The sequence below is a fragment of the Leuciscus leuciscus genome, assembly GCF_965113295.1.
Source record: "Leuciscus leuciscus genome assembly, chromosome: 18".
NCBI lineage: Eukaryota > Metazoa > Chordata > Actinopteri > Cypriniformes > Leuciscidae > Leuciscus > Leuciscus leuciscus.
The window spans coordinates 29,109,833-29,358,045 of NC_138742.1; the positions used below are offsets into that span (position 1 = coordinate 29,109,833).

Here is a 248,213-nt window from a genome sequence, read left to right on the forward strand (position 1 = left end):
TCATTAAGTGAAAGCAGCCGCTCACCTTGCTCTGGTATCTGCTGTTTTGGCATCCCCCACCTCCCCAACTCCACCAACATAATTTAGGCATCTTGCTACCATACTCATCATCCAAGCATTAGTAGTCCCACTGGGGGGTGTATCTAAGCTCGAGGTGAAGCTGCTTCCTCAAGCTCCACCACTGCGGACAGCAAGCCAAATACGTTTAACCTTATTAGCGTAAAGATTATATGGGCAAAGGAACTCGTAAATTATAATGGGAGTGAATGAATAGTCCTACGCTTTTATCGGCTCTCTTGTGTAGATGCAGTGTGTGCAAGATAATGGTACACCGTTGGTTAAGTCACCTCAGGTAATTGTTTGATTTGTTGTCTTTGAGAAAAACTTATTCCCTATATAAAGATATGATAATGGTAGAAATGCCTCAGGATACAATGCTGTTGTAGTTCCTTAGTTGTTGTTTACATCCTTCTAATGGTCAACAACACATCTGGTCGGACACTTGCGTACTGTTTAGACACGCAAGTTGAAATGTTTCAACACATCTGAAATGGATCTGAAAGAAAAATAGAAATGAATCACATCCAGTCTATGGTACATTGTTTGTGTAATGCTTACATCCACAGAAGAGGAAGATGATTACAAAAGAACATAACATTTATTATGAACTCAGAATAACAAGCCAAACGAAACAGTGTGCTAGTGCACAGACAACAACTGACAAATGAACAGGACAAAGGGAGGAACTTAAACACACCTTGATAATGAACTAAAACGACGAACAGCTGTGAGGAATGACGTTAGTGTCCATGGTGACAGATTGTGGTGGGAAACTAGAACAAAGGGATCACATGACATGAATGAAAACAAAACAAACTGAATGTGATTGTGACAGTTTGTAGTAAGCAGTGAAAAGGCAGCTTAACCACCAAAACTAATTAAAGCACCACAACTAGTCAACCTTACCAGCTGTTAGATGACTAAGCGACTAGTCAACCGTTGTGACCTAATTGAAACCCATGATTCATTTATTTAGACTAATGTTTGACAGGATTTTGGAAAAAAATCACACATCTGCTTTGTCTTTTGTGGTAATTCAATCCTTTTTCCAATCTCTGAGTAGATGTATAAACACATTTTTTTACCATCACAACACTAGTTTCAGTTGAAGTAGCTTACAGTACACACTTTGGATGTCTCCCTCATGATGCTTCCATTTTAGACCTGCATCCAAATTTTCTACTTCCCTAATATATAGAGGTAGTAGCCACTATCAGTAGGTGAAAAGAGCAGTATTCATAATATATTAGGTGAAAAGTATCTGAATGACCAGACAAGATTTTAAAGTGCGCATCCAAAGATGGACACTTAACTATCAGGCCATAGGAGAGGAGTTGTGAATGGTAGTGAAGTGATGTACCTAGTGCCGTAAGTCACACGACAATAGGCGTTTCCATTACAGATTTGTGCGAAACTTTTGCGATTTTTTTTCTAAATGTCGACAAAAAACTATTGCGAAATGACGGCGTTTCCATTAGCCGATGTTATGCGACTAAAACTACATTTTTCCCTCTCAGGGCCGCTCGCGATAAGTAAAATCATTCCAAAAACCATGGCAACGGACGTTGGTAGGATTATGTATATCCCAGCCAATGCACTAGCCATTATTATTAATGGAAGGAGATGTATGTGTGTTTTCCAAGCATTAATGGTAAGGAACGACCCTTATTATACTTGTGAGCGACACATATGAGGTGTTTCTGGGTGTTTCTCCCTCATATCTGCTTCGAGGTCTTGATTTTGGCATTTATTTGAGGTATAGAATCCATTATTCCTGTAATTCTTTCGTCTTATATGAATTTAATAAAGAACTCTGTATCGTATTCTGTCCAAACACACCGCGTCATCTACGTCAGCTGACCTGTAAATGCGCAAAAACTGTTTCCATTGCAGTTTTGCGAAATATTTCTTTTTCGAATTGCTTGAAAAACCTCCTCGTGCGAGCGTAAAAACTTTTTTGCGATAAATGGGAGTTTTTGCGAAATTGACGTGTTTCCATTGGGCATATTTTCAATTCGCAATTTCAATTCGCGCAATTTGAAGGGTAATGGAAACGTGGCTAGTGACAATATGATGTCTGAATGTCATTCATGTACATACTATATAACATACTTTTGTAACGGATGCAAAATAAGTTTATCAAATGTAGTACATACTCAGACATGTATGCCATTTCAGACACTGCACTCTACTAATGAGCTGATGAGTTGAATCAGGTGTGTTTGAAATGTGTACTGGTTTGCCTCCAGCAACATGGTTGGGAAACACAGATGTAAGCTGCAGAAAAAGTCAGTGAGCAAATCTTTTTGTGTGTGTGTGTGTGTGTGTGTGTGTGTGAACCAATTAACAACAACAACAACAACAACAACAACAACAACAACAAAACCTCAAAAGGGTCACTCGTATGAACCAAGTCCACTCATTTTCTTCACCAGAAACTTGAACCCTTTCCTTTTCGGTCTTTGATGCTGTTTTCTATATCAACATATCTCCATAATTACGTATTTTCATTTTAATCTCTCTCTACATCTGTTTCAGCCTCTCTCTCTCTTCATTTCTGTCTTTGACACTCATCCTCACCCCTTTGCTCAACCTAAACGAGCAGCTTTGTGGGGTAATTGGTGCCATTTGGTCACCTTGAAACTCCTGTGGTGTCACATTAAGGCTTAATATACAACTACCCCTCACCACCTCCTCTTTCCTTTCTATTTCACCTTTTTCTTTAAAGACACCCCCCACCATCCCACCCAGCTGGTCTGCTACTCTTCAGTCCCTCAGTTCAGCGGAGTCCTAACCAAAACCGTGTCTGACAAATTAAGAAGGTTTTCTCTGCTTCTCTGGCTTACATCACAGGACTATACACATTATTTAAGAACCAAATCCCTGCAAACCCACTGCTGATTATCTCTGCTTTTTAAACTCATATATTATCAGACTTACATTTGGCCTCCAAAGACAAGAACTTTAAAACGTCACTTTTACCTTCAAAATGTGTGTCTAATTCAGAATATCCCTCTTAGACAAAAAGCACTCACACAGAAAATCTTTTCAAACCTCTCAGACACGGTGGGTTGTTTTCTCTCGTTCCCCTGTATGTTGACATCTTTGTATGTTGACATTTTGATATCTAAGATAAAATGCTACTTTATTGAACCCTGAACATAAAATTAGGCATCACAGAAGTCAGAATAATAGAGAGAGACATAGGAACCAACTGAGAACTGTAAATAAAATCGAATTGGTTAAAAAAAGGATAGATTATTAAGGTTAGTTTTCCTATTAACTGGTATATGGTGCTAGCAACACAATGATCACTGTTTCAATTCCCAGAGATTGTTCATTCTGATAAAACAGTGTAACTTGAATAGCTGAGGAAAGTACAGCTTAAATTCTTGTTGATTTTGATGGAGACATCTTGTATTAAATGTAATAAATGTAATTAATGCCAAATGTTATTGCATTATTGCAAATTAAACCCCAACAGGTTGATTGGGATGAATGGGTTTATTTTGTGATTATGACCAACTGACTGTCCTGTACATTATCCCACTTATTACTACTCACCAAGTAAATAATTAAGTAAACATAAAATATTGATCTGAGTTAAAAAAAATTATCTCGTGAGATGAAAGAGACCTAGAGACCTCACTTTTGGAAATATGAAAAGTAATCTTAGGAAAAGAATTAAAGGAGAAATATGACTTCGGGTCAGCAACGCTTTTGCTTTGGATGGATTTCAATATCAACATGAAGTTTGAGTCATAGTGTGTCCAAAGATCAGATATATCAAAGCTCTTTTCAATAATAATAAAAAAAAACATGCCTCTTTATTCTCCATTCTATTCTTTATAAAATGTGCCAATTACAACCACCAAGCACCATTATTAAAACACACTTACTAGGCCATAAGTTAAACCTGTCTTGAGGTTTTATCATGGTCATCTGCACCTAATCTCATGGCAAACGTGATGTTGCTCATAGTTATTTAAGTCGAGAATCAGTACTTGAACTTTAAATGTGTGAGCTACATATGACTGTTTTGCTGCATGTTGATATGCGATATTGAAATTATAATTTTTTATTGGATGGTTGCTTTCATTTAAAACTAGAACGACACAGCCTATTGTTTTAGCAAAATTATAATATATTCGTTGAGTAGGTGAACTTATGCAACTTTTTATACATCCATTTTAGGTGCTCAAAATGATTATAGTTACTGTAGAGTTTAAAGTATGAGTCGAGTGATGCTGGCCTGTTTTGAATTTAGCATGGACCTTCACGCAGCTGCTCAGGGCACCTGGCTCATGTAAAGTTAAATTGAAACAAACAGGCTTATCATATGGTGGCTCTGACTTCAAAACCGCAACCTGGTAATAAGCCTAAATGCTAACTCGCAAATAGCTAATTACCAACCAATCAACTGTCAGGGTTAAGCTCAGGGTTAAGGTCTGAGGTTTGAAGAGAAACCTACTGAACGTACAGACTGGAATATCATTTGACATTAAGAGCATGGAGGTTTTTTTATGGAGTAGGGGGGAAAAGCGCTCCTGGACAGAAAGTAGCTGTAGGAACACATATAATTGGAGCACGAGGAAGGAAAATAGACTTTTACTTTTCCCAAAAGTAAAGGTGAGTGTTAGCCTGAACAAAATTCATCACCATGATGTTGTAAGTGGGTGCTAAGGTGTAAGCTGTAGATGCAGGGCTGCCAACTCTCACGCATTGAGCGTGAGACTCACACAATTGACACTTTTCACACGCTCTCACGCCACACATCCATTTTCTCACGCACAGAAAAATTGCGGAGCAAAGAGGTACTTTTAATATTAAACTAATTATCAGCTCTTAGATTCCGTCAATTTTATTACGAAATTCAGACAAAAAATACGTTTGGCGTTTGTAAATGTGACGTGACAGATCGCTGAGCGCCTCAGTTCAAGTGCACGTGAACCCATCATCTGTTACTCTTTTATTTAAAGATGCAGTACAACTTACCGAAAGTATACATAATATCGACCAATTAGTGTTTTTCAACCACGGAAAGAGGTCAATATATAATAGCAGGAGAACAATTATGTCACATAACGTTACATTTACCTCAGGAAAGCCATTTAATGACCATAGCATGTTAATTGAATAGAAAAAATAGCTAGAGAGGAGATTTTGCTGAGCACTATATTACATATTTATTATATTTTTACTTATGTCATTAATTAATTGTTATTATAACAAAAACTGAATTATATTTAATTTCATTTGTTATTTTTAACCTTTAATAATACCAGCAGATTGGGCCCTCTATGTTTACAGCATTAGGTGAGATTATTTTTTTAAATAAAATTTAAAATAAACATGTATCCAAAGTAGTCAATACTGAATCAAAATCGGAATCAAATCACAAGAATGGAATTGAAATCTTGACATTTTTGTCAAGCAATAATAAAAACTCAAAAAATCAATTGTGATGCAATTTTTGTTTTTACATAAACCCGGGAAATTGCCGGCAAATTGCCAGAGCGCCTTCTGTGTGAACGTAAACTCGACCCGGGATTTATGCCGGGATCGATGACGGGTTGGTGACCTAGTAACATTGCCGTGTTCAGTCCCGGAACGCGCGCTGTGTGAACAAAAGCCGTAATAATGCCGTGTCGTAGTGATGACGCTGAAGCCGCGATCGTTCGCCAGCTGTGAAACGGTACGTAAAGCGCAAGTTTATGATCGAATCAGAGAAAAAAATGCACAAGCGTGGTTTCTCGAGAGAGAGATCGCAGCTCATAAGCAAACTTAAGACGCTGCTGAGATTACAAGTCACATCGATGTCACGTGTCTTTACGGGATTTTTACGGGTTGTGTGTGAACGCACTCTCTGATTCCGGAAAATCACTGGCAGTGTGAATGAACCAAAATCAAACGAACCCGGGTCAAATCCCGGGTCACTTTATCCGTGTATTTTCCGGAATCTCTGTGTGAAAGGGGCTATAGAATCGTTGGGAGAAGTGGTCATAGCCTTGTTTTATAGTGAATAAAACACAGCTATTGACCAATCAGAATCAAGGATTGGAACTAACTGTTTTATAATATGCACTTGTACATATGTACTCAACCATGTAGTGTATGAACTTCATAAGGTTATTTTATCATTCAGCATCGGATTCAGCACCGGAGCGACGTAACTGACGCTGGTAGGTCACATGAAAATGACAACATGGCGAATGTAGTACGACCAGAATACATTCAAAATACACACATTCATACTATAATATACTTTTTTAGCGGTCATGGTGTTATTACTTTTCAAAATAAGTACCTACTCATGAGAGTTTACGATTTCGGAAGCACCCCAGGTCTAAAGAGTCCACCCCAAGTTTCAATGCTATTCTGAACTTTAGATATGACTCCTTTGATTAGATTTCCTGTTTTTTTTTGTAAACCAGGTTCTGTCGATCCCAGTGCATAGAAAAATAATTGCTTAAAATAATTGCTTTAATACACTAAAAACTGTATGGTTTTTGAAATCATTCACGTCTTTGCTACAAAAGGTGCATTCACAAAAGTTCAAACCTCACTAAATACAGTATTAGTAATAGTGATGCTTGCCTGAACAAATGGCAGTAACAAAGGAAATATGAAGGAAAATGAATGAGCGAGAGAACAAATCCAGAGGTCTTCCCTGTTTCCCTCTAGTAAACGCAATGAAGGCCTTATTGAGAAATATGGCTTTGATAAAAGTGAGGCAGATAAAGATTCATCCATCTCCCTAGTGGATAAGACAGGACTGCCTCGGATAGCTGCCCATGATGCTGCGATAGAAGCACTCTTTTTGAGGCAAACCATGTCTAAACTATAGTCCTGTTTTCAAATGGGTTTCATACTGTATGCCACAGTAGCCATCAGGATAGGATACTACTACAGACATGATGTAGTAGCTTTGCTCACCAAGGCCATTGCCTCTCTCCTCAATCTAGCCATCTATCCTTCCCACAATCCATCTTTATCTGTCCATCCATCCATTTATCTCCTCAAACGAGAGCACAGTCTCAGGGTTCCTGCTGGTGGATCCTTGAGTTTGATTTATAACTGCTCAGCTGCTGAGATGTTCTCAGAAAGCAGTACTCCATCTTGTCGCTGTCTTTCTTCATCTTTCTTCCCATCTGGTAGGTGTTTAAATGGATCTGACTGGATATAAACAGACATGAGTAACTAGCCAACCTACACAAACTTAATTTCTTATTAGTTCAAAGGAAAAAAAAATCAAAATTTTACCTATTTACTTCATTAATGCATGATAAGAAAATGCAAGGAAACTTCTTTCTTACTTTTTTGAATTGCAAAATGACTTTCCGCTTAGATAATGATGTTTTATAATTGAAATGACAATGTCATGCGCATGTGTATTACATGTTTAGTCTATAGGTGCAAAGAATTTATTTAAAAAGTGACATCGCCAACTACTGGCCTGGCATGAACAATACAGCGTTTTTAATCATTTTCATGGATCCATGTGAACGTGGATCGTTTTGACAACATTGTCATCTGTACATGAAAAACTTGAAGGAAAAACTTTGAATATATCATTGTCATGTAAACGTACCCTAAACCCTTAGTTCTGTCAGTTCATGGTTCTGTGTCGTTTACATTAACGTGGTTGTGTGTTATATCTCTTGAGATTTCCTTTGCCAGTTGGATTGATTGATAAAAGATGTATTTCCTTTTGTGTCGTATTTCTACCAGAAAGACTCGGGAGGCAGAATGACGTAACAAAGCATAAATTGATTAACAGCCCAGCAAGTATTGGGTTATAAAGTCCATTGGCGTAGGCCCCATCCGTAGCTCGCAATCTGAGGGTACGGAATCAGAAAATTAGAAGAGAAGGTAATAAATAACATAACAATTGAGTCTTCCTGCCAGAACTTACGCTAAAGTTTTCATTTCCTGAGCCGTGCAATTATTGCTGCAAACCATTTGCTTACAACATCATAGAAATAACGTGACATAATGCGCCTCCTTAAGCGTATATATGGTCATTCTGTAAACTTACGATTGCGAGCAAAATCCTTATTTCTGTGGATGAGCAATGTTGCCAATCACAAACATATCTCTTGATGTCTTGAACGCAATGACCAATCAGAGGTGTTTAAGTTAGCACTGAACAAAAACTCTGCCGTTTTGAGCGGTGAGTGGATTCTGAGATCTGCACGCTTGCAAATATCCCCTCATTATAACAAACAATTATGTAAATAAGAGATTCTTTGCGATGAATTAAGATGAGTGAGCTTTTTAGTGATTATAAAGGGGAGTGCCTTTTGTACGCTTTCTGTCATGCCAAATCCCACGGACGAAATCTGTTAAAATTAACAGTGGTTTGTGAACGTACACGCTGTATTAACAAATCATTTCTCAGCAGTGTTTAGATTGGGATGTGTAGGTTGTTTGTTCGCAAGTAACTTAAAACTATTTCATGGAAATCTATTTAAATGTGTTTTTAAATGGCAATCGCATATCCTTACTTACCCTTAGATCTCCTTTTTTAATGTTTGGTTATTGTACATAATAAAAACAAGTGAAAAAAGTGTCATTAATATGACCAGATTATTTTATTCACAGACCTTTTCAAAAGGTGACTCCAATGCTGTACTAGACCTTTATGCTTAATGTCTGTATCTTATACTGCAGCTGTTTTGGCATAATGTTGGCTATTGTACAGTATTTTTATTAAAACTCAAGATTACACTTTAGCTGCCTGCTTAGATAAAGGTCATAAACACAATGTGTCTCATTCATGAAACAAACAAAACAAATATCTGTGTAAATCGATTCTAATGTAATTTGTTGCATTCAGTTGAATGAAGAAGTTTACCCAATGTTTGATTTGCGCACAGATTCGTTCTGCTCATGTTTCATGAACGAAGACTAATATACGCTTTGTTGTTGTTGAGTTGCTTTGGTAAGAAAGTGCCAAGATCATAATACAAATGCAGATGTGTGTGAGTTTTATTGCCATCGCTTCAGTCTCTGACACCCAAACCCAGCCAACAAAAACTCAGTCTAAATATTTGGAAAGCAAAATGCAGTTGTTATTAATGAGTGTGGAGAATACTAAAGCATCATTCTGTATACAGTAAATCAACACCTGCCTAAACATGGCTTCAGCCAGCTATGTGTGGGATTGTGGGTAATAATGTCGGTTTGTGCGGGTATAATGCTGTATTTGGTTCTGTGTGTGAGTGAAATGCAAAAATGTGTGAAAACTTCAACATTTCAATACATTTCAGGCTTGGACCACATGGTCCTAATTATTACCACATTTCTACATTGTTACTCTGCATGCATGTTCACTGTATGTGTGTGTGAAATAGTTTGTTTATAACTTTCATTAGTTAATTTCAGATGGCTGTCTGAGTGTGAAATATTATACTCATGTGTATGTATGTGTGTGTGTGTGTGTGTGCGCGTCTGCTCAGGATATTTGTCCCTTCGGCCACACGTGTTCATTTCATAATGGGACCATTGAGCCCTTCCATCTCACCTCACACTTTCCTCTGACACCTGCAAACCCTGCAAATTGGCAGGCGGGACGGATTTAATAAACTGCAGCAGAAGGACAGTGTAAATCACTCCCTCACGGCACTAATACCACCACATTACGCCCCCAGAGCGCAGAGGGCAGCCCTCTTCCCCTCACGTCCATGACTCATATAATCACTTCACCAGAGACCTAAACGTTTGCTACCAATGCTGTAGCACTGGGAAACTTTAAACACAAACACATACAGTGGTCCCATTAAGAATCTGGCCAGATAGGCATTAGTGCATCAGATAAAAAAATATACAACCAAGTAGTATTTTTTTAGGTGTTAATGTATTCAAAGCTGATTGTGATGTGCAAAGTTATTGCTCAAAATTCTAAACAGGGTTATTATTGTTAACCCTAAAAGACATGAATGTTATCACATATTTGGGTCTTTAGCGATCAGGATCTATATCTAACACTGATGGATCTCTAACTTCCACAATGTTATAAAACTCTTCTGAAATTCTAATAACAATTACAAAAGTATAAAATAAAGCATATTTCGATACCTTTTTGGAATTTGGAAGGGTTCAATTTGAGCCGGGTCCAGCACACCTATGGGCGCACAAATAGGCGCAAATGCAGTTGCTATTTAAACAACGTGGCGCAGGACGTTAAAAAGATAACTGCATCGGGCTGAAACTAGATACTTCCCATCTCAATGCTTCTCCATGCACACCAACTCCGGCTGAGAACACTGCTCACTACACACACACACACACTCATACAACTAGACCTAAACATGAACGCCTAGTTGGTTAAAGGACTATGTTACTTAGATTATATGTGTGGATGTGTTTGCATTGTTGTTGCAGTTCTGATGCTCTATTCTGTTGTTGGGGAAACTGTTGTGTTCAAGTGTAACATTATATTGTGTCTACTATTTTGAAGTGTTGTGTAATGACGCAAAGTGTGTGAGAATGGAAGTGACGAGTAAACAAGATGAATGAAGTTTGCTACTCCTCTCTCGTCAGTGCAAGTTGCTTTCAGTTAAAACAGCTCAAACATTCATTTTAATCAGGGACTAGGCTTAAGTCTGTGAAACCAGGGTTGGAGGTGTCGGGGTTGGGCGAAGGGATGATTCAAGGCCAAGCAGGGCAGGGCAGGGCAAGACAAGACAAGACAAGACAAGACAAGGCAAGGCAAGGCAAGGAAGGGCATGGCAGGGCAGGGCAGGGCAGGGCAGGGCAAGGCAAGGAAGGGCAAGTAAGGGCAGGACAGGGCAGGGCAGGGCAAGGCAAGGAAGGGCAAGGAAGGGCAGGGCAAGGAAGGGCATGACAGGGCAAGGTATGGCAGGGTATGGCAGGGCAGGGCAGGGCAAGGCAAGGCAAGGAAGGGCATGGCAGGGCAAGGTATGGCAGGGCAAGGTATGGCAGGGCATGGCATGGCATGGCATGGCATGGCATGGCATGGCATGGCAAGGCAGGGCAGGGCAGGGCAAGGCAAGGAAGGGCATGGCAGGGCAAGGCAGGGCAAGGCAAGGCAAGGAAGGGCATGGCAGGGCAAGGTATGGTAGGGCATGGCATGGCATGGTAGGGCATGGCAGGGCAGGGCAAGGCAAGGAAGGGCATGGCAGGGCATGGCAAGGCAAGGCATGGCAAGGCATGGAAGGGCAACCCTAGTGGAAAAAAAAGGACTTTATTGTATTTGAAATTTATTCCCTTTCTCAATAGTAAATTGCAAATATACTAACAACAATTTTACTATCTTTAAATATAAAGTATATTAGCATTATGCTTTTCCCTATTTTCACAATACAACTTTTAACACACTTTAAAATAATTGTACTTTAGTATATTTTCTAAAAAAATATTTTAGAAAAATATACTTGAAGTGAAATTTTTTGTTTTGTTTTGTTTATTTATTTGCACTTTATTAAAAATATATTGTAGGTATATGTTAACTGTGTGCTGGAAATGATCATTGTAACAATGCATTGAAAGTATACTATAGTATACAATATTTTTTGTACAAAGTATAGCTTCGCTTTATTTGTCTAATAATGTACATTTGTTATTTTTAAAAAATTATGCAATTTGTAGTATTTGGAATAAGCCAAAGGTATTAATGAGACTATAATTTTTACTCAAATACTGTATATCACTCCACGATAGCCTTGTGGGCAAGTGCGCCGACATGTGCTTCGGGATACCCGAGTTTGAGTCCCAGCTTGTGGACCTTTCATGATCCCGTCCCTTCTCTCTCTCTCTTCCACCTCACTTCCTGTCTAGCTACTCTCCTATCCAAATAAACGGCAACAAGATTTATTTGTAAAAAAAAAAAAATGTAATATTAAAAATAAAAATAATATATATATATATATATATATATATATATATATATATATATATATAAATACTTATGGTATATTGCTTGTATGTTTTGAAGACACTCATAATTAATTTGTAATGTACTTGTAACACAAATAAAGTACACTTTAATATAACTAATCAAGCATATAATTAGTCCCTACACAGGCATATACTTAAAGTATACTAAGTATACTTGAAGTTGGTCCAATTTAGTACACAAAAGTACACTAAATACACTTAAAGTTATGCTTTACAGTTTAATAACAAATAAAATATACTTAGTACAAAATTAGTTGTTTCAAAATAGCACACTTAACTAATCATTAACACACTTGAAGTATACTGATAATTAGTCTGGCTGCAAGTATACTTAGCATATTATTATTTTTTCACCAGGGAAGGCAAGGCAAGGCAAGGCAAGGCAAGGCAAGGCAAGGCAGGGTTGGACACGATGGGTATAAATACAACGACAAACTAGCACGCAACTGAAAACACAAGGAGAATAACAATGCAAACAAAGCAGGTAACAGGGAAAGACAGATGGGGCAAATTAATCAATAATCCATAATCAGATAACAAGAAGGACGGAGAGCACATGGCACAAAGAAACAAACATGACAAGCCATGTACTCACACCAAAAAACAAACTGAAACCAAACTAGACTGAAGTGCGTCTGAAACACAATGTTCAACACACAAAACAACTCACATGGACAGAAGAGCGTATGCCACGAGCGAAGACGAGACAGTAGGAGTGTCAGCCCTCTATCATCAAACAAGAATTGACCGAAGCCAGACCGAAGTGACAGAACCATGAAAAGAAGTCACTGTGACTGTAAATGCTTACAGAGAGCTAACAGGGACAGTTCATTCAAAAATTAAAGTTCTGTCATTATGTAATTCCAAACCTGTATGACTTTCCTTCTTCCATGGAACATAAATGAAGATATGATTTTCAGATACAGCTACAGTACATAGGTCAGTGAAAATATATCTTTAGCAAATATATGTAAATCAGAGTTCTGGTGTGTTCGTCTGGTGTTAAATCTGTCAAACGTGCAGCTAAATACACTTGTATATTTGTAGTTAAAGGTCAGCCTACATAAACATAGTAACTTATATAATGATGTACATTTGTGCTGAACTAGCAGCTGCTGGGCTCCAGAGCACCGGACAGAACCGCACAAAGACCTCACTGTGATTCACACACGACCTGCGCCGCACTTTATATAAGCTTATCCTCTCATAGAAAGAGCAGAAAGGAGAGCCAGCGCAGTTCCATGCTGTACAATATTGATTTTTAAAGGTACAGTTTGTGGTCAGTAAGATGTTTTTATGGTTTTGAAAGAAGTCTCTTATGCTCACCGAGGCGGCAATCATTGGATTAAAAACAGTAGAAAACAGTAATATTGTGGAATATAATTAAAATTTTTAAGGGATAGTTCACTTTGAAAAAAAATTTTGGTATGTTTTAGCTTTGGTATGTTTTCGGTTTGTGTGAGAAAACGAACAGTATTTACGGTGCGACTCCTACGAAACCGTAGCCAAGGCGACATCTATTGTATATATACCCGCCCGCGCTCTCAGATCACTTGGACTCGGCTGTGTTCAAGAGGTAAAAACGATATAAATACTGTTCGTTTTCTCACACAAACCGCTCGTTTCGTGTCTTGGGCCATCAATGTGTACTTACGATGGGGAATTGTTTAATTTGGACGACGGGGAATTGTTTTAATTTGGACTCTGTGCATGCTCTTTGAGACAGTGACCATCGACCTGCATTATATGACTGACAGACAAGAACGGTTTGACCTAAAAGTATCAAAATTGAAACTACTGCGGAAAAAAAGACACCTACATCTTGGATGCCCTTGAGGTAAGCTAAAACATACCAAAATTTTATTTCAAAGTGAAATATCCCTTTAAAGAACTGTTTTTTTTATTGCAATATAAAGGTCTTTTTTAATTTTTTAATTTAAGATTTTACACATCTTGTGAGTGATTGTGAATAAATAAAGATATTTATACAAAAGAGAATTTGATGCTGATATTTTTGTTAACTATGCAAATCATGGTAGCAGGTTTAATATTTAAAGATCCCCCAGTATTGACAAAACATATTAAAGCATTATAAATTGATCAAAAAGAATATTATTCAACTTGGCACACTGATGGAAAAAAAAATAATGGCATCAGGGCATCAATAATGAATATAATATAATACTTGCTTATATTTATTTGCTAATACAACAGGGGGAGATTGAAAACGCCTCGGTTACGACTGTAACCTCGGTTCCCTGAAGAGGGAACGAGCGTTGCGTCGAAAAGCTGACGCTATGGGAACGCTTTGCGTGATGACGTCTTGAAGCACATGTAAAATCAGTCCAATGGTGTGGCGGAACGTCAGAGGCGGGTGACGTCACGTACCAGGAAGCTATAAAAGCCGGCCCGAAACAGAAAACGAAAGCTTCGTAAAGTCTGAAGTCGCGCTGACAGGCATGAAGGAGATATGGCAAGGCGACGCAACGCTCGTTCCCTCTTCAGGGAACCGAGGTTACAGTCGTAACCGAGGCGTTCCCTTTCAAGGGAACTCCCGTTGCGTCGAAAAGCTGACGCTATGGGAACGTCTATACCAACGCCTCCATAGCTACAAATGTCTGTCCTGTGTGTAATCATGTGAGCAGCACTAAGAAGACAAAACATGAGACCCTAGAGTAGAGTCTAAATCCAGAGAGTAGAACCTGACGAAGGTGTGCGGTGAGGACCAGCCTGCCGCATCACAGACGTCCTGTAACGATACTCCTGATATAAGGGCCTTAGAGGCCGCCATACTCCTAGTAGAGAGCGACCGGACAGCCAAAGGAGAAGGCTGTCCAGCCGCCTTATAAGCCAGTGAGATAGTCTCAACCACCCACTTGCTCGTCCTTTGCTTAGACACTGGACCTCCCTTGTTAGGGGAGCAAAAGTCACTTTTACGCCACAGGGCAGCTCTGTGGACATACGCGTCTAACGCCCGAACAGGGCAAAGCAAATTATTCGCCTCCTGGTCCGATTTCGAAAGGGAGGAGGACCTCCAAGTGCCACGAAGGAAACGAGATACCAAGGGGTCTTTCCCCACAGACATTCCACCCAAAGGACTGTGGTAAGCACCTATGGCCGCCACATAGACCTTTAAAGTGGACGGGGTCAGACCTGCAGTGAACCGTTCCTGCAGGAACTCCAGCACTGTACCAATTGGGCAGTGGACTGGGTCCAACCGACGGTCACTACACCAAGAAGTGAATACTCTCCACTTCAGGGCATAAAGTTTCCTCGTGGAGGGAGCTCTGGACTGTAGAATGGTCTCAACAACCTCGGTTGAGAGACCTGACTCTATGAGCTGGGCCCCCTCAGAGGCCAAGCCCACAGGTTCCACAGTTCTGGCCGAGGGTGAAATATCGAGCCCTCTGCCTGGGACAGAAGGTCCCTCCTGACGGGTAACTCCAGAGGATGCCCGTCGAGGAGGGACACAAGATCGGGAAACCATACTCTGCCCGGCCAGCGCGGGGCTATAAAAAGCAGGCAAACCCGGTCCCTGCGAACTCTTTCCAGAACTCCCGGGAGCAGAGCAACTGGGGGAAAGGCGTACAGACGTAGCCTCGGCCACGTCTGTACCATAGCATCCAGTCCCAGAGGAGCTGGATGCGTGAAGGAGAACCAAAGTGGACAGTGAGACGTCTCTCGAGACGCAAACAGATCCACTTATAATTTCCATATCAGCTCCACCACCTCGGGGGTGGAGCCACCATTCCCCGGGCCTCGGCCCCTGTCTCGACAGAGTGTCTGCTCCTATATTCTGGACCCCGGGGATGTAGGCTGCCTTGAGTGACAGCAACTTCCCCTGGGACCACAAGAGGATATGGCATGCCAGCGCAAACCCCCTTGATATAGGCGACTACCGACGTGTTGTCCGTATGTACTACACATGGTGTCCCCTGAGACCTGTGATAAAGCTCCTCAGAGCCCGGAAGACAGCTAACATCTCTAGGCTATAGAATGCCAGGAACGATGATGGTCTTCCCACAGACCTTGAGATGAGCGACCCTCAGGATCGCTCCCCAACCCGTGAGGGAAGCATCCGTCGTTAGCAGTTTGCGACGACAAGGAGCTCCCAGCACTGGGCCCTGGGACAGGAACCAAGGTTTCTTCCACATAACCAAGGCACGTAGGCATCACCGCGTGACCTTGATTGTGTGAAATGGGTTGCCCCTCGGGGAAAAACCCTCTGGTCCTGAGCCACCACTGCAGGGGCCTCATGTGCAGCAGTCCAAAAGGTATCCCGTTGGAAGCTGCTGCCATGAGACCCAACAGTCTCTGGAACTGTTTGACAGTGAGTAGCTGGCCTAGCTTTACACTTCTCACAGCTGCCAGGATGGAATCGAAGCGTGGCGATGACAGGCGCGCCTGCATCGACACTGAATCCCAAACCACGCCTAAAAAAGTGGTCCTCTAAAATGGAGAAAGCACACTCTTCTTGGCGTTCAGCCGTAACCCCAACTCTTTCATATGGGCGAGAACAACATCTCGATGTTGAACCGCCATCTAATGCGACTGAGCTAAAATCAACCAATCGTCGATGTAGTTCGTGATGCGAATACCCCGGAGGCGCAGAGGCGCCAGAGCTGCATCCACGCATTTGGTGAAAGTGCGGGGTGATAAAGCTAGGCCGAATGGAAGAACTCGATATTGGTATGCTTTGCCCCCGAAAGCAAACCTCAGGAACTTCCAATGACACGGACGGATGGAAATATGCGTCCTTGAGGTCTATCGTGACAAACCAGTCCTCGGACCTGATCTGTGGCACGATTTGTCTCAAGGTTAACATTTTGAACTTGAGCTGCATGTACTCGTACAGAACTCGAAGATCTAAAATGGGACGCAATCCCCCGTCCTTTTTTGGAACTATGAAGTACCGGTTGTAAAACCCGGTTTCCCTGTTGGAGGGGGGTACATATTCTATGGCCCCTTTCTCTAACAGAGTGTTTACTTCCTGTTCCATAACCAGAACCTGCTCGGGGCCCACCACTGTGGGCAGGACCCCCATAAACCGCGGTGGGCGTTAATAGAATTGTATCTAATACCCTTTTTCCACGGTCTGCAGGACCCAATGTGAAACATTTGACAGTAGCTTCCACGCTGTCAAAGATTCTACTAGAGGTACCAGTCTCTCGAGACTGGTTTCTGGATTTTGTTGCTGTTGAGTAGTCGGTTCGTCGCCCTGTAACGGCGCACCGGCAGGGAACGACCAAACAGACTGCTCCAGCACCCTCCTCAGAGGGGGCGGGCATCCCGAGGCCACTACGTTTCCGGGTGGACCTTGAGATATGTGCTCGCCGGAGACCGCTGCGCCCTGTAACACCGGAGGCGGCAGGGTTGGCAGAACGGTCCCCTGAGGGCACCGAAGAGAGACGGCACCGTATTTTTCTCCTGCTGTTGAGTAGTCGGTTCGTCGCCCTGTAACGGCGCACCGGCAGGGAACGACCAAACAGACTGCTCTAGCACCCTCCTCAGAGGGGGCGGGCATCCCGAGGCCACTACGTTTCCGGGTGGACCTTGAGATATGTGCTCGCCGGAGACCGCTGCGCCCTGTAACACCAGAGGTGGCAGGGTTGGCAGAACGGTCCCCTGAGGGCACCGAAGAGAGACGGGCACCGTGAAAAGAGGTGTTAACCGCTCTGCTTCGGGGGGACTACCCTCATTTGTCCTGAGCCCTCAGACATCAGGACTTTTTCCCAGCAGCCTTCTTGGCGGTAATAACGGTCCGCAGATCCGTTTTACCCCTCGAAGACTGCTGGGTTTGAGAGCGCCCTCCGTGTCCCCGAGATTTTTGTGGGGGAGCACGAGAGGACACACTCTGTTTTTGAGTGGCACGATGTTCAGCGCTCTTTTTAGAGGAGTGAGGCTGCTCCCGCTCAGCAGCCTCAAAGAAAGAACGGCGGGGGAGAAGTTTTTGTAATGCAGCTGCCTGTTTAGCAGCTTCCTGAGATTTAGCTACCGCACTGTTTACTGCATCACCAAATAAACCAACAGTGGAAACCGGAGCATCTAAGAGAACGTGCTTTTCTTTCTCTTTTATATCGCTCAAATTGAGCCACAGATGCCTCTCAGTGGCCACCAGGGCTGCCATAGACCGCCCGATTGATTTAGCGGTCTCCTTGGTGGCCCTGAGAGACAGATCTGTGGCTCTGCGTAGTTCAGCCACTGTGTCAGGACCAATTCCCCCGCCCTCCTCTAAATCCCCCAATAATTCTGCCTGATAGGCTTGCATAATAGACATCGTATGCAGACACGCTGCAGCTTGACCAGCGGCTGCATACGATTTATGAACCAGAGATGATGTGAATTTTACTGGCTTAGAGGGAAGTGAAGGAGCTTTCAGGGAAGATGCCGTTGCTGGAGAGAGATAGCTCGCAAGCGTCTCCTCCACCTTCGGCATCTCCCCATAACCATATTCTTTATATTTGTGAATGGAAGAATAGTGGGATGTTTGTGGTGCATACACTCTGTATGAAACCGGTTTTCCCCACGATTTCGACACCTCGGTGTGGAGATCGGGGAAAAACGGAAGGCTTCTTCGCTGAGGCTGTGTACGAGATGGCAGGAAGCGTTCGTCGAGCTTACTTTTCGAACGAACGTCCTGCCTATCCTCTGGCCACTCAATAGATAGTCTGTCAACTGCTCTAGTAATAACATCGAGCAGTTCCTCAAACGCATGAGACTGAGGTGGCGAATCCTCAGACTCAGCTTCAATACTCACAACATCCAACTCCTCAGAGCTGGACAGTTGCAGTATTGGTGCCTCTATCGGGGGGGAAGAAACCGCAATGCGTGCTTCCACACCCTGATGAGAGGCACTGGATCTGTCAGATTGATGCTGAGATAAGGCAGAGCCCGTCTCAACATCCACTGACAGATCCATTTGCGAACCCCAGGTCTGAGATCGCCGCCGAGCCTCAGCCGCGGCGGGACCCGAGCCCTGGGGAACGCGATCGGGATTGAACCGAGCCAAGCGGGATCGGAGCGTGCGCAATGGAAGCGCGTCGCAATGCACACAGTCACCACCCTCGAGTGCTGACTGGGCATGCTCCTCACCCAAACAAACAACACAAAGAGTGTGAGTATCACCTCCCGTTAAATAACGCGGGCAGGGATGGACACACACTCTAAACTGCTGCTTGCTCGCCATACTGAATATATATATATAATATAGACAGACAACACCAAATAACAAGGACAGATTCAACACAGAGCGCAACTGAAGACTCAGAAAGCTTTCGTTTTCTGTTTCGGGCCGGCTTTTATAGCTTCCTGGTACGTGACGTCACCCGCCTCTGACGTTCCGCCACACCATTGGACTGATTTTACATGTGCTTCAAGACGTCATCACGCAAAGCGTTCCCATAGCGTCAGCTTTTCGACGCAACGGGAGTTCCCTTGAAAGGGAACAGGGTGTTTTCATAAATAAAAGGCATCATTATGATGAAAGAAAGAGGTAAAATGTATTTTTGCTGATGCTTTTTAAATGTCTGTATTAACCCCATAGTAAAAGTTGGCATCAGCTATTCATTGGGAAAGTTTTATATGTATATGAAGGACATAAATGGGGCATCCATTTTGCAGAATGACCTGTTTCTTTTTGTACCTGTGAGAACAAAGTCTTTCTCAGGTTTCAGTTTGTTTATTTATACACTGCTTTTTTTGAGTGGCCCCGTGTCAGAGGGGTCATGAGTGTGTGGTGTTCTTGATTTCTTAAATACTGTAGACCCTGTGTGTGTTTCTTTGAACCATGTGCTAGGGATTTCAGTCTGTATTCAACACTCGGAGAGGATCAAATGTTTAGCCTGTCTGGTTCCAGGGACCACTCGTGTCAAACAGAGCGCCGTGAGATGATTGGTTGTGATATAAATCTATGTTGATGAAAAGGAGGAATGCTGGACTCTGGTTGGCTGATCAGCATCCTGTGGTCTCACCGAAACGCCTGCTTCGTTTTCATCAGACTCGGAGGAGGTTATCCAGCGAACAGTCCCACAGGGGTCGATGCTCGGCCCCTTCTCATTTCATAATTGGATCTGGACCATCTGTAAAATCTTATTTCGAAACTTTTCTTGGGTGTGAAGTTTATGCAGGACATGTGCCTGCCGAGAGAGGTGTGGGGCTGTCCGGTTTCCGATTGTCCAGAGCAGGTGCAGAAGTCTGTGTAAATCCTGCAGTGTTTGTGCAGAGCCAGTCTTTTCCAGGGAAATTTCACTGCGCCTCACACTGTTTGTGCAAATACATGGTGACGGTTTTCCCAGAGGCCTATGACAGAGACTATGTGGAATGACATGCCATGGCCAAAGTCTTCAATTTGTGGGAATGAGGATTTCTAGATGGACATCAAATATTCCACGATTTTCTGCCTTTTTCAGGTTTAGTTTAGTATGAATCAGATTTCGTCCAGCTGAGGATAGGTGTTATGCACCATAAGCCTCACATTGACAGCTGTCTACGAATTCAGCATCATAAACCCTCATAATGTGGTTGCTCAAGAAACACGAATGCTCAAGAAACATGTCTTGTTATTAATGTTGAAACTATTTGAGTCCATAAATTGAGTCCCCAATGCAGTTATGATGTAGGTAGTAGACAGCAGGGCGGCTGACTAGCTTATGTAGTTGCACTGCAAGTTTTCAAAGCTTCAGTGTGTCTGTTCCATGTAGTTGTTTGGCTGGTCTTCCCCGCTCCATGTGCTTTATGACCAGCTGCTGCAGAAAGGAGCCATGAGCCCACTTACTTTGAAAATGATACCTGCCGGCTTTTAACTGCCCAGCGAAAGCGCTTGGCCTCGCTCAGTGTGATTGGTTGATGACAGGCGCTTACACGTCAGCAATGAATCGTCTGGACTGTGTTTTACAAGGGCGGAACCAAAACAGAAGTTTTTATATTCCAATTTATGGCCCTTGGAATCAGAGAAGGATGCATCTGTAACATTAGCCTGGCAGCACGAGCTGTCGCGGTCAAAATAAACCCATGTTTATTTTTCTTGTTTATCGAGGGTGTCTAAATCTTCCATTCAAGCACCAACTTTGCAGCGACTGTGGGTAAAACTTTCATCCGATGCCCTGCTGAAGGCTGCCGTTGGGTTTGGCCATCTGGGTCGGGTTGTATTGTTTACAGAGCAAATGACAGACTGCTGCTCCGCTGCTTGGATAGTGTTTTCATGCCGATGCATGACCAGTTTGGTTGCAGGCTTTAGCCAGCGTGTCTTACAGAGCTCTAAAAACTCATTGAAACAATCATGCATATCACAGAGCATTCTCTGTTGCGTTTAATTGTCACTAACTCTCATAACCAACGAGGAGCATCCTGCAGTTCTTTCTCAATCCATTAGATGGCAGTAGCAGGCCAGTTTGTGTTAAATGCAGATTAACTCCTATGCTGTTTTCAGAAAATCATATGCAAGCATGTGATGGTCTCTTCAATGTATACAGTAGTATGAACTATAATGGTTTTCTGTATGCATAAAAACATCTCAGTTTGCCAAAATAGCACATTGAGTGATATGCTGTATCCCACAGTACAATGCACCCAACTTGACCTTCAATTTACAGTGTGATGAAAATGAACTGGAAGTAATATCAGTCGTGATTTTTAGTCCCTGTTTAGACTCATTATTTTAAACTGATAAGCGTTTCTCATTTTTACACAAAAATTTTAAAAGAAAATTTTTTTAATGCAAAATGACCTATAAAACATTTGTATTATTTGTTTTAAAAATATATTTTTCTAATTAATTTTAAAAAGCAAGCTAAAATGGCATGATTGCTTCAGCAAATGCGTTTTTATCTCACGTTTGCTTTTGTCAACACTATCGATTAGATTTATGGTAGGGTTTATTGTAGATGGTATGTTATTTTCAAATGCAATCGAGGATTAACCTTTTAGCGCCACAACCTGACATTTCATTTCAGAACTGCTGCCAAACATATAGAACAACCAGCGTAATAAAACACTGCCACATTCACGTTTATCTGTTTTGGATAAAACTGAACAAGCTTTTGGTTTTAGTGCCACTCACATTTCACTATTTTCATTAAACGTGCAAGGAGCAATGTAATATTTTGCAGCTTTTTTCCAAATGAGCCTGGTTTGCCATATGCAGTGTTTTTATGTAAGCAAGTGTTTTATTCCAAACACAGCCACAGTCCAGTAGGAATATCGGTGGTCTATGCCCTCACCAAACCTGCTTACAAACCTCCAATGTAACACAGAATGACCCCCAAATCTGATCCATCGCTGCAGGCTAAACAAGCAAAACCCCCAGTGCTTTTTATCTCCGTCACTCCTGTAAATGCGTGAAATCCTGCGCAATATGCAGGAAGGGTGGAATAAGACTCGGTTTGTTTGTGATTTAAGGGTTAATCTGTGAAAAGTCTGGAAGAAGGACGGAAGTTTCTTCAGGCTAGGTCCCACTCTTCACAGTGGCTTTCCTCATACGGGCGGCAGACTTTTCATTCGTCTTCAAACACGCTCTCCAATCGCATCGATGTGTTCGCTAAGTAAGTCCAGAAGGCTGACGGTCTGATGTCATCTCCCGCACTAATGAATTTGTCTTGGACAGAATCTGGTCCATGTTTGACACAGACAAACAAAGCCCTGAAACCAGTGACATGCAGACGTAACAAATGCAGACACATGGACTTCAAAAGTTGGATCAGTCAAATAATATCGTCAAGATCTTTATATCTTTAGGTCAAATATTAAGTCACACTGGATTCAGTGTTATCTAGGGCAGCAAGATTTCATTAAAAATGGGTTGTTTCTTTCAGAAAAAGAAAACAAACTGGCCTTGTCAAACTTGATGAGCCCTGATATCCTGAACTTTTGGAATGTTTAGACAGATGAATGTACAGAAATGTGCAACATCTATAATAAACACGTGCAAATGATTGTTGAATAGGAATGAACAGTGGATATGGTTACATTATATTATACCTTTGAATCCAAGTCAATGTCAAATGGCCAATTCTTACCAACTCTTGTTCAGGCTTTTAGAGGAACCTCATCTAACCAGCAGAGGGCAGATTATTATCCCTTCATGAGTTACTTTGCTTGACCTTGACTTTTGTAATACTGTAACTTGTTGTGATAGAAAATCTTGGAAACTGGAAAATGTCACAGTCCGAGATATACAGTAATATGCAGGCATACAAAATTTGGTTGCTTAAACGAATTTTTCTCCAGAACAGAAGGCCACAATTTGGTCCCTCAGGTGAGTTAAAGGACAAGTTCGGTATTTTACACTTAAAGCCTTGTTTTCAGATCGTTTCTGATGAAATAGAAATTTGGACACATGCTGCTGGCCCGAGGATTTTCGGTTTCTGTGGTAGCACCCCCCCACCCCCACAATGGTTGCATAGGTGCACTGGAACAATCCTTCCTAAAACGCATAAAACTTTCGTTTACAAAGACGTGAAACTCACCGAGTGGTCAGGGTTGTATTGGATGTGCTGTGAGGTGCGGTATTACTCCGCCGCCGGAAACTGGGCTGGAGTGTCTATTATTCAAGCTCTCAATGGAAGAATGTACGGGTGTGAGGCGTTTGGAAAAATAGGTCCACAGTTTTACAACGAATGGTAAAACACCTGTTGGAAAGCATCTTTTGCAGCGATTTTTGTGTGAGCATATCAGTGCATCCATCTATCCGTCCGACAATTTGTCTGTCCATCCATCCATCCATCCATCCATCCATCCATCCATCCATCCATCCATCCATCCATCCATCCATCCATCCATCCATCCATCCATCCATCCAAAAGTCGTCCGTCCATCCATTCATCCATCCATTCATCCATCTATCCGTCCGACCATTTGTCCATCCATCCATCCATCCATCCATCCATCCATCCATCCATCCAAAAGTTGTCCGTCCATCCATCCATCCATCCATCCATCCATCCATCCATCCATCCATCCATCCATCCATCCATCCATCCATCCATCCATCCATCCATCCATCCATCCAAAAGTCGTCCGTCCGTCCATCCATTCATCCATCCATCCATTCATCCATCTATCCGTCCGACCATTTGTCCATCCATCCATCCATCCATCCATCCATCCATCCATCCATCCATCCATCCATCCATCCATCCATCCATGTTCAATTCAACCATCCAAAAGTCATCCATCCATCCATCTTTATACAGTCAAAATGTCCCGTTATCACAATGAAGAAAGAAAAAAAAAAAGAAAAAAAAAGATTAAAAAGATGGTAAAAATGTAAACCTTGTTAAATGATATAGAGAGGGCCACTGTTTATGACAAGACAAGGTTAGTTCAGGTTGTTAAATATCACGTGGTGCGACTCCCAAAAAGCTTAATGATCTTTCAGAATTACTGAATGGTACTATTAAAGCTTCCTTTTTTTTACCTTGAAAAAATATATTTAGAAACATTTTCACAATGAAAACAATGACTAAGGTGTGGGGTTAGGTTTATTTTATTTTATTTGCACAATATAAAATACTCTGCCCGGCCAAAAATAAATAAATAAAATTCGCTGTTTGGGTTTATTTAGGCAAATACTTAAGAGTCTATGATTGGATCATTATTGCAGTGATTATTATGTTTCTAGCATGTAATATCAAGATTTCATCAAGAGGTGCATTCATTTTTGGTCAAGATCTTGTATAGACAATGCAAGAGTCCAGCACTCTGTAAAGTCTCCTCCAGCACATCCCACAGATTTACAATGAGTTTAAGGTCTGGACTCAGAGGAGCATCAATTCATGTGTGAAAATGATTCTTCATGCTCCTCCCAACCATTCTTACACAGTTTGAGCCTGATCAATCTTGACATTGTCATCCTGGAATATGGCCAAGACGTGTCTTCCTACATGAAAAGCTACACACTCCATCTATTAGGGTTAGAAAAACTGTTGCCAAACATATAACATACTAGAAACATAATAATCACTGAAATAATGATCCAATCATAGACTTTTTTTTTTTTTTTAGCTGGGCAGTGTATATAACAATATACAGCAATATTAATAAAAAATACAATTCATATATAGTACATTGCAGGAAAGGGTAGAAAACCCATAACATTTAATTTTAGAAATTTGAAAAAATAAATCAAATTAACAAACAGAAATTTATAAAAATACATCAAACTAATAAAAAAGATTATAATCACAACAACAAATATCAAACACCAAAGATCGGTAAAATGAATGTCAATGAATATGTGTAATATGTACAGTATGCATGCATATAATTAGAAAAACATGCAGTCCTTTTTTTATTGTAGACTCTAATTCGTCATTGACCCAGGCGTTCCTGTGTGATTTCGGTATCAAAGTGTATCGGCAGCGGATCACGTGACCTCCACTATCTGCATCTCGCTGGTAATCACCACATTGAACTGCTGCTTATTTACATTCAAACCGTAAGCCGTCATTGGAATGTTTTTCTAGATGTGTTGTTACTGCACAGTTAGTGTGAATGACCCTTTATTGTTCGGCTACATTATTACAGTGTTGCATGCCTTAAAAGCTTTGGAGAGCTTTATAACATTGTCATCTATCACTTTTCTCACATTTGTCACTGACTGTGACCTGAAGGTCATGTCTAGTTTATGACTTCACTGTTCAGGTTTTTAACCCCAGTTCACGACCCAAAGTTGTCGCTGGTCTGTGACCTCACGGCTTTGCCAGGCTGTTAACCCCTTAATATTGTGTGTTTGTAACCCATGACTGCCTGTATGATTCAGTAAATCTCAACTGCTTGATTTCTTATATCTTTGCAAAATGTAAACTATATTATCACAAAGCTCTATCCTGCTAAATGCGTCTATAGGGTTATTTTGTGTCTATAGGGTTTTATATAGTTAACCCTATTAACTATAGGGTTATTTTGTGTCTACTCAAGCAGAGTTCCATGACTAAAAAAGTCTGATTTTGATGAAGTAAAGTTAAAGAAATAAAGAAGAAAGCCAAAATAATGTATTTACTGAGCAATCCATTATTTTATTGAGAGGTGTCGTAATGGCTATTTTCACCTGAAATTTGGAGATTTTGGCCAAATGGTTGGGGTACTGATATCTCTGGAATTGAACCATATAGGATTTAAAAAATTAAGATACCAAAAGAAAAGTTTAGAACCAGAACATAAAAGCATATGAAGATATCTTTAATACTTATTGAGTTACCTGGCATGCAATTTCCCCATTTTTGTTTTGGACATTTATTTATTTTTTCTTCACATTTTTGAACTGTCACCGTTGGCATAACGCAACAAAATCAACAGATTTAATAATATTAGCATCAATCTCTGTGTAAAAATAATAATGCTTCTGCCATCTTTGTAAAGTCAGACCCTCCCCCCACCAACCCCCCAGTAATTTGACTCCAAATCTCAGGTCAAAATAGCCATTTTGACCCTTCTCTACAGAATAGTGGATTATTTAGTAAATACTCATCCATGACATTAAATATTTTAATTTCATTCACTATTTATGTTTGCCTTTGTTCAGAAAAAAAAAAAAGACAAAAATACAAAATTGAACATGCTAGTTAGGGGAATTTTCAGAAATTTAGTTGATTTGAAAACGGAATGACCCTATAAATCATGAAGATATTAAGAAAAATCGGCTTGACTTGACCTGACCTCCCGACCGCTCGCTCCTCATGGTGCGGTGATGATCAATATAGAGTTTATTTGTTACTAGAACCCGTAATACCACTCTTTCTCTCAAACAGCTTTGAGAAATTATTTTGTATCAGACACAATTGTGTTTGTACAATTTGGAAATCTGACCTTCGGATTTCACAGACAAGAGGCCCAACATGGAAAAACAAGCCCGGACTCTCAGTTTTCACCATCATCTTGGATTGTTTTCCCTTCTATTGAGGTTTGAGAAGCTTGGTTCTTTGACACGATAGATGTTCTCACCACTTACAGAAGACCGTGATGAGACATGGCCTCTCCGATGCTGGGCCTGGTTTTCATGTTCTTGTAAGCTACACCTAAATTACCCAGGATTGCTTCCAGAGGCAGATCTTTAGCCACTCTATGAGAGAGAGAGAGAGAGAGAGAGAGAGAGAGAGAGCATGTTACATATACACCACAATGGATTGAATCCAGAAACAAGCTGTTCTTGTTTTCTTTGAAATATCTTCATAAATTTGCAGACACTTAACTCTATATCCACGTTCATATGCGGGCGTATGTGTGTACATCTGAGTAAGTCATCCCTAAATTGCCGTGCGGATCTCTTCCAAAGCCTTCGTGATGACATGCAGACTATTTCATCACTCTGTAAACTAATAAACAGGGACAACACAGCAGCCCGCGCTTCTAATCAAACCTGACGACAAGTGACAGGAGGCCATTAGCCTCCCATTCAGCAAATGATCATCCTGCTCTGAGCAAGGCCAACAGGCACGCCAGCGGGGCCTCCAGGATCCTTCATGGAAGCCATTATATGCCCTGTCCGACACCCAGCTATGCCCTGACAAGGGGAGGGGGGTCAGAGGCCAACTCCACCATTAGCAGGCTATTACAGGGCTTCACTTTGTATTTCCAAGACTCAGAGAGAGCGAGAGAACCAAGAAGACACTGTGTGAGGAGTGCTGGGGAAAGACAGTGTTGTGAATAAGCAGTTAGCCACACCACAAGTTACTAATAAAAGAGGGGATTTAAAAATGTGCATTTTGCATTTTGTGTAAAACAAAGCATGCATTTTTTGTCATATGATTTTTATGGAAATTAAGCACATTTTCCCTCCACAATGTCATTAACTCTTTTCCCGCCATTGACGGATTTTTTTCCGGTTTTCTGTGTTTTCACTGTTATACGGTAGGGGGCGCTATTACCTGCTTCTGAAAGAGTACTGAATCTCCTGATTAAAACACAGGTGAAGAAGAAACACAAACAAGCCATAGAATATGTAAGCAGATGCATATGTAAAATAACGCTATTATTAACATTAAACAGCATATAAATCAAAACTGCCTAATGTTACTGAATGAAATGTCGGCCCAGGACAGATATACAGGATTGTGAAGTTTTGGGGGTGTTGCTGGACTTGATCTACTCCATCTGTGTTTTTATCATCATTCTGAATCTGATCCAGATGTGGTCTTTAACAAAAAATGTGATTTTCTCAGTTTTTTGTTCAAAATGTTGCTTTTTATATGAAATTTACCCACATTTCAAGTGTTGATAAAAAGCTATGCATGAAGGTAGACAGTTTTAAAGCCTTTTTTTTTTTTTTTTTTTTTTTTTTTAAAGCAGATGCTCTTGTTCTTTCTTTTGATGCATGTTCAGATATTCATACAAAAAATATTCTGGGGGACATGAAATGTTTGTAAAAATGATAATAAAAAAAATGCTGGAGGTGGCTGGCAACTTTTTTTCAAAAACACTGGCGGGGAAAGAGTTAATTTTCAGATTCTCAATATTTTACAAAAAAAAAAAAAAAAATGGAAAAGGCAACAGGAAACATTGCATTCTCTAGTAAACGCACTCTTAGCCTACATCTAACATCTCTAGTTTTAAAATATATGTATAATTCTGCTGATTATTATACTGATAAAAGCTGATTATTGCCCCGCATTAGATGTTTAAACACAGATGTATCAAGTGTCTCGGATTTTGCTGGATTATATAATAACATAAGTTATGCAAGCTGGTCTATACTCTTCACCCCAGAACCATTTCCCAAAGCCTTCTCACTGATCTCTGTAAGCTTTATCTCTCATTTACAGGCTTAAAATCAGTTCAGAACTGATGTGAGATCAGCCCTAATGGCCCCGGGAGGATTAGAGCAGCAAAAGGAAGATTTGAGAGCAATGAGAGACTGAAATGAGCTCATAGGTGAAAAGCGACACTTGAATCCCAGCTGTTGGGTTAAATATATTGCTGTGCTTTGAGCATCTCCGTGTGACTTGTGAAATATAGGCCTGGATGTTGTCACAGTCGCTGTTTGTGTAGGAAGGTGAGACTCTAACTCAATATTCATGGCTTAGGAGGGCGGCGGGGAACGGGCTGGTCACAGAGGTTGTTTTCGGATCAGAGAGACTCGTGGACGTGGGTGACTGACATGCCAGCCATGTAAACACACTTTTATAGAGGCACAAGTGTGATTTTACTGTGGGAATCTCTCTCCGCCTTCCTGACACCCTCATACACTCACAGACGTACTTTATAGATTTACTTTTACAATGAAAACAAACAGAAACCCTTTAGAGAATCTTCAGAGCTGATTCAGAAATCATTCATAGCACTAATCTTTTCACAAACTGACTCAAGATCATGTGTGTGTGTGTGTGTGTGTGTGTGTGTGTGTGTGTGTGTGTGTGCGCACCTCCCCCTTTGCCCCTTAATTATGGGGGTCATAATCTCCATGCCTAAAGTGTCACAGTGTATAAAGGTTTATTATGGCCGTCGTGGGGTTCGAGGGAGGATAAAGACCCCACCAACACACACACACACACACACACACACACACACACACACACACACACACACACACACACACACACACACACACACACACACACACACACACACACACACACACACACACACACACACACACACACGCACACACACACATCTTCTCTGTCTCTTGTCTCTCACACACATTCTTTTAGAACTTTCTCTTTTTCACACACACATTTTTTAACTCTCTTTGAACCCTGCCAAATCTCACATATGCAGACTAGTGTTATTTTAATATTATGTCTGCACTATTATAGCATTTATTAATATTTTGAATCAGCTTTTTATATTTTCAGTTTTTATTTTAGTAATCCTGTTATGTCTTTTTTTTTTTTTTTTTTACATAACTTTTTAGGTTTATTTATTTATTTAATTAATAAAAAAAATTGTGTGTGCTTCAACTTAAACTTATTTGAGGAAGTTACAGTTACCAAGGCAACATTTCTAATTTTCATTTAGTTAGTTTTATTTAGTATTTAATTTAGTTTTTTTAATCTAATATTTATATTTACATTTTATTTTACAACGCTTTATTTTAAAGATAATGCTACAAAAGATTTTTATTTAAAGTAAATGCTGTTATTTTGAACTTTCTATTCATCAAAGAATCCTGAAAAAACACTGTTTCCACACAAATATTGAGCAGCACAACTGTTTTTAGCATTGATAATAATCAGAAATGTTTCTTGAGCATCAAATCATCATATTAGACTGATTTCTGAAGGATCGTGTGACACTGAAGACTGGAGTAATGATGCTGAAAATTCAGCTTTGATCACAGGAATAATTCGATTTTTACAACACTAGTGCAAAATGCCCGTGCAAAATCAGTTTTTGAGTGTGTTTTTAGTAATTGTTGGTTTGGTGTGTTTGAGTGCTCATTGTTACAATTAACAATTACACACATATTTGTGCATGGTAGAAAGCACACAGTGAACTCCGAGAAAACGCTATGCTTGAGGAAGCTTGTGAATAGGCTACTACAAATGATGCCCGTGAAAGAGACTGTGAACACATTGAATAGGATATGTTTAGTTGGTGAATAGCATAGGCTATCGTTACACAGTAGCGATAACTTTAAGCGCACCAGAATGAAATATAATATTCAGAAGTAAACAGCATAGCTGACTTACAGATTCTGTTAACATCCACAAATGAATAAGCGCGTTGATTCAGGGAGCAGTGCAAAGTGCCCGTGCAAAATCAGTTTTTGTGAGCTGATTGCCGTCAAAAAAGTTCAGGAGATATTTCTTAGTGATGGCTGATTCAACAGTTTCAATATGATAGCATTTTGAAAAAAAAGTGTCATGAATTTATTGCATTTTTGGGGGGAAATAATCCGTTTTTAGAATAGATCTTTGAAAATCCAAATCTGGATTTGAATTTTATATGATATTATAACCTAAAGATACTATGTGAAAGTTTTAAGCAGAAAATAGTGTTTTTCATCTTGCCACTTTCTTGGTAAAGAAAACACATTTTTACTCAAATTAATCAAAATGGATTTATCACATTCTGGAACCAAACTATAATATTCAGAAGGAACCAAACTATAATATTCAGAAGTAAACAGTGTAGCTGGCAGATGTCAGAATGTTTATTTTTAAACCACAACCTTCTTGGGGCTTCTTTGACCGATACAACCCTCTAATGTCAGAATGTTTATTTTTAAACCACAACCTTTAAAAAATGATATATTTAACAATATCTTTAGCATTTCTCATCCAAACAACGTCAAACTTGGCGCTGCACTTACTCGTGACCGTAGCGAGACACCTGTCAAGTTTGAAATCCATCGGACTAACGGTTCGAGAGATATGTGGTTAACAGACACACACACACACACAGACAGACAGACGTTTCTGTAATTTATAGATAGATATTCTCATAGAAATGATTTAAAATTAAGTGATTTAAAGTTGTGATATTTCACAATATTACTGTTTTTACTAAATTTTTTATCAAATAAATGCAGTCTTGGTAAATGCAGCGTAAGAGACTTCTCTCAAAAGGTGAAAATCCAGTTTTTAATGTAGTTTATATGTGTATGTGGTGTTTTTAATATGCTTTAAGACAAACCATGTGTAAATTTATAAGTCGACACCATTGCTGAGTATTTTCTCCTTAAAACTCTCAAAAACACGCTTTGAAATCGTTGGTGTTTCTGACGTCACAAACTACCTTGTAACCAATCAGATCAACGTGTGATCATCAACGAGTGGATCTCTGAGCTGAGTGAGTGAGTGGAGGCGAGGCTAATTTGCATATTCATACAACCACGTATACTAAATGAGGCAAAGATGTAGTTACATTCAAGCTATTTTCAGACAAATATGTAAATATATGGAAAAATAGGTTAAATATGTAATTTTGGTCATTTAATTTTAAGGATACAATTATTGACTACAGGGGGACTTTAACAACAATAACCCACGCTACATGGTGTTTTTGTTGTTGTTGTTTTTTGTTTTTTTGTTGTTGTTTTTTGTTTTTTGTTGTTGTTTTTTTGTGTGTGTGTGGCATTTTTGGAGTCTGGCAGCATCATTTACTTTCTTTGTTAAAAGAGCAGAAGGGACCTTCTTCAAAAGAAAGGACCTTCACTTCCTTTTGTGTTCCATGGAGGAAAGAATGTCAGATGGGTTTTGAACAACATGCGGGTGAGTACATAATAACATAATCTTCTTTTTTGCATGACCTAACTTTATAAAGTCAGCTTTATATTCTATAAACTATATTCAATACAACAACTCAACCTGAGCAGAAACAATTCCAGATTGTATTATAAACAACATTCAACTTTCTCTTCTGAAGGAGTGTGTGCATTTGTGGAGCGGGCCAGTGACTTAATTTGCATCCTGTTCTGCTACATGCACATTGACATGCCTCATCACACAACTTTGTTTCATAAAATCTGTTTCAGATTTCTCTCACCTAATAATAGACATAACATCATGCATCCCCTCGATTACGCCCCCAAAAACACCACCCATCAAACAACCCGCAGTGAGAGTCTTTCCCTTGTAAGCCTCTTTAGATCCCTTGTCAGGTTCCTCTTTCGCTCTGTTTGCCAGAAATTACGTAACATTATAATGTATAATCCCACCACAGGGTTTTCACAATTAGTATATTTATATGAAAGCTGTGTTGAATCAAGGTGATAAATATCTGATGAATGAGAGAGACTCCCTTCGACAAATCCCCTCACCAGATGCACAATACGTCACATGGTCCTGGAAAGAGCCGTTTGGCTTTGATTCAGCTCCCTAATGAACACATAATGCTCGGATGGAGAGGCCTGGCAGATGAGCCACTCACCATAAAGAAACCACATATGAGCCAGAACCATCCGGACCTCTGTTCCTGGACCCCGCTGTACTCACAAACGCCAGGGATGTGTTTCCCTCGTCTTGAAGAATGCCTTTCGGCTCCCGCCGGCGCTGGAGGGAGTGACTGTGTATTAAACGAGTGTTTGTCATGGCACAGTGCTTGCGGGGAGAGTTGCTGTTCGGAATGAGATGGTTTGCTGGAGTTCAAGAGTGTTTGGATTGGGAATGTTTCACGGAAAGGATTCTAGCAGGCCTGAGGAAAAGGAAGACATTCTCCCAAGGATGAGGCTCACTAGAAGGACCAAGAAGGTCTGCTGTCTTTCAGCATTCCCATTCATCTCAATGCAGTTGCTGAGTTGCTCAGCTGCCAAGACCTCCCTGGAAATACACAATTGAAATCTTCCATCTTTGCTCAAGGGAGAGCGGAAGTTTTTGAGCCAGTCATTTAATCTGTAACGGTCATGTCAAGAGCCATCAACCAACAGGAGTTAAAGCCAACCAGCCTAACCATGACCGCTTGGGGAAGGACGTGTTGGGCAGGATGAGGTCTGAGGGATGATTTGTCTGTTTACACTGTCTTATACAAAGTACATGCACCGTGATTTCCCTCATCATCAGGTCTGTGCATGAGTAGCCCAAATTGTATAGCCTTGCACAGATTTCCACATCTGAACTTGTCATTGGCTCTAAAGCTTGGAATTGACTGCAGTAATGGGTGGGCCCACCAATCAAAGAAAAAAAAAAAAAAAGGTTTGAGATATGTGCCTTTGCTTTTGCAGTGGAAAAAGTTTGGCTCTTAACCTTTTTTATGCTGACAGGCATGGTGAGACAAACCAATTACCTTCATTTTTTTTAATGATTATACAAATAAAGCTAAGTTAACATTACTTGTGGGCCTAGCTTAAAGCAACACTAAGGAACATTTTTTACTTACAATTATTTTTCCAAAATCGTATCAGTGGTTCATCAAGTCGTAACAGGGTGAAAGGCACTTCTGGGTTCGCTTTGCAGCCCTATATCTGCTATAACCACACTATGCAAGTTTGCCAAACCGGGTCGCGTTTCTGTAGTTCGAATGAGTCATAAGAAAACTACAAATTTGACTTGCTTTACGTCAAGCGTTTCAATAGCCATTATTTAGTTTTTCTTCGTTTCTGATGTCGCAATACATCACACTTTCATGAAATCATGCAACATACTCTACCTTGTCTGTGGACATCGTTCATTCAAAGCCGGTGCTGGATAAACAGCGAGCGTGCGTGTGACAGTAGGCTGCGGGCGGCAAAATTATTTACGACAGCGGTAATGGACAGTTCCGCTTCCAACCTGTAGGATGACTGAAGAGGAAAAGTTCCTTAGTGTTGCTTTAAGTTTCACTGGTGCTGATGGTGCTTCAGGGGTCCTTGTAATTGCCCCCTGGTGCAGTTAGACTATTATTTCACCAAGTCTCATATAGATCCCAAATCCTCAAAACAATGTAGCAAACAAAGACGATATCGGCTAGAGCGCTTGTCCATTGGGCAGCTCAAAATGCCTTCTGGTGCAGCTAGGTTCAATGTTCACAATAACACCGCAGTTTGGGGGTGTCCCGGTGGAACAGACAAACAGCAGCAAACTTGGCCAATTACTGTACTGCTGGGTGTGAAAACTAGGAAACCAGGGGATCCATCTTGAGGACTGTGCTTTTCCACCCCCTTCCCCTCTTTCTCTTCGGATCGAGTCTTAATGCAGTGCTGACCACATAATTCATCTATCCATTCACAGGCAGCAGAGACAAAGTTCCCAGCACCTCGACTCAAGAGTCATATTTCATCATGAAAGCCTCTGGTGGTGTTTTAAATGCTTTATATTAACTCTCTCTCTCTCTTTCACCCTTCCCTCTGTATCTTCTTTTATGTCTTTTTTTATTCTTTCTCGTTTTTGTATGGTGGGTCACAGGTAATTGGTCCAGATTTTTTCGATCACCCTAGAGACGGTCTGACTTGGGCCTTTAATAGGGCCCCTAAAGACACCACGAAGGGGTTCAAAGGCAAGTGTACAAGATTCGAATGGAACAGTGGAATTAGTCTTCGCTGCAGGAAAGGCTTCAGAGAGAACAATGGACCGCACTTATAGATGAAATAAGACCCATACGTGAATAGTTAGGGACCCTAATCAGGGAGAATGGACATGTTCCCAAAGGAATCGGTCAAGGTTCTTAACAAGGACCTGTAAGCAAAGAAGAAAGAGTAGGAGTTTGAAATGATGGGTCTCAGTGGACTTGCTCCACTCAAGCATGGTCCAATTTTTCCCGACTTCCATTAATTGACTTCACGTTCAATGGATAGGGATAATAAACTATTAATTTGAGGCATTAATTGAGACTTATTCCTGAAAACGTTGCAGTTTTATGTTTCTCTGACTGGAGTGGACTTTTGTTTTCTTTGGATGGTCAAGGTTATGATGGCTGCATTGCCATGGTTTCTGAGTAAAGGAATGCAAAGAAGAAAGCGAATTCAACACTGGGTTCTTTTTCCCCGTCGGAGGGACAGAGTCACACAGGGAGGAGGGCCAGGCCGGCGGTCTCTAAGGGCTGTTTTATTGGGGGCTCGCTCACTAAAGCATGTAATTCTGCTGTTGATTTTAGTCCGAGCTGCAGTTGGCGTAGTCAATGGTCCTGTTCAGGCCTTTCTCCATCAGGTCTGTCTCTTGGGGGCAGTGAATGCCTCGTTAAAACGCACGTAAACGACCACAGACAGAGCCAGCTATGCCCCCTGATGCACAGAGTCACTTAAAGCCATTTACTGCCGTACTTACGCCATCTATTACCACGCTCAAGCGGGCAGAGGCAGCGGTCAGGTGTCTTTACTGCACAGCGTGTGTAATGGAACCGATTCTGATATGACAAAACTGCTGTTTTCTAGAGATGAATAATTAATAAGAATATTTAAACAGAATTACACCACATTAGGAATGACGTGGATTTTTTCAAATGAGTTCATAAATAAAACGATGTGGTTCTTGCTGGCTGCATATAATGCAGGAGATTTAGACAAGACATACTAACATAAATATGGTGTGTTGATGCATTACAATATTGTTTAAAATATCTGCTGCTCTGAGTTTGAATGAAGCACTGGGATAAATAGCTGCATTTGTGTATATGTGTTTATTAGTATCATGTAGATTTATTATTTTTGGTTGACCAAGTTGGAAAGAAGTCTGAATCAGCATAATCCTGAGAGAACAGCCAAGCGTGAACTGGCAGGCTGTAAAGAACTGTTAAAGAACATCTGATTGAACATTTGTCATGTCGAGATCTGGATATGTCAAGTGCCGTTAGAAGAGAATCCACTTCCAATGTTGAACAAAATGGATTAAATTCTCCAGTTAAGTTTGATTTACTGGGTGAGGAATGTTTAATATAAACTCAGGGAGAGATAATCGATTTCCTGAAAAGGCTAGTTTGAAATTTTCCACATGCAAAGATTGCACTACCATATAAAGTGCTTCTTATTTCCAGGGTTCAAAGTTTTTCTTTGACACAATTCAAATTGGGAAATTGCTATCTCTGAATAGAGGAGCTGGGATAAGTAGAATTTTACGCATGCACTATGAAGTTTTTAATTGGGTAAAATACTGATGTTGATAACTCTATTCATAGGAGAAAATTACTGAGCAAATTACCTACTTAAAAAAAAAGTCTAGATGGGAAGGTCTTGGTTGTATTTTATTTTTTAGCAACATTTATTTTTTATTTTTTTTTATACCTTTGTTGAATATAAATAACAGACAGTCAGCAATATTTAGAGATCCCAACCCAACACTGTTTCAATCAGTACATGAAATCACAGATGTCCTATGTTAATAAACATATCTTAAATGACGTTTGGAAAATGAATCCTGTTCATTGGAATACTAAATGCTGAAGATGCTTGATACCAATATCTGATAACGAGGAACAAAGTATGCGTCTGAATTAATTGAGAGAGGTTCAAATGCTAAGTCATTTACTACAAAATCATTTCACCGCATAATATGCTGACCTTCATCAAATGGGCAGTGGCTCTGTTCTGCTTTTCTCTCTAATGAGTTTAATTGTTACAATCTGAGCGGGGGGTCTGATCGGACGGGTCTGACATCTGTTAAACCCTAAACGCTATTCCCATTGGATTCCCATTGGAATATAGCCACCATAGCGAGCGGGCGTCACATTCCCACCAGAGTTAGAGAAAAAAAGAAAATGCGGACTGAAAACGAGGCGCCTGAGGTTGACACCCTGACGCCCTTTTCTTACTCTTGGTCCCACCGGTCAATTAAAACAAGAAAAAACAACAGAGCTGAAAAAGAAAAGCCCCTAATCAACTGGGCTTGGTAGTCCCGGGTAGACAAAAGAGGTCAGAGTGTTTTGTGTGAAGCTCTGAATGCTGGTGGAGTCTTACAGACAGAGCTGCATTTACCGTCCTTACAAAGACCCAACATGGCCGTTTCCTCATCCTTTAGGGCCGTACTAAAACCCCTATCAAAGCACATGTTAATTTCTCCAAATGAATAGACGTGAGAAATCCCAAAACGTCTTTACAGCGTGTGAAAGAAAGAAGCAGCTAAATAAATGGACAGACTGACCGCCAGGTGAAAATGATGGGTCGGATCTTTGGTTCCTGGGATATGTTCTGCTGTCTTCACTGACTGGCATGCTAACAGCCTGACTTTTGTTAGCGAGTGTTGGTGTTGACACTTGTGCTGTTACTTAAACGTTTCTGTGTCAAGAAAAATGCTTAAAATGAATGGTCAATGTAAAATGAGTGTCTATCAAGGACGTAAATAAATGTGTGTCGGCTGATAAACAGATTTAAGAAAGAAACAAAGAACACTGGCATGTGAAATATTTTATAAAATAATTTTATTTAAAAACTACTGAATATTTCCACCAATACTACCGACGAAATAAATCCTACAGTTGAACACACATTGATAATCGATTCCAATACAGGAACCTGCCATTAAACAGCCTGCAAGATTGTTGTACATTTTACAGTATCTTTGTAATACTAATATGCAGAGTTGGGAAAATGTTTTTTCCCATGTTTTCCCATGTATTGACTGACAGCTCTCCTGTCCCCATGTTAAGAGAATCATGTTTGCTGGGTGAACATGATGGTTATTGTAGATCTCTAGACTAAATGTGAGCATGCATTTACTCATCTCACTTGCTCAAAAAACAAATTCAGTATTCTTCAAAATCAATAAAAACCTAGAATATTACGCAAACCTGCAAACTATGTTAAATATGTTAAATTACACAAATATACTGTTTTTTTTTTTGTTTTTTTTTTTGTTGAAGTAAGAGTGTTGAACTTACTTCTCCTGCGTCTTCTGCAATCCAGAACAGCAGCACAGCTGAAAGGTTTGTTTGAGCTGCACTATCTTCAGGCGTGAATTTGCATTTGCCAAAAAAAAATAAAAAAAAATTGTTTTTGTTATTAACAAACAAGCATCCAAGCCCAGCCCATGTGAGAAAAAGTAACGCAAAAGTAATGTAACACATTACTTTCCATGAATAGTAAATAAGCAACACAATTAGTTACTTTGTAGGGAGTAACGCAATATTGTAACACATTCATTTTAAAAGTTTCCCAAATACTGCAAAAACATATTCATTTATGTTGATACTTTCAAGTTAAAGTACAATTTGAAAACATAATATAAATGTAGTATATAAAAAATATCAATATAATACAATTTGGTTGCTACCCTTATCATCAGAGTGACATTTCTTTGTGTGATTGTGTTGAAAGACTAGGAAAATCTAGTGAAACCAGCGCAAAGAAACACATTAACCATAATGGAACTTGCAGGGCTTTCTCTAAATTCTCACTTTCAAACACAAACTTTCATGCACTAATTTTAATAAACTTTTCTTCCATGAGGCCAGCGCTTAAGAACGCAGTGCGGTGAGTTATCGGGTCTCTCTGGGCGTGTGTGCCGGTTCTGGCACATCTCCATGCAACCTGAGACCGGCTCTCCTCTGCCTGGAAGACGGCCGTTGGATTTCTGTTGGCTTGTCCCAGGCCACCCGCACCCATCTTTATGAGCTCTGGCCTCAGCGTAGAGAGACCCTTAGACACCGCTAACCCACTCAATTAGCAGACGTGCAGCGCTGAGGAGAGATCTGGCACACACACCCGAGTTTCCACTCCTGTAGATCTAGAGATGTGGTGAGACTGGGCCAGTGAGCCGCTCTGAACCTAAAGACTGCAGGAGCTAATGGAGATGTTGGCTTGGGAATTCTTCACATACTAGCCACTCAACTATATAAAGATACACACATTTGACACACAGTTTAATGCTAGTATAAAGTAGAACGCATCAGCCATTTTGACTTTTTCTGCAGAAATATGCCGTATATTGTTTGTTTCCCATTCAACTCTACATAAAGTGGCAAAAAATAACTGGTAGGCTACCATCAGATAAATGAGAGAGGACTGTATAGTTTAATCTCTACTGCTATTTCTATTGTTTTTAGATGCTTTTTTCCCCCCTTTCTCTCCAAATTTTTTTTCCCATTTCGCTCTGTCCCTTTCATTTTCTTTTCTCTGGCAAACACTCACATTAGTGGATGTGACCTCTCACTTCCCCCATATAAATGATTAAGGATGTCATTAATGTTAGCTGATACCACTGCAACGCGGCCAGTGCAAGACCTCATCCTGCAGAGACACACACACACACACACACACACACACAGAGAGAGAGAGACACTCGTCGATCGTTGTTTATACTGCTGATGTCATCACTCCTTCGCTCGGCTCCTGTTTTCCCTTGAAACATTAGATTTGTGCTAAGAGGCATTTTTAAAAATTAAAACAATGCACCATAAAGGCTCAAGTGACTCTCCTGTGTCCACAAGCAGCAGTTATGGAAACACACAATGAAACTGGTGTTCAAAAACATTTTATCACTGATAATGTCCTTTCTGTGAAGCCTGTATAATACAACATACAGTATATGTCAGGGCTAATCTACTGTTAGACAATCATTATCACAAAATTAACACATACAGGATGTACGTTATTTTATTAATGTCCATAATTGACCAATGACATTTAAATTGTCCCACTTGTTCAGTCATATGTATTTTAAATAATTGTAACCACAGCTGTAATATCTTACTATACATACCATACTGATAGATCTTTATTTCTAAAACATAAAATACATCACATTTAATGTTTAAATGCATCATATCTCATTTTTTGGAGAGTGTTTTGATGGGAAAGTAGTTTGACTATAAACAGGCCTACTTGTATGAAATCATAAAATGGCGTTTTAATTCTATGGCCCCCTTTTTACCCACCGTTTTTGTTTGTAATGTATATAAGCATTAGCATCTAGCTAAATTCGTTATCTTAAAAATCATTATTAAAAACATCTGTAGGGGCTTTTACTTTGCATTGCTCACTATTTTTCAACAATTGAAAAAGTCCTTAGAAAAAAGACACAAACTGCTTTTCCGTGCTGTGTGAAAAAGTAAGAAAGCATGGATAACAACAGACATAGTTTACCCTCGGGACAGCTTTTAACATGCTAAGATTTGGCTAATTTGGCCTGCTATTTAGGATGGGTCTTATGTGAGTTGGGATATCCATGTATAGACAGGTGCTGCACTGACATCCAGGTGAGATCATTTCAGCCAATAGCATCATTAATAATTAACTTCGAACCAATGAGCTCAGAATCAGCGACCCTGAACCATTGCACACAAAGACATTCCTGAGCAGCGATTGGTTTGAACAGCTGTGTTTGCACTCCTGAATTCCTTCATGTTGCACACACACCTGCAGAATGTTCAATAGTGTCTTCACTGGGTAAGATTAGATAGTACCAGCATTATTCCTCATTGGCAGCTTCTCAAATCATCATCCATCACAGAGGTCTTGTTCTTATAAATAAACATAACTCTGAATGCAACAAGGGGCATTTGGTATTCACTGCAAGATGAGGTCATGAGGATAAGATCAGACCAGACAGGTACATGTATCATTTGTAAATCAAAGATGAACTGATCAGAAATTTTACTGAGAGACACATTTATTTGAGGTGAGTAATGACATGGCAAACATTATTTCAATGTAAAGGAGATCATTCCACCCTCTTCTCATTTTCTCCTCTCCTTATTCTCTTGTTTCTCATCATCTCTCGTTTCCCTGTTCGTTCCTTTCTACTATTTTTGTCTTGGCTCATCTATTCTTTTTTCTCTCACCTCTCTTCTCCTTTCATCTTCTCTTCTTGTCTCTCCTGTCCTCTCAGCTTGTTTCATTTCATTCTCTCCTTGCACCTTCTTCTCTCTGTTCTTCTCATGTTCTTATGTTTTCCCTCCTCTCCTCTCCTCTCCTCTCCTCTCCTCTCCTCTCCTCTCCTCTCATCTCCTCTCCTCTCCTCTCCTCTCCTCTCCTCTCCTCTCCTCTCCTCTCCTCTCCTCTCCTCTCCTCTCCTTGCATCCTCACTTCTCTTCTCCTCATTTCGTCTCCTCTCCTTGCATCCTCACTTCCCTTCTCCTCATTTAGTCTCCTTTCCTTTTCTCTCCTTGCATCTTCACTTCTCTTCTCCTCCTCTCCTCTCCTCTCCTCTCATTGAATCCTCTCTTCTCCTCATCTCATCTCATCTCATCTCGTCTCGTCTCGTCTCCTCTCCTTTTCTCTCCTTGAATCCTCTCTTCTCTTCTCCTCATCTCATCTCCTCTCGTCTCGTCTCATCTCCTCTCCTTGCATCATCACTTCACTTCTCATCTCGTCTCCTCTTCTCTCCTCTCCTCTCCTTGCATCCTCACTTCTCTTCTCCTCATCTCATCTCTTCTCCTCTCCTCTCTTTGCATCCTCACTTCTCTTCTCCTCATCTCATCTCCTCTTCTCTCCTCTCCTTGCATCCTCACTTCTCTTCTCCTCATCTCATCTCCTCTCCTCTCCTCTTCTTGCATCTTCACTTCTCTTCTCCTCTCCTCTCCTTGCATCCTCACTTCTCTTCTCCTCATCTCATCTCCTCTTCTTGCATCTTCACTTCTCTTCTCCTCTCCTCTCCTTGCATCCTCACTTCTCTTCTCCTCATCTCGTTTCGTCTCTTCTCTCCTTGCATCCTCACTTCTCTTCTCCTCATCTCGTCTCGTCTCTTCTCTCCTTGCATTCTCACTTCTCTTCTCCTCATCTCCTCTCCTCTCCTTGCATCATCACTTCTCTTCTCCTCATCTCGTCTCGTCTCTTCTCTCATTGCATCTTCACTTCTCTTCTCCTCATTTCGTCTCCTCTCCTCTCCTTGCATCCTCACTTCTCTTCTCCTCATCTCGTTTCGTCTCTTCTCTCCTTGCATCCTCACTTCTCTTCTCCTCATCTCGTCTCGTCTCTTCTCTCCTTGCATTCTCACTTCTCTTCTCCTCATCTCCTCTCCTCTCCTTGCATCATCACTTCTCTTCTCCTCATCTCGTCTCGTCTCTTCTCTCATTGCATCTTCACTTCTCTTCTCCTCATCTCGTCTCGTCTCTTCTCTCCTTGCATTCTCACTTCTCTTCTCCTCATCTCCTCTCCTCTCCTTGCATCCTCACTTCTCTTCTCCTCATCTCGTCTCGTCTCTTCTCTCCTTGCATCCTCACTTCTCTTCTCCTCATCTCGTCTCGTCTCTTCTCTCCTTGCATCCTCACTTCTCTTCTCCTCATCTCATCTCCTCTCCTCTCCTCTCCTCTCCTCTCCTCTCCTCTCCTCTCCTCTCCTTGCATCATCACTTCTCTTCTCCTCATCTCGTCTCGTCTCTTCTCTCCTTGCATCTTCACTTCTCTTCTCCTCATTTCATCTCCTCTCCTCTCCTTGCATCTTCACTTCTCTTCTCCTCATTTCGTCTCCTCTCCTCTCCTTGCATCCTCACTTCTCTTCTCCTCATATTGTTTCCTCTTTTATCTCCTTGCATCTTCACTTATCTTCTCCTCATCTCGTCTCTTCTCCTTTTCTCTCCTTGCATCTTCACTTCTCTTCCTCTCCTCTCCTCTCCTCTCCTCTCCTCTCCTCTCCTCTCCTCTCCTCTCCTCTCCTCTCCTCTCCTTGCATCCTCACTTCTCTTCTCCTCATATTGTTTCCTCTCTTTTTTCTCCTTGCATCTTCTCTTCTCTTCTCTTCTCCTCATCTCGTCTCCTCTCCTTTTCTCTCCTTGCATCCTCACTTCTCTTCTCCTCATATTGTTTCCTCTCTTTTCTCTCCTTGCATCTTCACTTCTCTTCTCCTCATCTCGTCTCCTCTCCTCTCCTTTTCTCTCCTTGCATCTTCACTTCTCTTCTCCTCATCTCGTCTCCTCTCCTTTTCTCTCCTTGCATCACTTCTCTTCTCTTCTCTTCTCCTCATCTCATCTTGTCTTTCCTCTCCATCTCCTCTCCTTGCGTCTCTTCTCTGTCCTATTCATCTAGTCATATCTCTCCTCTACTCTTTTCTCGCCTTCTCTCATCTGATACTCACATCTCCTTGCATCTAATTTTATCTGTTCATCTCATCTCATCTCATCTCATCTCATCTCATCTCATCTCATCTCATCTCATCTCATCTCATCTCATCCTGTCACGTCTCTCCTCTTCCTTTGACTTGTCTGGTCTCTTGTCTCCACTTAATATCTCTTCTCTTTGCATTGATTCTCATCTCAACGGTCTCTCGTTTTGTTTCCTTTCATTCGCTCATTACATCTCTTGTAACATCTACATCTCAACTTCTTGTCATCTTGAATTTTCTCATTTCATCTCTTCTTTTCCCTACTCCTTTCTCTCTTGCCTTCTCTTATCATTCTCTACATTTCTCATGTCATCTTAGCTCTCCTCTTGTCTAATATTTCTTCTCTTCTCGACTCATTCTCTCTTCTGGAGTCTTTATTAGTAAAAGTTTGTGTCCTTGTCAGTCTTTCTAGTTCTAGTATGTGCTGTTTATGGCTTCAGGAGGGACATTCATCAGCGGGACTTTAATCAGCGCCCTTTAATTCATCCTCTGGCTCTCTTTCTCGTCCTCTGTCTGCGCCCAGTCGCAGATGATTTCGAAATAAATCTGTTGATTATAATTAGTGATGGCAAGTCTTGCGTTCTCTTGAAGTGATTGATGAGACGTGACACTAATGATCTGAAAACCTCAGTAGAGTCCAGAGATCGGACATGCTCCGGGTTTGGACCTGCCCACGGATCTGACAGCTCTCTGAAACTCTGAACAGAATATGTTTTCATACCATCACAGGCTTCATGATGATTTGTTTAACAGTGTTCTTCATACTTTGGCAGATGCTTTTCCTAGGGCTTGCGTTCGTGACAGGTCGGGATTATTTATAGGCACTGGGTGGTTTAACGTATTATTAACGGATGCTGGCGGTTTACCGTTTCTTTGCCTGAGGGACCCCAGCATTCCAGATAGCAGAGGAACTATGAATACTCTGGAAAGATTGCATGCATTCATCCGTTTATGGGTAGAAGGTGGCGGGCAATGAAGTGTGTGTGTATATATTCTGTAGGAATTTGAAAATGACAGGGCAGATCTTCAGGAAAAAAAAAGCAGGGTGGGCACATTCATTCTTTTTGATTTTTGACAAAGAAAACGAATTAACCCCAAATGGGAGGCATAGGATCTTCCATTTAACATTCCCAGGAATTAATCTCTTCATGTTAATATATTCTTTTATTCCAGAAATGTCTGGATGATGATATTGAACTATTATGATGTCCGTGATCCATCCTATTTGGATCTACAATGAGGACAAAGAAAGACAATTTCTGGACCTGAAACATCATAATGGTTCAATTTCTTCAATCTGCAAAGCACATGTTCTGCTCTTTGAGATGTTTATTTGACGTCCACCAGTTCTGATGTGGAAATGAGGGTTCCTCTCTGTCTGGTTTGAGATGGTCATGCTACTTTTTTTGCTATCAAAAATTAATTCAAAATGATTGAAAATGCTTTCTCCGAATCTGGAGCAGATTCATATTATATTATTCCCACATTGCCATGCTATTTTAAATAGAATTGTGAAAGGCCTGTCGATATAAGTAGGCTTATAAAAAAAGAATGTTAGTTGAATTGGTTAATGCACATAATAGTGCCTATAAAGAAGGGCCAATAAACTGTATTACTTGGCTGAAGTAAATCCCATAGACTTACACTGAAGAGGGATCAGAGCGATATCTATAGACTAGAATATCATAGAGGCTAAGCAACCACTCTAGTAACAACATAACAATGCGCTTACAAACACTCAAAACACTGTAGAACTGCATAGCAATATCCTGGTAACCTACAACTCTCTAGCATAATGGTGGCGACTTTTATTCAGAAAGTGTGAAAACTATAGTAATTGTTAATGATGAATGTAATTATTTATTGAACAGTGGTGTCTTAAATTGCTGTTGCCATTATTCTATAAAACCAATAAACTTTTATGGCCATGATAAATCTCTGTAACGCATGGCTCCTTGTGGCTCATCCGTTTATTCTACATACCTGCCGTGATTTGGGTGAATCCCCAGTAATATGGTCGTTATAAACTGTGGTTCGCTGACCGTTGACACATACACAGGATGGCGTTTTAAACTTGAGATATTTTTATCTCTCTCTGGAGACGAGAGATGTGAAACCCTTAGCACCGGATAGAAATCAATGGCAAGCACTCACCATTAATCAGGGTAATTTAATATCTGTGAGGCATCTGTGCTGAAGGTCCACTGTCACACCAATCTAGTTTGACAGTGACTGTGTGGATTCAGGGCACACACACACACACACACACACACACACACACACACACACACACACACACACACACACACACACACACACACACACACACACACACACACACACACACACACACGGATACTGTAACACTCCAAAGGGTAACACATACACATAAATACTTGTGGACAAAGAGAAAAAAATAAAATAAAATAATGAGGGTATAACAAAACAACATGAAAGTTTTGGGTAAACATTCCCTTTAGTGGTTGAGGATCAGGAGTTGTTGATTCGATCTTAGGATGACCTGGAAATTTGAAGTTAGAAACTCACCTAAACATGTTTATCTATTAATCTTGGGAGCTGAAAGCTTATCTTACAAACAGCCTATGATCATGGTAGTTGCGTAACAGATAAACAACAGGTCTTCAGGTACAAAGAGTTCAGTCCCTCCAGACATATTGAGCAATACACCAGACATATAAGCTTACAATGTCTAAGTATTTACGACCATGTGTTTGCACAGACGTTTAAAAAAAAAAAAATGCATGGAAAAGTTACTCTATTTATGGGTGTTATTATTGGTGGGGTTCTCTGCTATACAATAATACAGTGGTAACTAGGCAGTAGTAATTGAAAAGTCAGTGTGTTAAGATGTATTTTTAAGTTAAGGCCTGGTAGATGAGATACTGTTCCAATGGGAGTGGAAAGTTCTGTGCGTGATCTACCGACGACCTACAAACTGAAGAACACAGACACAGCCGGATAATTTCCATAATGACCAACACAATCTACCAAGAGAAGTGCAAATTAGCTTCTGGTTTAAGACATGCTTGTTTTGGGCGGTAAATAATGGCGCAAATACCAGTAAATTGACTAGCGCAAACCTTAGGAAATCACCTTGCATGATTCATTACTTTTGCGTCTGAAAGGGAAACTCCTACAAATGCATATGCAATAAGGTCAGCCGCAAAAATAACCCTGTCCACGCCTTTTCAGCACTAATGTTGCACTGTGTGTCTTTAGTAAATCATGACAGTAGTTTTTTAACGCCAAAAGAGAGTTTACGCTAGTGCATGCTTTTAGTAAATCTGTCCCTTAATGGTAAAAAATGAATTACTTCAGGACATCAAAGGTGGTCAACAGAAGTGCAAATTTGTTCTGAACGTTTGATGTGCTCAATATATGTGCATTGATCAGTGTTTAAATGTGAATAAAAGCCTAATTTAATCTGTTCATCATATAAAGTGATCATGTCTCTACAAAAGACTTGGATATGGATTACTTTCACAATGTTTTTATGAACTTTTGAAGCGTTGAAGAGTTTTTCAATGAAGGGACAGAAATCTCTCAAGTTTCATTCAAATATCCTCTTTTGTGTTTCAAAGATTCACTTATTGGTTTGGAATGACATGAGGGTGAGAAAATTACAATATATATATATATATATATATATATATATATATATATATATATATATATACCATACCCCTTTATTGCCATTAAGGTTACACATAATGACTGAAGACCCCTGGGATACATGGAGATGCTCTTGACCTTTATACTCCGAACTCACATTCATGTATGGCTTGAATCCGTTGTGGAACGGCCACTTTTCACCATCCAGTCAATGAAATCCATTTCTGACTCAGAAGGAAGTTTCCAGGACACTGTACTCTGAACTGCTGCACTCTAGAATAAATATTGTATTCCTTTTATATCAACATATAAATGAGCTCAATCAGTCTGAGGTAAACTGATGCTTAAAGCACTCAGAGAGGGTTTTAAAACCCGGCGTTCTCCACTGGAAACTCCATTTAAAACACAGATGAAAACACACAACTTCAAATCACACAGCGATGAAAACAGAAGACAGACGTAGACATACGAGAGAGGGCGGGAGAGCTGTTGTTTTTGATGTCTCTCATAGGTTGCTCATAGCGAAGCTCTTTGGACTGTAACCTCTCTGCGGGCTCCTGCTGCTCTCTCAGTGTTTGGAGTGGATGTGAAAGGACTCCGGCTCTCTTTTCCAAAGCGCTCTCCAAATCTACACTCATTCATCACTGCACAGAGGAGCAGCACGCGGCCCGCACCCCGCTGAGGCACAGCACCACCAGAACCAGACACCGGCAAACCAGATGTGTGTGCGTGTGTGTTTTAGAAATGTAGGCCACAAATTTTAGTGTTAGAGTCTTAGAGCCAAAAATAAGATCCAAACTGCATATGGCATAATGACAAAGCATTATACACTCGAATTGGGGTTTGAGAGAGGGAGAGAGTCTAGTGTTTGCGTATACGTGTGTACAGTATATATGTTTTGTTAATGTTCCTTCCCTCTGTTTATTTATTTTTTATATAATAAAACATTCTCTATTGGTTGGACAATTCGGCCACTTGAGCAAAACATCCCTTATACCAGACCTGTACAGAGTATGTGCTTACAGTGCATTATGCAGTTGCAACTTTAAAGTGCCCCATTACACTATTTTAAAGGTTCCTGGTTTTGTTTCGGAGTCTGAACCTATCTACAATGGGTTTACATGCATCCAAGGTAAAAAAACAACAACAACAAAAAAACACTTTCATTTTCTCATAATATAAATTGCACCATCAGCTCTTTTCTCACAGTGTCTGAATTTTGATAAAGGATTCAGTCTCAATAAACCTTCCTTTCTGAGAGCTGACTCTGCTCTGATTGGTCAGATGGCCCAGTCTGTTGTGATTGGTCTACTCTGCTCTGATTGGTCAGATGACTCAGTCTGTTGTGATAAGTCTACTCTGCTCTGATTGGTCAGATGGCCCAGTCTGTTGTGATTGGTCTACTCTGTTCTGATTGGTCAGATGGCCCAGTCTGTTGTGATTGGTCTACTCTGCTCTGATTGGTCAGATGTCTCAGTCTGTTGGGATTAGTCTACTCTGCTCTGATTGGTCAGATGTCTCAGTCTGTTGGGATTAGTCTACTCTGCTCTGATTGGTCAGATGGCCCAGTCTGTTGGGATTGGTCTACTCTGCTCTGATTGGTCAGATGTCTCAGTCTGTTGGGATTAGTCTACTCTGCTCTGATTGGTCAGATGACTCAGTCTGTTGTGATTGGTCTACTCTGCTCTGATTGATCAGATGTCTCAGTTTGTTGTGATTGGTCGACTCTGCTCTGATTGGTCAGATGTATCAGTCTGTTGGGATTGGCCTTCTCTGCTCTGATTGGTCAGATGACTCAGTCTGTTGGGATTAGTCTACTCTGCTCTGATTGGTCAGATGACTCAGTCTGTTGTGATTGGTCTACTCTGCTCTGATTGGTCAGATGTCTCAATCTGTTGTGATTGGTCTACTCTGCTCTGATTGGTCAGATGGCTCAGTCTGTTGTGATTGGTCTACTCTGCTCTGATTGGTCAGATGACCTAGTCAGTTGTGATACCATATCTGAATTCAGCTTCCTCAGCACTTGATACACTGTGATACAAACAGTAATGATGGGGTCGGTTTCACCTGATTAATTCCAACTTGAGTCCTCATCATTTGGAAGTGCAATAAAGTGGATTTGCTTTCACAGTGCAGAAAACTGTCTCTTCATGACATGTCAACAACACAATCCAAACTCTTTCATGGATCCGTTCTTCGTACGTGACTTAAAGTCCCTGTAAAGTCAAAATGAAGTATGTGTTCTGAGTTTGTCACACCACAGAAAAATGTGTTATTAGCCACCCAGCCAAATTTGAATGATAAAAAAAGCAAGTACATCAAATAAGCTATCAAAATCTTGAAAAAATTAGCAGTAGTCTCTGCTCTCAAACGCTGGGGGCGTGTCCACTGACTGCGCTGAAACCACGCCCACTCGCGGGAAAGCTGCCGTCGCCACAGCCACACTCAACTGTCACCGCTACAGCCGGAATGGATGCTACTAGCAGCTTAATTGGTTTTACAAAGCCATACATGTTCGAGCCTGGACTAGTACCTACTATAATTATAACATAAGCACAAAAGGCAACTTACACTCATTGGTGGGCACGCACTGCCGATGATGGCACCAGTTGTCGGCGCGACGGGAGGATGAAGGCCGAGGTGGGAGATAGTCGGTTCGGCCCCATTCACCAGTAACAGCGGATTATCAGTGAATCCCAGTTGTCTCTGACGAAAGTTTATAAAACTATCCCGTGTAAAATGATCACTACAAAGGTGGGTTTTGGCGGTGATCCTCAGCTCTCCATTTTGCTCTTCATAAAATGAATCCACCTCTTCTTGATGTGATCGGTTTTCGTAAATTTAAATAAGGACACCGATCTGTTTTGTACGCGATCGCATCCAGGTAGTACGCATTTCCGTGACGAAGGCATAGCTAGCTAGCAAACTGTAGGCTGTAGTAACTAATAGTACTGACAGTAACTCACGATTGAGAGGCAAACCGATGTGAATGTGCTCTATTTATATTGTTAGGGGAGGGGCCAGCCTCAGTGGCTCCAGTGCGTCATCAAGTAGGGGCGTGTCCAGGATCTCAGGGGCTCCAGTGTGTCATCGAGCCCCCGTTTTAGCCCCGCCCAAAAAATCCGGAACACAGCAATGGTGAAAAACTGTTTAACGGTCTTACTCCACAATTCAGTACATTAAAGTTCACAGTCTTTGTAATATGATTTAGCAATACATTTCTAACATTTCTAATATGTTTAGATTTTTTTTTTAGAATTGCCTTTACAGGGACTTTAATCATCCGAGATCAAATGACACATCCAAGATGATATCATCATGCTAATCATGATCTGGCTAATTGGGTTCTTCGAACACCTGTGGTTTATTAGTATCGCTGGATTGAGTTATCTCAGATAACTGCACGTTCATGCGTTGCTGTAAAAGGGGATATGTATCGATAGTAGAAACATTGATCAGCAACGCTGCTATTGGCTGCTCACCGTGGCCAAAGATGCGCGCACAGATTTTCTCCGCAGCAGAGCAAGAGCTACACTTATTACAGTATATATTTTTGTATTATGGATGACTTAAAGTATATGATACTTCATTGTGCTTTTTTATTCTTATTTAGAGGATTTGACAGCGCTTAACGTGCTGAATGGTTTCACTTCTGAAGAAAGAAAGTAAAGGTTAGGAGAGTAAAATTTGGAACAACGTGAAGTTGAGTAAATGATGACAGAAATTAAATTTTAATAATTCTTATAAGCAGGCCCAGACAGAAACTACTTTGTAAAGACTACAAAGTCTTTCTCTCTCTTTACATTCTCCTCTGTTTAAGTTAGCTGAATGCTCACACTGATGTCCAGAAAGACACAGTGAATGTGCTGATAAATGTAATCTGAGCTTGAAACCCCTCCATTATAACAGCATTCTAAAACTATGAGAATAGCGTATTTACATAGAGCAGTATTACTGCATTGCAGCATGACATACATGCTATAACCTGCTCACACAGACTCATGCAGGTTCAATGCACCTCTGATTATGAACCACCAACAGAGACTCAATAAACACACCTTCATTCTAAACCACTGAACCCCACGAACAATACTGAATGAGAGAAGGCCATGCAAACAATGCCCACGGATCCAATCAGTAGACATTATCTTGACTAGGACATGGCGTAGATTGGTTTATCAGCTAGCTGGTGTGTGTTTATAGACTGGGCATTGTTTGGACACCCTCACCCATGGGAAACCTGCTCAACCTCTGCCTTGTAAGGTCCTGTGACCTCATTGTCTTGTGTTAACAGTTCCTGTGGACGTCAGTGGATAACGACTCCTTTATTTTTCCCTTCCTCGTTTTATTTCTTCCATCCGCACGGCAGGCCTGCGGGCCACACGGAACAGAGGGTGATTGATTTACAGCAGGTTACAGGAAGGTCAGAGCCAAAATCAATGAGGAAACGGCGATGCTATTTCTGCAGAGAGAGACAGAGAGAAAGTGGAAGAGATAGAGAGGCAGTGGATGGGTGGTGGAAAGATTGCAAATAAATAATATAGATGGATAGAGAAATGACGTTAGGGATAATGGGGTTGTTGTCACGTGGTGAAGTTGTCACAAATGGCAGTTTATGTCAGTAACTATGGGGTTTTGAACGAGAGGTCAAGGTGTAGCTGGTTAGCATGGTCCAGTTAGCCCCTGCTGGTAGATGCTGTAACTGCACCAACTGAAAGGCATTTTTCTCCATTGACGGTCATTTAAGATGTTTTTTTGTTTTTTTTCAACAAGCCCAGGTTTGTCAGATCATTCTCATGCATGCATACAGCCTTATCACAGAGTGACCTGAAGCAACAATCAAACGCTATCTCCAATATTTCTCTTTATTTGTCATTATGTCTAAACTGAATTGAAAATTCTGATTCATTTTAGCCAGTTAGTTTGTTTAAAATATAAATTTTTAAAGGAACTGGTCACATATTTATTTCAATCAAAATTCATTTTAAACCACCTCCATTTTATATCTTGTAATTATTCAGTTAATCGTTCAGTTAATGATTCAATTATACATTAAGTGTGATTTTTGTTGTATTAGTTGTTTAACGTAAAGTATATACGTCAGTACATAGTATATATAAAGTACTAATATATTTCATGCTGTCATCTTAATAATGTATATCCCAATTTTTGTGTCTATAAAAATATGTTTTTAAGTGATTTGCAATGGTTTCAATATTCTGATAGATACAATTGTTTTTAGCTTTTAGCTATTTTTAGTTCAAAATCTCACAAAAATATGGAGCTACATAATATTAGACGTTTTTCAGAAACAAGATCATCCACTCATTGTCTCGTTTTGGAAAACAAGACATAGTTGTCTACTTTTTTGGCCTTTCTTTAAAGGGAGTGAATCAGGAAGAGATGGGGAATTTAGTAAATTGAAATATATGAATGCCTCATTCATTCTAAAAAGAAATATGAGCGAATGAAAGGACAAATGACTCAAAAAAATACTATATCTTTGCTGGCCATAGAGTCTGAAGTTGCAAACGGTTGAGATTTGCATTGCAATATCAAAATCTAAAGAAGCGTACATAAACTGGTTTTAGTAGGCAGTTGGTCATGATTGGCTTGGACCTTGGCATGTTGAAGTCAATTTGCAATTGTCCAGATTTACTTAAGTTGCTATGATGATGATATTTTGTTCAAATTTATATTTTTATCTTGAAGCAAACAGTCCACAACTTGTTATATTTTGCTGCATACATGTTCAGATCTTCAACGGTTGTAGGCTATATATAACTGTTATATTTATAACAGTTGAAGCTTATCAGAGTACACTGCAAAAAGTTGTAACCTGAATTTGAAAGGATTTTATTATCTTGATCTAACATTTTAAATGGTTGATGTAACATCATGTTATTAGTTTAGATTATTAATAGTAATTCATATTTTTGAGGTTTGTAATAATAATAATAACAGTTAATTTAAAAGCAATGGTGGACACTCTAGGTATTAGCCTTTATTAGGGTGTACTCACACTAGGCACGGTTGCCATGAACCGGGCCCGAGTACGATTGTCCCCCCTCCCCACTCCCCCTCTGGCCTGCACTCACATAGGGTTTCATCATTCGTGCCGGAGCACGCTTACTTCATTATGGTGCGACGGTTTCGGGATAAACAGGAAGAGCGGCGCTCTCACTGAACACAATGGAGTCCAGCACGGTTAGCGCTCACACTGCATGCGAACCGCGCCCGAGTCCAACTGAACCGTGCTCTGGCCCACCTCTTCCAAGCGGGCCAGGGCCGGCTAATCGAGCCGCGCCCGGGCACGGTTCGGAGCACTCACACTAGTCAAACGAACCGCGCTTTGGTGGTCAAACGCACTCGGGCACGGTTCAAACTGGCTAGTGTGAGTACACCCTTAGTCTTTATTAGTATTAGTCTTAATCCACCCATGAAAAGAAATTTTATAGAGAGAGAAAGAAAGATATATAAAAAGAAACAGAAAGTCATACAGAGGAAGCAGAAAAAAAAAACTAAACCTCTGAATGAGATCAAATGAAGGTGTAGATTTTATTAAAAAACATTTGTTGTGCGAAGCAGAATTTCCAGTTGCATCCTTTGCCATCTAACATATTAAAGAGAAGGAGCGAGAACTTGGGAAATGTGATGCTAATATCTCATATCATCTCCCAAATGCTATTTATGAATTATGCTTCATTCTCCTTCCTTCAATGCCAGACGACGGTATTGATTCCTGGAAAACTGACTCGTATGTATTCATCATCTGAATGGCTCTTGCTCAGAGCAGCACTCCATGGTGATGTATTAAAATATATTGAATTGTTCATAAAATCAGAAACAGAAAACCACAGTTTCCAAGAGTGTTTGGATTCCTTAACTGTCTCCAGTGCTGAAACATAAATCTCTGCCATACTTTGTTCATTGTTAGCAAACTAAGTAACTTATTGGTTTAAGTTGTTTTTGACCACTTTTCAACCAGAAGTTTTTTTTTTTTTTTTTTTTTTTTGCCACTTTTGGAAAGCCTTGAGAGTTTAATGACTATTGGTTGTACTCTGTTTGACATCTTTGATGACTTGGCCCAATATTCTTGGGTTTCGGCATGGAAATGAGCTGCAACCTCATGAATGAGATCAAGGTCAAATGAACAATAATTACAGTCCAACAATCACAACTCACGCTTCATTTTAAATTTCATCACATCATCCATCATGAATGTAAGATTACCAAACTGAAAAAAGACAAACATGTAGACTAGGCTTTGATATTGTTTAGGATATAGACGAAAGAATGAATTTTCCTCCTCCATTTTAATATCTGACCGTTTTCATAGTGAGGGACCTCCAGGGGTTTTCTTTAATGTTTCCCTTCACACTTCGCACTTGCTCTCTTGTGCAAAGAGACGACCGGATATTACAAATTTGGCACATGGGGTTTTATTTATGAGTTCTCTTCCTGAAGTATTGGTGCTGTTAGCCGCTAGCATCTAGCTGAGTGATCAAAACAGTAGTTGTAGTGACGTGGTTGTTTTTTCTTTCTTCCCCCGTGAAGTTTGCCTCTCAGCGTGACGGTGGCTCCAGGAGACTTCCTGTGCTTTTTACACGCTACTGACACTAGTTACTGCATCAGAGAGCCAGAGCTCAACTCTGACTAAATTTGACTTGTTTCCTTTATAGGATGTTGTCATGAGGACAGAGCTGGAATGGGAGCAAGACACACAGTAACCAAAGCTAGACTCAAATCCTCGACAGCTCTTACGGGTCTTGTGGTCGTGCATGGTCCAATGTACCTGACAAATGAAGAGAAACTTAAGAGAGAAAGACCCCACAATGCTAACGGACTGTATCTTTTTCTTACATCTGTCCAGTCAGTACACCATGCTGTCTGCCCTGCCCCTGCTATGTAACACAATGAGATTTAGTGTAACCTCTTGGCTTTCACCTTCACTCTTTCCCATTAAGAACCAGTTTTATTCCCCTGTTGACCATTTCTTTCAGAGGATATGGCCGGAAGGATGGGAATTGACAGCTTTTTATCATCTTACCTTAAAAATAGTGTTCAAGTTCAAATGGTCATGCTGTGTTTTCTGAGATCTGCTGATGGTACCTCAGTGAAACCATCTTGAATTGATGATTTTCAGTGTGCCTGACGAAATCAGTTTGCAGGCCTCTCCGAGGTAATTTACAGGGGCAAAGCAACCATTATAACTATAAAATATTACACAAACTTTTTTTGTAACAATAATTAAAAGTTAGCCATTTAAAGAGTTTATTATACTTGGCAGCAGTGCTAAAATTTTGAGTAGATTTGTGGTCAGCTACATAAAACAGTTGCTGTGTCCCAATTCAGAGGCTGCATCCTTCAAAGGCTGCATTCGATGGCGAATGCATGTAAGCAGCACAACGAAGGTTGTCCCAGTTCGAAGGCTCCTTCAAATGTGGCATTGAAATGTGTTTCATTTCCTGGGCCAAGAAGGGTAGAACATGTGGAACCTTCGCAGCCTAGCCTCTCCCAAGATTCACGAGGTAACGACTGGACTTCACACGTCTTTTTTGAAGCTGACAGTGTCTGTTTTACATTATAAGGCTGTGGAGTAAACCATGTTTTCAAACAAGTCCTGAACGATTTTTAAACGCCACCGCCGACGTCTTTTTCACCAGCTCAGAATGTCTTTTCAAGTTGAAAAAAGTATAAATTTTCATAGAGAAAAAAACGCTCTACGTCAAGCGCCTTTTTGACAGCGGACCAATTACCAATTACCAAAGACCTGTCGTTTCCATAATAACAAGAAAAAAATGGCGAAGGTGAGTGAGTGAAAGTGAAATCATCTACTACTTGTCATTAATAAAACTATCTCACCTGTTAACGTTAGCTAACATTAACATTCGCTCAGCAATTGTTATCAATTGTTACGTCACGAAACACAAGATCCAATGCGAATGAAAGGTGATGTTTATTTATGTAAACAGCAAAAGATCAAGACAAGACAGGCTGATGTTGATAATGCAGGTCGGCGATAGGTCCTTGGTAGCAAGGGTAGCAAGGGTAGCAGTGGGCTGAAATCCAAATTCTTGTGGATAAAACATCAAACGAGGACGAGCCGAAAATAAACCCGGGCAAATAGTCTGAATCTCAGGAACTGGAGACAGAATTATCCGGAGATACTGGAACTGGATAGAGAGGCACTACAGACAGCAAGATGAGACGTGAGCAGCAAACAACGATCTGACAATGAACATGACAAACACGAGACTACATATAGGACATATAAACGAGCCGCACCTGAACAGTACACACAGACATGAACAGGCAAACCTGCAAACAGTGACATCAATACCGTAACCAGCTGATTACAGTAGCTGTCAACAATTTTAACCTTATCTACCACTCAGGGGACGTTATGTTGTATATATATATATGTTGTTATAGCAACAAAAGACGCCCTCGGCTGCTATTTGGAACCGAACGCTGCCAGCTTTTGTTTTTACTAAAAAAACGCCCATGTCAACTTTTTCTTGTCTAAAAAGACGGCAAGTGTGAACATGCCCTTACTGTGTTGTTTTCAGACAGTTTAATATAACTTTCCAAAAAGTCCAGATCGTAAAATGTAACTGCTGGTAACAGAAGCTGTCAACAATGCTCAGTTTGACATTTGCAGACTTCGATGGCGTGTCCTTTGAAGTCTGCGTCCTTCAAAGAATGGTCCCTCTGAATTGGGACACAGCTAGTGACCAGTATGGACTTTATAAATGCACAAATGGTAAGAGCTAATGCTGTGACTTGCATCTGCCATTCAACACATCAGTTAATACTACTGGGTAAACACCTCCACCCCGTAGTGCTGTTGCACTTATGTTCCTCAAGAATAGACCGATGATGCTGCACGGATAACATCTCTTATCCAAATGTGGCTTTGATGGAGAACTAATGAATGTTGGTGGGAAAAACATGCATAACAAATAAGAAAAAAAAAAAAAAAGCTTTTTCACTGCGTGTGTATAGCAACTCTCAAACCTAAACCACATGGTCCTGTCAAGGAGAGAGAGATCTCCGGCAGTTTTATCAGCTTGACTCCGGGCACGACCGGGCCGTGATGAGGCTGAACCAGAGCTCTGCGGAGAGAGGGTTAGGGTTAGTGTCAGAGTCAAGACAGGCCTCTATGGGGGGGGGAAGGTGAGTCTGTGTTGGTATCAAGGCTATGACTCTGGGTTAGGTTGAAGGGACATGGCTCTGTCAGTTCTAACTCTTGTCTGTGACTCCTAATAGGGTTTGAATGAAGCCAGATGTTTTATTGGAATGGTTAGGATTAGTGAGATTAACACTTTAACAGGGTCGAACAGGGGGGACAAGGGTGAAGGTGAGGGCAGGAGACAGGTGCAAGACCCCTTCTGAAATACCTCTCCTGAGCCATATTTTAAACAGACATGCAAGGATCACACGCATTCAGCTAAAGGCTTGAAGACCAGAGACCAGAGAACACCAGGGAGATTTTGATTTATCAACGATTCTAAAGCTGAGCACAGACTGTGTGAGCAAAGCAATCTACACAAATCTATAAACTTTTTGGACAAACCATGTCTAGTTTACTAGACTCACCAGAACTGACCTATGAGTACACAGTCTTGTTTTCCCTCCGCAGATACACCCGTTTCTGCATCTGGCTGCAAACTTTTTCACTGAGTAATCATTTTGTAAATAGGTACATTTAAATATAGCTGAAATCACAGCACAGCCATCCTGTATCTTATGTCTGTGGGGATTTTGTCAGATGATGTCTCAATTACAGAATAAATCAGGATTTTAGTGTAGTGTACATGGGCCGCGCTTTTGTCGTTGTCTGACAAAATACATTGAAAAATATGTAAATTAGAACAGATTTATTGGGAATTCTGCTGTATTAAAATACAGTATGTGAGCCCCGAGAGTAGAAGAGAAGCAAACAAACGTAAAGGGCTGACTCTAGGCAGAATTTTCATAGCTTTTTTTTTTTTATACCAGTGCCAAATCGATACTTTAAAAAAGGTACGGTGCCTAAACGGTGCCTGAACCGATACTTTAAAAAACGATGGTGAATGACATTAAAGAACAGGTTTTTTATTGAAAATAAAATCAAATAAAAAATTCTTAAAATTGAATATATTAAATACAAAACACAACAAATTTACATAACAAATTCACAATAAAAACCTAAGCCACCTAACCCAAATACAATAATTTAACATTAAATAACACTACAGTACTAATGACAGCAAAGTAGTCTGTATTCTTGGTATGCTACAAACCAGCTTTAAATTTAAACAATTATTTTCGAATGTTTTGCCTTCTCTGGCTAAATACACACCTCTCCTGACTTATTGCATGTCCTGCACAAAGTGAGCGTTATTTTAGCACGCATCACCTTTAATGCAGTGACGTAAAACCCCTCGAGGAAGAAGAACGCCGTCATGTTAACAACTGTGGCAATGAGCGCTCAGGATCAGCTGAAGGCTGGTTTCTCAAGAGTATGTGAAGTTCGTGGCTCTATTGTTACTGTAAACTTGCACAACATTCTTAAATGAATAATTTATTAGATGCATGCAGGTCTGTTATTGTAGGGACATCGGAGAGACATTTTATTCTTGAATACATGTAAGTCAATGTGTTTTGTCATTCAAGAAACCTTTATAATGATCATGATTCATGTTAGTTGATCTACACAATGGGCACCCGTTAGTACGCACGGCAGTTCAGAGAATTGTATCTGTCAGATTTAGGCCTACAACATGTCAATTCATGCACTTCTCCCGAAGTACATTAAAGTCCCCGTGAACCGGAAGTTGCAAACGACTTTTCTCCAGTGTTGTGACGTATTTCCAAGTGAAAGGGAATATTGAACAGAGGGCAGGGTTTTACTTTAGCGCTCCTCCTCTCCATCTCTCGGTTTGAGGGGAGTAGTTAAGCGTTTTCAACCCAAGCCGTCAAACTGTCGTCATCAGAAAAGGAATGCCATTCCAGACTGGAAGTAACTTTCAGATTTTGATTAAAGATTACCACGCCAAACAATTTTTTTTCTGTGTATTAACTTGTTCTTAACTGTGTATTAACTTGTGTGTGGATTAATTGTTCACCACAAGTCTAGTAATATGCGCTAACAAAGTAAATAGGGTCAATTTTGATTTCATGTTGACTTTAAAGTAAGTGGCTGGTGAAGTGCGAGATGAATAGAGTAAATTTTATAGTTACCTACACAATGTGTAAGGATTGTAATCGTCGCTTCCATAGACATCAGTGTGTATTTTACAAACTATAAATGTATTGTTTTGCTAGTACTTATGTGTATTTAAATGTCTGAAACCTAAAATGAACCTTATGTGGTTGAAAACACTGAGTAGTTGTGATATATGACAGCACTGAGCGCGTCTGTCTCTGGCTCAGCGCCAGCGCAATTTTGAATTTAGAAGTTGATTATCACGATCTGAAGGTTCTAATCACACTGATGTGAACGATCTTAAGTGTCAAAGGGTTAACTAGCAATCACATGTGGTGATGATGCTTCTTACGTCCATTTCGGAGAACCAGAGGGCAAATATTTCAACCGACAGCTGAGGCATTTAAGTGGCATCGAAATGAAGCATCGAAATGAAGCACCGAAATCTGCGTTTTGATTCGGTCCGGTTACATAACGATTAATTAGGTACTGGTTCCATATATATAGCCAACCCTAGGCAAAATGCAAACACGATGCAATGAATATGTTATTTAAAATATGATGTCATACAGTAACATTTAGCGACTTTTCGAGCAGGCTTTATCTACTTTCTACTGAATGTAGTTGGTAATTATGAGTGTGCAAGGGTTTATGTTCCAAAAGAGCTGTGGCACAGAGGGTTGTGCAATGTTAATGACATATCAAGAGCTGTTGTGTGTGGAGACCTGGGTTAAGACCCAGAATTTCAAACTTACAATGTTAAATATTTCCACCAAACAAAACCCTAGTATTGTAGTATTGAACTTATAGGCTATAACTTGCATTGTTTGTGATATAACCATGATGATACCTCAAACAATGTGAACTGTTGTGGAGAGTTGTGCTGTTACTTTAATTACATATTTATCTTGGCAGACCATAAAATTGGCAGGGCAAGGATATTTAGGGACTGGAGGACTAAACTCATTTGATCTAGAACAGTAAGCTAGAACACAAACAACATTCACAAATGTACTTTTACCTAACTCTATTCTGGGTGTCAAGTCTGTCATTTACCTAGATTGACCAATGTTTATTTTGTTGTGGTACAAGAGCTTAAGTTGAGTAGTTTTGTAGAGTGCTCGTTCTGGTTTCACTGATGTACCCATTTCAAGGGTTAGGTTTATTTTCATTTGGAATGTTTGTGGGTTTTTTAAACTCTTAGAAATGGAGTATTTCAAATAAGCCGGATTTCTTTTTTTTTCCTGCTTTAGTCATCCAGTAGAGTATTTTTTTTCTTTTTTTCTTACCCAGAAACAGGTTGCATTCCATCATGTAACAGAAGACGTAGATTCACTGTGACTTGAGAGGATTTTCCCACAGGAAAGGTTTTCATTGTGAAGGGCTGGAATGGATGTGATGGGTTACCTTTAATGGTGCCCTCTTTATCGAGAGAAGTAAATAAGAGGGTTTTAAAATGTGGCAGTCAGGAGAGCAGAGCAAGTATCAGTAAGAAGAGAAAACATATCCCCAGTTCTTCGGACTCAAAACAAGAAGCAAATCCAGCTGAACTGAAGGATTATGCTGCGTTCATGCCATGTCGTAATTAGCGTAGTCTTGAGATGACAACACGTGATATTCTATTTAGAGCTGTTCACATCCTCTGACTGCAAATTATGCATTTCTATGGCAAAACTACAAACACCTAAATGAATCTGCTGCAGACACGTGGTACAAGTAGAAGTAGAAGCTCTCAGAAGATTCCCATTTTACAAGCAGTAGTTACAATCTCTACAAGGACAGGAACACGGTTTACAAGTTGAAATCTTGTAATACCAGTAATTACAACATGGCATGAATGCACCTTTAGGGTTAGCTGGGATGACACAACTTGTGAACCATACATAGTGAAATTATATGTGCACTTACCAAATCCATATACACACACACAACACACAATCTCTCATGCATACGTTTTAAATGAATACACCAAATAGAAAAATTTCCAAGATGCTCCTTAGCCTCTTTGATAATAGCTCATAGACCCTTGACAGTTGTGCATTGTGCAATGACAGTTCCCTACTGTGCTGTACATTATTTTATTTTACAGACCATTTCTGGCTAATCAAAATGTAATACCACTTTCAGTTTTTCCAGAATGCCGAATTTGAGAGTAGATCCTTATTATTCACATTCAAATGGGATTACCATAGCTAACCAGCAACATTTTTTGTTTCTAAAGCTATGGGTATGGAACATATTAATTGTGTCTAGAGTAATCTGCATCAAAAAGGGTGTCGTATAATGGATTTATGCCCCAGTTCTTGATGTTTGTCATCTGTGTCCGTTTTGGGCGAAGTCTTTATGGGAATATAAAGCCTTCCGTGGCTCTCTGTTCTGTCACATGCATGATTCATTGAATTTGCTTTTGTGGGTGAAGGCCTGCTTTTAAAAAATATCAATTAGAGGAAATTGTGCTGGTGGCATTCTTGAAACTTGCATGTGTGGTTTGGCCAATGAGTTTGTGCTAAAGTTGTACGCAGGAAGGAGGGAATCGTGGCGTGCTAAACACGAGCCATCTTGCAAACCGGTCTCACTCTGGATGGAATAAACACATGTCCTCAGGGACCGGCAGAAGATTGATACAGCTCCTGTTGAACTCTGGGAAATCCCATGTCTGGCACGGGCTGAATTTGGGGGTTTGTGGGTGACTAGGGTGGGGAGTTAAACCACTTCCCCTGCTTGTTAAACAAGGCCAATAAAAGACATTACACCCTGGGTTCGGCAGAAATCTTTAGCAAGTCATTGCTTTCATCTTTTGGAGAGTGATTTCTGCTTTTGGTTGATCTTCAGCATCATGCCAAATGGATCTTTCATGGTGAGTTGAGGTGTGGATGACAGAACCACCATCTTTGTAAATTATAATCTGATGTGTTGAATGTTTAATGGATTGGAATAGTTTCAAATTCAAACACTTCAGAGTTTGTTTAAAATTTTCAATAATACATTGCTTTACTTTGAACAGCAATAGTACTAGTAGTGCTTTACGTAACAATGTTTGTACAGACAGCTTCTAGGTCACAGTTTGATCTGCTGAGTAAAATTGGACTAGGACTGGATTAGAGCTCTAAATCTTAGGATTTGGTTTGAGTTAGAATTTACTCACACTTCAAGCAAGGCATGATGAAACATTTCCATCTCTTAATTAAGACCAGAGCCGTTTTGAGAGCTGCTAGGCTAATTCAAGTGACAGTTTGACCAAAACTGAAGCTTGCTTTTTTCCTCACTAAAAACTTCAAAGCTTCCAGTCCAAACACAGCCGAAAGGCCTCTGAACCATCTGAAAAGCTCCTCATCTATCCACAGTCATATGATTCTCCATTACCATGCTGGGGTCAGGAGTGCAATGAGAATGCGAGTTGGGAAACTCTTCCATCCTTTATTTAGTGCTACTCCTTAGCTCCAAATTGAATAAAACTCACCTTAACCAACTAATCAAGGTCTTCATGATTACAAGCAGGTCTGTTTATGCAGGCTGGAACTAAACTTTGCAGGACCGTGGGCTGAGTACCCCTGCATTACTGTAATGATTTTGGGGAGAGTTACTGCTACTCACATACAAACCTTAACTACACTACTAGACATAGATAGTCTCCTGGATATGTTGTGTTTTTTATGCTAGTCCCCACTATGGGATGCTGATGTTCCCACAAGACTCCTTAACTAGCTTCACACACTCACACACTCACACACACACACGGATCAACCAGTTTTGTTGGTGTACAGCATGACTATACTGGTAGACCAGCACCAAACCAATGCAAAGCAGCATGGAAATGTATACTTATTTTTCAACAGGGTATTTCTACAAGAGAAACTGATCTTTGATCTGCAGTTAAGGAGGACTTTGATCAGAATAGATGTTGAGGAAAGAGCTGATAACCCAAGGTGGGTCAAGGATGGAAGAGGTTCAGGGACTAGACTTATCCTTGTCATCTTCGCAGGGCTTCTCATCTTGTTTCACACACTTCATCGCTCTGAAGGAATTCAACATGTTCCATTTGTGGGAGTTATGTGAGGCCAATACTTGGTTGGGAAAAACAGTGGGCACCCTTCCCAGAAATAACAAAATTGTGGAGATTGGTGGAACATTATGACATATGAAGAACAAAAGAGGAATGAAGAACTTGACAAGCAGAGAGGATCGAGCATTAACAGTCATACATTTTCATAATTACAAGTTAGCATTATGTCCATCTCTTTTTTTTTAATCAATATTTTCAGCTCTGTTCTCTAATATCATGCTAATACACTTTTCCTCGTTCCTTGTCCACCTCTTTTCCATCAGTAGCTTTCTATCCCTCCCTCCCCTCGGCTTCTATCCTGCTACCAGGATCTTGTCCATGTTTTTTGTGGGTCACTTGGAAGTGGAAAATTAGCCTTGTTTCCTGAGGCAGGGATTCATCCCACTTATCCTAATAACTTGTCCAAATTAGCTCCCCTAGTTTTAAATGATAAACGTACTGATCAACATGGTTAAACGGGAGCCCCACTAACACGCAACGAGACAGAAAATCTCAGAATAAGCGCTACATTGCTGCAACACCATGGTCTTGCACACATCACTGATTGGCGGTCTGCTAACTTGATCCCTTTACATTGAGGAGTGAGAGGCCGTTGGATCAGAGCTCCTTCTCTGTAGGTCTAATCCCCATCTCGAGGAGGCGATATTGTGATTGGACATCCCACAGTCTTTCTGGATGTTTAAGTACTGCAGTAGTTGCTCTGAGTTTGTGGAGTACCAGAACTTTGCATGTGTTGTCACTTATAGCTCTATCATTGCTAATAACAGACAGGATTAGCCCTTCTCCTGCTTGATCTCATAATCCCCCCTCTCTCTATTGCTGTCTCAGCTCATCACAATCCCAAAAACTTTATCATCTCTCTCTCTGCTATGGCAGATCTGAAGGGTATTAAAAGGGAATTGACCTCATGTTTGAGGTTTCTGGCCCTGTTCTTTGTCAGGGAGCTCAGAGCTCATTACCACAATGGTCCTGCAAGACTTACAGTCTCATAAGTCATAGATGCACTATTTTTACAGTACTGCTTTAATCAGTCCATCCATAATAATGCCATCACATTCTAAATTTGTCAAAGATATATTCAAAGCAACTTACATTACATTTATCATCGTATCAATTCATGCATTCCTTGGGGACTGAACCCATGGCTTTGACATTGCTAGCAACATTATTTACTTTATGAGCTACAGGAATGCCTTGAGCTACAGGAACATATTCCACAGTGAAAGCTTCCCTATTGACAAAATCATGCTGGTCTCCCTATCTCGTTACCAAAAGAGTTCAATGGAACTTGAGACCATAGTTGGCTAACAAGGCTTTTGGGAAACGTACCCGAGGCATGCTGCATTAAGCTAGCCATTAAACATGGAGAACGTCAGTTTGATTCAGTTTTCGCTAGAGAGAGGCAAAATTCGCTTCTCTTCTGAAAAGTATATAATATAATGAAACTAAACCTATTTACAATAAACACTCCAGCTGCAGCTTTATTGCATCAGATACATGTCACTTTACTCACAGCTGATTGGTCCAGTTTTGGTCTGTGATCTCAAACCAAGAATAAAGCCTGCCCCAGAGCAGGTTAGCTGTGTAGCGTAATGATGAAACCCACTAAAAACCAATCCACCTTCTTGAGCCTGAAAAACTAGAGCTTGCTCAAACTGATCTCAAACTTACCTGGGTAGCAACTAAAACCGACTTCATGCAACAGGCCACTGGTTGGGCTGGTCTGGTTTGATCTTTTGTCATTGTTATTCATTTTGGGGGAAACAATGGTATTAGCCAAATGAGAAAACTGTGGACATTTGTAAATTACAATATGCATTCATACAAAATACTGTTCATTGTAACATAGTTGCACTAGTAGATGCACTAATCAACTATATACCGTGTAGTATGTGAACTGGGATCAGAAAGCAAACCCAAAACCATGACCCAATCATTTAAGAGCACTGGTTGAATTCACAGATTACTCTGCTGTTGTGTGATCTCCGGGCAGAGAGCTGGCGCTGAATGATGGAGTGCAGCGTTTGATGGATGGGTGGTGGAGAGAGGGGATGTTCAGCAATGAAGCAGCAATAGGAATCTTGGCATGAGACCTGCTTTCTGCGTGAGCTGGCCTGCGCTGCTCTGCGTTAATCTGACCTTGTCTTCTTCCCTGATGCGCCTTTAGGATTAATGCTCGGTTTGCATTTATCCATCTAACCCTCTGCCTTCCTCTTCCTCCCCTGCCGCTCTCTCAACCCCCCATCATAACACTCAATGCTGTGACAAATTAGAGAAAGAGACAGAGAGAGTGAAGAGAGGAGGTATTATTGCCACCTCGTAGAGATTTTTTCACTTTCCACTTCTCATTTATAACTTTGCAACTCTCAAAAGCTGAATTCTAATGATATAGTTGTAATCTAAGGATATAAAAACATAACAGACTCTTTAGTAAAGCACAGGGACTTTATTAATTACAACTACAACAGCAAAAAAATCAACAGGATACCTAATATGATGGAAATATAGACCTAAATTTACCACTCAGGTCACTGGATGAGCGATGTCTTGTTCTTCCCTCACAACACGGCAAAAAGTCACTATCCAAAAGCTTCACTCTCTCTGGTCCTCACTGGTAGAATGAGCTGCCAACCTACACCCAAACTGCAGAAAACATCACATCTTTTAAGAAGCAGAAGATGCAACTCTTCCGCAGGCACTTAATGACTTCCCACTCTTAAACCAATGCACTTACAAAGTGACTTTGGATAAAAGCATCTGCTAAATGCATAAATGTAAATATCACAATACATCTCGGAATTCATCAAATCTATCACCATTATATAATCAATACAAGTCAATACATCATCAGTCCTACTTCCAAAGCATGTTTTTGTCTTACCCTGATTCACTATGGTAAGCCTATTATTAGTGTTTTTATTTTAGACCTGATTGGATGGTATTCGTGGAAATTTGCAAATACGTCACTCACCCATGCGTGTCTCATCATATCTGTAAATAGAGTAAAGTTACTCTGGCTACTTTGACGCGTGTCTGGTGTGGGAGAGGCGTAGGTTAGTTGTCACAACGAGAGTAAGGTTGACATGGAGCAGCTAAACCTCAAACCTCGGGGAATCACACATTTTAAACAAATGCTGAACAGAGGAGAGTCTGCGACACGCGGCAGAGCGCGTAAAACAAGAATCAACATTGGCTTGGCTTTAGGAGATGGCAAGAACTGAGGGATTGGAAATGTTGTAAAAGCGACACAGAGATGGTGTTTTTATTACTCAACATGTGAGTAAGGTGTTTTATCGAATAGATAAATTGCCATAAGTAGCTCTCTAACATAGTTCATTGTAAAGCATTGTCTTTACTCATTTCATTAGGGTTGTTGTAGTGCTGTGCTGGAATTTATTTTCAAGAAAGTACCGTCTATTAATGGTTAAAGCTACAGTAACGTCTTCAGCTAGTCAGCTTGAGATCCTTTCCATCTAAACTGGTTATATGTCTTAAGCCTAGTAGTGAATGTTTTATGAGCATCAGAATAACCATATTAATCTGCACAGTCACGCAGAGCCAAAGCACAACCAAAACTATGGTCTTCCGCAAATGCATGTAGTTCTGTTTGTTTTGCAAGAGGGCCAAAAGTTACGTAGTGTAACTTTGAGAACCTGTTTTATACTGGTTAAGGGGAGATTACAAGAGATTAGCAAAATTACATTAAAAACACTGGAAAACCTAATATTTGATTACCAATTAAAATCATATTAAGGATTGTTTGAAGCATTTCATAAAAAACTGAATATTTCTTTTATAAACTGCCAGTTTTTTGTTTAGAAGTGCATGCTACCCAAGGATCTCAACACCAAGCTACCAAAATCTGCCATTTACTTTATAATCGCAGATTTTCGTAGCTTGGTGTTACGATTTTTGGGAAGTCCTTGGGTGGTAGAAAGCCACATGATGAATCAGAGTTCATCATAAGTAGCCAGTACATAAAACATGACCAATACTCATATTCATTTGTGATGTGTTATGCAGAGACTTCTGGGATTTTTTTTTTTTATCATAAATTTTACAGTAAAATTGCATATAAAGTGCTGTTATACCATTTACCATTTTTCAGCGTAAATGGCAAGGTAACATAACTTCAACCAATTAACTCGTTTTTACTATCGAATTTTTGCAAAACAAACATTTTGTTTTTAAAATGTTTTACATTGTAGGAGGTGCTCTGCTTTCAGGTTTATGATGGTGGCATAGACACACTGTCTATGGCAACTTAAGACACTAGTATCACAGCAAGAAAGCTTTGTATGTGTGCATGTTTGTCTATATGTTCCACAAGCACCATTTCCAGGGAGTTGAAACAGGAAGAGGGGCTGAAATTAAATTTGGGGAGTGCACAAGAAAATGGAGCCTCCATAAAACCCACACTGGGTCCCCAAATACTTCCATGATGGATTTATAAACTGCAGAAAGAGAGGGGAAAGGAGTGTTTATTTTAGATATTTAGATGTGACCCTTTTTGAGACTGACGACAACTTAAGACAAAAAAGGGAGCTACAGGAAGCCACAGGGTACCATGTCAAGAAAGACATAAACACAATAGAGGGAAAGGACTTTAAGGGAGGGAAGAAAGAAAAAAGACAGAACAGAGTGAAATAATGTGGGCTAGGGTTAAGAGTTAGGCCTCAACTTAAGGTCATTTCTTCATGGGAGGAAGTTATTAAGAGCGCTTCATGTAGAGAACCATGAGCCATAGACTGACACACATACACGCAGGGAACATGAAGGCCTTCAACCATACAGAGAAACACAACAGAAACTCAATAGCCTTTAAAAAACCTGATCAGTTCTGCCGTCAACTAACAAGGGTCAATATTACATCTGTAATTCTCAAAACCCCAGATCTGTCTGGGGTCGGAAAGTGGTTCGGTTCTCATGGGCTTCGGCAGAAATATGGAGTTAGTTTGCGAGGAGGAATGTGAGGCGACGGGGGTGCAGATGTTCTCGTTATGAGCATGCACTGAAGTAGTTTGTTATTTACGGTGAGGGATTCCTACGTTTCAGCACTCACCACGTCTTCACCTGCAGACACTCTCTGAACACTCGCTCAGACGAGCCTCTGACCGAACAGAGCCGGTTGCAGACGCAACTATATTTCCCACAATCCTCTCCTACTAGTCTAAGCCTCGGACACCAACATATGGACTTTAGTCAGGGTAGAGGTCATGTATTTGACGAGAATGATAACAAGGCTTTGAGAGAAGTTGTGTATCTAAGTCAAATCAAAACACTGAAAGAGGGTGGGAGAAAAGACACATTTAACAGACGGTACGGATCAAAATGTAAGTAAATTGCCTTGCGCCTCTTGCTTGCAGCTGGCTTCCAAAATAGATGAAACCTCATTTGAAGAGCTCTACATAAGCTGGCACTCGGTGCCGCAAACAAGTAGTGCTCCTCAAGGGAGTCTCCACACTGCAAAAAAGGACAGTTTCAAACTGGGCTCGTTTAGAGCGTTTGTCTATAAACCTGGAATGTTTTCTCCCTTAGTTTATGAACACCGCAATCAGCAAAATTTGTTTTACACAAATGTGACTTGCATAAACACATGTTGTCTTGTTGGAAACCAAACTAAGGAGAAATGTAACACTGTAACAATTTTAAATCCATGTTTCTGTGGCAATACTCAAGTGAATCACTATTAAATGAATCCAACTACACCACCCTGGAGGAGCGCCAGGGAAATAACTCCCAATAAGGACACATAGGTAAGTTTTACCACTTGAAGACAGATAACATGAAATGTGAGGAGCAATACAAAAATACACTTTATTATAAAATCACCAGCGCCAATAAAATTCTCGCTCTCAAGAATCTCCCAACATGACAAATAATTATCCAGTGCCAGGCTTAATGGGAACAAGGCAGGCCGGCTGCAACTCAGGAGATCGTCCAAACCCACCTCAAGTCACAAATCAGACACCACGCGCCCACACCATGAGGAAGTTGTCAGCACACACTACCGAATGAAGCAGCTAGCCTCCCTTGTTCCACACCGAGTCCTCACTGGCTCCTGGAGAAAGAAGAGAGACACACATTAACAAAAAAGAAAATTACACTAAATATTGAAAAAGAGAGAACCGAAGTGAAGTTTGTAGACACAATGTTATGGCGGCTATAGCACTCAGGCTCCCTGACGGCACCCTCTGCAGCAAAGGCTGATTATCAGCGCCTAAGTGGCACCAGAATAACAGGACAGGGGGTGAAGGGGGATAAAGCTGCAAAATAGATCAAAACCACATCAACAGAAAAAATAACCACAAAGAATAACACAAAACAGAATTAATTAACAACAAAATAAACCCACTGCCAAACCAAAAATCACAACAACAACAACAAAAAAAGATATTGAAAACAACCCAGCACAAAATAAAACTGTTGGCAGCCTGGCGGACGCAATGCTCGTAAGCTATCAGTCCAAGTGACCCGCAAAAGTAACCCAGCTCTGTGCAAAACAAACAAAAGAAAATGTAGCCGGGAAGCAAAACAACAGCAGTGTCACATGTAGCGTCTTCAGCTAGGGGTTAGAGAGTGATAATTCCCCATTTACCTTCAACAAAAAAGACACAAGTCAAACTAAATGCACTGAACCCCAAATGTGAACGAGGGAGAGGCGTACTTACGATTTAGGTAGAACAACCACCAAACGTAAAGCTGCATGGTTACTCACAACAGGTGCTGCGGCTCTGTCTACCGGCCAGCATTCATACACACCTGCTAACGTGTTCTTACTGCTGAACATAACATAATAAATACCCCAAACACAAGCGATCAAGATTTAGTGCAAATGTCAACGTACCTGAAAGCGATCTCCGCCACAAACTTGCCACAATGCCAGCAGCACCAGACCCGCTCTGTCAAGTTACTAAAGTCAAGTCAAGTCAAGTCAAGTTTATTTGTATAGCGCTTTTCACAATACAGATTGTATCAAAGCAGCTTCACAGTATTAAATTAAAATAATACAACAAAGTTTGTTTCAAGAGGAATTTATTGATTGATAAAATTAAATTAAATATCCCCAAAAGAGCAAGCCAAAGGCAACAGTGGCAAGGAACCGAAAAACTCCATCAAGTGACCTAATGGTGTCCTAAAACTCCATCAGGTGACCTAATGGAGAAAAAAAAACCTTGGGAGAACCCAGGCTCAGTCGGGGGCCAGTTCTCCTCTGGCATTTATGAGCTAGAGGCCGGATTGTAGTTTGCGACTTTGCGACTTTAATCTAGTTTTAAACTGGGAGAGCGAGTCTGAGCAACGGACAGTATCAGGAAGACTATTCCAGAGTTTTGGAGCCAAATGTGAAAATGCTCTCCCTCCTTTGGTGGTTCTGGATATCCTAGGTATGACCAAAAGCCAAAACTAAACTATAAGTAGAGTATATTACTAGAGCTATTCACTTCATTACACAGTCAGAGAGAGGGTCAACATACCTTAGATGAAACAAGAACGGAAACGGAAATTCCAGGAAGGGGAGAACCCATACACCCATCAAAATAAGGGTCCTTAAATATTGTGGCTGCTTCCACCTCATTGGTCTGCCAACGCCACAGGGCCAATAGGAGGGCAAAATCACTTATCCTGCCACATTTCAAACATCTACAGGTTAGATAAAGCACATTGGGTGTAATTTCCCCCTTAAGATTGCCCTTAGCTTTCCCTTATGCCTGGTACAGACTGTATGATTTCAGCAATGCTATAAGATCATTACAAATCACACTGTACGACATGGATTTCATAAACTTGGTTACATGTATGTAGACTGTACGATGATGACACCTATTGAATCATAGGATATGGCGTAAGTGACAATAGCAGAATAAAACGTGTGCTAGTGGTGAAAAAATAGAGCAAGATGAATCACACTTTGGCAGTTGTGGTTTTTATATGCACTGAAAAAAAGAGGAAGCAAAAGAGGAGAAAATGGACGCGGTCATGGCTAATTATATGAAGATAATGTCTATAATAACATGATAGAAATGTTTTAGTAGGTCATGAGATTTGTTTGTGATGTTTTGTTGTATTTATTGTGTGTTTGCCGCTACTTATAATTTGCTGGGATGGTCAGTTGAGCAACAAGATCGCAGCACATCTCAATTCTCACAAGGATTCTTTCTGTATCCTCACGTCCTTCCGAGTTCGTTCTTTCAAGGTCGCCTGGCAAGACGACCACAGGAGAACACAAGTCCATTCTGTGCATTCTTGGGATTGAGAAACAGCCAAGGCAAACACAGGATGTCGAACACAGGAACAATGGGAACAAGGAATACACTTCAAAATAAGAGTCCACAACATAAGACAGGGAAACCCAAGACCGTAATCATGACAGTTATGTTGTTTTCTGTGAATTGGTCTTAATAAATAACGTGTCCATGGCAAAAGTTGATTTTTTGTTACAGAAAATCTTGGGGCTCTGACGTAAGAGAAGTGTTTCCCTTACCTAAGATAAGTGTTCAAGGGATTATATACAACATTCTCCTATCATTCCCTTTAGGGAAAGGGAAAATCACAGTTTAAGTGTCAGGGGGTAAGTGACACCAGGTGCTTTATGCAATTGGACACGGAAAACGCTTGTAATGCTTTTTTTTATTTTATTTTTTTTTATTAGCGAATTAGAATGACTTTTAAAGTAACTTTAATTTGTTTTGTTGTTTGACTTGTTTTCCAGTAAAATATCTGAAAATCTTTAAGACAAGATGGGTTTTCTTGAAAAGCAGCACTGCATGAGATAATTAGATGTTAGGGTTAGGGTTGTTCTGATTTTATCTTTCCTTTTGCTTTCCGAAAAAGAAAGGTTATAGGGCTTTAAAACAACACCAGGGTGAGTAAATAAGGGCTGCACTTTGATTGTTGGGAGAACTATCAATTTAAAAACAAGTGAAAAATATTGTAGTTCAGGAAGAAAAAACAAAACAATAACAAATACAGTAGAACAATGAATAAATATATCTTATGTAATATTGCTACTCAAGTAAATTTATCTTAGATTATAATATTTTTTTTTAATTATAATTAGAAAATATAATATAATAGAACATTTGAAGAAAAAAAAAGTTTAACATTAGCATGTTGCTAAGCTAATGTTCAGTCTCAGGCACAAGTAGGTAACAAAAGTTTATACACTAGCTCTTGCAGTTTACTCTGTATATGTATACAATTCTATAAGGTCATTTTGCCATGCAACATCAGAGTCTGATATTTGATTTTTGACGTTTATGTTTTCATTTTGGAATTTTTAGAGTGAACACACTAATCACACTATTTATATATCAAAACATAACAGAATAGTGCATAAGTGTGCAAATTGGGACGCACCCAAAATGCTGCCTCCATAAGCTCAATAGGTTTTAAAACAGCTAGCTCTTAAGTTTATCCCCTAGAGCTATGTTTTAATCTGCATCAAACTACATATTTTGTCGACCCTGACCCTGATATTTGGTCCACCTGACTGGCATGAAAAAACAAAATGAACTCAACCATGCCAGTGCAGAACGAAAGCTTCCCGTCTCTGTCCTCATGTAAAGCTCTGCACAGCCTCTACTAAGAGAACAAGACATGAGCCTATTTTAGTGCTATATGTGCTGATAATTACAGATACAGCATATCTCTCCCATCCTCATGCATGGCCTGTGGGCTGGGTGTGACGTTACCCACAATGCATTGGTACATCTGCTGCAGGGTTGTGTCCATTTAGATTCACACGACACAGACCACGGTTTAGGGAAGCATAGAGGGAGAAGTGGAATGCAAACATTTGCTAAGCTCCCTTTAACTAGACCAGAGAATAGAAAGCATTCATTATCGGGTGACAGTACCTACACTCTGCTGTCTAACCAGTGTAAGGTAGTAACTAATAGCAGTGACGCTGCTAAATTTAGCTAGTTTTTATATACAACAAGCTGTAGTTTTTTTAAACAGAAGTATACTTTAAAAAAAGAGTGTTTATCAGCGAAATCCCATTCATCCCATTCCTGGAATGTTGCATAGGATCAAACGATTCATTTTTATAAATTCTCTTTTCATCTTCCACAGAAGAAGATCATACAGATTAGGAACATCAGGAGGATGAATACTGTAGAGAATGAAAGATTGGGTGAGCAGTCTTCTCAGTCAGATCTGACCACCTGCTTACATGTTTTTAGTGCTTCAGAAGCGTGACGAGTGAAATCAGCGTCGTCGCAGTCCTGAAACTCATAAACTTCATCTCCCACGAGCCGTACTGACGTCTCCACAGGTGACTTCTGAATGCGCCCATAAAATGTATCTTTCCTGTAAGCCGAAGGGCCGTGACCTCAGCTTGACCCTGTTACTCCCTGTGATTCATGGGAGTTCAGGAGAGATACAAGCGATTCCTCAGATTCCTCCGCGACCAGACACCGACAACAGCACGACACTTGGGAAGCAGAGATCACAGACCTCAGGGACCACCGTAACTCACAGTGTGTGTGTGTGTGTGTGTGTGATTCAGAAAGAGAGGGAAGGCAATGGTACTGAGGGTGGTGGTGGCGCAATGGATAAGACACATGCCTTTGGTGTGAGAGACCCGGGTTTGAATCCACTGTGAGACACCAATGTGTCCCTGAGCAAGACACTTAACCCCTAGTTGCTCCAGAGGCGTGCGACCTCTGACATATATAGCAATTGTAAGTCGCTTCGGATATAAGCGTCAGCTAAATGAATAAATGTAAATAAATGTAAATGTAAATGTACAGTCTCACTCCACACCATATACACATCTCACCACTAATTCATTACACTAACGTCCATGACCTCTCTGTGTCTGTTATTAAAGCTTTCAGATGCAGTGAGAATGAGTGTGTGTGTGTGTGTGTGTGTGTGTGTGTGTGTGTGTGTGTGTGTGTGTGTGTGTGTGTGTGTGTGTGTGTGTGTGTGTGTGTTTTACAGTAACTTCTCTGTAAATTACTCCCTGTTTGAGCTTTCCGTGATCTTGTGGTTGTGTTTAAAATGAAACACATGGCTTTACTGGAGCAGATTTCTGCTCAAGTGTATCTACATAGAGTGCATTCAAAATAAACTGATTCCTTAAAGTACATTCATTGTTGAAGACATTGGTTTGCTTTATGTTTCAGTTAAATAAGCTACAGTAGAAGAAGTTTGGTGATTTGGCTCTGGAACTCCTGTCAACTCGTCTGATGTATTTACTCAGCACACCTTATCAACCAAATAGCAATGTAGAAACGCCCACAACACCCTAGCAACAGAACAACACTCTACAAAACACCCTAGCAACAGAACAACACTCTACAAAACACTCCTAGCAACTACCTCGTTGTCCTCTAGTAATGACCCAGATCATGCTAGCAAACACATATGAACATTAACACTTATAACACCTTACCAACCACATACTGTAGCAATATATTAGTTACTGCATAGCAACACACTAAAAACACTCCCAGAAACCAGTGCCCTAGCAACCACACTGAAATGCACTAGCAACCCTAAAACTTGGCAACCACTCATAACACCCTAGCAACCACATCGCAACACCCTAGCAACCACCAAACAACATCCTAGCGTAGTGGTGGTGAGCTTTGCACAGACGGGAGGTAAAAACACGAATGTGCACAATGAAGGAACGTGTTCTACTTTAACAGAATCAGAAGGCGCGTTTCCATTACAGATTTGCGCAAAACTTTAGCGATTTTTTTCTAAATGTTGACAAAAAACGATTGCGAAATGACGGCGTTTCCACTGACCGATGTTATGCGACTAAAACTACATTTTTTCCTCTCGCGATAAGTAAAATCATTCCAAAAACCATGGCAACGGACGTTGGTAGGATTATGTACTATATCCCAGCCACTGCACTAGCCATTATTATTAATTGAAAGAGATGTATGTGTGTTTTCCAAGCATTAATGGTAAGGAACGACCCTTATTATACTTGTGAGCGACACATATGAGGTGTTTCTGGGTGTTTCTCCCTCATATCTGCTTTGAGGTCTTGATTGTGGCATTTATTTGAGGTTTAGAATCCATTATTCCTGTAATTATTTTGCCTTATATGAATTTAATAAAGAACTCTGTCTCGTATTCTGTCCAAACACACCGCATCATCTACGTCAGCTGACCTGTAAATGCGCAAAAACTGTTTCCATTGCAGTTTTGCGAAATATTTCTTTTTAGAATTGCCTGAAAAACCTCCTCATGCGAGCATAAAAACTTTTTTGCGATAAATGGGAGTTTTTGCGAAATTGACGTGTTTCCATTGGGCGTATTTTCAATTTTCAATTTCAATTTGCGTAGTTTGAAGGGTAATGGAAACACAGCTAAGTGTGTATTTATGATCATGATCCTCAGCTGCGTCAGTTTCTTATGCCTGCTACAGACTGTGTGATTTCAGCAATCCTATAAGATCATTACAAATCACACTGTATGACGTGAATCTAATAAACTTGGGTACATGTATGTAGACTGTACGATGATGACACCTATTGAATCGTAGGATACGACGCAAGTTAGTGTAGAAGAATAAAACGTCATTAGCATGTGCGAGTGGTGAACAAATAGAGCAAGATGATCAGACTTTGACAATTTATGTGCGCTGAAAAAAGAAGAGGAAGCAAAAGAGGAGAACATGGACACGGTCATGGCTAGGGAAAAGAGCCCAACTTGGGATGCTAATTTTGCAAATGAGCTTGATCAATACGCCATGTTGTCTTGATCAATACGGCATTTCATGTTGTATTTTTATTGGCTAGTCAGTAGACGTAGGTCGTGGCATTAAACACACTGTGAGATGATCATGTTAAAGTTCGGACACTGTCGGAAAATGATCGCAGGCTATCTTTGGTCTCAAGACCGTCTCTGATCCTCTCTCACTGTACGGCGTCGAGCCACTGTTTAGGAGCCACAGCCACAGAAATCAACACGATTGCTCAACTTTCATCTGGGACAGCCCAAAATCCTACAATGTGTACCGGACATTACTCATCTGATGGTGACGGGTGTTTTTTAGTCTTAGTGTCTCTGATCCATGCCGACAGTCACACCCTCAGATTTGGACTCAACTCTTTAACCTAAACACTCCCATTCTTTACTTTGGCATCTACGCCTGAAATAAAAATACAAACTTCCATATCATTTTTCACAACTCTGCTGTGAATTGTGAAAGGAAAGTATTTCCATTTGTTCTGAGGTGAGCTGGATGTATGTGTGTGTGTGTGTATGTGTGTGTGTGTGTGTGTGTGTGTGTGTGTGTCTGCCATCATATTGGCTCCTGCAATCTCTTATTGAGACAATTCTCACATTATTATAGAATATTATTACAACAAAACAGAACTCAGAAATACACCACACAGCGGCCAACCCATAATCTTGTCTCTTTCTCAAACACATACACACATTTAGCTAGCTATGCAAATGAGTATATAGTGTACCATTAACTTGTATTGGGTTTTATATAAAGCTAATTCATTATTATGATCTCAGATTATCTCAAGACCACAACATAGCCATAAAAGAAAAGTATAAAGCTCCACTACAAAATACTTTGGCCTCACTATCGCCATCTGTGGTTGAAACATAAAACTGCATGTTACTTGCAGAGAGGTTCTTCTTTTACATCAGGGATGGACAACATCGTTCCTGGAGACAGTGCTGCTGTCCTGCAGAGTTCAACTCAAAGCTCACCAAAACAAGCTAATCAATGTCTTCTGGATCACTAAGACTACAGGCAGGTGAAAGTTTTTATCAGGGTTGGAGCAAAACTCTGCAGGATAGACGTAACCAACCTTGTTTTGCGTCATGGCATGCGTGTCCGTGGATGAATCTGAGAGTATTTGATGAATCTGTGGTTATGAATCACTGATCACCACACCACAGTGGATCAGTCATGCTGCACCAAGACCCACTGACTGTGAGAAGAACTTCCAGTAAAACGTATAACAGGAAAAACGTCATGAGAAAGCAAGTGGAGCTTTAAAATTATTATGTATTTAATTTATGGATTGTTTTCTTTGAAAATTGTCAGATCTAGCTAACTTCTTGGGACAAATGTATCCCCACAGTATAGCTAAGCAAGCTCACTACTTTCTCTCACACACACAATGTCTGTGGAGTCTTTGACTATCTAATTCTGACCCTGTACAATCTAATTCAATCTCACATTAAGAGAGATGGACACAGCCATTGACCATGATGAAACCCCTGCAGGCGAGCCAGCGGCCCACTAATGCCTCACATTACACACACTCATTCAGAGACACCTCCACTGCTTTATATGGAGAACTTTTAAGAATGTTATTTCCAACCCTGTTGCATTATTAAATTATACTGTTTGGGAGAATTATATTTTTTTCTCATGCAAAATAATCTTTCTATTCTATCATTCTAAATGTATCTAATGTTGTTGGTTGAAAAAATTACACAAAACTATACCCATATTACATTTTGAATCAGTGGTTCATGTAACGTTGATTTTTGAGAAAATCAAGAGACAAAACAACTCATTTAATTTAATATGAATTTAAATAACATGCAACTTCAGTTCGTTATTTTTAAGAATTTTATTTGCATAGTATGTATTCTTTTTAAAAGTACTCTAATGTGTTCATCTTCTTCACAAGGGTAGATGACACTCACAGTGTCAACATTAATGGACAAAGGTATTTTTCTGCAAAAGTGCTCTTTACGCATCTCATTTGCACAAACAAAACAGATTCTATATTGCTCAAACAGCATCAAAAAGCATGGGAACTGCCAACACGGAAATGCAAATCAGCAATAATTCAATAATGAGCCAAGGTATGTCGAGGCTAATGAGGTGTGTCTTTATTTTTGAATCTGATCAGAGTGTCTGACGATTCACGCTCATCACTCATTCCCATGAGCCTCTCTCTCTAGACAGAAGTAATGGGAGACAGTGAGACACAAAAGCATCATGGTGTTTGAGAGGGACTTTCACATACAGCTGCATACATTGAGCATCAGGGGGTCTCGTGTGTGTGTGTGTTTATTGACCCTCTGTCTCCCCCCTGCTGTTCGGCCCAGTCTGCAGCGCTAATTGAATTCACGGAGAACAAGTGGCCATTAATGAAGCTGATAACGATGCTCACAGCAAGAGAACACACCAATGGGCCTGGCGGAGAGACTCCAGCAGCGGATGGCAAGAGAAAACACTCGTTCCTGAAGAACCAGAGAGGAACTCTACAGAGATACTCTGTGCTGTCTGGCTCTGAAGGGAAGCAATAAAGCAATAAACAATCTGGGTATGTCGAAACTCACGGAAGCAGCAGCAGCAATAGTGAGAGAAACAAAGAAAAAGAAAATAAAAATGTCTTTTTGACAAACATCCATGGTAAATTTTGACAATGTATGGGTTAGTTTGCTTCCGTAACATGTCTTCTTTTAGACCAGTGGAAAGGAAACATCCAAAATGCAATTTCAAGTGATTATTTTATTACACTTATTTATGTGTAAAGGTTTTTACACAAGAGTTTGTTCATTTAGCAATTTCCTGATTTATATTACATTTCATTCCTAATAATAATCACTGAAAATAATTCTGGCTGTTGGCAGTATTTTCAGATTTTTGGAGTGATAAAAAGAGATTAAATATAAAATTCCCTATGTAAAAAACATTAACTCTAATGTCAACAAAATCCAAGCTTCATCCTTTGTTCAGATTTTTGTTTTGGAAATGTATGCAAATTAGCGCATGTTTAATTAGATAATGCCTCGTTTTAAAAATACAGTAACATTTCAGAAAACTTGTCATACAAATCAATTGCCGTAAAATAGGGGAGAGCGGGGCACAACTTAACGCGGGGCTAGTTGTAAGAAACATTGCCACATCAACACTATATAGAGACATTTTTTGGGCAAAATTCTAAAATCTTTGGAAGATATCACTGAACATTTATTTAACCAAGTTCATTTTTCATCTCAGTTTTTAGTGTTTTTTTTTTTAAAGGGGACCTATTATGCTAAATAAATTTTTACATGGTGTTTGAACATAAATGTGTTTCGACAGTTTGTGCACCCTATAATGGTAAAAATCCCCCCACTCCTTTTTTTTATATTCCCCATAAATTATAAACAGTGTCTCAGAATAAGCCGTACATTGTGATGTCACAATGTAACAGGCCCAGCCCAAGACTATCTAAAAGTTCGGTTGTACCAGGGAACACAATATGTGCTTTTTTTCTATTGCTTTTCTACATAAACCCGCTAGACGGACGTGTTTGACCGTCGCTCTCGCGTCTTGCATCTTTTACAGTGTCTCGTGTCTCGCCAGTGAACGATGTTCTAAAATTAGTTGAACTTTAAAAAAAACACATCTCGACACCTTTGCGTTTTCCACTGTCCGCGTCTCGCTTTATTAGTTCTTAGACTCCCGAGCGGGACAAAAATACGCCAGGTCCGTCTAGCGCTTGTTTACATAGAAAATAATGGAAAAGCAGAGCAGTGGAATGTAAAACTGCCTCATACTTTTTCTCCTGTTCCCATTGGTACAACACATGACTATGGCATATCACGCTCACGTGTCATTCGCTGAAGACACCTTTATTCATGTCTGAAAGACAAATGACCCATGCCAACATGGGTGAACCTACCTGCCCACAGCTTGATATAGATGCGGTCGCAAGCGTCATTTCCCTTGATCTTCAGCTCTTGACTGCACTGCTAGAACACCATTATACCACATTCACAAGAAAACACCACGATGTTGACTCTTGTTGAAACAAAAGCATAAAAAGAAAAGTTGCTCAGCTAACAAAGGTCTAATAAACTTTTTCAAAGAAAATGTCCAAATGCATGTGGGTATTTACTGTCAGAAAAGGATACTCATGAGCCCTGTCCAGAGTGTTTGGGGATTGTCCAAACTAAACTGGCTCTCTCCAACCTGCCAGTAGCCAGAGACGTTCCGCTTCTGTCTTTGGGTGCTGATCCAGAGGCGGCTTTAGCTGTTTTTGGGGAGGCCACGGGGAGTTGAGTCGATAGTGTGGAAGCCAAGGAGAGTCTGTGTGATGACGAAAATATTCCTCTGACTGCCCCTGAGATTTATCAGGACTTTTGGTGTTCTGAGGATGACTATCTCGACTGATGCGGGCAAGGAATTCTCTGACGACTGGAAGCGGTCGTGACAGAAAAGCTTGCGCTTCAGCGGGTTTTATTTGTCTCTTGTGCAAACAGTAGTAAGAACACGCCTGCAACTTTATCCTGCAACTTTTTATCATAAATTCAGGCTACTGGTGGAATGGTCTTGTCTCTAGAGCGCTATTTTCATTCTGGCCAGTAGGGGTTGCTCTCCTTGAGCTCTCCATGTCATGCTCCCTCCAGAACTGTGGATGGCGCTTGTATCATGAACGCTTGTCTCTCCGCTCCTGAAGGAGGCGCCGCGCCACTGCCCCTACCATGTTCTAAAACCTGCTCGTAAATTCTGATTTCCCACACCTGTGTTTGACCCTTCATAAGTCTGTTTGTTCCCTGCCACTGTGTTCAGTCTTGAGACATTTATCTTGTGTGTCCTGATGCCTGACTTTGAGTTAAGTGTATCTCTTGTTGAATATTTTGGACCCTCGTGTCTGTTTTTGTTTTCACTGTTTTATGGAAGCTCGGCTCTCCTAGTTTATTTGTATTTTGTATCTTTTGTTTCTCTAGTAAAGATTACTTTTATTTTTTGAAGACTCAAGTCTCCTGGCTCTTTGGATCTTCTGCTATTGGGTTTAAGTATTGGGGAGTATTACAACGAGCACCAGAGTCAGCAGCCATGTCACCCTGTAGCCCAAGACTGGTTGCCCACTGAAGCTAAGCAGGGCTGAGCCTGGTTAGTACCTGGATGGGAGACCTCCTGGGAAAAACCAGGTTGCTGCTGGAAGAGGTGTTAGTGAGGCCAGCAGAGGGCGCTCACCCTGTGGTCTGTGTGTCCTAATGCCCCAGTATAGTGACGGGGACACTATACTGTCAAAGAGCACCGTCCTTCGGATGAGACGTTAAACCGAGGTCCTAACTCTCTGTGGTCATTCAAAATCCCAGGATGTCTTTCGAAAGAGTAGGGGTGTAACCCCGGCATCCTGGCCAAATTTGCCCAGTGGCCTCTGTCCATCATGGCCTCCTAATCATCCCCATACTGATTGGCTTCATCACTGTCTCCTCTCCACCAGTAAGCTGGTGTGTGGTGGGTGTTCTGGCGCAATATGGCTGCCGTCGCATCATCCAAGTGGATGCTGCACATTGGTGGTGGTTGAGGAGATTCCCTCTTCTATGTAAAGCGCTTTGAGTGCTGAGAAAAGCGCTATATAAATGTAATGAATTATTATTATTAGAGACCCGGGGTCAATCCCCACCATGTGCAACTTCTTACAGCATCTCTCTGAGAACATCATTAATTAAAGCCTGGAAGACAGCTAGATTGTTAACTAGGCCGAATGACATTACCTGGTACTCGTAGTGAACTGTCGGGGTATTAAATGCCGTCTTCCATTCATCCCCCTCCCAGATCCTGACCAGATGGTATGCATTTCGAAGGTCCAGTTTAGTTAAGACGGTGGCCCCCTGCAGGATCTCAAAAGCCGTGGTCATAAATGGAAGGGGTTAACGATTGTTGATGGTGATGTTATCCAGAAGTTGGTTATCGTTACCGATACTAACGACGGTAGCTGTGTGGGCCCTTACGGTCGTGAATCTAACTTGCTTATGCCATTCGGATGATCGGTGGGGCTCGCCCATCCAATGCCTTGAGCTGCAGGCTCCCAATCGGATGCTGCGCGGGTCCTCCCAGACAGATGGGTATATCCTTATACCCCTGCCTGTTGGGCTCACCCATCCAATGCTGTGAGCTGCAGTATCCCATCAAATGTGCGTGGGCCCTCCCGGTCGGGCTGTGGAATCACCTTCAACTCATTCGACTGACTGGCAGGGCTTGCCCGTCTGATGCTGAGAGCTGCAGGCTCCCGTCGGATGCTGCATTGAGCCCTCCCGGTAGGGCGGTCGGAATCGCTTGCTCCCTGTTCAACTGCTGGCGGGGCTCACCCATCCGATGCCGTGAGCTGCAGGCTCCCGTCGGGGGAAACGTGGAGGGGTGATTGTCAGACTAAAGGTTCATTGCGGGTGAATTACCAACCCAGCTCAGTCTCTCAGCCATGGAACGTGGTCCCAGGCGCTTCGCTGTTTGGCATTTGCCGGACGTTTCACCGCGATGGCTCCGTCTTGTTGACTCTGGCCTTGTTGCTCCTCTTGACCCTCCGGTCCTGCCTAGACACAATTATTTTCCTTGGATCAGTCTAACTTTAATCTATTCTAAATGATAATCAGATTTTTGAAGAATTTCAATCTGGGTTTAAGGCATAACATGGTACTGAAACTGCCCTATTAAGAGTTCTTAATGATATTTTAATTGCTACATATTCAAGCAACTCTGTCATTTTAGTTATGTCCTCTGCCTTTGATACAATTGATCACAAGATTCTAATCTCCAGATTAATGTCTTGTGTGGGCTTGAGGGGAACGGTTTTCCTCCGTTTGGCTGGTGAGGCTTACTCATCTGATGCTGTGAGCTGCAGGCTCCCGTCTGATGTTGTGTGAGCCTTTCCGTTTGGGCGGTTGGACTCTCTTGCTCCCTGTTCGGCTGCTAGCGGGGCTCGCCCGTCCGATGCCGTGAGCTGCAGTCTCCCATCGGATGCTGAATGAGCCCTCCTGGTCAAGCAACCAGGGTCCTCCACGCAAACACCATTTTACCAACTTCGTTGCACACATTTTCGGGGGGTTAGTTAATAAATTCCCAGCTGCTGTCCCAAGGTCATTGGCTTTTTTGGGGAATACTCTGGGTTCGGGCCACATTCCGAAATTGAAGTCCTCCCCCGGACAGCTCGCCAAATATGCATACTCTTTTACTAATCATTTGTAACTGTGAACTGGTGAAAAGGATTTTTATCCACCAGGGACTGTCAAGCTGAAAAAAAAAGAGAGAAAAAATTAACAGAGACAGAATAGAACCACAACGTTTCATTAAAGTCAGTGATCAAAATGCATTTATACATTTCTTGCTATCACCCCACTTTCATTGTCAACAAAATAGAAAAAAATCCCACTCCTGTCACGCACAGCTGCAAGCACACATGGAAAATAAAGAGCTGGATCTAGACAGTAGTAGATTTATTTATTATAAACTCAAAAATGAACACAAAAACTAGTATAAAGTGATTAAAAACAGAAAAGTGAACTGAACAAAAGACAGGGCTTAAATACACAAGAGGACTCATCAATGAAGTGCAACAACCCAAACCATCAATGAAAACCCATGGTAACAAGGTCAAACACATGATGCAGAATTAAATTATGTGCAAAACCTTCCCAAAAAAGACTAGTTACATCAGAAATCATATACTCTTTAATTATTTTGAATACATTTTTTACTAAAATAGTCTTACATTTGATTAAAATCATGTGTAAATTTGTTTTTGTATACAGTATGACTACAGACAACTTTCAACTTTCTGTGGTGGTGGGACCACACACACACACACACACTTGGATAGTCCGCATCTTTTATATTTAAAGCCCAGAGTGTATGAGAGGTTTTGACCTCTGCCTGTGGAGGTTTTAATATCTTTCTGATCTTTCTCAATGATGTAATATCTATGCCATGCATATTTTAAGACTTCATAAAAGTCCTTTTGTGTTTATGTAGACAGTTTACCGCAGTCAGACTATTCATCTGCTGCTTTATTAAAACAGTAAATGTGAGATAGCAGAAAGAATAGACTGATGACGTTTGTTTGCTTCTAAAGCTTTCACATCTGTTTATTTATAGTGGACATCATGTTTCATGGACATATCGAAGGAATAATTAGCTCATAAATGGATTTTTAAAACTTCAGAGACTTCAGACAACAGGATTTTTTAGGGTGCAGGTGTGGAGTGTGGTGAACTTTTGGGTGATGACTTTCTGATGTTTTAAGGCAGCCTTTCTCAAAGTGGGTGCCCCCTGACTGTGTCAGGGGTGCCGCCAAAAAAATTATGTAGGCTAAAAAAATAATAAAAAATAATAATAAAAAAATCGGACATTTCATATATAAATATATTTGAATTTACATAAATACATTATTATTCTTTTTAACCCTTTCGCACGTACGCTCACACCGGTGTGATCAGTCTAGGCTGGTCCCTGGAGCACCGGTGTGATTAGAACGGTCAGTGCATGACGTGATCAACTGCTAAATTCAAATGTGCTGGAGCTGAGCGCGCTCAGAGCTGTCATATATCACAACTTTTCAGTGTTTTCATCCACATAATGTTTGTTTTAGGTTTCAGACATAAGTACTAAAAAAAACAATACATTTAGAGTTTGTAAAATACACACTGATGTCAAAGGAAGAGGCAATAATAATCCTTTCCATTATAATTAGTTTTATTCATATCAGATACACATTGTGTAAGTAACTTTAAAGTTTACTCTATTCTTCTCCCAGTTCACCTGCCACTTACTTTTATGTATTTCGGGAGAAGTGGATGAATTCACTTGTTGTAAATCCAACAGATCCGATTCTCTGAACTGCGTCTGCGGCACAAACTAAGATGGCGGCGCCCATCGCGCATACAGCTCAACTAACGCGATCGTTATAATTGTGTTCAAAAAACAAAACACTTCCACTTGCATATATTTGACAATCGGAATATCAGATATTTCATGCCATATCTAACAAATTTGTGAATATTTTGAATAAAAAAGGAAAAATGACATAAAAGCAGATCATCATTCATTCAGCTCTGTTGTTGCTGCGGTGTGTCACGTGACAGGCAATGACGCGTCACCATGGAAACCATAAAGTGACACATTCTAAATAACGGTCACCTTGAAAAACTCGCGCTGGCGGGTCAGCCAGAATATTTTAAATTTACGTGTGAAAGGGTTAAACATATGATCGGATTAATAAAATTGTAAATTCATTTTAGATAAATATATATATAACATTTGCATTTACATTTGGGTTATGCAGTGTTTTTAAATTATATTTTACACAGGGGTGCCTTGAGATTTTATGCACTTTTGAAAGGTGCCCTGACTGAAAAAAGTTTGAGAAAGGCTGTTTTAAGGTCTGTTCACACCAAAAGTGATATGATGGAACAAGGGCCCGAGCCTGTAGCTGTCACAGACCCTGAGCTAGAGCCCTCTCCCGCTATGAAGCCAGAGCAAGCCATCATGTCCATGCTCTGGCTCATTAGCTGCTTTTCCACTGTCGGGCCAGAAGCCCCGCAGTGCTACCCTAAGACCCGCCCTTAACATACCGCCATAGGACAACATCACACAACCCCACCATTTCACCAGCTGACTGAAAACCAGCTAGACTGGACATCTAAAATGTGCATGACAGAAGCGAGCGTTTGGCCTTTACTTAAAGACTTAAGATTCAAGCATTGATATTAGACCAATGTTTTACAATAAAAATTTTACAGTGACAGTGATGTATTAATTTGTGTCAGGAGTGCACATCAATGCTGAATCAAACTGGTATTTCACATAGAAAGATAACATATACCTGTTCAGTTGCACCTGCTTCCATTCATTTGTGATCACAGGAATGGACAGAACAACTCCAAACACTTTTAAGTCCAAAGGCTTACACATTTAGAAAAATATTGAGGAAAAAATACTTGTTTGCATTACATTTCTTTAAAAAGAGTGGGCACTTCTATTAATTTTCCATGTATTTATGCGATCTGAGGAGGTTTGAGCATTTTAAGTTATACGAGTTATGTTATTTATTACATATATGCGGACGCATTAGTCCGGTATCCATCAACAAAGGTACAGGGAACAGATTGATGAAACATGAAACCAAATAAATACATTATTATAATCATATCTGATTTGTCAGTCACTGGTATTTTCCATAAATGTGTGTATTTATTATGGCAATGGTTAGCATAAGTAGCCTTTAGCATCACATATAAATATATTTCTGCATCATACGGTGATCAGAATCCCAATCGGATCGCAATTGGAAGTTATTTCAAACACTTGCATGGAGTCTGAAAAGTGAGTTTTGAACTGATTTATTTTTCAAATGTCTTAAATGTTGAGGTTAGCTGGTAGTTTGGTATGATAACATGGGAAATGAGAAGCAGTGTTGACCCTCTCCTGACTACACCTTTGTTCATAACCACCCCTCAAGACCCATGTTGGCCCGATTTGGACCAAGGTATTCGGCGGGCCAAAAACCCCAGGCCGCCAAGGAAGCCCTGATGAAGTAAAACCAGTAATATTGTGAACTATTATTACATATAATAAAATAGCTTTATACAATTTTAACATTTTAAAACATTACTTCTTTTGCACAGGGAAAATGAGGGAGGAAACAAGGAACAGGTGAAACAAATAACTCAAACTCAAAGTACCAAAACCACACAGAAGACATGTGAAATATGATGATTTGCTGCTCAAGAAAGATTTCTTACAATTATCAAAAAATAAATATAAATTATTTTTGTCAGGATTATTTGATGAAAAGAACATTCAAAAGAACAACAATTACTTAAAAATAGAAGCTTTTGGAACAATATAAATGTATCTATTCAATGCATCCTCACTGAATAAATGTATTAATCTATTTCTTTAAAAAAAAATTACTGACCCCAAACTTTTGAACAGTAATATATATATATATATATATAAACAGAGCAATCTAAAATAGCACAGTTCTGTACAGAGTAAGTATAGAGTCAGAGATAACCAACCTATGACCAGACACCCTGAAGCACAGCAGACGGGTTGTCTTGGTTTACGGCGTCCTCATCCGTTCTCACAATCTCACCGTATCTCACTTCCTGTCATTACACCGTTTGACCCTTGACCTTAGGATCTATTTGGGAGCTGGAATGAACAATGCACAGATTGATAACAGGAAGTACATATAGAGTCCGCATCTGTAACACCATCCGTGTAGTATAGGCAGAGTGACTGAATATTTTAAAGTGCCCCTATTATGCTTTTTCGAATAATAGCCTTTCATGCAGTGTGTAATACAGCTGTTTGTGATATGGTCTGCAAGGTTTTAAAGATCAAAAATGCAAAACAAATAAAATGATTGTGTCCTAAAAGACAGAATCAACCCTGAACTGCTGAAATGAGTTGTCTGCAATTTCAGTCTCACTTCCTGTTACATACCAATACAACAATGCAACAAATAATACATAATGCCAGTCCATGGTTCTAATTGGCTGCTGGCAAACAAAATCTACATTGACCCTCAAACACTGTAGTTGTAACTGAGGCTGCGTTCACACTGCAGGGCTTAATGCTCAATTCCGATTTTTTGAAAAAATTCGATTTTTTTGCAAGGCCGTTCACATTTCCAATTAAATGCGACCTTTTGTGATCTCCTGTGTGAACGTGAAATGACCCAGAAGTGACCCGCATGCACAGAAGAGTACTCAACGGTCAACGACGTCACTTGTTGTTTGCGGAAGTAGCTAAACATGGATGTCAACAGTGGAGCTCTTTTAGCGATATTAAAGTTATTTTCCCAACGGAGCCAGCGCAATTACAATCTTCTCGTTTTAAGAAGAAAATTAAAAAGAAGGAGGAGAGCAAGGTTTTTGGCCATGGCGTTTTGTGGAGCAGTGGTAGCAACGTCGGTACAGAGAAACGTGTGGGTGCGGAGTCGCAGCCAGGAGTGGTGGGATACTGATGTGAGTGTGTTTATCTTCTCATTCCCGCCTACTTCAACGCAGAATTATGACGTTTGTCGCGTATCAATGACGTGCGGGTCGGATACATGTGACCTGGCCGTTCAGACTGAAGTCGCATTTCAAAAGATCGGATATGTATCGGATTTGGACCACATACCCAAGTGCCCTGGGTCGCATTTGAAAAGATCGGATCTGTGTCGTTCAGACTGTCATGAAAAAATCAGATACAGGTCGCATAGGGGCAAAAAAATCGGAATTGGGTCGTTTCAGCCTGCAGTGTGAACGTAGCCTAAGACTAGAAGAGTTTGGTTTGTGTTGTCGATATGTCGAGAAGATGCTGTTTTCGGCTATGTTTTGCATGCACTTCAAAAGGAAGAGGACTCACGCTGGAATTGATACAGTAAAACCAACACCATCGTTACTTTTCGTATCACTGTGCTGAGGAAGATCCGGAGCTGAAATTCAGATATGGCAATGGCCGTTTCGTTTCTGACACACAATGTAAGCGGTCGACCAATCACAACAGACTGAACCATCTGTCCAATCAGAGCAGAGTAGACCAATCACAACAGACTGCGCAATCTGACCAATCAGAGCAGAGTAGACCAATTTTGTTGGTGACCTCCAAAACAAAAATAGGAACCTTTAAAAAGCATAATAGGGGCACTTTAAAGACCCCACAAAATAAAAATAAAAATGTCTTTCTATGTCTATTGTCATATAATCAATATACGTAGGATACTCCAAAATTTTTCATTTATAAATTTGAATAAAAAAAGTTTTAGTTTTGCCCAAAATATATAAAAAAAAAAAAAAAATGCATGGGTGTATGTTAAGTTTCTTCCAAAAAAATGCTCTCTAGAACTAGAACATCATGAAACATCTTGTATATTCCACACTGAGGTTCACCAGTCATGATGAACAGAATAAATCTCATTCTTTCAGATAATGACCATCAGTTGAGAAGGTTCAAAGAAAGATGGATTCTGAAATCTATGTGTGAAGGGTCAGGTAAAGGTCTCTCCTTCATAGCTTGAAGTCTCTGCCAAGCACAGCTCCATCACGTCTCTCTGTGCCAAGCATTCATTCTGTTAGCCCTCCCGTCTCGTAGGAAAAACCTGCGTTCTGCTGCTCCCTATATGACCCTGTGACCGCAGCGCACTCACACACACACTAAAAGCTGTCGGTATTGTCCTCCCTGCTCTGCTGCATCTGTCTTGTGTCTGTTACTCAGAGGTGAGTGTTAAAGGGGTTTTCGCTGCGGGCGCCTGCATCTATTTCCACCATTAAACTGGGTTCAGGTGCTTCTTTACCGTCTGTCAGAAGCAGCAAGAGTAATGAAGCCTCTCGGTGTGTGTCTCTGTCCTTCTAATCAGGGGTCTGGAGAAACTGCAGACATCCATTATCGATTATATTTCTGTGTCCATTGTAATAGCAGCCATGTCCCTTCATGCAGTGATTTACATTATGTGTAAGGCTTGTTCTCATGAACCTGTTCCCTTTGAAGTCCCATGACTTACTACTGATTTAATTAACAAGAAACATGCGCCGATACTGAACTTTGTTTGATAAATGTGTCCCTGTTTAATGTGTCATGCCAAGGACTTTTTTAAATACATTTATTGTATTTTTTAAAGTTTGAACGTTTTTTTATTTTTTTTATAGCCTATCAACTAACGCCTCCATTTATCACTATTATATTGGAATAGGTTATATAGAACATAAAACAATCTACCTACATTTTACTTAACCCTAACCATAACCCTAACCCCAACCCATTAACCAAAACTTAATATAAAGGTTTCTCTTTTGTGTCTCACCTCTTTTTAATCTCTGTTACATTGTGGCATTTTCCTTTTATAATAATAATAATAATAATAATAATAATTCGTTTTATAAAATAATCTATTTTGTTGCAAAATGACTAGTTGACTAGTGTGGTGAGGTGCAAAATTCTAAAATTAAGTTTTATTATATGGGTTTTTTTTTTTATTAATTTTTTTTATGAAATATAAACATTTAAATATAAAAAAATTGTTTTGAATATAAGTATTCAGGTACACATGGCAGTGGTACTTGAAATGAGCCCTAAAATCATGATTTCATTGTCAACTAAGAAAAAAGCAAATTGGCGGAAAAATCTTTTAAAACGCCATTAATAAAGCATTTATTTTCACAGGCATTCCCAATGAAAAATTCATGGCTAAATATTGATCACATGTCGTCATTACAGATTTTAGGAAAGGTCAAATTGTCTGCTTATTACAGTGGTGAAATTGGCTGGCGTCATGCGATATGTGTAATGTCTGGTCCGTTCTGGTGTCAGATGATTGCAGCACAGCTGTAGTTGCTGGCTAACATTGACAGAGTTATTGACATTGAATGTTATGACTCTGAGATATAAGATCTTTGACTCAGTGAGGGTAGTTATGACTCTAATTCACTGCGACTTGAGTGAAGACACAGATGTCAGTGAGGAGAATCGAAATGCTGACAGCTCTTCAATCTCATATTTCTTCTATCACACTGGACTTAATAATTGAATGAGGTATGATGCAATAGCCAAATGTCCATCTCCATGCCATATGAATGTCCCGTAATAGGTAAGACTTGCGTAAGTCTGTCTCAGACAGAGTGATTTGACTTGGAAAATGGGCTTACCTTATATACTGCATATACATGTGTATATATATATATATATATATATATAACCCTGGACCACAAAACCAGTCACATGGGTAAATTTTTTAAACTTGAGATTTATACATCAACTGGAAGCTGAATAAATAAGCTTTCCAGTGATGTATGGTTTGTTATGATGGGACAATATTTGCCAGAGATTCAACTATTTGAAAATCTGGAATCTGAGGGTGTAAAAGAATCAAAACATTGAGAAAATTGCCTTTAAAGTTGTCCATTTATGTACGCGATTGTGCTGCATTCACTCACAAAAATAAATGTTTTATATATTTATTGTAGGAAATTTACAAAATATCTTCATGGAACATGATCTGATCTTAATATCCTAATGATTTTTGACATAAAAGAAAAATCGATAATTTTGACACATACAATGTATTGTTGGCTATTGCCACAAATATACCAGTGCGACTTGTGACTGATTTTGTGATCCAGGGTCACATATATGGGTATTATGACCTATGTTCTTATGTACTACTTCTTGTAATGATATGAAAATAAAACAAACAACATAATATCATATATTCATATATATATGATATTAACTTCAATTAAACGTGATTAGAGCATGTTAAAATTGAACAGTGCTCTGTAATATTATGACCTGAAATTAATCCATTGCCTCGGGTGAAATTAGTGGAACCATAAATAATAATAATAATGATAATAATAATAATTCATTACATTTATATAGCGATTTTCTCTGCACTCAAAGTGCTTTACATAGAATGGGGAATCTCCTCAACCACCACCAATATACAGCATCACCTGGATAATGCGACGGCAGCCATATCGCGCCAGAACGCCCACCACACACCAGCTTACTGGTGGAGAGGAGACAGTGATGAAGCCAGGGAGTATATATGGGGATGATTAGGAGGCCATGATGGACAGAGGCCACTGGGCAAATTTGGCCAGGATGCCGGGGTTAAACCCCTACTCTTTCGAAAGACATCCAGGGATTTTTTGTGACCACAGAGAGTCAGGACCTCGGTTTAGCATCTCATTTGAAGGAAAGAGCAAACCGGTGGGTAAAGATCAGTAAAAGTAGTTTCTGTGCTTCACTGTGAGAACTGAGATGGGTTTCACACATGCTGGGGTTGACAAAGGGCTGAGAGGAGGATTTACAGTCTAATAAACCAGTGACTTACCACTGCCCTCAACTAATGGATGCCCCTGAGGACAGAGAGTAAGAAGGTGATGTTGCTTCCACACTAGTGGTTTTGGCACAGACCCAGCTTCAATTGGCCATGAAGTTCTGTTTTCATAGTGTGAAAGCCATCATCTGAACTCAGGTGCAAGTCAGGGTTAGGTTTTTGTGATCCATAGTACTGTACACGATTGAAGAGGAATTCAATCTGGACGTAAATTCAGTCTGCTACAGATACTTCAGCAATATTGCATGGAAAACACTCCTTCCAGTAAAACACATAACCACCACTGCTCAATCTGGTTCAATGTTGTGCATTTCTCATCAAGAAAAAGGTGGTTTTGGGGTGGAACACAATCAAAAACCAGAATTAAACTACTTTGCAATAAAGCACATTATAATCAAAGCTTTCTATACTCCAAGCGCTTTTGACGAAAAATGGGTAACACTGAATTGAATACAGAGACATAGAGGGCAAGTTAGTCAGATATAAAAATAACAGATATAACTGTTAAGATTAAAACTCAGTTCATCTGTGAGAACTTCACATACAACATGATCACAAATCCAAAATCATGTATGCAGTTAATTAAAGCATTACATCTTTTTCTCTCTCATTGTGTGTGTGTGTGTGTGTGTGTGTGTGTGTGTGTGTGTGTGTGTGTGTGTGTGTGTGTGTGTACGTTTGTGTTTGTGAAGTTAATTAACCCCTTGTGATTGCCTTTGGGAGAAGTTTAGCCTTTAATTACACTCATCAAATTATAATCATCTCTCTGTGAGTGTGTGTGTGTCCCTTAATCTATGAATAATCCTCTGAAACTCTGAACATGGTGCATAAATACACAAGTATGTTGAGTTTTAACATAATCACAGCTCTATCGCTCTCTCTCTGTCAAGTCTGTTGAGTTATATGATGTCTTATGCTTCTGATTTTTCAGAGATGCTGCACATATACCAGAGCTGTTGATGTAAAATCATATCATGCTTTAGGAACCTTTAGGAAATAAAGCATAAATAATAATAAATAAATAAATAAATACTTCTGTAATGAGAAATTCACATTGAGTAAAATGATTGGTTACACTTTATTTCGATAGTCCACTTTAGACTTTCTACTAACTATAAGTAACTTTGCAACTACATGTCAACTATTTATACTATCCCGAACGAACCCTAACCATCTTCTTATATTCTAATGAGAGTAAGTTGACATGTGGCTGCAAATTAATAAGAGTTAGTTAACATGTTGCAAAGTTACTCATTGTTTTAAGAATGTTTAAAGTGGACCATCGAAATAAAGTGAAACCAAATGAACTCTTGCATGTGAGAGACAGTTGTAGTTGTTTGGTTTTTTGATTCCCAATCATTGTAGCACTCAGATATTCTCAGTAAATATCTAACACTTTGTAAAATATTGTCCAGCATTAAGCAGCTGTGCAGCACTGTGTTTTTTACTGGATTCATAATTCACTTTTCGACAGGGAAGGCAAAAAAAAAGCTGTCCGAGTTCATTAGCCTTGTTTTGCTGTTAATGTACAGTCACATCTTGTTTTGATTAAAACCAGCAGAATATGACTGTTCAAGGATGAGAATCGCCTTTGATTCAGCCTTAAAATGGGTTGATTTATTGCCCTGGTTGGGTGGTGATATGAGAGCAGATAGTAGGGAGGGCCAAGGCTCATTCACTTCATTTATGACACAGGTTGCAAAAATAACATTCTTCCAGCACTAATCCACAACATGGGCCATAACTCAAAGTGGATTCATGGATCTCAGGGCTCTTGACTGATGCATTTGCTAACTGATCAGAACAAATACTACACAAGAGATAAAAAGAAAAGACTTGGAAGTTTTCCAAGTAAGTGTCCCAACCGTTTTCCAAACCACTTTTCCTAAATAGTATCAGGGATGCTGGAGCCTATCCCAGCATTTTTGGGTCATAGGTAGGGAATTACTTTGGATGCATCCAATTCACAATTGTTCATGTCTTTGGATCATAGGGAAAACCAGAACACCCAGAGGAAACCAATACCAAAACAGGGAGAAGCCCTAACCCTAACCCATGCAAAGTCCACTGAGAAAAGCCTCCTGGCTCAGCCGGGACTCACATGGTGTCCCACTAACTGACTCAAAAAACGGGATCTGATCAGGGGTGCAACAATTTCGACTGTTTTTGACTAAATATAACCCTCTTTCGTCAAAGGATGAAAAGAGAGATACCAAACTAAACAACTGCCTCCGACACTTCTCTTTGCGAATGGTACACTGGCCTAAAAGATCTTTCTGGATCAACATCTTTTGTAGGTCATGAAACAACATTTGTTTCAAACAAATATATTCCTTACATGGCCTATACCAAACACTAATTCAAACCATTAAAACCCCCTAAAACCAGATGGAAATGATGGGTTAAAAATATTTTGTTCAAGCCTCTAATCCCAGTTCTAACCTTAAAATCTAATAGATGCTCCAGGACCAACAAAGATGTTGATTCAGGAACATGTTCATCTTGGCAAATCACGGTCACTGGGCAGTCACATCATGAACTTTGCACTATGAACATTTCACTTGAAGGTAAATGCAGGATCAGTGGAGAACAGAGTGTGTTTCCAATATACAGAGATGCAGGCAGAATAAATACGTGTGGGACTCATTTCCTCAAATACAGAAGCGGTACAACATTTCATCATGGTTGAGATGGTAAGGCTCATGGGAGTTTTGCTGGTTATCGCATCCTCAGCATCTGCGGCACAGTGCTGAACATTCAGAATTAACCAGGGCGAGAGAGACCCTGGCTTTGTGTTGACTAGCAGACAAATAAAGCTGCTCTAAGCAATCTTTTGGAACAACATGCATAAAATGTTCCAACTGCCTGACATATATCCCTAAAATAGGTGTCCTGAGAAATCACACCTGGGTCTGTGACAGCATCTGAGCTCTGTAAACACACAAAAAAAGAAGAAATCTGAACGCATCCCACACAAGTTAGCCAATCTTGGTACTATACTTCATTGACTGACACTCATTTTGCACATTCAGGTTTGCTGACATTGGATTTCCTCAAATGTTTTTGGAGGGTTTGGGGGAGAGGACGTGTGGTTGAAGCAATGGGGGGTGGTCTGATTCAGTGGCTATGTCTGGCGGAAGTTAGTAAATTGGCTAACATTTTCTACAGCAGGGTTGAAGGAATTACATGGATTTTATATATACTGTATATCAATGGCTTGTTCATACACTTTGATTGTCAGATCATTTGAACTACTGCTTAAGCAGCCTTGACTGTAAAATTGGTAGGAGTTTTCTTTACCTACGCCTTTACATAAAATTAGCAAACATTAGAAACCACGGCCTTCAATTGAGCAGATGCTGGATTTTAGTGCTCATTCCACTGAAATGGATTTAGCTGGATTCAACTTTAACAGTTGTGTGTCTGAAATGGGAACAGACAGGAAAAAGTGCACCAGGAAACACACACACCAGAAAACACACATATCCACACGGGCCGTGAAATAAAAACCTTTCTCTCTAAGGACTCCCACTTTGGGCCATGTGTTGGACGTGAAACATTCCAGAAGCGTTAAATGATTCCTGAAGGAAATCCAATCCCCACGCTTTTTGCAGACCTGCAGCGTGTAGGCTAGCCCTCAATTCACTGGTTTTCTGTGGTTCAAAGGTGTTTACCATGAAAACCTTCTGTGCTTTTTCCCCGCATCCCTTCCTACGTTACAGGTAAATGTCCATAATCGTTTGCGTCTCGGCGTGTGGCAGCAGAAAATCTTTGATGAATGAAGAAACCCCCTGTGAAGGGGAACAGGAAGAGTCTCTGAGGGGCCTTGATAATTCATCAAAGATACATTGATAGACCCTTCAATTCTTCACAGAAGGTCTCACGCACTTAACACACTACCGAGAAGGTCTGAACTTTCACCACACTCTTAGAGCAAAGGATGCTGGGACAGCCTCTGTGCCAGTTTGATTTGGCAGTTTCCTGAGCTGCAGGACATAAGGAGATCTGATTCAGACCGTGAACATTTCAAAATTGTCTTGTGATACGGACTTTGAGTATTCTCTGAAGGTTTCTCATTTTAGCTCCATCTGTTAGTAGATGACAGTGACTAACTAGATGTGTATGTGCACCCACAGCGAGTAGAAAAGGTTATGTTGTCAGATTCATGCTAGCAGCTTTAGACCATGGGCGTCTAGGATGATAAAAACATGACTGGCAGATCCCCGCTGAAGGGACACTCATCAACAAACACCGATGTCAGTCAACACGCTCAATTAGTTTTTCCTTTCAGGCCACAGTTTGTGTTCTAAAACCTTCATGTGCCAACTGAGACAACTAGTGGATAGCCTACATTTGCTCTTGATTGGTGCTCATGGACATCTACCTCTCTGTTGTGGTGGTTGGGGGTAAGTTAAGCCTCATCTGCTGTGATGTCACAGTCATGTTGCATTGTGGTATATGGGGCTGCCTGAAGTGTATATGACTCAACTTGCTCCCTCAATCAAAATGCACTTAAAAACGGCGGCAGAGATTCCACCAGAGGGAAGTACTTGGGGACATTTGTGAGTGTGTGTTTGAAACTGAAGAGGAATACATCCTAGATCTGTATTTTTCAAGCTTGTTCATGGACAAAGCACACTTCCTCATAATGCCTTCCTTTTGTGTAGGCATGTTTCACCAGGTAAAAGTAGGCTACTTTCAATAAAAGGTCCTACATATTAGGAATACTTTTAGCTGTATTACTATGTGTCATAAGTAAGCAATTGAGTAGACTAAAACTCTGTATAGAGCAGGGGTGCAAAACTTAGTTCCCAGAGGCCATAGCCCTGGAGAGTTTAGTTCTAACCCTGCTCCAACAGGCATATCTGTAGTTTTTTTTAAATGAAGGACTTGATTAGCTGGATCAGGTGTGTTTAATTAGGGATGAAGCTGAACTCTGCAGGGCTATGGCCTCCAGGGCCCGTATTCATAAAGAATCTTAATGCAAAGAGTAGCTCCTAGTGACAAAATTCTAAGAAAATTCTTAGAAATGTGGGCGTTTACTCTTAAAATTAAAGAAAAAATCCTAGTAAAGAAAAAAGTAATTCAGAAAGCATCTTAACCCTTAAAAGAGGTCTTAAGGTCAAAATTGTTAGGAGCACGGACGAGGACTTTTAAGAGGCTTAAGAGTTTCTTTAGCAGAGGAGAAAATGGCAGAAAGACGAAGAGGGAGAAGAAATGTGTTGCAGACAATGAATAACAGTGAGTTAATAAGACGCTATAGATTAGATCGTGCAGGGATCATGTTTGTGACTGATCTTATTAGAGACACGCTAACATCTCCGACACAGCACAGAAATGCCATAGCGCCAGAAATGAAAGTAATCACTACATTACGATATTTGGCAACTGGGAAAATTCCATGTTTGATACATTAAAACCAACATTCAAACCACCACTTAAATAGACATGCCAGCAATCAGTGTAATTGGAAAGAGTGGAACAATTTTTATCATTCTAAGCCAATCAAATACCTTATACGGAAATTAACAGCATGGTAAATAAAATAAAAAGGATTTATATACACATATATAATGTGTGTGTGTGTGTGTGAGAACGGTCAAATAGGAAAAATTATGCATGTAATTTCAAAGTGAAGGCTTAAAATAGACCCTATACTTAAAATCAAAAAAAAAAAAATTCTTCTTGGACAACCAACCAATCACAGTCTTCAAAAGATTGTGTCATACATAGCAACGGGGTCAACCCCGCCTCCTTACTAAGATGAACGTTTTTTGGCTTTTCCTTACTCAGAGTTGCTCTCAGATCAGTCCCGAATCGCTTTTAAGCTAAGACTCCTACATAAAAGTTTTTAAGCTAAATTAAGAGTTTTCTTAGAGGATTCTTAGAATCTTTATGAATACGGGCCCAGGAGTCTAGAATTTGAGTATCTCTCTTATAACAAACCCATGAAAAGTCCATGCATCGGACGCATTTTTGACATAACTCGTCACAATTATTTGCGGCTGTCTACACTGGACACATCAAAGTAAACATTATAAACTGGAACATTTGTCTTTTTGAACGGGTACCTGATAATATGTCGAAGTGTCCATTGTAGAGCATAGCATTGCAATACCCCGTTCGCTTTGATGTGTTCATGACATGTTTAATCTTTAAAAGTTTAAATGCAGTTTTTTTCAGCTTGCACTTCTGTAACCGGAGATTGATCACTTTCCCCATGCAAGGCATCCTTCATGGTCACACACCGGCTACACACCCTCTGGCTTCACCTGCTACAGTAGCCACACACACCCCAAACTCTCACTATAGGTTGAGCTGGAAAGAGATTTACGGATCTGAGCGGACCACTTTCAATGTTTTAAAGGTGCCTGGGGGGCTTAATGTTTAAACTTTTGGGGGAGATAAATGAATGGCATACTAACAGTAATCAATGGGAAATTAACTGGGTTGAGAGAATGTATTTTAACAACAAAATCTTACATACTTGTTCACACCGCAGGCTTGAGCTTCGCGTCAGCTTCACATGAAGGCTGTAATGTGATTGGTTATCAAGAAACACGTGATCCAAGTTGGCAGTTACTCTTTCTGTAATGGTAGAGCCACAGACCTTGGTATCTCCAAATAAAACAGCCATGGGTGCTTCTCATCGGAAGGCTGCATCCTACGAAGGCTGCAAATCTGGGATGCCATGTAATCAAACGTCACCGAAGGCCTTCTCAATTTGAAGGATCTTTGGAAGGCAGCCTTCTTTTCGTGTCCTTCATTCGGCCTGTTTTGAAGGATGCATTATGTATCCTTTGCGGCCTTAAATCACCCACAATCCTTTGCACATATTCAAATTCACAAAAATAAACTGACGGAAAACGAGTCGGTACTGAGCTCGTTTATTATAGTTTATTATGAAATGTAAGACAAAAATAATGTTTTTGGACATAAGTAAATATCCCTTATATTTACTAATTAAATTAATCCCTTAACACTTAACTGCCAATAATGTAAGCCACTGGGAGACCACATACAGTTGTCATTCAGTGTACTGTATTAATAGAAAGCCAGATAATGTAAAGATTTGTAATACAAAGCATTTTTCCTAAATTAAGTTTAAATAGGAATTCGTGCAGTAACCGTGGGGCGGAAACATTTATGACGTGGCCATGCGCACTTCCTATACTGTCTCATTCTAGCGTTTAATGCCGAGGAGGACTCTACCCCAGTGTTTCCCAACCCTGCTCCTTGAGGCACACCAGCAGTGCACATTTTGGATGTCTCCCTTATCTGATCCATATATGTCTGGTATTGGAGTCTCAACCAACGAGCTGATGAGTTGATTCAGGTGTGATTGATTAGGAAGAGTTGGACAATGTGTAGTGTTGGTGTGCCTCCAGGAACAGGGTTGGGAAACACTGCCCTAGCCTACAAGCCTCGACTAGGAAGGACTCAGCCTCAGTAGGATGCAGCCTTCTGTTTGAGAAGCACACACCATCATATAACACCGATTTTATCATCACTGCATTGGTTACCTATAAAGTTCCGTATTAATTATAAGGTATTGCTACTGACTTATAAAGCCCTAAACGGCTTAGCTCCAGTCTATTTAACGGATCTTTTATCACCCTATAATCCATCGCGCTCTTTAAGATCACTAAATTCAAGGCTTTTGGTCATACCTAGGATATCCAGAACCACCAAAGGAGGGAGAGCATTCTCACATTTGGCTCCAAAACTCTGGAATAGTCTTCCTGATACTGTTCGTTGCTCAGACTCGCTCTCCCAGTTTAAAACTAGATTAAAGTCGCATCTCTTCAGCCAGGCATTCATATAATCCTACAGTTCAAACTACAATCCGGCCTCTAGCTCATAAATGCCAGAGGAGAACTGGCCCCTGACTGAGCCTGGGTTCTCCCAAGGTTTTTTTTTCTCCATTAGGTCACCTGATGGAGTTTTAGGACACCATTAGGTCACTTGATGAAGTTTTTCGGTTCCTTGCCACTGTTGCCTTTGGCTTGCTCAGTTGGGGATATTTTGGGGATATTTAATTTAATTTTATCAATCAATAAATTCCTCTTGAAACAAACTTTGTTGTATTATTTTAATTTAATACTGTGAAGCTGCTTTGATACAATCTGTATTGTGAAAAGCGCTATACAAATAAACTTGACTTGACTTGACTTGACACCGCCTGTTCCAAGGCCTGAAATGGATGGCTCATCCAAAAATGTGTACTATTGGTGTGCCTCCTGGAAGAGGGTTGAGAAACACTCCTCTATAGATGTTGGTCCACGAATACAGGGATTTGATGCCTTTCAGACACGGGAGCATTAGTGACTTCAGACGCTGATATTGGGTAATGGCATGTTAAAAGGATGTTAAACTATGAGCATATAGGCAAAATCAATCCTAATATATTTGACTGTATTGGAGCATCATGTACAAATTGTGATTAAATTCAGAGCCTGCTCCAACACACCTGTCAACCCCCCAAAAAATGTATTGGCTGGTTTAAATGCATTTTACTTCAGCTGGATCAAAAGTCTGCAACATTGTTAAATATTTTTAGGAGTACAGTTGATGGCTTTAAAGTGGTTTGCCCAGTCCTTTTGCTGAAGATCTACCTTCCTGTAAAGTCCAGCTCCAAACCTGATCAAACCAGGAAGCAGCTGATTAAGATCTTCAGGAGCACTTGATAATTATGGACAGGTGTGTTGGAGCAGGGCTGGAACTGAACTCTCCAGGAAGGTTAACTTCCAGGAAACCCTGACTTACACAAATGTGAAAAAAAAAAAAAAAATGTATTGTACATTATATCAGTTTATGAATTTAATGGGAATCAAACTCATGACCCTGGTGTTGTAAGTATCATGCTCAACTGTTTGAGCTACATAAACATGGCACACTCTTAACCTAGCTTGTTAAGCAGCTATTTAGCAACAAAATTTAACCTAAATATCCCTTTCATCCATGGAAAAGTATTCTGTGTAGTCTAATTTACCATCATGCACCATGTATTCTGAAACAGACACCTCTGATGTCAACACACTGACATAGATTTCAGATGCAGTCCAGAGTTCTTGCTCTTTTCTGATTTGGTTGGAACTGGTGACAGGATTAAGTGTTTTTACAGAACGTGTATAGAGGGAAGTTTTACAGAACATGTCTGGCAGCCCCTGGCCTTCTCCCTAGAGCCCCACACATCGCTAACACACACACACACACACACACACACACACACACACACACACACACACACACACACACACACACACACACACACACACACACACACACACACACACACACACACACACACACACACACACACACACACACACACACACACACAAACATGCTCATGAGTGCAGGTGTTTGTTTCTAATTGGCTAGTTAGCTGAGAGACATGTCTTACCTGACTGCTTACTGCTGATGCGTGTCTCATGGCGATGAAGAGCCGGTGAAGCCTGTCAGAACTCAGGGTCCGACACACACAATTTGAAGTGGCACTTTGTCAGCAATTAGCCTAGATTTAGTGTGCTCATGTTGGTGCTCTGATGGGGTTGTTAGGAAATGTCACTAACCTCTATTTTTTTAGAGCAAGTCACTGGTTTTCATGGGGTTTCCAGTGGGTGGATTTTTACCAATCAGCTGATAATCAAAATATGGAAAGATAAGAAGATAAAATGACATCACTGGAATATGTCAACATGAGAGTGCTCTCTGTTCTTCTCAACAGATTGTGAACTTATGTTTACCAAACCACCAGACTGAGGTATATCCATTATGCTAAAGCTGAATGATATTTAAGCTTATCTAATGCTTGTGGACATGGTGGTTAATTGTTGTGAAATGGTTTGTCCACCAGCTGGTGTGTTTGACGTTTCTTAATGGTATATTCATTATCATGTGACATGTATTGTTGTTAGAGGAAGTGGTGGAATAGATCCAGAATGTTAGTTTGACACTTTGGCGTGATGTTCTCGTGTTTTGCACAAAGAGACAGTGTGTTTTATGTTTATTTTTCACTTGTAAATGTAAATCAGGTGATGTTTCAAAGCCATATTGTTTTCATCAGCTCCTGAAAACCTTCTGTCACTGAAAAGTGAATCCGTATCACTAGAGGATATTTGTCTCTTTCATTAGGAGTGTATTGGTGTTACTGAGGCAGTGGGTCTGTTAGTGCTCTTTACAATTGATTTAATTGACTTTGACAATAGCATGTCAAGCTAATAGTATGCTACTCTAATAAGCCTGAATTTGCACACATTTTTTATTTTATTGAATCATTATTATGACCGCCGCTAGCGTAGCTAGCCGGTCATATAGGGATTGTCAAAGTTTTTTTTTTTTTTTTTTTTTGTCACCTTACTGAATTTTTCGTCAACGATACCAGGGACACCGAAACACGGGGGAACATGAAATTTGGTGGGCATGTAGCCCCACTAGACTTCTAAGGAAAAATTTCGTTTGGTCCCCGGGGGCCACTCCCCCCCCGCGCTGGGCCCCCCCAAACCCAAAAAAATGCAGTTTTTCCTAAATAACTACCTGAACCGTGGCACCGAGGATGAAGACATTTTTATGGTATGTTGGTCTACTAGACTTTTACGGAAAAATTTCGTTTGGTCCCCGGGGTACTTCCCCCCCCGCGCTGGGGCCCCCGTAAATTTTTCGTCAACGATACCAGGGACACCGAAGCACCGGGGAACATGAAATTTGGTGGGCATGTAGCCCCACTAGACTTCTACGGGAAAATTTCGTTTGGTCCCCGGGGGCCACTCCCCCCCCGCGCTGGGCCGCCCCAAACCCCAAAAAATGCAGTTTTTCCTAAATAACTACCTGAACCGTGGCACCGAGGATGAAGAAATTTTTATGGTATGTTCGTCTACTAGACTTTTACGGAAAAATTTCGTTTGGTCCCCGGGGGCCACTCCCCCCTCCCCGCGCTGGGGCCCCCGTAAATTTTTCGTCAACGATACCAGGGACACCGAAGCACCGGGGAACATGAAATTTGGTGGGCATGTAGCCCCACTACACTTCTACGGAAAAATTTCGTTTGGTCCCCGGGGGCCACTCCCCCCCCGCGCTGGGCCCCCCAAACCCCAAAAAATTAAGTTTTTCCTAAATAACTACCTGAACCGTGGCACCGAGGATGAAGACATTTTTATGGTATGTTGGTCTACTAGACTTTTACGGAAAATTTCGTTTGGTCCCCGGGGGCCACTTCCCCCCCCTGCGCTGGGGCCCCCGTAAATTTTTCGTCAACGATACCAGGGACACCGAAACACCGGGGAACATGAAATTTGGTGGGCATGTAGCCCCACTAGACTTCTACGGAAAAATTTCGTTTGGTTCCCGGGGGCCACTCCCCCCCCCCCCCCCCCCCGCGCTGGGCCCCCCCAAACCCAAAAAAATGCAGTTTTTCCTAAATAACTACCTGAACCGTGGCACCGAGGATGAATAAATTTTTATGGCACATCAACCTAGCCCATAATCACTCATTTGTGATTTGCGCCCCTCCCATAAAAAATGAAAATGCAATATTATTCTGCTTTAATCGCCCCTATCTTCAGTGGAGATGTTCAGAACTGCACCATATTTCATGTGTATGATTAACTTGACAACCTCTGGGGGTATCCTCTGCTAAGTTTTGTAGAATTTCATCCATGGGGGGGTATAAAATAAATTCATTTATGTGCACATTTAGTGACTGTACACTCATCGGCCTGTAGATGGTGCTGTTGAGCGAAGGGTTGCTGGTTTAGGATGATACTGTCACACACACACATGCAGGAATACAAACAAACGCAAGCATGCACACACACTGACATCCACACGCACAGACACACACCCATACACACACATACAAATCCACATGCACAGACACACACACACACAAACACACACGCGCACACATGTACGCACACATACATACACGCACAGACACACACACACACACACACACACACAGACACACACATACACAAATACACACACACACACACACACACACACACACACACACACACACACACACACACACACACACACACACACACACACACACACACACACACACACACACACAGACAGACATGCACATACTATTACTTTTTTTAGGTATATACATAAACACGCAATACAGCCAAATTACTCCACGTCATTTATTTTTGTGGAAAGCCAGTGCAGGCCTGAGCGGCGGTCATATTTTGTACCGCGATGCGGTACATCTAGTTATCAATACTGTTCAATATGGAATGAGGTGTAGCCCTATTTATTACATTTCTTTCTCTCTTTTCTTGGAATCTTGGTTGGATGTTTTTAATATGGGGTTGAATTACTACGACTGTTTCCAAAAAACAAGACCAACAATATCAAATATCAAAGGTGTTTATTGTGTATATACAGTAGAATATTATATTTTTTGCTAAGTCTGCATATATATAAAATCAAAGTTTTTTTTTTTTTCTTCTTGTATGTATGCATCGTTCAGTCATGAAACACTTCTGAGCAGCTGATTGGTTCTCTTAAAGCATCTTCGCTTTGGCCAATTGATCTGTTTGTTCTCTCTATGTAACCTATTCATTTCCGTCCCGAACCAGCTCAGTGCAGCACGCCATGGGAATTATCCTAGCCCTCCACCTTCCCCAGCACCACCTGCCTAGATCTGCTAGGGGGTTCTCCCTGTATACTTTCCTTGAGCAGCTCACATTCTATTCACCACATTTATGTGCATATTTCGGCCTTCACTCATCCAGCTTTGAGTTTGTTTTCTGGTCTAGTGTTTTTGCTGTCAGTGTGTTTATTGGTTCTGTCCTCCTCCTGTTTCAAAGTTACAGATTGATTTAAGTTTCAGTTCAGGTGTGTATCGTAAATTAGTCTTCCTTTTTGCTGCAACCAGCTCCCGTGACAGTAGCAGATCTAGTCCGCCAAGACTAAGCTTATGCACATTCCATTATATACACAGATATCAGGTAATATCAGACATTTCACATAGGTCAATCAGCATCATTTTTTATTTTTTTTATTTTTTATAAATCTCTTATTTAACTATTGAGTCACTTGTAGAATATAACACCTGGGCATGTGAAAAGAGTAAATATGTTATTTGTTCTTTCACTTTCTGGTCCAGCCCTTGAGTGATTGCATCCTTCACCTTTATGGCAGCGTTTGGGATATTTTACAGGCTACTTAACTGCCCAAGCTAAAGAACCTACAGCTGTTCCCTTTGTGTTTCTGCCACTCATAAAAAGACATGAAATCACCGATTTTATACATTTATAGACAGCACAAGCTCTTTTTCCACAGTCCAGTTACACTCATAAACACAGATGGCCCCTCACTACACTTTTATAATGCAACCCAATCACTTGCACCCGGATGCCAAGAACCACCTCACTCGTGTCCTAAAGACTCTGACAAATGGATGACATTTACAGGTAGAGTCTGATCATGCCGTTTGGGTAATTTATAGTACTATATACATTGTTGTAAAATGGATAGCTTTGACTATAAATTTTGATTGGATGAGACTGTTGCAGATAAACGCACACCTGTGACCACATTCTACGTTAATGGTTAATAACTACGTTAATTCTAAGTTATATTAAAGCATATTAAACAGCCTAAACTAGCAAATTATATTACTTGGCATATTTTGGATTACATTTTAGATTTAGAGCGTTACATCAACCAGTTGCCTGTATTATAATTTAGATTGTGTTTTATTTTGAACAAAATTGCCTCTAGGTAGGTTACAAAAGGCTTGCTTCATAGAGTCACACACCTTAATCCCGGTGCTTTATGATTGTTGCTTGTCAGACTGTGCGAACATGATCCCCGCTGTAATCCTTGTAATGATCTCAGTTGTCATTAATGTCAGGCGGTACGACAGTCAAGTTGTGTTAAAAACAGATGCACGCAAAAAGACTTGTCTGGCGTTTTACGTCATCAATCCGTAAAATGTTCAGTTACTGTGATTTACATGCGGGATGGAAATTTTGGCTAGCGAGCAAAAACAATCTCTAGCGTTAATTTTGATCATGGCTGGAAAAAAAATGTAGATGTGTGCAGTGTTGGGGGGTAACTCACTACAAGTAACTTGAGTTACGTAATCAGATTACTTTTCAATGAACTAGTAAAGTAATGCATTACTTTTAAAATTTACAACAAAATATCTGAGTTACTTTGTTTTCCCATTTATTGAATGACAGCTCTCTTGTCCCCATGTTGAGACTAATCGAAGTGCAGAGGGGTTGTGAGTAAACATGATGGTTATTGTACTTCTAGACTAAATGTGAGCACACATTTACTTATCTCACTTGCACAAAAAAAAGATTAAATATTCCTCAAAATGAATAAAATCAGTGAAATTTAGAATCAGAATACTATGCAAACCTCCAATAACCAAATATGTTAAATAAAACAGTAATTTGAATGCATTTAATCTCACTTTATTGACCAATGTACTTGCTTCTGACCTTCGATGATTCAGTTAAACCATAAGCAAAAATTACTATAGATTTCTTTGGTTTTTATTTGTAAAGCAAGTGTTAAACTTTTTTTCTCCTGCATCCTATTCTTCCGTTCTCCAGAATGGCACCACATCTGAAAGGTTTGCTTGAGCTGCACCCTCTACTGTCATCGCGTGATTTTGCATTTCCTTCAGCCTGAGGTTTATTTGGGTCTGTGAGAAAGGGTCTTTAAATTTGCCCCAAAATATAACTTTTTTGTTATAAAAAACAAAACAAGCCCAGCCCAGGTGAAAAAAAGTAACGTAACGCATTACTTTTATAAAAAAGTAACTAAGTAACACAATGAGTATTTTTTTAAGGGAGTAACACAATATTGTAATGCATTACTTTTCAAAGTAACTTTCCCCCCGTGTGTGTGGAGCAAGTGGTGGTTTCCCTTTCAGTCGGTCGCGTTCGACGATACGTCGACATTCCGACGACATTCCGACGCAACGTCTCCCGTTCCCTCCTTCCCTCCTTTATTTGTTGTTGTCTCTCTTATTGCGTTATCAGGTTCTGCATTCCTATTGGTATTTGATTTGATGGTTGTCGTAGGTTGACTGAGCCTCAAATCTTCTGACTTAATCAGAGGTCAAATTTGTTCACAATGGTAATTAGCTGTTGGCTAACATGTCAAACTAGCAATCAAAGACTTCAGACTTTGGCCCAGGATCAGAGGAATCTTTTAGGATTCATAAAATGTGTCTCAGATGGCCAAATCATGGCCAAAATCAATACAGTGCATCCAGCTTTAACCAAGTTCATTTAATCATGTTTGCCAGAGCCTCTGCCTCTATTTCACTGCACCTTATGCCGAGTTCACACTGCGCGAAGTAGTCGGATCACTGTTCTTTTCACACTGCACGACTATCTGGGGTAACATTCAATTGCTGGTGTGTTCACACTGCATCATGGATCAGCGACGGGGTTTCACACTGCATGACTTTAAACTGCGTTTCACAACCAAACACACGCAAGAAGTGATAAGGAAATAACGCAAGATCACTCGTGCGTGAAACTGAAATTGTTATTAAAAATGATAGCATGCAAGAAGATGTGCGATCCAAATCCAAAGGGAGCATGGATAGTGTGTTCTGGAAAGAGAGTTGGGAGTAAATAAATAATTGTGCAATGTGCTGCTGTTGCTGCTGGTCAAGCAAATGTTTGTGCTTTGTTTCCGTTTTATATAATTGTAAATATATCTATTAAAATACTGCTATTCTCCCTGAACTTCCCGCTGTCCTGTTTCTTGCTCTCTCATTGGCTGTAGGTCATCGCCGATGTAGTTTTCAGTCAGAACATATTCACACAGCTTTATTTTGCATGTCAAACATTAACACGTACGGATTGGCTACATTCCTGAAAAGGAATGGTAATTATGAGAAGGTTTACAAAATGGATTTCAGCTTCTGAAGAAAACATTTGAATTATACGACTCAAGCTTCACATTATAGCCCACAAAACCATCTATTCCCAAAACGTTTAGCACACATGTTGTTGTTAAAATCGGCCTGATTTTGGGGCACCTTCTTGACAGTGCAACTGTTTTTTAGGACAGTTATTATTGATAGAGCATTAAAGCTCAGGATCTGGAACAATGAACAGGAGGTGGGCTCTATTTTCTTGGTTCTGCTCTGGATGTTACTCACATCAATTATGTTCATGTGCCATGAATTGAGTGTTAAAGGAATAATTTCCCATAAATGACTATTTTGAGCATGAGTACATGACTATATATCATTGTATGCTTGAATTGTATGGAAAAGAATAGCATGCATATGCTGTTAAATATCTCTACCCCTTTTCTATAGTGTAAAAATAAATATTGGACAGGCTCTCTATGTATCCCCAAAAGATATGAACACATTAACCTCAATTCACCTCAGATTAACTTTGAAAACTATAGTTTTTATTGTAACCTTGTTACACGTTACATGTACTTACTATAGTAGTAACAGTGCAACTAACCCTAATACAAACCCTGACCCTATAGTAAGTACATTTTGTTAATTAAGGACACCTTAAAATAAAGTGTAACTGTTTTTATCCATCTTTCCATCCCTCCGTAGGTTTAGTTAGTTAGTTAATTACTGTAGTTATTTTTTATTTACATTTAGAGGCATTAATGGGGAGTAAAGGATCAGGAAATCAGTTTCACTTGAACTTGTGTTTCCTTGATGTTGATATTTTTGTATTTTCTGAAGTCTGATATATACAGCACATCACCACAGCGACATTTCCATATTCCAGATATGATCTGTCAGTGTGTTTTATCTTCTTGGTTCATACATCTGATATGGAAAAAATCATCTCACCCTGAACTGATCATAAGAATATGAGATATGATAGGGGCGCATGGCAAGATGCTCAGGTTTCTGTAGGTGGGAATCCCCCCTTATAAAATCAAGCTGAATTTGATGATGGTGGTCCTTATCAAAACAGTCTTCAACAAAGGACTACTGTAATCTTGCTGCCTAAAATACAGTCTGCACTTGCCAAGATGGAGTTACAGTACATGTCCACGAGTCGTGTTAACTGGACTACACTGGCCACACTCTATGCTTGTTATTGCTAGCAACTAATGATTATTTCTAATTTATTTGTCTTTGTATTATTTCAAAGCACCCTGACTCAAATAGTGAACTCACATTTCAGATCAGTTTCCATATCTCTTACAGAGTGGCCAATACTGTATTGTAGTACTGTGCAGTACATGTATATATATATGGGTAACACTTTATAATGATGGTCCGTCATTAATAAGTAACTATGCAGGAAGTAATGAAGGACTAATGAGTAGTTCTACATTAACACTTCAGCTACTACTATTAACTAATTCTAATCAGTAAGTAATATAAAATTTAGGAGATTATTCCTTATTAGGTAATCAATAATTACTTAATGAGATTAGCTTCATTATTGTGTGTCTGAGACGTAATCAGTCATCATTTTTACTATGAAAATAATCATAAAATTCATCACTACTTACTCAAGTGTTACCTAGTCACTATGCAGGAACGACTAGTGATATGGACCATTATTTTAAAGTGAAAAACATATTTTTCACTTTAAAATAATGGTCCAGATCACAAGTAGTCCTTGAAGAGTGACTAGGTAACACTTGAGTAAGTAGTGATGTATTTTATGACCACGTTGAAGGTAAAAAAAGACAATTGCTAACGTCTCAGACATGACAATGTTGTGATTCGTAATTAATTAGTAATTCTTTATAAGTTGTCATGATTACTTATTTCTTAATGATGCCAATCTCATTCAGTAATTATTGATTACCTAATAAGGAACTATCTTAGTCCTAAATTCGATATTACTTACGGATTAGTTAATATTGTTTCCATATAAGTAGTAGCTGAAGTGTTAATATAGAACTACTCATTAGTCCTTCATTATGTCCTGCATTGTTACTTATTAATGACGGACCATCATTATAAAGTGTTATCCATATATCTTATATTTACATAGTATCTGCCATAGTGTCTGCACTTTACTGTTGCTTATATTCCCAGAATGCACTACAACTTGGATAAATTAATCAATTTATTGTTTACCAATGATCAAAGTATGTGTTCTTTTAAATGATTGTATGATGATTGAGCACGTTTGAGTTTTGTATGCTAATTGTTGATACCTGTATGTCGTTCAATTAGACTCATAATTCTGTGCTAGTGATTTTAATTTTTTTTATAATAATTCAAAGTAAATAAGTAGATTCAGTTCATGTCTTTTTTTTTTAAATATGGACATTGAATAAGAACATGTTCTCTTTATTTGTTGCAATTAAAGGGATAGTTCACTTTGAAATTAATTTTTGGTATGTTTTAGCTTACCTCAAGGGCATCCAAGATGTAGGTGTCTTTTTTTCCGCAGTAGTTTCAATTTTGATATTTTTAGGTCAAACCGTTCTTGTCTGTCAGTCATATAATGCAGGTCTATGGTCACTGTCTCAAAGAGCATGCACAGAGTCCAAATTAAAACAATTCCCCTATCCCCTATTGAACTATCCCTTTAAATTCAGGTGCTTAAAATGGTTTGATGACAGTCCTGTCAAGAAAAGAAAAAGAAAATGAAAGGCCTGATGTGGTTCACTGCTAAACACTCAATAAGACAAAGTTGAGTAGTCCAGTTCACCTTAATAACTAACCATCACTACACACACTATTCACGCTCTCACTCACAGATTTCTCAGGAAAACATCTGGCTACGTGCCTTTTGCATACATTTTTTTGTTCAATTACTATTTCTTTGCACATCAAACAGAAAAGAAAGAACCAGACTTCTCCACATTCCGGCAGCGTGCCTCACTCCGGACTAACTTCACACACCTTCCTCTCTCCGTTTCCAACCTGTTCTCTCTTTCCACGGCCAGCACTCGGGGAGTCGCACATGAAAGAGCCGCCTATAAAAGAGAGCTAATCTCCCAGTTCTTAAAACACGCTGCGTTTATTTTTACAATCTGCAGCTGCACCTCCCCAGAGCCGCCAGTTACGTGTGCTTGCATGCATGCGTGCGTGTGTGTGTGTGTGTGTGGAAAGTGTTCTGGAGTTGAAATTGAGAAGAAATGTAAGAACGTATGATGGAGAAAAGAGAAAGAGACCTTTATTGTTCTCAAGAGAGGAATTATATTTTCACATTTTCTCAGGCCTTCACAATATCTGCAGTTTAGACGCTAAAAAGAAAACTCAACGTGCTACTTAAACCACGAAGCAGCATTTGCAGTGCTAACATTTAAAGGGAAAAAAACAGTTTAATCCAGTCTTTGCTGGTGTTAACTTGTTTAAGCTGGTTTTGCTAAACTCACAGCTTGGCCAGGTTAGGTTTTGCCTGGTTTGTTGGTTGGTTGTTCTCCCTGACCAGCTGACAAGTGTTTGTACCTCTCTGAAACTGGCAACGTTCCTGAAAAATACAGTATAAACAGGCTGTCAAGGCTGGTTTATGCTGATCTAGCTGGTAGACTAGCATAGTCATGCTGTTCTGAAGCAAAACTGAGCTGGTGTAGCTGGTCCAACAGTTTATAAAGCTTTCCCGTACAGCCTCTTAACTCGCTGCTTCACTACCATAGTACGATGCATCATTGAAGAAATAAACTAGCTAGTCACGTCTGTTTCCCGAAACCGTATTGTTGCAAATTGGTCGTTCAACCACGTTGGTTAATGATGTCACGCACAAGGTGGAGTAATAACTACTTTAAATGAATCTGTTTGAGATCTAATTAATGCCAGATGTTTTGCCATAAATTACGGACATGGCATCTGAGGACTATTTCTCATTTATCTCAGTTATTTTGCTTCATTTCCAGATTCAATCATAGTCTCTTTCGTACGTACTCTAGCACGTTCGCACATGCGCACTCTGACGCTTTAAATTTCTTGACAAACTAAACAAACTGAATGTCAGCTTGCTTATTTGTCTCAAGATAAGGATTTATTGAGTCCACATGTCATGCAAACAAGAAACTCTGCTTCTAACCACAGGTCGAGAGCTGTCGTTCCTAACACACAACTTTGCGATGCTGTTTGCGATTGTTCGTTGGAACGATGGTTTCGGGAAACACCGACTCGTTGAACTGCTGATAACGACAGAACTTGCGACCATAGTTGGCTAACGATGGTTTCGGGAAACGCACCCCTCGAGACCAGAAAACCAGCATCTCATGCCAAACATAACTTATGATGGTGACTAGCAATGCTGGATTTTTCAGCAAGGAAAACAGACCAACTGGCCCTAACAAACCTGGCCCGGCTGGGAGACCAACTAACCACTTCTTCTTTTCAATAGGATGTGGCTGAAGAAAAGTCTTGGGAATCAGGGTGTTTTTTTTTTTTTTTTTTTTTTTTTTTTTTTCTTCTCTAAAGACTCGTATGTGCAATGAGAGTCAGGGTTGAGCTCTATGGCCCACATTATGAGGTTCCACCCTGAAATGAGGCCTGACCCTTAAACTCTTCTGGGTTGACACCTGCTCAGTCGTCTACTAAACCCTCTGCGGGGTCACCAGGGTTTTCCTGGCCAGGGTTCAGGGACTATAGCAAAAAAATATGACTCCTCGTAGAACATCTGCGAGAAGATTAAAGTTCATTCATTGGAGATGAGAAACTCATGGACTGCTCTAAACACTGGTCTACCTCTTCTCCAAAAATATGTCCAGTATAACATACAAGTAACATTAGTTAACATAAAAAAAATAATTACTAGGCAGCTCTGCTTCAAATGTGTGTTCTTTTCAAATTGCAGTTTTATTCAAATGGAGTGGAGACAAAAAGTCTTAGATGCGTCATATATACGTGGGGCACAAAAGTTGTGCTGGCCAAATACATTTGTCCTGTTAATGGAAGTAGTGCAACTGTGGACAATGACAGAAACAATTTAATCTCATTACAGTTTGGAACTGGGAAATTTGCATGGATTCCCATGATCTCATTTGTACATTTCCCTGCCTTCTGCTCAGACTCAGTGACAGTTATGTTCATGGTTATGTTTTCTAAGGCCTTGTCCACACTAATACATTGTAACACAGTTCGTTGTTGTGGGAAGAAGGAGGCGGGAACCGGAGAACATTCACAACTTTAATAATAAAATAAACAAATACAAAATGAAAGTAAAGACAACAGCCCTTCACGGACGACTGCTGTCACATACAATAAAACAAACAAAACAAAAGTCCAGGCCTAGTCCTCTCTCGTTCTTCACTGTCGTCGCTCCTCCTTTTATGCTTCTGCTGCTCTGTGAGAGATACGAGACCGGTGCGTCGCGCAGGTGTCGCTCATTATCAATCATGCCACCGTTAGGGTTAGAGTTAGAGTTAGTCCTGCTCGTCAAATACGTCTTCGTTTTAAAACGCATCTTTTTCTCTCTGTTTTGGCCGTCACTCGAATGACGGCAGCCATCTTGCGCCTCCATCTTGAAAATATATTAGCCAAAGAGGGAGATACCGGGAAATTCAAGCTTCGCCTTTCGCGTTTTTTACACTCTTTGGCACCGTGACGAATGCGAGGGAGAGATTTCTCGCGACTGCCGGCAGATTTGAAAGCCTGTTGAAGATGGAGGATCACGCCTATTCTTGAGGACATGTAACAGAGTCGCCAAGAAGCGAAAGAGAGAAATTAAAACGACAAGGGAACCTGATAGCTGATGTTAACAATGAAATGGTACCAAAATAACGAAAACGTAAAACTATTATTCGTTTTACATAGAGGGCATAACCTACATGTTAACTGACTAAATAACTAAATGCAATTTGTAATAGTTTTCTAAAGTAACCTCATCACTTGAAGGAACACTCATGGACAAAGTTGAACTGGAAGCCATGTTAATCTTGGAATAATACGGCCACCGTAGGAGTTAAAACACCCTCGGAATGGGAGGGGCTAGAAAGTAATATTCAGTTGGTAGTCATAAACAATTTCAGCGCTAGATGAGAGAAAATCTTACACAGTGTAGTTTTAATGAAAACAAAGGATCAATTTGAAAACGCCATTTTTGCACTGCAGTGCGGACTGTCAAAACGGAGGTATTTAAAAACAATAAGTTTAGTCAGTAATTTTAGTCACAACGCATATTGTACCAATAGATATTCATGTTTACACCGGTATTGTGCCTGTTATGAGCTATTCACTTTCACACTGTTGCTAAAATATGTTACTTTGCACACTCTTCATATCACAGTCCTGCAAAGATGACAGAAAATTCACTCGCATCTGCGGCAAAAACATGACAGCAGTTTTAGCGTCAGTGATGCTGAGATATTTTGCTAATGACAGCCAGTGGTCAAAATAGGTACTGCAGTCAAAATTCAAAATATCGGAGATCGGACGGTTTTAGGACAGGATTGCAATTGACAATGAAAACTGGTATATTGGCAATGTGAAGTATCGCACAGACCAAAGTAAAATAACTGGCTGTAGTTGTTTTGTTTTTTGTTTTTTTTTGTTTGTTTTTTTAGAGAAAAGAGTATGTGAACTCAGCATGTTTCTCAAATATCTGCAAACATATCATGGTATTTGAATGCTTTAGTAGAATTAAAAAGTTACATAAAGCACCTTTAAAATAAAGTGTAACCCGGGCAAGATTCTCCTCAAATTGTAGTAGTTAGCGCCCTGATAGTAGTTAATCTAATAGAGAAAATTTGATCACAGTAGAAGACATTTTACATTATTGCCCTATATGCTTACATACTTTACGCGCTTGAGAACACAACGATATGATATTTGGATAGAGTGTGCTTCAGATTATATCATTGAGAAGGCAAGGGACACCTCTCCTTTTATCTGTCCTGAATTTGTTCTCTAATATTTTCTCATTTCAACTCCCACCATCTCTTTATTCTTTCATCCTAGTCCCACAGTTCCTTATTGCTCTGAGGAATGACAGATGTAATCTGATTATCTGTGCATTTGCATGTGTACTGCACTAAATTGTCAGGATTCAGTTTGTGAGAGATTCTTTGTGCATGAAGGAAAACAAGTAGCCTACTTGAGTTGAGGATGCATATGCTGGATTTGATGTGAGTGTGATTAATGTGTGTTGCCCAGTATGAAGTGTCTGGGTTCTTTTATCAGGAGTTCAGTAAGGCAGGTCGAGTCTTTAGCACGTCTACGGTTCTCTAGAGCAGATAACACAACCATCACATTGTTGTCACGGTCAAAGATAAAACACTTCACACATCATACATCACCATTACCCACCATGCCCTGGGAATGGACGCGTGTGATTATTAGAGTCACCTGTGTTAGTACCTATATGCACAGTTTGATGTGTTTGTAGGTTTGTATTTGCTTCATAGTTCATGTGTCTGCCAAACCTAGCCGTACTCTGCTGACAAATTGACTGAAAAATGTCCTCAGGACTTACCTAGAAATTTTGACCTACCAATTCTAAAAAGTTTATTTTAGCTTTAGGTTTGGGGTAGGGTTTGCCAATGCTTTTTAAGCTATTTGCTAGGTTGTGTCAGATTTTTACATGGCAAACATACAAAAAATGCCGTTCACTTACATTAAAGGAGAGACTTAGCAGATAGTTTGAAAAGCAATGTGTGCATGTAGTGGTACATTTACATTTACATTTACATTTATTCATTTAGCTGACGCTTTTATACAAAGCGACTTACAATTGCTATATATGTCAGAGGTCGCACGCCTCTGGAGCAACTAGGGGTTAAGTGTCTTGCTCAGGGACACATTGGTGTCTCACAGTGGATTCGAACCCGGGTCTCTCACACCAAAGGCATGTGTCTTATCCATTGCGCCACTACCACCCCTAGATGATACTATCCACCAAAACAAGTACTTACTTACTTACTTAAAACAAGCAATAATCTTTCATTAAATGTATCAAACTGAAAATAATCTCTCTCTTCTTTTGCTCTGCTCACCTCTTCACTTTCTTGTTCAATGTACCGTGTTGGGTAAATCGCCCACTAAGATTCTGAGATTACCAATAGGACCACACACACACACACACACACACACACACACACACACACACACACACACACACACACACACACACACACACACACACACTTCAAGTGCATTGTATTGAGGAAACTAAAGTAAAGTTCAAGTATATTTTCCAATTATGTAGTAAGTGTACTTTGATTTTAGTACACTTACTATTTATTTGGAAAATATACTTGAACTTTACTTAAGTTTCCTCAATACAATGCACTTGAAGTGTGTGTGTTTGTGTGTGTGTGTGTGTGTGTGTGTGTGTGTGTGTGTGTGTGTGTGTGTGTGTGTGTGTGTGTGTGTGTGTGTGTGTATTGAAATAGTACACTTACTTTACAAGTGTTCTATTTCAATACTTCTTGGGACTAAATTGTCCCACTTTGTTATTTATAAAAGTATACTTTTAAGGGTACTTTAAGTATAATGATAGCAGACTTTGGGTACGCAACTAGTTTACATCTAAGTTGTTCCTTTACCCTTGCAAATACAGTGTTTCCAGTGCAAACTACACTGCAAGTGAAGTACAGTTTTCTGTTCATTTACTAGCTATACCCCTAGCTCTATTTTTAGTTTACGAAAGTACACTTTGTAGTGTACTCTCAGTAAACTACTTGTTTAATCATTTTAATACTGAAAGTGTAGTTGTATGCTTTCTTATCATCATGATCTTAATATCGTACTTAGTTTATTCACACTATGGAAGAGTTGTCAATAAAATCAGCCAAATGTTTATCTGGTTCTTTGTGAGCTAATAGCACACAGGTCCACCCTATTAACTCCAAACTATTCCTCCCCAAAGCTGACTTGTTACTCTAAACATAAACACGTACGTTTATCAGAAAGTATGTCAAACATATGTTGGAGTACTACCTAAAAGAAGCCAATGTGTGTGGAAAAAAGTATTTAATAGGCTAAAAGGACTGAACAACTATAACTTAGAATATTACATTATACTTTTCTTAGGTATATCTTGATTAAAGATTAAGTAAAAGCATCGGCCATACTTCACTTAAAATACCATATGGATTGGCCCGCTTTATTTCTGGGTGAACCTCACAGCTATACAGGTCTTTTCAGCAGGTCCTACACAGGAACACATGTTGGCATGTGTTTTCAAAGACTATTGACTCTCCATTGGATAGCGACTCTAGTGCTCCCCACTTTTCAAACACAATTAGGCCTGATCCATACACACCACGAATGGCCAATCCATCCCATCCACATGGTCCAATGTGCTTCTCATCTAGAACCAGCACAAATCTAATTTCTATCCTTAAGACCTCCAGAAACCCCCTCACTCTCACGCATACATATTAGGGACCATGAACTGTGGTTGTTGTTGATGAGTGTTTGTTTGCAGAGCTCGGTGTCCCGTTATCAAGCACACAAGGGGTTTGGTTTAATAGTTGCATTTGGAAAATAAGCCGCCATTAAATCCAATGATGACCATTTAAGCAGCGCTAGCTATTAGCATGTGTGTTTTCTGCGAGTGGTAGCACTTGTCCACACAAACAAGTGCTTGAACAAACAGCTTGTCAGGTTTCTCTCGTCCTCTGCATTCTCCCCTCCATTGCTTCTTGAGAACACCGTTGAGACTTTGGCAGAGATTGCAACCACCTGTTCCTGTAGCCCTTTTAACCTTCCTACCCTACTCCCTGCATCTCCCCATGCAACACTTTTTGTAATTCTGGACGAAATTAATTTATATGTTTCGATAATTGTCCCTAATTGTTTCTTTGAAGGAGACCGAGGCGTTCGGGACATCTGGCCGACACATGTCCTGCATCCATGCAGCGGGCCGTGCTTTCAAACGCTTATGAGAGGGCAACTTTGTACCCAGCGGGAAATTTGTTCTCTACCGGCCTATGGGGCAAATCAGCGCAGAGCAGGGTTGATCTCTTTGAGTTGAGATGGTGACATTTTGACCCTAGTTAGATGATAAACATTGCATGAAACCGTGGCCCCCTCAGATCTACTGCATGCTGCCGTTTGAGCCCCAATGAGGAACGAGGGTTCTGGGATAACTCAACCTGCTGACCCCGATGGTTAAAGCAAGGCGCTAATACCCTCATTGGGAATGGTGGAGGATCTCCACAGGGAATAGGTGTCCTCCACTCCATTCTTTTCAAACACAGTTAGGCCTGATCCATGCAAACACAACACGCATGGCCCAATCCATCTTGTCCACATGGTCCTGGTCTGTAGTTCTGGGATAACTCAACCTGTTGACACTGATGGAGAAAATAAGGAGATAATATTGAAGTTTCTCTGTTTGGAATGTATGTCTGGACCTGCAGTGCAAGCTAAAGGAATGTACAGAAGCTCTCTGGATTTCCCCGTGTGATTATACATTCCTCATGAGAACTGCAACTGACATTCAAACAAGCATTTTTATAAGATCTGGCTCACGCACACCAATAAATAGTGAGAACTGCATCGCTATAAGGCAAAACAAGCGTCTACACGCAAAACATTGTCAGTGTTAGTCAGAATTATTCACGTTAACATATAATTATGTGTGTACACCCCAAACCTGCCTACTGTTCACACACATTTACGACTACACGCATGATCCAGGGACCGCTACACATCATTCACTGAATCTGAATGCAACAAAAATAAATATGAAGAGTTAGAGAAACACATTGGCCTCCTTTTCTGCTCTCTGACATAAGCTCACATGCTAATAAAACACTCACTCACAGGTTTGCTTTCTCTGCTGCTGTGTGTGAGTGATGTCTCACTCCACTTTGAGTGGCTGTCAGTCACTGGGTTATTTATCCTTCACTGATTCCCACTCACCATCTGGGAATTCCACAATGATTTTCTTTCCTGCAACACCTGCAGTGTTCCATCCTCTCCTCTTATCTCCCAGTCTCTCTCTTTTCCTATTTCCTCCATCTAAATGATTTCAGACCTCAGTAATTAATGGAGAGATTAGAAAAACAGGTTGATGCACTGATGGATAAAAGGACAGACAGATGGAAGGATGGACGAATGGATGGATATTGGATAGATGAATAGAAATATGGATAGACAGATGGATGGTCATAGAGATGAATGGATAGATGGAAGTTGGATGGATGGGGGATGTTAGACAGATTGGTGGATGAATATTGGATGGATGAATGAATGAATGTTGGATGGATGGACAAAATGGTCAACAGTTGACTTTTGGATGCTTGGGTTGATTGATTGATGGATGGCTAGATGGATGGATGGATGGATGGATGGATGGATTGCTCAGATAGATGGATGAATGGATGGATGTTGGTTTAATGGATAGATGGATGGATGTAGATGGATAAATGGACTGATTGATAGATGGAGGGACAAATGGATGAATAGATGACTTTTGGATGGTTGGATTGATGGATGTTGGTTGGATGGCTAGATGGATGGATGGTGATTGGATGAATGTTGGATGGATGGATAGAAAGATTGACGGACAGATGGCTGGTGGATGGATATATGTAGTGGAGGATGGAATGATATTGGATATATGAATGTAAAGATGGATAGACAAATGGATGGTCAGAGAGATGGATGGAAAGATGGAAGTTGGATGGATGGTAGATGTTAGACAGATGGGTGGATGAATGTTTGATGGATGGATGGATGAATGGATGGACAGATGACTTTTGAATGGTTGGATTGAAGGATGGCTGGATAGATGGATGGATGGATGAATAGATGGATGGATAGATGGGTGATGGGCAAACCTCTCTCTCCTCCAAACCTCAGATAAGTTCATGAAGTCAGTTCCTTTTCTCTTCTCAATATGTTTCTAATGAAACTCAATCTGCCTCACTGAACAGAATTAAGATTACACCTCAAACCTGACTGTGTGTGTGTGTGTGTGTGTGTGTGTGTGTGTGTGTGTGTGTGTGTGTGTGTGTGTGTGTGTGTGTGTGTGTGTGTGTGTGTGTGTGTGTGTGTGTGTGTGTGTGTGAGTGAGAGAGTGTGTGTGTGTGTGTGTGTGTGTGTGTGTGTGTGTGTGTGAGTGAGAGAGTGTGTGTGTGTGTGTGTGTGTGTGTGTGTGTGTGTGTGTGTGTGTGTGTGTGTGTGTGTGTGTGTGTGTGTGTGTGTGTGTGTGTGTGAGTGAGAGAGTGTGTGTGTGTGTGTGAGAGTGAGAGAGTGTGTACTTATGTAAGTAAAAACACTAAAGCACAACCCCAAACAACCCTGCTCTCTGTCCATCTCTGACTCCAAACAGGTGGGTGAATGAAAGCCAGAACTTTACAGAAGATCTCTCAAGTTACCAGTTGTTTTTAAAAATGCGATGACGTCAACATGAATTACAGTTAGGAGACACAGGACTCTCAGAGTGAGGCATCATGGGTACGTGGGGCTACCGGAGCAACTGCGGCCCTTTGAAGATGAGAAAGTATTTAAAAAATCTGTTAAACGAACAGTAATCCTGAACAAATGTTCTCCCCAGTGTTCAGAGCTGATGACTTACTGAGGGCTCGGGGTGCACATAAAAAGAAGCAAAAGAAAAAAGCATGAAGCAATACATTCATTGTCTGTGTATAAATTATGACTTTTCAGCGGACTGGAGAGGAAGCCCCATAACTTCATTTGAAACATGCTTTAGTTACTGTTGAAAATAACATTCACAGTGAGAAAGAAAATAAGGGTTTCGTGGAAATAAAACATCTTCTGTCACTATTATAAATCACAGAAATGTTTCCTTTTTTGCTCAAGAACGGAAATGTACGGTACCGCATTAATGTTGCCCCTGCCAACGCAAATACAACGTAAACGTAACATTAACACAATCTAAAATCTAAATGATGACTGTAGCGTGACCCATATCACTGAGGCAAAACAGCAACTGAAGCATGTCAGATTCTGCTTTCCTGAGCATTCGGAAAGAAAAATAACAAATATGATCACTTCAATATCTCACTTGTTTCTCCTAGACAACTATAAGACAATGGAGAGCAAATTTAAACCTTTTCATATGATTTTTCGCAAGTAATCACATGCGAGTTCCAGAAGAGATGCTCAGATTTGGCCAGATACCAAAGTCTACAATAAATATGAACACAAAAATTTCTTCTCAAATTCTTCCAAGAGTTGCTGTCCATGTTAATTGTATAGCTCCATACTTCTTACTGTGTGTCAACAACTGATTAATTTGTGTTTATTTGTATTTCCCCCAATTGGATTTTAAAAGAAACATCAGAGACAATGTTAATACTTCAAAGAAACATATGTGAGATTTCAATGAAGTCCCCTGAGCAAAGAAAGAGCAACTTCTGAGCCATAAGATTTCCTCTGGGTAAACAAGAAAACAGTTTTATTGAGCTGCAGATGGATTTAGCGTGTGTGAGAGCGAGTGAACGTTTGTGTATGTGTGTGTGTAGTGAGATCCTATCACACTAAACACCGCATGGCTCAATGGAGCAGTTCAGAGAGCAGATGAGCGGGTGATGAAGGAGAAGTTTGAAGAAGTTCCTATGTTTGAAAAAGAGATATATACAGGCGACCCACATACATATAAAACATACACAGATATGCATACACAGATCTCTCTCTCTCTCTCGCTCTCTCTCTCTCTCTCTCTCGCTCGCTCGCTCTTCTCTTTGGAATGTCAGGCTATATACTATTTTTGAAAGAATGTAGTATGCAGTATGAATGGAGTGGACAGTATGCATTTTTTTTATGTGTTTGAGGCGGTGTGTTCCTCAGAGTTCGCTCCTGGGTCCTATTAAGTTCTCCCTTTCTTTCAGTATTTTCATTTTCTCAGACATGCAGCCACTTTTTTATCACTCCTTGTTGCTATAACTCTGCAATATCAAATATCCTACTGCATTTGCCAAAATGTTCAGTATACAACAGAGCACAATGCATGACATACTGTATCCCACATTGAAATGTGATCACTTGATCTTCCATTTGAAGTGCGATAAGGTTTTCAAATTTCATTTTGATGTTTAAGTTTTAATCATATTTATATTTAATAATACAGTTTTGCTTTTTATTTTTTTATTTCTATTTATTTTATTGTTAGGAATTTTAGAACTCCATTTTTATTTTTGTGTATTTGCAAGGAATTTTTTTTTTTTTTTTAAGTAATATTGCTATTTTATTTTTAAGCTGTATACAATTTTAGTAGATATTAACCATATATTCACCTTTTACACATAATTGGATTATAAATGCCAACTATTTTTGTTTTTAATTCAAATGTTACTGGATTCATTATCCACTATGAACGATATTTTGGTTGGCTTACAATAAGAAAGAAAAGAAATAATAATCAAATGAAGTAACTATTGTGGTACTATAAACACTGTACAGTTCTTGAATTAAAAACCCATATTGTGCAGTAAGCAGTATGCTAATATTTAGTTCCTAACAAAGTCTCTGTCTTCCATATGCATGCAGACTTATGTCAGGTTCCAATCTGAGCAGTGACTAATGAGAACAGTGATAAAAAGAAGATAAAACCAAGAAAAGATGAAAGAGAACAATAAAATGTTCAACAAAGATTCTTTTATTCAGCCTTGGTGATTCACATAATGCTTCATCCTGCTGATTTCCCAGCATTCCCAGCAGATACAAACCACAGAATGAACCTGAGATTTACACACTCATTGTCATCTTTGTCCCAGTGGACAGAGTCTCTTTCAGCCCGATGTCCTGATGCGGCCCAGATCCAGCCTGAAATCACACTGATGTGGTTGTGTCAGATGCTGAAAGAGGTTTTTTATCAGGTTGGGTTATAAGTGTGTGAGAGATGCGGTCTTCTATGAGTCATGGTGGAGGCCCTGTGATGAGTTAACCTAACCAGGGGTCGGTTTGAGTCGGAGTGTTTGAGACTGCATACTTCATATTGTAACCATTACTGTATACAGTACAAAGCTTCAGACAGCCCAAACACTGCAAAGCTGAATATATAAAATATATTTTGTTTCTGTATTCTGACAGCTTGAACTGAAACGTTTTATCACCACATGCTCAACAGGAGAAGAGAAGCATTGAGAGATGTTTCCGCTCGTTCAGAATCACCTGTCCCTCCATGTGTTTGAGCAGATGTACGTTATAAAGCAAGCTGTTTACTGTAGGTAAAGAGTCCGCATCCTTGTATGCGTTTGTGTGAGTGTGTTTGGCTCAGCTTGAGCAGTGTAGCCTTGAGACACAGACAGTTCTAGCCACACACACAATAGAAAATGAGAAATGTGTGTGTGTGTGTGTGTGTGTGTGTGCGCAAACTCCGATGGCCACATGAGTTGTGGTTTCCTGTCTGACAGATATGTGTTGTGGTATATTAGTGCAGCACCAAGTATGCACTGACACCAAGGCCATTGATTTTGTCGAAAGAGTGTGTGTATCCAAAAGCATGTGTGTGGTCCAGCAGGTTCAGTGTGACTAATTGAGGGGTCTCAGACAAGTACTCTGTTTCCCCCCTTTTCAGAAACACACATGTACACATACACTAGAGGGTATTATCTTTGAATCCATCCGTCAACGTTACGCTGAGTTATAGCAACAAAGAGTGACACTCCTTGTCTGTGTGAGAAAATAAAAACAGACAGAAAGGAGAATTTAAAAGGGCCCAGGAGCGAACCCTGGGGAACACATTGCCTAAGACACATAACATGAGAATGTCACCTCTTCAGATTTTACATTCTGTGTTTGTACAAATGTGTCTCAGCCACAGCAATATGATTAAAGACACCAATATTCAAAATGTATAAATAATAAAGAAAATTAACAAATAATCTGTATGTTTGGATTGGGTGGACAACCGCATCTACCTCTTACCTCGCCATAAAGATTGTTTGGTGGCCAGACGTGGCTTTTTTCATGGAGACGTCTCTCCTTTATCACAACCAGCTCTCACACAACAAAACCTTTTTGTTTTTGACAAAACGTTCCCTGTTTCATGGGATACATGGCTTTAATTAGACAGATCCATTTGGTTTGAGTTTTTTAGATGGGCATCACATCTTTGATGAAAGGTCTTTGTTTGTTTGTTTGTTTGTTTGTTTGTGAGTCTGGGAAATAAGATGATGTCACTCAGACATCATTCCGTATTAGAAAACTTCTCCAATAAAGGGAAATTCCCTGTCCTGTATTATTATTATAAAATAATAATTATATATATATATATATACTTTTTTTTTTTGTATTGTCTCCAAGCATTTTAACATCTATAATGCATTTATAAAAATGGGAAATTCTACTTTGCATTTTATGTTCTTAATACATTTGGAATTGATGTGTACTAATATGTGTACTTTTTTATAATTATTACAAACATTTTTTAATAATAATCACCGTCCCCAATACTATTACCAATACAATTATAGGGAACAATAGAGGTTTCCATAAGAGATTACATTTGGTTATGAAGAAAATCAGAAACATTTCTGCCAGAACAGCTGTTGTCACCTTGTTACACTTTTGATGTTCCCAGTCAAAAAATAGCTTATAAATCTCTTATTATATGCTATATTATCACCCAATATTGGATTCAATCTTTTTGCCAACTTGTGGATTCAATTAGGATTGGTTTTCTGATTAATAGTAGGCCTCATTTATCTGAGAGTAGGCATCTAATTTTTTGAGTAAAAAAAAGCATTATTTCTGAATAATTTTCACAATATTAAATAAAATATGGAGGGGAAAAAAATGCACTGTTGATCACATCTACTTTCACCAGGTGTTTGTTTTGAAAAACGTTTATTTTGTACAAAATGGCACAGAGTTACACTTGTGGTGTTCCACTGGGCCATTGAGGGCCATTGAAAGTGAATGAGAGAGACTGAAAATAAGAGAAAAATGTAGTTTTCAGGAGCATGTTCATTATGTTTATGTACACATATGTGCATGTGTGCTTGCAAACATAGAGCCCTTGGACCTGTGCATGTGTGCATACATGCATACACACGCTACCCAAACACACACACACGTTAAAACACACAAACTATTTTGAGTATTACACACATTCTTTTTCACTGAAAGAAACTTGATCCTACCCTGAACTGCATCTAATATCCATTCATCCATCTGACATTCATACACACACACAAACACACACACACACACACACACACACACACACACACACACACACACACACACACACACACACACACACACACACACACACACACACACACACACACACACACACACACACACACACACACACACACACACACACACACACACAGAGACACGTATGCGTGTGTGGTTCTTCATCAGATCATTGATCAAGAATTAAGATACTAGTGAGGAGGGGGCGATGCAGGATGAATCTCAGAAGAAAAACTACCTTGCCTCATAGGATGAAGACCAGGACAAAGTTCCATCTTTCGACCAGAATGTAACCGTCAGCTGGGCCCTCTTCATCAGAAGACTGCTGCTCATCAGCTTTTTCAAGGTCTCTAGCATCTGGTGCCTTCTTCTTCTGATACATCTTCTAATGCTCCTTCACTGCAAGATTCATCCTGCATCGCCTCCTCCTCATAGTGTCTCGATCAATGATCTGATGAAGAACATCATGCACAGAGGCTTCTTCACCATTGCGCTGCTACAAAATAAATGACAAACAAGGCACTGTGAAGCATTTATATGTGTCTGTGCTATAACAAGAAAATTTCATATTTTGTCTGAAAACTGTGATGAAACAAAGAACATGAAAGAAAGATTATTTTGAAACGGGGTCACTGCGGACTAAATCCAGTTTGCGCATACGTGTCTGTGTGTGTGTGCGTGTGTGTATGAATGTCAGATGGACGAATGGATATTAGATGTAGTTCAGGGTAGGATCAAGTTTCTCTCTGTGAAAAAGAATGTGTGTAATACTCAAAATAGTTTGTGTGTGTGTGTGTGTTTGGGTAGCGTGTGTATGCATGTATCCACACATGCACAGGTCCAAGGGCTCACATATGTGTACATAAATATAATGAACATGCTCCTGAAAACTAAAATTTTCTCTTATTTTCAGTCTCTCCCATTCACTCTCAATGGCCCAGTGGAACACCACAAGTGTAACTCTGTGCCATTTTGTACAAAATAAAAGTTTTTCAAAACCAAACTTTCTGGTGAAACATTAAAGTAGAGTAGTGTGATCAAATTATTTATAAATAATGCTTGTTTTACTCAAAAAAATGAGATGCCTACTCTCAGATAAATGAGGCCTACGATTAATCAGATGCAAATAGAAATATAAAACTAGTCCTAATTGAAAGAGAACAAGTTGACAAAAAGATTGAATCCAATATTGGGTGATAATATAGCATAACAAGTGATTTATAAGCAATTTTTTATAGGCCGGTCATTTTTGACCGGGAACATCAAAAGGGTTTTGAACACAACTCAAGAGTTAAGATTTTTTAATTTTTTACATTATCAAAGAGGACCTTTGTTACCAGTGGTCTGAATTTTGAGAATTTTAATTCAGAAACAAATCATTTCTTTTTAGATTTTTTACACAAGTTAAAAATGCATTTACTGATACAGGTAGCTAATGTTTATTGTTGTCCAAGACATTTTTTCCAAATCCTTAAAAAAAGTAATTGGCATCACATATCAGTGACACGCAATATCCATCCACCACAGCACACATTATACCAAAACCCAAAAACATGCTTTTTATTAAAGTTTTTCTTTGTCAAGATTAAGTCAAAAGTGGCAATAATCAAGGAAAGAAAATAAATCATAATGCCAAATACATTTAAATGTAACTTTTCCGTGTAGATTTAATTCTATTTATTCTCAAATAATTTCCTGTATCATGTTTACCCTTCTTAAATACATGCCCTCCATTCATTCTCCAGTCGGAAAATGGACAAAAACTAAATGATTCTGTTCATATGCACTGCTCTTTTCTTTCACTGAAACGCCATTCACATAATTCCCCGTGTGTTTTTCTGTCAACATTCATCTGCAGAGCGAGGACAGCCCGGTGTGTGAAAGGCTATACGTTTATGCACGTGTGTGTGTGTGAAGTGCGGACAGGTTTGTGGTGGAGTGCTAATATACTTTGTGATGTGATGTGTGTGCTGACAGACCTGAAGGTTTTGCACCATACGCTGTGCTGATGTGTCTATTTCTCCCTTTTTGCCTTTACCGAAGTCATATTATAAATTCAATCAACATGTTTCTATCATTCTCCCCCATTTGGCTGTTTTTTTGGAATTCTCATTTTGACATAAACACACACTCTCTCTCTCTACGTCTTCCCTTATTGTGGGGGAACGTTATGAAATGTGTTTGTAGGTTTAGGATAAACCGCCCTGCGTTCACTGGAGACGTACCAAGAGAGTGGAATTAAAATGTTGCTCTTTGTAGTTGGAATCCCCTCAGAACGGGAATGTCGGGCTCTCCAGCAACCACTAATAATCCTCCGAGCGGCGGGCTGGCCGCGTGTTCCCCGTGGGCTTCCTGATGAGGGTACGCGGGACAGAGCTCCAGTACGCTGTGTTTTCTTTTTGCAGAAGGATGAAAGTATGGAATTCCGACTCTGGGATTATGTGTTTGGCCTGGCAACCCAAGTCATGAGAGATAAAACATGAAAAATTCAAGTAACTTACTCAAATCTGCCTAGTTCATAAAAGACGGCAATCAAGCTTCCACCTCTTTATGAGAAGAAAATGGATCTGAGTGAGAAAAATTCACAAATTTCCCCGATAGTTGGCTAGACTTGGAGGCACTGTAAAATCACACAGCCATAGGAAAACGTCAGGATAAATGTTTGCTTTGGCTTGACGTAGAGCCATGGAGAAAATGCCTTAAGAATGGTTTGGATGAAGGACACTAGCAGTGTGTGTTCTTGATGTCTCTGCTGATGTAATTGTCTTAGCAGACATGTTTGAAGCAATGTTTTTGTTTGGGAAGATCTGAGGGGGAGAAAGTTGATGAGGAGACCTGAGAACTATAGCTTTCATTCAGCTATTATTATGTCTGACCACGCACGCGCGCGCGCGCGCGTGCACACACACACACACACACACACACACACACACACACACACACACACACACACACACACACACACATACTGGTTTATGTGGATTAGCCAGACTTTTTCTCCAAACAGGCCCGGTGGTGGTTTAGATGGACTACCCTTTCCTGAGGTCCTAGAGCTATGAGAGTTAGATTAAAACGCTCAAAAAAATTTGGAAAAAATTCAGGACACTTTAGACTTCAGATACACCCTTCAGAGCGTGATACACACCACCCTAAAATTATTGTGGTTTATAGAGACAGTTCTCTTTTTGAAGAATATGTGACTTATAAGGACCAAAACAAACATTATTGGGACTTTAAAGGGACAATGACGTCACTTGCTCATTAACATAAATACACATTAACATAAATACACATTAACCTGACACCACCAAGCATTAATGGGACTTGAATTATTATTTTATTGCACAACTCTAACATCACCATTGTTAGTTGGTGACACTGACTAACAGCCAGATAACAGCCTGTAAGAGCTAAACAATAGATTGTCACACAACACCAGTGCCATGACAATGAGAATGGAGCAAAAAAGGTAAAATAAGTCATTCTTACCCAACTTCAAAAGACCCATGGTTGCTCATAACAAAAAATAAAAAAATATATAAAATAAAATAAAAGCTGTTTTACAGTTTGCTTTTGTGACGGCCTCTATTTAAAACATTAAAGGAACTTTGGACTTTTGGGACTTTAGCTTATTCGTCGTATCCCCCAGAGTTAGATGAGTCCACACACCCCCTTCTCATCTCCGTGCGTGCCGTAACTCTGTCTGACGCTCCCACCGCTAGCCTAGCTTAGCACAAAGACTGGAGGTAAACGGCTACAGCTAGCATACTGCTCCCAATAAGTGACACAATAACGCCAACATTCTCCTATTTACATGTTGTGATGTGTATAGTCACAGCGTGTACAAATAACAAGGTCACATGAGACACAGCCATCTTCTAACCGTACACATACTGGGAACTATATTCTCAGAAGGCGAAGCACTGCTACTGCGGAAGGATTTGCTCGCAGGACCTGAGAAGCCCGTGGTGAGGAGCAGAGAGTTCGCTCAGAGGGTTGTGCTAATCACTCCAGCCAGCAGTGCTTCGTCTTCTATATAGTTAATTCTATGAGAATATAGTTCCCAGTATGTATACGGTTAGAAGATGGCTGTGTATCATGTGACCTTGTTATTCATACACACTGTGACTATACACATCACAAAATGTAAATAGGAGAATGTTGGCGTTATTCTGTCACTTATTGGGAGCAGTATGCTAGCTGGAGCCGTTTACCTCCAGTGTTTGTGCTAAGCTAGGCTAGCGGTGGGTGCGTCAGACAGAGTTACGGCATGCACAGAGATGAGAAGGGTGTGTGTGGACTTGTCTAACTCTGGGGGATACGGCGAATAAGCTAAAGTCCCAAAAGGTCGGCGTGTTCCTTTAACACAAACATAGAAACACCACCACAATTGTCAGTGTATTTAAATCTTTTCTTTTTCTGACTGCCTCTTTGCAGCTATTCCTCTATTTCGAACAAAGTCCCTTATATTTTGCACTGTTCTTTGTGCCAACACGGGGTCTTCCACCAGTTTGCAGTGACTGCATTCAGTTTTGGTGGCCAGTTTTCCCCTGCTTATATGACCTTTGAAGTGTCGCATTACTGCAGCGACCTCAGCCTTAGACCACACTTTCTTTGCCACTCTTCTGGATCCATGTTCCTCATCAGCATACTTCCCTGGAAGATAGGCAAACAAAAATGAATAGATCACTAAATGTGTTGTCCAGTTTAAGCCATCAAAACATGAGGTCAGTTAATGCCACAGTTGACAAGAAATTGCAGTTTACTTTTCTTAATTCACTTTGGGTATCAGTTGGTGTCTCACTCGATGTGATTTCACCAACTTTACTAGCCCACATTAGAGTGCGGACAATATGGAGTATTATTAGAATGTCTGCTGTTCATCTATTTATGTGGCCAAACCTTTTGCTATTTGAATTAATTGCAGTAAGTAATACTATAATTAGTAACATGTCTTAAGTAATTTTGGCATTGTACTTTAACACACCGTATTTTAATTGAAACCAAGACTATGGGGTTTAAGGTCTGATTCTCAGTTTAAATCTGATTTCATAAGGTTAACTAAATAGTGTTGGAACTTGGTCTGAAAGTTTAGTCTTGATATTGAAACTGTACGTAACAATCAGCTTAATACTACTTTTAACCTCTTAATCTTCCAGATTTTGTGGCATGTTGTGACTCAGTCATCAAGACCAATTCATTTTTAGTCTTTTAACCAACTTGCTAAAAAGAGAATTAATAGAACATACTCATGGGCAATCAAGAGAACATGTGAAGAGGAGGAGGTAACTTTACTTTTACCTCAAATTCAGTATACATTTCCTGATAATAAAGTAAGTGTATATGCTCCCTTGCAGACAAGATGTTTTGTACAAATGCAGTACAGTTAAATTTAGGGCTATTCATTTATATCTCTTTCTTTAAGATTACTCTTGCATTTTGATAGTTGAATACATCACAAAGACGTGCATAATAATGTTAAAGGGATACTTCACCGTTTTTTCATATTAAACTATGTTATTCCCTTAACTAAGACGAGTTGATGCATACCTCTCTCGTCTCAGTACGTGCACTTAATCGCTCTGGCGCGCGGCGACACTTATAGCACTTAGCTTAGCCCAGTTCATTCATTAGGGACCAAACAGAAATGAAGCTAGAAGCGACCAAACACCTCCACGTTTTCCCTATTTAAAAACAGTTACACAAGTAGTTACATGACCAAGTATGGTGACAAAATAAAACATGGCACTTTTCTAAGCGGGTAAAAAGGATAACTATAATGTATGGCGGAATAGCACTTGGGACTCAAGAGCACTTCGACTTGGCGCAGTAAAAAGTCACGCTTGAAAAATCCTCTCCCTCTCACTTCTGTCATTAGAACCAACGTGACTTTTTACCAGAGGCGGACAGAGTACACAGCTTCATTACTTGAGTAAAAGTACAGATACACCTTGCTAAATTTTACTCAAGTACAAGTAAAAGTACTACAGTCAGATGTCTACTTAAGTAAAAGTACTGAAGTACTTGTTTTTAAAAGTACTTGAGTATCAAGAGTACAAGAGTACATTTTCTAAATATTGCATTACTACTGCCACAGTGCTTACATTGGTAAACACAGCAAACACTTGAAGCGAAAACTATCATTAACTTGTTCAGAAAATTGAAATAGTCTGGCGAGGTGGGGCCACGGGTTGGCACATTCCCGGGACGGACCTGCTGCGTCTTCATCCATTGTTTCATCCATGGTTTCGTCTCTTATCTAAATCTGACCATGGAGTTGACCTTTGGCGGAAAGCTGAAGGTGATTGCTGATAGGCTGTCCCAATCAGTGGCGCCTGCACAATCCAATCACGTTTGAGAGGGAAACAACAAATTGAGGGTTTCCGAGATTTTTCTTTTTCTTTTTTAGAAGTAACGGGTACTCACGGTTATGGATAGAAATGTAGTGGAGTAAAGAGTACAATATTTGCCTCTCAAATGTACTTGAGTAAAGTCATAAGTACTCCCCAAAAATGATACTCGAGTAAAGTACAGATCCCTCAAAATTGTACTTAAGTACTGTACTCAAGTAAATGTACTCCGTTACTGTCCGGCTCTGCTTTTTACACCTAGTCGAAGTGCTCCCAGTGCTATTCCGCCATACACTACAGTTATCCTTTTTACCCGCTTAGAAAAGCGCCACGTTTTATTTTGTGTCACCATACTTGGTCGTGTAACTGTATTTAAATAGGGAAAACGTGGAGGTGTTTGGTCGCTTCTAGCTTCATTTCTGTTTGGTCCCTAATGAATGATCTGGGCTAAGCTAAGTGCTATCAAACTGTCGCCGCGCGCCAGAGCGATTGAGTGCACGCACTGAGATGAGAGAGGTATGCATCAACTCATCTTAGTTAAGGGAATAACAGTTTAATATGAAAAAATGGTGAAGTATCCCTTTAAGGGAGTTGGGCAAAATAAGAATCTCATTGTAGGGTATAAACCACTGTGTTTCTTCTGTGCATAGACAATAAACGTCTTGAATCTGAATCTTACCTTCAGAGGGAGGTACACTCTCACTTACTGTGGACGACACAAATGACACTGATCCTGTTGAAAACAATTTAACAAGTTACTTTTGTCACAGGAAAATATACATTTTATCAGCAGTGACTATGAATTGAGTTAACATACCAAAGTCTCCCATGTCATGGTCTTGCTCTGTGGTTGTAGAGTCAGAAACCATAGGCTCCACAGTTCCAAGCTCTGATGCGGTGAGATCTGTGTTGCTGTCATCAGATTCGCTCCCACTGTCTTCAGCATCACTTAACGCAATCTCATCTGGAAAATGGCATTAGTAAAACTCAGAGGTGTAAAGAGTACTTGAAAACCATACTTGAGTAAAAAGACAGATACCTTGCAGCATAAATTACTCTATTACAAGTTACCAATACGAGTAAAAGTGATTAACAATACTTTAGTATTTTACTTCTACTAAATCTAGGCTCAAAGATGCACTAGTCCTTGACACCTGAGACAGGCAGGTGAAAATAAGAAACAATTGATTTGTAAAATGAGAAGTCATGTTTATTTTCTAAAATCTAAATAAAACTGAACACCTCAATAGTCTAATAAATCAGGGTCGACACAACAGCCTCTTAAAGGGATTGTTCACCCAAAAATGAAAATTCTGTCTTCATGTAGTCAACCTCAAGTTGTTCCAAACCTGTATTTCTTTGTTCTGCTGTACACATAGATAGATATTTTATATATTTTTAACCAAGCAGATCTTGCCAGCCATTGACTAGTACAGCAGAACAAAGACAAGTTTGGAACAACCTGAGGGTGAGTAAATTATGACAATTTTCATTTTTGGGTGAACTATCTATTTAAACGTCTACAAACTCTCAAGTCTCAGTTAAGCTCAAGTGCACAAAAAGGCCACACGTAAACCAATATCCTTCAAAAAGGCCTTGTCAATATGGTGGATAAAAAAAAATTATGTTAAGTCAAATTAAATAGTCAAAGTCTACTTGCACTGGATGTGCTGGTTTTGGACTCATCACTGGCTGCAGTCCTGACTTCATCTAAATCAAACGTCTGCGATTTAGCACCTACTAATGCACTCGCATTCATGTAAAGTAGACTTGTTGACAAGTTTGGGTGAGTAAGGGCAAAACGCACAAGATATAGTTCAGTCAATGCCACTTAGATGGAAATATCACTTCTTTATAGCAAAAACAAACTGCTGCAGAAAAAGTTAGGTGCCATGCAAAATGTAATTTGTAATTGCATAACTTTTTGGCTACTTTGTAGTTGTACTGTTACTAATTACATTTACTCAAATAGTTTACAGCTCTGGTAAAACTCTCATAAATAGCTGGACATAAAAATCTGTGGTTGAAATAGCCACATCAAATAAGGAAAAGATAGTACTTGGTTTTGTACTTGCCACTTTTTGCAAAGTAACTATTTTTACTTGAGTAGTTTTGAGCTATTATACCTGCGTTTATGTTTAATGTGGTCCATGAGCACATAAGATAAATGATTACACAATCTGATATTAGGTTCATATTTAAAGTAATTCGACTGCACCTACACAAACATAATTTTGAATTACTGTCCAGCCATACTGTAGACTTAAGTTTATATTTCTGAATAGTAGTCCTCGACTCATACTTGGACATGAAAGGTGATTTTTTTTTTTCTTGGAAAGGGATGCTGACTACGCCAAGTCTAGATGATTATAAATTAACATTCAAAGGAAAAAACAAAAACTCAGATAATATCTACAAGGGCTAATTTCTGTACAAACCTTCAATTTCAATCTCATCCAGTGACTTCCCCTGCATGCTGGAAAGGTTTCCTTTCTCCATTGACAAAAGGAGTTTGGAAATCTTAGCCAGTTGTGTTGTGGGAACTGGTAATCTGTAGAAGTCGCGGTGAACACGGATGTCGTGACCCAGGAAATCTGCAACCTGATCAAGTTCATTGTGTTTTAAATTAAGGACTTGTGAGAGTGTGGCAACATGTTTCCTGAGTTGCGTTGACCTAAGGTACTCAGGGTGCTTTGCTCCACACTGGCTTGCATGAACATGCAAACAATCATGTCCTCTGTAGTGGCTCATTGACGTTGGTCTTGCAAACAGGAAGACATTTATGGCACAAATGCCACATTCAGTTCTTCTACTGGCAAGTAGTGACAAAGCATATTCTGACTCTGAATCAGGTATGTATTCCTTGTCAGACATGTCCTCAGCATCATCAGATGATATTTGGTCCAATTCTGGATGTGGAATTTTGTCCTGATCTGACAGCAGTTCATCCTCAGAAGCCTTAGGAGACTGCTGCGCCTGAATTGGTGAGAAAGCAAATTATTTGACATGGTGATTGAATCTTATAGCCAGTTCAAGTTCAACACTCACTTAGTAGATACTCACCTGTGCTGTGCTGTTAAAGTCATCTCTTTTAATTTGCTTGAGGCAGGATTTATGCCAGACCCCTGAACAAACTGGAACACATTTGAGTAAAATAATGTTAACACTGCAGGTCTATTTAAGTGGTTAGAGCACAACACATTACACTCTATACTAATTCACTAAATATCTAACCTGTGCATCGATAGCCAAGCCACTTGAAGGAAGATACGGGTCCCACACAACGAACACACTTGTCCAAGGAGGATACTGTTGCGCACACAAGGCGGTGTTTTTGACACTGTTGGCGAAAAATTTAATTGTAGTATTTATTTATGCCACATAGTTTGGACAAAGATATTTTATATTTACGCCACATAGTTTGGACAGAAAGATATTTCATATTTACATGTCGATATCCAATCATTTTAAATCCAATACCAATGTGACATTTAATTTACCTCATACATATGATTACCCTTTTATTGCATTTTGTTATTTATAGCGTATCTTATTTATATGCAGCTTATTTAAAGCATATCCTATATGAAGATATACCTTCTTCATATTTTTAAATTGTAGATGGGGAATATGTAGTTAGCCTCAGTGCCAGGAGCTGACTTCTTGTAGCCCAGTATAACTAATAGGGTGCCTATCCATTACATGTAACCAAACATCTTAGAATTCACATTTAACCAACATACAGATCCAATGCAGGCAGTCCAAGTGTTCTTAAAAACCAAAGTGACGCCTCTGGGGACGGGACCCTCTAAACTGTATGGACCTCCCAAGTCATATTTGGGTGGGGTTCAGTGTTAGATACACATACACTCAGATATTATACTGACTGTCCTTCCATTCCATTGTCCACATAAAGCATGTTCTACTCAGGTGACTACACACACACACACTCAGATATTATACTGACTGTCCTTCCATTCCATTGTCCACATAAAGCATGTTCTACTCAGGCGACTGTCCACATAAAGCATGTTCTACTCAGGTGACTACACACACACACACATACACATACACTCAGATATTATACTGACTGTCCTTCCATTCCATTGTCCACATAAAGCATGTTCTACTCAGGCGACTGTCCACATAAAGCATGTTCTACTCAGGTGACTACACACACACACACATACACATATATTGAAATAGGTTGACAGATTTAACATTTTGCCACAAATAAGTTGTACATCAAATTTAATTTACCTCTCCAACCTTGGTGAGTGGGCCGAGCTCTGGACTAGTCTGATTCGGGTGGCTGACGGCTGTATGGGTGCACTTGCTCTCAGTGGTCAGCTGTAGAAGATCAAACAGAGACAAAGGACAATAAAGAGAAAGTCCTGGGAGCGTGATACTAGAGAGGACATTTGACATCTGAATAAAAAAAGAAACCATTCTAGTGTTGACAGAAAGACAGAGGAAAACCTTGCTTTAAAACTCACTGACAACTTTTCTGATATTAACAATCAAGTGCAAGATATTAATAAAAATCTATCTTTTGTGAGGACATACCTCTTCAGTATCATCAGTTGTGGAAGGGGGATTTGTGGTACAACACATCTTTGGAGACATTTCATCATCAAGGCCCTGTAAAAAGGAAAAAACAAACAAAAAATATTGTAGACCGTGGATTATGAAAACTACACTGATGAACACATTTGTGTTCACCGCGACTTCTACAGATTACCAGTTCCCACAACACAACTGGCTAAGATTTCCAAACTCCTTTTGTCAATGGAGAAAGGAAACCTTTCCAGCATGCAGGGGAAGTCACTGGATGAGATTGAAATTGAAGGTTTGTGCAGAAATTAGCCCTTGTAGATATTATCTGAGTTTTTGTTTTTTCCTTTGAATGTTTGAATGCAGCTTATTTAAAGCATATCCTATATGAAGATATACCTTCTTCATATTTTTAAATTGTAGATGGAGAATTTGTGGTTAGCCTCAGTGCCTGGAGCTGACTTCATGTAGCCCAGTATAACTAATAAGGTGCCTATCCATTACATGTAACCAAACAACTTAGCATTCACATTAAACCAACATACAGATCCAATGCAGGCAGTCTTAAAAACCAAAGTGACGCCTCTGGGGACGGGACCCTCTAAACTGTATGGACCTCCCAAGTCATGTTTGGGTGGGGTTCAGTGTTAGATACACACACTCAGATATTATACTGACTGAAGCTTGAAAAAGCATGTTTAGACAATGTCTTTCCATTCCATTGTCCACATAAAGCATGTTCTACTCAGGTGACTACACACACACACACACACACACACACATACACATATATATTGAAATAGGTTGGCAGATTTAACATTTTGCCACAAATAAGTTGTACATGAGATTTAATTTACCTCTCCAACCTTGGTGAGTGGGCCGAGCTCTGGACTAGTCTGATTCGGGTGGCTGACGGCTGTATGGCTGCACTTGCTCTCAGTGGTCAGCTGTAGAAGATGAAACAGAGACAAAGGACAATAAAGAGAAAGTCCTGGGAACGTGACACTAGAGAGGACATTTGACATCTGAATAAAAAAAAAACAACCATTCTAGTGTTGACAGAAAGACACAGGAAAACCTTGCTTTAAAACTCACTGACAACTTCTTTGATATTAACAATCAAGTGCAAGACATTAATAAAAATCTATCTTTTGTGAGGACATACCTCTTCAGTATCATCAGTTGTGGATGGGGGATTTGTGGTACAACACATCTTTGGAGACATTTCATCATCAAGGCCCTGTAAAAAAGAATAAACAACAAAAAAAGATCAATTATAATAAATATCTTGAAGACAAGATGTTCCCTGTGTAGCATTCAGTGAAAAGATATCATGGCTGTATTTCAGTGAGTGTTTTGTGGAAAACATGTAGTCTCTGAAACGGTTCTTTAGTCACTGAACAGGCCACATGACTACAGTCTGTAGACTATGAAAACTACACTGATGAATACAGCATTTGATTACTTTGTTGTTTATCTATTGTCAGCCAACTTCGTAGAATGATTGCACTTCTAGAATAATTGACTAAGCTTTTACATGGAGTGAGGTGTTAGTCCTTTTATAGTTCTTAGATTTGCTATGATTCTTTTAAATGACATCTTGTCATGAATTTTCGTCAGTGCTGTTGAATGGGTGCCTTTCCATTACATGTAACCAAACAACTTAGCATTCACATTAAACCAACATACAGATCCAATGCAGGCAGTCCAAGTGTTCTTAAAAACCAAAGTGATGCCTCTGGGGACGGGACCCTCTAAACTGTATGGACCTCCCAAGTCATGTTTGGGTGGGGTTCAGTGTTTGATACACATACACTCAGATATTATACTGACTGAAGCTTGAAAAAGCATGTTTAGACAATGTCCTTCCATTCCATTGTCCACATAAAGCATGTTCTACTCAGGCGACTACACACACACACACATACACTCAGATATTATACTGACTGTCCTTCCATTCCATTGTCCACATAAAGCATGTTCTACTCAGGCGCCTGTCCACATAAAGCATGTTCTACTCAGGTGACTACACACACACACACACACACATACACTCAGATATTATACTGACTGTCCTTCCATTCCATTGTCCACATAAAGCATGTTCTACTCAGGCGACTGTCCACATAAAGCATGTTCTACTCAGGTGACTACACACACACACACACACACATACACTCAGATATTATACTGACTGTCCTTCCATTCCATTGTCCACATAAAGCATGTTCTACTCAGGCGACTGTCCACATAAAGCATGTTCTACTCAGGTGACTACACACACACACACACATATATTGAAATAGGTTGGCATATTTAACATTTTGCCACAAATAAGTTGTACATCAAATTTAATTTACCTCTCCAACCTTGGTGAGTGGGCCGAGCTCTGGACTAGTCTGATTCGGGTGGCTGACGGCTGTATGGGTGCACTTGCTCTCAGTGGTCAGCTGTAGAAGATCAAACAGAGACAAAGGACAATAAAGAGAAAGTCCTGGGAGCGTGACACTAGAGAGGACATTTGACATCTGAATAAAAAAAGAAACCATTCTAGTGTTGACAGAAAGACAGAGGAAAACCTTGCTTTAAAACTCACTGACAACTTTTCTGATATTAACAATCAAGTGCAAGACATTAATAAAAATCTATCTTTTGTGAGGACATACCTCTTCAGTATCATCAGTTGTGGATGGGGGATTTGTGGTACAACACATCTTTGGAGACATTTCATCATCAAGGCCCTGTATAAAAAAAAAAAATATATATATATATTGTAGACCGTGGATTATGAAAACTACACTCTGATGAACACAGCATTTGATGACTTCATTGTTTTTGTTCTTACATTCTGTAATGGTCAGTATCATCTATGGTGTGCTGGTTAGGTGGTGCTAACAAAAGCTATAAAAATCATGTTCCACCTGAAGCTTGATGGAAAATGTACAGTGTTTTGGTATGTGAAATGTTCTATGGTTAAAGCATTTCTTATATGAGAACTAACAATTTCACAAAGTTAGTTAAATAAAGTCAAGAATATAAAAACACTGTTTTTAACTTTTTTTTTTTTTAAATAACACTCTACACACAGCATGTTTTGTATATTGATCATTGTGGTTGGTTACTATGGTACCAATTAATTTATCTTACAGGTTTAGTACACTAACAGAACATCATAAACACATTACATTTATTTAATGGCCTGAAAGTACTCATATTAATGATATCACAGCCTTCCTGTGTCACTGCAACTTCATATTTAAACAAAATAATGTTGGGCTACTAAGAAAATATTTAATTCTATAAAACAAACACAATGTCTGTAGTAAAAGTTAAGGCTTTAACTAGCTTCGCCCTGCTCATTAAGCCATGCGGTAGCCACAGCTCAACTTAACCTAGCTAGCTTTCATTTTAAAAACAAAACTACCAAATTTGACCTGCTTGCAATGTTACTTCTGTCCTCATCTCTACCTGATGTCCTCCACCTCTTTAGCCCGAGGCTTAATGAGCAGGACATGTTGATAGCCACTCAAGCTAGCTCAGCTAATATTGTGGTAAATATATAGCATTTTACAGTAATTGTAAGTTACAAGTTACAATTTCTTGCAAATAGGAAACACTTCATGCAAAAATGCAACTATATGTATAAATATAATTATTACCTGTATGTATTTAATCCAGTAAACCCAACGACGTCGAGCTGACACTTCCGAGGTGTGGTCCATTAGGTATTTAATTAGCGACAGCTGGGCCATGTGCTGTGGGCGGAGCTTCCCGTCGACTTCTGTTTGTTACCGCCCACGTGCGCAAACCAGCCAATCACAAGACGGCCCGCCAAAATGCACCGTGTGTATCAGAAATGTGTATGAAACTGCAATATAAAACCCAGCTGTGGGGTCGCTGTTCTATACACTGGCATACACTCAAAATCAGGTCAAGTGGTAAATAAGGACTTTCAAAGAAAAAGAGAATTTATGTTGTTCAGACACTAACAAATGCAGTTACACTCTTTGATTTATGAGGACCTTGGCATAGTCCCCGTATTACCCTTAGGTCCGGGGAGCCCAGGTGAAATGTCCGGCGTGTTGTCCGTGTAAACCACATATCCCAACACACACACACACACACACACACACACACACACACACACACACACACACACACACACACACACACACAGATCTCTTTAGCTCCGCCCACTTCCCATAATCACTACGAATTATGTAATCGAGACGATATCGATCTCAAAATACTGAAATGTGTGCATATATATGCTTATTTTGCCAACAACTTATATATATATATATATATATATATATATATATATATATATATATATATATATATATATATATATATATATATATATATATATATTTATTTCAACATGTTTAAATTAGTAGTCCTGGTTCATGGCTTATAATACTTTAACAAAGACTCATTAAAAAATTAAAAAATCCCTATGGGAAAAAATAATGGGAAGACAAAAAAAAAAAATACTTTTGGGACCAGCACCGCTGAAAAAGGGGGCAGGCACTAATGGACTCAGTCGCTAGCCTATACTGTTCATCTTCAGTATCACAAGGCCAGCACTCCCATTGGTAGTGACCAAATGTCATCACTGCTCATTTGCATAAAACAACCTCTGGTGAAGTTCTGAAGTCATCAGTCCTTATTGAAAATAATTACTTTCAGTCACTTTGTCTATGGAAATATTTACTGTGAATGTGAATACTCTCTGCTTTTACTTATCAAAAAAGCTTTAATATTGGTTATGCGTACATTTACAGAAACTGATAAATTAGATATCTTATGTATAACTGTTGTAAAAACACTGTAACATACAGTAGGGGACATGTGGCATTACTGGCTTATTGATTTTATAAATCAATATGATGAAACAAATAAAAGTAACCAAATTAACTAACATCAGTGTGATTATTATTTATCTTTTAGGTCAGTAAATCAAAAGTGACAGATTAAAAAAGTTTCTGAAAATAGCAATACTTTATCCGATTAATCATTGTAAAATGACACTTATCGGATTCAAAATGGTAGAAAGAAAGAACAATGTCATTTAGACCAATATTTAATAAATGAATAAAATTGTTATAAATGTAAGTAAACAAATAAACTAATAATTAACCTAGATGAACGTCCTCTCTCCTTTTGATCAGCAAACACTAAAGGGACAATGACAGATACAAGAAAGTTTCTAAAAGAGGAATTATATTTTTCTTAAAAATATTGATACTTTTTCTGAATTGTTAAAATTTTAAAATTGTTTGATTTTAAAATGGCAGCAAGAGCAATGTGACAAAAAGCATTCGCTAAATAAATAATTAAATTGGTTAATTATAATATTCACGTCTTCTGCCAAGTAATATAGTTCATAGTATATCGTTTTATAATATTATAGTTGCTTTAGTAACATGGCTCATCCAATCAGATGTTAGATGTGTAACTATCTGTTTTATAATAGTAGAATAAGCACTGTGAACCTCACACACATTCTGTCTGCTAAATGAACCTGTCATTGTTCATCCCGCCACTAGGGGCTTCGGCTCTCAGGTTAAAGCAAACTTCCCTTCTCCCCTCTTTTATTTCAACTAATGTCCCCTCTTGATTTATCGCCTCCTTTTCTCTTCCTCGCTGTGGTTGTGGGCCTGGGTTTCCCTTCTTGGTACCGCTCCCTGTTTTTCCATGCAAACACACATTAAACGTGCTCTTTTCCTTAGATTCCCGACCCACAGGACTCAATGTGGACAGCCATACTTCACATTCCGAGGGTTTAGGAAGGCATCCCACACTACCTGTTACTGTGGTGACGGCGGTCCCGTCTGACTGGACGGGTTGTGTGGTGAGAGGTTAATGATACTCCTGAAGTCAGGGTGGAGACCAGTGTCACCATCCACACACACACACACACACACACACACACACACGGGGAACAGGAAACCAGCAGACTCATAAAGAGAATAATTAGAAACGTATATATATACACACACACACTGTACACACTGTGATACTGGTTCTCCATCACCGCTGATAAAATAAAATAAATTCCAGGACGCTCTTGCAGTCTGCGGTCATGCGTGTGCGAGTGTATTCGGATGCCAGCGTGGGTTGACACGGAGCGGGATGTTCCTGTGGGGGCTGCCGTGGTAACTCCCTTTTCCCGAGGGAATGCAGCCAGGATTGGGGCGTCAGTGTAAGGCATTTTGGGAAGGATGAGGAGATGGGGAGAGATAAACAGAGGACGCAAGATAGAGACGAAACCCGCAGTTTGGAACGGATGCTGTAGATACTGATTCAGAAGCCACTTCAAAAACCCACAGAGGACGTTCTCACACACACACGCCCTCCCGGCTACGCAGATGATGCCGAGTAATTCACTCGTGTGTGTACGAAACTCTGTGATTGAGGACGAATTGAAATGTAGAAGGGGTGTGAGAGAAACGGTTCTCGCTCTGAAGTGGTTTGGAAATGGTAAACAGTCCTTTGAAAGAGCTTCGTCTGAGTGCAACAGGTTCACTGTCGTTCTCACACCACGACCGTCCTAGTCCTATAGAGAGGCAGAGTTTCGACTTCTGACTGAAAGTCTGGTCAACTTTGCAGCTTATTTAGGCCGAGAAATGCTCGCTTGAATAGGAAACGATCATCCGAACGACATTTGAAACAGCCAAATACTCACGTTTTTTGTGGGGGCTGCAAATTCTGAAATGAAGTAGCAAACAATTGCTCAGCAGTCTCCGGTAATCACTGTACAGACATAGCCGAAGAAACCAAAGCTTCCTGCAATTGTAGATCAATCCTGCTCAATGGTCAGGAGGAATTTTGCACCACTCCTCTAAACAAAACTGTTCCAGCTCTGCAATATTCTTAGGATGTCTGGTGTGAATTGCTCTCTTGAGGTCATGCCAAACCATCTCAATCAGGTTGAGGTCAGGACTCTGGGCTGCTATAGGAGGAGTGTTCTTCTGTTGAAGCTATTGCTGAATTTCCCCTGTGCTTTGGGTAATTGTCTTCTTGTATCTACTCAATGTCTGTTGAGCTGAGACAAATCACCATATGTTCTCCATCAAAATGTCCTGATAAACATGGGAATTCATTTTTCTGTCAATGATAGCAAGCTTTCCAGGTTCTGAGGCAGCAAAGCAACCTAAACTATGATGGTTCCTCCACCATACTTCACACTTGGGATGAGGTTTTGATGTTGGTGTGTTTAATTTCATCTGTCCACCGGATATTTTCCCAGTAGTATTTTCCCACTTGGTGGAACATCCAGCTCTTTTGTCAATTTAGATGTGCAGTAATGTGTTTCTAGACAGCAATGGCTTCATTCAAGGATTTCCTCTGATGAACACTGTTCTTGTTAGTGTTTTACATGATGTAGATGTCACTGTTCACGTTGAGTCTCGTCACGGACTCTGGGACATTTGGACTTGGTCTTGATTGGACTCGACCCTCTTCTGGTCTCAGTCTTGGCTCGGGCACAACCTACTCATGTTTCGACTCAAATTGAGCATGTCTCGACTACAACACTGGTGGTTGTTACTAGAGGTGTTACCATGGTCCAGATGTTTTCTAAAAATCTTTAGTTGGCACTTTACGATTTTTTATGCTAGAAAAAAAGTGAGAAACAAGTGAGGAGGAAAGGGGATAGAAAGTAGAAATAAACTGAAAAAAGAAAGGAACAGAGGAGAAAACGAGACACGAGAGATGTAGGATTGTGTGCAAAGAATATTTGTAATATTTCAGCCTTATAGCTTGATTAACTCTTACACTCCTGGCCCAGAAAAGTGAGAAGATATGATTTGAAAAGAGGGCATATATATAATGATTGAGTTCGACACTTTTTATCCAACAAGAAATCAGTCCCACATGCTCAAATAAAATGAGTCTGTCCCTAAAATTAAAGACCAATAATTTGGAAATCAAAGAAGACTTAAAGGGATAGTTCACTTTGAAATTATATTTTGGTATGTTTTAGCTTACCTCAAGGGCATCCAAGATGTGGGTGTCTTTTTTTCCGCAGTAGTTTCAATTTTGATATTTTTAGGTCAAACCGTTCTTGTCTGTCAGTCATATAATGCAGGTCTATGGTCACTGTCTCAAAGAGCAAGCACAGAGTCCAAATTAAAACAATTCCCCATCGTCCAAATTAAACAATTCCCCATCGTAAGTACACATTGATGGCCTTAGACACGAAACGAGCGGTTTTGTGTGAGAAAACGAACAGTATTTAAATCGTTTTTACCTCTTATACACAGCCATGTCCGAGTGATCTGATCTGACGTGTACGCAGACTGGTGCATAGATACCATATGTTATTCACTAGATGTCGCCTTAAAGACATTCGTTCCAATGAACTGCCGTAGACAAGGCGACATCTAGTGTATATATCTATGCACCAGTCTGCGTACACGTCAGATCAGATCACTCGGACATGGCTGTGTATAAGAGGTAACAACGATATAAATACTGTTCGTTTTCTCACACAAACCCCTCGTTTCGTGTCTTAGGCCATCAATGTGTATTTACAATGGGGAATTGTTTTAATTTGGACTCTGTGCATGCTCTTTGAGGTGGTGACCATAGACCTGCATTATATGACTGACAGACAAGAACGGTTTGACCTAAAAATATCAAAATTGAAAAAGACACCTACATCTTGGATGCCCTTGAGGTAAGCTAAAACACACCAAAAATTAATTTCAAAGTGAACTATCCCTTTAAGACTTAAGTTCTTAAGCTCAGTCTGAATTAACCAGCTCAGAAGTTTAATATTCAAGCTGAGTTTAAAGACTTGTCACCAGTTCACACCCAGGATGATAACGATAAAGATATAGTCCACACCACAACTATAACGATAACGGCACAGAGAAACAATATCGTCGGAATAACTTTCAGAACGATTTTCTTTTTTTCAGCGGATGAACGACAAAAACATTGACAGCCAATCAGAATCAATCCTGCTTTAAAGAGCTCCAGCATTTAAAGCGGCAGACGACAAAACAGAACGATACTGTCCGCTGGTGTGGACACTAATATAGATATTTTAGTTATCGTTCTTGGTGTGAACGGGCCTTAACTTATGACTCTAGTCTAGAACTTAATGTGAAAACGTCTGAGATAGAAAGACAGACTGAAACAGACAGATTTCTACAACTGCTCAGTAAAATGTCATGTTTCTGGAGCAACATCTTTTGTTGGTCATTCCAATAAACTAATGAGAGCCCTCTAATTTTAGAGAAAAGGTCAGATTATAAAAGGAGGAGAATATGGACGCAGTCATGGAAAAGAGGCCAACTTGGCATGCAAATCTTGCAAATGGAGCTTGAGGAAAGTAGTTTTAAGTTTTAGCACCATGTCGTCTTGATCAGCCATTTCATGTTGCAATTTTATTGGCTAGTCAGTAGATCGTAGCATCAAACACACTGTGAGATGATCATGCTAAATTTCTGACACTTTTAGAAAATGATCGCAGGCAATATTTGGTCTCAAGACCAATGACCGTCTTTGAAGCCACCGTTTAGGAGCCACAGAAATCAACACGATTGCTCAACTTTCATCTGGGACAGCCCAAAATCATACAGTGTGTACCGGGCATAAGGGGTAAAAGTGTTGTTCCTAGAGATCAGAAGTAGAATTTGTGCATTTAGCTATGGATCTCAGACTTAATGAGTAATTACTTTTCTGTCCAAAGCCACACTGAGGCTTTAATTATGCTCCAACCAATGCTTACCAGCTTTAGAAAACAATCATCAACCAAGCATGTCTAATCAAGTATCAAAGCACATCCGATTCCTCAGACACCAACCGTTTCCAAGATCCAAATGTTTATAATTAACTAAAGCCAATGTGATAAAGGGAGAAGCACGGTCGACTGTATCCCATAGAGCACTGCAACATGTATCCTGCAGATGGACAGGACAGGACAGGGAAAAAATGAGTATTTACCTAAAAGAACCCAAAAAACAGACCGACCAGATTAGTGATATCAGCGATTCAATCGTTCATTCATCCAAATGAAATCCAAACTTTCCAACTTAAAAGTCGCAAGATTTTAATCTGACAATCAAACACAAACCTTATGTGAACCTGAACGCTGCAAATATAAAATGATAAATATTGAATAATACAGTTAAACGCAAACAACATTTGAAATCAACAAACTTTACTCTCAACGAGGTTGTAGAAAATTGGCACATCATGTTCTTTGGTCACGCAACATCATTCAACAACTGTGAGAAATCTGAAACGACTGATGTTGACATACAAACGGACAAACATCTATTGAAAAAGGATCAATATGATGGATATACTTTGTTCATGAAGCTCTATACAATTGCACATTTTCATGCTTCCCTCCAATCTAAATCTGATTTGCAGTCATGATTAAATGCCATTTAATCACACTGATCAGTCTTGTGATGATGTGTCAGAAGGAAGTGAACTGGTTCTGTACATGTAGATAGGACAGATCACTGGTATGAGTGTGGCCACTCAAATATACCCTTGTGTGTTGTATACCTTTGTATACATGGTTTTATACGGCTTGTGTGAATATGTGTATATGTATAGGAGTAGCGTATTATTGTCTATCCCTCTGTCTCTCCGTGGACGTTCTCCATATGGACTTTGAGGTAGTCATTGCGGGTGAACTTCTTGTGGCACAGGGAGCATTCAGCCATGGGTCTGTTGGGATTGTGGGTCAGTTTGTGTCTGATCAACATCTTCTTCAAACTAAAGGACAGGTCACACACCTAGAAACACACAAACACAACCTGTTAAGATAACATGATGTTGTTAATATCTTTATCCCAGTTTGAAGTCAACATGAAATGGATTCTTGGAGAGTAAATCGAGATTTTCTTTAAACGTTCTTGGTCTTGCCGTCCAGGATTCATCGGCGATACACAAACGATAATATTGAATGTGAAAAATGTCTGGCTACATTATGGTATGTAACACCCACTCTTTACTATTTAATAAATTCAAAATGGATAAAATCAATTCTCCCCTACATTTTTGTTTGTTTTTTCTCATTGAATAACCTGTTTCAAATACTGTAGGTTACTATTTAAACTCGCCATGGACTGTTTGGACTATGGTCAGTTATTTTTCTAAGCCATCCATTCATTTTCCAAACCGCTTGCCTGTATGGTCAATTATTTTTAAGCGACTTACAATTTTCATCTGGCAGACAAATTAGTTTAAAAAAAATAACATAGCACTTTGCAGTTTGATGTGGGTGAAATGATGAAGCAGTTCTGACTGGCTAGTTATTTCTACAACGATGCATTTTATTATGGTGGCTAAAGTAATGAGTTACGTTGTTGTATGGGAAACGCACCCCAGAACACCTCCAGAAACCAACTTGCAACATGCTAAAGAAACACTTCAGCCACTGCATAAGCAATGGCCTGGCAAACCTACATTGTGGCTGTGACTTTTGTAGACTTTTTTCCAGGACAGGACATAATAAATTAGTCTAGTAGCCATAAGTGGATCTACGTTACATAACCCATAAAAAAAGACCCATAAGAGGAAGGTTTTTATTTTGGAATTGATATTTAGTGAAGCAGCGCTTGTTTACAGACTTCATTCTGTAATGTTTTGTGTGTTAGTATGACTTCATGCCCTGCGACCGCAGAGAGGATGTGAAGGCAACGCTCAATACATCAGACCAGACACACAAACAACCAATAACTGAATGAATAAAAACACAACCAACTGCAAAGAACTGCAAGCCAGGGTGAAATGCCATATGTTATTGGTTGAGACCCTAACACACACACACACAACACACACACACACACTCTTGTACATCTATCTTTATGAGGACATTCATTGACACAATGCAATCTCTAGCCGCTTATCCTAACCTTACCCATCACAACTAAGTGCCTAACCCGAACCCTGACCCTAAACCTACTCTTATCCTAATTATAACCTTATCCCTAAAACCAAGTCTTGACCCTCAAACAGGCCTTTAAAGGCTCTCAGAAAGTGAGGACCGGCCAAAATGTCCTTACTTTACTCTCTTTGTCCTCACTCCAGTGGTCTAAAACTCAAACTGGTCCTCACAAAGATAGTTGTGGCACACACACACACACACACACACACACACACACACACACACACACACACACACACACACACACACACACACACACACACACACACACACACACACACACACACACACACACACACACACACACACACACACACACACACACACACACACACACACACACACACACACAATTGGAAACAATGCTGCCAACAAAACAGACACTCAAAAACAGCCAGTTAGCAAACTGAAGCCAAACCGAGCAGTAAATCATATTCAGTTAAATCCTGCAGTCAAAGCAGCGGCCTGGTGCCATGATACACACACACACACACACACACACACACACACACACACACACACACACACACACACACACACACACACACACACACACACACACACACACACACACACAAATCCATTTCACATGATTAATCGACTTTATCTCCTCAAGAACACTCAATATTCTTTATCTCCATGAAGAGACAGTGAGAGATATTGCAGCTGTCACTTTCTTCATAAAATGAATGTATTTTTTTTATTTAAACAGCATGAAAATACATTTACCGCCTTGATAGACGAATTATTAGTCTCAGTCTCTCACATGAACTGCAGATATTAATGGCTGTGGGCACAGGATGTCAGGATGTCTGTATGCTGGCCATGTGGCGGTAGAAATGTGTAAACCACTAGAGATTCTGCTAAACCTCCATGGCAAGAAAACTATAGAATATTCTGGAAAACTGAATCGCAGTCTTTGTAGATTTCAGTTAGAAGTAAATATTTGAAATGAGTAAGTAATTGACTGGATTTGTATCATGTTATTAGTAATATTGTGAAATCTTATTACAATTTAAAAGCTATTTTCTATGTGAATATATTGTAAAATGTAATTTATTCCTGTGATCAAAGCTGAATTTTCAGCATCATTACTCCAGTCTTCAGTGTCACACGATCCTCCAGAGATCATAATATGTTATGAATAGAAAGTTCAAAAGAACAGCAGTTATTTGAAATAGAAATATTTTGTAGCATTATAAATGTCAATTACTGTCACTTTTGATCAATTTAATGCATACTTGCTGAATTTTTATTTTTATTACTTTTGTAATAAAAAAATCCTACTGACCCCAAACTTGGTAGTGTATAATTTATAAACCATTTTGGGATGAATTTTCAGATAAAAATAACTATACTGTAATATACTGTTCCTGTGACATGGAATGAAATTAATCAAACTGTCATACAAGATTTTGTTCATACTGCCCATCCCTACATGCAAGTGCATGTTTGTGTCCTGTATTGCTGTTACAATTTTTTTCTGAGTCAACTAGTCAGAAACGTTGAAGCGATGCGGCTGAAAAAAAAAATCTCCACAGATATATATACATATATTGCTTGCATTTTCATTGTCATGAACAGTGTTAAAAATCCATGTTTCTCAATGATAGATCCTAGTGATAACATGTAGATGGATAAGAGCAGTGGTCCAAGCACTGAGCCCTGAGGCACCCCAGTAGCTAGATGTTGTGATATAGACACCTCACCCCTCCACTACACCCTGATGGACACCCAGAGGTAAGACCTGAACCATTGGAGTGCGGTTCCTGAGATGCCCTTCGTCTTTAGGTATATAGATATATATCGCTTGCATTGTCATGACTCATGAACAGTGTTAAAAACCAAGGTTTTTTTTTTTTTAGGTTTTTTTTTTACTTCAGTCAGCTTCTGGCCAACACTTGCATTCATTTCAAGGGTCTCGGAACATGAGTTCTGGCACGTGTGTGTGAACGCGCTAAACAAACCCAGACCCTCTCAGATGTCCACAGCACACGCAGTGTGGTTCACTTGTAAAAATCTTTGTGAACACAACACGCTCAAGTTTCACTTTACTGTCACATTTGTTTAATTTCATTACACAACAGCTATTGCAGGACACCATACAAAAATAATTAAGCACAAATGCACTGGAATGCAGTTTATAGGGAAAGAGAAATGTTCATGCTGTAGTGAGCGTATAGAACAAGCAAACACCCAAAGCATCGACAAGTGCTAGAACCCTAGTGTCCTAATATTTTAATGAGAACAAGCTTGTTTAAATACATTCAAATATGTGATTTATTTATGACAAGTTTGAATGGTCCTTCACTTCAAAGTTGTAACTATTTAAGTCCAACTGAAACACTGTATTGACCAATCAGAAGTCAGGACTTGATCTATCCCTTGTGATAAAGAAGTGTGCTTAAATGTATCGAAAGTGCACTTTTTAGTGTACTCCAAATCTTAAAAGTATAGTTAAAAAAAACTGTACTTACAGATAATATAATATTAATAAGTGTACTTAAATAGTTTCTTAACCCACTTTTTTAAAAAGTGCCCTTCGCAATAATGTCAAATTAAAAGTTCAGACCGATGATCAAAACATAAATGGAGTAGATAGGTGTATTTTTCACAAGGGATTCTGTTTTTTTGTGTTTGGAAACCCAGCAGAATAACGAGATCAAAGCCAATAAAGTTCCTTTAGAGCAGAAGTGCCGTGATAAATGCTAAAGTGTTTCAAAATGTTCAAATCATCGTTTTGACATTTCACAAAATAACACCACAAAGATCCTTTTCTTCAACTTCAACAGGAGCCGTGAAAGACAGACGTGACCACCCCACAAACCACTTCAAAAGCAGTCAAACACTCAGAGAAAGTGAGTCAATAAATAAATTCAGAGTATAGATGGTTTCTGGCACATTGCACTTCAAAAATTCTGCGCATGAAAGAAGTGCCGGAATAATTTGCCACCATTAATGGAAGTCATTCTAACAACCGTCATCAGAGCGCCAGATTTCAGACCAAATCAGTCCAGGCTCAAAAGACTTGTCACGTCAAATGCGGAGAGAAAAAAAACGAGGAAACAGCCAATTTCATTCTCTTATGGTCTTTAAAACAGTCAAAACTTAGAAAGACATGCTTGCAGCTTGCCACTAAAATCAAATAAATACACGGGGGATGTTTCTCATTTACATCGGTGAAATGTACGTGTAGAGACCGCTCTGTGTGTGTGAGAGAGAGAGAGTGTGTGTGTGTGTATTTAGATTCCTCAAGAGTCTCCTGCAGAGTGTGTTCACTGCTGGCAAAGCGTTTTTAGACTGAGAAGAAACTGCTTTTATCTATATATCGGTTTCTGATTCACGCACTGCCTAAAAGAGAACAATAATAAAGCATTAAATTGTAAGTCTACAGTTGAAGAATATTAACAGCACACTTCTCCTCAACAAGCGATGTGATTTGATGAATCATTCCCGTCTGTAGCACAATCAAATCATGCAGATTTTTGAGGTCAGGTGTGCTAATTCTATTGTAAGTGAGCATATTTACAATTTTCATCTGATAGATGTAATAATAAAAACAGACCAACTTAGCACTGTGCCAAAAAAACAAAAACAATTTAGAACACCTTAGTAACTGCATAGCAACACTCTGGTAACCAGCCAAAACACCCTGGAATCATGGTGGCAAGTTTTGCATTGGGCAAATATGCTAATATTTAAAAAAATAAAACACTGATATTAATATTACACATACGATGGTAAAACTTTACAATAAGCTCCCATTAGTTAATGTTATGTGCATTAACTGACATTGACTAGTACATTTGTTACAGAAGGCCTATGGAATCGAAGACTATCGATTCCAATTATTTTTAGAAATGCATTGTGATTCTCTCTCAATTCGATTCTGAGTTTAGTTTTTAACAGCAGATGGCACTTCGTGCTTTAGAAACAGACGTACTCTGCTGGCTTCCAATGCCTCTTTAGCGCTCTTCTTCGTGAGCATTTGAGCGTTTTATTGATCGATTTATTGTCCCAGCCCTACTTTTTGTAAAGTGTTTCCCATCCAATAACATCGTAAAAATCTGATCGACACTCCAGCCAAGTAGGTGGCAGTATTGCACCTTAACGCTGACTACCAAATGTCAAAAAAACTGAAAAATGAAGACGATGCAGTGAGTAGCTGAAAAGCAGAGCACTGAAGAGGGGCTTCTGAAGTGATAGAGTGTTGCAGGAATGACGTCACTTTGTAGGCCAATCGGCACTTAGCATCACGCTGGTTCCTTAGAGAAAAACCCAATAGGATTTTCAAATAGGCTTTTGGGTTACCGCTAAAAACAAGCTCTGTGATCAACAAAAGTTTATGATACATGCATGTTTTGTCCATCAAGATAATTATCACAGATGAACACAACTTTGATGAATTTTGAAGCCTAATTAAATCGTCAGAAGTAAAAAGTTAAAGGCTATAAACAAACCACACAACAGTCCCACGACTTTCAACGTCACCATCACTAAGCTTCCGACAACTCTTTCAGTTCTCATCTAAAAACTTTTTCCCAGAACGTTTGAGTTAGAATAGTTTATAAGTGCACAATTATAAGCATAATGATGTTATAAAAGAGGACTGGGTTTACCTGTTCAGCGTGATGACGTTTAATCTCATCGACACCCTCTGTAGTCCCATTAGCCACTTGTTAGCAACCGCCTTTTCAAGACACATAACAGCTTAAAATCACGAGTGGGGTAATACTGATGTATTTTACGTCATAGAATAAAACGTGAAAGTGTCTTGAGCTTGTGTTCCCCACAGACCTTATTTCAGCCATTCAACCAAAACCACATTCAAAAAACCCACTGAGTTCAGGACGATGGAACCGGAAGTGTTAAAATGCTAACTCGTTTCCACGTTTTGGCCTTCAAAGTGTGTCATACCTGCACCACTCTATGAAATGATGACGTCACGCAAAGACCAACAACTGATGAACCTCTGTTTTGATGGAAATAACATCACAACATTTATTTCTATTGAGAGGTGAGATCAAGATCTTGTATTGACAATGCAAGAGTCCAGCACTGTGTAAAGTCTCCTCCAGCACATCCCACAGACTTACACTGAGTTTAAGATCTGAACTCCGAGGTGCATCAATTAATGTGTGATTCTTCATGCTCCTCACAACCATTCTTAAACAGTTTGAGCCTGATGAATCTTGACATCATCCAACCATGTCTTCCTACATGGTTGTTTAAGAAATGAAAAGCTACACACTCCATCAATTAGGGTTAGAAGAACTGTTGCCAAACATATAACATGATAGAAACATAATAATCACTGCAGTAATGATCCAATCATAGTCTCTTAAGCGCTTGTTTTAGTGTACATGTATTTTATCATTAAAATCCATTTTCACATTCATCTTGACTGAGAGGGCAGGATAGTCCGGGTGAGCGGGCGAAGCTTGACCCTGGTGTAGCTTCTACTGCCACACAAAATCATGTCAGAGGAGATAACAGGCGAAAGAGAGAAACTCTGCCCACATTCAACAAAGCTAGTTCACCAGTGTGGGACTTATTTGGATCCTAGTGAATAAAGCTCAATAAGATCAGTGGCCAGTTGCATAAATGCTTAGATTAGATCATCTAATATTTTCTTCAAGACTGGTCACATATTTTTTTTTAACTCCGTTACATTAAAAGGTATTGGTCTTTAGATTTAAATCTAAAAGTAAGACTGATTAGCCCTAACTAACTGCTAGTTGGTCAGACTAGTTCTAAAGACTCGATCTTAAGAAGATCATCAGTGCAGATTTTAGGTCTGAAGATTTTAGGTCCGTTCCTCACACAACCCTACCAAAAGACTTAAGAAGACTTGGAATTTGATTAATCTGAACCACTTTTAAGGTGCTTGTTTGTGGAGCCACTTTGAATCTTGAAAGCTACAGTCTTCATTTATTGTAATTGCGTGGAAAAAGGTGGTATGTACTTTATTCAAAATGTCTCCTTTCATTCAGGACAGACATGAGGGTGAGTAAATGAAGAATTAATCATTTGGCTGGACTGAGAAACAGAAGAGGTCACCGTGATTTTGCCAAGTCAGACGTGTTCCTGGATCATCGTATTTTGGAACATTCCTGGCTGAAAGTTTAGTCCTAACCCAATCCCTACCTCTAAACCTAACCCTACCTATAACTTATCCCTAAAATCAGAGGGAAATGGTAGGTGAATAACACTGATGTGGAAGCACATGACCCTGGTTATAAGTCTAAACTAGACATAAACTGTAAACGTGTCCCTCAAATCTGATTGGTTGATTGGAATGTTGTTCCAGGATCTACAAAGATGTGGATCCAGGAACATGTTGCACTTGGTGAAATCACATTCGCCATCCTATGAAACCGAGACAATGACGCAGAATGGACACAAACATCTTTTCAGGGACAGACCCATGATAAGAGGAGCTCACAACTGGTGTGTTTTGGAGAGAGGCCAGTCTGATTGTATGTCTAAAGGTGCTGAAAGGTCAGAGATGGGTCAGTTTGTGCAGGGCGGTTTGGTCCTTGTGTCCGCCTGGCAGAACGTCCTTCCACTGTGGCTTTAACACCACAGTAACACCCTCACACACACACACAGATGCAGACAGACAGCTTGGGTTTATGTGGGGCGTTCTGGTTCGTGGTCTGATGCGCGTCACGGTGCTGATTATGTGGACTCAGCGTGGGCCGCGGGGTTAAACTCAAGCCCGGCTTTAGCTCTTCCAGCGGTCTTAGACTGAACCCCGCTGAACGTCACACATTACCCACAAGCCACTGCTCTCTCTCGGCTCTTCCACTGGGATGTGGCTGCGGTGTGTCGAGAGCGGTTGTGTGATAGTCAGCCAGAATCAGACATAAAAAGAGCCTGTGTTTGTGTGTCAGAATGCAACATTATGCAATGTGGTTTGCGTGTGTAACTCACGTCGCACTGGAAGGGCTTCTCTCCGGTGTGTGTGCGCATGTGTTCATCCAGACCGCGCTTCTGACTGAAGGCCTTGTTGCACTCGCTGCATTTATACGGCTTCTCCTGGAAGAGAGAGAACAGGAAACAGACAGAAATACTGCTTATTGTGTGATTGAGTGGGGAAACTTGTGAATTAAAGAATCATGGCAAAAGTGAAATAATAGTTCATAACTAAAGGTGATGTGCGTAATTGTTTTATTGCTTAATTTAATATGTAGAGACAGCTTTAATTCATTTGTATGTTGATTTTCCAGAAAAGTGCCGTTTTTCTCGACCAGACAGACAGACAGACAGACAGACAGACAGACAGACAGACAGACAGACAGACAGACTTCTTTTTCTTGTTTGTTTTTCGCATGTCATGTGCGGGGCTCTGTAGCTTTTTCCTGTTTTGTCTGCAAGTGAAAATGTAAAAGCAAATGAAACTGGCCTACGTTTCAAACTCGTTACTCAGAATAGGACGTTCGATATTACAACATTTCACACATTCAAGTCGTAAACATAGCATGCAAGTAGTCTAAACAAAACAAAAGAATTATATTGGGAACAATAACATTTGATGTAGGATTTGATTACTTCGCAAGTACATTTCACAAATAATTAAAGAAATTTTGAAGTAGAAATACAAATAGTGTTTTCTTGTAAAACATACTCCAATAATCTCTTTTCTATTTACAACTTTGAATAATTGTTTTTACAGTGTAAATACAACTGAATAAAAAATATATATATATATAAAAAAAAAAATATATATATATTATTAGAGAGAGAGAGAGAGAGAGAGAGAGCGAGAGAGAGAGAGAAATTATACCTATATTACAAATCAGTATTTCTTCAATGTTTTTAATTCGACACGCCCCTTCCAACGTCACAACTCATGAATCATTTAGAATTCCAAGTTTTCCTGGCACGGTCATTCACGTATTTGAATCTCTTAACTACATACTATTACTCCACCTGAAGGACTCAAAACAGGCAGGTGTCTCTTTGAGGAGGACTGGGCACTCCTGATGTAGGACTTTCCTACAGTAAGTGTGTTTTTCAGGAGACTAATGAAGAGCTGATACATTCAGAGAGAGAGAATAATCCCGCAGGCATGAACATACATCTGTATGTTTACAGAAACTAGAGATCGCCGTTACACACACACACACACACACACACACACACACACACTGAAGATGGACTGGGATAAACAAATGAAGTGCCTTTCATGTGTTACACACCTGGAACTCATTTCACATGGACACACGCATACATTTACTTATATAACAGACTAAAACACACAGCACTCCTGTCACACCACAAACACATACACACACATACCGAATAAAACACACCTGGACATAATAACATACACCTTTGATGTCCTTTTTTTCACGATTTACCCATTGTGTGAGTGTGTTTGTGTGTGTGTGTGTCCTGGTAAACCCTATGCTATGGGGACAGAATTTCCCCACAAGGACATTTTTGTTCCCATGTGGGAAACAGCTTATAAATCATACAGAGTGATGTTGTTTGAAAATGTACAAAATGCAGAACGTTTTCTGACATGGTTAGGTTTAGGGGTCGGGGTCGGGTTAGTGTTTGTGTCTGTGTGTGTGTGTGTGTGTGTGTGTGTGTGAAAGGTAGGTTTAGGGGTAGGGGTTAGTGTAAGGGGAGAGAATATACAGTTTGCACAGTATAAAAACCATTGTGTATAAAACATGGAAACCCAACGTGTGTGTGTGTGTGTATGTGATGGTTAGGTTTAGGGGTCGGGTTAGTGTGTGTGTGTGTGTGTGTGTGTGTGTGTGTGTGTGTGTGTGTGTGTGTGTGTGTGTGTGTGTGTGTGTGTGTGTGTGATGGTTAGGTTTAGGGGTCGGGTTAGTGTGTGTGTGTGCGCGTGTGTGTGTGTGTGTGTGTGTGTGTGTGTTATGGGTAGGTTTAGGGGTAGGGTTAGTGTAAGGGGAGATAATATACAGTTTGTACAGTATAAAAACCATTGTGTCTATAAAACATGGAAACCCAACGTGTGTGTGTGTGTGTGTGTGTGTGTGTGTTGAGCAGCGTGGTGAACATGCACACATTGATAGTCCACTCACACCTCCGACACCCAGCTATCACGGGAATGGGTGTTCACAGGAAGAGAGGATCCTGGGAAATGGAGCAGGGCGAGGTGTGGTCACACCACACAGGATACGCAAGGTGCCGAGGATCAAGTGTGTGAGTGTGTTCGTCAGAGCGAGACGTAATCAATATGGGCCTGGGCCAGAGTGGACACGTGTGTTTGAGTAAGAGAGGCAAAAGGATTGAGTGTAAGATGAGAGTTTTGGCGATTCTAGAGTCTAATCCATCCAGCGTGTTGCTGTGAGGCTCCCTCGCCGAATCAGGTCAGCGGTAAAACCGTCAGCTGGGACCATCAGCAACACGACCCCCACACAAATATGCAGAGGTCAACAGTCACAGACTACGACATACGTACATTAGGACAGATGGGCAATAGTGGACGGCCCATAATGCTTTGCAGCTTTGTTAGTCTTCTGGAGCAGGTCTTGCTAGAAAAACAGCGAACAAGTAATAAGTAATACCGCAATAAACCGAAACAAATCCAAATGTTTTATGCTGAAAACGAGACCAAAATATCGCTAACCGCACATGCTCACTTCAAAGTCCCCATGAAATCAAAATTGAAGTTTGTTTGGCTTTTAGTATGAATACGTTAGGCTTAAGGTTATCTATAAGCTAGTGCGCTTCAAAACAATGACAAAATTCGCATTTGGAAGATATACACAAAACTTACAGTCTCTCACTTCCGTTCAATGATTTTGATGACATCACAGCTTCTCATCAGATAATCAAATACTCTCTAGAATCTGAAGCTCCGCCCCTTACATTATAAATAGCTGTGGTCGAAATTGGTCACTTGTTCACACAATTACTATTTTCTACACAGTGAATGGCACATAGTGCACTATATAGGGGATGGGGAACAATTCAGACTGTGTAAATATGCTTTCCATTGGGCGAATGAAGACTGGTATCACGTTAGTTTAATACCATGTTTAGGGTCCAATTCTCTTGCTTATTAGCATGCATATAACTAGAATCTATTGTTTATTAGTACTTATAAAGCACATATTAATGTCTTACTCTGCATGACCATATTCAACATCCCTTATTCCACCCTACCTAAACTTAACAACTACCTTACTAACTATTAATAAGCAGTAATTAGGAGCAGGGTTTCCCATACATTCATTAATTTGTGGCGGCCCGCCACAATATCAACGCTGACCGCCACGGATTGATTCAGATTTTTTAACTATTTGATATGGGTAAAATTTTATTTTATTGTAGAGCTGCGCGCAGCTTGCTCCCTCCCTCCCTCTCTCACAAACTGACAACAGAGGCACGAATAGCCCCTCCTCTTCAAGCACGATCTGAATCAAAACATGAGCATGCGTTAGTTAGAGGACAGATTGTTGCCGGTGCTTAATGCTTATTTCCCCAGCGAAGATTCCAGAATCAATCCGGAGTTGAATGGTTAGTATAATGAACACAGTTGCACAACATAAGTCTGAGAAGTTAGTCTATGTTAAACGCTGTCGCGTTTCCATTACAGATTCGCGCAAAACGTTTGCGATTTTTTTCTTCTAAATATCGCTAAAAAACTATTGCGAAATGACGGCGTTTCCATTAACCGATGTTATGCGACTAAAACGTAATTTTTTCCTCTCGCAATCAGTCATTCCAAAAATCATGGCAACGGACATTGGTAGGTTTATATACATCACAGCCACCAGACTACACATTATTATTATTATCTCCAGGTTCAGGTTGGTGTGTGTTGGTTTTTGTCCACCTCAATCTCCAGGTTTGTGTGTGTGTGTGTGTGTGTGTGAGCCTGTGTGTGTCTGAGTCTGTGTGTGTCTGAGTCTGTGTTTGAGTGTGTGTGAGTGTGTGTCTGTGTTTGAATCTGTGTGTGTCTTTTTTAATGTGTGAGTGTGTGTGAGCCTGTGTTTGAGTGTGTGTGTGTGTGTTTGTGTGTGAGTTTGAGTGTGTGTGTGTCCACCTCCAGGTCCAGGTTGGTGTGAGTGTCCATCTCCAGGTGTGTGTGTGTGTGTGTGTGTGTGTGTGTGTGTGTGTGTGTGTGTGTGTGTGGTGTCCACCTCCAGGTCCAGGTTGGTGTGTGTGTGTCCACCTCCATCTCCAGGTCCAGGTTGGTGTGTGTGTGTGTGTATGTGTGTGTGTGTGTATGAGCAAAATTTGCAACAAGAAGTCTGTGGAGCAGTCATAGAAAGTGTAGCAATAGCATAGCAATGTAGCAATAGCAATGTCTTTAAGTTATCTGACACTAAGTGTTGGCAATGGAAATGCGTACTTGTCAATAAAAATATATGATATATTTAACCCTTTTGTTGTGCCTTAGTCACTTAAGAGGATTAGCACAGTTCTGTCACTGCTTGTTCTCATTACTGCACCATGATTGCTTTGTTTTCATTCGATGTCTTAATGGCTGTGTTTCTGTGCTGTGTCAGTCCACAGCTCGTATGTTACGCTGCAGAATTACAGGATCACGGTCCATATTTGGCAAAGCGCTCTAATGATGTGCTGCGTCTGCTCTGCTTTCTTAGGTTTTCCTGGATTAACACTGATGTTGCCACTCTGTCTGTGTTATAAATCCGAGAGACACTGCTATTCTCAATGACTGGGGGAAAGATGGGAGAAGTGATAAAGTTCTTTCAGGAAATGATGTCATAAACATCCATGCCATCCATCATCAGAGATCAGCTTTCCAAAAACTATTTAGCTATTCTATTCAAAGCGCTTCTTATCTTCCACTATGAAATTTCTCCACCCAATCTTTGGTAGGTTCATTTACATAATAATTTGAAAATCGAGTTGGTGTGTGCAAACGTGTTTGGTTACAGGTAAATGTTAACAGCCATACCGACTCAAATCCCTACTGTGTTGATGATATTACAACCTCTGCGGACATTACATAGTTTCAGAGGCTGTCATGGCCTTGGCACTGACCAATGAACTCTTTCTCACTTTCAATTCACATTGAAGAACTCACATACTGACAATTGTGACACTTTTTCTTCACGTTGATGTGCCAAAATTGTGCTATAAATTGTGCATAATATGTGAAGGAGTGAGACATTTCAGAACCAAATGTCTATTGATCACCCCTCATCCATATTTTGGATCATCAGCATTTGGCTTTTACAGTGATAACAGGGATGTAAATATTTCAAAAACTCACATCTGTTAAATAAGTGGTTTGATGTGGGCTTAATCATGTGTCTGTTGCTGCTTTTATGTCATGCACATGTCTGGAAACGCACGCACGCACGCACGCGTGTAAAATATCCACTGTAAACACACAACTTCAAAACTTGATTTTAACACAAGGATATTCACTATATTTCCCTTGTATAATATCATGTAATATCTTAGTGTATATAGTTTTGTTTAGTATATATTCTTAGTATAAAGTAAAAAAAATAAATAAATCTCTCTCCACTTCAGTGCCACGTTATGGACTCTTTGACCATACTACCAACATTGTTTGGTTCTCTTACGAGAGGTTCTCTCGTATTGCGTAAGTTAGCTTACGCTACGGGTAAAGTCATCTTTTCTCGAGATATGAAGCCAAAAAAATATCCTTAATTTTTATTCATTGTCAATGCAGTGCAGCAGCTAGCAGACCTGGAGCAGGCTATCTAGTGCGCTCATTGGCTGCTCAACGGCAAATGCAGCAGCCTACCAGTGAGCCTGGCGTGACGTCACAACCAATGAGGCCCAGAATGGGCGTGGCTGAGCGTATAAAAGGAAGGCTCGGAGGCTGATACCCTGATTTTCGTCTCTTCAGCGAAGCTCTCCGCATCGCTGCACTCAGAGAGAAGCCGCCGCCGTCGAACCAAGCGCCAGCAAGCCAAGGAAAGCGTCTGAGGAAGCCGGCCGTCTTCGCCGCCTTCAGCCATCCGTGCCTGCTTCGCTATCCGGCGACAGTATCCTTTTACTAGTGCTTCTGTTGTGTGCTCGCCGCCGCGACACACTTCACCTAAAAGAGCCGAGGCGTTTGTTTCAAAATGCCTCGTATTTCCTGTGGCTCGTGCTGCCACCTGATCTGCGCTCTCTGCCTGGGACGTGACCATGCAGCCGTCGCCATGTCTTCGGGCGGCTGCGGGCTTTGCGAAGAACTGCCGATGTCGACCCTGCGGGCTCGACTAGCCTTGTTCGACGCTGACACTCCACCTGTCTCTGCTGGGCTGCGTAAGAAGAAACGTCGCTCACAGAGACCACCGGAGCCTGATGTGCTAGCCAGGCTTTCGCCGGAACCTCTCCTGCGAGCCTCGCTCTCTCCCTCTCCGCCCGTTTCCCGACGCGCAGCGGCCGGCTCCTGCCCGCACTGCCGTCGCCTCAGGGGATGATGCGGATGAGGACGCCATCATCGACAGCTGCTCTATCCTGACCTCGGACAGCGAAGAGTGGTCCGGATCTCACCGCTCCACCTCCTCTTCGACCCAGGAATCTGGCTCCCGCGCCAGTGTGGACGCCGAGCTTCTCCGCCTCCTCACTAAGGCTGTCGAGCAGCTAGGCCTCGATTGGTTGCCACCGAAGGCGCCCGCGCCTAACAGGCTCGACGAGTGTTTTTTACCTAGCCGCCGCCAAGCGCCTGCCTCTAGGTCAGCACCCTTCCTGCCCGAGCTCCACGCTGAGCTTTCTAAATCGTGGAACGCTCCTTTCTCCGCGAGACTCCGCTCCCCAGTGTCCTCGACTCTCTCTCACGTGGACGGAGCCACGGAGAAGGGGTACAACCAAATTCCCCCGGTGGAACAGGCGGTCACAGCGCACCTTTGCCCCCCATCCGCGAGATGGTCTACCCTCCCGTCGAAAGCCTGCAGGACTACGTCAGCACTCGTCAGCCGCGCCTTCTCCGCCGCTGGACAGGCTGCTTCCGCCCTGCACACAAGGGCGGTTCTCCAGATCCTCCAGGCCGATCTCCTCCGCGAACTGGACGAGAAAGTCCCAAATCACACCGCCTTGACGGACTTGCGAAGCGCCACGGACTTTTCCCTTCGCGCTACCAAGACCACGGCTCAAGCCATCGGGAGATCCATGGCCTCGCTTACCGTTACCGAGCGTCATCTGTGGCTAATGCTCGCCGACATGGGTGAAGCTGAGCGGTCCGTATTTCTCAACGCCCCGCTTTCCCCCACTGGCCTCTTCGGCCCTGCTGTAAGCGGCATCGTGGATCGTTTTTCGGAGGTACAGAAAGCGTCGCAGGCCATGAACCTCTTCCTGCCCCGCCGCTCGAGCTCCGCTGCAGGCCGCTCTCAAGCCCAGCCTCCTGCACGCAGCTCTACACAGCGCTCGTCTCGACCTCCGTCTTCGCAGCAACGACAGGGCGGCAGCCCTAGGTCGCGCTCATCCAGCCATCACAGACCGCCTCCCCCTCGGGGTCCCCGGCTCAAGATCGCGCTGAAGCCTGAGCCTGCGAAGTCCTCCTAGCATGTGCAGGGAGGAAAAGACGGCTGAGTCCCGCCGCGGCCGGACCGCCGTCAAAGCATCTAACTTTACCTCTGTCAGTCCCCTTAGAAAAGGCTACTGCAGTAGCGTTCACCGCAGCCAAACGCCATGCAGGCGTGCACTTGACCGTGCAGGCGTTCTCACGGCAACCCAGAGATATCTCAAAAAGAGTATAATGTCCGGTTATCCGGGTCACGCCGACGGTGTTATGGGTGTAGAACATGTACCCACTTCCCAGTGTTCCCCCCCTACACACAAGCATGATCTCCCCTGTGTCCCTCACAGAGTACACTCTCATGAAGCGGGCACGCGCCGCTCGAGTGTCAAATGTAGGAAATGTGCCCACGGTTCAGTGCCCACACCTACCCACTGCCCGCTCTGTCACACAGTTGCCCCGGGGGTTAGATCACATAAAGCTCCCCAACTCTGGCCGTGTTATGAATGTAAGCCCTGTGCCCGCCCACGAGCGCTCACACTTACTGATAAACACATTAACCCCCACGCCGCTCTCGCGTCAGGGGTTTCTCACTGCAAAATGTTCTCCGTCCCAAGTGACCGAGTCATTGAGTGCTGTCCAGCCAGTAATTGCTATCAGCGAGCTCCCGTTCCCCAGCATCAACAGCGCGCGCACCGTGCTAATTCCCCTGTTACGAGTTCCCTATCCCGCTTAGTGCAACGGCCGGGACCCAGAGGCCATTCGACCCCTAGCTATGCATGCGGAAGCGTGGGAAGCTATCCCGGGCGTGTCAGAATGGGTGTTGAACATTGTGAAACGGGGCTATTCGCTGCAGTTTGCTCGCCGTCCCCCGCGCTTTCGAGCACGGACCGAGACGAGGGTGAATACAGAAGCAGCCCATCTGCTTCATACAGAAATAGCGAAACTATTGTGCAAGGGGGCAATAGAACGAGTGCATCCTTCTCTGACCGAGACGGGCTTTTACAGCCGTTATTTCCTCGTACCCAAGAAGGACGGAGCCCTCAGACCTATATTAGATCTGAGATATTTGAACAAAGCTCTCATGAGACGGCCGTTCAAAATGCTCACAACCAGACAAATCCTCGCGCAAATTCGTCCGAGGGACTGGTTTATTTCTCTCGATCTGAAAGACGCATACTTTCAGATTCAGATTATACCCCGTCACAGGCCATTCTTGAGATTCGCCTTTGACGGTCAGGTATATCAATACACCGTCCTCCCGTTCGGCCTGTCGCTAGCACCCCGTACATTCACGAAGTGCATGGACTCGGCCCTCGCTCCCCTGAGAACACAGGGTATGCGAATTTTGAACTATTTGGACGACTGGCTGATACTGGCGCAGTCAGAGGAAGAACTCATTTCCCACAGACTAGTGCTTCTCAGCCATCTGAAAAACTTGGGTCTCTCGGTCAACTGGACCAATAGCTCATTAACGCCCAGTCAGTCAATCTCGTTTTTGGGAATAGAACTGGACTCAGTGGCTATGACGGCCAGACTGTCGACACAGCGCGCGTGCCGTATTCGACATCTCGCCGCGTCTTTTCAGAAAGGCAGGCGATTCCCCCTGAAAACGTTTCAGGTGATGTTGGGCCACATGGCCTCAGCTGCAGCGGTGCTCCAGCTGGGCTTGCTGCGCATGCGCCCGCTTCAGCGCTGGCTCGCTGGTCAGTGTGAATCAGGGCTGCGTCTCAGCCCTGCAGCCCTGGCTAGTGACCGAATGGTACCAACGGGGAGTTACAATGGGAGTTATCTCGCACCGGAAAATGATCTCGACAGACGCCTCCAACCTAGGTTGGGGGGCGCTCTTCAAGGGCAGACCGGTCTATGGCCTCTGGTCAGACCAGGAGAAATGCCTTCACATAAACTGTCTGTAGATGTTAGCGGTCGAGAATGCACTGAAGCACTTTCTCCCATACCTGCGAGGTCACCATGTACTAGTCCGCACGGACAACATGTCAGTGGTGTCCTACGTGAACCGCCAGGGCAGGATCAGATCCAAAACCCTCTGCGCGCTGGCGGAACGCCTACTCGTTTGGGCTCAGGGCTCACTGCGCTCGCTGAGAGCCACGCACGTGCCCGGTCACCTGAACGATGGCCCAGACAGACTGTCCAGAGACAATGTTCCCCCCGGGGAATGGTCTCTGCACCCCCAGACAGTCCAGCTTCTGTGGTGCCTTTTCGGCAGAGCGAAAGTCGACCTCTTTGCGTCAGACGACAACGCCCACTGCCCGAAATTCTTCTCAAAGAGCGAGGATGCGCTGGCCCAAGCCTGGCCCAGCGTCCCGCGGTACGCTTTTCCCCCGATCTCACTGCTACCCCAGGTGATCGGGAAGATCAGAGAGACGCGCCACTCAGTGCTCCTCATAGCCCCGCGCTGGGAGAACCAGACATGGTTCCCGGAATTAATGCGGCTGGCAGACACAGCCCCATGGCCGATCCCGGTGAGAAGGGACCTTCTCTCTCAAGCCCGTGGTTCGATCTGGCATCCTCATCCAGAGCGCTGGTCTCTGCATGTGTGGATAATCAAAGGATACCCGCTGATTTGCCAAAAGGGGTCGTGAACAATCACGCAGTCTAGAGCTCCCTCTACGAGACGGCTCTACGCGTCCAAATGGTCTGTGTTTATCAAATGGTGCACAGGGAAAAATCTGGACCCACAAACGTGTGGGGTTTCGTGGGTTCTGTGCTTCCTTCAGGAGCTGCTGGACGCGGGCAGGTCCCCCTCCACGCTCAAAGTTTATGTTGCGGCTATTGCAGCGTTCAACGAATCGGCGCGCGGCCGCGCATTAGGAAGGAATGAGTTCATCATCCGCTTCCTCAGAGGAGCCAGGAGGATGAATCCCCTGCGGCCCCCCTCGGTTCCGATTTGGGATTTGTCTTTGGTCCTTGAGGCCCTGAAAGCCCATCCCTTCGAACCTTTAGACACTGTGGATCTGAAATACCTCACATTCAAAACCATTTTTCTGATAGCCTTGTCTTCAGTTAAACGCGTGGGTGACTTACACGCGTTATCAGTTAACGCGGCGTGTCTCGAGTTAGGACCTAATGATTCAAAAGTCATTCTCAAACCGAGACATGGTTACGTCCCCAAAGTGATGGGCACTCCTTTCAGAGAGCAGGTCATTTCTCTCTCAGCCCTACCGGCATCCGGCAGCGAGGTTGATAGTAACCTCCTCTGCCCTGTCAGGACTCTGAGGAATTACGTCACGCGCTCCGCCGCTTTCAGGCGCTCGGAGAAGCTTTTCGTTTCGTTTGGAGGGCGCACCAAAGGTCTCGCCGCCTCGAAACACAGTTTGCCCAGATGGATAGTGGACGCTATTGCGGCAGCTTATGCATCCAAACACCTGCAGTGCCCTTTGGGCATCCGGGCTCACTCCACCAGAGGCATGGCCTCATCGTGGGCATGGTCCAGCGGGATTTCCATTCATGACATTTGTACAGCGGCAGGTTGGGCCTCCCCCTCTACATTTGTTAGGTTGTATAACCTGGAAGTTCCCGCCCTGCAGGCTAAACTTCTGTCAGTCTAAGTCGTGTGTACGCCCTGCCCAGACTATTGTGCGCGGGCTACTTACTCGATTTAGCTCTCCTGGTTGAGCTGCACCAGAAAGGGCTGTGTCAGTATCTGTTTAGACCGGCTGAGCCGCTCTACACCCCCTAATGTGTGCTTGTGAACATGTGCTGGCCCACTTATCAGTGTTCCCCGGGTTTCCCCTGGGACTCATGTGGTGGATGCTAGGCGCGCACGGCGTTGACAAGGGGTTCCCATAGCGTAAGCTAACTTACGCAATACGAGAGAACCTCTCGTAAGAGAACGTAATCGGTTACTAACGTAACCTCGGTTCTCTCTAGAAGAGGGAACGAGTATTGCGTAACCCGCCGTGCTCGCGCCTCGAGCTCATTTCGCTTCAGTTGACGAAAACCAGGGTATCAGCCTCCGAGCCTTCCTTTTATACGCTCAGCCACGCCCATTCTGGCGGGCTGTGACGCGCAAGCGCACGCGCGCCCTCATTGGGCGTGACGTCACGCCAGGCTCACTGGTAGGCTGCTGCAGTTGCGGGGGCAGCCAATGAGTGCGCTAGATAGCCTGCTCCAGGTCTGCTAGCTGCTGCACTGCGTTGACAATGAATAAAAATTAATGATAATTTTTTGGCTTCATATCTCGAGAAAAGATGACTTTACCCGTAGCGTAAGCTAACTTACGCAATACTCGTTCCCTCTTCTAGAGAGAACCGAGGTTACGTTAGTAACCGATTACGTTTTCTTTAGTTCCTGTTTCCCTGCTCTGTTTAGTTTTGGTTTCCCTGGTTACTGATTATGTCCTTGTTTGTTTCTATGGTTACTTATGATTTGCACCTGTCTCTCATTATGTTCGCCTTGTTTATATACTCCCTGTTATCTTCAATCCCTTATGGGTTTTCGTTTATGATTTGTGTGGTTAGCGTTAATCCCTGCTTGACCTCCTGTGTTTCTCCTCAGTATTTTGGATGATAATAAAGACTGTCTAATTGAATCTTTGTCTTTGTGTGCACTTACCACAGTAGCGTTTCAGGCCACATTCACAAAATAATTTTTAAGGAATCCATTCATTATTATTATTTAGTTTATTCAAATATACTTATTAAACAAATCAATAAAATATGTTGCTGTTGAAATAGCAGGGGTTCCCAAACTCTTTTCTCAGCTAAATCCCTTAGTAGTAGTAGGATGTTTTATCTCAAATTATTACTGTTGTAAATTAAAAATGTATTGTAAAATAAAATATATATATTTGATAATAATTTGCTGCAATGCTTAACTCTGAAACGCTGCGCATCCGACTATATAAATATTTATTTAAATGGCCTTTTATTTGATAATCACACTATATTGCGAATATCATGCAGCCAAGTTTATTTATTTTTATTTTACATTTGGTATTATCAATTATTAGTTTTTCATCAACACACAAACCCCATGCAGATCCCTCATGAAACCCTGTACTGTATTATTAATACTATTGTACTGTAAAAAAAGAAAGAAGAGAAGAGTATTTAATATACTACTACTACTACTACTACTACTACTACCACCAACTACTACTATCAACTACTACTAATAACAATAATAATATTTTTATTTGACAGAACAACAGTAAAATTAAAATTTCTTTGCTTTCAAAAGTTAAACCATAGCCATTTTATTTTGGAAGAATACCACAGGGAGACCTTAGCGCTTCTCTTTTGGTTTTAAACAACAGGTTTTAAACTAATTAAATGATTCTCAAAATGAATTTGGGAAGATGGTTGGCACATTTTCAAATGCACATTATAAGTGACCCAAACTGATTCGATTCGAGACACTGAAAACACCAGATCGTGAGACAAAGTTTTTGAACTAAGAAGATCTTTCACGTACATGCACAAGCAGAGTAATGCAAAGGCAATGGACAAATCAGTGAGAGAGAGATGGAGAGGTGGATGTACATTTGTAAGTAAATGTGTGCATGTATGTGTGTAGTCTTACCCGAGTGTGTGTACGTATGTGCATTTTAAGGCCGTCGTTCTTGCTGAAGGCCTTGTCACAGTATGGGCACTGATACGGCCGCTCACCTGAAGACAGACAAGGACAAACAAACAGCAGACTTAAAAAAAACAAAAATAAAACTCATTGATTGACATCCAAACATATCTGCTTAATGTGAACAAACAAATAAATAATTATTAGGAAGAAAATAGGATACATATTTTACTTCATACTGATAAATTCTGTAATACAACAGCAAAATGTTATACGAGCATCAAAGAGTCAATTCTACACCCTACAGGAAGTAACTACTCTGAAAATGTAATATCCTGAAATTTGGTCACATGGTAAAGCACTTTGGCGCAGACATGGTGCTGTTAACAAGACACCATTGACTGCTGCTGACGACAATAAGGGGATGGGGAGGCACTAGTCGCGTTTCCATTACTCTTCAAATTGCGCAAATTGAAATTGCGAATTGAAAATATGCCCAAAGGAAACACGTCAAGTTCGCAAAAACTCACATATATCAAAAAAAAAAAAAAAAAAAAAAAAAAAAAAAGTGCTTGTATGTGGTTTTTCAGGCAATTTGAAAAAAGAATATTTCACAAAACTGCAATACAGGGCTCTACACTTACTTTTTGAACAACGAGCACTGGTGCGCCTAAATAAAAAAATTTAGGAGCACAGACAAATATTTGGGGGCACAGTCATTTTTGTTGTATAAGTTTATCATTATAGAGCATCTGAGCGGAGTGGAGCGGGAGCAAGCGGGGAGCGCGAGCGGGCGGATCTTGGACAGAGCGCAGAGCGGCAATTTCAAAAGGACGGAGCGTCGCCCTATTTCCCGCTCCAATTCCACTCCGCTCACGCCACGCATCAGTCAAAAAATGCGCCATGAAGAAGAAAAAACATATATAGGCATAGCCTAAGTCGCACTGGACTATAAGTCGCATTTATTTAGAAATTTATTTCACAAAAAAACAACAACAAAAAAACAATGTTACAGATGGGACAGTTCTCCGTTACGGACGTGAGCGCTCTGACAGCGGCACTAAAAGACTGCTTAAAAACTTTCACTGAGACCTCAAACAGAAAGCACAAAGCCTGTCTTTAAATTTTATTTCGTTTTGTATTAATTGTATCTTAATTTTGATCAGTGTTTCATCAACCAATTGTCTGGATTTAATAAATAAGTAAATATATTAGAAAATAGATAATCACGACACGAAGGCGCCGGCGGGTGAACCTGGAGTTTGTCTCATAAATGAACCGAAACTCAGCGTAGGCTATAGCCTACTTGCCTGACAGACCTGAGACATATATATAAAGCTTGAAATGTCTACTTTTAAACAGAACAATTCAAAACTAAAGAAAACAGACTGCTCTCTTATGTAAATGAAATGTGCATTTCTCTCTGGGGCGTTCAATACTGCGAAGATCGCGAGTCAGCATCTTTCCAGCCGACACAGACATAAAAAAAATGGTTTATTAGTAAACAATTAAAATGTCTCCTGCTATATTTTACATATTCATAATCATTAATTTTGCCAGTTCGTTGTGACAGCTTTTAGATGCGTTATTGGCAGTGCCACCCTTAGGCCTACATGTTACATGAACGGATCAGCACCGAAAACATGGAGATTTTTTTTCTTTTGGGGGCATTTTGTTTGTGTTCAGACTTTCTCAGTTGTCTTTAGGCGCGATGTTAGAGGACGCTGCTAATAAAGTTGCTAGTATGGCCTACACATATTGGATTCACGTTTATTATTATAGGCTATTTAAAAAAAAACACCCCATTTTTTATGCCGTTCGTATAATTTTATTTTGTTGTATTTATCCGCCACACCTTGGCCGGTCCGTGAAAATATTGTCTGATATTAAACCAGTCCGTGACGCAAAAAAGGTTGGGGACCGCTACAAGTGATATACATGTAGATTTTTTTCCTTTTTTGGAGCGAGCGGGGGGCGATTTGAGTGGAGCGCGAAGCAAACTGCGTTGAGCGCTGAGCGAAAATGAGCGGAGCGGCCTGATGTAGCTTTGAGAGGGGGAGCGGAGGGGTAAACAGTTCCGTGAGCGATGAGCGGAGATTCTCACCGCTCCACTCCGCTCATATGCTAGCTACTGAAGATTTAGGCCTAAATAACTGATCTCCCGGTAATATAGTGTCCTACTCTGCCCCTCCTCATGATGATGTATTTGCAGCTGTTTCTATAGAAACAGTTTCTATATGCGCCCAAATATTTTTTCACGTTCGCACGCCGAAATATTTACTCGCATGTGCGAGTGAAATGGGCGCACTGTAGAGCCCTGCAATGGAAACAGTTTTGTTGCATTTACAGGTCACATGGCGTATGTTAAAGTCAATCATTCTTTAAAGGCGGCGTGGTATGTTTGAACAGAAGATCAGAGGGAGTTCTTTGTTAAACTCAAAGTATTATGGGAATACTGGATTCTAAACAACAAAGAAATGCCACAATTGATCAAGAGCTTGAAGCAGAAGGAGGGAGAAACACCTCATATGTTCTGCTCACAATTATAAGGGGCTTTTCTCGCCATTAATGTTGGATACCAGTGTCCATGCCATGATTTTTGGAAGGACTTATCGTGAGAATAAAAAATAAAAAAACGTTTAGTCGCAGAACATCGGTTAATGGAAACGCTGTCATTTCGCAATATTTTTTTTACATTTAGAAAATATCGCAAAAGTTTTGTGCAAATTTGTAATGGAAACGTGGCTAGTGACTCGTTCCGTCATACTACTACTGCATAATATCTGACCCTTACATCTAAGCCAGTGTTGGCATAAAGACGCTTGAGATGGAGAAGATTTCCATGTCGAAAAAGGCGGGGCTGTAGAGCCACACCTACCTATTACATCATCATCATCATGGACCAATGGTGGTTCGAAGGTGTTTAACAGCTGGAGCTTTGGCAAGTGGTTTTGAACTTCCAAAACGAACTCCAAACAAATTTCATTTTGGCCTGATTTATTTATTTATTTATTTTGCAAAATGACATCACACCAGTTTGCTCTTAAATTTCACTTGAAGAATATCGGCGCCTTAATTCAGTTACCGGTACTTGGATGCTAGACTACGTTCTCAAAAGTAAGACTCGTAAACAAAGACCATGACGTGGCAGTGGCATGATTCTTTTTGGGGTATTTTTTAGTAACACAGTCAGTTACGTCATTGTTCAAGTCAGTTGGTTTTAACAGAACTCCACAGATCTCCATCTGAGGAAGAGTGCCAACTCTCTAATTGGTGATCAAGGCACATTACGGCATCACGATCACTCTTAACGTTCTGCACCACTGGAATCAAAGCTTGGAAAACAAACTGGAATCTTCTGCCTTTCTGGATTGAGAATGTTTTGATGCCAGGCATAATTCGGGTTTGGAACGGGAAAGTTGGCACAGAACTTCGGAATCTGCATAATATTAAGGGCTCCAATATGTTGTGGTATTCAGTGCAGAACGTGTATTGTGCACAGAACCAGCTAAATAAAACACATTTGATGACTTTGAGGGTATAAATGCTGCACCTTAAGGCTGAATAACTTTTGTAAAAATGTGTTCCACGTTTTTGATTGCAAATACATTTTTTAACCTTTTTTATGCATATTGATATTTCAATCAGATATATATTTATGCAAACAGAGTAGGCTTTAATCTTTATGAATGCGAATATATATATATATGCGATTTGGTCCAAAGAGGGTCTAGATATACGCTGCCTGATCTCTGACTACATAAAGTCTGGAATAATGTGTCCACAAGGAATTTAAAATATAAAACAGGATTTCCAAATCAATACTTCATGTGTCTTTAGATTACTGGTGTTCCTCTCCAGAAATGTAAAACCAAACACACAGGGTTTTTGTGTCTCTATCTCCACCATCTTGAACCGCGGAGACCTGAAGTGGGTGGAGCCGGTTAGGCCACGCCCCTCCGCGGATCAAAGAGGTGCTGGGCTGAATGGGAGAGATGCTATCGGAGCGCGCTCGGTATCACCACAAAGGAGGAGTGACAAGCTGTCAATCAGAGAGCGGACCAACACGTGGGTCTGCTTAAGATAAAGCTGATCCAGGTTGCAGATAGCAGAGCAGTTATGATTGCCGCTCTACAATCCTGCAGTGTGAGGTAACAAACACTGCTTCGCTGGAAGTCCAATTCAGTAGTTTAGCCAAAAAGAAAAAGAAAAAATACTACTAATTAACATAATATGAAAATTGCATTGCAATGTGAATGCTATACGTATTACACATTACTATAATTTATTACAATAACCTCTGGTTTCACAAACAAGGCATAGGACGATCTCCAATCTCTGTGTGTGAGTTAGGCTACGTCTGTGTGCTTCAATGAAAGAAAGCATTAATATAGACCAGTGATTAAACTGACTGGAACTACCTGTGCATTAAACAGTTTTAATGCACATCTTCCAGCCAATCAGAATCAAGCATTCAGACAGAAACATGATATTAAAAAAAAATATTTATCCTTGTTTTCTGGTTTTCTTAAAATAAGTCAAGAAGGCCTTATTTGACTGACTTTTACCAAATGAATGCCTAAGTACCACTTGAAAAGACGCAGAAAGTCTTACATCAACCACAATGTATGGGATGCAGCCATTCCACACAATTCCACAGATTTTTGCCACATAGTCAGTGCAGAAAAAGCAATAAAACGCACAGATAATTTCTTATGAGTGTAATTACAACATGGACACTACAATGTAAAGTGTGATCAGGCAGTGGCATACTTTAAATAATGTGGTTAAATTCGCAATAAATGAAAATGGGACATCTCTCCATAGATTAAGGCCTGTTTCACACGGGCATCTGCAGCATGTGTGTGCTGTAAGTGACGTGGAATTCATTTCAGTGCACATATTAACAGGCTACAGTATTCTGCACTCATAAGCAGCTCAGAAACGGGGGCTAAACTGCAAATGAGTTTCAGTGCTGAAAGCTATTTACATGCTGAACAAAAAAACAAAAAACAAAAAAAAAAGCAATGTAAAAATGCAATACAAATCTCTTTACTGACACAATCTTTTGTAATATATGCTGTTCTGAAGCAACCCATCTGTCTATTACCATTTGTATGATGCATTTTGGATCCTAATGTATCCAAATTAGATTTCATGGTAATCAAGTCAGTAAAACTTCTGAATGGCCCACTCCTGATGTTAAAACTGTTACACTGGGAGACATAATAATAATATTTCAAACAATTTTCACTAAATTTTCACAATTATTACAAAGAATTGGCAAGTAACACATTAAATTAAACATGACATTTTTATGTTGAAAGACTAAAATTTTATTTTCTTGTAGAACGTACTACAAAAATCGTTGTTTTATCTACAATTTTGAAAAACTGCAGTGTATTAGTGTTGTAACCCAAATATAAATTATATTTCTTTATACAGCCACAGGTACAGGCTGCAATATTTGACTTGACAGAAACTTTCCGTAGAAGTAGACACTTTACGCCAATGCCCCCTATAGTGGCACTTATAACCAAGTAGAGAACGGAATGCGTATACTGTGCATTATATTTTGTTGTCTGATGGATTTATTTTTAAAATCAGGACTACGTGACGTACAAAATAGGCTTTGCATGATGTCAGCAAAAAAGATTTCCCCACATAAGACACAGAGTTAGAGATAAAAGTTAGCTCATTGGCACAGTTTCAGTCGCTCTGGCCTGTTGTGTAGGAATTATTTAGAGAGTTTCGGAAAAGACGTAAAATATCAGGCTCACATAACCGTGAGATCCAGCTGTCACTAAGCAGGAAGCAGAGAGAAGCCCAGGCACGTGAAACAAAGCTCTATTCTCATTACAGGCCTTTCTGGGCTAATGAAATAAGGGTTTTCTGGATGGAGAATGGCTCCCTTTGGAATAGGTAATGCGTCTGGCAAATTGGGGCAGTCCCACAGAGAAACGTGAAATGGCAAAACATAACTTAATAAGACACTGCCTTCAGAGAGATGCCAATTGCTGTGTTCCTGTGTCCTGATTGTGCAACAATCCAGTTTCTAATTCGCTTTCTTGTCAAGGCAATCTCTTGAGGGAATATTTGTTGGATCAAGAAAAAAAAACTTTCGTAGATTAATTAGATAAACGAAGAGATTGGCGAGGGAAAATGTATGCTGCCCTTTGAATAATAAGGTTAATTAGCTCAGCTTCAGGGGGAATGCACATGTAAGATGTTCATTAAACATGAGACCGCTCTCCAAACGAGTCTGCTGAGGCTTTACAAATGATCCTTTATGGTGCTGATTTGATGGTGACAAGCTTCCCTTGTACACTTCCAAAATATGGATGTAATGCACAGTGTAAAAACCAATGCTATCCACTTAGCATAGTTCTTCATTACGGGAAGAAAAACCCTGCGCCTTCCACGTACTCCAAAGCAACTTCCTCCTGGATCCACCAACCCTCATCTATAAGACCAGCTGCATGTGCTCACGACTGCTTTTAGGACAACATGGAAACTAAACAACCTTATACAACTCTATACAGGTGAAACTCGAAAAATTTGAATATTGTGCAAAACTTAAAATGTGAAACTAATATATTATATAGACTCATTATATGCAAAGTGAGATATTTCAAGCCTTTATTTGTTATAATTTTGATGATTATGGTTTACAGCTTATGAAAACCCCAAATTCAAAATATGTAAGCCGTAAGCCATAATCATCAAAATTATAACAAAGGCTTGAAATATCTCACTTTGCATGTAATTTTCTATATATAAGTTTCACCTTTTAAGTTGAATTACTGAAATAAATGAATTTTTGCATGATAAACTTTAATTTTTTGTTTTTCCGATAACCACGCATAAACATTATTCTCTCAAAAATGAAAACATGTACATACATGTGGCTCACATATTATTGTAGTCCTGTTTGTGCTATATAGAGTGAATTTACACCTTTGCCATTAATATGTTTATAAGCAACTGAAAAAAGCACAAATGTCAGAGCATGTCAGAACATCTCAAGGACCCCAAAAACACCTTAGGCCCCAGAGGGTTAACCAGTCTTCACCAGCCGCATCTTAAAACCACATATCACATCCCCATCTATCTCTCGAGATTAAGTGGTTTCCTCCTGTATTTTGGTGTGTATTTCTGACATCAGGAAACGTCCTCACCCTGCAAAGCTATTTATAACCATTGCGTCCGTTGCATTTGTCTTGCATGGTTTGACGCTAATTTGCAACTTTCATTGACAATGTCAGTGTCGGTTTACAGGTCGGGATGTTGACAAACAAGAAAATGTCCTTCGCAGATGTGCTTGGGTACATCAAGAGGACTCCATCATGTATGTAACAAGTATGGGTATTGGGTTAGAGCTTGTCTTAGCCTGAAGGACCTCTGTAGAAGACATTAGAAGAGGGATCCAACAAGACAGGGTTCAGCCCCGGACCCTGGGTCAAGGGATTTGAGCATCTGTCAGGTCTGTAAAACAGGGATTAGCTCAGGACAAAAAGAGCCTGTGCTTTCATAAGCAGATGGTATTGAGGAGGACAGTTCCTGGCTTAAGTTCTGCCGCTTCTTCCAACAGTCTGACGGACTATTGTCTTATAATAGGAGTCTCCAATATGCGGAGACATATAAAATACATCATGGCTCCTTCCCTTTAGGATATTGGTCTACACCGAGAGCAGCATCTAGCTCCACACAACAGTATACATGGATGTTCGTACAAGAAGACACACCTCAAAAACACCTTACTTTGCTTTATAGTTGTTTTTGAACGCAATAACACGTCATGGGGTGCGTTTCACCTACCATGACACAACTCGCTGCTTAACTACCGTAGTACGATGCATTGTTGAAATCAACTAGCTAGTCACGACTGTTTCCCGAAACCATATTGTCGCAAATTGGTTGTTCAACCACGTTGGTTGATGATGTCACGAACTTGGTGGAGTAATAACTTCTTTTAATGAATCATTTGAGATCGAATTAATAATAGACTTTAAATAAATTAAATAAATTGCTATAAATTACGGACATGGCATCTGAGGACTGTTTCTCATTTTTTCTCAGTTATTTTGCTTTATTTCCAGATTCAATCATAGGCTCGTTCTTACGTACTAGAGCACGTTCTCACATGCGCACTCTTCAAAAACGGTGTTTTACATCTCTTGACAAACTAAAATATGTAAACGACATTTGTATGTTTCTAAATAAAATATACAGATTGTACTGAACGTCAGCTTGCTTATTTAGCTCAAGATAAGGCTTTATTGAGTCCACATGTCATGCAAACAAGAAACTCAGCTTCTAACCACAGCTTGAGAGTGTCGTTGCAAACACACAACTTTGCGATGCTGTTTGCGAATGTTCGTTGGAATGATGGTTTTGGGAAACACTGACTTGTTGAACTGCTGATAACAACAGAACTTGCGACCATAGTTGGCTAACAATGCTTTTGGGAAACGCACCCCTGTGTGAATGGTCCCTAAGAGTGTGTGTTGTCTTGATAGTTGTTGGATTTAGTACTAAAAGTAAAAGTCTTCTAGTAGAAATAGGAGCCACACCGAAATTACAATTCAAGACGAAAACGATGACCTGCTAATTATTTTCATGATATGACTGATGACAGACAAATGGCTAATATTCAAATTATTAACTATTTTGCCAAAAACTAAAATAAATTGCTTTAAATTCTACAAGTGAAAGACATCCTGACATGTAAAATGTAAAGTATAAAAAAGAAATTCATTTTGAGATTTGATAAAGATTAAATGTAACATTGAACACTAGATGATGGCAAAGTGAGTCTACTCACATAAATTGGGTAAATTAGGATGCACAATTATATATAATATAATTAATAACTCAATAACTAATACAGTACAGATGTTTAATAGATATATTACACATTCTTACTTTGAAGAGAAATATTATTAAGAGATATATTCCACCCAAACATGAAAATCCTGAACTCAATATACTCCAGCTCATGTCGTTCAAAAACTGTATGACTTGTATATTTTCTGACCATGCATTGGAAGTTAAGGGGCTCCAGTTTTGTTTGTTTCCCAACAATGAATACAGGTTTGGAGTGACATGGCCTCTTTTGCCTTGGGCCGATAAGTATCCACATAGTAACAGGTTAAAAAAAGACTCATAACACTGTAGTGTAGTGGTGGCATATGCAAACATAACTCGCTTCAAAACATAACTTCTTCCAAAACTGTGAAAATCTACTCGTTATTTTGATTTATCTAGTGGATCACTATTCTGAGACCCTAGTGTGCGGAAAGGGGGCTAACTGATTTAGCATGTGTTGTAATGCGACACCGTCTTTGTGTGACCCGAATGTCTTTGCTCTCTTTCCAGATCCCCGGCGGTCCCCTGTGGCCCCAGACACCCCCGTCTGCTAATCGATCCGTTTGGCACCCCCCTCGTGTGAGAGTGTGTGTGTGTGTGTGTGTGTGTGTGTGTGTGTGTGTGAGTGTCTGGTGAACAGATGGTTGTCCCTGTCACATGCCGAGCATTGTGCTGGTGTTATGGGGAGATCTTTGTAGCTCAGGGCCTTCAGTATGAAAGACATTAGGCCTGTCCATCACACACTCCATCCTGGCTTCCTTTTTTCATTCCAACATCCAAAACAGACTCACCCATGCAAGTTAACACATTCACACACACACACACACACACACACACACACACACACACACACACACACACACACACACACACACACACACACACACACACACACACACAGTAAATGTAAGCTTGAATGCCGCCGGGTACGGACCAGCAGACTGGAATGGTGCAGTAATACAATATTGATCGGTTCTGACCGATAAGTGATTGACTTTGATCAGTCACAGACACACCCAATCACTTCATACTTGACCTGGTGATTACTGACAGACCTTCACAACTAATGCTGCTGCCGCCACACATGCTTAAACGTTACCATGTACAACTGTGTGCAGTACACATATGCAGACTTAGACACACTGCCGCACAGAATGGTTGACTAGTCAGTGAATAGTGACTTTTTTTTAGTGAGAGGTGCTTTAAATTAAATTAAAAGGCACACTATGTAATATTTTTGGATTCAAATAGTCAAAAACCACAAGAAAAATATTATATTTTGTTGAGTTGTGTACTTACATTATCCCAGATGTTTCTAAGAATGTTTAAATCCAAAGAAATAAGCAGTTTTAACCAGGACACGGACCGCCTATCAATGATAGATGGCAGACATAGGGAATTAAGATGCAAAGCCACTCTCTGAAAGTAGGTGGCGCTTATGGAACAATTTGTTGTGATGTATATCAAAAAATACCAAAAACGCAAAGTACAGTGGCCCTGTCCCAAATGGCCATTGCGTGCACATGTCCGTTTAAGGATTAATTCACTTCTTCAGTCGAAAAGAATTTAAGGTTTTTGAGGAAAACATTCCCAGATTTTTCTCCATATAGTGACTTCAACGGGTATCAACCGGTTGAAGGTCCAAATTGTAGTTTCAATGCAGTTTCAAAGGCTCTACACGATCCCAGATGAGGAATAAGGGTCTTATCAAGAACTTTGTTTGTTTTCTAAAAACAAACAAACATTTATATAGTTTTTAACCACAAATGCTCATCTTGTACTAGTTGTGATGCGCCACGCATTACGTGATCACGTTGAAAGGTCACGCATGACGTACGGAAGCACTGACCTAGTGTTTACAAAAGCGAACATGCAAAGACCAAGTCAAACGCCCTTTACAAAAAAAATATTAAATAAAAGGTAAAACAACGATGTCGGATGATTTTGAATTTGGAGTAGAAAATGAGATGAGATGAGAGTTTTTCGTCCTTCCTTACATTTTCCCGGCTACGTAATGTTAACGCCTGACCTTTCCAACGTGATTATGTAATGCGAGAAGTCGTTGACGTGCAAGATGAGCATTTGTGGTTAAAAATTATTTTATTTTTTTAGAAAATGGCTGATGGTTTCGCTAGATAAGACCCTTATTCCTCGGCTGAGATCGTGTAGAGCCTTTGAAGCTGCACTGAAACTGCAATTTGGACCTTCTACCCGTTGATACCCGTTGAAGTCCACTATATGGAGAAAAATCCTGGAATGTTTTCCTCAAAATCCTTAATTTCTTTCCGACTGAAGAAAGAAAGACATGAATATCTTGGATGACGAGACTGAGTAAATAAGCAGGACATTTTAATTCTGAAGTGAACTACACCTTAAGTCCACAAGACCCAGTTGTCATTTTAGGTGCTCGAGAGCGCCCCCTTCACGGCCGATATGACCCTTAATTCACACTTTTGCTGAGCACGCACTGAACAGAGCTACGCATCGGACTTCTACCCAACAGTCAAAGCAACATTACGTCACGAAAGTGTGGAATTTCGTGAAGGCTTAGGGTCCCGTTTGGGTCAGGGCCAGTGACAAGATTGCCTGTTCTGGATTCCTCTTCTGCTATTCGCTGTCGCTTGACAAAATAGTCTATTCGTGAGCACCACCAAGCCGTAGTTTCATGTGACAGCAGGTCAGTGATCAAAAGCATAAATCGTATTGGTTGACCTGCAGTACGATGTAAAAAATCTGCCGCACTGAGGCCATGTTTGGGTTGGTCTGCAACATGTCATTAAACATGTTTATCACACCATATTTTCGCACATTCGTCTTGGTGTGAACTGGTCTTAACAGGTACAGTTGCAATTCTAAGTATGTAGAAACCCTCTCAAAAATTGCGTACATAAATCATTAAACCAGTTAAACTGTGAATGAATTGGTCGTTGTTACATTTCACCACTTTTCAGCGTCTCTTGATCATTGAGTTTTTAAGGTGGTTTCAAAAATCCTGGGTTATGTTCCCTTCCAATGAGAGTGTCCAATGTCAACGGCTCCTAACAACACTTCTGATATGGTCTATGGTGCACATGATCCTAAATCAGCCTAATTACACATTAATAAGATCCTTCCTTTAATCCTTCTGATGAATTTCTTCTATTGAAGTCAAGATATGATTCATTTACTGAACTTCAAGTTTCACGTCAATGTATCAATTCAGTAATTCAATAATGTCATTAGACTGCTTATATTTGCTATACCACCAAGTAGGCAAAAAAATATATATATTTGTTTTTATCTGTATATTTCACAATTATGTCTTTGGTCATGGTTATCCTCATATTTTAGCTTACAATAAGCCTTATTGTACTGCAACGAAATTGAAAAGCAGGTCTAACCAGTGTAATCCTATGAGAAGAAAATATTTAAATTATTAAATAAATAAATTAAATATATCTCACTTTACGTTTGAGGTGGGTTTCGAGATTGACCATTATTTTTCCCTAGCATGAAAAACTTTGGGAGTCCCTAATTTAAACAACCCTCCAACTAATCAACGTTGAAAAAGCTTAGCTTTGCATAGTCCAACTCCCAAAGCTGTCATCAAACCAATCAACAGTGGCAGCTACAGTAACTGAGGAAAAATATTTCCCAAACACATCTTGAATCTGAATTCATTGAAGTGGAAAAAGCTGTTCTGTTGTTTGGATCCAGTAGTAGGCAGTTCAGTAGAGATGTTTATATCACACACATACTTAGTTTTACTAGACACGATGGGTTTCACTTTCCAGATGTGGATGGACAGTGTGTGTGTGTGTGTGTGATTGTCTAAGTGAACACTCTTAGACTACTGTGAGGACACAGACTCCTGCAGTGAGAACATCCCAAAGAATTACCCATCACTACACACACACACGCGTGCCTCGGCTTCCTTTAGATACATGTGCAGAACTTCCTACAGCTGTTCCATAACATTTCATTCTGCTATCCTTCCACATCTGAGCACCATAAACATGTCACTCCAGCCCTGAGATAATACGGCTTCATCTCCTCAAGGTTTAATTGTTGTGTGAAATCACTTATCGGATGGAAATCAAGTAAAACCCCTGTCTTAAATCAAGCGAAAACCTTTTGGCTTTGAATCGATATAAAGTCTGGTCCAATTTTGCAGCTTATTCTGGATAAGAACCGCCCACTGCAGTGTAAACTATACATATATATATACACTAGATGTCGCATTGGCTACGGTTTCGTTCCAATAAACTGCAGTAACCAAGGCGACATCTAGTGTATATATCTATACCCGCCCGCGCCCTCAGATCATTTGGACGTGGCTGTGTTCAAGAGGTAACAACGATATAAATACTGTTCGTTTTCTCACACAAACCGCTCGTTTCGTGTCTTAGGCCATCAATGTGTACTTACGATTGGGAATTGTTTAATTTGGACGACGGGGAATTGTTTTAATTTGGACTCTGTGCTTGCTCTTTGAGACAGTGACCATAGACCTGCATTATATGACTGACAGACAAGAACGGTTTGACCTAAAAATATCAAAATTGAAACTACTGCGGAAAAAAAGACACCCACATCTTGGATGCCCTTGAGGTAAGCTAAAACATACCAAAATTTTATTTCAAAGTGAACTATCCCTTTAACGACAGTTCTACTGTTGAACCAATGTGGTTTGAACGACGGATCTGCGAAAAAATTTAACCAGCTACTCACGACTGATAACCTAATTTACATACATAACCTGATTTCTCCAACAATGCATCCCACTATGGCAGTTAAGCAGATAGTTGTTGTTGTTGTACATGACACTCATCCCAGTTTGTTTTGTTTTTAACTCTTTCACCGCCAGCATTTTTCTTTTTAAAGTTGCCAGCCACTGCAAGCATTTTTGATAATTTTCACAAAATGTTCATGTCCCCCAGAATATTTTTTTGTATGAATATCTGAACATATATATATATATACACACACACAGTACTGTGCAAAAGTCTTAGGCATGTTAATATCCTTTTAATGTTAGCCATGTTAATATCTTTTGCTGTAGTGTGTCAGTAGGAAATATCAGTTTACATTAGGGATGTCCCGATCAGGTTTTTTTGCCCTCGAGTCCGAGTCCGAGTCATTTGATTTTGAGTATCTACCGATACCGAGTCCCGATCCGATACTTCTATAATACATAAAAAAAGAATAAAGAAGAGCGAAAAAACAGATCCAGGATGTTCCTTATTTTTTATTTAATTCACCTTATTGTAACATTCAACAACTCTGTTAACAAACAGAGCACTTCTGTGAGGTAGCTTGAACAATCAAGTAATAAATAAGATAAATTCTTCACTTTTGGACTTTAGTGCAACAGTAAATATAAAAAAGTCTAATATATAAACAAATAGCACCTCAACTTAAAATTGGGGTGGTGGTGGCGCAGTGGATAAGACACATGCCTTTGGTGTGAGAGACCCGGGTTCGAATCCACTGTGAGACACCAATGTGTCCCTGAGCAAGACACTTAACCCCTAGTTGCTCCAGAGGCGTGCGACCTCTGACATATATAGCAATTGTAAGTCGCTCTGGATAAAAGCGTCAGCTAAATGAATAAATGTAAATGTAAATGTAAAATACCCGGCAGGCATGTAAACAAATAAAATATAAAAGTGCCACAGTGTTTGCAAAGCCATTAATGTGCTTTTAGGAACTGCACTCCTAACTCTTACGCCAACGCTATCTCACGACCAATTCGTACGAATGATAAAAAGTTGGCTAATTCGTACTACCTCACTCGTACGAATTTGTACGATTTGTCTAAACCCACGTGATGGGTAGGTTTAGGGGCGGGGTCAGGGGTAGGTCATTCGTATGAATTCATACGAATTGGCAAATTCGTTAACTGCACGCGTATTTTATTTTTTTTGCCGCCCATGTTAACAGATTAGAGCATTCACACCGCACGCAGAGGCGGCGCGGCAGTGCGTATAGCAGAGCAGAGCAGGAGTGCCGCGATCTGACAATGCATTGATCATGGCCAAAATACACTGCAGTTTTATCCAAAAGTTGCATTGACGATATCTATTGTGTTCTACACAGTCAATCAAATGACCAACAGCAATTTAAAAAGAAAACAAATGTCCAAAAACAAACTTGTTGCCAGAACAATAAAAACAAAGATGAACCAAAAGTTATATAAATGAAATTATTAATAAAATAAGCTTCTTGACAAGTATTTTCTCTTAAATGTATTTGAAAACGAAATAAAGCAATGCCAACTTATCCATTATAGAGTACTCTGTCTGTACACACGCCGCGGTTCAGCCGCGCGTGACAAACGCTGCCAGTGTGAAAGCAAAACGCGCGTGTCCTGCTCCTGCTCACCATACGCACTGCTCCTGCGCTGCTTACGCTCTGCTCGCGTGCAGTGTGAAACCGGCGTAACTCTGTGCCACCGCATAACTATAGATGTGTTAAAAAATAATGAGAATATATATCCGAGTCCTGATCGGGAGGTAACGTCCGATTCCGATCAGTCTGAAAACACGTGATCGGGCCCGATTTCCGATCACGTGATCGGATCGGGACATCCCTAGTTTACATTTCCAAACATTCTTTTTGCCATTACTTGTAATAATCCAGTGAGATTTGTGTATGCACAAGGAGTCTGACAACAGCCAGTGTGATCTGATCTCACCATCATCGAGTCCGTCTGTGATTACATGAAGAAACAGAACAAACTGAGACAGACTAAATCCAGAAGAACTGCGGGAACGTCTCCGAGATGCTTGAAGAAACCTTCCTGCAAAGCTACCTCAAAAACTATGTGCAAGTGTACCTGGACAAAGCCGTTTTAAACGCAAAGGGTCGTTACACCATATATTGATTTGAATTAGTTAATAGAAGTTAAATCATAAATAAATTCAATTTGTGATTTTATTTTTGAAAGCATTCTCACTTTACAGCATTTTAACACGAGTGCCAGTACTTTACTTCACTTCACAGTCCTGGAGCTTTGCAGGAAGGTTTCTTCAAGCGTCTCGGAGACGTTCCCGCAGTTCTTCTGGATTTAGTCTGTCTCAGTTTCTTCTGTTTCTTCATGTAATCACAGACAGACTCGATGATGGTGAGATCAGATCACACTGGCTGTTGTCAGACTCCTTGTGCATACACAAATCTCACTGGATTATTACAATTAATGGCAAAAAGAATGTTTGGAAATGTAAACTGATATTTCCTACTGACACACTACAGCAAAATATAAATAACTTACTTAAAACATACATACATACATACATACATATATATATATATATATATGAAAGAACAGAGCCTCTGCTTTTTAACAAAAAAATGCATCCTTTTTTTTATCAACACTTGGATGTGGGTGTGAGTTTCATTAAAAAAAAAAGAAACATTTTGAGCACATTTTGAAGACTACTTCCAAATTGGATTCAGACCGATGATAAAAACACAGATGGAGTCCATCAACACCCCTAAAGCTTCACAGTCCTGTAGCTCGTCCTGGATTGACATTTCATTCAGTAACATTAGGAAGTTTTGATTTATATGCTGTTTAAAGTTGATGATCGCGATGATGATTACATAAGCTATCGCTTGTTACTGCTTCGTCTTCACCTGTGTTTTGATCAGGGGATTCGGTACTCTTTCAGAGGATGTGTAATAGCGCCCCCTACCGTATAACAGTGAAACACACACAGAAAGACAGAAATTGTTGTCAATGGCGGGGAAACGTTGTCTCATAAATGACAGAAATGTCCGTCAATGGCGGGGAAAGAGTTGAGTGTTATTTAGGGGTTTGTTTATCGTAAACAGTTGATATCACAATAATACACATTGCAAAACAGACTACAGACAGTCTCAGACTGCACAACATTGAAGAAATGATCAGAAACTGTGTATAAACAGTCAGAATTCCCACCCGTCCAGAAGAAATAAGCACTGACTACTTCATGGACACACAATATGTCTGACAACGTGAAAGAAGAATTTTGTGTAACTAAAGGCATAGTAACATAGAAAGATTTCACGCAATGAACCTCGCAAACCCTGACAAATCCAGGGATCCGTTCACTCGGAGAAACGCTCGTTCTAAGACCAGTATCCTGTAAACATATCTTTATTTTCCAGTGGGCTGATTAAAAGCTGTGCACGGTGCACCCCGATCCCCGGAAATCAAGGAAAGCCAACCCATTAAATTGGAATCAGACTGGATTTTGGGAAAGCTATTGTCATTATTGTGTGTAACATCCATCAAGCATTCAGTGAGCGGTCCATGGGCGTCTGAGGCTCAGACTAGTGGAACGCCACACTCCTGCTGTTTTACATTGTAATACCTTATTTGTGCAGTACAGAAGGGCATGATACAGATTTTTGTTAGAAAAGAAATGTGGATAAGGAATATTGCTAGTTCACTAGTCAAGTTGGCCTGTATAGTTACTCTGCTGTAGGTTCATGTCCACCAGACACTGATCATTTCTTCTGTGTATTAAGTGAATTACAAGTATATTGTTCATAGTCCGACAGAACTTGCCTAGAGATGGTGACCATGATAGCGAGAGTACAGTGATACAGTTTGCTGTCTAAGGGAATCCATGAAAAGCTTACAAGATTGTACCTATAGAAGTTAATGTGTTAACGCTACATCTTAAAGGGGTCATATAATGGTACATGCACTTTTACAAGTTGATTGTACTGAAATGTGTGTTGGCAGTGCCTGTACACAACCATCATAAAATGATAAAAATCCATCCAGTGTTTTTTTTTTATCTCCTTATATGTTTTCCAATCTCTCAAATCAAGCCGTTCGACCTAGTGACGTCACACGGTCGGACGCCCCTCCCACAATTGTTGATTGACAGCACCGTTTCAACACAGAAACACCCTCGCTCGTGAGCGAGCTGTCATCATAGTCTGCGCGTCATTGTTGATATGCTGGAGCACTGTCTATGAGCAGAATGGCGTCTAAGCGAGTGTGGTGTTCTGTTCTTGGGTGTTAATTTAAATAAATAAATTAAATGATTAAAATTAAAATTAAAACCAGATTAACGATTTCATTACAGAAAACAGTACGCAAAATATGTGACAAAATTGAGAATGAAATTAAATGATTTCATTTTCACATCATTATCCCTGTCAAATTGAAAAATAAAATGCAATTGGTGATTTCACATTTCATTTTCACTACAGTCTCGAGGCAAGACTGCCAATATTAAAATGAAAAGCCAAACGTGAAAAAGAAACTACAAATACAGTTTTTACAATGCTCTTTAGTAACGCTCACGCAATAATAGTGACACAATTCAAATACAAATGTAAATTTTCGTTTTCATTTTAATTCCTCTTTTATTTCACAGTTTTCATTTTCGTTTTCATTTTCAAAGACAACCTGCATGCAAATTCTATGTTAATGAGTGGGTGTGGCTTATTCTAGTAACGGCGCTGAGACACGCCTTCTGTAAAGCGAAGTCGTCGACGTCCCGTGTGGATGAGTTGAATGTGTGAAACGAAATTATTTAAATGTGATTATATTGTAATCGAGACGACGAGATATGGCGAAATCCGTTAGTGAGCTTTTGCGGGAAGCTGCCGCAGCATTAGAACATGGAAACAACCAGCCTGACCATGTTAGTTATGATGTTAGACTCAGACTAGACCATAATCGACCATGATGTTCATTCATGTATTAGGCTGTTTTGGAAATTCAACTATTTGGGTGTACAGAAGTCCTAGTAACACAATTTCTACAACAATTATAGCCAGACATTAATACCCGCTAGCTTTAACCGAGAACCTCGGCCAATGTTTCATATTCGCGTCGTGCCTAACAACGCCCTTCAGCCGTGACTTATTCAGATACAGCACTAGCCTGTATCTGTCCGCTGTTTAACTGTTGCGTGTCTTTTGGTTATTTTAAGTTTGTGTACAAAAAGAATCGCAATGCTGATTTTCATTTCCAGTAACAACTTCTGGATGAGATCGAGAAAGCGAGTGTACCTGCATTTACAGTGGGCTAGATATAGCATTTTCCTTCAGGTCAGTGCTATATTCATAATAAAAAATCTGTTTGAATGTCCGGTGTGATATCTTGTACTTTTAAGAGTTAATAGGGGTTGTCCGTGCCTATAGTCATGTCAGTTGCGTCTTTCTTCTCCGTGATCACAAGTTTGAGTCATTTCAAAAGTCTTCTCTCTACTGACTGACTCACTCATTAAGACAGTCTTTGTCTCCATCTAATGGAGAAATAATGTAACTTCTTCTGTTGCTTTATGGTCAGGGACTATTATTTTTCTCCAGCGGAAGGAATTGGCTTTTAGTGATTCATTTTACTTCATGATAGTTGCATAGATACATATGTTTCGGGATTAATATTTGTATTGCGTGGTAACCGTTTTATAAAATCAATAAGGTAGGCTAGTGCTGTATCTGAATACGTCACAGCTGAAAGGCGTTGTTAGGCACGACGCGAATATGAAACATTGGCCGAGGTTCTCGGTTAAAGCTAGTGGGTATTAATGTCTGGCTATAATTGTTGTAGAAATTATGTTACTAGGACTTCTGTACACCCAAATAGTTGAATTTCCAAAACAGCCTAATACATGAATGAACCTCATCGTCGATTATGGTCTAGTCTGAGTCTAACATCATAACTAACATGGTCAGGCTGGTTGTGTCCATGTTCTAATGCTGCGGCAGCTTCCCCGCAAAAGCTCACTGACAGATTTCGCCATATCTCGTCGTCTCGATTACAATATAATCACATTTAAATAATTTCGTTTCACACATTCAACTCATGCACACGGGACGTAGACGACTTCGCTTTACAGAAGGCGTGTCTCAGCGCCTTTACTAGAATAAGCCACACCCACTCATTAACATAGAATTTGCATGCAGGTTGTCTTTGAAAATGAAAACGAAAATGAAAACTGTGAAATAAAAGAGGAATTAAAATGAAAACGAAAATTTACATTTGTATTTGAATTGTGTCACTATTATTGCGTGAGCGTTACTAAAGAGCATTGTAAAAACTGTATTTGTAGTTTCTTTTTCACGTTTGGCTTTTCATTTTAATATTGGCAGTCTTGCCTCGAGACTGTAGTGAAAATGAAATGTGAAATCACCAATTGCATTTTATTTTTCAATTTGACAGGGATAATGATGTGAAAATGAAATCATTTAATTTCATTCTCAATTTTGTCACATATTTTGCGTACTGTTTTCTGTAATGAAATCGTTAATCTGGTTTTAATTTTAATTTTATTCATTTAATTTATTTATTTAAATTTGGCAGAAAATGCCTTCCATAAAATCCGAACCGCTGAAGACGCAGTGGCTGAGTTTTGTTTTCGAAGGGATTATTCCCCACGATCAACGTCAATGCTTTCATGTTTGCGCGAATCATTTCACACGCCAGACTGCTTTACAAACGAGGGTCAGTATAAAGTATATTCGTGTTCCTGCTGCACCTCCAGAAGAACTGAAGTGAGTGTAACGTTTTATTAACCTTAATATTAATCTTTATATTAATCTTTGCAAATAGCTTGCTGCACGCTTCACGATGAATGCGGCTATTTTTACACTCAGGGTACATTACGGCATGTTTTCTATGTATGACGTTCTCAATATAATTCATAATCCCACGTTTATAATGAACAACGCGTTATGGTTATTGTGTTATTGTGTTACAAACAGTGTGCGCACAGAACAGAGGGGCGGGGTGAGCAAAGCTCATTATCATTTAAAGACACATGCACTTAAACGGCGTGCTGAAAACAGAGCTGTTTTTGACCAGGTAAAATTAGTGTTTTCTTACAATACTAATGAGAATTTTTTATTAAAGTATATTACAAACTTTTAATTTAGACCCTAAAAAAGAATCATATTAGCTTGTACAAAAATGGCATTATATGACCCCTTTAAAGCTGCAGTGCAATCGATTTTGCTCTTTAGCGGTTCAGCCGTAAAACTGCACATTACTCGGAAAGGAACATTGTTCTGGTAAGTAAGTGAGTTGGGCTTTGGCTCAGAAAGGAAAAATATGATGCTGTAAGTTAAAGGTCTTATCAGAGCAAATTACAGTAATGATGCCAAAAATATCTCCCTTTTAAAAGAAAAGACATAACGTAAAAAATAAACGAATACCTGTTCATAACATAAAAGAGACAAATATCTGTGTGAGCAGGGAACTGTCCCACTTTTGCTCAGCCTCTGACTCATTGAAAGCTGTATAAAAACATATAAATATGAAATGATAAACAAAGTAAATAAAAATATGAAATGAAGAAATTAATGAACAGAAACATAGGTGGAAGTGCTAAAAGTACTTAAAATAAACTGGAAATAAAAAAAATAAAAAAAAATAAAAAATAAAAATAAAAATAGTAATATAAAAAAACTCATAAAAATGACAAAAACAGAAACAAATGACTAAATTAAATTTGAAAAATGAATGCTGAAAATATAACTAATTCAAAATACCAATAAAAAACTAGGCTATAATAGTATAAAATTATATTAAAATAACAGTGTTTGATTACACTATTTCAATGTGACATTTACATTGTTTAGGGTTAGTTTGGTTTAGGGTTAGTTGTAATTATGCATCATTTACTGTTATTAGTATAGTAAGTCCATGTAGTAACTACGTCACCTTAAAATAAAGTGTTACCCAGTGTTTTGTACCAGAGCTTCAACCATTGTAAACCTACCAGATTAGATAATATTACTACTAAATCTGCATGGAGTTTGTCTAGTGAAAAACCATCAAAATATGGCATGCTACATTCAAGACAAACAACATGAACCACACAGAGGCAGCCAGAAAGAAGGTGGAAAACCAAACCAAACAGGATGTAAGACAGACATGCAGGACTTTTCTAGTTAATGTCAGAGAAGCGTGTTCAGCTCATGGCTAATGTATCGTGTCACTTTCACCAACGACCATCAATAGCATGAGCACTGACCTCATGGCTGAACTACTTTCACTGATGAGGGCACTAGACTAATGTGGCTTGATCTGTCCTGAGGGCAAACGCATAGGCTTTTCCACACATGCACACCTTGTACATTGTGGCTGTACAATGAGTCTTTTCAGCTTCACGTAAATGAGATGTAAAACCGGGGCAACTTTAGCTTCTCCCAGACCTTGACACCTCACATGTCGTCATTCAGCCCTTCACATTCCGTAAGTGTTTCCTTCAGGTCCTCCTGCATTCCTCCTGCCAACGGCACCAGGCTAACCCAGCAGGGTGTGCAAACTAAGACACGCATACATGCAGACAGAACATCCATTCACGCCGGGGACCTTGGATCTGTTTGGATGGTGTTTTTAGCTCGACCTTTAAAGAGAAACACCCATTCCATCTTAAATCAGACCCGTCTCCATCGACTTTGAACTTCTGTTCTGTATTTGGCAATCTTTAAGGCCGTGACGCACCGAGCCGATGGCCGGCCCAGCATTAAGCGTCTGTAAGCCTGGTTTTTGTGGTGGGTTTGGCACCAGTGGCACTTGTCGGATTACTATCGGCAACTTATCAATATCGCATCACAATAGAATGGAATAGAATTTTTTGTTTTCTTGATTCCATTTTAATGGTTTAATTAAATTGTTATAACCAATTATTAAAATGTAATGATTTAAATTTTAAAGGGATACTCCACTTTTTTTGGAAATGGGCTCATTTTACAACTCCCCCAGAGTTAAACAGTTGAGTTTTACCGTTTTCGAATCCATTCAGCCGATCTCCGGGTCTGGCGGTACCACTTTTAGCATAGCTTAGCATAGATCATTGAATCGGACAAGACCATTAGCATCTCAGCGCCTGAAAATAGTCCCCAGCTCGGTAGACTATAGGATCGACTATTTTCAGGCGCTGCTTCGTATCATTACGCCTGCTGGACTCGGCATCAAAGTTTATTGATTATTACGCAGGAATGAGAGTATAGTTCCTAGCCATATCAGCCTAGAAAATCGCAACTTTTCATTTTCCGTCGGTCTTAGTACACGATGTAACTACAGAAGAGTCAAGTTTTAAATAGGAAAAATATCGAAACTCTTTGGTCATTTTTTTGAGAGAGATGCTAATGGTCCTGTCCGATTCAATGATCTATGCTAAGCTATGCTAAAAGTGGTACCGCCAGACTGAATGTTCAGCAGTTTGGCTGAATGGATTTTAAAACTCAACTGTTTAACTCTGGGGGAGGTGTAAAATGAGCCCATTTCCAAAAAAAGTGGAGTATCCCTTTAAGCAAAACTTTCTTCAAAGGTTAAACCAAACTTTTATTTTGACGGGTTGCCGTGTAGACCTTTGAGTCTCTCTGTGTTTTATGATATGACGATAGTTTTTCTGAAATGAAGCTAAAATGCTGCTGAAGTGACTCTCAGAGCGGCTGTGTTGATGAAGTGCATTAATCTCCTCAAAACATCGCGAGCTTCATGCGTGCCTCAGTGTGTGTGTGTGTGTGGTAAATGAAACCGTGCGTCTGTGCCATTCATTCACAGAGAAACGCAGAACATGCATGATTCCTATTTAAATAGTCTTTATGCGGTTTAACATTGACAGACACTGGTCTATATCACGATTTTATTTAAGTTTACTGACCTACTTTTCACCTAAAGGTAACTAAGTAACCACCGGAAGTGCGAGTACACTGCTAGGCGATTTCGAACGTTCCGAAACCAGGAAATGAGATAAAGGCTATTGAGCAAGTTGAAGTGCCGACGGTGAGAGAGATCACTCTGGGGTGCGTTTCCCAAAAGCATCGTTAGCCAACTATGGTTGCAAGTTCCATCGTTATCATCATAGTTCAAAGTAGTTCATAGTTGGTGTTTCCCGAAAACATAGTTCTAACGAACATTCACAAACAGCATCGCAAAGTTGTGTGTTTGGAACGACAGCTCTCGACCTGTGGTTAGAAGCAGAGTTTCTTGTTTGCATGACATGTGGACTCAATAAATCCTTATCTTGAGCCAAATAAGCAATCTGACATTCAGTACAATCTGCATCTTTTATTTAGAACACATACAAATGTAATTTACGTCTTTTAGTTTGTCAAGAGATTTAAAGCGTCGACCAATTTGCAACAATATGGTTTTGTGACTAGCTAGTTGATTTCTTCAACGATGCATCGTACTACTTTTTTACAACAAAAATGAGCCATCACTGAACTTACTTAAGCTGGATTGTGACGCTATTTTCTTCTGGAAACAAACTTTGTTGCATTATTTTCCTGTTATCTCTGTAAAGCTGCTTTGAAACAATCTGTCTTGTAAAAAGCGCTATATAAATAAAGGTGACGTGACTTGACTATGGTAGTTAAGCAGCGAGTTACGTCGTTGAACGGGAAACGCACCCCTGATTTAGCTTAGCGAAGCAATGCATAAAAGGAAAAATAAAAGTGATTAACCCTCTGATGGTCTTCGGGGTCTTTTTAACCCGCAAATGACTTTTGCTGAATTTTTTTTTTTTTTTTATCTTTGTCCAAATGGCATGAAACTTTGTATGGCTCTCAACCCTTTCTAGATCTACAACAACAACAACTTTTTTTCTTTTTTTTTTTTATGATATCTGTTTTTATTTTAGCGTGAAAAAAATTGTCACACTTGTGGTCTTTGGGGTCTCCAGAGACCCCAGGCAATAACAAATGACAAATCTTTAACAAATGTAATTTTACTCTGTTTATTATTGTTTTTACTCCACATTTGTGCAGTTTTTGGAGGATTTATGATATATTTTTAATTTATATAAATAAATTAAAAATGTTTTTTTTTTTTATATAGTTTTGTATACAAAAACTGTTTTTTTTAATGTAAAATTCACTTTATAAAAGACCCAAATTTCTACATTTCATTTATGGGGATAACATGAATAATTTTACATGGTTTAGTATACAAATTTTGCCCATATTTTGCCCATATTCCATTAAAATGTAGTTTTAAAAGTAAAAAATGATAATTGTTGCCACTAGATGGCTATAGAGCTCCACTATATGCTATTTGCTATTTGACCAACTGAAAGATATCTTTTCACAAGTTTTTCCATTTGGATTCATATCTAAATATTATGAAATCACAATTCTAACAATAAAAATGACTTTTTTTGTCCCAAAAGACCACGAGTGTCACTCCAAACGAAGACCATCAGGAGCAAGCAAATGGCACAGTCAAGAGAGCAAACATAGAAGGATCTTCTCATGTTTTCATATCCACAGTCCTAGCTTTTTCCTGGTTTCTATTTTTGAATGCCGATTACAGATTACAGCCACCCTGCCTACCGAATTCAGTTCTCTTTGTGCCTGAAAGGTCAAATACTGACACAGGTGTCACAGTTGACTATCATGTGGAGTAGCTCATGTAAATACAGCCGGTTGTGGCTTAAGTGAACATAAACAGCTCTGTGAAAACCGGATGTGTGTCAGTATGTTAGATCCAAGGTCTTAAAGTGACAGCAGCCTAAAATACTTGTCTGTGTCATTAATGTTAATCAAACAACAAAAAATTTTAAGTAAATGTATACATGTTAAATAAACCCACTGTACCTAAAAAAAATATAAAAAAACATAGCTTATGTAATTTGTAACTCTATCGTATTTGTCCTATTGTTTGTAATTTGCTTCTTTGTTCTTTTTTATGTAACGAAAGTAAAATAACAACCAACTTGCAAATTTGGGGAACTTTTTCGCCCTCACGTGAAACTCTCGATCATGCGGATTATTATTTTACAGATCAATGGTAAATGTGACCATGTCTTCATTCCAAACCTGTATGATGTTATTTTATTTCTCTAGAATGCAGAATTGAATAGATATTTACAACTGTGATGGAGGGGAGGATTAACCAGTGAACAAATTATAGACTATTGTTCACAAAAAAACTATTACATGTCTTCAGAAGACTTGGAATATAGTGCACAAGTCAAATGGACTTCTTCTATGGTACATTTATGGTGCTTATACATTAAATCTTGCATTCAGCTGTTCAGCGGTATACAGTTGTGACGTTAAGAAATGGAAATTAGGTGAGGTTATGTTTTTAAAGGTAGTTTTTGTACACCGCTCTGGCTAACAAGCGGAATCCCATGTGGCGCCTGAGGATGACATCATCAACACGTTGAGCTCAGCATAACTCACGCCAGTCTGACATTTGGAGAATAATGCAACCCCCCCCCCGGTCAAATCCAAATCCCCGCATTACCAAATAAACAGCCTTGATCACACGTATAGTGCATTCAGCTTTGTCTGAAAAGGCTGTGTTGTCACCACAGAAATGAAAAGGAGTTACAATCACAGCTTTGTGGATGTTAATGTGCGGGTGGAATGAAAGTTTTGTGTTTAGCCGAGCTTAAATGCGGATCTGAGAAACAGATGGTTGGGTTTATGATTAGGTTTAGATGTTTTAATTAGGTATGATTTCATTTATAGGAAGTACTGGTTTGAGTTTAACTTTGGCAGAAGATTTCGAATCAAGCTTCTAATCAAGCAGGTTAACCAAACAAACAATCATGAGATTAACCCTTTGAACCAGCGGAGAGACTGTCAGCGCTGGGTTTTAACCCCGTCGGGCAGAGGTGAGCTGGGGGAAGGACAGAGGAGGACACCACTGCTACAGAAATCGCTTGCCCTGCTAAATCCATTGCTGATTGCTCCAGTGGTTTTGATCTTTCAACACATATAAGCTTATGGAGACCTAAACCACACGAGATTCACCTTACCAAACTGAGGTTCTAGTTTGGTGTGTGGTTATTAGCAAAATATTGAGTGATGTGTTGAATTATCATGATATAATCACAATAAGGTTGGCTGCAATATAAAAACTAAATCATCTTAATGCTTTCATTTGCAAATCTGAGAGGGTTCATAGAGTTGGTATAATAACATCTCTGACACATCAGTAGCAAAAGCGGCCCAGAGATGAAAAAGTGAAAGTGCAGTTAGTATCGCTGAAACTGTTTTAATGACTCTATTCAAAATTCTAATCACATTTAATACTTTTTCAGATATTAATATGTTTATAAGCAACTGAAAAAAGCACAAATGTAAGGGCATGTCAGAACATCTCAAGGACCCCAAAAACACCTTAGGCCCCAGAGGGTTAAAATGTTGTAGTAAATATATTTTGTATAGTAACATACAGTCATCTTCACTTATATAGCGCTTTTAACAATGTAGATTGTTTCAAAGCAGCTTTACAGAGATAACCATATAATTTACAGTAATATATATATATATATATATATATATATATATATATATATATATATATATATATATATATATATATATATATAAATGTGGAAACTAGCGATATATTGAAGTATTCAAGTCAAATTTGATGAGCATCTTACCCTTGTGATAATAACTACACTTCAGCATACTTTTTAAAAAGTACTTATTATGAAACTTATACACTTTAAAAGAAAATATAAGTGCAAAAATAATGTAATGATTTCAAACACTTAATTGCATGATATTTACAATTAAATTATAATATATTTTCATTTAAATTTATATTTATATTAAATGTAAATAGCTGAACTTTAAAGTGATTTTGACCCACGTAAGAGGGACTTTAATACATCTTTATAATCATATCGATTGTCTTTGAAATATGGTTAAAGTGTACAGCTGAATAACCTGACAAGCATTTATGGTAAACTAAAATAAACAAACGTGTAGTTACACATTTGTAATGTTGAAGGTACAATTTAGCACATTTAAAACTCATTACTTTAAATCTAATATCAAGTAAAATTATAATCAAGCGCTTCACATGTGCTTTAGTAATTTAGTAAACACATCAAAATAAGTGTACTTCTTTAAATCACAACAAAACATCAAAGCATGATTTAAAATTAATGAAAGATTACTCTAAGCACACTTAAGTGACCATTTTTTCATTAAAATATCTGCAAGTTTAGTTTTTTAAAACATATATACTTTTAAGATTTGAAGTACACTACAAGTGCACATTTAATACAACTAAGTGCACTTATTTTTCACAAGGGAAGTGATGCTCTAGGTAGTGATCTTGAAGTAATGCATTCAAGTATTTTGGAGATTTTATGCTCACTGACAGTGCCATTACACTGGCGTCAAGACCAGGTAACAAAGATGCTAAACTGATGTTTATGAGCATGTCTTTTTTAAAAGAAGAAGAGCCTATAATACAAGTCCAGTTGAAAGAAAGGAAAGTGGGATTTACAGGCAGCAGAGGTCAGGGGTCACAATGCTGGATGCCTACAAAGAGCGTTCTTTTCTTTCAGGTGCATCACTCGCTCTCACCATGTCTACTGCAGTCCAACACACACATACACTGTTTTTACTCCACTGGGCATGTTTTGGCCTTGTGTGTATGTGTATAAATGTGTGGGGAAAGGGTCAGAAAACAAGTGTGTGTGTGTGTGTGTGTGTGTGTGTGTGTGTGTGTGTGTGTGTGTGTGTGTGTGTGTGTGTGTGTGTGTGTGTGTGTGTGTGTGTGTGTGTGTGTGTGTGTGTGTGTGTGTGTGTTGTAGTCTGTTGTTATGGCAGCACACTGGAATGCTGAGCTCTCCACTATAAAGGCTCTTTAATGAACATGCTGTCTGTCACCATGTCCATGCTGAGATGTTCACACAGAGAAAGACAGAGCGAGATGCCAAATGCAATGTTTGTGCTGTTGTTGGTGGCATACTATATACGTTTCTTTATCATTTCTTTTTAACTCTAAGGGCCAAATTTACTAAAATGTGCAAATTAGCGTGAGAGTGCAATCCCATAAAAGCGCAGATGGGGGAGGAAAGTTCTGCGAGAGGATCTACTGACGCAAACTGAAGAACACAGACGCGGCCAGATCATTTCCATAATGACCAACACAATCTTACCAAGAGCAGCGCAAATAGGTTCTGGTTTAAGACATGCTTTTTTTGGGTGATGCAAATGGTGCAAATACCAGTAAATTGACCAGCGCAAACCTAAATCGCAAAGCGATTAATTTAAAGGGGACCTAATTATGCATATTTTACAAGATGTAAAATAAGTCTCTGATGTCCCCAGAGTGTGTATTTGAAGTTTTAGTTCAAAATACCCCACAAATAATTGTTATAGCATGTTAAAATTGACTCTTTTTGGGGGCAAGCAAAAACACGCCGCTTTTGTGTATGTGTCCCTTTAAATGTAAATGAGCTGGTGCTTCCGGCCCCCTTTCAAGAAGAGGGCGAAGCTTCAAGAGCTCATGCTCCGGCATACCAGCAACAACAAAACAAAGACAATCTCACGCACTGAGAATCTCAGAAACTGTCAGTAAGTGATGTGGAGTTAACTATCTTCAAGTCAGCGATCAGCATGTTCTGTAATGATAATCTATAAATCTCTGTCCAGGTGCTTGTGTGGGAACTGTTGTAAAATGCCTACAGAGCCAGAGAATATATGCTGCATGGAGATAGAACAGGTATAGTTTTGTTTGATTACAGTTTTAACTTATGTTTTCATCTTGCTTTTATGACATTGATATGCTTTTATGAGATGCTATTGCATTTGTGTTACATACTGTATTGTAATAAAGGTGAAAATATGGATATGACTGCTTGAGAAGACTCCCAAATGTATGATTGACCATCCTGGACTGGAGCCAGTTTGCTGGCTTATAATGATTGGCGCAAACGTATAAGACTTAAGCGATTTTGTTAGGGACATTTCCTTCGAAAATGAAATGTAAGCACAATGTCCTCAGTGACTCAGATGGCAGACTCTTATGTGCATTGGTACATCCCAAAACACAACACTTCTTAATCCCTTTTTGGCAAAGAGATTGTACAACTACAGAAATGGCGGACTCTGTGCTCAGGTCACAGTCTCTATGCTAATAGGGCAGATCGTCACCGGCTGTGGGCGGGGCTTCTCCCTACGATGACGTCATTGTAGGGGGAATCTGAATCAGCTCATTTGAAGAGACTGCTTTTGATTCATGAAAAAAAAAAAATATATTTAAATGAGTGAGTGGATGTTTACCATTATAGGCTGGTTGTTCTCATACACTGCGGACACACATCAGTGTTCAAACACATTACAAAAGTGAATTTTGCATAATAGGTACCCTTTAAATACTCTCCTCCCATAAATTGTGCATCATAAAAGGGAAACTCCTACAAATGCATCTAAAGTATCAAGTATCTAAAGATATGCCATGGCAAGAAAAATTATCCAACTTCTGAAACTAGATAAATAAGCTCAGGATTATTGGAAGATCAGCATGAGTGTGCGTTTGGCTGGTGAGGAGGACTGACCCGTGTGGCTGCGGATGTGCACTCTCAGAGTGCCGTTACTGGCAAACTTCTGGCCGCAGTACGGACAGATCTTCTCCTTCTCTCCTGTATGTGTCTAAAAGGGATGAGAAACACAGTAAAACAGATTATTAACATTTGAGAATGATCCTCTAACCTATCTATATTTGATGAACTGAAGTGATCTGAACTGATCCAGTCTGATGTGATTCAAACTGAGCTGACCTGAACTAAGGTGATCTGAATGAATTTTGAACTGAACTGATGTGTTTTGAACTAAACTGAAGTGATCTGATCTGTTCTGAACTGACTTGATATGAACTGAAGCGAGTTAAAACAAAGCGTTTTAAACAAACGGCGAACAGAGAAGAGCCTGTGACTCGCGGCAGAGCGCGTAATAAAACCAGAATCAACATTGGTTTGGCTTTGCAGAGATGGCGAGAACTGAGGGATTTGGAAAACGAGCAATTATTTTATTTTATTTTATGGATTGCATGAAAGTGAATTAAAAACAAATGAACAGGAGCAAACGTTTCAGCACATTGCTATCTTCAGTGCTTCAGTGCAAGAACTGAGAGATTTGAAATGTTGTAAAAGCGACACAGAGATGATGGTGTTTTTATTACTAAATTATATAGTATTTTATTATATAAAGCATTTTATTGAATAGATAAATTGCCATAAGTAGCTCTCTAACAGAGTTCATTGTAAAGCATTGTCTATAGTGAAGGCTCAGTTCATTAAGGTTGTAGTAGTGCTGTGCTGGAATTTATTTTCAAGAAAGTACTATGTGTATTAATGGTTAAAGCTACAGTAACGTCTTCAGCTAGTCAGCTTTAGATCCTTTCCATCTAAACTGGTCATATCCGTTACGTCTTGTAGTGAATGTTTTATGAGCAGTAGGATAATCATATTCATCTGCACACACAGTCACGCAGAGCCGAAGCACAACCAAAACTACGTTCTTCTGCAAAATGCATGCAGTTGTGTTCGTTTTTATAACTGTAAGAGGGCCAAAAGTTACGTAGTGTACCTTTCAGAAGAGCTTTATGTGTGTGTGTGTTGGACTTGCCGTCTCTTCTTTACACATCTACTATTAAACACATTTCTCAGATTGAAGTTTGGTTATGGCATTTGAAGAGTTGCTGAGCGTTCTAGGTCGGCCAGAGGTGAACCATGTTGCGCGGTCGTAGTTTGCAAGGCCGAGATGGCGACTTGAGTTTCAGATTTGAGAGCATCTCTTCAATGCGCATGTCAATTGTATGACAAATTTCAACTTTGGTAGCTCGTAGATCCGAACGTAGCAAGTTAATGGCTTCCAGGACTGTAGCATCTGCCGACCGTTGCGAACATCATCGTCAGGAGAGGTCGGTGCGATAGGGCCTGCCTCCTTCTGCTTTTTGAGGGTTGTCTCTTCAAGCTCGCTTTCATCTTGTAGCCGATGAGTATAAACGAAACTTCAGCTAATCCAATCCAAGGATGCATAAGGATCTTTATGTAGAAATTATTGTTAAAAAAGTCAATTTAATAATAATTTTACGGGAGCTCACTAGCGCATTAAACACATTTCTTACCTATGAAACTTATTTCAATTTCATATGAAATGCATATCACAACATAACAAAGCAACCTGAATTAGTATATGTTAACTTGAACTCTTCCACTTTAAAACGAATCGCAAGTACTTACATTTTGGATTTGTTTCTCATGCAAAGCTACTCTATGGCTTTCAAAGTCCTGAAATAAATGAGAACACGTTTTGAGGCTATTATCATTTATTCACCCTCATGTCGTCGCAAACCTGACGGTTAGTAAATGATAATGCAATTTTCATTTCCGGGTGGATTATCCTTTTAACAGCCATATGGTCACTATAAATGAGGTGTGGAGACCATGTGAAGACTGGTGAGCATTTAATATTTGAAAAGAAAGTCATACCAGTGTAAAATTATGACATAATTTTAATATTTAGGTAGACTATTCCATCAATCACTTATGTAAACCTCAGAGCCTGTATGTTCTCATGCAGATCTTTATTCATGGCGATGACATGAGCGCTATTGTTAAAGTTGAAGGAAAACTATGAATCATATCATTTTTAGGCTGCATTCCCATAAAGCTGATGTAAACAAGGCTTATCTCACAGCGCTGGAGGGAATATCTGCACCAGCTCCTCCACCTCCTGGTATTTTCTCCATCTCTTTATCTTCTCCCTCTTTTCCTCCCTTTTCCTACTCACTTCCTGTCCCGCCTCATATCTCTCCCCTCCCATCTCCACTTCCTCACCTCCATCCCTTCCTCTCCTCTCCCTCTTTCTTGAACCCCCCTCTTTCTCTCTCACTCACTCATAAAGTGTGGAAAGAGAGTTTAAAATACCATTACTCTTTCTGTCTAATCCCTTAAAATGCTCCCTGTGATGTCGTATAAAAACCTGTACACACGCCGCGCGCGGACGCTCACACATGTCCACCAGATGCGTCTGTGTACCATTAGTTTGGGGATTGTTTGTGTCACGGAGCGGGACACGGCACTTAACATTTTGTAAGATACTCAAACAGTCCATTTTATGACTGAAATATGACTGAAATATACCTGATTATTACACAGCTTCTTGCAATACTTGATTCTGTTTGGTCAATCGTGGTTTCGTGTAACGACACTAAACTCTATAATTGATGTATTATACAATACTAGTTTCATATCTTTCTTGTGCTCTTCTCACATACACTAATAATAATAATAATAATACATAAAAATTAAGTAAACAAAATTAAATTAATATTTTTATTCATTCTCAGCTTTAAAATTGACAATTTTATTACCAAATTCAAATAGATGTCGTTTTGTCGCTCTTTAATACGGAGTGACGGATCGCTATAGCGCCTCATTTCAAGCGTGTGATCCGATCATCTCTTACTCTTTACTACTAGTTACTGCAAGAAATAAACATGCATGAATATCAGAAGGAATGTTGAAAGATATGTTACAACTTACTGAAATGAATCCTGTCTCACGTAATCGCTCAGTCAGTGTTTCAACCGTGGAAAGACGTCAATAAAACAGCTTGTAGGCTATACTATGTCACTTAACGTTTTACCTCAAAAAAAGCTATTCAATTTCCATAAACTCATTAGTTAGCTAAAAGATAAGAGCATTTCGCTAAATATATGCACTGTATTACATATTTATTATATTTTTACTTAACATGTTAGTGATGTTTTTCTTATTATTTAACATATGTTTGAATAAACGTGTCATGAAAACAAGTTAATACATTTAAATGTTTATATTTCACCAACAAACTGGAGTAGAAACAATTCTGTTATTAAAAAGTCCATATAAAAACTGCCTTATGTGCATATTAACTCAGTTTTAGCTATTTGAGTGTTGATTATTAAATAAGTTTGAATAATTAATTGATAATTAATTGATTATTTATGTTCGATTTCAGTGCATTCTGAATTTTTGGTTTCAGTCCATCATTTTAATTTCGGTGCATCAACAGTATAACTTCATGCCAGGGTCCCGGCCACGCTTTTTGGGGATTATTTTGCGATAATGACCAGCTGACTGCATATTATTGCTTATGTAACCGTATTATACAAACCCTCCCATCTTAGGTAGTGAGAACGATCACATTCACTCACTCACACATACGTAATCCTATAATAATACAGTAAAGATTCAGTTGTCACACACTCCATCAGGATAAAACAGCTTTTTGCTTAAAATGTCAAGAAAAGAAAACCCAGAATCCCTCTACCATGACTCTGTGTGTGTGTGTGTGTGTGTGTGTGTGTGTGTGTGTGTGTGTGTGTGTGTGTGTGTGTGTGTGTGTGTGTGTGTGTGTGTGTGTGTGTGTGTGTGTGTGTGTGTGTGTGTGTGTGTGTGTGTGTGTGTGTGTGGTGACATACAACATTACTTCTAAATCTTTCACTGCAACTAAGGACCGGAAAAATAAATAAATAACTGTGGTCTTAGTTATGCTAGCACAGAAATCATTACAGACAGCCTCAAAGAAAGTGATAATAGTTTGAAAGGTTATGAACACGGACAGGTTTTTTCCCCCTTTGGACTAACGTGCAGTGATGAATCGTGCACAATAAGGGACATTCATTCAAAACGGTCAATTTTGATTTCACGATCACAATAACTACTCTTTAAGGGTTTCATATCAGTGATAGTGTATCTGGCATGCAGCTGGGCTTCTGTTCTCTGCACGCTGTCAGAAAGTAAATGAATATGGTAAAGGTTCTTTACTCTTGTGCCAACAGTAGGTCACATTTCAGACACAATGTCAAATTCAGCCCATGCTATCTCAACTGCTTTAAAACTACAGTGGAGTTTGGTGTCACTGTGCTACTGTTCATGTTAAGTGCTTTACCTGAAGTATAAATCTGAGATGAAATTGAATATGAAGTTGATGGTATGTGAATACAATCATCCTCTGTGTAGATGGAGCAATAAATCATGATAGAGCTGTGGTACACTATGATAGGAGGGAATGTGCAGGATATAAGATGATTATGGAATTGAGTTTCACCGTATGTGAGGAAACACACATTGGAAACGTTACCGTGCTGAAATACATGTGAGCTAAATGAAAAAAAATAATAAAAGTTTTCCAAATTTGAGCTAAAAGTGCTCTTATTAGAAAACAGAGATCATAACTGCATATTAAAACTGCAATTCCATTTTGGTTCAATAAAACTCACACTGGGTAAGTTTCACAAAATATGTCATATATATGTCATAAGATTGAAGTGGAGGCACTCTTTTGTGATGTTGGCCGACTGTACATTATCATGCTTCTAACACAGCTACTTATGAAATAAAAAAACTAATGGACATTAATTATTGATTTGAGCTATTGTATTATATGTGAGAAGTCAGCGCAGATTGATCAAATAAAAATAAAAATAGCAGTTATGTACGAAATAGGTGTTCTTTGACCGCAGGATGTCAGGATTGACCAATCAGAATTTCAGGATTAAAAATAATTGTATATATCATAGATCTTATCTTGAGCACATGCACTAACCACTGCACCAGTTCTGAAGTCAAACCTGTTTACCCTCTGTAGTCAATAATTGTATCCCTTAAAACTCATCTTTGATCAACAAAATGACATATTGAATTTTTTTTCTTCATGTCTTAAAATATCTTGAATGTAATTCGACACCCTTTCCTCATTTAGTATACGCGATTCTATGAATATGCAAATGATCCCCGCCTGAATTTGCACATGGTTTGTCTTAAAACATATTTTAATAAAACACAAAACTTGATTTTCACCACAGGGGGACTTTTAAAATATAATCAAGCTCTTCACATGTGCTTTAGTAAGTTAGTCAACACATCAAAATAAGTGTACTTCTTTAAAGCACAACAACATATCAAAGCATGATTTAAAATTATTGGAAGATTACTCTCTTTAGCAATGGTGTCGACTTATGAATTTGCACATGGTCTCTCTTAAAGCATATTAATAACACCACATAGACATATAAACAACATTAAACGCTTGATTTTCACCACAGGGGGACTTTTAAGAGTTGTAAAGTGTGTTACACAGAGCTGAGAGTATTAACACGTGCTCACATTAGACACATTTCATGGGGAAAAACAAAGATTCATTGTCTATCATCCGCAGGGTTGAAAATATAGATTTCTCGATTTTAATCGAATTTCGTTTTGATGAACCGATATTGATTCTTAAATCCCAAGAATTGTTCTTTTGGTCTATGATGTTGATGTGTGCATAACCATAATCCTGTTAGTCAGCTCGAAAAATATAACTATAGAGAGGAGAATTTTGCTAAATATATGCTTTACCTTTTTACTTAATCAGTTAAGACTGATAAGATCTTAGTGCTTTAGTACATTATGTCTGTGATTATGAATTCACCTTCTTGTGGCTCTTGAGCACAGACGGCGTGACGAAGGCCTTCTCGCACAGGTCACACTTGTACTTCTTGTGGCCATCGTGTACGACCTGAATGTGCACGTTGAGTGTGTCCTTACGCTTGAAGGTGGCGTCACACTGGTCGCACTTAAACGTTCTCTCACCTGCACAGAGAAGAGCAGAAGATTTCAGTCAAGACTCCCTGTGAGACGCTGAACTTCAGACAAATGTTGACAGCCATTGTTCCACATTTAAAAGCGCGCCATTCAATCGTAGCTTTACAGGAACTCGCTTTTGTATCCGAATCCACTTTGCTGCCCTCCGAGTCAAAATTGTCCCATTATCCTTTTATGAGCCACTTTTTCCCTTTCGAAAAAAGGACGCCGGCCAGTTATCCAGTTGTTTTGGAAGATGGAAGGGTATAAAGAGAGAGGATAAAAGATCAGGTAGAAAGAGCTAGGAACTGTTCACCTCAGAGGAGGTCACAATCATTTTCAGAAGATGGCACTCTGTTCAACTTCCAAAGCTTTCTTCAAATCCCACAAAATCGTAAACGACGCAGAGAAACGTAAATATGTGCTGTGAAAGCAGGCTCTTCAGCTCAAACAATGGCTTTCTGTAACAAACACGTAGAGTCTGTGCCAAAACTCTAGCTGTGGTCTTTAAATGGCTGAATGGAGTCCAACACGTCACCACATCTAATCACCAGCAGAACAGAGTGAATGCTGGGTTATAAAAACCTGGACTACGAACAATGTCTTTAAATGAATGGGCACGGGACGGCTGTCATCACATAACATGCTAATCTTCCTGCGTTTCCGTACCAGTGAATCTCTTCATTCATTAGGTGGTTTTGTTGGCATTAGGACGCATGTCAGAGCACATAAAGTTATGTGCTGCGTTCTTGAAAGAAACCGGGTGTGATGACGTACTGTAACTCCATCTTTGATCACGCATGATGGGAATTTACATGTAAGCTGGTCTTGTCAGGCCAGCAACTGGATGAAGTCACAATCCACAATCGCTGTACTGTAAGAGATTGCTGGTGTGGTCATAATTTCAAAACAAAACTACACATGCAAGATATCATTTCAGATCTTTGATGACATGGGGAATTCTGGGAAAGGTGACGGAGGTATTTGCGCTCCTGGTACTGGAACACTAATATGTGTCCTTTGCCCAAAGCAGATTCGACCACCAACAGCATTCTGCATCAACACATGTTGGGTAGTTGGTCCAAAATCACTTCGTAATTTGTGTTTTGTCACTTTGTGCAACATTTCGCTTCAGTGAAAAATCATTTAGGAGTTTGAGTCAGCATAAAATGGCATTCATTTTACTTCTATAATGTGAAACATTATTCAAAAAGAACTAAATGTAAGGCAAGACTTTTTCCATCCATTGTTTATGATGTGAGGCAGAGTCAGATCTAAGAGAGAGTTTGCAGTGAATTGTGGTTTTGTATTTACACCGCAGTTACTTCGCCCCGCTGATAGTCATTAATATGACAGGTGAGCAGAATAGTCATGTGACTGAAACACATGAATGTAATATTCATGTACATTACGGTTCAAATGTTCTGTAAGGGTTCTGAAACTTTTTATGTTTTTGAAAGAAGTATATTTGTTTGATAAAAAATATAGTAAAAACAGTAATATTGAGCAATATTATTACAATATATAAAAAAAATGTTTTCTATGTGGATATATTTTAAAATGTAATTTATTCCTGTGATCAAAGCTGAATTTTCAGCATCATTACTCCAGTCTTCAGTGTCACATGATCCTTCAGAAATCATTCTGATATGTTATTTTGATGATCAAGAAACATTTCTGATCATTATCAAATATCAATGTTGAATTTTATTGTGGAAACCATGATATTTTTTTTCAGAATACTTTGATAAATAGAAAGTTCAAAAGAACAACATTTACTTGAACTAAAAATCTGTATTTACAGTCACTTTCAATCAATTTAATGCATCCTTGCTAAATAAACATCTTAATTTCTTTGAATAGAAAATCTTACGAACCCCAAACTAAGAGTTTGATATAAGCTAAACAATTTAATTATAGCAATTGCAATGCACACATGGAAAATAATATTTTTAACATACATTAATTACTCAATATTTGCTAAACATATTTGGAAACAGAAATGGTGAATTATTATATTTTGGAAGTGTTAATTGTTAAAAAGATATTGGTTGATTTGTCCATTGCTTCTGCAACGTAAATATTGAACTTTGAAAAAAGTGAAAAACGACACTACGCCAAAAGACCCCGATAAAGATCTAAACTACACACACACACACACACACACACACACACACAAACACAAAGGAGGGTGTTTGTGAAATATTTGTGGAGGACTTACTCCACTGAGCCACTCGGGCCTTTTAAAACGATAATGTGTGTTTAATAGATGGTCACAAAAACAGCTTTATTTCATAACCAAATATTGACACAGATGGATCAGATTATGTCACAGTGGGCAATAAGTGATCACACACACACACACACAAACACACACACACACACACACACAAACACACACACACACTGTAAATACAGCAGAGCAACACTTTGTTTCTCTCTGTGCAAGTCCTCTCACCAGATACATAAAAGAGTTTTAGCTGTGTGTGTGTGTGTGTGTGTGTCTCTGGGGAGGACAGCAGGAAATTCCTCTAGCTCAATAATCTCAGTGTGATCAGTCTAGACTGGGCAGAGCAGAGCTGAGACCCATCCTGGCTCCACGAGCCCCTGCACCCGCACACACACAGCCCAGGGTTCAGGGGGTGCTGGGGTACACACACACAGAGCACTCGTGTTGCACGCGTGGAACACACACTTACTGTTGTGAATGAGGAGGTGGCGCTGTAAAGAGAACGGGGTGCGGAATAGGGCCTTACACTCTTCACACTGGAAAGGCCTCTCCTCCGAATGTGTCTACAGACAGAAAAGCAGGTCAGAGAACTGATTCAGGAGATTGTTTTTATTAACGGGTCAAAAACCGTTTAAACGAGTTTAATTTACATAATGTGAAGTGTCTGGACTTGGTGGAGGATTAAGCAAATTAAAAATATCCCTTAGACTTGAAGGTGGAATCTAAGGGACTTAAGAGTGGACTGATTGACTCGGGCTTGAACCACCCAGAACACCCTCGAAAAAACAATCACACTGGGAAAAACTAGTGTGTGTCCGTGAAAAACAAAAAAAGAGTGGGTCCTATTGTGCCCTTTTACGAAGTCTTGATGTAGTTTTTGGGGTGTACTAAAATATGTTTTCATGCTTGATTGTTAAAAAAACACATTATTTTTTACATATTGTACATTATTACAGCTCCTCTCTCCCCAGTCTGGCTCGAACACGGCGATTTCGATGAAGCCCCGCCTTCGGAAATACGAAATGTGCTGTGATTGGTCAGCTGGCCCAGTGTGTAGTGATTGGCAGCTCTTAGAATGTGTTAGGGAAATGTCCTTTATGTCAGATCAGCACAAAAGTCTTTGCAAATCATCCCCAAAATTATTACATTTTATATAAGTTTTCATTTATCACTAATTCGAGTCATTTATTAAGAAAGTAAATGATGCCTTATTATCAATCTGAATGTTGATTTTCTGTGCTCTTTTCTCTATTTCACACACTCTCTGTTGGGAGCTGTGTGGGGTTTTGGGCTTCATGTTATCTGTGCGATGTTAAAGGTCAGGGGTCGCGTGGGGTCATTACAGGTCAGGGTTAGGCTGAAGGGTTTGATTAGGCTCCACAGTGGCTGATTGGGCTCCAGATCTCAGTTAAGATAAGATGCCAGAAGTTTATTTGACCAAAAATCTGTCAGATCAATCTATCGGTCTCTCCAACCATCTGTCTTTCCAGTTTAATTCTGCCTCTCTGCCGCACTTTAAACTGGAACATCAGAAACACAGGATATGGCCTCTCAAGACATCAGGAATAAACACATAGACTGATCAGCACCTTTTTATGGTTTTTGTAGACGTTGCGGTGAGCGAACTCCTTCCAGCACACCTTACACTTGTAGGGTTTATCTTCACTGTGGATGATCTTATGAGCCGTGGCCTGATCCAGACGCTTGAAACTTCGACTGCAGATATCACAGGTGTACGGGCGCTTTTCTACAAACACAAAGAGAATGCAAAGCCAACAGCATCTTCGTAAACAATGTTTTACTCATATATTATGTGTATGTATGTGAGTGCATGTTCTTCACCAGAGTGTGAGATCATGTGTCGCTTCAACTGATTCACGGAGATGAACTTTTTATCACAGGCCGTACAGTCAAAGACCTCATGAACCTGGAAATACACCAACATTATAACATGTAAATACTGTAAATACAAAAAAAAATAATTCAGAACAATACTTGCAGGTCTTTAAAGGAGATTTCATGCATATTTTGAAGAATTTTGGTAGACAATTTTGGTTACCATTTACTTCCACTTACGGACAAAAATAAATAAATCTCTAAATATCTTCTGTTTCACAGAGGAAAGTCATACAGGTTTGAAACCTCACGAGGACACTTTAAGGGCTCAAAAAAACGTTCAATTGCTGAACTTTCAGTGTCACAAACTGTGTTTAGTAACCACAAAGTAAAACACACTGACAGACCAGACCAGAATCGAACGCTCAGTGTATGACCGTAATGACCAGAACACATCTGAAGTCTTTTAATGGACCATTGTGGGTGATTGCTGAACTCTTGGGTGGGATTTAGTTGCCTGTTCTTAGTGTGTGACCTTGAAAATATCCTCAACCCAACTCACAGAGGACAACACACACACACACACACACACACACAGATGGAAATGTAATTAAACTTCTGAGCGGTTTTGTATAGCTCCTCTGCTAAATACAATTTCGCTCAATGGGAAGAGTTCTTCGGCTGAAAAACGTTCACATTTCAGTCTGTCTGAACAGAGTCAGATTTCTCACAGGGAATCAGGAGGTACAAATTACAGTGAACTCCAGCCAGTCAGTTTCTGTTGAAAATTACAAACAGTCAATAATAAAACTGTCAAATTTTCTCCGCTACTTCATCCAGTACGATGAAAACAAGGCACCACATGTGTCACAGTACTTGATGTAAATCCAGGGTTGAGGTACTTTGAAACACTATCTTTGCGAACTACAAGCTACTAATAATTTGAAGTACATAAACTACAGTCAGTTGCTCTTTTGAAAAAGTAATTGCATTACATACTATTATATAGTATTCGTACAGTATTTATTTCTCCCAACAACTTTAAGTGTGACTATTATGATTTAAATGAATTCAAAAATAGATCTTAAAAATATAACTGATTCAAAGACATTTGTTACATTATAAGACGTAAACTGACTAATGAAAACTACAAACAAAATTAACTGAGTGACTTTATTAACTAGTTAATTCAAACAAACTGTATGAATAACCTGATTCAATGAAATGAACTTGGGAGTCCGTGCAATTGTTTTCTCGTTTCACTCAGCTCTAAAGCTACAACAGAATGCAACATAAAAGAAAAACAATTGTACTGTCTTCATACGCTGTATGTGTTCCTGGACAAGATTTAATGTTTACTGTCAAAAAATTAGCCACAACTATAAATCTGAGGGATTTTTCCAGTGGAATTTTATTGCCCTTCAACAAGGCTTTTGCAGCAATGCCTCCTTATAATTCTGTTTTGTTAAATTTTAAGGTCAAGTCTAGTACATGTAACGCTCAAAAATCGTCTCTGTGAGAACATATAAAGACTTATCGAGGGCATATACGGGGTGGGGTAAGCTGTGTCACAAAATGCAGAAGTCCACTAGATGAATTTACATATTTGTAAAGGTATAGTTCACCCAAAAATGACATTTCTGTCATTGTTTACTTGCCCTAAAATCATTCCAGGCCTATTAGTCACTTGATCATCTTAGATGTCCTGTTAACACCTGGTATTAAAATGAGTTTTGGTTGATCGGATCACAAGTGGACGAGGGAGACACATATATCCATTTACACCTGGTGTTTTAAACCGTCTCTTTTGTCCACTTTCAACCACTTCTGTCCTGATTTCTTCGAGCGGAGGGTCTATGGGCGGGTAAATGGATGGGCTTTTTCAGATCTTTCGATCTAATGGACGAAATAAGCTCACGTAATTTACACATGAAAAACATACGGAGAGCAGCAGCTTTAGTTTCTGTGATACAGTGCAGTGATTGGATTAAAAGAGTTCATTCTCATGAATAATGCGTAGAAAAGCTCAGACACTGATGACGTAGACACTCTCCAGCCACAGCAGCCAATCACCACTCCGAATTAACGCATACACCTCACTTTTCATGACGTTTGCTTAACTTTGCTTTTTCAACCGGAAGAACGAAATGGCTACAAAAAAATGGAAAAAATAAATAAACACTTTTCCCTTAATAATTCCCTTCTAAATTACTATAAATATTAATTCCCTTAGTAATCCATATGAACTGAGCAGTTTAGTCCAAGTCTTCTGAAGAGACTTTATATGATGAACTGATTTAATTTAGACTTTGTCAAATGTTTGGTTTAATGGATTTCAATGGAGGGACAGAAATCTCTCAGGTGTTATTAAACATATCTGCATGCGTGTTTTGAAGATGAATGGAAGTCTTCTGGATTTGGAACGACATGAGAGTGAATAAATGATGACAAAATGTTCAAGTTTTAGGCAAATTAACCCTTTAAGTAAAAACTGGCCCATCTCCTCTGTGAATAGCCTATATCTGCTTTTGTATGGTCATTTAATGTGAAATGTCACAATCACTGAGATGAAACTCTTTAAACTCTCTTCTCTTATCTCTTCTCCTATACGCTCTGCTCTCAATTCATATCTCTAACAGCTTAGTTTTCTGTGAAACGCTTGGCACTCGTAATCTTCTCATGCCAGTTTACGAACATATAGAGAAATTGTCTGAATGTGGAAGAGACTCTAAAGAAAGCCGTTGAGCTTCCACCCTCACAGAGCAAATCATATTTGCAGGCTTTCCAAATGGCATTGCTGGTACGAATGAACTGCAGTCAGATGGACATGGTCTGGTGCAAAAAGGAAGGTCGGACATCTATTATTCAGACAAAGATGGAGAGAGATGGAGAGCCAGGAAAAAGGTCTGTTACCAAATTGCATGTTTGTATAACGGGCAGCCTAGGAAATCAAGTAAGGCCACAGAGATTTAAACTTCATTTTGCTGAAATTAAACTTAAATTCATCATGCAGTGGGGGAGTATTTTTTAGACCTACATAATGCCAAAATTCTTCCATCAATGAGTTCAGAAAGGTACATGCGTTAGTTGCGCATACATAACCTAACATTTTAAAAGATTAGCTTCTCCCTAAACTTTCTTTTAGCTGGACAGACTTTCTTTCCATACATTATAAACAGCAACTTAAACAACATCCACACTCTTTTTGCTAATGTAGAGAGATTAACAAACCCTACGAGTCACATTCCCAGTGAACTGCTCTCCAAAAGCAAATGCAATGAGTTTGTTTCCATTAGCCACCATGTCTGATTTTGAGGTAATTGATGGTCAAATCTTGGAAGAAACTGTACAGAATCTTAAAACATCAGCCTGCTCCCTTGAAACACTTCCCACATGTTTTTTTCAAAAGTGTGTTTAAGAAGCAGATCTCCTAGAAGTGGTCAATGCCTCACTTCTTACTGGGACTTTTCCAGAGTCCCTGAAAACCACAGTTGTTAAACTTCTCCTGAAAAAGAGCAATCTGGATAACACCATTTTGAGCAACTATAGACCAAAGTCAAACCTTCCTTTCATAGGCAAGATGGTCAATTTTTTTTATTTATTTTTTTATGAGCAAAGTCCTAAGATAAAAAGGATACTTGAACATCTTTTAATCTGGTTTCCGACTGCATTATATACCATTTGTAGACAGTAGATGAGGGAGACATATTCCTGTTTACACCTGGTGTTTCAATCCATCTCTTCTGTCCACTTTCAACCACTTCTGTCCTGATTTCTTCGAGGTGAGGGTCTATGGGTGGGTAAATGTTTGGGCTTTTTCAGATCTTTCGATCTAATGGACGAAATAAGCTCGGGCAAACATATGAATGTGACAGGAGACAGCAGATACTATACGAAGAGCATCAGCTTTTGCGTGTGCTCTGACAGCCGCAAGACCAGCCGAACGCTGTGAGTGTGTGTTAGAAATCAGGAATAGTGAGAGAACCAAACTTCTTGTCTTCAAACCAAACTTAGGTCTTCAGCCAAAAAGTTTAAATCCCGTCTGGCTAGAGCGCTTCCCATGTTTACACACTAGGTCAGTAGGCGGTCTTTCAAGCGCATTCGACCACATGTGCGTTTAAACTACAAAAGTCTACCTTTTGTTTAAACTACAAAACTACAAAAACTACCTTGGCCAGGTCTCTCTTATAAAAGAGGTTTTTGATCTCAATGAGACTTCCTGAAAAAACCACCCCCCCCCCAAAAAACAATCTGGTCGAATGTGTTTTCGACTGCCACTGGAAGTGGTGGAAAGTGGACAAGCTCAAAAAGTTTTAGACCCCGTCGACCAAAACACAACTAAATACCATGTTTAAACAGGGCCATAGTACAGACACAGCACTCGTAAAGATATTAAATGACACCTAAATAAAGATACAGGCAAATTAGACACCGTCGATCACAGCATACTTCTTGACAGGCTGAAAAACTGGGATGGTCTTTCTGGGATGGTCCTCAAAAGGTTCAAGTCATAATTAGAAAGGAGGGGTTACAATGTGAACATAAGTCTAAGTGGAGTCCCACAAAGCTCAGTTCTTGCACCACTCCTGTGCAACTTGTATATGGTCTAACTGACCCAGATAATGAGAAAGATCTAAATTGCTTACCACAGTTATGCAGATGACACTCAGATCTACCAAGCCCTTCCGACCTAACGACTACAGCCCTGTGAATACCCTGTGTTAATGCATTGATGAAATTAACAGTTGGATGTGCCAAAACTTTCTTCAGTTAAGCAAAGACAAAACTGAAGTCATTGCATTTGGACATAAAGATGAAATTCTCGAGGTGAACGCATACCTTGACTTTTGGGGTCAAAGAAACTAAAAATCAAGTCAGGAATCTTGGTGTGATTATGGAGTCAGACCTTAGTTTCAGTAGTGATGACAAAGCAATAATTAGCATATTATCATCAAAAAAAAATGTTTGAAGGGGTCATATAATGGTACATGCACTTTTACAAGTTGATTGTACTGAAATGTGTGTTGGCAGTGCCTGTACACAACCATCATAAAATGATAAAAATCCATCCAGTGTTTTTCTCCTTATATGTTTCCCCGTCTCAAATCAAGCCGTTCGACCTAGTGACGTCACACGGTTGGACGCCCCTCCCACGATTGTTGATTGACAGCAGCGTTTCAACACAGACCCGCCCTCGCTCGTGAGCGAGCTGTCATCATAGTCCGCGCGTCATTGTTGATACGCTGGAGCACTGTCTATGAGCAGAATGGCGTCTAAGCGAGTGTGGTGTTCTGTTCTTCGGTGCAATAACGAACACATCAGTCATTTTGATGTTCCTAAAACCGAACCGCTGAAGACGCAGTGGCTGAGTTTGTTTCCGAAGGGAATATTCCCCACGATCAACGTCAATGCTCTCATGTTTGCGCGAATCATTTCACACGCCAGACTGCTTTACAAACGAGGTCAGTATAAAGCTGGTTTTGCTAAGAAGCGGCTCCTGAAAAAAGGATCGGTACCAACTATTCGTGTTCCTGCTGCACCTCCAGAAGAAGAAGTGAGTGTAACGTTTTATTAACCTTTATATTAATATTTATATTAATCTTTGCAAATCGCTAGCACGCTTCACGATGAATGCGGCTGTTTACACTCAGGGTACATTACGGCATGTTTTCTATGTACGACGTTCTCAATATAATTCATAATCCCACGTTTATAATGAACAACGCGTTATGGTTATTGTGTTATTATTACAAAAGGTGTGCGCACAGAACAGAGGGGCGGGGTGAGCAAAGCTCATTATCATTTAAAGACACATGCACTTAAACGGCGTGCTGAAAACAGAGCTGTTTTTGACCAGGTAAAATGAGTGTTTTCTTACAATACTAATGAGAATTTTTTATTAAAGTATATTACAAACTTTTAATTTAGACCCTAAAGAATCATATTAGCTTGTACAAATATGGCATTATATGACCCCTTTAAGAATTAGATGTTTTATTTCTAGTCAAGAATCAGAGAAACTTGTTCATACTTTTTTTTTTTTTTTTTTAGCAGGGTGCCACAATTTTGTAATGATCTCCTTACGCCTTCCCAAAAAGAGCATAAGACAGCTGCAGCTCATACAGGACACTGCTGCCAGGAGTCTGAGCAGAACCAGAAAATATGAACATATCTAACCAGTCCTGACTTCCAGTTACAATTACGTGTTTATAAATCACTGGCCTAGGACCTCACTACATTGAAGATATGCACACTGAATATTAACAGATCACTCAGACCATCATGATCAAGACAGTTAGAAATACCTAGGGTTCACTCAAAGCAAGGTGAGTCCGCTTTCATCTCTTAAGCCACCCGTAACTGAACCAGCTTCCAGAAGAGATCAGATGTGCTCCACATGTGCTATTACAGTTAGTCACATTCAAATCCAGACTATATCTATATTATATATGTATCCTTCTCTTGTCGTTTAATACATTTTAAATCAATTTAATAATTTACATTCTTTGCTTTTATTGTTATTTTTATTTCTTATGCCTTGTGATATAGAATAAATGAATAAATGTTTGACTAACTGGATAGATGTAAATCTCAATTCAACTGGAGTGTACCACTAATGAATATTCTAAATATTGTAACATAACTTTAATTAATTTGAATGTATTTTTGTTTAAGAGCAAGCAAATCTCGAATAAAACAAAAGAACATAGAAGCGCCAAACAGGATGGATTTAACACTACCTGTGGGACAAATTTTACAGAAACATTAGCATTTCCTCTCTAGAGTAACCGACCGCTGCCATACAATCAGAAACACACACCAGAGCGGCAAACGCAGATGATGCTCTTGCAGGTTGAAGCCAAATCCGGACAGCTGTGACTGGAAAGGCTCGCTCTCAGAACGGCTGCACTGATAACTGCTGATGAGTGAACGCTGACAGGAGGAAGTGCCTGTTTTACGTCAAGTTTAGGCAAAGAGAGTGACGATAGCATTCTCCAGGCCAAAACAGAAAGGGATGTTGGTTTGGTGGAGCAGTGGAAGCTTGGGATGCATTCCAATTGTAAGAACATTAAAACTGCATTGTGGTTCTTCACCTACCTCCTCCAGTCAGAAACTCAAATTACCTTCATTTGTCCCTCTCAACTCACTCTGCCAAGGTTTAAGTTGCGGTTTCATTGAAAAGCATCTAAAAAGTGGTATATATTTTGAAAAGGAAGCCCACATACCCAAACCATGAATATTCCCAAGAGAAAGTTAACCAGGAACAGTGAAGAGAAGCTCAGAATTCTGACTTTTGTGGTGATGTTGGAGATGGTGATGATGATGATGATGAAGTCATCTATTTGTTTGAAGCTATTTGTCTGATATTTCTCAGGTCTTTTTGCAGAGGGAACCCTGACGCCAACAGGAAGGCCGGGCAGTCTGGTCTCCCAGCTCTTAAATTTCACAAGGGCCACAGGGATGAGCTTGTGAAACAAAAGACGACCTTTCTGAACACACTTACACCAGTGGAAAACCTTACAACATCAACATGAAGCCCACCTCCTACTGAGAGACAGAGAGATGGACGGCATACAAGAGCGAACCAGAGTCTAAGACGGCCAAATTTCATTTTTTTTTTTTTTATTCCCTAGCTTTTCAAAAACAATGAAACTGATGAGGAGAAAATTATGTATATGGATCATACAGCAGCCAAAGAAATAGAAAAATGGGAAGTCGAAAACACAAGCGAGACATGAGAGATGGACAAATAGAGGCCTTGTCCTAAATGGCACACTTGACAATTTATCATCTAGTGACCTTCATTTGTGACTGTAAGATGTCCCATTTGTCATTTTAGTATGATGTTTTAGTCATATTTAAGTGTGAATTTAATATTGATTAGAATAATTGTATTTTTGTGATTATGCAGTTTCAGCGACAGATGTTGTTTGTGTATATGTATAGTAACATTTGGTGTCACATGTATATTTGGCAGACATGTTCACAAGTCCCTAAAGGCTAAGTCCAAGTCAAGTCTCAAGTCTTTAGGGTACAAGTCCAAGTTAAGTCCCGAGTCTTTAGGGTCCAAGTCCTAGTCAAGTCTCAAGTCTTTGGGTCCAAGTCCTAGTCAAGTCTCAAGTCTTTGGATCAAAGTCCTAGTCAAGTCTCAATCTTTGGGTCCAAGTCAAGTCTCACGTCTTTGAGTCCAAGTCCTAGTCAAGTCTCAAGTCTTTGGGTCCAAGTCCTAGTCAAGCCTCAAATCTCAAGTCTTGGGATCCAAGTCCTAGTCAAGTCTCAATCTTTGGGTCCGGGTCCAAGTCAAGTCTCACGTCTTTGGGTCCAAGTCAAGTCTCAAGTCTTTGGGTCCAAATCCTAGTCAAGTCTCAATCATTGGGTCCAAGTCCTAGTCAAGTCTTAAGTCTTTTGGGTCCAGGTCCAAGTGAAGTCTTAAGTCTTTGGGTCCAAGTCCAAGTCCAAGTCAAGTTTTATGTCTTTGGGTCCAAATCCTAGTCAAGTCTCAAGTTTTGGGTCCAAATCCTAGTCAAGTCTCAATCATTGGGTTGAAGTCCTAGTCATGTCTCAAGTCTTTGTTCTTTTTCTTTTGCAATAGTTCTATCAGCTAGTTATTGTAATTAACGGCTTTTTAAAACATTTAAACTGATTTCTGCTTCAAAAGCACAACAAATGATTACATAAATCATTAATTTAATATTTTATTCACAACAGAAAACTATTACTTTCAATCTATATAACATTATACCTTTTTGGAACTCAGGGACAGTCACCACGAGAAAAAAAAAAAGGCCTGGTGCTAATTGTTTTCAGCACTATATTTTTTAGCATGTTTGTCTCATTACCATATTTGCATAATTCCTTTAGTGAATCAGATGCTAGAAGCATGAACTCAAAGTATGGAGACCTGCAAGGGCTGAGGGTGCCATTTGAGACAGGGCCAGAGAAAGGACAGATGGATAGATGGCATGACAGAGGAGAAAGATTAAAGACAAAATAGATGAGCGAAAGGTAAGAAATATGAAGAGGTGGATTGGATGAACGATAAGAGGAGATTTATGGAGGTGTGATCTGACCTTGCGGTGCTCCTGCAGGTTGAGTGAGGATGAGCACTTCTTACTACAGATGGTGCATACCAACTTCCTGCGAGCACTCCCTACACACACACATACACACACACACACACACACACACACACACACACAGATCATACATCACATCAGCGGTAGATCCTAATGGCATGAGGAGATGCTAATGGAGACACTGCATCAGTTCAAACAGTCTTTCAAATAAACATCAGGAAGCCCTTAAATAAATCAGTTCCTGGTTCAGCATGAAGTACACAACCAAGAAAAAAAGGAAAAACAACTATATTTAACACGGGTGAAAGGTCAGCTAACATGTATTTCCAGTAGGGAAGTAAGTGGACACGAGATCCGTCAATAACAGTTCTTAAAGTACTGGTATTTTAAAAGGCTTTAAAATGCCATATTCTACCCTTTGTAGCTCTGTATTCTGTTATAAATCCACTTTAATGTCAGTCAAGGTTTCTTGCAGTAAAAGCAGTCGTAATTTAGGGTTTATTACACGACAATGATGGAAGAAAATGGAAAAGTTCTTCCTTTGTGTTTTTGAGAATGATCCCCATTCACACGGATCCGTGAAAGCGACTAAAAACACTACGCACCTGCGCACTTATGCATTCTTCTACGTATGAAAAAGTATGTTTAGACGGAGACGATACCAGTATTGACTTAAAAAATGTGCACTTTGAAACCCGTTTTCAAATGTTTGCATTTTCAGGCCCCCAAAACGCAGTTGTCGTGTAAATGAACGGCCAAAATGCATCAGACGTTTACTGTTTTTTGTTGTTGTGTAAATGGCCCCTTCGTTATTATAAGTATATATTTAGTTATTTTCCACCCTCTCACTGATCCATTTACTCTTTTTTTTTATATATATATATATTTTTTTTTACTGTATCTTTAAAATTTCAATATGTAAATTACCTATCTTGTGATTGGTTAATTTCAGCATACTGGCAAGCTGTTAAAATTAAATAAGTGTTGCTATGTAACTGTGGCCAATCACATGTTAATGAGGTAATGACTGTGATTTCATAACTAACCATAATGATATCTGAGCAAGCTGTTTTTGTGTACAAAAAAACCTGTTAAGGCACAGTCACATTATCGAAATTAGGTGAAGGTTTGCGAGCAAAGAAGGTCTGTTATACATGAAACACTGCTTATTCAAAGGTCAGTTTCAAACTAAGCAGCATTATATTGTTCAGCACGGCGAATTTGCAACTTAAAACTTGAATATGGCGCAAAATCTGCATGGGTAAATTCCAGACTGCACGGATTCCTATTGAAATAACTGCATTTCGCCCATGGAAGTTTGCCCATAAATTATAATTACTGATTATGTGCTTTATTTAACGTTAAAATAATAAAATGTGAGTTTGAATATAATTTTGCATGACCCTTATAGCCGTACTGAAAGCGACAATGGATAATTCACCTCAGATCTTCAAAATATATTAAAGAAAACAAATATTTAAACTGTGAACAAACAAGTGTATTCTCTGACAAAGATTGTTTCAGTCACTCAGTATTTTTTTTTTTTTTTTTTTTATATTTATGAATTTGATTATGTGCTTATCTATTTGGTTGCAAGTGCAGTGCGCTCTTCTGATTGGCTGTGGCTCGTCTGGTTAGGACACGGTGTTACTCGTGGTTTTGAGGATATTTAAAAATCCAGAGTGATTCATCATCTTCTGGAGTTGGCTTTGATGTGAGCGTCAGAAATTATTTAAATGAATAACAAATAAAATTGCAAACCATTCACGTAAATTAAACTTGTAAATAAACATGTTTACTGGAAACAGGTCAAATAAAGTGTCTAGAGTATCTGTGCAGTGCGAAAAGAATAGTAAGGTGGTGTCCGTAAAATAAATATGAGTTGTTGGCATGCAAAGCGAGGTTGTTTAATAAATTTAAAAAATGTAATACTGAAAACTTGACGCAGTGAGGGCACTATCCCATCCCTCAGTGCATTTGAGGAACTGATTCAGAGCCAATATTTACAGCCCAGAATGCACTGAACAATGGAGAAGACTAGTGAGAGAGTTTGCATTGTCAATGTTTACGTCTACATAATACACTATTTCAAAACAGCAAAAAACTCCTGATTTCCATGTCAACTTTAAATGCTCTTATTATAGCAAAACACGCACAATCATTTATGTGCCTACAAGCACTTCCACAAGCACTCAGTAAATCGTTCAGCTTTACACAGTTTGGATTCATTTGCAAATGACTGATTGACTTGCATGTGGCCAAACGGTCCAATTATAATTACTGACAATAATATTGAAAACATTCTGAATCATGCTTTCATCGGCCGATTAGAGGGTCTTTGACTAATTTCCTCAGTTGTCTGCGCTTCTGGCTGAGAGTCTGGTGAAAAGATGAGCGCAGAGAGGGAGGGAGCGCTTAACGTTTATCTGACAGACAGAGGGGATGAAGAGCGGATCAGAAACCAGGAGATTAATGAAGATGTTAAACAGCCGCTGATTAGACTCTCATTACAGACGGGTAATTTCACACTCGCCTCACTCTCGTCTCGTGTGTGTGTGTGTGTGTGTGTGTGTGTGTGTGTGTGTGTGTGTGTGTGTGTGTGTGTGTGTGTGTGTGTGTGTGTGTGTGTGTGTGTGTGTGTGTGTGTGTGTGTGTGAGACCAACCTGTGTGGACGTTGCCTTTGTGTTTCTTCAGGGCGTCTTTACTTTTAAATCTTTTCCCACAGCTCTCCGACTTACAGATGAACCGACCGTCTCCTTTACACGCCTCTTTATGCTGCTCAAAACTGTCACACACAAACATAATATTTGTTCAGTCAACATAAAACACTGTTTCCAACCAACTGTGATGCTCCTGTAATTCCAGGTGAAACAGAATATGCAATGCAAAAATATACGGATGGTGAAAAGTGAGCATTGTGCATTAGAGCGGATGTGTTTGATTGCTACATCAGCCGGTTTGGTACGGTAAGGCGACTCCAGATTGGTGTACCTGGACTCTGAACAGAAAGTGCTGTGACACAGGACACACTGATGAACTTTTGAAGGGTCTTCTGATGAAGCTGAGCTCTCTGTACAGTGAAGAACACTACCAATAAACAGGATATCAGCATTACCACACATGAGACGCTGTGTATACGGTGAGTGTGAGTGTGTGTGTGTGTGTGTGTGGTACTGACTGGCGCTGCAGGGCCTGTTTGACAGGAAACTCTTTTCCGCAGGAGCGACATTTAAACTCTTTGTCCTCTGTACTTCCTCTCTGATGAAAGCTCTGAAGATGCTCCGCTAACATGTCTTCACTGGGGAAGTTGTTCTCACACAGCAGACATGGGTAATCTTCATTCTTAATCACCAGCTCTGCGCACACACACACACAGATCTACAAACTACTGCTCGACTGATGTGAGATTTACAATGGCAGATAATGCCAGCATATTTATCATAAAACAAAATGAAAGCAGTGGATTATTGGATTAAGCCCTTTTTCAGTTTGAACCCATCTTTGTCACATCGTCATACTGTATAATAAATAATCCTTTTTTCTTACAAATAATGTTTCAATGTCTGATTTGAGAAAGTCTAGAGTAGAAAAATTAAAGCAAAAAAAGTATATCTTTATTATATCTGAACGATGATTAACCCAATAAAGTCTACTTTATCTTTATCATACTTGGCTGAAAAACCAAAAGTAAACATAGAATAACTTATATCAAATTACTATTATACTAAATCCTTTATTAAAAACGATATTAAAATCCATTTCAGACACACTGAACACACACCGGTTTCTGTGCTGAGGTGTTGGCTCTCTTTACTGTTCTCCTCTTCCTCTTTGATGTCCTGGTCTTCCTCCAGGTCCTCCTCTTCCTCCTCCATGTCACTGTCCAGGTAACCAATCAGAAGCTCCGTATCTGTCGCAATGTCATCAACAGCCAGGTAGAAGATGTTTTCTCCATCCTGTTAAAAGAAAGTGTTAGCTACTTCATTCAGCAAGAATATGATATTTCTATAAATATTTTTTAAAAATAACTCATCAAATTCATCAAAGAAACCTGATAAAAATGTATCACGGTTTCCACAAAGATATGAATCAGCACAACAATGTTTTCAACATTGATAATAATCAGAAATGTTTCTTGAGCAGCAAATCAGCATTTTATGTCCCCATGAAACAATTTTTTACATAATATTTTAATAAACTTTCATGCCAAATGGTTCTTCATGCATAGATGTACCCCAATTAACATAAATTCATAACGCTTAGTACCTAAGAATTTAAGCACTTGACAAACTCCCACGTCCCCAATCATGTTTTCTCAACTTCACTTTGAAGTAACTTATTCTCTTTGACATAAAATACTATTTATTTTGAAAATCATTAAATTAGTTTATGTCCCTCAAACTCCAGTCCACCCAATTGCCCTTTAAAATCTTAAACATATTCCCTAAATCAAATGACTTGCAAGAAGTGACATCATTTCCTTAGAGGGAAAGCAACTCAAAGGACAAAGTATTAGTCATACACTTTTCCCCTCATAAATCTCTTCTCCTCATTTTTAGGTGACTTATCTAATATAGTGTAAAACATAACATGTCCAGATCCCTGTTGAGTCCGGACATGAAATTGTTTGTTTATTTTATAAAACAGATTTTAAATATCTACTTAAATTCTTCCCGTTAATCTTCTGCTAGCATGTTGTTCCTTTCTAGCTAGTTTATTATGTAAGGGTTAATGCCCGATGATGGATGACGGCGAGGCGTGTGCGTCGGACGGTTGCCTCCACCGAAGTCCATTAATACCTGACAATGGACACCTCGAAGGGCATTAACCCACTTATACCATGGTCACTTGCCAAATAACACATTTTTAAAACATTAGTTTATATTTTAATTAGTTTTACAATTGAAATCTAAAGTTTTTACAAACAATAACTTGGTGTCCCTGGTTACGCCTGACGGTTTATTTAGCAACCGGAGATATTTATAGTCCGCTCAGCTCGTAGAACCCTTCAGTTTACTGCCTGTTGCTATGGTTACTCACAGCTGATGTAGCCAGCGCATTTATTTATTAATTTCGAACGGTAAACAGTCAGTTTCTCCAGAACTCCTTTACTAGGTGTCCTCTATCACTTTTTAATGGACACCCTGCAGCCAATCAGAATCGAGTATTCACCCAGACCATGGTATAATGGCCTTTATCATCTTAAAACGTCGACCCTGTTACACGTTGCATTGTAAAAATGTCATGTAACAGGGTGGACAAATGCCATAGAATGTGAAATTTGAAATATTTGGTCAGGATTTTTAGGTTATACTAGCCTGAGCTTGACTAGTATGTGTTTTTTTTTTCTTCTTTTTTTGACTAGACAAAAAAATTATTTAGTTTTAAAAATGTTTCCAACAAACCTGCTCAGTCCAAAATCCACCAAACCGTAGGAGTGACCTAACAAACATAAAAATCAGCTCTTGGTATTAGGCAAATTTCTATATCAGAATCGTTAAATTTAAATTGTTGATCATTTCTGGATATGATTATTTTATTTTTTGACTGAAACACTGAAAAGAAAGACTTTCCATTTGTCGGCGTCAATCCTTGAAGTTAGATTTAACTGACCCCATTAAATGTCTCCAGTCATAAGTTATAAACGCCAAATGATTCGTCTCTCTGGTCCCTGTGTGCTCAGAAATTATGACTTTTCCACAACTTTTAACATTGTTGTATTAATTTCCAGGCTTCTGAAATCACCTTATTTTCCCAGGTTTTCCATGACCATAGGAAACCCGTGCGAGTGAACGCCTACACTTTATTAACTTGAGTTAAAGCAGTCAGCAAAGTTTTGTCTGGTTCAATTTCAATATATAAAAGCACTACTAGCATAAATTGTTTAAATATATCAAATGTGTCTTATTACAAGGGGAATAAACTGAATTAGACGTCGAAAAGCAAAGATCCAGGTGTCGTCTGACACTGAACAGACAACATAACAGAGAACCGCTGGGAGGAGCAATCACACATTCACACGAGGGGAAGCGTAAGATCAACAGAGCATCCTGATTAAGGTCAAAGGGCAAACACTTCAACCTCTGTTTAATGGCTTTATCAGACCTTCATTTCCTAAAAGGTCATGCAGAAATAAGCACAGTTGCTGTACATTATGTTCAAACCGGAGCCGGAGATTTATCCACAGGGAGATGCTGAGAGTTGTGTCATGTGTGATGAAACGCAGACTCAGTTCTCTTGATTTGGTTGTAATGGCCATCAGATCGTCAACGTCTCAAACTCACCAGAGACCACAACTGGCAACAAATTATTCACAAGCACTGTGATGCTTTCGCAAATGATTCTTCATCCATCTATGCAAAAAATAATACTAATAATAATTATAATTATAATGAAAAAATGTTGATGTAAAATTTTATGAAAATGATTAATAATTTAGTTAAAGCTGCAGTCCGTAACTTTTTGGGGTTAAAACTTATCCAAAATAAATTGAGCAAGTACATAACCAGCCAGTGTTCAAAACTCTCTGCATGCCGTAGCTCGAATCAAAGTGGTAAGCTTGTAATAATGTTTTTAACTCCAGTGGTACTGGTGGATTTCCACAGGAAATTTGAGCATGTCTTTGTGTCATTACGTCACATCTGTCCACATAAAGAAGAGTCTCAGCTAGTCAGCTATGAGTGTGAGGATGTTGGAGGTGGAGATTTATAGCCTTTTCTCACAGCACTTGGTATAATTAAACGTATCAATTTGATGGCGGATCCAGAAAGGTTCAAACGACAATCACCAGTGACATCTGGAGATTCACACGCTGTAAAATGCAAAAGATGACATTGTACTATAAAAATATCCTGTAAGTTTCAGGACTCGAAACTTCCTTTGTTAGTCGAAAAACAGCTTTTAACTTTCCAAGCGGCCAAAACAACTCGCTTTGATGATGACGTCATAATAATTAATGAAAAAATTTCTAAAATGGCAGCAATCATGTTTGTTATTCAGGATTATAATTTTTGAGCAAAATAACCGTAATTATCAGTGTAACCATTATCATGCAACCCTAGGAACACGTCTAACATGCAGAATCACACCGCACATTTCCATACTATCTGTGTAGAGATAAGTTTTATAGTGTTCCCTATATGTTTAAGCGTTCTTCACGTGTTGAGATGAGTTGTGAAATCATTGCTCCATCACAGAATTATTCCCATAATTGCAACTGAATTATGAGGTGCTAAAGGCGCATTAAAGGATTAGTTCACCCCAAAATGAAAATTTCCTAATAATTTACTCACCCCAATGCCATCCAAGATATCCATGTCTTTCTTTCCTCAGTGGGAGAGAAATGATGTTTTTTGAGGAAAACTTTTCTGGATTTTTCTTCTAACAATGGACTTCATTGGTACCATCGTTTTTAAGTCCAAATCAATGCAGTTTCAACGCGTTCACAGCTGAAGAAGAGGTTATCTAGCGAAACGATAGGTCATTTAAAAAAAAAAAATGTATAGGCTAATTTATAAACTTTTTATCTTCAATAGTTCGGATTGAGCAAATGGACAGGGAACTACCTCATCACGTTGAAAGGTCACGCCGGCGCCGGCAATCCTATTTGAACTACTATTCATATTCATCAGAATGTTATTCATATACTATTCATATTCACTGAATACTATTACTATATATATATATATATATAATAGCAAACAATACTATTTGAACTATCCTCCTACGTGCGGTCGCATTGTAAACAGTGGGGCGGTTCTTCTGCCGGCGCCGGCGTGACCTTTCAACGTGATGACTTAGTTCCCTGTCCGTTTGCTCAATCCGAACTATTGAAGGTAAAAAGTCTATAAATTATATATTTATTTTTTGAAAATTCGTTTCGCTAGATAACAACCTCTTCTTCAGCTGTGATCGCGTACAGCCCGTTTAAACACTTCAAAGACTTTTGAAACTGCATTGATTTGGACTTAAAAACGATGGTAACCAATGAAGTCCATTGTTAGAAGAAAAATCCAGAAATGTTTTCCTCAAAAAACATAATTTCTCTCCCACTGAGGAAAAAAAAGACATGGATATCTTGGATGGCATTGGGGTGAGTAAATTATTAGGAAATTTTCATTTTGGGGTGAACTAATCCTTTAACACCGACTGTGATTAGGTCATGGGAGATTGCCAGGTCACCAAACTATTGATAGACACTCAACTGCCGTATCCAACTCATGTCACCTCAAATGTTTATGCCTACATGTGTACGCCCACATTGCGCGCGTGTGTGTTGTGTGTGTTATACATCTAAGGCTCGTTGCACTTCTCTTATCTCCGCACTCTTTGGTGTTTTCAGATCTCTGGCACTGTGAACGCACATCACCACCACTAGACATAACAAACAACTCACTCCATCTCATTCCCTCTGCTGTCTGCATCTGTTTCAAAGCATTATGCAAAGCTGCTGTCACACTTCTGTGGCTCTGGTCCAAAACCTAATGAGTGCCCTACGTAGACAGCATTTTCAGGAATCATTGGTGCGCTCCTTATGAGAAGGCTGTTGCAAAAGGCAAGCAGTTATGTTAAGTTATACAATTTTAAGGCTGCAGTGCATCGTTTGTGATAAGATGATAAGAATGTAAGAACTGATCGCAAGAACTGATAAGAATGTAAATGTGGACCTTGAAATGCAATGTAAGTCACTTTGGATAAAAGCGTCTGCCAAATGCATACATGTAAATGTAAAGGTAATGTGTTCCTCACTGAAAAGGCAATCATAGTGGAATAAATAATTCTAAAATGTCAGAAGTGAGAGAAATGACAAATTATAACAAAAATATAGAGACAAAATTATTCAATCTAATTTTTTTTAATCAATCAGGCATGTGATTGGCTAAAGAAAATTAAGAAGAAATGGAGAAGAATGCGGCAAAAGAAAAGGGTCCTTACAGGAAGAAACTTACTACCAATGCCAAACAAAAATGATTTTTTTTTTTTTACTTTTAAATTTTAAAATATGAAAAAACTGTAACACATGGTTCCTACGGTTTCCACGACAATCGTGTGAGACACTGGAGCAGTTTTTTACACAGCAGTGTTTTCCAGGCATTCTAAAATAGTGCGACAACCTCCTCTACTACCAATACAAACAATGAACGGTGCTGGCGGGTATCCTCCATAGACAGTATAAGAAATGGACAGAGTCATCTCATTGGAACTCAATTGAGGCAAGTGAAGCCCATTTTCAGCGATTTTTTAGGACTTCCGTTCCTGACGCGCAGACTCAAACTGAGCTTGACGACGTAGATGTGACGTGAGCAACCCGTCTTTCTTCTAGTGGCTGTGGCATGAGAAATCTGAATCATTCCCTTCCGAATCTTGCAGAGACGGAGATCGTGAGTAGGAGGTATCCACGAGCTAGGAGCAGGAGAAACTTTTGCTAGGTATTCTGATTAATTATTTTGTCATTTTGCCTCCACGTCTCCCCGATTGCCCGCGAGCTTCTCCTCCTGTCCATACGGTAATCTCTCTACTGTGCGACAGAGAGTCGCGTGGTTATGATGCAATCGTTAGCCTACTTTTACAAAAACTGTTTTTACGGGGCCATAACGTAAGCTACAAGGTAATGGAGCATTTTATACATTGTCGTGTTTCTTTAGAAATAAATAATGGACAAATGGAGTCTTCAAACGCCTCAGATGTAAAGTTATTCGCTGTCAAAGTGACGCCAAAATGAATGGGAGTCAATGGGATGCTAACAGCAGGTGAAGTTCTGCTACAAGATGGTGGCACGCGGCCGGCTTCAACTTCCGGTCGACTTCCTTCCCGCTTGGTATCCTCCCAAAATGGCGGAAAGGGAAGGATGACGCGGTCTCTGAGGGCGGAGCGCTGTGTCGTGACGACATCTCCTCATTCTCAATAGCCTACACTACACTACACAGAAATAACATACAATTAAATTGTGCTTATTTTAAATGTATTGTACAGGCTAGGTATACAAAAATATAGGGTTTTAATAATCTTTCAGTGCGCAAAACCATGAAAATATGAAACGCTTCAAAACAGAGCGCACAAAGCGCGTATGCGCATCGCGGGTGCAGAATGATGTGCTCAAAGCAACATGGAGTCACAGTGTGCAGCGCTGCTCAAGTGCGCATTTAAAAGTTCACGGCACAAAGCGAAGAAATGTCGAGTGCACAAATCCTAGTGTCTATCTGTCCAACAGTTTATTGATCATTTGTTTCTTCGCAGTTTTAAATTCCAGTTATTGTGCGTTTGATGCCGATTCCTAGTCCTTGTGATGTGTGATCTAACAGCCACACGGTAGCGAGTCGTTTAAAAACAGCAACAAACTCCAACAAAATAAAGTCATTTTATGCAAATCCACAGCCTTTTCTCTACAGATCAAGCATTATAATGTGAATATCATATTGGAGAGAGTTTTACCGTGCATGTATGCTGCTGTAACCGGAAGAGGCGCGCGCGCTGTTTGAATACTGAATGGAGAATGATTGACAGCCGCAGAGGAGGGAAAACGAGTTTTCGTAAACTTTAATGATGTAAATAGACTTCTGTCCCTCACATTAAGCTATGAAATAGGCTCCAGATGAATTTGTCACCCAAACTGACGTGAAAAAAGCGGGAGGCGCCGAAAAGCGCGCTGTTCGCATCCCTGAAGGGTGGCTAGTAGCTAACTTAGCTATCTTATTATTAAATAGCTAGCAAATACAAGTAAGTTCATGTTAATGCAGCTTAAACATCCTGCCATAGTGTAAAATCAATCAAAATCGATCATCTAATCAATCGACAACAAAGTCAAATTAGTAACTTAGGTTATAAAGACACAAGCAATAATACATAACGTTACCCAGATCAACCGATCCGGCGATGTTCTTGTCACGATACCACTGTAGCGCGAGAGCGACTGAGGTACACACTGCGCAGCAGTGAAATTGAGCAGGCGAACAAGCTGAACGCAAATACGTCCTTGTTGATACTTGGAAAGGGAGGAAAAATGCATCTCTTTGCCATCTGTAACCATGGTGACGTGCCGCCCGGTGTGGCCCTGTTGCGCGGGGACGGCGATTGTGGTTCCGTCCCGGGTTACCATGGTGATGGCATGGTGTACCATGGTGACGGCTATGTAAGCAATAAGGTACGAGAGGCTGTGCTGTATCGTGAATAAGTAACGGCTGAAGGGCGTTGTTAGGCACGACGCGAAGCGGAAAAGTTTTTGAACAGTTTTTGAACTCCGCTTCGCGTATTGCCTAACAACGCCCTTCAGCCGTTACTTATTCACAATACAGCACTTGCCTCGAGTACCTTATTGCTTTTATAAAACGGTTAGTTTCAATCCTTGATTCTGATTGGTCAAGCTCTGTGCTTTATTCACGATAAAACACGGCTATGACCGCTTCACCCAATGGTTCTATGTATCACTACAACACCCCTAGCAACCACTCTTAGCAACTTAAACACATGTGCGATCTCATTGATATTGTCCATTGAAGCTATAGTGGAGTATTGTGAGAGATCGAGAAAGCGAGTGTAACGTTACCTGCATTCACAGTAGACATTGCATTTTCCTTCAGGTCAGTCCAATATTCATAATAAAATATTCCGTTTGAATGTCCGCTGCGATATCTTGTCCTTTTAACCGTTAAGGGGTTTTCCCGTGTCATCTGTCAGTTGCGTCTTCCTTCTCCATGAAAACAAGTTTGAGTCTTTTCAATATAAAAATGTCTTCTCTACCGACTGGCTCATTCATAAGACAGTCTTTGCCGCCATCTATTGGCGAAATAATGTATGTATTCTGTTGCTGTTTACGGTCAGGGACTATTTTTTCCAGCGGAAGGAATGCTTTTAGTGATTTTACTTCATGAAAGTTGCATCGATTTTTCGGCTTTAATATTTGTATTGTGTGGCAACCGTTTTATAAAACATACCTGCAAACTTGTCGCTTTTCGGCGACAATCGCCGTTTTCTTGGTCAATTGGGTCATTTACGTGAATCGCGTAGAACCGGAGAGTTTTTTTTTTGGGGGGGTGGTATTGTTTCTCACAGTAAACTGCCATGCAGGCTAGAATTGCGAAACATAATTGGATAATTCTTATAATTTACATTTCTCTGGGCCAATCGGAATCTTAGCACTTTTTCTCTTGGCCAATCGGAATCTTAGCACTTTTTCTCTTGGCCAATCGGAATCTTAGCACTTGCGTCATAATCTTGAAGCACACACTCAATATGCGTTCTTCAGCGATCTTGCGTCCTTGTGTTCTCGTTTTACGTCATCATTAACTGTCGAAGTTCAGACCCAATTTTCAAGAACGCAAGTACAGAGGACGCATGAAAGAACCCGGATGTGTTCTTGATACCGAGGATGCATCGAATGCAGACTTGAGCTAGTACTCGCCTGGTGTCCCAGAAGTCATTGCGGCCGGTTAAAGTAACTGCTAACTGTCCTAACTGCTGGGATAATCACACAACGCACACGACACGTCAAATTCGCGAACTAATAATGACTCCTTTGAACCGATTCATTTTAATGAATCGTTAAAACAACTGATCTTTCCAACAGTGAACTCAGGAGACGTCTGAATCGGTGTATAACTAATCAGTAACACTTTACAATAAGGTTCTATTTATTACATACATTATATAAAAAGTACAGTTTGCTAACTCAAGCTTAAACTTTAAAATAAATAAAACCACTTTTTTTTAAAAGCATTTTAAACATTTTTCCACACAGTGCTATCAAGAATCGATAAGAGAATCGTTAAAGAATTGGATCGATAATCAGAATCGTCAGTGGCATTATTATTGATAAAATCTTATCAAATCCCATCACTATTTGAAGACAGTAAAATTATAATCAAACATTAAATAACATACATGTTTTTTAATATTTTTTTTTTTAAGAGTAAAAAGATGCTAACATGAGGTCTTATTGTGTCACTGCCAGTCTTGTTACATCAGTGCAAAACTAGGGTATGCAGATTAATTATTATTATTATACATCATTCATCAGCATGCATTGATTAATCCCATGGCATGTATAAAAACTAACCTCGAGTTAGTTCACGTAGTGTTTTAGCGCAGCGCGTCTGTGTTGCACGTCACCACGTAGGCTCACTATTGGCCCTCGCTGGTCATGTGTGTCATGTGTGTGGCGTACAACACAGACGCGCTGCGCTAAAACACTACGTGAACTAACTCGAGGCCCAGAGAGAAGGAAATGAATAGTGGAATAAAGTCGTTATTTTTGTGTTTTTTTGCGCACAAAAAGTATTTTCGTCGCTTTATAAACTTAAGATTGAGCCACTGTAGTCACTTGGACTATATTAACGATCTCTTTAATAACTTTTCTGGGCCAGCAAGTTTCAGTCCCTTAGAAGCCTATGGAGGAGTGAGATAGCTCTCAGATTTAATCAAAAATATCTTAATTTGTGTTCCGAAGATGAACGAAGGTCTTACGGGGTTGGAACAACATGAGGGTGAGTAATTACTGACAGAATTTTCATTTTTGGGTGAACTAACCCTTTAACGCCAGAGAGGTTCAACCAAATCCTTGGTGGCCCGAAGAGACAGGTCGGGGGCCCGACGCAGTTCTTTAACTGGTCAGGCCCAACCCGCTCACCTTCATCCAGGTCCCTCAGCAGGTCAGCCTGGTGTGCCTGAAGAACTCAAGACCCACTGCCATTTAAGCTTTGCCCACCAAAGATAACGTTGTTCTTCATGGTTTGGTCAGCAAGGGGAGAGATAGCTAGCCAGCGCCTCTTCAACCCTGGGCATCGTTCCATCCCCGTGCTCCCTCATCCCCACGGCCAAAGAATAGTTAGAAATTGTGAGGCTGGAGTTATGAGCCGAGAATGGTTTATTCCAGGACCTCGACACTTGAGTAGCCGCGTTTCCAACGGGCCGTGCCGGGCTAAAAGCCTCGGGCCTGTAGCACCGGGCCCAAAATCTGCTGCGTTTCCACTGTCGGGCCAGAAGCTCCACAGCGCTTCACTAAAACACGCCTCTCTGGAACAACGTCAAATAAAAACCCGCTTTGCTGTACTATGATCAGCTGTTCGGCCGAGCTTTCCATTTTGTGGAATGAATGACCTGCGGTATTCTGAAAAGTTGAGATGTTTTCATCTCGCCGCGGCATAAGAGCGCCTGGAAAAACCGGCGCCTACATATGAAATAATAAATTTGCACGCACAAAAAAAAAACGTGAACGTGAACATATGTGAACGGTCCCAAAGTCAGGAATCGATAAGCGGAATCGAAATGCGTGCGTCTCATCGAATGCCCGTTTTTTGGAAATTTGTTTTAGAATCGGTTCTCGATACCCAACCCTACAGAGCGGGCTTCCGGATCCCGAGTGAAGGCACTGGAGCCCGCAGGTGAGAGCTAAGAAAGGGACGGGCCCATCCTGTTCAAGCCTCTTTGCGAGCTCTATCTGCGACCCCAATGATGCGTGAGCCTGACCGCTCTCATCAAAGAGCAGAAGCCGATCACAGTGAGCATAGTCAGCGCCCCCTCTAGAGATAACAGTCCTCGCTCTGCTCCCAGGCAGCTCACACAGATCTGAATGGCTTATTTACCATTTTATAAAGCTAAAACAGATCAATATAGCCTTATGGGCCTTTCACACAGGACGTGGTATGCACATCATTGGCGTGCTCACGCGCACGCCGCAGTCAAAGTTCAAAATAGTTCAACTTTTGCCGCTGCGCTCTGTGACGATTACCAGCGCGGCCAATAGAATCGGGGGATCCAAACAAGCACGGAAATCAAAATGGATGAACGGCTAGTACTGTGTGTGTCGGAATTTCCTGACGTACCGAGGACGAGTACATGAGCTCAATATAGGTATCGGTGCATCCCTTATCTATCTATCTATCTATCTATCTATCGAGAGAGAGAGAGAGAGAGAGAGAGTGTAAGACGTTAACAACAGACGTAATAGAGCTCCGGCTAAAAGTTTTTAAAACTCTGCCTACGTCATAGCGCCGCGCATACCGCGTCCTGTGTGAAAGGCCCATTACAGGACAAACGAACACCAAATAAGACAGAAGCTAACGCTGCTTACAGCTTCCACGGTACGCCATAGCGTCGTCATTGGATGCAACGTGGAGTTCCCTAGAAAGAAAACTTTCCTCACACAACATTCACAATGCATGAGGAAATCTCTCGTCCTCACGTGAAAATCATAATCACAAATTCTTCGTGGGGGAAATCTTTTGCACTCAAACGAAATACCCAGTGTAGATTCCTATTGAAGTGATTACATTTTCCTCGCAAAATTCACCGAACAATGGTATATGTGACTGCACCTATAGATGTGGAGTCTGTGTAGAGTTTTCCAAACTCAAATAAAGTACACAGCAACAGTGTGTCTTTGAGAGAGAGTCTGTGGTTATCAGCCTGTGGCATCTTGTCATACCTGAATGGCGGCCAGGTTCTTCTGCTCCTGTGAAGGGGCTTGATGAACGAAGCGAAGCCAGTTAGCATGACGAGGGCTACTGGCGTCCAGGATATACAGCACGTCACCTTTATTCCCTCGAACCTGCAGACGCACACAGATTCAAAGGTTACACACAGGTTAACTCACAATATTAGATCATTTTTTAGGCCATGCCAAAGAGATTTCAATCCCTCCAACAGACAAAAAATGCCTAAAACGCCTTGATTGAGGTTCTTTTATTATTTCTGTGACGTAGCTACTTCACCATGCGATACATTTGCATAACGCCCGCCCACTGGCTGCTTTGGTCCGCCCACAAAAAAACTGTTGGGTAAGTGATTTTGAGGAGACGCTGCAAAGGCTTCCAACACTGACGGAATATAATACAGTATATCTGGAACATTGCTCACTTCCCACAGACATGCTCTTTGCCCAAATCTGACGAATACCTGTATTTCACTGTTTATGGATACAAATTATTATTTTGAGCCATTTCTCGGTCTTAGTCTTAGGTAAACGCCGGCTAATAGTGACTTATTCTGACTGATCTTGAAAGGTAAATTCCCTGAAATTGCCTGCATCATAACACACGAGCAGCATTAAAGAGCGGCACAGTGAAAGATTGCACACTAACATGATATATCATAATAATTATATGCACAAGTGTGTAATTTAAGAGTTAGGCTCACTATACTTTAGGCAGAAAAGTGTCATCAGGGCAGGCAGATCAGTAAATCACAGCTCTAATGTGGCTGAACACGACCTGATCTCCACTATAATTAAAACTTTAATGCAGCTGAAAATAAACTCAAATCTTTCAAGAGCAGATATTTGATGGGATATTAGATACGGCGTGCACTGGGAGACGCGTCTCGCTCCCGTAGCTCCGTCTGGCCTGGGAGAGTCAGTGTGAGTTGAGTTCATGCTGGCATGTCTCGTCCAATGAATCGTTGCCTGGAGACGAGCAATGATGCGTCTGTCTGAACAACAGGGGCAACAACTTCTCCAAGATGGTTAAAATTCAGTCAGACCTCAACGATCTCTGTTTGCAAAGACAAACGCCACTTAGTGATTTGAATAAATCTCTAACCAAAGTATTAAACTTTGGTGTGTAACGCATCTCGCACGGTTTGTGTCAATACCTCAAATCATGTGACATGTTGATGAGAGGAGGTTTTTGTTTGGTGAACAATAAAAGTGGGTGAAAAAGTCCCATTCACTTAAAACAAATGAGAGAATGAGAGTGTTTTGAGTGTTTTTTGACCCACTTAAAGGGATGGTTCAGAGTTAAATCAACCTAGGGTCCTTTGCACCATGACCTCGAGCCTTTTTTCCGTTGGTTGAACATTATTAAAGTTAGAGCTTATTTAGAGATATCAGCCGAATGGCTTAGTGCAGTGCTATGATGTATCTCGTAAACTACCGCACTAATAATGCCCAGAATGGTACCAAACTTCTACAGTAGTACAAATAGGTTCTGTACTCATAAAACGAGGCATTGGAAAGTTTGTAAGTACATCATTAGTTTATTTAAAGCTACACTGTGTAATTCTTTTAGTTGATTCTTAGAAAAAAACACTTAGTTCTTTCAAAAATATATGTGCTCATTAATGTATATTTACTTCTTTCAAGTAATAAAGTATTCTCGTAAGTTTATAATCTGCCATTGAAAGTACATACGGGTGAGGGGTTCGAATGCTGGTCGCCATGTTGCCCCTCCATCTTGAAACTACATTAGCCAAAGAGGGACATACCTGTAAATTCAAGCTTCGCCTTTCGCGCTTTACACTCAGTGACACAGAGACGAATGCGAGGGGGAGATTACTCGCGACTGCCGGCAGATTTGAAAGATTGCTGATGGAGGATCACGCCTATTTTCGAGGACATGTAGCAGAGTCGCCAAGGAAGCGAAAGAGAGAATTCAAAGGTCAACGCGACAGGCAAATCAGCAAGACCAAAGTCAATACTGGAGTAACTTTTCCCAGATGGAAAGAGCTTATGAGGAGCAAAGATTTTAAAACGGACGCCGAAGTTGCCTGCTTTCTTCTCGACAGGTAATTCAGCCTATTTGTGTAAATTTGAAGTTTTATAGTTGCTTGTCTAACCATAGCATGGTTGTGCATAACGCCAGGGGCGGACTTTACCATTAGGCAAAGGTCGGCAATTGCCTTGGGCCCCGAGCTACCTAGGGGCCCCCAAAATGCCCTATTAACTTATGCTTTAAAAAAAAAAAAAAAAAATTATATATTCCTAAAACTCCATTTACGAAAAATGGTATAAAATCATTAGTGTTGCAGACAGGAGGGGGCCCCCCGCCTCACTACATTGGACTATTCCATTATCTCACTTACTGCGCATCTGCGAAAGTGTAAGGCTGTGCCAAAAAACTGACAGAGAAAAATAAGTGATTGACAGACAGAGTGTACAGAGTGACAGACAGAGTGTACAGAGTAGTAGACAGAGTAAAAATGAAGCGAAGCTAGCTACCCAAGCGGTGCTGAAAAAAGGAGGAAGCGGGAGGAAAGCAAAAAGTCTGTAAAGGTGCGCAGCGCGAAAGATAAACAACACGCAGTAACAGGAGGACTGGGAAATACACAAACAGAGCAAGACGAGTCTAAACGCGAAAATTTTAAGTTTCGAAGTTACCCAAGCGGCTCAAATAAAAGAAAAAAAGTGAAAAGACTCTGATAAGTATTTGGGAACGCTGCCAAAGATGACACACTTTTTTTACGGCTACTGTTGGGGATAACTTACAGATCAGGAACAACAACGTCCAATGCACAGAAAAATCGTGAAGCAAAGAGGACACGGAGATCGACAGACAAAACTGAGAAGTTTACTTATGAATCATGATATTTAAAAAAATCTCAGCTCTCAGATTCTGTCAATTCTATTACGAAATTCAAACAATAAATATTTGTCAAGCAAAAAAACAAAACAAAAAAAACATAGCTCACCAGAAATTGTACCATGTAAACATTGTAACATGTTTCTGTTTAGGAGTAAAGAAGTGTATGCAGGGTTTAAAGGAAACGTTTTTTTTCTCCTCTCTAACTTTTACTTCCCCGTAGATTAGCTTTACCTGCCTATCCACCATTCAGTCGGTACATATTTTTTTCGTTCTCTTTTAAAGATTGGATGGGGAGGGGCCCATAGCCTACCTACCTTCGCCTTGGGCCCCCGATTTGCTAAATCCGCCACTGCATAACGCTAGAATGACCTCTAGTATAACTTGCGTTACTTTTCCTCACGTCAATGGTGAAAAAGTATTGTTTACCTTGTAGCATAAATCTGTGCTGCGACGGATCACAGGTGATAGTTTTAAAGGCGCAATTGGACGAAGTCGAACTGGAAGCCATGTTAATCTTGGAATAATACGGCCACCGTAGGAGTTAAAACGCCCTCGAAATTGAAAGGAACAGAAACTAATATTCACTGGGTAGTCATATACAATTTCACCGCTAGATGGGGGAAAATATCACACAGTGTAGCTTTAAATAACACTTGCCTGACGGCTCATGCTACCGCTAAACTGGACGTCGAGGTCACTTCACTGAGTTGAGAAAAGCACGTAAAAGTCCTGGCAGAAAGCGATGCATAAGGATGTAGTGTAACAATGAATTATTATTTTTTCCGAAGTGTTAACAACTTAGTGTTAACTAATAATTGCAAACTGGTACTACCAACAAAATATTAGTGCATTCCTGGAACTGGGCGTCGTTACACTACATCCTTATGCATCACTTTCTGCCAGGACTTTTACGTACTTTTCCCAAATCACTGAAGTGACCTCGACGTCCGGGTTAGCGGTAGTATTAGCCATCAGGCAAGTGTTATTTAAATAAACTCCTGATGTACTTACAAACTTTCCAATGCCTTGTTTTATGAGTACAGAACCTATTTGTACTACTGTAGAAGTTTGGTACCATTCTGGGCATTATTAGTGCGGTAGTTTACGAGATACATCATAGGATCCATTAGCGCCTGCACTAAGCCATTCGGCTGATATCTCTAACTTTAATAATGTTCGACCAAAGGGAAAAAAGGCTTCTGGGGGGGTGTTTGGCTTGAGGTCATGGTGCAAAGGACCCTAGGTTGATTTTATCCGAACCATCCCTTTAAGTAGAACTTAAAGGTCCCCCTGTGGTCAATAATTGTATCCCTTAAAACTCATCTTTGATCACCAAAATGACATATTTAGCCTAAGCATTTTTTCCGTAGAAAAAAAAAAATCTTCATGCCTTAAAATATCTTGAATGTAACTCGACACCCTTGCCTCATTTAGTATACAAGGTTCTATAAATATGCAAATTAGCCACGCCTCCACTCACTCACTCACTCACAACAGGGGCCTATACCATGAAGCCGGTTTAGGTGGCTAGCCAGCTATGTTTCAGTTTAGTTTCCGCCAACCCTGGGTTTTAAGTACTATGAAAGTAGCTTGGCTTTATTCGGTGTTCGTCGCCATGGTATCTTACGCTGCATGGCTAACCTGCTCCGGGTCAGGTTATGTTCTGGATTCAAGATCTCAGACTGAAGTTTGACCAATCAGCTGAGAGCAAAGAAACATATAGGTGACGTAACTTATTCCCAGTGTCTGTTGCAATGACTTCACCTTTTCTTCCAAATCCTGTGACATCTCAGCGCAAATTGTTTGACGAGCACTTCGTAGAGAAAGAGTTTTTAGCCAGACAAAATCCCATTGCCTTTCCTGATAGTTACTTATGAAAGATACAGATTTTCCGCTGAAGGAATGTCTTATCTTTGCGAACTTCTTGAGCCGCACATAAAGAATTTAACACGTCGAATTCATGCATTTACTGTACCGCAAATATTGCGTTGCGTTTTTTTTTTGTTTTTTTGGACATTTATCGGCCATGTCCATAAAAGAGGGCTTTTATAAAATTGCCGGTAAGATATATTGATAGGGTGACATCACATGAACACATTTTATTAATTTGTTTTCAATGTTAAGAATTATTTTAAATCTTTATTATTATTCTGTTAATCTTATGATAGGATTCCCTAGCTTTCTTAGTAGTACAAATACGTTCTATATTTATGTAAAATTATGTATGTGTAGCCTATGTGTAATATAGCCTATAGCCTATTTTTATAATATATAAAAAATGTGCATGTATCATTTTTTATATATTATAAAAATAGGCTATAGGCTATATTACACATATAGGCTACACATACATAATTTTACATAAATATAGAACGTATTTGTTTAACTTACACATTAACAATCAGCAATCTTTCTCCAACAGTCTTCTCTTGCTTTGGCAGCAGAGACCGTATTGTTTCGAGCTTGAAATACATATTTAAATTCATCGTAATTCTGAATGATTATCTCTTGCTCCTCCGCGGGAAAATATATCCCTCACGCTCTACCCGCGATTGGTTGTTCAGTGTCGACGTCACTCTTTTATGTGCACGCGCGCGTGGAGTAATCATAGCTTAAGGATCAAAGCCTGAGTTGACAGAGAAAGTTGATGAGCTGCATCATGGTACCAATAAAGCCTGATTGCATCGGTTTGGTTTTGTCAACTCAAAACTAATCCTGTAACCCCGAGTTTGTTCAGCTACCTTCATGGTACAGGCCCCAGCTCAGAGATTCACTCGTTGACGATCACACGTTGATCTGATTGGTTACAAGGTAGTTTGTGACGTCAGAAACACCAGCGATTTCAAACCGTGTTTTTGAGATTGTCTTTGGTTCACTGCAGTTTTAAGGAGAAAATACCCAGCAATGGTGTCGACTTATGAATTTACACATGGTTTGTCCTTAAATCATATTAAAAACACCACATAGACATATAAACAACATTAATTTCTTCTGTTGTCTTTGAAATATGGTTAAAGTGTACTGTTGAATGTACTGACAAGCATTTATGGTAAACTAAAATATACTTTAATGTCATAAATATTAAAAACATGCATGTCATGTTTTAAAATATATTTGTGATTACACATTTATAATGATGAAGTTGCAATTTAGAACATTTCAAATATATTCTCTTTAAATGTAATATTGAATAACACACAACAGTTATAATCAAGTAGTTTACATGTGCTTCAGTATGTTAGTTAACACATCAAAATTCTTCTTAAAGCATGACAAGTGTGCATTCATTACAATTTCACAAGGGCAAGGAAATCACAGAGACAGAGCACTAGCTACAACCTAGAAAACCATACATCAACACATTTAAAACCAGTAAAGACACCTCAGCAATTGAATATCTCCCTCTGAACAACCACTCCCAACAGCCTAGCATAGTCGCGGTGAGTTTTGTAAGCGCTAACACTCACAGTCTCTTCAGAAAAATGTTGTCCAGTCATAAAATAGCCAAGAAATAAACTAGAATCTAGCATTGTAAAGACGTTTTATCAGATATGGGTTGCCTTTGAAGTGCGCCCAAGTGACGCAAAAACAAAAAGCTTTGTGGCGACACATAGCAAATGTATTGTGGGTAAAGCGATGGGATCATTGTTGAGTCTAGTCACCCACCTCCCACATCAGTCGTGGATCCATGCTTTCATCCAAGTCACTCAGCATCCGCTTTTCACCTGCAAACGGGCCGAATTTCTCACCCTGTGGGGAAAAAGAGAGGAAGTTTGTGTGAGAGTGTGTTGTAGGATTGGGCTTTGATGCCACAGTTTCTGGAGTGTCTGTGTGGGATCTGAACATGATCAAGGTTGATTCTCAACTCACAGAGACTTATTCAGAGACTTCACACCAGTGGCGTCATGCCCATTCAAAGGGCACGTGCCCCCTCAGATTTTTCCTCCCTGATAATTTTTTTGTCACAACTTTATTTCCTATTATGCTCCATAATATACCAGAGCCTATAACGACTCAAATGTATTCTTCTGGATGTGTAATAAATCGGTCAGCAATGCATCAGCCCGCCCCATTTTCCTAATATGGTTTCTGTGTATATCAAATACACGCGCGTAGCGCTCTAGAATCTTTGCTGTGTATGTTCAAGCAACTCACTCGTCTCGCACGTTGAGCTGGCAATGTTTTACAGATGGTCTTGAAGTGGTAAGTGGGCAAAGCAACAAATCGGCATTGAATTAGTTATCGGATGATATTAAAAGGTAGTGGGATTATTTGTGGTTGACCTGGAAATTTTAACTTGATCAAAAAGTTATGGATTTGATATTAGCTGCGAATTCAGAGCATTAACTTAAGTTGTGTCAGTGTAACGTTATCGATAGCTAGCCTAGTCTAACCGTAAACTAGTTGGCTAACGTTACTGCCATACAAAGCCATAGTAACGTTATCTGATCGGTTTTGATTACTTTTTTACATTTCTGTCAAATATTAACCATTTTCAAATAAACGGGGTAGTGTTAACCTTATTCAGCACTGAAATCTGTCAAACTTCTTTCAAAGTCCTTCATCACATATTAATATTAAAATAACTTAATTTCAGAGCACCACAAAGTCAGACCTCAGCACCTTTATGTACCTTTAATGTAAGATCGTTCTTAGGTCACATACCAATTATCATAACATAAAAACTGCAATGGTAGGCTACTGTTTTTAAAATCATGTGTTGTAGGCCTAAGTGTACAGTAAGTAAGTGTGTGTGTAAACATGCTTTAATGAAGTAGACTTCAAAAGGTTTGAATTTGAGCTTACAGTTCTTTCATCAACCTGTCTTTTACATAAACTTACAAAATAGATATAGGAGGGTTGCTGCTAGCTCCGTTAAGGTATTTCTGTCCCTCCCAAACTGCATTGAAATGGTATGTTTAGCAGCCAGAATTAAAAAAAATTCAGGGGGAGAAACCCCCTGACCCCTCCTAACATGATCCATATCACCCGTCAGAAAACAATTGCAACGTCTCAGATTGTGCCCCCCCAGAATTTTGGCTTGCATGACGCCCCTGCTTCACACATTTAGGGTGTTTTCACACTTGTAGTTCGGTTCGCTTGGTTCGTTTAGTCCTCCTGATCTGCTTAATGTTCACATTGGCATTTTTATCACCGAAACTTAAGGCATATGGATATGTTCACAACCTGATTGGTCTGCTTCTATAATGTATATTTTGTGACGGAACTTACCGAACATCGAACACAATGCTGTGTTCTGGGCTAAATGTGCTCGTTGTATGTGTGTAGCTTCATATGATGGTATTTTGACCAGCTGAGAACTCGTGAAGAGCTTATAAAACGGTTAAATGAGATAAAACAGCGTCAGGAATCCCTCCGTCACACACATGAAGATCTGCAGTGAGGAGATGTGGTTCTGATCCTGTACTGAACTGTGATGGGAAACATCACGGACAGGTATGCTGGAGCATTTTAGGGTCGCATCTTGTGACATCATGTCCTGTTTTTGGTTCGTTCACATGTCTTTGGTCAGTGTTGTGGACCAAACCGCACCAGAGTTTGTTTGGAAGTGGACTGAGACTCATCTTTTCAGCGTCTCGGTCCTCTTGTTTGGTGGCACCAGGGTTCAGATGGCAGCATTCACACTTATTCAAATGAACCGCACTAACAGAGCAATCGCAGCCGAGTTTTTATTAACTGAACCAAACTGTGAACCCTTAGAGAGAAGACAAGTCTCACAGGCCCTGATTACACCTGGTATTAAGGTGAGTTTTGGTCGATCGGATCACAAGTGGACGAGAGACACATTCATGTTTACACCTGGTGTTTTAATCGTCTCTTTTGTCCACTTTCAAGCACTTCTGTCCTGATTTCTTCAAGCGGAGGGTCTATGGACGGGTAAATGGATGAGATTTTTTCAGATCTTTCCATCTAATGGACAAAATAAGCTTGTGCAATTTACACATGAACACGAGAGTAGAGAGTAGACGGTCTTTTGTGGCTGTTTGAACACATTCGACCACATGAGCGTTCACACTACGAAAGCAATCCGGTTGAATGCGTGTTCGACTACCTCTGGAAGTGGTGGAAAGTGGACAAGTTTAAAACATATCAGACCCTTTTTACAGTCCTGTAAAATCACCTTGTGATCCGATCCGATCGACCAAAACGGGCGTTTCACATCAATAGATTGTTTGTTTTGTTCCGAAACAGGGAATTGATTTGTTGCAATGTTGCATTTTCTTCTTGGTTCGGCTCGCTTTCACAAGGCAACCTTTCAAAGCGCACCAAAATGTGATCACGCAAGTCACATGCGAGTAACTTTCCTCTTATTGATCAGTTTCCTCTGCGTCATGGCTTTATTTGTAAGGACACACGCAAACACTAGAAGAATGTTTTAATGCAGCTAGAGCAGGAATCAAGTCTTCAACGGGACAGCATTCTCGCACAGGGAAGCGCAATTACACAACATTTTAAGATGAAGACGCTCTTTTGGTTTTCAACTGTGGTAACTAATGGCACTCACAGAATCGGACACTACTGCTTTCTATATAGTACATTTATAATACCATCTGGTTCATTGGTCTGTTGGGTCGGATTGCTTTCACACCTGAAGCGAACTCAGAGTGGTGCGGATCCGAGCGTGACTGCCGTGTTCACACATGCCTAAACGAACCGAACCAAAGGGAGAAAACACTCAGGTGTGAAAGCACCCTTTAATATCAGGTGTAAACAGGGTCTAAGAGTCCTCAGGCACGTCTCAGAACAGGCTATAGCCTATTACACAAAAATGGTCTGAAATCTCTCGTTGTGCTTTAAAGAAGTACACTTATTGTGATATGTTGACTAACACATGTAAAGTTATTGATTATAGGCTAATTATACCTGTAGGGTGTTGTTTGATATTACATTAAAGTTATATGTGTAATATTTGTAAGTACACATTTGTGATGAAGTTACAATTTAAAACATTTAAATTAAACCACATACAAGTTTAAATATAAATGACATTAAAGTATATTTTAGTTTGTCATAAATACATGTCAGTGCACTGAAGTACACATTCAGCAGTACACTTTAACCATATTTCAAAGACAAGAGAAGTATTTATGAAATTACATAAATATGTACTAAAGTCCTACTTAAGTGGGTCAAAAAAAGTTCAGTTAATATAGGCTAAATGTAAACTATAATAAATGTTAATATTAAGTGTGTGAATTAGATAGATAGATAGATAGATAGATAGATAGATAGATAGATAGATAGATAGATAGATAGATAGATAGATAGATAGATACTTTTGTCGGGGTGAATAGGACATGTTGTTGCAGGTTATGTGATGTTCACACACTTTATCTTGTAAACTGAAGAGGGTAAAAGTCCTGCTGCAGATGTAGAGCCCCACAAACAATTACCACAGTAAATATATATATTTTTTTTTTTTTTGCTGAAAAGTCATATCATATTTTTCAAACAGTGTAAAAAAAACTCGTTCTGGCATTTGTTTCATTTACTTTTAGTGACAGCGGGGGCTAATATCACATAAACCGCAGTTGTACTGTAATAACAACAATAACTGTAGTGACTTTATGGCGGAAACGGAGGCTGGCATGGTGAATTTTTGGCGGAAACTATGGTTACCATGGTGATTGTTTGTAAGGGACGTGGCAGCCCACGTAAGCACACACACACTCAGAGGAATGCAACTACAACAAGGCGTTTATACTTTATACACTATGCGCAAAGTGAAAATAGTAATAAAAGAAGTATTTCTCCAGAAGTTACTACAGAACCCATACTTTATCTTTCATGCTGAGAGTTTGTTTTATGCACGAACCTTCTTGACTGCCCTGGCAGTGTAAAGCCCCATCCCGTCCTGAACTTTAGAGGACTTCAGCACGAATCTGTCCGGCACGTACATGCCCAACATTCTCATCACTTCAGAAAGACGCCTTTCTTCCAAACAAAACACATGAAACGCGCTCGGAAACACAGGTTAGGGGCTGGTTTGATATTCTCTGCAGGCTGTGTTTGTAAATCTCAATCCAGGCTGGTCTTCCATGTTACTGTCTATACATGAGAGCGACACTGCGTTCCGATTGGCTGTTGGCTTTACAGGGAATGCGTTTCTGCGCTCTGATTGGTGGAAAGTTTAAGAACGTCCACGTTAGTGTCAGTCTCAGAGTGAGTTTCTGCGATCTGATTGGTGGAAAGTTTGTTACCGCGAGCTACATATTTTACTTTCCCGGGAAAAATCACAACATAATACTAAATAAACTAAATAAAACTAAAATCACGAATACGAACACTGTACAATAAGGTTCATTAGTTAATGTATATTAACATGAACTAACAATGATCAATACATTTGTTACTGTATCATTGTTAACGTTGGTTAATAAAAATACAGCTGTTCATTGTTTGTTCAAGTTAGTTCACAGTGCATTAACTTATGTTAACAAATACAACCTTTGATTTTAATAATGTATTAGTAAATGTTGAAATTAATATTAACTAAGATTAATAAATGCTGTAGAAGTATTGATTATTCTTAGTTCATGTTAACTAAGGTAGTTAACTAACGTTAACTAATGAACCTTATTGTAAAGTGTTACCCAAATAATAATAATATCAACAACAACAATGGTGTTGCTACTACTACTAATAATAATAATAAAATACATGATGTGCATTGTGTAATAATACATTTTTGTATTATTAAAAAGTAATTTTTGGGTTTAGGTTTGTCGGGGACATCCAATCCTTATGACAAGGAGAGCCTCTGAATTTAAGCGATGGTCCAGATTTAAACATATAACAGCATTAAATTAAATTAACATTACCCTTTTACTGACATGTTATATTTACATCTAACATCCAAACAGAGCTAATGCACCTCAGTATGAACATTAGCCTCTGGTCTGACTGTGTGGCCATGTTTCATGTACACATTGTGTTTTCTTTAATTGATTTTCAAAGCCATTTGATTTAATGCTCTATAAACAAGGTGGTCGCACAATCAGCCACAGTAATGGAGGATGGATGTGCATAGGAGTCTGTGTTTGTGTGTCACGTGTTTAGATGCTGTTTACTGGCCCTTCATCAGTACCTGCCAACCCACATCTGTTTAAAATAGGGCTCTGCAGAAAGAAACTAAGGAAAATGGACATACAAACATCAATGGATGTCTCATCAGGCATGTAGATGAGAGAGGACACACTCATATCACACGGGGCTTTTAAGGCCAGGCCCATTAGACTAAATTATTTATTACATGACCAATTTTTTATTACATGACTCTGGGTAATTTGTACAGTCACTTAGTACATGTTATGCTGTCTGTACAATCATGAGTTGTGTGTGTATTAAATATCCAGTCATATCCACAACCACTTTAGTCAAGTAGGATACATACAGTGCATGAATTTCAACCTTCTGCATGATAAGTTATGAAAACCAGTGGAGTTTGCTGTCATTAACATGAAGAGTCTCAAAACATCTCTTTTTGTGGTTGATGGAGAAATTAAAGGATGGAATACACTGAATGTGAATGGTTACAGTGAGAAACTGAGCATCATATGCTAAATGATTGAGGATCACACACTGCAGACTTTCAAGCTGTTCTGACAACAACCAACTCATGCAGAAACATGTGGCTCTTTACTAGGGGACGCATGACAATTGAAAACATATATCAAAATATCAAACTGATACCGCTGATTGGATTGATTCATAGTCTGAAGCTAAAAAATATGTCCATCATACACTACGTGATTTTCTGTCAAGTTTGCCAACTCCAGCTGCCCAATATCTGAAGACTGATTTTTGGCAACTATAGCATTTATAAAATTGTTGTGTAGTTTTTTCCATTTAGTTATTTTGGTTTTGAACAAAATGAAAATGAGTAAATTATGACAGAATTTGTATTTTTGGCTAGTTCTTTTACTATGTCACAGATGTGCTGTTCACTCAATTTATTGCAATTGTTTAGTTCAGCAGGGTCATCTGACAGCTGTTGCCCTAGGAAGTCCATAATTTCATGCAATTTCAATTTCATCCGTTTGCACGCATTTTAAAGGCAGTTGATCTATGGTAATATAAAGAAATACTTGAGTTATACATTGCTTAGAATATGGTTAGAATATTGTATTTGATGGCTACTTTGAAATTGGGAACCATCAATGGGGATACATGATTTTTGCCATCATAATGGTGTAGTTACTGCATCTGCCAGCAGGGGAGACAGAAACCAGTCAGTTTCTGAGCAGCTGTTCGTAAGACAGTCCTTTCGCAAGCATGTTTATTTGAGACTTTTGTAAACTGGCATAAACATGAAATCCTTCTCTAGTCATGTGTAACCATGAAACAATAACCACCAAAGACTTTTGTTTGTTCAATGTAAAGGAGAGCAGAGCTTTAGAAGTATTTTTTCATTGAATATCTATTTGTTGTTGTTTTTTAGAAAATCAGTGAAACAGACAATACAAGACATTTTTAAAGTGCCCCATTATGATTTTTTCGAATATTACCTTTCTTGCAGTGTGTAATACAGCTGTTTGTGAATGTAAAAGGTCTACAAATTTTCAAAGATCAAAGTCCACAACAAATACAATTATTGTCTCCTAAAAGACATAATCAATTCTGAACTGCTGAAACGAGTCGTCGGCAATTCTTGCCTCACTTCCTGTTACATACTTACAACAGTGTAACTAATTTGCATAATGCCAGCCTATGGACTTCATTTTGCAGTTCAACTTGAAAAAAAAAGAGAACTCGAGCTGGAATTGATACGGAAAAGCCGACATCCTTCATATCACTGTGTATCAAGAGCTGAGGAAGATCCAAAGTTAAAATTCAGATATGGTAATAGGCGTTTGGTTTCCAACATGCTGTGTAAGCGGTCGTCACAACAGACTGTGCCACCTGACCAATCAGAGCAGAGTAGACCAATCACAACAGACTGGGCCATCTGATCAATCAGAACAGAGTAGACCAATCACAACAGCCTGTTCCATCTGACCAATCAGAGCTGAGTAGACCAATCACAACAGACTGGGCCATCTGATCAATCAGAACAGAGTAGACCAATCACAACAGACTGGGCCATCTGACCAATCAGAGCTGAGTAGACCAATCACAACAGACTGGACCATCTGACCAATCAGAGCAGAGTAGACAAATCACAACAGACTGAGCCATCTGACCAATCAGAGCAGAGTAGACAAATCACAACAGACTGAGACATCTGACCAATCAGAGCAGAGTAGACAAATCACAACAGACTGAGCCATCTGACCAATCAGAGCAGAGTAGACCATTCACAACAGACTGTGCCACCTGACCAATCAGAGCAGAGTAGACCAATCACAACAGACTGGGCCATCTGATCAATCAGAACAGAGTAGACCAATCACAACAGACTGGGCCATCTGACCAATCAGAGCTGAGTAGACCAATCACAACAGACTGGACCATCTGACCAATCAGAGCAGAGTAGACAAATCACAACAGACTGAGCCATCTGACCAATCAGAGCAGAGTAGACAAATCACAACAGACTGGGCCACCTGACCAATCAGAGCAGAGTAGACCAATCACAACAGACTGGGCCATCTGATCAATCAGAACAGAGTAGACCAATCACAACAGACTGGGCCATCTGACCAATCAGAGCTGAGTAGACCAATCACAACAGACTGGACCATCTGACCAATCAGAGCAGAGTAGACAAATCACAACAGACTGAGCCATCTGACCAATCAGAGCAGAGTAGACAAATCACAACAGACTGTGCCACCTGACCAATCAGAGCAGAGTAGACCAATCACAACAGACTGGGCCATCTGACCAATCAGAGCTGAGTAGACCAATCACAACAGACTGGGCCATCTGACCAATCAGAGCAGAGTAGACAAATCACAACAGACTGAGCCATCTGACCAATCAGAGCAGAGTAGACCATTCACAACAGACTAGGCCATCTGACGAATCAGAGCTGAGTAGACTAATCACAACAGACTGAGTCATCTGACCAATCAGAGCAGAGTACACCAATCACAACAGACTGGGCCATCTGACCAATCAGAGCAGAGTAGACCAATCACAACAGACTGGGTCATCTGACCAATCAGAGCAGAGTAGACCAATCACAACAGACTGGGTCATCTGACCAATCAGAGCAGAGTAGACCAATCACAACAGACTGGGCCACCTGACCAATCAGAGCAGAGTAGACCAATCACAACATGGCTTTCAGTCCATGTCTTATATGTCTGAGATATGATAAATTAACTTTTAGATATACATATTCATCTTATTTTCTTTTGGGAAAAGAGAACAAAAATAATGACTACGACTACGTTATGATGCGCACCAATAATGTGATTATTTCTAATAATCAGAGTAAGGTCTTAATCGCTGTAAGATGTGTACATGACACAAGCAGAAGTTTACATTCACTGCAGTTGTGGTATTTTCATTATTCTGATTATTTGCTAAGTTTGCTTATCCCACACTCAGATAGGCATAGCATGTTACCAGCCATTGATTTAATCTACTCGTCAAATTCAAAATACATTTTAATGGAAGTACTGGATATTATTCGGCGCCGTGATGAACATCGCAAAGCCGGGTTTGTAGAGTATAGTTACTACGATTATGAGCATTAGTTTGATCGAAGTATTGTGAGGTAAAGTTTAATCGCAAAATTGACAAAATCCCATTATAATCGCATTATGAAAAGTCTTGCTTGTAAAACATCCACAGTGTTCAAACCAAATGTATAATATAGTTTACTCCACTTTCCCACGCTGCAAACCATGCAGCTCTGATATATTTATTTTTGAACTTTCTCCCACTTTTGGATGGATATGAATGGAAGTGAATGAAACACAGAGTCGAATATGAAGGACCATATATAAGTCCCGCCCAACTTCCCATTTCAACAGGAAATACGTCAACAAGGGGAAGAAAATTGTGCTTTTCCGACCATCTCATGGAGTCTTTGAAAGGCTCCTGAATGCATGTGTAGAAGAGTATTGGAG

General features: G+C 39.9%; 2 protein-coding genes across 3 annotated transcripts; both read right to left on the minus strand.

Moving 5' to 3' along the window:
- Positions 1–127,940: 127,940 nt before the first annotated feature.
- On the minus strand, positions 127,941–134,473 carry LOC309480629 (uncharacterized protein). The gene is made up of 6 exons (XM_082145242.1): positions 134,343–134,473; positions 134,172–134,242; positions 133,547–134,084; positions 131,926–132,072; positions 131,788–131,841; positions 127,941–129,414 (listed from the first exon to the last, which is right to left on the minus strand). Exons 3-6 carry the CDS (start codon positions 133,980–133,982, stop codon positions 129,161–129,163), a joined length of 891 nt encoding a protein of 296 aa, XP_082001368.1. The 5' UTR covers positions 133,983–134,084; positions 134,172–134,242; positions 134,343–134,473; the 3' UTR covers positions 127,941–129,160.
- Positions 134,474–145,703: 11,230 nt separating this feature from the next.
- prdm5 (PR domain containing 5) lies at positions 145,704–243,249 on the minus strand. Of its 2 annotated transcripts, XM_082145129.1 has the most exons (16): positions 243,008–243,249; positions 238,837–238,920; positions 232,299–232,421; positions 220,662–220,836; positions 220,059–220,236; positions 219,872–219,967; positions 219,544–219,665; positions 216,874–216,953; positions 207,809–207,893; positions 207,556–207,713; positions 206,436–206,529; positions 203,585–203,745; positions 197,680–197,773; positions 167,561–167,646; positions 154,519–154,623; positions 145,704–146,428 (listed from the first exon to the last, which is right to left on the minus strand). In XM_082145129.1, exons 1-16 carry the CDS (start codon positions 243,104–243,106, stop codon positions 146,264–146,266), a joined length of 1,905 nt encoding a protein of 634 aa, XP_082001255.1. In that variant the 5' UTR covers positions 243,107–243,249; the 3' UTR covers positions 145,704–146,263. The 2 variants fall into 2 exon arrangements, with proteins under 2 accessions (XP_082001255.1, XP_082001256.1); XM_082145130.1 differs by lacking the exon at positions 219,872–219,967.
- Between the last annotated feature and the right edge of the window lie 4,964 nt (positions 243,250–248,213).

Excerpts from the sequence above, each read along its gene's own strand:
- LOC309480629 (XM_082145242.1), bottom strand. The coding sequence starts at position 133,982 with ATGTCTGACAAGGAATACATACCTGATTCAGAGTCAGAATATGCTTTG. Across the intron at positions 132,073-133,546 it reads GGATGAGATTGAAATTGAAG|ATGAGATTGCGTTAAGTGAT; the intron begins GTTTGTACAGAA and ends GCCATTTTCCAG. Across the intron at positions 129,415-131,787 it reads GAGTGTACCTCCCTCTGAAG|GGAAGTATGCTGATGAGGAA; the intron begins GTAAGATTCAGA and ends CCTATCTTCCAG.
- prdm5 (XM_082145129.1), bottom strand. The coding sequence starts at position 243,106 with ATGAGAATGTTGGGCATGTACGTGCCGGACAGATTCGTGCTGAAGTCC. Across the intron at positions 219,666-219,871 it reads ACTTTCTGTTCAGAGTCCAG|TTTTGAGCAGCATAAAGAGG; the intron begins GTACACCAATCT and ends TGTGTGTGACAG. Across the intron at positions 146,429-154,518 it reads AGAAGCCCTTCCAGTGCGAC|GTGTGTGACCTGTCCTTTAG; the intron begins GTGAGTTACACA and ends GTGTGTTTCTAG.